Source organism: Phascolarctos cinereus, unplaced genomic scaffold (genome assembly GCF_003287225.1).
Source record: "Phascolarctos cinereus isolate Bilbo 61053 unplaced genomic scaffold, phaCin_HiC Scaffold_5;HRSCAF=322, whole genome shotgun sequence".
Lineage (NCBI taxonomy): Eukaryota > Metazoa > Chordata > Mammalia > Diprotodontia > Phascolarctidae > Phascolarctos > Phascolarctos cinereus.
The window spans coordinates 460845207-461073053 of NW_027555958.1; the positions used below are offsets into that span (position 1 = coordinate 460845207).

At 39.6% G+C, this 227847-nt stretch overlaps 3 protein-coding genes and 3 pseudogenes across 6 annotated transcripts; 2 read left to right on the plus strand and 4 right to left on the minus strand.

The window, feature by feature from the left end:
• Window positions 1-1563: 1563 nt before the first annotated feature.
• HOOK1 (hook microtubule tethering protein 1) lies at window positions 1564-56818 on the plus strand. 3 transcript variants are annotated; one of them, XM_020993107.2, is made up of 23 exons: window positions 1564-1669; window positions 1915-2081; window positions 8358-8443; window positions 13177-13249; window positions 17211-17261; window positions 19104-19236; window positions 21394-21461; window positions 23158-23217; window positions 24683-24766; window positions 25615-25781; window positions 27370-27510; window positions 28719-28920; window positions 29721-29831; window positions 32363-32450; window positions 32552-32612; window positions 33593-33733; window positions 35863-35956; window positions 37802-37836; window positions 38626-38708; window positions 40936-41036; window positions 45610-45711; window positions 47956-48024; window positions 53334-56818. In XM_020993107.2, the coding sequence occupies exons 2-23, from the start codon at window positions 2019-2021 to the stop codon at window positions 53502-53504; spliced, it is 2184 nt and encodes a 727-aa protein (XP_020848766.1). In that variant the 5' UTR covers window positions 1564-1669; window positions 1915-2018; the 3' UTR covers window positions 53505-56818. The 3 variants fall into 3 exon arrangements, with proteins under 3 accessions (XP_020848766.1, XP_078012797.1, XP_078012796.1); XM_078156671.1 differs by lacking the exon at window positions 53334-56818 and adding an exon at window positions 52191-53327; XM_078156670.1 differs by lacking the exon at window positions 53334-56818 and adding an exon at window positions 48581-52184.
• Window positions 56819-70419: 13601 nt separating this feature from the next.
• On the minus strand, window positions 70420-107006 carry LOC110212942 (cytochrome P450 2J2-like). Of its 2 annotated transcripts, XM_020993115.2 has the most exons (9): window positions 106605-107004; window positions 103620-103782; window positions 94200-94349; window positions 91999-92159; window positions 89993-90169; window positions 82517-82652; window positions 79116-79303; window positions 76057-76195; window positions 70420-71797 (listed from the first exon to the last, which is right to left on the minus strand). In XM_020993115.2, the coding sequence occupies exons 1-9, from the start codon at window positions 106815-106817 to the stop codon at window positions 71616-71618; spliced, it is 1509 nt and encodes a 502-aa protein (XP_020848774.1). In that variant the 5' UTR covers window positions 106818-107004; the 3' UTR covers window positions 70420-71615. The 2 variants fall into 2 exon arrangements, with proteins under 2 accessions (XP_020848774.1, XP_020848775.1); XM_020993116.2 differs by lacking the exon at window positions 76057-76195 and having other exon boundaries at window positions 106605-107006.
• A 3326-nt stretch (window positions 107007-110332) lies between these two features.
• On the minus strand, window positions 110333-146626 carry LOC110212936 (cytochrome P450 2J2-like; annotated as a pseudogene).
• Window positions 146627-152975: 6349 nt separating this feature from the next.
• Window positions 152976-154366, plus strand: LOC110212935 (snurportin-1 pseudogene; annotated as a pseudogene).
• A 1506-nt stretch (window positions 154367-155872) lies between these two features.
• LOC110212976 (cytochrome P450 2J2-like) lies at window positions 155873-215342 on the minus strand. Its single transcript, XM_078156673.1, is given in 11 exon segments — window positions 155873-157267; window positions 164091-164229; window positions 175637-175824; window positions 181986-182121; window positions 186454-186630; window positions 188593-188753; window positions 194956-195105; window positions 198523-198527; window positions 208954-209117; window positions 214970-215052; window positions 215055-215342. Coding segments are annotated over 11 exon segments (1512 nt in total). The 5' UTR covers window positions 215182-215342; the 3' UTR covers window positions 155873-157085.
• On the minus strand, window positions 171199-174031 carry LOC110212975 (elongation factor 1-alpha 1 pseudogene; annotated as a pseudogene).
• Window positions 215343-227847: the final 12505 nt, after the last annotated feature.

Genomic DNA, 227847 nt, shown 5'->3' on the forward strand with positions numbered 1-227847 from the left:
TGTGTGTGTTATAGGAGGAAGGCTACTGTAGGAACACAGCATCATAGATTCAGAGCTAGAAGGAATCTTAGAGATAAGCCAATACTACCCTTTCATTTTACAAATGAGGAAATGGGGAGGGCCTAGAGATATTAAGCAATCCCCTCCCCATATCTCCGACTTCAGATCCCGGGCTTTTTCCACCAGCACAGATCCAACACCCTCACCTACCGAAATAAACACCTGAGAAGCTTCTCAAACAGACCTCAGAATGCTGCTCCACTTTTATTTCCAGTGTCTGGCAACAGCTACTTGTAGAGATGGTAGAATTTCAGGGTTGGAAAAGGACCTCTGGTCCAACCTCTATCAGAAAAAAACACACCCCCTGCACAATATTTAGGACAGATAGCCACCTAGTTTTGGTTTGATGATCTTCAGGAGCGACTCAGTACCACTGAGACAACCCATTACACTTTTGGACTGCTGTCACTGTTAGAAGGGTGTGGGTGGGTTGTTCTTTTGTTTTGTTTTTGGTGAAATGAAGCCCAAATTTGTTTCTTTGCTCCAAGTTCCATGATATATATTTTATGGCAGTGCCATACCTGGCAACAACAATCCATCATTCTTCCTCTCATGTGAGTCATACAAAGAACAAAAAGATGTGGAACAGGTTCTGAACAAAAGGACAAGTTATACATTCAGCCTCCCAGTGACTATCACCGTCCAAAACAAATAGAACTGCCGGCTTTGGGAAGACGAAGTAGATCTTCAGCCCCATGTCACTGGCAGGAACACTTGCCCTCGGCTTCACCCTGGGCCTCCTCTCCCCCATGGAAATGCTATGGTAGAGGGAAATTGTCTTCTTCCTTCTGTCAAGAGAAAAGTCTGGGATAGTTACAGACTAATACTGGCTCCAAAGTGGGAAGGGACCTCAGGGGCCTGCCTGCCTGCCTTTCCAATTCCCTCCCTTTACAGATGAGGAAACTGAGGCCCAAGTAACTACATTTTTTAATAACTTCCCCAGGTGGAGGTAATTTAGCAGAGAGAAAATCTGAACCCTATTCCTTCAATTCCAAAGCTAGTGTTTGAAATTAGCACAGTGCCTGGCACATAGTAGGCACTTAATGTTTATTAGACTTATTAGGTTGAAATTTCTATCATGCCATCCTGCCTTCATGAGAGCCAGAAGGGACTTTGGTTACTCAGGACCTGACACCCACCTGTTTTAAGAGGGGTTTTGTATTATTTACTGTACCTTAAGGCTGTGTGTCTGGCACTGCGCTAAGCACTGGGGACACAAAGGCAGAAGCAGCCCCTACTGTGTGCCAGGCACTGTGCTGAGCGCTGGGATCACAAAGGCAGAAGCAACCCCTGCCCTCGAGGAGCTCACAGTCAAAGGGAGGAGACGATCTGCCAACTACCTGTTACAAACAAGACGTGGGCAGGATCCACTGGAGACGAGGAAGAAGGAAGGCTGGAGCTTGAGGTAGCTGGGGCAGGTGTCTGCAGGCCCCGCCCCCGTCAGGTCACAAACATGCCACACCCCCAGCCGCCTGTCATTGGCCAGGGCTGTGGATGGGCGTGTCCAATACAGGGCTCCGCCTCCTCTCCACGCGCCCCTCTTCCCTTTTTCCCTCCCCTCCCCCCTGCTGGTGGCTGGAGCGGGCACGCGACACCTTCTTTGTGACTGGTGAGGGAGGGCGGCTCGGCTGCCTCGCGGGGAGGGGGGTTCGGGTGGGTGGTTCCGAGTGCAGAGGGGGCTGGGCGGGCGGGCCATGTGGGGGTAGGGAGGCGTGGGGCCGGGCAGGCGGGCGGCCGCGGGGGCGGGGGAGGGCCCGGGCGCGCGCGGGCGGGGGCGCGCCGGGCTGACGCCGCCCACGTAGCGCGCGCTCGCCTCGCGCCCGAGCCGGCGGCTGCAGCTCCTCGCTCCCCAAGCTCCCGAGCGCCAGCACCGGCCGTCGTGGACGCGGACTCCGGGCTCCGGGCTCTGGCGGCGGAGGAAGGCGGCGGCGGCGGAGGAGGAGGTCACGGCCACGGTCATGGAGGGGCAGCAGCTGTCCCCGCAGCCCCAGCTCCAGCTCTGCGACAGCCTCATGATCTGGGTGAGCGCGGGAGGAGGGGGGAGAGGGGAGGTAAGGCACGGGGCGGGGGGGGGAAGAGGGGAGGTAAGGCACGGGGGGGGGAGGTGGAGGGGAGGTCGGGGCCGGTGGCGAGGGGTCTGAGGGGGAGGCCCGTGACCCCTGCCCTCGCTGTCGTTGCGGCCGCCACGCGCGTCCCCTGTGCTGCCGCGGGGAAACTGAGGCCCGGGGGCTTCGCGAGGTTCCGGGCCGCCCCTGCTCAGGACACTGGTGGACCTGGGTCCGGGGAGTTTGGGGGGAGTGGGCAGGACACGCGGGAACCCGTGCGGGGCGCCCGAGCCGCACACCTGTGCTCCACACCTGGCGGGTGACCTTGGCCCGCCCGAGCTCCGGCCTTCAGGGCGGTGCATGCGGGGTCCGGACCAGGCGTGGCCCTCGGGGGGCCGGAGAGGGTGGGGGCAGCGCCCCCTGCCCCTGTCCGGGGTGGGGGTTGGGGGTCTCAGCTGGCGGCCCCGAGCTGAAGCGGGATCAGTCGGTCCGTCTGTCTGTGCGTGAACGTGCCTAGGGACAGACAGACGTACACGCGTGTACGTGTCTGTCCTGTGGCCCGCATATGGGGTAGCGGAGCCGACGTGGGTATGTACGTGTGTGGGTCACCTGTCCTCCATAAGGGCCCGGATGTCAAAGGGCAGGTGGCCTAGGTGTGGCCTTGGGCAGGAACGTGCCCTGGCGTTCTGCATCCCGGTGATGCCCAGCCCCGTTCCATCTGTCGGACGCTTGCAAAGTGTGCGTGAAATGGAACGTTTTGTGTTCAGCCCTGGCCGGCAAGGCAAGGCGGTCACTGCTGAGATTCCCTTCAGATGAGAAAGTGGACCGAGGGGTCTTAAAACATGTCCGATTTTTTGTATTAAACCTAACATATATTTAATGATTTGGTTCAAAAAAACTGAAATGCAGGCTATTTAACTATAATAATCACCTGGCAAATAAATATTTGAGTTTAGAAATTTAGTCAGTATCACTTTTAAATACCTGTTTTGTTGACTAGAAATAAAACTAAAGACCATGGTCTGTACTTACTCCTGACACAGGTGAGGAATATAAGTCTTTATGATGTCATTGGGTTATTAGTATGCTCACTTTCTCTAGCTGTACTTTAAGACTTTCAAATAGTATTAACTCTACAGCACCCAACAAATATATTGAGTGTCTACTTGTGTAAGGCACTCACCTGGGTGCTCTGAAATAAAATGTGATCTCTGCCTTCAGGAAAGCTAATACTTTTATATGTTCTGTATATGTGTCTATACATATGTACATACACACACATACAAGATACAAAACATATACATGTATATATCTGCATATGTATGAGACTGCAACACTAGGCAGTATGTAATAATTATAGGAATAGTTCTATATAGGAGATATAAAACATATGTATATGTGCATATGTGTGTGTATGTATAAAACTTCAATACTAGGCAGTATGCAATAATTATTATAAGAGTGGTCCAAAATGTTACTGGGTTTTTTAAAAAGGAAGAAATTCTTAAGTGTGAGGTCATAAGTAAAGACTTTGTTGAGGAGATAGCATTTTAACTGGGTCTCAGAGGCTAGGTTGGATTTAGGATTTTATTGATAGAAGGAACTCCTAGATGAGGAGACTTCCTCTACCAGTGTTAGTCATTCAGTCACCAAGTATTTATTAAGCCCTAATTTTGTGCCAGGCCCTGTTCCAAGCTTGGTGAATACGATGAGAGGCAAAAACAATGTTTGTTACCAAGGAGTTCATATTGTAATGAGGGAGACAGTGTTCAAATACCTGTATGCATACAAGATATAGCCATTTTAAATGGAAAAATTTCAGGGCATTAAGGCAGTAGCATTGATGGGTAGGGGATGGGAGACCAGGAAAAATCTCCTTGAAAAGGTGGGATTTGATTCTTGAAGGAAGACAGAGGCTGGAGTAGGAAGAAAATTCCAGGCACAGGGGCTGACAGCCACAGATGCTAAGAGACAAAGTGACCTGTTCCAGGAAATCCAAGCAGGCCAGTGTAACTGGATTGGAGCGGAATGGGAGGGGAATGCTAGATGTTTAGTGCTGAACAGAACTTTTTTATGTTTTGATCCTGAAGGTAAATAGGGATCTAGTGGAGTTTATTGAGTATTGAGTGAGGGTGGAGTGACATTTTAGCTTTTAAGAGGAGATGGATTGGAGTAGGCAGAGACTTGAGGCAGCCAGGAGGCCAATCAGAAAGCTTTTACAGTTAGTAGTTGAGGCACTCTGATAAAGGCCTGCACCATGCTGGCAGCTTTGTGAGTAGGAGAGATGGGTCTAGGAGAGACATGAAAGGTAGCAGCTATTAGCGGAACTTTGGCAATGGATTGACTAGGTGGGAGTGAGTGTGAATAAGGAAGGAGCTGAGGATGTTGCTTCTCCATGAGCTATGATCTTAGAGAGTTCCCTAGGGCACTGAGAGGCTAAGTACTTTTGTCGGAGGGGAATTCCTATCTTCCAAGGCTCCAAGGCCAGTTTTGTAAAGAGCACCCTGCCATGCTGCTGCTCCAGTAAGATTTAGAGAGTTGGGGAAAGCTTTCAAGCAGAAACGTATGAAAGGCATGAAAACACCTCTTTGGAATAATGGCAAGTGGTGGCTGGAATGTAAACTCTATAAGGGACTAGCAGGAGATAAGCCTGAGAAGGTCCAGCAGGGCCACTTGATGGGGAGGGCATTGGATGCTGGGCAAAAGAGTTAGGGATGTTCTTGGTAGTCACTGCAGACAAGGAAACTAGCCTGATTAAAGCCAGTGCTTCTACTCTGGTCAGGTAGCATTGATTACAGAACCCCAAGTCTTCTCATCACCAAGCCAAACCACCCCTGGTTCTTCAGTCCAACTCCATATGACGTGGACTGAAGGCTCTTCAGCATCTTGTTTGTCCTCCTCTGGATAATCTCCATTTTATCAATGGCCTTCCCAAAATGTGGTGTCTGGAACTGGACACACAGTCCTCTACATGTCGTCTGGCCAGATCTGCATCTCTTTAGGTCTGGACATCTGCCTAGAGTGGGCATGAGCCTAGGTGGATGCTGTCTCTCCATGCTGTAGACTCATTGAGCTAAACCAACATCCTTATATCATTTTCAAATGAACTGTTTTCTGGTTCCTCCTCACCCCAATCTTGTCTTTGTGAAGATGATGCTTTTTAACTGAAGTGTAAGATATATTTGTCCTAAGTTTCTTGTTAGATTGGACCAGTGTCCTGGCCTGTTGAGTTTTTTATGGTTTTTAATTGCCCTCCATGTGGCAGCAATCCCTCCCCACTTTGTGTCTTCTGTACAGCTGATGGTTGTAGAGGATTGCATGTGAGGAGGGGGCCAAGAGGAAAGCATCTACCTAGACATGATGTAGCAAAGGTGTAGGTCATGGTGGTAGTGGCATTTGAAAGGAAGCAATCCATGGGAAAGAAATGAGACCTGGGGTCCTGGCACCAAGTGGGTGACGAGGGGAAGGAAAGAACAAAAAGATGACTGCGGTTTTGACTTTGGGTGACTAGAAAAATGATATCATTACTAGAAATAAAGAAGTCTGGGGGAAGAGTAGGTTTGGCAGGGGTGGGGTGTGAGCAGGAAGAAGAGTGTAGATATTTGGTTGTAGAGTTTGAGATACTAATGGGACATCATGGTGTGTACCAGGCACTTTCAAGTACGTTGGAGCCCTGGAGTGAGGGAGGTCAGAGCCTGAGAGCTCAGAAGTGGGGTGTGTGTGTGTACGTGTGTGTTTTATGTATAGGTATGTATATACATACTTTCCAATGCATATATGTATATACACATGCACACATATGTATTCACACACATTTGGATGTCAAACAAAGAGGTTGGTGGAAATCATTGGAATGGCTGAGGGCTCTGAGAATCCCTGTAGAGAGAGAAGAGCTGGCAGCACCAAGGACAGCAGAATGGTTGGGTGCTCAAGAGGGCGGCTTCTAGCCAGTGATACCCACTAGTGGAAGTATTCCAGGGCCAGGTAGGGGAGCTGTCTGTCAGGTTCAGGCTAATGAGAAGGGAATAGATTAGAAGCAGCATTTCACACTCTTGACAATTTATTTTCAATGTTATCTTAGAGTAAAGCAAATAAGATCAGTTCCCAGGACTTGATTGTCCTTTGCCTGGCCACTGGGATTAATGGAGGACCTCTTTTGTGGCCTTGTTAAGCTATCTGTTATTTTTGGGTCACACACTAAAGAGGCTTTGCTCTTAAATCTCATTGTTAAGGAGTAAGAAGTCTGTTCCCTTCCTCCCTCCCTCCCAGCCTTTTCTCTCACCCTTCCCCCCTACTCCCAGTTTTTTAATTCATCTAGTGCACTTGGTTATATAATCTTTCAATTTACCCAAATGAAATTACATTTTACTCTTATCTAATTTATTTTGTAGCTAAATTAAGCTCTGCCAAGAGGCACTTCTATCTTGTATGACTGTCAGGAGGAGAAACTGACCTCAATATGGGCATTGTGGGCATTGAGGCAGATTCTTAGGTAGGGGAAAGAGAAATTAGCTCATCATATTTTACATAATATCATACCTGTCCAAAATGGTCTGATTTTTTCCAACAGATTTCAGCAAATAATACACTAATGGGGTGGTACATACGTTTGTAAGAGTAAGGCATTTAAGCTCTGTTCCATTGACTCCTGTGGAGTTCAGAGTCTGTCCTCAGGGGTTTATTGATAATAAATAAACCTTTTTCACTTTTGTCTGCACCATCATTTTCAGATTCGGCCTTAACTGTAGAGAGAGGGGCAGGCTCAGGCAGCTGGGCGGTAGAATGGATAGCTGCACGTGGAGTCTGGACTACTGAGTTCAAATTAACTTTGTGACCCTGGGCAAATCACTTAACCTCTCCCAGCCTCAGTTTCCTTGTTTGTAAAAAAGGGATAATAGCACCTACCTCACGGGTTTGTTGTGAAGACCAATTGCCATAACATTTGTAAATCACTTTGCAAACCTTAAGGCCACATATACATGCTATCTCATAATTCTAGCTTAACAGTAACAGCCTATTCTCAAAAAATAAGAAGACACTTGGGGGAGCTGAGATGGCAGTAGGATTTTTACGAGAGTTGGGAAGGTGGTAAACTAAGGAATTTGATCCTTGGCCAAAAGATCATTTGAGCTGGAGGAGATGGGAGAGTGATGCCTTGAAAGGAGATATGGTAGTTACGTTTGAGAGGGAATTGGGATCAGATGAACAAGAATGGAGGTCGGAAGAGAAATACCATCACTGAGTTGTGGAAATTTGGAGAGAAAGTCTTGCCAGACTAAAAGGGGGTCACAGTGAAATTTCCCTGGCAGTCATTAATGCTGATTTTTTTTTAAAGGGGAAGTCCTTTTCTCACTTTAATCATTTCACTGTAAGATTTAATTTCTCTGTGTGGTAGAGATCAACCTATAAAGTGCCCCCCTTCCCAGGTCACTGTGTAGAACAGTGTCTGCGTGAAGTGTCACATTGAAATGGAACAAGAATAAAGTCAGAATGATTACAAAATGGAAGTCACCACAGAGGAGGCTTGATTTCTCATGCCCTGAGGAAGGTTGCCAAAGGCCCTGTTATAGGTTAACTAGCCTCAGGCTAGCCCTGGCATTGGGCCAGTTGTGGGAGAGCAGCAGGCATCTTGTCAGACTGCTTTTCTGTCTTATTTTCAGAACTAAATGATATACTTTGCAAACAGTTTTAGACTTGAAGTTTCTAGCCTTGGGCATGTCATAAGGGGGTAATGTGTGAGTGGAATTTTAAAGTCACAAATGGAGAGGAGAGAGGGACCTACTTTTTTACAAGTTTACTACTTAAAATATGATATTTCCGTTGATTCGTTTTCAAAAGTCACCTTTGTGGGGCAGGGGGATGTTTTGAAAGATCATATGAGCATTCTCAGATTTTTTACCCTTAGGTTACTATAAAAGACCCCCACTCCCCACCAGTTCTCTAGCCAGAGTGGCATGTTGCTGTTTGGCATAGAAGAGAAACGTACCATAAAAATGTGTGTGTGTGTTTTACTGTCTCTCTGATTTTTACAAAACATATGTGGATTATTCTTTTTATTTAATGTATTTTGTAACCAGGCAAATATTTGCTGATTGAATTTTGTTGAAGTCTATTTATAATGAGGTACTTTTTTTTTTTAATTTGCCTTTCCCCCTTCTCTCCCCCTCTCTTGTTGTAAATATAAGATTGATTGTAGGTATATTGTACTGGCTGCAGAAGGAAAACATCTCATTCTGCTTTTTTGTTGTTTAGTTGCAGACATTTAATACTGCTGCCCCTTGTAAGAATGTCCGACAATTAACGAATGGGGTTGCCATGGCCCAAGTTCTTCATCAGATGTAAGTAGCCATTGGTGATTGTTGTTCGGAATATTCAGGAAGGTATTAAGATACATGCATCTTCCATACCTGGTTATCTTCCTTTTGAGCATTTTCAGTGTTCTTTCTAATAAGGATTGTTTTAAAGTCTCATTTTTTTTTCTTAAAGACCTTTAAAATTCACTTCATCTCAAGCAATATTTATTGCATTAAGTATCTCCTATGTGCCATGTACCATGCTAATGAGGGGCTGGGGATTCAGGGACAAAACCACAAACCAAATAGTCCCTGCCTTCAAGGACCTTAGGTTCTGATGGAGAAATATACGCCCAGAGAAGTAAGCACAAGAAATGTATAACATCATTTTGTAGGCCTGGGAGAACACTTATGGGGCAGAGGAAGGGTAGGAGAGGAGAAAGAGCCAAGGAAGGGCCTTGTGGGGAGGTGAAGTGGAGTTGTGTCTTAAGGGGAGCTAGAGAGAGAACATCCTAGGCACAGGGCACAGCCTAGGCAAAGGTGTAGAGGTTTGGGAGATTAGCAAGTGGGCTCGGGAGAGTACATGGTAGAGAGGGCTGGTAATATGACATTCAAGCTAGAAAAAGAAACTAAAGCCACATGGAACAGATAGTAAAAGGCTTCTTAAGTCCTAAGTAGAGAAGTTTGTATTTTGGCATTTGGACCAAAAAATTACGTTTCTTTTCAGAAAGAAGTATAAGATTTGTAATCACTATGTAATGGGGAATCATTGGACAGAATTTAAGCTCTTACTGTGTGTTAGGTATTGTGCTAGGTACTGGGCATAGAAAGCCATAAATGAAATAGTCCCTTCTCCTAATGACTTTGCATTTTATGTGGAGAGACTACACATAAATGTATAAATATATGTAAATATATACCAAATAAATACAAGCTGATTTTCAGGGGGTGGCGTAGGGAGGTACTAGCACCTAAGGCTATCAGCAAAGTCTCATGAGGGAGAACAGAGCTTTGAAAGAAGCTAAAAGACAGAGGGGAGGAGAAAGAGCATTCCAGGCATCAGACAAAGCTCCGAGTTAGCAGATGGAAGATGGATGAGAAGAACATGAAAGCTGATTTGACTTGAGCAAAGATTACATGAAAGGGAAGTGTAGTGTATGATGGGCCTGGAAGGATTGGTTGGATCCCCACTATGAAGAGCTTTAAATACCAAATAGAAGAGTAGGTCTTTAATTCTGGAGGTAAGAGGAAGCTACTGGAGTTTCCTGAAGCATGGATGTGACAGGTGAGATCGGGACTGAGTATTGCTTCAGCAGCTGTGCGAAGGAAGGACTGGAGAAGGGGAAAATCAGGGAAATCAATTAAGAGGCCGATACAAGAGTCCAGAGGACAGGTGGTGATGGCCTGAATTAGAATGGCTGCCATCTGAGTGGAGAGAAGGGGCTGATGGGAGAGATGGCATCCAGGGAGAATCAGTAAGACTTGGCAATCAGCTGAGTGTTAGGATCAAGAATGACATTGATTGGAAGGTTGGATGGTGCTTTCTAGAATCGGGAAGGTTTGAAAGAGAGGTGAGTGTGGGCAGGAAAAATAACAATCTCTGCTTTGGACATGGTGAGTTTGAAATGTATCTAAGATACCCAATTGGTGATGCCGAGCTGAAGCTCAGAGGAGAAAATGGGGCAGGGGATAGCTAGCTTGGCAGACAGACCGACAGACAGAGAGATGGGTAGCTAGGTAGATTGACAGAGATAGGCAGATCCAGTAGATGATGATTGAGCACAAGGGAGGTGATGAGATCATCATGTAAGAAGAGGGGTCAGGACAAAGCTTTGAGCTCTAACCACAGGTGAGGGGTTTTACAGGAAAATGATCATGCTGCTTTAGTTTTTATTGACACTTTACCTTTTGTCAGCGAAGGTCAGGAGCATATTGCTCTGCCAGTCTTAGAACTAACTGATGAAAGACAGAGAGGGTGGAGGTCAGCTTTGGCAATGTTACTGGCCTTTGCAGATTTTGATTTTCAGTGTTATTTAAATTGTCTTCCTATGTTCCTTTCAGTAAGCTAGAAAAGGAATGAGGCAGGGAGGGGTTAGGAACCCAAGATTTCAGTTCAAATGCATTTTTATGATTATGTTTAATAATATTTAACTTGACAAATGAAGGGGAATAGCAGAGTAAGTCTTAAGAATCCTGTTGGGTTAGGAATTGAATGAAAGAAATGTGACTTTGTTGAAATAGGGAACCATAGCGCATCTATAGGAATCTACAGTTGATTCACCTCTCACTGGCTGGCACAGGAGTTGCCCAGGTATCAGGGACCATTCCCAGCCAGCTGCACACCTTTGGATATTACGTGATTACAGTGTAAGCTTCTTGAGAGCAGGGACTGTCTTTGTTCTTGTGTTTGTATCCGCAGTGCCTGACCCAGTATCTGGCACGTTGCAGATGCTGCGTAAATATTTACTGACTCACTACTTCATGGCTTGTCACTGGCAGTTTCATCCATCAGCATAGATGGCAGCCTTCTACTGCCTCAGGCCAAAGTTTCACAAGTGACTGTGGCAACCAAGGGCTGAATAGCTCATCCTCATACGATTAGTAGCCTTCATCAGCCCTGTGTTCAAAGGTTGTCCAGCTCACTGGGACCTCTGTGTGTGTATGCTCCATGATTACAGCCTTCAGACAACCCTGGTCACTTCTAAACCTCACTCAGGCAATGGAGGAAGACTTGTGGAATCATTCCCAATGAAGATCAATTAAAATTAGGGAGGGAGGGAATGAGGGGGAGGGAGAAAGGGAGAGAGAGAGACAGAGACAGAAAGAATATGGGTTAGTTCACTCTTTTGCTCAAAGAAACATATCTAGCATGTGCATATAAGATTTTTACAAGTAAATACTCAGCTCCCTCATCTGCAAACAGATGTTTATCAGTTCATCTTTAAGGCCCTTCTGATGCTAAAATTGTGTGATTTCTTTATTCTAGAATTGTAGTTTTCAAAACATTTACATTTGTGAAGTGGAGTGCATCTATTATAGATTTTTTTTTAATGGGAACTAAATAAGAGGCGTGTAGCAGAAGGCGCCTTAAATCTGGAAATTAAATGGAGAAATTTGAGATTAGGTAAGGTGTGTGGGATGACGTCTGTAGGAAGCTATAGTTAATCATTTCTCTGTATGTCAAATTTTTATTCTGATGGAAATGTCAATCTCATAAAGTAAAATGAGTGGTGGTAAAAATATTTGGATAACTTTTATATGGCCTTTTGTTTTTTTTTTTGAATTTTTTTTTTATACTTGATAAAAAGAGAAAGGAGGGGAGCACCAGGTTAGGTATGTTTCACCTAGCATTCAAATATAAATTTGTTTTTATTATTAAAATAGTTAAATTTCCATTTTTTCTAGGACTCTTACTATTATAGAATAATCTTAGTTCTAACTCAGTTGATAAAAATAGGATTTTATTGTTCTGCTCCACCTCTAGCAATTATGATATTGATAGTTGCAGCCCCAAAGAAGAGAACTAGAGAGTTCAGAGTTTTAATTTTAAGTGTGGGGTTATCATTTGTTTTTGTTCTTTCTTGCATATTACAGACAACCTGTCATTTGTTAATATTCACTCCTCTTTTGTTCTCACTTAGTGTAGCTGGTGACCAATGGGGGAGCTTTTGTTAAGTGGAGAAGCTTCATCTATTTCTGGGTTAGATTTGGAATTGGAAGAGAAGAAACCGTCATGGGGAAGAAAGCAAAGTCCCCTGGAGGAATTAAGAGGAAGTTGAGGGTAGCGCGCTGCCTCCCCCCGCCTCCCTGTCCCCCCCTGCCCCGGCCCTCCGTGTTTAAAGCTGTTTGTACAGCTTTGTAGCTAACTCTTAAAATCATAGCCACCACCAGCTGATGCTATTTAATGTTAAACTTCTCAGTACTTAACCACAAAATCAGAGAGAGCGCGTGTCACTGAGTGTCATAAACCACACTGGATTGCAAGCAGTCAAGTTGATTTGGTTCTGCTAAACTGCTTATTAGTAGGCTGCTTTTGTCAAAAAGTTTTAACTGCCTTGTACATATCATGGCCATGATGTCTGGGTTTTGGGAAAGAGTTAAGAAAACTTGATATTATTTCTCTGGAAGTGGAGAAGACCTAGGAGAGAGCATATGTTTGCAGAATGCACAGTTGCCACTGAACAGTGTTGGCTCCCATTTTGCTCCAGGCAACTTTTCCCAACCTCAGAACCCTGATGACTTCTGGTTTGTCCCAGTCCCTTGGCAGATCACAAACACTTGTATGTGAGCCACTCTGTCCTTGAGGCAGAGATAGCATCTTATTCATTTTTATATTCCCCCTTTCACATGGTAATTGGTCAATAAATATTTGTTGAATCAATAAATGCATGGGAATTTTATTAGTTATAGAGGAGCAGAGTCCCATGGTGCCCCTCCAAACCTGGATGCATTAAAAGGCTGTGACAGAGCAGGAACTAATCTTCACCCTAGCAGTCATACAGTTACGGGCCTGTAATTTAAAATGAACTTGTCCCTTCACGTTTTATTTATGAAAGATATTAATTATATTGAGAGATTTATACAAAGAGTAGCTTTGAGGGGACCCTGGAGGGCATTCAGTATATATGGTTAAGTATTTGAAGGTACTATTTGTTTGACAAATGTTTGCCCTGAATATTAAAGTGATTGCTTTCTTGGTGAAGTGTTGGGCGTTCTTGACCCATTCTCACTGCATTCACATGTTTTAATGGTTGGCTTATGTGTGTGTTTTATTTCAGAGATGTTGCTTGGTTTAATGACTCTTGGTTAGGCCGAATCAAAGAGGATGTTGGTGACAATTGGAGAATAAAGGTATCCATGAGAACATTGACTAGCTTGCTGAAGTTCAAAGACATTTTGGTACAATGGAAGGAGTACTGTGTTTGGAGCCAGAACACCTGGATTCAGATCCTGCCTTTAAAGCATACTACTTGGTGACCTCTGGAAACTCACCTCATCTCCCTGGGCTTTTGGTTAAGCCTCATCAGTAAAATTAGGGGGTTTTTCTAGATTGATTCTCAGTTCCCTGCTAGCCCTGGGTATATGATGCTGTGCTCTCAAGAGTTTATGAAACCTGATCTAAATTAAATTTCCCCCAAAATTACAATGTGGTCTTAAAATAATTTGAATTTATCTAAAAGTAAAAATTATTATTTCATCTATTCTCACCTAATTTAATTATACAGACTCATCTCAATTGGATAGCATGATCAAGGACTGGAATTGAATGTACCAGTTTATCCCATTCTTAATCGTATCAACAATTCAAAAAACAAAGCAAAAAAAAATTTTTGCTTTTTAGAAGGAAAATACTAAGAACCCTCCAAATGGGCATTTCCTTCTTAAAAATTACAAAATAAAAGTCCATGTTTTTTTTCTCATTTTCCCCTTTCTAAAGAAGGAAGTTGGATTTTTTCCTACTCTTCATATGAAAATGAGGGAAAGATAGAATTTCACTAAGGCTTTTCTCGTAACACTCATATTATATGTTGAGTTCTTTGTATAAACATGTTCCGGCTATTTTTTGAAGTCAGAGTTTTTTGTATTTTCAACAAACAGTATTAAGCAAGCTCAGTGTTAAGCTTAGTATCTGCCATGCAAAAGGCTTTTCACATGAATTCTAAGCTTTAGAGCCTTTATGAGTTAATTGGCTTTAACACAGTGAATGAAATTTCACTCTAGTTTCTAGTGGCTGAAGGATCAGTAATGGAGGGATAGGGAGGAGAAAAGAGATGGAGGAAATGAGAGTCTGCTCTCTGACCTGATGCTCCGTGGTACCTTGAGGGCCAGTTGGGGCTTCCTGGAGGAGCTATCCTCTCTCTCGGAGGTGGCTCCTGGAACAATCACTTCCCTCTCCCTGGGCTTTCTGCCCAGCCTGCCAGAGCTGTTGGGGAACTGTGGGAAAGCACTGCACACAGAGTGGGGGGACAGGGCAGATCATTAGGGTCATTTGAGGATTCTAGTGAACCAGGTGCTTGACTCTCTCTGCCTCAGTTACCTCTTCTATAGAATGGGAATGGTGGTACTTACAATTTGACCTCCTAGGGTTTGTCTTGAGGAAAGTACTTTAGGGCATGGAGAGTGCTGTTGAAGTGAACCTTGGGCTCCTCAAGTCAGTTAAACGTGTTTGTTCTCCACCTTTTGCAGGCAATAGGTGATCACTGTCCTCAGGGAGCTCCCCTTCTGTGGGAGAACACACTGTGAACACAAATACAAAGGCCCAAGATATTTTGAGGATGGAGAGGGCATTGCGGACTTGGCTGATCTAGTAAAATAGCCCAGGATATATTCCTCGGGCTGGTCTAGGAGGGAGGGAAGAGAGCCTTGATGATGAGCTGAGAGCTGTATCAGTAGGGAGTGCAGCACGAGCTGGCCAGTGGTGGAGTCTGGTCAAGATGGGCTTCGACTGAGACGAGGACAGCATGAAGTGTCCTGTGAAATCAGATTGAAGACAGATTGTAAAGGGCTGTAGTTTGAAGTGGCAACAGGGAGTCCTGGGAGAGCTCAGAAGCAGACAGTTCAGTCTAATAGCCTGGTCTGAAGGGGAAGAAATCCTAACTTGGGAGGGGGCTCAACCAAATCAGTTGATCAACAAGCATTTGTTAAATGTCTGCTATGTGCCAGGCAGTGCTAGGCCTGGGAAATGTTAAAAAAAAAAAAATATATATATATATATATATATTTTTTTTTTTTTTTTTTTTTTTTTTTTTTTTTTGCTAGGCAGTGGGGTTAAGTGACTTCGGATTTGAACTCAGGTCCTTCTGAATCCAGGGCTGGTGCTCTATCTACTGCGCCACCTAGCTGCCCCTGGGAAATGTAAATATTTTTTAAAAAATACTCTGTCTTCTCAAAGAGCAGGCTTTCATTGTCATAGGAGAGAAAACTTGTTCTAGACATAGTAGGAACATAGTAGGTGCTGTATAAATATCAGTATTATTATTATCATTCTAGAAATTGATGATAGGAGAGTCAGGAGTGAGCAGTGTTCTGGAAGGTGGGGGTGGCCCTCAGTGTCCTAGGTCTCCACGAGGGTCTAGAGACTGAGGCTAGAGAAAAGACCACTGGCATTTGTGGTTCTTGGTGCCTTCCACCTTTTCAGAACAGTCAGTGGGGTTGGGAAGTGGGGGTTATGCCCAAAGACAGTGCTGGGAGTTTGGCAGCAAAAGTGAGTGACCGCTTTGTACAGTGGCTAGGTCAAGTGAGGGATTTTCAAACATGGTCCCATTTGGGGAAGCTTGGGGAAGTGGAGAAAGTGGAGAGATCTATTACTGATGAGCTCTTTAACGAGAACACCCGTAGCCCCAGATCTGTGGCTATCCTGTGGGAGTGCAGAGCTCTTCCTTCTGTTTCATGTGTGTCTTTATGACCACATTAAGGCATCTGGCATTGAGTCCTTCCTGACTCCACCCCTGCCATCCTGTCTGGCCCGGGGCAGTCAACCTTCCAGCCACACTGACCTTGCTATTCCTTATACATATTACCCTTGATCTCTCTTCTGAGCTTCTGCATAGTCAGTAAGCATTTATTGAGCACCAGTAGGTGCCAGGCACCGTGCTAAGCACTAGGGGTACAGTCCCTGCTCTCAAGGACCTCACAGTCTAATGAAGGAGACAGTATGAAAATAGCTATGTGCAAACCAGATGAATACAGGGTAAATTGGAGATAATAAGCAGGGGCAATAATAACAATAATAATAATAATAATGATAACTAACAGTTATATAGTGCTTACTGTGTGCTAGGCACTGGTCTAAGTGCTTTGTAAACATGATCTCCTTTGATCCTCATAATAACCCTAGGAGGCAAGTGCTGTTATTATCCCTATTATACAGATGAGGAAACAGAGGCAGACAGAGGTTCGTGGAACTTGTGCAAGGCCCCACAGCTAGCCAGTGTCTAAGGTCAAGTTTGAAATTGGGCCCTTCTGGATCGGGCCCTCTGGCACCCTTTGGCTGAATGTAGGCACTAGCATTAGGGACATTAGGAAAGGCTTCTTATAGGAGCTGGGAGTGGAGACAGACTTGGGGCCAGGAGATGGATGGATGGGTGGACAGATGGACCAGAAAGTTCTTAAAAGAACTTTGGACATTGGTGTTCTGACAGCGGCCCACAGCTCATGAGTGCGGCCCAAACCAAATTAAAATTTACTTGAGGAATATTTAAAAAAATACGAATACAAAAGGACGTAGCTGATGGTGACGTGTTTTTTAAGTGAATGTGTGACTGCATGGATCCTTATGTGGGCTTGAGTGCTGAAGAGCCACCATCCCCTGTAGCCTTGCTGGCCATGTCCTGGTGCCTTCCTGCAGAAAATTGCCTCATCCTTTGTAGTTCTGTGCACACACTTAGCTGTGAGGGGCAGCATGGCACGGCGGAACCAGGAGGCCCGAGTTCAAGTCCTGCCTCTGACACATCCTGGCTGTGTGATTCTGGAGCAAGTCCTTTCAGGCTCAGGGCTCTATAGTGCTAGAAGGTACCCACTTGTACATTCTTTGTCTGGGTGTCCCCATTCCTTTTCTTAAACATGGGCACATGTGGCCTCTCAGGATAGAGTGTAAAGTCCTCCAGGGCAGAAACTCTTGTTCCTAGCACCTTGGACAGCACCTGGCACAGGACAAGCTCTGATGGTAAATGGTGGCTCGTGGATAGGTATTTGTGGAACTGGACTATTACAGCTTTGCTTTAGGAGGAAAATTGTGACGTTGATATGAATATCAAACGGACAGTGATGTATGTCATTTGTTTATCTTTGTTGTCATCTTTTTGCATTTTAGGCTAGTAATTTGAAGAAGGTTCTTCAAGGAATTACGAGCTATTATCATGAGGTAAGAGCAGTGAATGATTTATTTTACATATGTATCATGTATCACTTTTAATTTTGCTTTTCATTCAAATCTGGTCATAACTGGAGTACTAATAGTAACATTGCTGGTTTTTAGTGGCTCACTGTGTAATGACACAATCGTCACTTGTGCTTCATTTTTTTTTCAAATGACCTGCATTTTCATAAGTCGTGGTGCACAGCACTCTGACGTTAATCTGTACGCTGCCAGGCAGCTTGGCAGTTAGGGGCCATCATAGCGCACGGAGCACCAGGCCTAGAGTCAGGATGCCCTGAGATCACATCTGGCCTCAGACATTTACTAGCTGTGTGAGCCTGGGCTAGTTACTTCACCCTGTTTGCCTCAGTTCCTCATCTGTAAAATGAACTGGGAGCAGCTAGGTGGCGCAGTAGATAATTCGGTCTCAAACCAGACACTTGACACTTACTAGCTGTGTGACCCTGGGCAAGTCACTTAACCCCATTGCCCAGCCAAAAAAAAATGAGCTGGAGAAAGAAATGGCAAACCACTCCAGTATCTCTGCCAAGATAGCCCTGAACATCACCACCACCACCACCACCACCACCACCACCACCACTACCACTACCGCTACGAGGGAGGTTGTGTAATGTGATCATGGTTGACAGCATGATGAGAGTGTCTGATGTCCCAGTGTCTAGAAGCTCAGAAATGTCAGGAGGTAATTTCCACAGAGTTCTCTGGGTCGAAGAGCCTTGTATCAAGAAACTGAATTAGACTGTAAGCTTCCTAAGGGCAGGAACTCTGGTCTTTTCTGTCCCTATCTTAATACCCAGCGTGGAGCTTGCCCACAGTGCTGGCACTTAGAGAAATGTGTAATGGATGACTTATTGCTTGCATAAATCTTAGCCTCAAGGTTTGGGACAGGAAGCAGCACATTCTCCTGTGAGCTCCAAACACGGGCTTGGCTAGCCTACTGCTTATTGGTATGAAGAATATTGCAATTTTTGCTGTCAAGATACTTTTGATGTTCTTTTTAACTTGTTACACAATTATTTGTTGTTATTGTTTAGTTGTTTCAGTTGTGACCAACTCTTCATGACCCCATTTGGGGTTTTCTTTGCAAAGGTACTGGAGTGGTTTGCCATGTCCTTCTCCAGCTCATTTTATAGTTGAGGAAACTGAGGCAAACAGGGTTAAGTGACCTGCCCAGGGTCACACAGCTAGAAAGTGTCTGAGGCTGGATTTGAATTCAGGTCTTCCTTACTCCAGGCTGGCATTCTAGTCCTAAAAAGAACTGTTTTGGAGGATTCTTTCCAAACTGTCTCTGAATTTTATCTGAACTTATTCTGTTTTCCAGAGTGCTTTTACATTCATTTGAAAAATGAAAGGTGAACTCTACTACATTTCCAGATAGGTCCCTGCAGGTTATCCTTTCCCATTATTCTACAGGTATTACTCTTACACCAAGAAATTGTGGCTCTAGGCCTCATTGACTTACACTTTTTTACATCTAAGACTCTCTGTAATACTACTTTATTTACCTTGCATTGATTATGGCATATTTTTGGCTGCCAAGAGTCACACAAGTGGATGTGATAAAGTTTTATAGGTTTTCTTGGTGGCAAGGATGTTTAAGGTACATATATATATTTTTTACTTTTCTAACTCATCCTTATTAATAATTTTTTGTTGTATGATCTCAAATTTTCTTTTACCTGTTTGTGCTTGCAGTCTGTTAATTTCTTAATGTTTTCTGTACACTGATCAACTGTGTATTTATGAAATGACATTGAAAGTGCCATTGATTCGTTCTGTTCATCACATCATGTTAGAAGCCTGACTCAGTGTCCTTTGATATCGCAGTTTTTAGGTCAACAGATTTCTGAAGAACTTATACCTGATTTAAGCCAAATCACTGAACGCTCAGACCCCACAGAGCTTGGCAGGCTACTGCAGCTTATTTTAGGCTGTGCAGTCAACTGTGAAAAGAAACAAGGTATGTGTGGGACAGTGATGTTTTTGAGTGGGTGTTTGGTTCCTGGAAATGGTCCTTGTGGTACCTCGCTGGGCTCATCCTGCAGGAGGAGCTGAAATACTCCATCATTCTAGGACTTTGTTTACTCTCCAGATGGCTTTCTCTCCCGAGAGTTAGGAGGCACACATTCTCCTCTTACCTTTGCAACTGCCTAGTAGAATGACCTCGGCAGGTTACTTCTGAAAAAAAAAAAACGGCAATGTCAAGGGACGAGAATTATTTCTAAACTTGTTCAGATACTTTGCACGTAGCTGTCATTCAGATACTTGCTGGTTGTGGAGGTATTTTTGTGTGCAGGTAGGCATGTGTGGCTTTGGCCCCTCAGTTCTTGGAGATAAGGCTCTGGGGACTCTGGTGCCCTTTGCTAGTCGTGGTTGCAGAGAATCAAAAGATCAGGGTCATTCTTCACCTCAGCTTGTGAGGAAGAGCATCCGTTCTGATTCTCCCCAGAAATGCAGACTTGAGGGGTGAGATATGTGGCATGCAAGCCTTCGTAGGTACCAGTGCAGTACTAGTCAATCCTGGTGAAAAGAAAGGACTGACCTAAGTGACTCTGAACGGCACTGAAAGCTCTGCTCCTCTCTGTTCAGTCATCTTAATAAAGTCTCCCCTTTGGGTTCAAGTGACAGACTTCCTGAATACAAGATGGGGGAAGCAGGATTAGATAGCAGTTCATCTAAAACACATCTGAGAGCTTTCGTGGACAGTCATCTCCGCTTGAATCAGCCAGGTGCTATGGCAGCCAAAGACAAGTAGGGAGATATTGCTGTCTTCTGGCCTGTCTTTTTTCACCTTGTTGAAGTCCTGACCTCCTGACTATAGATACTCCTCCTTGTCCTGTAGATGCTACCTCCCTCGTCCATTTCAGTTGCTTGTTGACTCCTCTTCTTTACCCTTTAAAAGGAATACATCCTTGCAAGGCTCTGTTTTGTCCTCGGCTTTCATTCATTTCCCTGACTTCAACTTCTGAACTCTGCATAAACAAATTCCGAATCCATATATCTCCAGCCTGCCCTCCTTTCCCGGTTCCAGACCCATTTGTCCTTATACGCATGGAACCAGAGCATCAGAACGTTCAGGTGAAGTCTCAGGCTTAGCATGGCCAAAGTAGAGCTTCTTCCTCATTTCTCCTTCTGACTTATTAACCAGTTGTGTTAATGGCATGGGTACTCTCTGATTCTCCATTGTTTAAAATCTCAATGTTATGTATAACCTATATCAAATTGCTTACCTTCACAAGGAGGGGAGGGGGAGAGGGAGAGATTTGAACTCAAAATTTATTAGCTTTGAGTCTTCCCTCTCCCTTACTACATCCCAGATAGTAGATTTGCTAGTGGCATCTTGCTGAGTCTCCCTTCTATAACGTTTCACACCTCTCGCCTCTTGTTGTTAGCTCCCACCCCTGGAATTGTTAACAGCTTCTATTCTCTTTGTCCTGCCTGATCATCCCCTTTCCTCCTTGCTGACTGGCAGTCTTTCACTATTCATACCAAGACCCTATTGCTCCTCTCCTGCAGAACTCTGCACTGGTTTCCCATTGTTTGCTGAACAAAGTTCTCAAGGCCTTGCTCAGCCCAGCTCGTCTCTCCTCCCAGCCTTCCTTTGGTTCATGTGCCTTGTGTTCCGCCACCTGTGTTGTTGGTCCTCTTGTGTGCACTTCTGTGGTCTTGTTCCTTTGCTTCTGCCGTCCCCCTTTGCCCGTTTGTGGAGATGCTGTCTCTCGAGCCCCTCATGAGTCAGGGGCACTGGCTTCTCATGGCTGTGCTGCAGTTTCCCTACGGGTTCGTCAGCCTCGAGAGACTGGACTTAGATGATCTCTTACACTTGTAATCTTAGGAAGGGTCATCTCCTTCATGAGCCCTTGCTCTTCTTCCATGCTGTCATCTTGGGCCTTGGATCTGCCTGGGATCTTGTGCATTGATTTGTATGAAGGTTCTTTGTCGTTTGATGTGTGTGGGCCAGGTCCTCTACTACACTCTGAGCTCCTTGAAGGCTGCTCCCAGGGCTGCTCTCAGTGAAGTGTCCCCTGGGATAGCTGCTTACTCTTTGGACAGTTCTTAATGTAGGCTGGGAAAAGGCAAGTGTTTCTCAAATACATTTATGTATTTTGTGCCCTAGAACACATTCAGAAAATTATGACCCTCGAAGAATCCGTTCAGCATGTTGTGATGACTGCTATTCAGGAGGTAAGCAGTGGTCTGGTTATAACAGGAAGTGGAGGGTAAGAGTCCCAGGGAACATTACATGTATTTAGGAAAAGGGAGAAGAATCAGGCTTACATTGTATCTGTTAAGGTAGAGATATGTGTTTTGTGTGGCTCTATCTTTCTTTAATTTGTAATGGAGAAGTCTTTTGTGTGTATAGATACACACATGCATATACATGTAAACACACACACACACACACACACACACACACACACACACTCTCCTCCTGGAGAGAATAGATTGTTTCACTCTTTGTATTTATATCCTCAGTGTTTAGCATAGTAGCTGGCACATAGTAGGCATGTAACAAATACATACTTGTTGGTTGCTTAATGAAGAGAGTTTGCCTGATTGGTGGGGCTCTGAGCTGTGCGTGGGCCACTTCTGTAGCTCCCTCCCTCAGGAGTGCTGGCTGTTCAGGCATCAGCTCAGGATCCCATAGGTACCTTGCAAGGAGGGAAGGGGGGTGGGTGTCGTTCGGAGGCAGGCACCTGACCAGAGGCCCCGGTCAGGCTGACGGCTCGATTTCTGACCGGGACTGCTCTAGGTGTAGAAGTTCTCAGAGAAAGCGCGAGGAGCAAAGAAATGGTCTCACTGCCCGTCCGAGGCCTCTTGGACCAGGAAAAGGGAGGTCAGCGAGGACAAACCAGGAACAAAAAGCCAGTCGTTTTCTGGACAGCAGCAGACCCGGAGTGGGTTTTGGGGTGTGCAGCAGGGCCTCCTTTTGGGGGAGATGATATTTAGGGAATCCTCAGGCAATCAACCTTTGTCTGGCACGTAGTAAGTGCTTTAAGAAATGCTTTTGCAGTCATTGTCATGTAGCTAGAGTTTTCTGTAGTTTGTCTCCAAAGCACTACATGAGGTAGTCTTTGTCATGTATGTGTGCATGATATATACATACATATATACATATGTATACCTAGGTGCACATATATATCAAAGATTATTTCATAAAATCTTTTTTTTGTCATTTTAGTGTAAACCCTATTGAAAATAGTCTTTCCGAGTAAACAGTTAATTAGTCATTTAGCACATTGTATATTGAAATGTTTAATGCTGGGGTCTAATTTTATTAGTATACTTGACAAATATATTCTCTTCTATGAATAACGTTCTAAAGCTAGGCTTGTGATTTTCAGTTAAAAATTGTAATTTTTACCAAAATAGGGAGTATTTTGCCTTTAAATAAAGGGATTTATGCTCTGCTTTTACTTGATTCCGTTGGTCAATGTACGTTATTTCCTTAGCCTGTACAGATCCCAGGTACACACATCTTAGCATAAATGCTTTTGTGACTTGCCATGGCAAACAGTATTTGTGGCCTAGACTCCACTGTTCCCGTGGCTAAGCCCCTGACCTTCCTAAGACTGGTCCTTAGTCTAGCAGTGCAGAGCCCTAGCCCGGTGCCATGACCAGTGCCGCTGGCAAACCCTCCTCTTTGGGGGCCCTGTGCCCAGCCTCCCACCTCCTGCCCTGACCGTGGGCTCCCACACTTTTCCTTGTCTCTTCTGTGTGGCTGTCGGTCCAGAGCCACCAGGAGATTGCTATAGGAGCAGCGTGTATTCTGAGAGTTGTTTGAATTCAGGCTGATCCCACCAATTCTAAATTGTTAAACATATGTTGCCACTTATCTTTTATATTGTAATTGACTCATTTTGACACTTCTCTTTCATAGTTAATGAGTAAAGAAATAGTGAACTGCGCTTCAAGTGATGCTGGGGAGCTAGAACACCAGGTAACGAACACCCTCCTACCACAGCCTGGTGCAGAGTAGGCGCTTCATAGTTACCACAGCATTAGCAAAGCACTTACTCTCTGCCCAGCACTCTTCCAAGAGCTTGATGCATGCCTGATGATTGTGTTTTCCCTTGGAAGGTGGCTGGGCCACTTCAACAGAATCAGGTCCAGGTGATGTCAGAGGTAGCTCATTCCCTGGAGACGGTTATGAAGTGGCAGGTTAAGGGTTCTGACGTCAGATGTCTAAGGAGCTACTAGCTGAGATGAAGCCTCCCATAAAAATCCTTGTACCTTCTTTTCACTGCCTGGTAACCAGCAATGTGAGAAGTAGAAAAGATTAATGCATTCCTAGGTGACATGTATTCGTGTTATACAAGGTCACGTGGGAGCAGCGTGAGGTGGGGAGCAGAGGGTGGTTTCACAAGCCTCCCTCCCTCCCGGGCTTGTTGGGGTCTTTTCCTCATGGAAAGTGGTCAATGCAGTGGGCTGTTGGCAAAACTGATCATAGGCTTATTGATCTTCTGATTGACAAGTGAGATCATTTGCCAGAATGCTTTTGGTTGGGCTGCAAGAGCCAAATATAGCATCTACTTTTCCTCTGCTCTGTTCTTAAATATGCAAGTTTCAAGCAACCAGAGGAAGTACATATTCTTCTCAGTTTGCCGAACTAAATAACAGGCCTCTGTTGTCCACTGTACTGCCTGCCTGTCAGCTGCTCTGCTATCACGGGAGAGCCCACTTATCCTTCTCTGCTTGACTGCCTTCCCTGGACTCATCATCGTACTTTCTTGTCCACCTCCCTTCTCCAGCATCTGCCCTTGCTGCCACTGGCCTGTGCAGTTTGCACTCTGGGAACTGCCTGTGTGGCCCTACCTAAGGGCTCCTCGTGGTCTGTCAGGTCATGAAGTCATCTCAAAAGCATTTGACTTTGAACTCTTCTTAATTTTTACAGTACTATTGGGTGTTGTGTGTGTATGTGTGTGTTTGTATGCTTTAGTGAGGTTGGATTGTGAAACCAGACAATAAGAAATTCATAGGAATTCCTTAAATCAGGGATCACTGTGTTGTGATGTTTTCTAAGAACTCTATAAAATTTTAGTACTCACTGTTGATTTTTAGTCAAAGTATTACATATGGTTCCTGTGGAAGTTTATTTATAAATAATGAGGCTCTTTAAGTATTGTTTTCATTAGGCACTGAATTGCCTCTGTGTGCAGATCTACTGAAAATTTAATAAGTACATAATGTATTTTAAATTATTCTGAAGCCTTGTATATGTTTGTTCACATTGTGTGTAAACCTTGCGGGTTTACGTAGAAAAGTCCATCTGTCTGTCACATTGATATGTGTGTGTGTGTGTGTGTGTGTGTGTGTGCGCGCGCGCGCTCATGCGTACCAGGCAGAATACACATTTTTCATTTTAAAAAGGTATAAACTTAATTTTATGCCTTTTCCTGTTGTAGCTTAAAAGAGCCCTAGAAGAACTTCAGGATGCATTAGCAGAGAAAGAGGAACTAAAGCAAAGATGCCAAGAACTAGACATGCAGGTAAATGTGGAAGGGGCTGGGCAGAAACTGGGTGGGAGCAGGGCAGATTTACGGGCCAGTCCTGGGGGAAGGGGGATGCCCTTTGTGTGACTCACACCTGGACACTGTCACTTGCTGCCCTTTGACCCACACATTTTAGCTGCCCATCCTCGTCCCCATTCCACAATGTGTAGAGGCTGAGATTTTTTTTTCCAACTGACTAGGTAATCTCAAACCTATCATCTCTATGATAGATAAGAATATGGGGCCTAGAGTCAGGAAGACCTCAGTTCAAATCCAGCCTCAGACACTTACTAGCTATGTGGCCCTGGGCAAGTTACTTAATCAATATCTGCCTCAGTTTCCTCATCTATAAAATGGTATTAATAATAGCATCTACCTCCTAGGGTGGTTGTGAGGATCAAATGAAATCATATTTGTAAAGCCTTTGCAACTTTTTAAGCACTATATAAATGCTAGCTGCTGTGGTTGTTGTTTTTATTATTTCAAAGCCACATTTGAAGAGTTGAAAATAGAATTTGTAATGCAACAAATGGTTAGAGATATTTTCATTTTAAACAATGAGCTAAAATTATTTTCTCTCTTCATCAGTGATCCCTCAGAATATCAGCCATAGATGGAAGAAGTTGGGGTGAGGGTAGTGAGATAGTGTTTGCTTTAAAATCAGTGTGTGCCTGTTATCTAAAGATGTACAACTTTGAATGAAGTGTTAATCATTAAAAAAGTGTGCGCTCTCTTGAGCCCTCTGGGGGTGAGGGCAGAAGACTCTTTCCTGGCTGATGACTGGCTGTGTATTTGGTGTCTTCTTGTGTTGAGTTTGTGATGACCTGGGAGTCTTTGTTCTCCAGGTGACCGCCCTTCAAGACGAGAAGAACACACTGGTGTCTGAGAACGAGATGATGAATGAGAGGCTGGAGCAGTTAGACGGCTCTTTGGAAGACCCAAACACAGTGGTGGCAAAAAAGTATTTTCATGCCCAGTTACAACTAGAGCAGCTTCAAGAAGAGAACTTTCGGTATGAACTCATTGGAGTCTTCATTAAGACTCTTGCCTGTCCTGGTCTGTGTCCTTGGTCACATAACCAGTGCCGTCACATGTGGAGGAAGGCGCCACTCAGGGAGTCAGGAGCCCGGGGCCACTCTTCCCCTGGGGACACGGGCAAGGCCTTCTCCTGTCTGGCTCGCAGGACCCTTGCCTGTAGAATTGGCCTCTTGGGTAACTCCCAGCCCAGGAGGTTTATATTTGTGTGCTGTGTGTGGGGCACCATGCTAAGACACAGGAGGGACAAAGCCCTGGTAGGCATCTTTCCTGCCCTCAGAGGGCTTGCGGGCAAGCTGGGAAATGGGGCTGCACAGGAGGATAAAAGTCCTCCCGTCAAGGTAGTATGTAGTGGTATAATGCCAACCAACTGCTAAGGAAAGCACCTTGTAGAGGCTCTCAGAAGAACAGACCATGATGGAGGCCTGGGATGTCCTGGGGAGGTAGGGCTGCTGCTGAACCTCCAAGAAAGGCCGGTGTGTGGGTGAGCCAGAGAGAGAGGCTGTCCTTTTGTGACTGCTCTTCGTCTTCCGGTGTCACTTGTCGTATGTATAACCACAGCTCATATTTATACAGCACCTGTTATGGGCCAGATAGTGTGCTAAGTGCTTTACAATTACTATCTCAGCTGATCCTCACAACAGCTCTGGGAGAGAGATGTTATTATTATCCTCATTTCACATTTGAGGAAACTGAGGTAAGAGAGCTTAAGTGACTTGTCCAGGGTCACACATCTACTGAGTGCCTGAAGCTACATATGAACTCAGGTCTTCCTGATTCCAGGCCCAGCGCTCTACCTGCTGCACCACCTAGCTGACCCATATGTTTTATTTACGTAAAATATTTAAATGTATATGTACACAGATATTTACATATGTATATGTATTTCCATTAAATTTAGCACAGTTTAAATGAAATACCTGCTAGTGTATCTATCTAGAAGTGTCTGCCACAGGATGCTCCCACTGTTTTTCTACCCTGGGTGGGAGACTCTTGTCCAGGTGTGGTTTGGGCCAGCTGGCCTCTGAGGGCCTTTCCAGCTTGGAGGGCTCCCAAGTAACTCAGTAGCTAGTCATGCCCAGGTACTGCTGGTAACTAGTTATCTGGCCAGTGTGTCTACTACATCTTCACTTGGATTTTTCTGTGAGAATTACAGAATAAGCTAAGCCTCCAACTCCTCCTAAGATGTAAAAGTAAAAATCATAATTTCCATGCTCAAGTGTCAGTGAAATACTTTGCTCATACCAGGCCCATAAGGTGGTGGAGTAGATCTTTTTTCTCTCTCTCTTTGGAGAGAAAGGAAGTGCCCTTAGCTGGTGTGCTGGGCCCCTGGTCACCCAGGCATGACTCTGAGGCCACAGATGTGCCCACAGTAGCAGCACTGGGATTGAAGGCGAGGGGCTTCAGCGCCAAGGTCCGTAAGATCTCGGCCTGGTGCTGTCTCCCTGCAGGTGGTCACAGGGCTTCCCAGGTCATCACCGCCCACAGTGTTCTTCTCTTGTTGGATGTTGGCTTTGGGCACATGCACTGTGCACCAGATAATGCTTTGTTTTTCTTTACAAAAGGCTGGAGGCAGCAAAAGATGACTACCGACTCCACTGTGAGGAGCTCGAGAAGCAGCTGATTGAGTTTCAACACCGGAACGATGAGCTGACGAGCCTGGCCGAGGAAACAAGAACCCTCAAGGATGAGATCGACATTCTCAGGTGGGCGATGGCTCTGCGATTGGTTGGTTTGGGGTCCTTCTCCCATGACCCCAGCCTAGGGCCTGCTTCTCCGCCCCTCCTGCACACTGCTCATTGTGACCCTTAAAACTGCACTGCACCCCTTCTCAACAACGTCCGCCCCAGCTGAATGTTGGTCAGGTGATCTTCAGTTCCATCTCAGCTTAGGCGTTAGAAGTCCCCCTAAGTTTTGTGTCAAGCAGGCATGTGCTTGGAAGGATTCCATTTACAAAATGATGTGAACACGAGGCCTCCTGGTTTTCCTCAAGTGAAAATCTTCCCCTTAGAATCCTAGCATGGTTTCGTCTGCCTTTGAAAAGGGGAAGATTGACTTTCCTTTTTGCACTGGGCCTGATCCACACCCAAACCCCAGTGTTTCCCGTGGACGTCTCCCAACTCCATAGCTCTGGTGGTCATCAGGAGGCAGGACTGGGGGAGGGGGCATAGGGTGGGGGCTTTGGGACTCTGCCTGAGCTGCTGTGCTCCCCCTGGGCCTGGGGGGCCGGGGCAGGGCTGTAGGGCTCTTGACAGAGCCCCTTCCATCAGGTTCATCACTGTCTGAGAAGAAGCTTCCAGTGTGTGTGTTGTGGGGGTGGCAGTGTTTGAAGGTGTATCGGTTTGTATTTGCCTTGGTAGTGAGCATGCTGTGGGCCTTGTTGGAACTTCCCTGGGTCTCTTGGCAGACCCAAAATGCAAGAAGGGAAGGGGGGGAGGCTCCTCAAATCCTTGCTCTTTATTCCTGTAAGTAGGCAGGGTCAGCCTCCTGATTTGAGGGAGCAAAACTGATCTGTCGGCTCTAGAGGGGCTTTTGACTCATTTCCTTGTCTTAGCGAATCACTTATTAGAAAGGATTCTTCTAATAACAAAGTAGAACTGAGTTTTAGGGAAAAACTACTATAAAGGTCTACAAATGAGTATTTACATGTAGACTAACAGGAGTTTTTACAGAGCGCTCATAAAACAAAGTTGTTCATTTTGAGCAGCCAGGGCTCTGGCTGACACCCAGCATCATCTGCTGCCTCTAACCACGACCCCAGTATTTCTCCCACCTCTTCCCTGTGTGAAGTTTGGGGCTCCTCTTAACCATCAGCTTTTGCTTTTTGTTGTTTGGGGCATCATTTCATGGTGAGAATAAAGTCCATTGTGCGACTGTGATTGGCCTGCTCTAATTTCTCACTTTTTTGTTGTAGAACTACTTCTGATAAAGCGAGTAAATTGGAGTCCACAGTAGAGGTTTATCGTCAAAAGCTACAAGATCTGAATGATCTAAGGAGGCAGGTGAAGTCACTGCAGGACACCAACATGATGTACATGCATAACACAGTCAGCTTAGAGGAGGAGCTCAAGAAGGCGAATGCTGCCCGCACCCAGCTGGAACTGTACAAGAGGCAGGTGAGGGACGCTTCTGGCTCCACCTCCTGTGTGGCGGGAGAGCTGGGGAACACAGATGACACTTCGGGGGGACGTGGGGTGGCCAGCTGGGGAGTTGTTCTTTGAACAGTGAGTCTTATTCGGGGACTGATGGTCATTCTTGTGCATCACCCCTTCCTTTTGCTTCATGGTTTTCCTTCCTTTCTGTAGTCATCTTTTTGACATTCAGCCATTTATTTGCACTTCTGCTGACTGGTGGTCAAACCCCTAGGGAGAGCAGACGAGATCGTAGCCCAGAAGGCCGATGCTTTTGGCTTTGGTATGGCTCGATGGTCACCTCTCACTTCCCATGATCTTTGTGGCCCTTCCACGGATCCTTTCTCGTTGCTGGGGGTAATCGCTGCTTCGATGCGGATTGTTCTACTTCTGGGCATAGTTATTCGAGCTGACTTGCAGGGATCAGTCCTCGGTTACTCTCCCTCATATGGCCTCACCTCTCAAGCCCAAGGTCACCAGAGGGGCCTCTTTGTGCCCACCACAGGCATTCATCTCTGGCCCTTCTGGTTGCTTGGAAGCCTGGGGTTTTACGTTGCATAGCTACATCACACGACTGGGAGAATGCTGGGGTTCAAAAGGCCAGAAATGGCTGCAGCTGGGAAACATTTCATGCCAAGTCCTAGCCTAATGAGTGTAATCTGATTTGATTATCTTCTGGATTTATCCTCTTCTCTTATCAATTCTTGAGTTCTTTCCTTTTGCCTCAATGTAAGTCCACGTCTTGTATCTTAAACCTTGTTTCGTTGTTGTTTTTTAAACAACAGGTTCAGGAACTTCATCTTAAACTCTCTGCTGAATCCAAAAGAGCTGACACATTAGCCTTTGAGATGAAATGCCTGGAAGAAAAGCATGAAGCTTTACTTAAGGAAAAAGATGTGAGCGTTCTTCCTTTATTCACTGTGCATGTGTATGAAGTATGGTGCTGGGCCCTGGGGGTCGTCTGAAGTCAGAGTAGGACGTCATGGCAATGTAAACCAGTGTTGAGAAAGCTGAGCTTCTTTGTCATTTTTTAGAAGACATCCATTGTGGACATGAATGTTAATAGTGTCTGCTGTCTGTCCCCCAAATTGAAGCCAAATAGGTCTAAAGGGGAGGTGCCGTGGATGACCAATAATGGTTGTCTAGAGAGAGAGAGGGTTTTGGACATTCTCTGATTTGATCATCACAAGCTAGTGATTTTTTGATGCAATTATATTAATTTTTTCCTTAAAAATAAGGGGTCCCAGGGCCAAGAATGTGTCTAGAGTATAGATAGGTCATAGCACTGCTTCTGTGTGTGTGTTGGTTTTTCCTTGTAAGCCCACAATTTTATTTTTTTAATTTTTTTTAAATTTTATTAATTTATTTTGATTTATCAACAATTGCTTCCATATGCTTTCGAGTTGAAAATTTTTCTCCCCCTTCCTCCCCCCACCCTCCTTAAAGATGGCGCACAATCTGATATAGGCTTTACATTTACATACCCATTAAACATATTTTCACATTAGTGAAGTTGTAAGTAAAAATTAAAACCGATAGGAAGAACCATCAGAAAGATGCAACAAAACTCAACAGAAGGTAAAAATAAGTGATAGCGATTCGGCTTCCATAGTTCTTTCTTTGGATGTGGACAGCATTTTCCATCCCGAGGCCTCTGGAGATGTCTTAGATCCTTGTAATGCTGAGAAGGGTTCAGTTTAACAATCTTAATCATTGCATAACGTGGCTGTTATTGTGTACAACGTTCTCCTGGTTCTTCTCACTTCACTCAGCATCAGACCATACAAGTCTTTCCAGGTTTTTCCAAAGTTAGCCTGTTCATCATTTCTTATAGCACAATAGTACTCCGTCACATTCATATACCACAACTTGCTCAGCCATTCCCCAATTGATGGGCATCCTCTCAATTTCCAATTCTTTTAAGCCCACAATTTTAAAATAACTTATGATATGAAGATGTACAAATAGCCACTGCCACCCCATGCCCAAACATTTCTCCAATGACACTATTTCTGCAGTTTTCCTCCACCTCAGAACCCTATTCCCCTCCTCTACCATTGCATTGGCAGGCCTCTCTTGTTGTAAAATTGTCCCCTTTGCTGCCTTGAATGCTAGCAAAACTTATGGTTCAGAGTCAAGGCTTAAAAGTTCTAGGCTGAGCTTAGGTGTGGGACACCATCGGTCTTATGTACAAGCTAGGTTAAGGGAAGAATATTTGTTTCAAGTTCCAAAAATCCTGGTTAGAGAGGACATGAAAAACCCCTGTCCCTCCTGCCATATGGACATTGGTTGGAGGAACTGAGGACATTTAGCCTAGAGGAGAGAAGACTTGGCCATGGTAGCTGTTTTCACGTGTTTGGGGGGTGGGGCTTCCACATTGAAGAGGACTCGCTCCTATTCTGTTCTGTCCCAAAGGGCACGGTGAGCTCTCTGGGTCAGAGGTGGCTAAAAGCAGAAGAAGCTGCCTCAGGAGGCTCAGGGGGTCAAGGTTAGAGTGGCTGGTACCTGTTTGGTGGGGTCACAGGATAGGTGGGGCAGGTTGTCCCAGCGGGCCCCTGAGCTCTGGGATTCTTGGCATTTTGAGGACACACCAAAGGCCTTAATGGGCCTGCATTCTTAGTAATACTGTTATTAATAGAAAATCTGAGGTAGGTAGTGGGAATATTGTTATCTCCATTTTACAGAAAAGGGAACAGAGTTCCCAGACAATGAAGTCACTTGCCTATGGTAAACCACACAAATGAAAAACATGTTGGGCTTGGGACTCTGCCTCTTCTCCTTAAGGCAGCTAGAGGAAGGACAATTCCTTCAGTAATTGGGGAATGAGGATTCAGCCAGAAAGTCCCCCCTCAGAGCCTCCCCATGGCATGGAAGTGAACCTGATTCTGTAATGCTCGGCAGGCAGAGCCGAGGCTCAGGCATGGCTGGCTGGCCTCCTGGGAAGGCTTTGAGTTTGGGCCCAGTGATGAGCGTCTGAGGGCCAGCCAGCCTGGCAGAGTCCAGAGGTGCTCATCCCTGGGCTGTCACCCACAGCTGCTGGTGAAGACCAGTGAGTAGGGTGGATTGGAGGATGTGCTGAACACTCAGCCCCCACTCCCACCCACCGGAAGTAACAGAAGGTTATGACTTCATGAATGCAAACACAGTCCAATCCGTTAGGGTCAGAATTGTCTGAAATTGGGGGATACGCATTTGCTGGAAAGAAAGACGAACAGCAGCATGGGCAGTGGGCCCCAGCCTGGCTCAGCTGCACTGGTTCGGGGGCTTTGGGCAAGTCAGTGGAACTTCCCAAATCTCAGCGAGTTGTTCAGTCCAGTGGGGGTTGTAGCAGCTTGTTGAAGGCTGCTGTAGAGATGCCAGTGACTCTGGGGAGCAGAGCAGGCCTCACCCTGAAAAGAATGTTAAACCCTAACCTACTTGTTTTCAGAGACTAACCATACAGCGTGATGCCCTGAAAGAGACCAATGAGGAGCTCCGGTGTTCCCAGGTGCAGCAGGATCACCTCAACCAGGCAGGTCAGTGCGCCCACATGGCGGCAGGTCTGCGATAAACAGCAGTGTTTGACCAAATAATTCCTTGGGGGAGTGTTTGCTTTTCACCAGCTCTGTCTTTGCAGGTACCTCAGTCTCAACAAGTTTCGAGAACCTTGCTGCTGAAATTATGCCAGTAGAATATAGGTAAGAAAATGGAGAGTGGAATTTTTATGTCTGTTAATTTTTGTGATCATTCAAAAAAAAATCATCTCATGATCATAGATAGAATCATGGAGCTAGGAAAGACTTCAGCACATGATCTGGTTTGCCTGAACCTTCCAAAATGTTGCTGTCATAGTTTAAAAGGTGATCAGAGGCAGTCCTTTCCTAGCTCCCACAGTCAGCATATCCCAGTTTTTAACATCAAAATAAGTTTTCTGTGAGCACTTCCTATTTCCTTCTGTTCAGTTCCGTGCAGCTTCTCACTTTGCCCTGGCCCATTCAGGAGCATTCAGACTGACCATATTAAGCATCTGACCTCCAGACTAGATTCTGGAGACCAGTGTCTGCTCCTGAATTATTGAGCTCTCCCCATTCTCGTGACATTGGATAGAACAGCAGACGCTGTCAAGTGCCAAGGTCATGGGAGCCAGGCTTAAAAGCCTTCTCAGGTTCTAGAGGAATGGCATCTGCTGCTTCCCATTCATTTACTGGCCTTTTCATGGCTCAAATTAATATTTTCAGGCATGGTTTGCTCTTCGTAGATCTCTATCAGTTGCTATTCAGAATTTTGAGTTCTTTTGAAAATGGAATATTTTATAAAGCCTTAATTGAGAGGGTAAAATATTTCAAACTCCCTTTTTCATTTATACAGAGAGCTTAGAATGCGATGTGGTTTTCTTTCTTTCTTTCTTTCTTTTTTAAATCTTGATAAAGCATGTCACATATCATAGCTCATGAGGACCTAGTGAATTTTCCAGGGGCTCTTATGAGTCAGAATTCTTTGTCAACGTTTTCAGGCAATAGTTTGCTTCTTTCAGAGGGTCTCACCACTTTTGCTAGGTTGTATAATAATTGAAGAGATGGAACTGAATTTTTAAAAACTTCTTTACATGTTAAGAACCAAAGGGAAAACTTGTAAGACCTTTAAAATTAAACTGAAGCTTCTGCTTTTCAAAAAACAGAGAAGTGTTTATTCGCCTTCAGCATGAAAATAAGATGCTTCGATTACAGCAGGAAGGGTCTGAGAATGAACGGATTGCGGAGCTTCAAGAGCAGTTGGAGCAGAAACACCGGAAAACCAGCGAGATGGAGACTGAGCAAAGGTCGCTGGGCCCTTGGGTGCTGGTTTTCCTGCCACTCTCTTTCTTTGCCTCACTCCTTCCCTCCCTTGCTCGAGGCACCAAAGGGAAAAATGGAGCATTTAATGTGCTGGAGGAAGAGTCAGGGCTGTTTATTTCTCAACAGCAGATGGACTGATGCTGAATTCAGGGTGGGAGAAGTATGGACTTGGCCACAGATGCTCATTATCTGTCCAGCATCATGTGCAGAGGGGTCTCAGGAGCCACACAGAAAACCCTGGGCTGAGGTTCTGCTGCTGACATAGACTGGCTGTGTGGCCCTGGTGGGCCCCTCTTGGGGAGTTTCCAGCAGCTCCAGGAACCCACTGCCTGCTGGCCCTGATCTGCCTTTGTCCGAGGGTGTTTCCTCTTTAGGAGCAGCTCACTTAGCAAATGAAATCTTTGTACTGGCCTTAAAAAAGCTCTCTAGGACTTAGTCACAGTGCCTGTCACAGAGGAGGTGCTTAATCAATGCATGTCAATGTCATTCCCTTTAAGAATTAGTGCTGATGACCACTTAGTTCACTGGCTTCAGCTCCAAAGACACCTGAGGGAAGTGTTCCTGGCTGGCTGTCCGGCTTGCTCACTGATGTAGGGGTCGCACAAGTGAATATCCATGTATCTGGCCAAATCTTATCCTTGGGAATGGCTTTGTTCCTGAGATCGTCAGCACCATCAGCTGGACTGAGGTTAACATGATTGGCCATATCTGGCAGGCCCACCGATACCTCGTGACTCACATCTGCCTCCCAGTGCTCACTGCTTTCCTTCCTTCCCTCCTTTCTCCCTGCTCCTCCTCCATTCTATCCCTACCCTTTCCTCCCTTTTCCTTCCCTCCCTCTCCCTTACCCTCATACCTCCCTTACTTCTCTATCCCTCCTCCCCCACAGACTGTTAGACTAGTCCTGTATGTGGTGTCCCTACCTCCAGGCCCCCATCACCCTTTTCCAGGTTCTCCCATAAGATTTCCAAAGGAAGCTTGCTCATGTCCCTCCCTCTTGTCAGCACCCTTCAGTGACTCCTGGAAGAACCTCGAGGGTGAATTACAAACCACCCAGCCTGGCCCTTTGCGGTCTGGTGCCTGTCTGCCTTTCCACATTGATTCTGTATCACTCGCTTCTTTACCCTCTACACACCAGTCACACTGTGCCCCAACTTGACAGTCTTATGAGGCCATACCTTGGTATGTTTGTGTACACTGTCTTTCATGCCTGAAACATGCTGTCTGTCAAGTTGCCTTTTGAGATCTTTGCCGCCTTCAAGGCTCAGCCCAGGTATTACTTCTTCTAGGATGTCTTCCCTGATTACTACAAATCTCTGCTTTCCCCCCAGCCCAAAGTATCCTTTGTGGACATGAACAAAGTTTTACATATAGTAGGCATTTCCTGGGTATTTAATGGGGAAATGGAGTGAATGAATGAAAAAGCATTTATTAAGTGATTACTGTGTGCTGAGCACTGTGCTAAGCTTGGGATGGTGATAGAAAAGTGAAGATAGTCTGTGCTGCCAGTGAGCTCACACTCAAATGCGGGGAAACAAGCCCACAGAGAGGGGTCCGGGTGTGGGAGGTAGAAAGGCCTGGCAGCCCCGAGGTTTCCCTGGAGTGGGGTTGGTGGTGGATGACAAGGCCCAGGGACCCTTTGAAATAAGGAGTTGGGGTGTTTCACCTCCAGCAGGCTTCATAAACCTAGTCAGTGGAGAACACACAGGGAAGGCAGTCAGCAGGCTCGAGTTTGAATGCTAGTCCAGCCGTTTGTTAGCGCCTTTGAGCACATCACTCTACCCTGAGCTTCAATTTCCTCATCTAGAAAATGGGTCAGAAGCTCCTTCACAGGGTAATTGTGATGAGAGTGCTTTTGAAGCCATTGTGTACGATAGAGACGTATGCTGTAACAGGCTCATGGAACTTTCATTTGGGGTTAAAGCTACTCTTGTGTGACACCAAGATGTGCCATTTCCTGCTCGCACCCTTGCCCCCACCTGTGGTTACAGTGGTCTTCCTTGTCTCAGACCGGAGCCAGGGTCTCCTGCCTCTCTGCTCCAGGTCGCCCCCTGTCGTGCCAGGGTGCCTTCTTTGAATACACGTGAGTGAGAGTGGTTTCTTTTTGACACAGGCTTAGCAAAGAGTATATTAGAGGTTTGCAGCAGCAGATTGAAGACCTTCAGAAGACTCTCCAAGAACAAGGTCCCAAGCCCGAAGGGGAAAGCGTAAGTAACTTTAAAAGCTGAGCACTCCAGTGTGTTCTGAGCTACGTTGGGGGCAGGGAGAGGCTCTTCTTATGCTTTCACACCCAAATTAATCTGTCTTAGAAAGGAGGCTACCATCAAATACCGTATATATCTGCATACCAGATGCAGCAGTTTTTCAGACTTGGAGCTTATCAATTGACCATATGTATGATAAGCCAATTCCTCCTTGGGCTGATACTCCAGCTGCACCTCGGGTCAGAGTAGTGCCAGAAGATGATGGTTAGAGGTGGGGCTCGCCACACCTGAGGTTTCTTCTGTTCTGGAATTCTCACAGAGCTGGAAGGTATCTGGGGCTGGTGGGCTGATGGGTAGGGAGAGGCAAGGCAACCTCAGAGTTGAGGACAGAGATGAGTGATCTTCAGTAGCAGAATGTCTCCACGAGGTTCCCTATGCTCCCAGTTCCACAGACAGCCCTTGAGTTCCCTTCCCCATCATCTTTCCATGACCTTCCATGAATGTGGCTTTCCTTTGTCAACCACTGACACAGGGATAAAGGACTTTGAATTTTACCGAGATCTTCCTCATAGCAGCCCTGTGATGGAGCTGGTGTGGGCTCTACTGTTCCCATGTTAGAGAGGAGTGTCTGAGCTGGGCTTTAAACACAGGCCTGCCCCAACTCCAAGGCTTTTTGTCCTACAGGACGCTGCCTGTCAGGCTCCCCTTGCCAACTGACCTTCTTGTTTTCCAGGGGCTTCAAGGCCCAATTTCACTGAGCCCTGAGCTCACTTAGCTTTGTCTTCAGTTTGGTCTCCTTGGCTATATGGGGAAAGGGGCAAAAGTCAGGTACGAGGAAGGGATTGACTTAACCTGTAGAAAAGAAAGAGATGTGTCTGTGTGTTGTCTGTCTGTTTGTTCTTGTATGTGAGAGACAACTGTCAGGGGCTAATTCCTAAGTTAGCATATCGGGGCTCATGGCGGAGGGGAGGAAACTTAGTGGGCAGAGTAAGGGAGTGGTAACCCTGAAAGGGAGGTGAGTTTCCTTTCTGTCTTGTGTGCACTATGTATGATTTTCTTTTTTTTCCCCTGGGGGCTTGGAAAATAGAGAACGTCTCATACGTGGCGGCATTCATATGTGCATATATACGGTATTGTAACCTCTCTAATACAAATATTTGTTGTTAAGCCGTGCCTTTTGGGGTGAAGTCTCTTTTAAAGAGTTGAATAACTCTCTGTCTTTCATTTTTAACTCCCTTGGTATTTCTGTGCTGTTTCTAGCTGTAAAGTGAAGGGCCCCAGTAGTGACAGTGCCTTCCCTTCCTGCTGAGCGGGGCAAGCTAGAGCTTACGTTGGTATTTTGCTTTTTCCAAAGCCCCATGAAATATTTCATGAGGATGTTAAATTACAGACTTTAAAAATGCTCAGGTAGGTGCTAATTATGATAAATGGAGTCATTTCAGTCTAATACTGAGATTTAAAATCAAAATTGTAAGGCAGTTGAGTAACAGCACATTTTGTAGTAGTTGACATACATGTACCTTGTTGAGCTCATAGTGAGCCTTCTCATACAGCATCAGCCTTTCATGAATGATGCTCATTTTTGTTATGGATTTTCTCTTTAGCTTTCTTTATTTTCTTGTACTTTCCTCATTTCATCTTTTCTGTGGTACACTGAAGTAAGAAATTGACAACTACCAAAAATTTCATTTTATGACTTTAGCCACGAGCATTGGGCATAACTCCAAGTCTTTATAAATGTGATTTTCATTAAATGGTGCATGTGCCACAAGTAGAGAACTCGAATTTGTAGTTGGTGTATGTGTGGCAAGGCCATAAACTAACACTGATTTGTGTTTTATCTTGTAGTCCAGCAAATTAAAGCAGCAGCTGGAAGCTCATATGTAAGTCGGACTGATCAGTATTGCATTTTCTGTATACAAAGAAGAAGGTTACATGCTTATAAAGTTTATGTCTTTTTTGATTCTGTTTGCCAAAGTTAGTACTCCAACCTTAAATTACCTCTTGCATTATAAAAATAAATGATCACTTCAATTGAAACCATCCAGATGAAAAAAGAGAGTTTTTAAAAACTATTACAAAGCCTGTTTATCCACAAAAATGCTGAGCCTCCTACTGAGGTCCCAATAGTGAAATTATAAAAATACCATGTTTTAATGACATTTTAGAAATTACAGACATTTTTCCACAAGGCAGTTTATTTCTCTTGTTGGCTTTTTAAAGTCTTCTCTTAATTATGACCAAATTTCTGACAAGAGACATTTATTTGAAGCCATTTTGCATTTGGACAGGTCTGGTCCGCCAGCCATTCTCAAATATGCTCCTTGATTATCACATGCAGAGCTGGGAACTTGACATGAAACAACAAAATAAAACCTTGTACCTGCCCTTGCAGACCTTGCGTCTCTCAGGAAAAAGAGAAAGTGCGTCGTCGCCTGGGTACTCAGAGTGCTCTTAGTCCAGGCTTCGTAAATATCCCTATTTCCCCAGAAAGCCCCGGGCTTCAGGCATGGTTGGAAGGCAAGTGGGGACTCTCCAAGTCCCAGAACTGCAGGAGGGTCGAGTGTGACTTGAGCCGAATCCATCAGCCAGGGTCCCCTTATTGAACTGAATGACGGGCAAATGTGAATGCTTAAAAACCTGTAGTGAAACGCATCCTTTGAATTCTTAAGGGAAAAGCTTACGGAGGTCCATGAAGAATTACAGAAAAAGCAAGAACTTATTGAAGACCTGCAGCCTGATGTGACTCAAAATGGTAAAGATCCAAGGGCAGAGATGCCTGGCGGGGGCGGGCTGTCGGGCTTCGCTTTTCTGACTCTCCACCCCACCCCACTCACACTGCTGCCGATGAGGAGAGTGAGCCTGGAGGGGGCAGGGCAGCACGCAGGAGGAAGTCTCCTCCGCCCCAGCACTGGCAATTTCTTCTCTACCATCTTAGTGGTACAGAGTGGGTCTTTTGGCTCATAGGGCACAGGTGCTGATTCAGCTAGAGCATTTTAGCTGCTCCAGTGGTGTCCTGTTTTTCAATTAAACAGTTTAACATTTCTGTCAGATTTTTTTTTAAGGATTGTTGATTCCTTTTGTTTTTCACTCAACTCTTATTCCCTGGTTTAACAGCTTCCTCATCCCCTGCCATCCCCTCAGTGCTCCATAGTATCCTCCCTTGTAACACAGAAAAAAAGTGAAGCAAAGCAGACTTACCGAGAGACTGTGCCTGTCCTCAGCCCCCATCTGGAGTCCCCAACCCCACCTCGGGGCTTTCTCTCTTGTCTGTGCCATGGAAATCATCTTAGCCATTACATTGAATGGTGTGTCTGAGTTCTCCTCATGGGCTGGGCTTCGTGGTCACTCTGCTCAGGGTTTTGTTTTCTTATTTGGCATCATGTCTTCGTTGTCTTAAATTCTCAAAGCACAACAATGTTGTATGACATTCGTAGACCAGAACTGGTTATTGGTTCAGGTGGTCCCCCATTCAGGGGCAGCTACTCTTCCAGGTTCTTGTTTTGTTTGGTTTTTTGCAGGGGTGCATTGCTACCAACAGAAATTCTTGCTTTGAATATTTTGGTATAACTGGGTCTTTCTGTCTTTGACCTACTTTTGTGTTATGTGCACTGTAGTACAATTGCTAGGTCAAAAAATATGAAGAATATAGTTACTTTACTGTTTTATTAACATCTTTTGTTTTTATATTGCCTTCATTTCTGAGTATATTCCTCCCTGGCCTCTCTATTCAGTAAGATGTCCCCTGTGAAATATTTTTTTTAAAAAGAAGAGAAAAAACTTAGTTCTAAAAATAGAGCAATAAATCCAATGTAATTAACTAATAGCATATGCCGTAGTCAGTAACCATGGTTGCCCCTCACCTCTGCACAGAAGTTGGAAGGCACATTTTCTCAGCTTTTCTCCAGGACTAAGCCTGGGTATCATAATACCAGTGTTTGTTGTTGTTCTTTATCTTTTTATTATAATTACAGTGTCTATTTCCTAGTTTTCCCTATTTCTGCATCAGTTCCGCTATATCTCCCCATCTGTCACTAAGTTCTTGATATTCCTTGTTTCTTAGGGGACCTCAGTAGTCCGTCGCGTCCCAGTACCGTGAGTTGTTTGGCGTTTGCTCAACCACTTGAGCATCTCCTTTGCTCCCAGTTCTTGGCTATGGTAGCGAAAACTGCTATGCACATTTTGGTGTTTGTGAGCCTGTCCATGACAGGGAGATATCTCTTTGGCTTGGGGAAGGCAGCTAAGTCCCTGGTGGAATTGGGCCAGTCTACACACACAGCCCTGTGCTCTGTCTATGGCCTGGTGACATTGTACAGGCACACAGCCCCATGCTCCGTCTGTGACCCCGACTCTCCACGGCCGACGCCAGCCCATTGATTTCATCTTGACCTGTGCCCTGGGAGGTCACATCTCCCTGTTGTTTGGTTGGCTTATTCTCAATTTGGAGAGCTTTCTTTCCTACAGTTGTTCGTTGCTGGTGGTCCTCCAGAGACCTATATATTCTCTTCTTGGATCCCTTCTCTATTAGAAAACAGCTTTTCATCTCATACACCCCTGTTACAGTCAGCATTGGTAGGGAATGCAGACCCTAGTCAGAGAGATTGGATTCCACGATTTTTCCCCTTGTTAATTTTTTCCCTTATCTAGATTGTTTCCCTTATCTGAGCTGCATTGATTTTGTTCATGCAAAAGCTTTTCAGTTCCATAAAATTTAATGTCCTTTCCTCCTCAGCTCTTATATTGAGGAGCAAATCATAACATTGTCTCTTGTAAATGACTAGTTACGCTTTAAAATAAATTGGATTAATTAAAGAAGAAAGCCAAATATTCAATTTTTAAAAATCTATAGTTTTTTTTCTTTGTCAGCTTTAGTCTTTCAGAAGATAAATAAAGTGTAAAATATTTTCTTTTTTCTGTTCAAGTAGTGGAAGACCATGAATGAAATTTGAAATGGTTATGTTTTTGTTCATTTTTATCAACAGTACAAAAGATAAATGAACTTGAAGCCGCCCTACAGAAGAAAGATGAAGATATGAAAGCAATGGAAGAGAGATATAAAATGTACTTAGAGAAAGCCAGAAATGTAAGTAGATCGACAGCTGCCCAAACATCATTGCATGTGTTGCTTTATCAGAGCCCTAGGTTTGTGGGCTGTATATTTGTTTATCTGGTTTTTTTTAATTTTTAAAAATTTAATAGCTTATTTTTTTCCTAATTACATGTAAAAACAATTTTTACCCACAGTTTGAGAAAGCAAGCAATTTGTTATAGGCTACACATGCAAAACATTTTTCATATTAGTCATGTGAAAGAAAATACGGTCACAAAGCCCAAGCAAAATAAAGAAAAAAATATGCTTTGATCTGTATTCAGACTCCCTCAGGTCTTTCTCTGGAGGTTGATAGCATTTTTTATGTCACAAGCCCTTCCGAATTATCTTGGACCATTGTATTGCTGAGAATATCTAAGTCATTCAAACTTGACAATCAGACAATATTGCTGTTTCTGTACAATGTTCTCTTGCTTCTGCTCACTTCATTTTTCATAAGTTCATGTAAATCTTTTCAGGTTTTTCTGAGGGCATCCTGCTCATCATTTCTTACAGCAAAATAGTATTCCATCGCAATCCTGTACACCAACTTGTTCAGCCATTTCCTAATTGATGGACATACCGTCACTTTCCAATTCTTTGCCATCACTAAAAGAGCTGCTATATTTTTATACATATTTTTGTTTTTATCTCTTTGGGATACAGACCTAGTAGTGGAAGTGTGTGCATGAGTTTATAGCCCTTTGGGCATAGTTCCAAATTGCTCTACAGAATGGTTGAATCAGTTCACAACTTCGCCAACAGTGCATTAGTGTCTCAATTTTCCCACGTTCCCTCTAACATTTGTCATTTTCCTTTTCTGTCATATTAGCCAATCTGATAGTTGTGGGGTGGTACCTGAGAGTTATTTTAATTTGTCTTTCTCTAATTGATAATGATTTAGAGCATTTTTTTCATGTGACGGTTATGGACAGCTTTGATTACTTCATCTGAAAATTGCCTGTTCATATCCTTTGACCATTTATCAATTGAGCACTGGATCTTATTTTTATAAATTTGACTCAGTTCTCTGTATATTTGAGAAATGAGGTCTTTATCAGAGCAACTTGCTATAAATTTTTTTCACAGTTATGATTATTATGTATTCCTCTGCATCCTGTTGCCCCCCATTTATGTGACTCTCTCTCCTTTCACCCTGTCCATCCTCAAAGTGGTTTGCTTCTGACTTTTACCTTTACCAATTCACCCTTCCTTCTGTCAGCCCTGCCCCACTCTGTGCCCCACTATGATTCTCTTCCCTTCCTATTTTCCTATAGGGTAAGATAGATTTCTACAGCCAACTGAGTATGTGTGTTACTCCCTCTTTAAGTCAATTACAATGAGAATAAAGTTCACGTGCTTCCCACCTCATCCCACATCTTCCCCTTCACTATAAAAGTTCTTTCATGCCTCTTTTATTTCAGATAATTTACCCCATTCTACCTCTCCATATCCCCTTCTCCCAGTGCCTTCCTCTTTCTTACCCCTTATTATTTTTTGAGATGTCATCCCATCCCATCATCCCACCTGGGACCTCTATCTATGTATACTCCTAGCTGACCTAATAATGAGAAAGTTTTTAGGAGTTACAAGTATCATTTTCCCATGTAGGAATGTAACAGTTTAACTTTACTGAATCCCTAATGACTTCTTTCCTGTTTACCTTTTTATGCTTCTCTTGAGTCTTGTATTAGAAAAGTCAGATTTTCTATTCAACTCTGGTCTTTTCATCAGGAATACTTGAAAGTCCTCTGTTTCATTGAATGTTCTTTGTTTTTTTTTCTCCTGAAGGATTGTACTCAGTTTTGCTGGGTAGGTGATTCTTGGTTGTAATCCTATTTCCTTTGCCCTCTGGAATATCATATTCCAAGTCCTCCAGAATTTTAATGTAGAAGCTGCTAAATCTTGTGATATCCTGACTGTGGCTCTGCAGTATTTTAATTGTTTCTTTTTGGCTGCTTGTCAATATTTTCTCCTTAATCTGGGAGCTCTGGAATTTAGCTGTGATATTCCTGGCACTTTTCATTTTGAGATCTCTTTCAGGAAGTAATCAGTAGATTCTTTAAATTTCTGTTTTACCTTCTGGTTCTAGAATATTAGGGCAGTTTTCCTTGATAATTTCTTGGACAATGATGTCTAGACACTCTTTGAAACCTACTCGGAGGGTAGTCTGAGGTTCCACTGAGGTAATCTATCGTAGGGGCCTGTTAAATCTTAAAGTGTGTCCTAAATGCTAGCTATTATTAGCTATTATTAAAAAGAAAAGGAGCAACAGTCTATTTTGTGGACCATTTGCAAGCAGTAATATATATGTTTTTAATAATATTCATTGATAGGAGAAACAAAAGGCACTGTATTTCATTACCCTTATAACGAAAACTTTTGCTTTTTACAAAAATAAGTTGTTTGCACCTGCGTGTCTCATAGCCTGTCAAAGGTTACTTCAGATTGTATAGCCTTGCTTTTCAACATTCAGCAAGCAATCACATCTTGCTCAGATACTGAGTGTGTCCTGGCAGGCTTTCACTATATCATGTCCTTTAAAAAATTTCCTACAATTTTATTGAAATGTCTGCAGGGCCTTGATTGTCTTCCTAAACAATTTTGTTATAAGGATTTGTCTCCTGTTTACATTTAAGCAACATTGTGCTTTCTGGGTCAAAACATCTAGGAAACATAATTGGGGGCTTCTCAATTATTAAACGCTGTAAAGAATTCAGGGTTGGCTTTAGAAAGAAGGCCATGTTGTCCTGTCCCCTTTGACTCTTTGTCCAGTGGTTGATAAGTGACAGATTATGGACTGGGAGATTTCAATGACCTCACCAGACACATGCAGCGGACCCACAGTGGAACATTTCCATGGTCTCCTAGCTCCTGGATGTCCTGGGCAGAGCCCCTCTGCCCTTTATCTGCCAGTGAGCCTGGCCTGGGCTGTGGGGATGCTTGCTGCTGTTTCTGCCTACCACCCATGAGATTCTGATTATAACCCCTGAAAAAATACTGAGGATGCCTAGAGCAAGGCTGTCCTGGCAGGCTTTGCATTCTAGGAGGCCCCTGTAGAAGCTTTGTAAGGAGACCAACGTAACTAGGCATGCTGACCAATTAAGTGACTATGTCACTTAACTGAAGTAGGGGTGGATGTTTGTAATGCTCATTTAGCAGGAATTTGCATATCAGTCATGATAATGATAATAATACTTTCCAGCACATGTGCACTACTTTAAAAACATAATAGCCAGCATATACATAGTGCGATAATAATAACCAGCATATGTATGTATATATGTGTGTATATATATGTATATATGTGTATATATATATATATATATATATGTATGTATATATATACACACACACACACACAGCCCCCTTCCCCTCTGCCCCAGTTGCCAACATCTCTCCTGCTTGGACGACCCAGAGCACTGATGCTTTGGTCTGTCTCTGGACCCTGTTTTCATGAAGCACGTACTCTGAACTGTGATGGCTGCAGAGACATGGCGTGTGGTCCATGCCCAAAAAGAGATGACAGCCCAAACTGGGGAAAGGGGGGACAGTAACTAGCCTAAGAGAGGCCATCCCTCTGTGAGCCCTGTGAATGGGGCCAGCCCCGTTATCGAGGGGGAGTCAAGGGCAGCCAGGGTGTAGTTGTGCTCGGAGCCTCTGCTCATTGGGAGGAGATGGGGGGAGGGGAGTGGCTGCTTGGCTGGGGAGGGCCTGGAAGGGTGGCAGGGTTACCAGCAGGCAGCAAAGAGAAAAGAGGAGGGGACTGAAGTGGTGGGATCCTCCCAAGCTGGAAGTGCCCAGGGGTGCAGGGCAAGGGCATCATGCCCTCCTGGAGTGCGCACTCTTTTTCAAAGATCTCATTGATGTTGAAAGACAGAAAGAGGTTGGGTGGAGGGAAGGATTTTGGTTCTGGGTGGGTGCTTGTTCTATCATAAGCTGTGCCTACTTGTATGTCCCTACTCCATGCGTCAACCCTCAGAAAGATGAGGACCCCAAGGCCAGGCCTGGACTCTTTCTCATAGTCAATTGTGTCAGCCTCATAGGGCTATTGCAGTGCTCTTGAGAACTCTGTGGTCACCTTCCTGGCCTGGGAGACACTGAAACTGGACTGACCACTTGGGTGTTGAATTGTGCCTGCCCCATGCTAGACGCTGTACCAAGTGCTTTACAAGTGAGAGGGAAGCGCTGTGATCGTCCCGTTTCACAGATGAGGAAGCAGACAAGTAGAACTGTAGTGATTTGCCTGAGGTCACTCACCTGGGAAGTGTTGGAGGCTGCACTTGATCTCAGTGTTCCTGACTCGGGATCCAGCATGATCCATTAAGTCACCCTGCTGCAGAGGGTGTGGTCCATTTACAAAGACCTTGGTCTTTGTCTTTTTCACTTAGCCAATTTTACAGTGGGTTAGTGTAACTCCTGAACCCCTAATTCCCCAACAGTTACCCTATTTCCGTAATCATTGATCATTTTCTCTTCAATTTGTTTATCATGTTTTTGTTCAGTTCTAGAGTGTTTTTCATCTATAGATAAATCCTGATATGCAGTATTTGTTTTCTCTGAACAGGTAATTAGAACCTTGGATCCCAAATTAAATCCAGCATCAGCTGAAATAATGCTACTAAGAAAGCACCTGGCAGAGAAAGACAGAAGGATTGAGATACTGGAGGTACATTGGCCATCCTTGTTCAGGATCTGTTTACTCTCTGCTAGCTCCCAACACAGAGTTTGGACTCTGGGAGCTGCTTTATGTGGGTGTTATAGAGCAGGGGCACTTGGCCCTCATGACCCAGTTAATAAGGGACAGGGGTAGGGCCAGCATCTGGGCCGGGATCTGAGCCCTGATCTCTAGGCCTTTTTCCTACTTTGCCCTGCACCAGTTATCCCTGGTTGATGGTTCATGATTGAATTAGGAGGAAGCGTTTCTAAAAATGTTCTAGATCTCTTAGCAGATTGTTGGAGAATCATCTAGGTTGTCTGTGGGTCAGCATCTGTGTCATGTTAACAGCCTCAGAAGTAGAATGAGCCCAGACCTGCTGGAAGACCTCCCGAGGAACAGCTTTGAGCCCAAGTTGTGGTTCCTCCAGCCAAGCTCTGGACAAATGGGGTCACCTTGCTGACTCCCGGGGATGGCCAGGGAGGACAATTAAAGAGCGCTTTCACCCTCACAGAGCCCTTTAAGAATATTCTCACAGCAGGAATTCTTGTTACTCTTCTGCATGTGATATGTCTCCCAGATCGCTCAGCAGAATTCAGTGCTCCCCTTCAGGGCTTTAGACTTGCACTCAGTGCTCTCTGCCACATGCAGTACCACTCACCACTTTGTCTGAGGGGCCCAGGACTTCCCTGGCTCCCTCTGCTCCCAACAGCAAGTCCAGTTTGGTGGTGATTCTCCAGGGACCCTTTGATTAGTACCTTTGAGTTTGGACTTTAAATATTGCCTTTTGCTATCAATATTTTGAGGGAAGCAATGTATTCTTAACTCACAGCTCACTCTTCTGATGAAATCACAGATCAGATTTAAATGAACAACACTACCTTTTGATTTATTTGATTCAGTATATTAAAAAAATAAATCACGTACTATGTGCCAGGCACTATGCCAGGCTTTGGGGATACAAAGACAGATGAAAATGATCCCTTCTCTCAAGCTCTTACATTCTGTTGGCATGTACATGTACACATGTAAACATATCAAAAGAAATCAAAACTAATTATGGGAAAAAGGCATTGACAAGAAGGGAATCAGAGAGGGACTGGGGATCAATATGATATTAGCTTTGCAAATTTTATAAGAGTTTGGAAATAGCATATGTGCTCTATTCATTTAAAATCTTGCAAATCCCTTTATTAAAAACTATATACATACATATATTTATACATGCATATATATGTGTGTGTGTCTATATGTCTGTATCTATAGCTATCTATGTATATGTATATATATATACCTCTATATACATGACTTTACAAAACCTGTCCAGTTCTGTTTATTACATTAAGAAATACCTGAGGGGCAGCTAGGTGGCCCAGTGGATAGAGCACTGGCCCTGGAGTCAGGAGGACCTGAGTTCAAAACCAGCCTCAGACACATAACACTTCCTAGCTGTGTTACTTTGGGCAAATCACTTAACTCCAGTTGCCTCATTAAAAAAAAAAAAGGAGAAAAAAAGAAAAGAAATACCTGAGAACTATAAATGATCATTGGTTTCCTTTGGTACTTGGTAGGAAGCTTTTAGAAATTGTTTATATGTTTTGTTATGACATCACTTATACTTCCCAGTGTGTTCCTCCCTCTACCCTCCCAGAAGCTCTGCCTTAAAGCAGAGAAGAAAAGCTCAGTTCAGCAATGCTAATCAGCGCATCAGCTAAGCATGACAGCTTGTGCAGTATTCTGCGCTCTGGTTCCCCATCACTACCACAGAGAAGAAGGGGCCACATTCATCTGTCTTTCTTGGTCATTGTGATTTTATACCATGGGGAAGGAAAGGGAACGAGCATTTACCCAGTACTTCCTGTGTGCCATAAGCACTTTACAGAGATGATTTCATTTGACCATCACTGCAGCCTGGGGAGAAAAGTCATTATCCCCATTTTTCAGATGAGGAAACTGAGGCAGACAGCAGTTAAATGACTTGCCCAGATGGTGACTGAGTTCCTGAGGCTAGATTGAACTCGGGTCTTCCGGAGTCCCTGTGCAGCACTCTCTCCTCTCTGCCCCTCAACTGTCTTGTGTTCTAAGGCATGTGTAAAAGGTGGTCATGTTCAAGCTCTTCAGTTTTATATACAATTACAGGCTAATCTTTTATATTATCAGGAATAAACTTTATTGAAATGTTTGGTAGAAGTAACTCATTCTGTTCATATTATCTCGGACAGTGATCTTTCTAATATTTCTTGTATCTTTTTCCAGAGTGAATGTAAGATAGCAAAATTCCGTGATTATGAAGAGAAACTCATTGTGTCTGCCTGGTATAATAAGGTGGGTTGAAATCTAGCTGATTTGATTCATTAGGGAGAAAAATGTTAACCAACTTCATTTTGTTAATATTTTTTAAAAACGCTTTGATCAGAAACAACTTCATTCTCCATAAGCATGTTCCTAAACAAATCTAAATTCTCCTTTCACCAAATTCAGTTCAACAAATGTTTATTCACTGGTTGCTTGTGTTTAAAGCACTTTGTTAAGTCCTGGGGATACAGAGGTGAAAGGCCAAATAAGCCCTGTCTTCTGTGTGCTTTAGTCTCTGGGGGTTCAGAAGTGTGATGGAATGTGGGAGGAGTGAAGGTTGGAGGCAAATGGGAGTGGGGGTGAGGCCTCCTTGGAAAACTGGAAAAGAGCCCTAGGGGCCTGAGGAGAATTGGAAGGTACAGTGGGGGGGATATATCTGGAACCCACCCCTAAGTGTAATACAAGATAAAACTTGGCGGGAGCAAGGGTTAGAAAGGGTCCTCAGAAAACCATGGGACAGAGCTCTGGGCACCTGAGGAGGGTGGGAGGGGGACATTCCCTGTGTTAACTCTTTCTTTTATGGGAGGTGTTACTTAGAGATGTACCTAGGAGCCATCAGCCTAGGCTATTTGAGGATGACACTGGTGATTCTAGACGGTGGATAAAAACCAGAGAGATGTGAAATGGTGCTTCTTCGAGTGGACTTTGACAACACACTTTCTTCATCATCGATGACAGTGGAGCCATAACATCTGGACTGTGATGTCACACTGCTGGATCTGCTACCAGAAGAAATGGAAAGCACAATGAAGAGTGCAGAGACAGGCAGAGCCCTTGTGCTCGGTCAGTGTGTTGGGAGGAGATGCATGCTGGAAAGGACACCTTTGTTAGGTCACTAATTCTGCCTCTTATCGTCAAAGAGGAAAGAATCCCTAAAACTTGGACAAAATCTCATGACATATCCAGGCATCCTTGATGAAAGTCTGTGAAGGCAATAGGTGAGCTTTCACTACTGGTCTCCTACAGCAGTCACACTGAAAGGTGTCAAGAATGTGAGGGCCCACTGAGCTTATTGTTTGATTCAGGGGAGTGAGCAAACACGCACAGAGGAGGTTCTGCTTCGCAGGTAACGCCATCACGTGTCAAAGTCATACAGGGCTCCATGAGAGAGACAACAAACCCCTCTGATGATTATCATCAGGAAACGCACAAAATGGCTCAACAAAGGGGTTTACCGTTGATATGAGAGAATCCAGACGGGACGTCCCCTGGATATTCCTGTTTGAGGAGCATCCTCAGTGTTGGTCTTGCAGCCCCAGAACACTGCAGAGCCCCATCTAGGAGGTCATGATCATTCAGAAGCAACGGCTCTGAACAAAGACTGATGCTTCATGTCCCCGGGACCACGAGGGTCACTTGATTTTACCTTGCAAAAGCCCACATTGTATATAGGAGAAGCTTTGGTTATGGGAAGTTGTGCCCCAGGATCCCAATCTTATCCCTGCAACAAAGGCTCATCTTTTTTTACTGCTTTTTTTTTTCAAGTAAGCACTGAATTTTCCTCCGTTGAAGAAATAAAAGGAGGAAAACCATGGTAAGATCTTTCCACAGGCTAATGAGAAAGTGCACTCCTCATTTCTGGTCAGAGAGGCAGTAGACTCAATAAGCAGAATGAGATGCACAGTTTTGGACATAATGTGGGAGTTTCTGCCAGAAAGGCCCATGTTCTTCTGGTGATGCTATATGGTTCTGAGTCCTGTAATGCCACATTCTTCAAAGAATTAAAGTTGAGGGTCTTCTAAAAGAAAATGGATATGTGTGTGGCAAATAAGAGGAAAAATGAGACATTGTGCAAGAGGACATAAAGGATGACATTGCCAAGATTTGTGAGTAGAAAAAAGAGTGAGAAGGGAGGATGATCAGTGGGCAGCCCACTGGTGTGTATACACACCACAACAGGAGAGCCGCCTCCTGTCACTTCAGGTCGACTTGAAGATATTATGTAAGGAGTCCTCACGCTATGGAGATTATAGATCATGGATGCATAAACAGGGTAGCTTTTAAAATATCTTTGGGATAAAAATCCATAATTGTCTTTCTAATTTAGATAGTTAAATTTGAAACTAAAAATGTTTTTTCTCTATTGAATTATAGTTTTAAAATTTAGATTAAGAAGGAGAAAAGTAAATAGAAATAAAAAGAACCTCTCCAATCTTTTAATACTTTCTTCCTAGTATCATTAGTACAATAATACTGGCATGAAGACAGTCAAGTATTATTCACATAATCCAAATGTTAGGCATTATACCTATTGGAACCAGAAATGGAAGTGTGGGCTTCAGCCTGCCTTAAGATTGGAATGATTAGAGAGTGTGAAAGATCCCTTTAAGCAGTGGAAAATGGTATTGAACCAATAATCTCCTCCAGTCTCCACCATTTTGGCACATTCATTCACTGTCCTGGTATCTTTTGTATGCAGGACCCTAAGCTAACTGCTGGAGGAAAGGCCAGATTAAATTTGACATGTGAAGCTAATAGTCTTTTGGCTTGCCTTAATGAGAATTTCTTTAAAAATAATACATTTTTATTGAATTATTTTGTTTTTTACATCATCAGAATTTCCTCCTGGTATCCCCTTCCTAAAGAGGTATCCCATATAAAAATAATATATTTTTAAAGACCTCCCCCCAAAAAAGAAAGGAAAAAAGTCAGCATAACTGTTTGATACTTTGAAAAAGTATGAAAAGTTCTGTAGCACTTAACGGACTTCTCTCTTGAAAGGAGCGGGATAGGGCTCTTCTCATAGCTCTCCCTTCAAGCCGGTCTTGATCTTGATAAGTTCTCAGCATTCGGTTTGTTTTGAGGTGTGTGGCGGTGGTGGTGTTCTTTCCATTTATATTGTTGTAATCATTGTGTATATTGTTTTCTTGGTTTTGCTGACTTTGATTTCTATCAGTCCACGTAGCTCTTTCCATGCTTTTTTGTATTTGTTACATTCAACATTATAGTCCTCGACCACATTTTGTTTAGACATTCCATATTCTTAGGACATCTACTATGTTTCCAATTTTTTGCTATAACAAAAGAGGCTTCTATAAGTATTTTGGTGTAGAGGGGGACTTGCTCCTTTTCAGTGGCTTGCTTGCAGTGTAAGCCCAGTAATGAAAGCTTTAGGTCAAAGGGTATGGCCATTTTAGTCACATTATTTGTATAATGCCAAATTGTTTTGCAAAGCAGGTTGTATTAATTCCCAGCTCCACCAGCACTGCGCCAGTGTGCCCCTCTTCCCACAATCCCCTCACATTGCCTGTTGCCGTGTTTTGTCATCTTTGCCAATTTGCAGGGTGTGAGGGGAAACCTCAGACTTGTGATTCGCATTTCTCTTCTTAGTAGTGATCTGAAGCATTTTTTCATGTGGTTATTAATAGTTTTTAGTTCTTTTGAGAATTTTGTTCACATCCTTTGCCCATTTGTCTTAATGATATTTGCATACTTCAAAGGAAGCACCGATTAGGAAAACATCTGTTCTGGGTCTGATTCTCACCAACAAGGAGAAGTGTTAGGATGCTTATGGGAGAACATCTGCTGTTTTCTAGACTTTGTGATAGTGAAGAAGCTAGTTGCTGCTGACATGCTCCTTTGATTTTGGGAGAGCATGTTTCACTGCAGTCAGAGAACCCACCGGAGGAGATCCTGAAGTGTTCCGGGCAGGGGTTAACCCAGGAGGGGCATGGAGTTTTAGGGATCACTATGTAAGAAAAAATGTTTCTGATGAGGCAGGGGGGGAGGCCTGTCCAAAGACTAATGTGGAATCACAGGGCATCACTGACTGCCCCAGATTGATGAAGGGCATGTGCAGAAGGTGGAAGGAAGGGTAGGAGAGACAGTGTGAAGAGTATAAGGAGGGGACCTGCAGCTGGTCAGTGGTGCAAGAATGTCTATCGCTCTCTGCTCATTACGAATGTTGAAGGAAAGAGGGTCATCAGGAAAGAAGGCAAAAGGCTGAACAACTTCATTCTTCTCTTGCCTGAGAATGACGTTTTGGACAGGGATGTTTGATGGGGGAGTGCCATAAAACCAGTATAAATAGGGAAAAGAGCAAGAGAGAGCTTGGTTACCCTGGATGATTCGCTAGGCCCAGATACACTTCAACCCAGGGTGAATTTGATTTCTGAACCATCACTGTTGATCCCCAGGAGAGGCCTTGCAGGACTAGAGAAGGAAGGAGAATGTCTGGCTTTCCAAGAAAGGGAAGAACAGGGGTTCGATTTCTGGCAGAATTGTAGAGTCTGTTGTTAGAAGGATCCAAGTGCCAGCCTGGCCTCGTCGAGAATGGGTTGTCCTACCCTCGCCTTCTTTGATTTTGGACAAGCTTCCCAGACTGGTACGTAAGATGAATGCTGGGGATGTTGTGTACTTGATTTAAGAAATAGAAGCCTTTGATGGAATCCCTCACACTGCACGTGAGCTGCGTGAAAGCGCTGACTCTTACGTCTAGTTCGCTAGACTTGGTGTAGGCATGAATGGTTCCATTCCCCTTGATGGGTCCTGAGTGTGGTGCCTCAGTGCTGTGTTCAACCTGGAAGACAGAAGATCCTGGCCGCTGCCTCTAGACAGTGGCAGAGCATCAGTAGGATCCTGGCCTTGGCTTCAGGAACACAGCCTGAGCTAGAATCCTGCTGCAGATCCTGCCATTGTCATGAAAACCCAATGGACAATGCACATAAAATGCCTGGCAATGTGGGCAGCCACTGCTGTGAGTCTTCCACAGTAACAGTGACAGCTGGTGGAAAGGCTTTCATGCGGAGAGATTTTCTTTGAACTCCTGAGGCGACAGGAGGATTAACATGTGGATGCTGTAGAGAGGTGTCTTTGAGCATGTATAAAGTGCCTTCTCTGTGTTGGGCACTATGCCAAGCACTGAGGATACAAACTAAGGCAAACGCGTAAAAGACATGCCCTGCGTTAAAGTCTAGAGTGCTTCAAGAGTGCATGAACTGCTCAGAAAACATGAAAAGGCAGCATCTGAGCCTTGACAGAGAGAGGCAGGGGTGAGGAGGAGAGTCATCTCTGGCCTAGGGAACAAGAACACCTATGGCAAGCAGTGGGGAAATGGCTTATGCCTCTGGATGACTAGTCAGTGTTGGTGGAATGAATGCCCGATGGACTGTGTCTTCTGGCAGGCCCCAAAGAGCCCAAAGCCTGTCTGTTGGAAGGGTTTAGAAATCACTCCATCACCCAGCAGGCAAGGAGACTTCTTCTGGGGTGGTTCTTGTGGCTTCTTCTGGCCATCCTCGCCTTGCCAGCTGCCATCTTCTATGTTGTTTTCTCTCCTCTAGAGTCTTGCTTTCCAGAAGCTGGGGATGGAATCCAGACTGACCGGAGGGAGCGGTGCCTGCAAGGATGCTGGTGCATGCCCTCCCATGCGCTCCTTCCTTGCACAGCAACGGCACATCACCAATGCCAGAAGAAATCTCTCTGTGAAAGTACCTGCTGCAACATCTGATTAAACTCCAAAAGAAACACAGACCCTTAAGTGCCCTTAACTTGTTTGTAGCTTCCACAGTCCTTGTGGATTATAAAGAGCCAGTCATGGTGCTGGACAGATGCAGATCTGCTCATCAAAAAGAAAATCAATGAAATTGATTTCTGTAAGGCAGTTGTAATAGCTACATCCATCTTTTCAGATGGTCAGAAATGAGGAATTGAAATATTAGAAATTAGAAAGCACATATCTCAAAGAATTATATTTGTCTTCAGAGCATAATGTTTAGAATTACAAATTGGCAATGCATATTTAAATTCAAGATATCCAGTTAGCCTGGTACCTTGATTAACCAAGGCATCATTGAAAATTTATAATTTGAAAAAATACCAGCTATTTTTTATCCTACAAGATGAAAATCACTGAGGTGAGCACACCAAACTGAAGAAATCTTGGGTGGGGTGGGGTGCTGCTTTTAGCTGTACCGGTACTTGTTCAATTTAATCTTTCTATTCTCATCGTTAGATGAGATAATTTTAGTATTTACTGGAAGATGATTCCACTGATGGGAAAAAAAATTAAAAGTTGCAATAGTTTTTTCTATAAATGCAAATGGTTAAATAGAAACATTTTCAGATATTTGAGAGGTCAGAATCTCTCTGTGGGCAGCTATTAATCATAAATGGGACCATTCCTAGGATTAGGCCCTGGCCAATTTTGTTGAAAATCTTAGACAGGAATTTAACTGACTTTTAAAAAGTTATTTTATCCTTGGAAAACAAGCTAAAAACTAAGATGTAGTGTGTCATATTCATAGCCATTTTTAAAAAGTCAGTTGGCAAGGCAAAATAATTTATTGCTTTTAAACATTCCAGAGTTTTCAGAGCTGACTTGAAACATGCCTCTGTGTTTAGAAAGGGGGCATTATTTTAGGAAGCTACATGAAATGAATTTAATTTGGCTTATTCCCTAGGGAGCCACTTTGTGGTATTCAATTCACCAATGCCAAAAGTTGTCAGTGTATTATTAGCCTCAAGTTTTGGACAACCCCTAAAAAATGTAATTTTTTATCTGCTGTGGAAATATGTCCTTGTCTGGGCACTTAGTCAGTAGTCCGTTCACTGTTTAGATGACAGCTTCATCCCATCTCAGGCAGAGAATTGTGGAATGATGATGTGGGCAGATTAAGATGACTCATCCCCAGCATTAAGACCCTACCCCCTGAACTTCTGTCTCCTGAAGGCTTTTCCAAGAACTCTCTGCTTGGTGTCTGTCCCTTGGACATGTTGCCTGTCCCAGGCTTAGCTTTTTATTGCTAGTGTTTCTTTACAAAATGTTGAGTGTTGTGTCTACGGTATTGTGTGTTTAGACATCTGTTTTAGGGACTGTCTCAGTAAGCTTCTCCAGTTTATTGAAAGGACAGAAGAGTATACCGCTTAATGTGGTGCAAGCAGGGATCCTCATGAGCAAGCGTCAGTGTGTTTTGTATGGCCAGATTTCCTTCTGCACTACCCACTTCTGTTGACTACCTCTGGGGTTCTGATGGTTTTGACTGGTACAGTGATGTGGTTGGCTCTTATTTTGTAACTTTGTAAGCTCTGCTTGTCTATGATTTTATTGAAACGGAGAAAAATCCTTTATGAGTATTTGAGCATGCTGTGTAAAGTTTTCTAACTGTGACATTTCAGTCCACCCTAGTGAGTAGAAAGGATTGTCGCCTCGGTGTTGAAGAATGTTTATAAATGAGACTTAAGAAAAGCATAATTTAACTTTTCTAATGGTATTCACTTTAAAGCAGCAGTTGCCCCTCCAGTGAGCCCTGCTTTTCTCATAGAATCTTCCTCGGGTGCTAAATAGAATTTTGGTGCCCTCGTTCCATTGCTAGTGAAATGGAAGACCTGCAGTCATGGCCCTGCCATGTCTGCAAAAGGGGCATGGTCAGGTTGCATTTGGTTCTGTTAATATGGGAAAAACAGCTCAACTACAACCAGGAGGATAAATGTCTTTGCATAGAAAGGGTAGAAGCCGGGCTTCTCCATGATGACGGCTTCTGATAATAATGGGAAAGTCCAAGGACTGTCTGGATGTGCGTACCTGGCCTGATTGGTGGAAAGAGAAGACTGACATCCTGTGGGTGATAAAGCATCAGAAATAATTGCTCATGAGCCAGGATTGGGGTATTTCTTCTTTAAAGAATTTATATTCTCTGGGGGCCAGGGTGGGTTTACCTTGGAGTAGAAATGCACCACATTTATCCATGTGAAAAAAAAAGGGACTGTTCTAGTGGTGATTATAAAACCAATTCAAGATCGGTCCTTAATTTGGAGTCTTTATTCTGAGATTTTTATTTATTTCTCTTTTTCAAAGTGTGGTGGTATACATACATTCTTATGTATGCATATGTATACATATATGTATGTGTATATATACTGTGACAATGATGTTTAGTTTATCTGAGATTTATTGAGAATATTGAGAAATATTTGAATTTGGCTCTATTTTTCCAGTGAATAATTAAGGTTATTGAACATATAATTTAGTACAGATTTAAATTATTCATTTATCTCTTAAACTTTTGTCTGGAAACCTAAATGGAGTCTCCCTCTAATTTTTTTGTCATTTCATGTTTAATGTAAAGTGATAAGTTGAATGCTATAACGGTTAAAGTTCTTCTTAATCCTAAGGCTACTTGTGTCTACTTACAAATACATCTGAACCAGTGAAAAATCATTCCAGCAAGTGAATATTGTGCACGTTTCATCTCTCCCTTAGTTTATCCTACTATGTTTAGTCAGAAGCTTTTCAGTTTATGGAAATGGGTATGCATGTAAATATGTCTGCCTACATTTTTGTGAATTTTCTTTTTAACCTTACAGTGAAATAAGTTATGGAATCACTAAGGCATCAGTTTTGTTTTTTAAAAAGGAAGACCAACAATTTCCTGAATTCGATGTAGTTTTGTGTAATGTTTTACCCGTCAAAGGTATGTGAAGGCCCTTCCTCTTTTTTGTGGGAAAGTTTTACTTGGACACAGTTTTGAACACACCAGAAGCAATACCTGATTTATTTTCCTAAGTAGCCAGGACGTCCTTTTGCATTGTGGTTGTCAGTTAGCAGACGGCCCAGCAGTGAAGTATGTGGTCAGCTTCCCTAATGCCTTTACCACTTTTGTCTCCAGTGGGCCTGTCAGCTTCCAGTGGACACATGGGACATGTGGCCTGCTTTAATTTTCCAACATATGCTCACCTCAATCGATTTAGAAACAATGTTGCACTACTTTTTATTCTTCCCTCTTTGAAAATGTTCTTTTTATATTTACATAAAGACCAATGAAAATGACTTTGGATTTGTCTCTTTTTTTGTTGATAACCATTCTCAGTGCAGGAACTCCTCTGAGAAGGTGGTGTGTGTTGTTTGCACCCTCTTTGCAAATGCCTTTGGCCTTTTTATACCTTAAACCTATCGAATCTGTTTATAACATGGTGGGGGTGGGGGTTAGGCAGGAAGAGAGTAAAATTTTAATGAAAACTAAAACACTCTCCATGAGAACTTTCACCTAAGGCTGTCATATAGTCTTGGGTAATAACAGATTGGCCCAATAATACACGGTCCAGTTCTTTTAAATGGTGAAGGATGCTTCTCAAATGGAAGGTTCTGATGGAATTCTGGATCCCTAGAGCAGGACTATTCATTGGTCAGAGAGCTAGGAGATCATAAGGTGTCCATAGTCTTTGTTGTAGACTTTTACTTAAAAATTATAATATAGGACTCCCAAAATCTTAGGTAATATCATATATTGTGAAGTTTATGTTGATTTGTAAAAAAACAAAAAACAGCTAATAAAGTGACTGGTGGAGAGGGCCAGGCTTAGTCCTAACTGTGCCACCATGTGGCTATTGAACCCTGGACAGGTCACCACCTCTCTGGGCTTTCTTAGCTCTAAAATTTTATCAGTCGAAGACAGCATGAAGATCAGAAATGGAGAAATAACCCCGCATGCATTCACAGATTTTGAGGTATGAGAGGTAAGCCTTAAGGGTCCAGTGTTGTCAGATGTTTTGACCAAAGGCAAGTGACCTTTAATGGGAATTTGGATTGAGCAAGTAGTTTTAAAAGTGTTGAATGACTAAGGCTGATAAAGTGAAGAGAAAACTTATTTTGGGACTTCATAGTGGACCAGTGAGGGAGAACTGGCCACCCTTGTGAGGTGCTGGGATCAGATGTAAGGGGTGGGTGCCGGTTAGTGGTGGAGAATCAGCTTAGCTATCCACGTGGCCTAGCCACATGTGAGGGACAGACCCAAGAAAGTAGAGCAGGTGCTCTGGCATGCGGGCAGGATCTTCACTTGAACTGGAAGGGATATTAGAGGTCATCTAGTCCAATTGTTTCATTTCACAGATGAGTTAACTGAGGGTGAAGTGAGTTGCTCAAAGGTCACACAGGTTGCAAATTCTTTGCTGTGAGGCAGCTGCCCTTGGACCTGTTCAGGCTCACCTCTCTTAGATGAGTTATTCCTGAGTGATGAAAACTCACAGATGTAAAAGACTGAGCAGCTAGTTTTGGTGACCTTTGAGGAGCTACCAGTAATGGTGGAGAGTTGAGACAGCCAAGGTTGTAGAATGACCCCTGCTTCCAATCTCTCCTCTCTCTGATCCATTCCCTACATAGTTGGAAAAGTGATAGTCCTGAAGCATAGGGCTGATTGTCACTCCACTGTTCAAGAAACTGCAGTGACTCCCTGTTGCCTCTAGGATCACGTACAAACTCCTGGCTACCTTTCCTGACTTTGGTAGAAATCACTGCTCTTAACACAGTCTACATACCACCACACTGGTCTCCTTGCTACAACTTGTGCATGACAGCCCATTGCCCACCATTCTGTTTGGAATGCCTTCACTCTTCCCCTGTACATCTGGGAATTCCTGGCTTCCTTCAGAGCTTGTTTTAGGGCCCCTTCCCACCCCATTTGCTCTATCCTTCCCCTTCCAAATGACCTCATCTTTTGTTTTATATCCAGTTATATGTGTAGTTACAGGGTCATGAAGCACAATCTAGAAGGGGCCCCAGATGCCATTTTGTCTTAACTCCTCATTTTCCAGATGAGAAAACCAAGTCTCTTAGAAGTTAAGTGACTTGCCCACAGTCACACAGGTTATAAGTATCAGAGGTAGAATTTGAACTTAGGTCCTAAGACTCCAGTGTCAGTGCTGTTTTCTCTGAACCACATAAATTGCAACCCTTTGAGAGTAGGCACTCTCTCCTTGTGAATTTCTATCCCTATGCCCTAGTACAATGTTGGGTACATAGTAGGTGTTTAATAAATGCATTGAATTGTACTGAATGGAGAAATGTTCCAAAACTCGTTTTTTTTTTCTTTTTATAGCTGATGTTGAAATCTCCCGCCTCTCCTTCTCTCACTGTCTCCTCCCTTTCTCTGTCTTTGTCTTCTCTGTCTCTATCCCCTTCTCTCTGTGTGTATATGTACATATATACTGCATATTATGTAATGATATGGGTGCGTGCACATTATGTGACTATATATGTGTGTATACATATATAACATTACATAATTATGTATGTGTGGTATATAGCTTGTATGTACACAGATACTTCCATGTTGTCTCCTTCATTAGGACAGGAGCTCCTTGGGAGCAGGGACTGGCTTTTGCTTTTCTTTGTATCCCCAGCACCTAGCATAGTGCCGGCACATAGTAGGTATTCAATAAATGTTGATTGGTATATAAATGTATGTATACATATATGTGTATCTGTATACATGTATACAAATTCTATGCATCTTGCGTACTGTCATCAGTGAAATTCAGCAAAGGTAGATGTTTTCTCTGAGCAAGATAATAGTTTATTAACAGGGGAGCTGCCTGTTAATAAATCAGGTCAATGGCTCTACTTCAGTTAGCCAAAGACCCTGAGATGAGTCCTGAGCTCCTTTTTATGAGATTAGAACAAAGAGTGGAACAGGGCAGGTGGGGAAATAATACAACTGGTTATGGGGTTGGTGACATCCTGGGGTGGAAGACAACACGACTGGTTACGTGGCGGAGGTGTAGGGAACAATGTGGAGTTGGGAATGGGGAGCTAGAAACAACCCCCTTCTTAGCCATGACTAAGGAATGTTCATTGTTTGAGTCCACATGGTTGGAAATAGTTCCCAGATGGACTAAATGGCCACGCACCTTCTGCATTTCTCTAACTGCTGCCCGTTGTTCCTAGTCCTGACAGCTGGGTCTGCACAGAAAACATCTGATTCTTTACTTTGTGATAGCAAATTGGAATAGCGAACCAGAGGCCCTCGGAGGATTGCTTGGTGGTGGACAGATGCTAGACCAGACTCCCTGGTGTCTACCCACATCCCCCAAGGATCACGTCTCCTTGAGGCAAGAACAGAGCAGTGATTGGCAGGAGAGCTTAACTCGTTATGAGCCAGCTGAATTTCTGCACTGAGTTCAAAGGACTGTGACTTGGGCAGTTACGGGACAAAACCAATTAATTGTAAATAGGATCAACACAAAATGGTACAGAAGCAATTTTAATCTCAATACGCAGTCATATGTGTAATCTCAATACGCAATCATATGTGGATGTATCTGTGTGTATATATATGTCTGTGTATCTATATGCATGTAGATACATGTGCATATTTATATAAAAGGGGGCAAGTTCCCTCTGGTCTTCACACACAAGCTGATGGATTGGTTGTAAAAGGGATCTTATTTCATCCCGGGTGAAGATTCCTTCTAACTCTCAGATCTCCCATCTTTAAGCCTTTGCACTGGCTGTGCCTCATGCCTGGGATGCTCTCCCTCTTTCCTTCTAACTTTTCAATTCCCTGGCTTTTTTCAGTTGGTCAATAAGCACTGAAGTGCCAAGCTATAAAAAGCAAAAAGCAGTCCCTGCCTTCAAGGATGGTACATTCTGATGGGGGAGACAGTGCGTTTATACCTGAGTCCAGGAAATATGCAGAGAATGTGAAGTTGATCTGAAAGGAGGAAACAGTAGTGGCTGGAGGGATCAGGAAGGGCCTCTTGAAGAAGACAGAGTTGAGCTGAATCCTGAATGGAAGATGGAGTTGGGGGGCCAGAGCAAGAGTCAGGAAATGGCCCAAGTCCTACCTTCTAGAGCAGGTGTTTCCTAGCCTTCCTGGGGCCTTCTCTCTTGGATTACCACCAATTCACCCTGCCTGTACCTTGCACATTCATTGGATTGTGAGCTCCTCGAATGTGGGGACTGCCTTTTGTCTTTCTTTGGCAGTTCAGAGCCTTATCATCCTCTATCCAGGGGTTTACCTTATCTGAAGCCCATCAGTCAACCCGTTCCAACTGCTTTGGAAATCTGATATAGGCAATGAATCCCTTCTCAGAATTAGTATTTTTTTTTATTAATACAAAAGAAGGCAATTTTATTGAAATTCAGCCACCAAGATAAAAAAAAAATAAAATTCACAGATGTTAGGTCTTTAAGAACTCCTACACTAGTGATAGGGGCGCCATCAACAAGAACTTGTGTTCAGATCAATGGATGTGACCTGTCCTACTGCCCTTTGCCCACATAGAGCGTATCTCGAGTATCGGGTTCAGTTCTGGGTGCCACATTTTAGGAAGGATGTTGATAAAGGTGCCCATGAGAATGAGAATACTATGCTCTGCCATACAAGGATCCATTGATGGAGCTGAAAGCTCATCAGAGTTTTGGATAACCAAATGAATATTTTAAGGGTTGTCCCAAGTCGAAGGATTAGATGTTTTCTGGGCAGCCTCAGCTGTTAAGACTAAGAACAACAGGCAGAAGTTAAAGAAATGCAGAAGGTGAGTGGCCATGTAGTTCATCCTATTTAGAGAAGAGGTTGCTGGCTATAAGATTGGACAAAAGGGACCACCAGCCTAGGCTTGAAGGTCTCCAAGAAGGGGAGCCATTGCATATGAGGAAAGCCCTCATGGCTAGGACTTTTTTTAGCCCAGACATTCAGCCTTAATTGCCTTCCTTACTTTTTTCTATTATTTGTTCCTGGTTCTGGCTTCTGGGGGCAAAGAGAATATGTCTGACTGCTTCTTTGTATGGCACCTCTATCGTGTGCCCACCAAGTCTTCTCTTCTCCAGCCTAAACATCTCTAGTTTCTTTATCTAGTCCTCATACGATGTGGACTCAAGGCCCTTCATCATCCTCGTTGCTCTCTAAATTGTAGTAGAGGCAATACTACAAGAAATCGGAAAGGGCTACTTTAGGAAGTGGTGGGTTCTCCATCGTTGAAGGCATAGAAGAGACCAGAAGGGTGAGGCATGGCAACTGGCACAGAAATAATCTTGGACCAGCAATTAAATACAATAAACATTTATTAAGTGCCTACTATGGAGCAGGCACTATGCTAAGCACTCCTTCAAAGTATTTTTAAATTCCCGTCTGCCATCAGAAGCTGGATGACCACTTCTCAGGCATGTTGGGGAGTCAGTCAGTCAGCAAATATTTATTAAAGGCTAATTGTGGAGACTGCTTTTCTGTTTCGGGTTGGACTAGATGACCTTAATTCAATTCAACAAGCATTTATTAAGTCCCATGGGGAGGCCTGTGCTAAGTCCTGGGACCTCTGGGGCTCTGTGTCTATGATTCTATCTTCGGACAATGCAGTGAGTCTTCTGCCAAGAGTGACTGCTTGAATAGGCTGCGTATGAAGCCATTAGTGAGACAAGCCAAGCCCTGGGGACTGGCCACTACGTCTTAAAGCTTTTCTCCTTGCCTACTTCAAATTTTCCTCTATTTCCAAAAAAAAAGAGAGGTGAGTGGAAGAGAGATGATCAAAGACTTTGAGCTTTTCAGAGCAGAACAAATAGGACATCTGGAACCAAACCAAACCCAGCCTGAGCCAGGAAGGGTAAAACCTTCCCTGGCTGCCTGAGGCCATCTCCATTCCTCTTAGGAACTGAGTGAGGTGAGATGGGATGAGGGCTTAATAGCCAATCGTGGGGCTTCTCAGCACTACAGGCAGCTGGGCTTTGAGACCCACCTTTGGAGGAGAGGAATCCTGTCCTTATCCTCCTAACCCTTGGTTACTGAAGGCTTAATGTTGGGATGCAGCAATAATACACCCACCTCCAGCTGCTGTGCCTTTCTGGGTCCCAGGGGTTCGGCTTAAAGTACAATCCTGGAGCTCTGTAGTGGTAGCCTGGCATGGTGGAAGGAATGTTTGTATCTGGTTCAGTGGCCTGAATACAAATCTAAGCTTGGCCGTATGCTATTTGTATGTCTTTGGTCAAGTCACTTAATGCTCTTGACCCTCAGTTTTGTCATCGGGGAGACGAGGCTGATACTATTCATACTACTTAGCTCCAAAGGACTTTTGCAATGGAGACATTTTGTCAACCTCAACCATATGACATTAATGCAAATTATTTTGGGGATAGAATTAAATAAGTCTCAGAGTTGAAAGAAATTTCGAGAGCCTGGTGCAGCCCCTTGCTTTCTTCATAGCTAACATTTATGTGGTGCCTACTGTGTGGCAGCTACTGCACTTTATAGTTATCACCTCACTGGATCCTCGCAACAACCTGGGAGGTAAGTGTTATTATCATCTCTCTTTTAGAGTGGAGGAAATTGAGGTGAATAGGGGTCAAGTGACTTGCCCATGGTTAGACAACTAGTAAGTGTCTCAGACTGGCTTTGAAAAAAAAAAGTGCTTTATAGAGATGAATATAGGGTTACTATGCCCCCAAAATTCAATGTACTTGAAAAAAAATGGTATCCTAGTACTACAACATCTCCCTCTGCTTTACTAGACCCTTTCCCTGCGGCAGGCTCCCATCCTGCCTCTCACCTTCCTACCCCCTTAAAGCTCTTTCAAGAAGCTGGCTGGGATAATTTGCATAACCGAGTCCAGCTGCCCACAGGAGAAGATCGGAGGTAGAAAGATGGTCCTGAACCCCGAGTCTCTATTGGCAGGCGATGATGTGAGACAAAAGCATCTTGCCCAAGTGCTGGGGAAAGTGGGGTTATGTAGCCAGCAACTGGCTGTGACCTGACCTAGAGTAGAAAACAATAACCGGTTTGAGAGTGGTGAGGAAAAACAAACAGTCCCTGCAGCCCTCTGAAGAGGCCCCGTGGACAGAGACCCTGCTGGCTGCTGAGCATATCTTGGTGTGAAACACCAGAAAGCTGAAGTAGGCCAGAGATGTTCAGTGCCCTCAAGATGGGAAAGAACATGAGGATGTCATGCCTGGCACATACAGGCACTTAATAAATGCTTATTGACTGACCTAACTTCCAAACAGTACTTTGTGCCTGGACCAGAGGTAATTAGCTAATCTGTCAGAAGAGGGACAGACAACTGGGAATAGCAGAGCTAAGAGCAGTGATGATGAGAACCAATATTGCATCCATGATATCCTCTAAGTAGAAGTGAGTAGCACTGGGACCCGTCCTTCTGTGGAGCCTGCATTTATTAAGTCCCCATTGCGGGCCAGGCCCAGGCTGAGCTGGGACACAAAGAAAGGCTTGTGAGAAGTTTACAGTCTCCTGAGGCTGTAAGCAAGCAAACCGCTATGCAAGGTATCGGGTTTTTTTGATTGATATATAGAGAAGATTTCTCCAGGATAAATTGGGAGGTGATCTCCCAGAGAAGGCACTATGACGGGGAAAGGAACCCTGGAGGTAGAGATGAGATAGGAGAGACTCCCAGGCTTAGGGGACAGCCAGCAAAAATGCCTGGAGTCAGGAGACGGAGGGTCTTGTCTGGAGAACATCAAGGATCCCAGAGTTACCGGATCGTAATACGTGGAGGGGAGGGAGGCGTAAGAAAATGGGCCTCTCTCGTGGGGAGGGGGAGCCAGAATCCTTTCCCAGTCATTTTTAATCTTAGTGCCTTCACTCTGAGACTGTCCTAACGTCCTATTAGATAGAAGAGGATCTCTGACCAGGTCTCTGAAGGTCTCTTGTTTCTTTATAGATTCAGATGCAACGTCTCCCCATCTTCTTTATTATAAAAATAACATTATTTTTTAAAGCCTTTGAGGATGTGTGCTTATAATGGGAGCAGGTGGCTACTCCTGGAGAGCACCAGATAATGACTTCTAGGTTCCACCTGGGTGGGCCAATCAGCCAGATGAGTGAGAAGTTTCCCGTGTGGGTTGGACCTCTGGGCTATACTTGCAAACACACTGATTGCCCTGAAATGTGAGGGAAGACAGAGACTTCATTTTATGCCCGTAAAATCATATGTTCCTTATTTCTAGATTCTCCAGCTCAGTGTTAGAGACAATAGGTATTGTACCCAAGGTAACAGACACAGGTAAGAGCATTTCTGCATTGTGGAAGATTATATGAAAGAAGGTTAGATGGATGGAAGGTCACATTATATTAAAATATGAGAGAAATATTGATTTGTTGGCAGTATCACACAGAACTGGTCCTGGGTATATGAATGCATTCCTTTAAAACATTTAAGGCAAACTTAACTCACAATGAAAAAAAGAATTATAGGAATGGCCAATTAACTGGAATTGTGGGTAGAGATAGTCATTGAACTTTGGGGGACAAATGATCAAGCTCATGTTCATGAAACTGCTAAAAAACAATCCCACACCCTCCCAGGACACAGCTTGGACTTGGTTAATAGCTGCAGCTTAATCTCAATAGAAAAAGCCCTACAGCAAGGGCGAGAGAGCATATTACAATCATTGAGTTCCCAATTGGAAGGTTCTTAGAGACTGGACCAACCAAAGAGAGGCAGAGTAACATGGTCATAAGAATAAGTGTTTTAAATAAGCATTTATGACAAGACAGCACTTTAAGGTTTATACAGCACTTCATCTATTTTGTCTCCTTTGATCCTTACAACATCCCTGGGAGGCAGGTGCAATCATTATCTCCATGTCACAAATGAGGAAATTGAGACAAATAGAGGTTAAGTGACTTTCCTAGGGTCATACACATAGCAAGAATCTGATTCAAGGGGCAGCTAGGTGGCGCAGGGAATAGAGCTCTGGCCTTGGAATCAGGAGGACCTGATTTCAAATTCAGCCTCAGACACTTAACATTTACTAGCTGTGTGACCCTGGGCAAGTCACTTAATCCTGATTGCCTCACCCAAAATAAATAAATAAATAAATAAATAAATAAACAAATAAATAAATAAATAAAATCTGATTCAGAATTTGTATTCAGGTCTCCTTGATTCCAAGACTGGAGCTCTATCCACTGTGCCATCTTGTTGGATTTGGCCACTGGATTTTCCATTCTGCTTGCAAGTTTTTTGAAGAGAGTCCTCAGATGTTCCTGCTAGAATCTCTTACAAAACAGATCTCAATGCAGATTTGCACAAACTTTCAAAATTTGCTTCTTTAATAACTAGTTTGTGTTGTTGTGAGAAACAGCTCAAATCTTATAGTTCTGATCTTATTAACAATAGAGCTATAAGTGGACATCTAATTTGGAGCCCTCAGTTCACCTGAAACTTCAAAGGATTTAGGTTGCAAATACCCCATGCTGTTTCTCCCTTTATCCCTTGCCTGACATAAACATGGTTAACAACAACCCAAAGGCCTACTGTTACATTAATATATGTAAGATATCGAGATATAAACTAAATATTTTAAATACTTCAGAAGGCAAGAACTCTTACATTTTTTCAAATTATATATATTTATACGGTCTTGTTGTTTCCTCAGAATTTTTACCATTTTTATTACTTAACACATCAAGAGAGCCGCCTTGAATTAATTGAATAAATTATTCAATTCCACCCTTCTCCCTCCACCCCCATGAGGAGCAGTGACAGATAAGGATTTTAATCCTCAAATAAAAACATAGGTTATAGAACACTTTTTTATAAGAAGATGACCTATGATTTTTTATTTTATTTTATATCTTATTTTTAAATTTTATTTTAAAGTAAATTCTTACATTAAACATAGCAAGTTAACTTTAATTATAGCAAAGATGCCACTGAAGTAATCAATTTTAAAACAGTACATATCAAATAAGTTATTTATAACAGGCTTGTACCACAGGGCATGCATTATGGTCAGATCTTGTTTCCACATTAAATAATATACTCAAAAATGGACTTTTCCATTGGTATAACATAAATATTCCACACACACACACACACACACATATATAATATATTATATATATATACATACACATATATACACACACACACACATATATATATAATATATTTTTATATATATATATATACATATATATATACATACACATATATATACACACACATATATATATAATATATTTTTTATATATATATACATACACATATATATACACACATACACACACACACACACATATACACACATACACAGAGAGAGAGAGCACAACAGGCAGATGACTAGGCCAAATACTCATTTATTAAGTTATTTAGGATATAGAAAGGATTATAATTCTGTGCTGAATAGCTCAGATCTCACACATATGCATTTTGCACATCATCCTTAGTCTAGTGGATAATGATTTAATATTGTGTTTTAATCTTTTTTTTTTCACAAACTTCTTTTACTTGGTCCAATTATTCAGAAAGAATGAGCTATTTCAGGCATTTAATCTTACACATGACTATGTAAGCATTAGGCAAATGACAAACCCGAGTACTAATTTACTAACTTGTTTAGGATATGAAATGACTACACATTTAGACTGAAAACAGTAAGATCTTACATACTTGCATTGTACTCATATCTTCTTGTGACCACTTGCTCTAATGATAGAAATTTGCTATAAAAGGTAAAAGCAAGGAATTGATTATAACATCAAACTGGTCCTTGAAGACTCAAACACATAAAACATCCTTAGCTCTGTTTGATTTTAGGTAAGTGTCACAGCTTGCCAGCAGCTGGTGTGGGTGTGGGGCGAGGCGGTGGGAAGAAAGGAGGAGAAAGGAAAGCCAGGCTAGGCGAGTCTTAGAGGTTGATGCTCAAGCCTAGTTTATTTCAGGAGTTTTCTCATTATATGCTCATAGGAAAACAACTTCATATCGTGAGAAATGATTTACAAGTTCTGCGAAGTGCTATTAATAACATACACAAACTAAGCAGCTAGAGATCATCTTTTTCTCATGGGAAAGTAATTTTAATGCCCAGGTTTTTATCTATTGTTTTCCTGCTCAGTTCTTAGTATTGTCTACCACGAGTCAGCCACCTGGCTTCAAGACTGATCACAAGTAAGGACTTGGGACCAATGATTGGGAACAAACAGGAATTGGGGCAAAAGTCAAGGGAGCGTTTGTCCCAGGGCAAGCCTCTGTATGTACTGACCCCTTAAGTCACTAAGATTTTCCATAGGGACCCAGCTCCCAACAACAACAGAAAACAAATCATGCAGTCACAATTCTACCTCATTGCCAGACTCAGGAATAGCCAGGTGGGAAACATCCCTATTCAAAATATATATGTGTGTGTATATATATATATATATATATATATATATATATATATATATATATATGTGTGTGTGTGTGTGTGGTGTTGTGTGTGTGTGTGTGTATACACACACACATATACATACAAATAAATATACACATACATATATACATATACAAACATATCTACACATACATATATACATACACGCACATACACATACAAATATATACATATATATATACACACACACACACACACACACACACACACACACACACACAATGGGAAAACTAAGCCAGAAGGATTCTATCTTAGGATATACTAAGGTTGGCTTCTTGGCTTTTTCCCAGATACAGATCTCCACTAGTAACAGTTCGGGTTCACATTCCCTCTGAGTATTCTGTGGCATTTCTCTTGAATGGTGGATCAAAAAGTTATATTATGGCAGCCACACCAGCACACACATAAATACACAAAACCTTTATTATCTACCCTCGAAAGTCTTTAGGTCTTTCCCCTTAAATAATAAGGGGCAATAGGTGTTTGAAAGCCGTTTCAGGAGTGCTAAAAGTCCTTTGCTAGCCTAGGTTTAAAATTTTGTATATTTGACCTTCCTGCCAATTCAGGGCCATATAGCTACAGCATTTGGGGGGACAAAGCTATCTTTGGATACTTTAGTACCCATGGGAACACTCACTCAGAAAGAAACAATAGTAAAAAAAAAAAGTAAAATTTTATATTCCACATATAAAATTTTATCAATCAGATATCTATAAGAACCAGAGCACTTAATTTTATCAAGCTTCCTTCCACTACACTTCTGCTGGCCACCCCCACACACAGGGTCCCAAAACCTAGCCTTCTTCGGCTACCCCTCGGGCCGGACAACCCCAGAAAAAGAGCTCCTCCCACAGCTCTCTTTGGCAGAGTCTTTTAGCTGGTGACAACCAAGCCTAGTGTTGTCCTAGCTAGGATAACCATTATCATTATCCAGCCCAATTATCCAGAACAGACCTTCAAATCTGCTTCACCTGTATACCCTTAAAAAATAAGACAAACCAAAACAAACGAACCTTACCTGTCTCCCTGCAGCTGCAGACAACCTGATTTCTTGTAATAAGAAACTCAACCGAAACAGAGAAATCTGAGATATGAGTGGAAAAGTGAGACTCCCCAAACCAGAGATCTGACACAGGGGAGGCACCATTAAACAAACAAACATCAACAACAAAACCGTGCTGGTGCCTGGCAGGAAATCTGAAGCCTCTGGTGAGTCTGCGTCACTTTCATCATAGCCCACTGCTGCCACCATTTACTAAAAACAATATCGTAAGTCCATGAAACATTGCACTGCAGCTAGATTTATTACAAGAGAAATGACCATGCATGTAAAACCCAAAGAATTTATAATGTATACAGAAGTTTGCACATTTATGATAGTATAACAAAGAGAAGAGAAGAAAACAAAAATCTCCACCTGAAGAGGCATGGCACAGGGGAGGGAAAGGTGCAGTAAAGGTGTGAAAACGACAAGGCCCCTCCCAAAGGGGAGGGACAAGGCAATGGCAAAAGCAACATTCTTTCCCTTGGGAATCGCTAGACCATGAAGATGTGATGGTCTGCTTATCTGCAAGGGTTCCAGCTACACAAGCACTTTTCTCAGCCTATGCAGACTGACTGCCACCTGTCTTGACTCCAAAGGACTCACAGGGAGTCCACCTTTAGATACAAACAACAAATTACGTCAGCTCAGGGGGCTTCATCCTTCACACATTCAGGGCCTCCTGCATACTCTGGGTCCAGTGTTACTAGAAAATATGGCAACTCAAAAAGACAAGTTCTGGGAATCCTTAATGGCAGTTAGCACAGTAGTAACTGCTAATACACATAGTCCTGCTTCATAAATGCTTGATTTGATGAGGAAATGAATAATACTGAAAGCAGATGAGCTGTGATAGCTTAACTCTCTTGGTATTGTGATTCCAGCTCATCTCTGAGCATCTCTAAGCTCATTTCTAAATACCAAGGGAGGAGGTTACCTCTCAGACTCAATTCATATATTAAATATTGGAAAACTTAATTTGTTTTGAAAATTTAAGTAAAAAACATGGATGGAAGTCCCAATATCTTCTTTCCATGTCCTAAATGATCATGTGGAGAAGCCCTCGGGAGACACAGACCTCACTTTGTAGACTACTGTCGAGGGAGTGACACAGACAACCAACAACATGGACTGTTTTCTGTTTCTGATTTTGATGCTTTATCTGCAGCGGCTATCACATAGTAGGTGCTTAATCAGTGCTTATAGAGTTGAACTCAATTCATTGAACTAAAGTTAACTGAAAAGGTATTCAGAAAAATATGAACTCACTTTGGACTGCCATTGTGGGTTCTACCTCTAAAGACTGGCAGAAATTTTTTTTTTCATTTTCGGACTTTGATTTAGTAAATTCCTTTTCATTTCCCCATCAATAAACTGAGCCTACTCCAGCTCTCCTTAGAGGGTTGCTGTTGTCAGATTAAAATTTGCAAATAATAGAAACTGAAGCAAATGAGTTCCAAACATGATTGGTTTATTAGCAATGGGTAGCAATTTGCCAATAAAATGGGTCTGAGACCACCTCATTTGGTACAAGGACCTCATTGTGGACTCACAGAGCATTTTTATAGGTCTAATGGAGGAACATTAGAAAGAGGAATCTAAATAGTAAATAAGGAACCTTAATCATATTGATTCACAGGGGCATTTGCATTTTCTGATTGGCTGGGTTATTCCAAGAGTTTCCATTATCAGCTTGGAAAGCTACCTTGTGTAAGGATCTCTGAAAAGAATAGGGAACCTTTACAGGAATTTTAACAGATTAGCACTACTCAATGTGTGGGCATTCCTAGCTCTATGTGAGTGTAATTAGTAGAGGAGTAATTATGATTTATCACCTGTAACAAGATTTTTAATAGGAATAAGGAACCCAACTCATCAGCTGCTGGATTAATGTTTCACACTGTGGAAGTCAAAGGAAATGATGAATATGAAAGTGAGTGGTTTAGAGACAAAACAATCCTCAATATCTATTGGGTTCTTTCTCCATGCCGGGAGCTGGGCTGGATGCTGTAGATCCAGAGACATAAAGAAAACAGCATCTGCCCACAAGGAGCTTACAGTCTGTAAGGATCTCCAAGGATCATCCTCTGTAACCTGTTAATGCCTCCTGTGACTCATGTAAACTCTCTGAACCCTCCTCAAATCACACCCATTGCATGATTTATAAGAGCAGGAGAGAAACAGGTAATTAACCAAACCAGAAAATAAAAAATTTGGCCCCACTGATTGAGGCAGCAGAAAGAAAGCATTGGTTCTCTGTTCAAAGCATCCCAAGGTTTTAGATTTAGAACTGGAGAGGACCTTAGAGATCTCCCTCCTCCTCATTTTAGATGTGGAATCAAGTGACTTGCTCAAGGTCACCCAGCTAGTAATTGGCAGGGCTGGGGTTTGAACCCAGGTCCTTGGACTCCAAGTCCAGCAAGGAATCCTTGTGCTTTCCTTTGGATGGAGTTAATGCCTCTCCTTTCTCAAGGCAGGAAGCTTCAAACTGGGCTACAGGTACCCTCCTTTTGTCTTTCTTTTCCTTGATTTCTCTCCCTTTCTACTCAAACAGCAAAGGGCAGGGTGGGTGACCTTGGAGGATGAGGATGGTTCCAGGTCCTTCCCTCTGTCCTGTGGAAGACCACCCTATAGGCCTAGCTTGGCCTACATCACTCGAGGAAGGGCACAGATTTGGTAGGAGGCAGGAGAGGTGGTTAAGCCGTATCGGGTGTCCAGGCTCAGCTGGGTGTTTGGAGGAGCCTGGAATGTGAATTTCTGGAGCAGGCAAGTGAAGAAAAGGAAGAGCTCAGTCCTAGCCAGCTGTTCTCCCAAGCACACCCTCTTTCCTGAAAGGGAAGGAGATGAGAAAGGAGAAAATCCACTAATACTTGGTCCTGGCAGTGGGTTGGGGTTGGGGTCTCCAGGGCCTGGTCTGAATCCCTGCATTGGGATGAGCATTAAACCTTTTCAGTGACTTATCCACAGCCACAATGCTAATAACAGTCAGGGATGGCATTTGAGCCCATCTTCCTTGCTCTATTTCAGACATCACATCTACCATGCCATGCTGCTGCCAACCTCAGAGACTTCCTACAGTTCAAATACTGCATCTGTAGGCAGAGGACCTGAGTTCAGGTCCCACCTTGAATGCCTCTCAGCAGGGTGGCTTTTGGACAAGTCACTTAACCTGGGCCCAAGTTTCCTCATCTGTAAAATGATAGAGTTGAATGATGTGGCCTCCCAGGGCCCTTCTAGGTCTGGATCTAAGATCCTGCTTCTGTGTAGCTTCAGGAAAAGCAGGGCCATTCTCTGAATTTAAACCAGGCAGGTGCATTGCATAAACTGTAGGACTGGGGTCAGGAAGAACTCAGTCTAAATCCTACTCCTGACACTTAGAAGCTGTGTGACCCTGGGCAAGTCACTTAACTGCTCTAGGCCTCAATTTCCTCATGTATGAAATATGCATAATAGAAGCAACTACCTTGCAATATAAAGATGTAGAGGGCTTTACAAACCTTAAACGACTATATAAATACCAGTTTTGGTTACTACTAGTAGTAGTACTAGTATTACTACTATGACCACAACTATGATTAATATTGTTATCAATTAATATTGTTGTTATATTATTATAATTAATAACAATTAATATGGTTATTATCTGTCACATGCAAACGATATCAGTATGTGCCTCACTGGGATGATGTGAAGGCTGAATGGGATAATGTATGTCAGGCCTTTTTCAGCCTTGTGGTATTGATCTGCTGTCACCAGCATCATGGAAAAAACCTCTGATCTTGGATTCAGAAAGCCTAGCTTGGATCATGCCTCTGACACTCACTAGCTGTGTGATGTCTGGCAAGTCACAGCCTCTTAGGGCTTGAAGCCACTCTCTAAGACTTGAGGAAGAAGAGAAAGTTCTGACCTGTCTCTGGCAGGTCCTACTAAGGAGGAAAGATTATTATGGGCAGTGGGTCATTGTCCAGCTTGACTGGAAGCTATCCACTCTCTTGAAGGAGGAGGCTTAGGAAGAAGGAGACAGAACTGAACAGAGCCCATTAGCTCTGTACCAGCCTTGATTATGTCTGGATGCTAAGTGAATACCTGGTCACCTTTCCCAAAGGAGCTGTCCTCACTCCTTTCTCCAGGGAGCCAGTCCCATGAAGCTCACATCATTTCTGATGGGAGAGGGTGGCAGTCTGGCCATCAGGAGACTGAGTCTGTGTGCCAACCCCTCAGTGCTGTGACAAGAGCTCGTCAAACCAGCTGTCTGGTGTCATGGAAACAACCGAAGGGGTAACTGAATGATCCTATGACTTTTCAACACCCTTGAGGTTCCAGCCTGTTACTGTTTCTCTGAGAAATTTCAGGCAAGCAGCATCCCTCTTTCCACCTTCCTTTTGGCATATGGAAGAAAAGACATGATGTAGACTCATCTCTAAATGCACAGAGGGCAGGCCTTGGAGCCAAGAGGATCAGAGATTAGGGACTCAAAGGGACCTCAGAAAGCCTGCTCATCCAGCTCTCTCAATTTACAGATTTAGAAAGTGAGTCTCAGGGAAGTTAAGTGATACCATCATGTCCTTCCCTCCCTCTTTAAATAATAGATAAAAAATCTTCCAGAATAACAAGAGATGACTTATCTCTAGTGATTTTAGGTTTATAAAGTACTTTAGCAGAAGCATTATCACATCCAGGTGAGGCATGAGCTAATTAATGCATTGAACAAACCTTTAATAATAATAATAATAGCTAACACTTATGAAGTGCTTTAAAGTGGGCAAAGCCCTTTAAAAATATCTTCTGATTTAACCCACAAAATGACTCTGGGAGGTAGGGGCTATCATTATCCCCATTCCAGAGAAGAGGAAATTGAAGCAAACAGTGGTTAAATGACTTGCCCAGCTAATAAGTGTCTGAGGCTAAATCATGTCTCCCTGATTCCAAGGCCAGTACTCTACCATTGTACCACCTAGCTGCCTAGATCACTATTAAGCACTTACTATATGCTAGGCACTAAGTGAAGTGTTGGAGATAAAAGGAAGAAGCAGAAATGATTCTGGCCCTCAAGGAGCTTACATTCTAAGGAGAAAGAGGATACCAAACTCATAAATAGGTATACACACAGAGAAGAGGGAGCAGGAAGGGCCTCCTGGAGAAGGTGGCATTGGACTTGGACCTTGAAGGAAGCCAGAGATCCCGATGGGTGGAAGTGAGGAGGGAGGGCATTCCAGGCCTGGGGCCAGAGCCAAGGCATGGAGTCAAGAGGTATGGGTGGTGTGGACACAATAGCACCCAGGCCAGCAGTAGGTGGTGGACAGGAAAGGCAGCATGATGCCAGGTATGAAGAACAGTCAATCTCAGGGCAGTTTATATTCAATCCTATAGGCAATAGGGAGGCCTAGGAGCTCACTGAGCAGGGTGAGGTCAGGGTGTAATATAGGCAGACCTGCACTTTAGGAAACTCATTGTGGCAGCTGGATGGAGGATGGATTGGTTTGGGGCGTGACTTAAAACAAGGAGATGAAGTGGGAGCCTTTTTCAGGGGTTCAGGTGGGAGATGATGTGAAGTAGGCCCCATAGGGATGATAACACTTTGGAAACTGTAAAGCACTATATAAATTACATATCTATTAATTTTAATAAAAATTTAATATATTTTAATAATTTAAAATGAGATCTATTTAAAATTTTGAAATTTATTAAAATAAATGGAATTTGTTCATTTTAGTTTATTAATTTTTAAATAAGTTTGATATTTTGATAATTTTTAAAATAAATTTTTATGAATGTAAGTTTGTAAGTGAAGGAAATAAACATGATTTGATGCCTCAGGAGTCATCCAATATAATCCCTGAAGGAAGGACACCCTCAAATGATATGCCTGACAAGTGAGCATGCCACCTCCAAGAAGGACAAATGAGGCTGCCCAGCCTGGTAGGACCTTGTTGTTCCCACCTCCATTCCTTTGCACAGCACAGGCTGCTGCCCCAGATCAATGGGCACCTTCTCCTCCTCCTGCCCATTAGAGCCCCCAACTTCATTCAAGACTCAGCTCAGAGGCTGTCTCCAATTGTAAGGGCTTTTTCCTTACTGAAATTCTTTGTATTTACTTAGGATCAGATTATTACAGATTTGGGAGTATAGGGGACCTTCTGGGCCACCTACCCCAATCCCCTCACTTCTTAGAGATGAAAGAAACAGGCCCAAAGAGGGTGTGAGTCACTGCAAGTCACACAACTAAGGAGAGGCATAATTAAAACTCAGATCCTCTGGCTTGGAATTCCTGGGATTTTTGGGTCATGGCTTCAGAGCTGGAAGGAACCTCATTGGTCATCAAGTCCAATCCCTTCATTTGATAGATAAGGAAACTGAGGCCCAGGAAGTTTAAGTAAGGTCCCTCAAGGATACCCAAGAGGAGAGTACCAGAGCTTGTGGGTGGTGGGTACTTCTAGGGGAATTCTGGGGTCTAGAAAAGAGCCTGTAAAACCATCAGGCAAAACTGGACCTGAGGATGAAACTTTCCTCACTTCAACCAACTTCCTGTTCTCTAAAAATGCAAACCAGCCCTCACTGTCTGGTTAGGTGGTCAGAGTCAGACATCTGCCAGGCCCTTTGCACAGTAGCTGTAGGTATTGCTTTCACATGGTTGCAGGGGCTCTTGTGGTGAATAAAATGCAAAGGCACTCAAGAGATTTGCTGAGCCCATCCCACCTTGGCATCCAGGAGGCATCATGGACAGAGTGCAGGGACCTGGGGGTGATTTCATCTGGGATAAGTCAAAACTGTGTGACTGTGGGCAGATCACTTAACCTCCCTGAGTTTTAGCTTCTTCATCTGTAAAAAAGACAGTGATACTACCTACCTCATTGGGTGATGTGAAACTCCAAAGGGATGTTATCTGTTTTGTAGTATTTAAAAAGCTATGTAAAGGTCTAGTATTTTAAATTTTGTTGTGATGTATTTTTCCAATCAATGAATATTACTAGTATATGCACCATTGTATAATTGTCGGTTTCAGGAATTAGATTCTACTAAATTTCTTCATGTTAAAAAGATTGGTGCCCCCTAGCCTAAGGCCCCTTTCCTACTGAGTGTGGCTCACCTATGGAGAAAGGCAGGAAGGACTCTCTCTTCTTAAACTGACCATTCTCAAGAAAATGTTCTGGGTTGAAGGTTTCTGGGGTAGCCCACTCATTGGGATCTCTGTGCAACGCAGTTAAGTTTGTCAGCATCAGGGCACCCTGGAAACAAGAGAAAATAACGGAGTCCAAGGAACTTTGAGGCAGAAAATACCTGGCCCACACTCTCCCTTTACAAAAGAGGGAATTGAGGGCCAGGAGGGGCAAAGAATGAGCCAAGGTCACACAGCTCTTTATTAGCCAAGCCCTTTGGCTCAAGACATCTTAGAGCAGGGGTTCCCAACCTGTTTAGGGTCATAGACTGCTTTGAAAGGCTGGCAGAGCCTTTGGACCCGTTCTCAGAGTCATGTTTTAAAATTAATCCAATAAAACACATAGGATTACAAAGGAAACAGAGTATTTGCAAATGCTACCATCATGATCTAAAGAAAGCTAAATAAAATATTGAGTTCATGGATGTGAAGTTAAGAACCCTGGCCCTAGAGAGTCATAAATTTGGGATTGGAAGGGATTGCAGATGTCATATGGTCCTTCTCTCTCATTTTACAGATGAGTAAACTAAGACATGGAAAGGTAGACTGGCTCAAGTTCCCCCAGGTAGCCTCAGGAAGGGGAGATGGACCCAAACTGCCCTATTCTAAACTGCCACTTTGGGGCAAGGTTGGTGCCCAACAGCCCTGGGTGATTTGTCTTCCACTTGGCCTCTGCTCCATCAGGGACCACATCCTACCCAATGCCTACTTCTTAATTAGGTGGTAAATGAGTAAGCTTCCCAGATAGCAATGTGCCTTATATTCCTTCAGAAGTCTTGTAAGGAATGATGATTAGAAATGGTAGATACCATGAAAAAATAATGGAACCAGAGATGAGAGCCCATTCAGACTCTTTGATACAGTTATGCGAAAATAAATGATTATAGATTTAGGGCTGGAAGCCTTCTCATTTTTACTTGTGAGGAAACTGAGGTGAAGTGAGTTGTCCAGGGTTACACAGGAAGCATCTGAGGCTGGATTTGAACCCAGGTCTTCCTGCCTCCAGTTCTAGCTCTCAATCCACTGGGTTTAGTTGGTTTGTAACCTCCAGCTTCCTCCTGTCTAACTATAAAGATACAGCTGGGTGTGTTTAGATAACCTAGTTCAGAAGGAGCTGTCCTCTTAGGAGGAGCTGAGATGGTTAGGCAAAGCTGGGAGCAGAGAAGAGGGCAGTGAAGTAGGTGTTCCCAGGCCTTCTTGTATTCTGTTTGTATGAGTGAGCAGGGGTGGCCTTATCTCTAGGCCTGGAGATCCTAGAACAAACATGACCTTCAGACTACATCTTGGGAGTAATCTCTGCTTTCTTGAATGGATGAAATCATTGTGTTTCACCATGGAGGGACCTACAGACCATCCCCATCATTTACCTCCACAAAGGGGTTAAGTGACTTTCCCAGGGTCACAGGCTTCAGTATTTGAACACTGGACTTCCAAACTCCAAGTTCAATACTCTCCCCACTATTCCAATTTGTCTCTCTGCCTCCATACTTAAATGACATCTTCTTCCTTAGCACTTAAGCCCAACTCAATCCACTTCACTAAAGTGTTCCCTTTCTTCTTCTCTCTTTGGACTCTCTAAGTCCTTTCCATCCATCATTCACAGCCCAGCTTGCTTACCTCCTCTTCTGTGAAGCTATCCTTGATCACTTCATCCTATCATGAGCTCTCCCTTTTCCTGACTCTTCCATCACCTATACCACCTATATCCCTCACTAACAAGCTGTGTGACCCTGGGCTAGTCACTGCCCCTCTGCCTGTCTCAGTTTTCTCATCTGTAAAATGGGAGTGATAACAGCATCTCCCTTCCAAGGTTGTTGTGAGGATTAAGTGAGATATTTCTAAAGTTCTTTGTAAACCTGAAAGTGAAAAAGAAATTGTACCTATTTCTCTGCTCATTTTGTGCTCTGTATTCCTCACAGGGTCTTACACACAGTTATCAACTCAGTAGAAAAAAAAAGAAATGAAATTTAGGCCAGAAAACCTAAGTTTAAAGTTCAGCAGCAATGAGTACAATGAATGGCCCATAGTAGGTGCTTAAGAAAGGTTTGTTGATATGAAGGGAAATTCTTTGGAGTGATGGAACTCTATGAAATTGGGAGTTGTTAAAATGATTGTTAATCATGATTTCCGTTTAGGCTCCAGGGCCTAAAGTGACTTCTTTGTAAGGTGGAGCCTGGATTAGAGCCTGAGCCCCAGGAAAGGGTGTTGATTGAGCTGTCCTGGCCAGGTCCCAGGAGTGCAGTCCAGGGGATGGGGGATGCAAATAACTCCTTCAGAATTCTGTGCTTGGTGTCTGAGTCTCTTTACCCACTGTGGCTGAGAAACCATTGCTGTCTGAGCAAATGTGATTTCTTTAGGACTGAAGAAATTGGGGATGGTCCACACTACACCCATTATGCTCATATGACTGTAGAGTCCGGAAAAGTTGGAAGGACATTTAATGATCATCTAGGCAAACCCTCTTATATTTCAAATGAATAAGCTGAGGCCCAGAGATCTGTCATTCATAGGGATGTCACACAAAGGGAAACTAAGTGGACATAAGTAACTTAAACAAACGATTAAAACTAGATTTGAAGCCCAGTCCGTCTGCCTCCAAATACAGTGCTTTTTTTCCTCATCCAACTGTAAGAATAAATTATTTTAAGATTCTAGTGCAATGCTACTTCATTTTCTTTTGTTTGTATTTTTTTTTTTTGTGAGGCAACTGGGATTAAGTGACATGCGCAGGGTCACACAGCTAGGAAGTGTTATGTGTTTGAGGCTGCATTTGAATTCAGATCCTCCTGACTCCAGGACTTGTGCGCTATCTACTGCACCACCTAGCTGTCTCCAAACTACATATATTTTAAAGCCCAAGGTCATGGACCCTTGACCAAGAACGTTTGTTCTACAATCTATGCTTTTTGTTTCACCTTCTTCTACCCTGTCCCCCAGGGCATATGGAAGCTGGGGAGCCCCTTCACGTTCATGGGAGAAAAACCATTTACCTTTGGCACATAATATCCTGCCACTGTGGTATCAACTGTGGCCACCCTGGGCACATTGAAAGGAACAATATTACCCATTCTCTGAACTTCATGAATGGCTGCATTAGTGTAGGGCATATTCTCCTTATCAGCCATGGTGGGCTGCCTCGCCTGGCCAACCACCTGGTCAATCTCAGCTTGTATTTTGCCTGGAAAGAAAAGATAGAGTGTTTTGGGTTTTTTTTGGTAGTTTTTTTTTTGGAGGGGGGGTTAGGCCACAGGGTTATGTGACTTGCCTAGGGTCATACAACTATTAAGCGATATGTGCCTCAGGCAAGATTTGAACTCAAGTCCTCCTAAATCCAGGGCCAGTGCTCCATCCACTGCACCAACCAGCTGCCCCATAATAGAGTTTTTTGAGACCCAAATAAGAGCTCACATATATAGAGTGCTTTAAAGTTTGTGAAACATTTTACAAATATTATCTCATTTGATCCTCATAACAGTGCCAGGAGGACAGTGAGATTATTATCCTAATTTTATAGAGTAAAATGAGGCAGACGCAATTTAAGTGACTTACTCAGAGACACACATCTAGGTAGATTTGAACTCAGGGCTTTCTTTCCCCTCCCATCCAGTTTTTTCTGACCTTGTGGGAAAACTACAGCCACACTTGTGGTTGGATGAAATTTGGGCTTGACCTCCACCAAAGGTGCTAATCCCCATGGCTTAGAAATGTGGAGACTTGACTGATTAATGGCCAATAATGAACTGATTGAGGAGTCAAGAGATTGGCAGTCAAGGACAGCAGAGGGAGAGGTGGAATATCTATAGATTGAGATCAGATAAGGGAATTTCAAAATTCATGAATTCAGTAAGTGGTATACTTGTGGTTAATGGCCAGATCACCCATTTAGAATAGGTTATAACTGTAATATGTCTGAATATATAAAATGTAAGTAATACATGATATAATAATTATAACATATAATGTATAATAATATGTAATATCAATATGTTAGAGTAGCTTATAACTAAGTTAATGCTTATTGACAATGTGATTCTTCGCATCAGTGTGATTCTTATTCCATTTCCCATCATTCTGTCATGTTTGTTGTAGAAGCAGGAGCTGACTGCAGAGGGCTGAGGGTCATTTTGTATCATTCTTTGTATCAAGAGATGCTATGGCCTTGGAATTCAGCTCCCAGTGTTCAGCCTCCTGGGATGACCTGCTTGGTACTTAGCTAATCTGGGCTTCAGGATATATGTCCCAAATGTTGGGACTATGCTCTATGCCTTTCAGTTCCCTTCAGCAAATACTTATTAAGTGCATACTATGTGTTAGGCACTGTGCTAAGCCCTAGTGATAAAAGGGAGTGCCCTCAAGGAACTTTTGTTTCCACCATAGTGGACTCTGCTAAAGCTGTCCATTCCACTGACATAGACTTTGAGATCCAGGGTCACTTTGACAACACAGGAAGGCATCAGAGGAGGACTTTGTAGAGGCTTTTCTTACCTCAAGTCCAAATTTGGCATCCTGCAACTTCTACCCATTGCAAAGACTTCTACCCACAAGGGCCAAATGGAATAAGCTGAATCCCTCTTTTATGTAAAAGCCCTTCAAATACGTGAAGGCCGCCATCATATCTCACTTAAGTCTATGCTATTTTTGAATGAAAGTGAAGAACCAGAGAACTATTTTCTGCTGATTTTCTCCTACTTATTCTCTCTGTATCTCTTTTGTCCATAGCTGTTCACATGTCATCATAGTCTAATGGTGGACGATGAGAACAGGCCCTATTTCGTTGTTGTTGTTGTTGTGTTGCCTTTTTTTGTATTCCTAATACTTAGGGGGTAGGGTGGAGGTGAGGGGCATCTCTAGTCGTCCTGATTTGTATCTTGCCACTGGACCCAGATGGTTGGGGAGGAAAAAGTTAGACTGGCTACTTTTCACAGCCCGGCCTCACTAAAATCCAATTCACTTGCGAGTCATGGCATCATCTTCTTGATGCCATGTTCTTCTTCAAGAAGGAAGGCCTAACAACAACAATAATACTTGGTACTGTGTGTAGCACATGGTAGGTGCTTAATAAACATTCATTAACAGACTGAAATGCGTTCCTCAAAGTCTAATGACTACTTAGATGGGAAGCCTGGACTAGAGAACAAACTTCTGACTCTTAATTAAATTTTCTGTCACCCCCAGATCCTTGCAAAGAGGGAAGCATTGCTTCATTCTTTGTACTTTGTACTTGTATTTCCAGTACCTGACACACAGTAGGCACATAAGTGCTTGATTTTATTTCCATGATGCTAATTAGGTGCTAAGAATGCTGCTTTGGAGTATTGCCTCAAATAGGTAAAAGGGATATTCCATTCTGGGTAGTACTTTAAGTGGAACCTCAATATGTCTAGTCCAGGTGTTTCCAAATGCAGATCTGTGGTTTTCTCCAGGCAGTTATTGCTAGGGATCTGCAAATCCATATTTGGTCCATGAATCCTCATTCTGATCTTTAACATAAGGAACATATGAGACGTATCACAGTATACTAGACACAGAAAGAGAACTTTTGATCCTACTTTTCAGAACATGAATCTCTTGAGGGAGAAGCAAATGGGAGTCCCTGGAGATGAACCTTGGGCTTGGAATCAGGATAATCAGCATTTAATCTCACCTCAGAATCTTTCTACCTGTGAGGCCCCGAGGAAATCATGTAATTTCTCTTAGCCTCAGGTTCCACATCTGTAAAATGAAGGGGTTTGGACTTTATCTCCTCTAAGATACCTTTCAATTCTAAATCTAAAGACCTTAAGACCTTCTGTAGACTGCATTAATAATGTACCTTTCACTTAAGTATTTCTATTTTCAAATCTGGAGATTTTTCATATGTAATAAGATACAAATACATTTTGAAATATTACTTTTTGTCATCACATATCTTTTCTAAAAAAAAGTTATAGTACACTAAAATAATAATTAATAATATTAAAACAATATCTGGTATTTATATGACACTTTAAGGCTTCCAAAGCACTTTATGTTTGTCAACTTGTTTGATCCTCATCAAGACCCTATGAGGTAAGGGATATTATTCTCCCCATTTTACCGATGAAGACTCAGAGGCTGATAGAAGTTATGTGGTTAGCTTAGAATCACATGGTTAGTAAGTACCTGAGGCAGGATTTGAACTTGCATCTTCCTGAATCCAAATTCTATATTCTACTGCCCTAGCCCACAACTACCATCCTCATATAGGGAGCTGAAAGAAATGATGTTAGAAAGGGTTCCACATGACTATGAAAACAATTATTGTACTATTCCAAAGAGAATTTTAAAAAAAGTGATGTATGTAAAGTGCTTGGTAAAGTATCAAACTCTCCATAAATGGGATGGGGTGCATAGTCTGGGACCATTACTGTACCTTGGATCTCTGGATAAAGGGCCATATATAGCAGTGCCCATCTTAGAGTGGTCGAAGTTGTCTCTGTTCCAGCAAAGAAGAGGTCCAGGGTACAGAAGACTAAATTTTCTTCATTAAAACTAGAATGGATGTTATCCTTAAATGAAAAAGTCAAGGATTAGTTGGTTAATCTAAAAAAAAAATTATGCTGTCTCCAAGCATGAGGAGCTGCACCCTCAATGAAGCCTTGGGAAGGTCAAGGTAGCAGATCCTGGGCTTCCCTTTAACACCCAAGAATACAGTAACTGCTCCTAAGATTGAGAGCTCCTATTTCTATTTTTTTCCCTGTGAAATATTATTTTTTCCAATTATATGTAAAGACCATTTTAATATTCTCTTTTTAATATAAAATTTTGAGCTCCAAATTTTCTCCCTTTTTGCTTTCCTTCTCCCTCACTAAGATGGTAAGCAATTTGATATAGGTTATATATGTACATTCATGTACAACACATTTCTGTATTAATCATATTGTGAAAGAAGAAACAAGAAAAGGAAGAAAACCATGACATAGAGATAAAGAAATTGAAAATAGTATGCTTTCATATGCATTCATATTTCATCAGTTCTTTCTCTGGATGTGAAACATTTTCCATCATGAGTCTTTTGGACTTGTCTTGTATCATTGAATTGCTGTGAAAAGCTAAGTCAATCAGCATTGCTGATACTATGTATGATGTTCTCCTGGTTTTGCTCACTTCACTTTGCATCAATGCATGTAAGTCTTTCCAGGCTTTTCTGAAATCCACCTGCTTGTCATTTCTTATAGCACAATAGATATCCATTACCTTCATATACCATAATTTGTTTAGCCATTTCCCAGCTGAGGAGCATCCCTTCAATTTCCAATTCTTTGCTACCATAAAAAGAGCTGCTACAAATATTTTTGTACATGTCCATCCTTTCCCCTTCCACTTTTTTTATGATCTCTTTGTGATATAGACCTACTAGTGGTATTGCTGGATCAAAGGGTATGCACAAATTGATAGCCTTTGGGCATAGTTCCAAATTGCTCTTGAGAATGGCTAGATCAGTTCACAACTCCACCAACAATCCATCAGTGTCTCAGTTTCCCCCCAACCTCTAAGGCATTTATTGTTTGCTTTTTCTTTCATATTAGCTAATATGATAGGTGTGATGTAATATCTTAGAGTTGTTTTAATTTGCATTTCTCTAACCAATACTGATTTAGTGTACTTTTTCATATGACTATAGATAGCTTTGATTTCTTCATCTGAAGCCTGCTTATTCATATCTTTGACCATTCATCAATTAGAAAATGACTTGTATTCTTATCAATTTTTCTCAGTTCTCTAAATGTTTGAGCAATGAGGCCTGTATCAGAGACACTGACTGTAATGATTGTTTCCCAGCTTTCTGTTTTCCTTCTAATCTTGGTTGCATCAGTCTTCTTTCTGCAAAACCTTTTAAATTTAATATAATCAAAGTAATCAATTTTATATGTCATAATGCTCTCTATCTCTTGTTTTGTCATAAAGTCTTCCCTTCTCTATAGATCTGACAGGTAAGCTATTCCTTGGTCTTCTCATTTGCTTATGGTATCATCTTTTTGTCTAAACCATGTACTCATTTTGACCATATCTGGGTATACAGTGTAAGATGTTGGCTATACCTAGTTTTTGTTTTCAAGTTTTTCCAGAAATTTTTGTCAAATAGTGAGTTCTTATCCCAGAAGCTAATTTGATGATTGGTGCTTTATAATATAGTTTGAAATATGGTATGTCTAGGCCACCTTCCTTTGCGTTTTTTTTTTCATTAATTCCCTTGATATTCTTTGACCTTTTATTTTTCCAGATGAATTTAGTTGTCATTTTTTCTAGTTCTATAATTTTTTTCAGCAGTTTGGTATGGTACTGAATAAGTTAATTACTTTAGGCAGAATTGTCATTTTTTACTATACTGACTTGGCTTATACATGGGCAGTTAATAACTTCCCAAATGTTTAGATCTGATTTTATTTGTATGAAAAGTCTTTTATAATATGTGTTCATAGAATTCCTTGGTTTGTTTTTTCAAGTAGACTTCCAAGTAATTTATTATTGTCTACAGTTATTTTAAATGAGATTTCTCTTTCTACCTATTACTGTTGTTTGTTGTTGGTAATATGTAGAAATGTTGATGGTCTATGTGGGTTTATTGTATATCCTGCAAATTTGACATTTTGTTAATTATTCCAAGAGGTTTTTTCAGGTGATTCTCTAGAGTTCTTTCCGTATATCTGCATCATATCTGCAGAGTGAGTTTTGTTTCTTCATTGCCTATTTTAATTGGTTAATCTTTTTTTTTCCCCTCTTATTGCTAAAGCTAACATTTCTAATACAATATTTAATAAGAGTGGTAATAATGGGCATCTTGTTTCACCCCTGATCATATTGGGAAAGGTTTTAGATCATTCTCACTATAGATAATGCTTGTTGATGATTTTGGATAAATACTACTTATCATTTTAAAGAAAGCTCCATTTATTTGTATGCTTTTTATGTTTTTACAGGTGTGAGTATTGGATTATTTCAAAAGCTTTTTCTACTTCTACTGAAATAATTTTATGATTTCTGTTCTTTTTTAATTGACATGGTCAATTATGCTGATAGTTATCCTGACATTGAATCAGTCTACCTGGTAATAGTGTATGATCTCTGTGCTAAATTGGTATAATCTCCTGGCTAGGATTTTACCTAAAATTTTTGCATTAATATTCATTGGCCTATAGTTTTCTTTCTCTGTTTTGGCTCTTCCTGGTATCAGCACCATATTTGTGTCATGAAAGGAAGTTGATAGGACTTCACGTATTTTCCTGAATAGTTTATATGGTATTGCAATTAATTGTCCTTCACTTTTTCTTTGGTACAATTTACTTGGAAATTCATCTGGACCTCATTTCTTTTTGTTTTTAGGGAATTCATTGATTGTTCAATTTCTTTTTCAAAGTGAGGTTATTTAAGAATTATATTTCATCTTCTTTTAATCTAGAAAATTTTATTTTTGTAAATATTTGTGTATTTCATTGAGATTGTCAGATTTATTGACATACAATTAGGTGAAATAGCTCACAATTATTGCTTTAATTTGCTTATCATTGGTGATAAATTTACACTTTTCATTTTTGATACTGGTAATTTGGTTTTCTTCTTTCTTTCTTTTTTTTAAATCAAATCAACCAATGGTTCATTTATCTTCTTTTTCATAATTCCAGCTCTTAGTTTTATTTATTAGTTTTGTTACTTTCAATTTTATTAATCTCTTCTTTGATTTTCTGGATTTTCAGTTTGGTGTTATGTGGGGATTTCAAATTTACTCTTTGTCTAGCTTTTTTAGTTGTATGCCTAGTTCATAGATCTTTAAGCAATTAGAGATATAAATTCTCTCCTAAGTACTTCCTTGGTTGTATTCCATAAATTTTGGTGTGTTGTCTCATTGTCATCATTTCTTTTTTGAAATTGATGATTGTTTCTATGATTTGTTCTTCGACCCACCTATTCTTTAAAATTAGATTATTTAGTTTCCAATTAATTTTTAATCTATCTTTCCATGACCCTTTAAAATATGTTATTTTTTATGGCATCACATTCTGAAAAGGATGCATTTAATATTTCTACTTTTCTGCATTTGATTATGAGACTTTTTGCCCAGACATATGGTCAATTTTTGTGTAGATGCTGTGTACAGCTGAGAAAAAAAAACATGCATTATTTTCTATCCCCATTCAGTTTTCTTCAGAAATCTATTAAGTTTAACTTTTCTAAAGTTCTATTCACCTAATTAACTTCTTTCTTGGTTAGATATTTCTAGTACTGACAGGGAAAAGTTGAGGTCCTCCATTACTATAGTTTTATCATCTGTTTAATTTTACAACTTAATTTCTCATTTAAAATATTAGATGTGATACCATTTGGTACACACTTTTTAGCACTGATATTACTTCATTTTCTATGGTACCTTTTTTTTTTAGCAAGATGTTGTTTGCTTCCTTGTCTCTTTAATTTGATCTATTTTTTGCTTTTGCTTTGTCTCAGATCATGATTGCTACTCCTATTTTTTTTAAAATTCTGCTGAAGAATATATTCTTCAGCCTTTTATATTTACTGTGTGTGTGTGTGTGTGTGTGTGTGTGTGTGTGTGTGTGTGTGTATGCTTCAGATGTATTTCTTATAAATAACATTGTAGGATTTTGGTTTTTAATCCATTTTGTTCTTCTACTTCTGTTGTATGGGAAAGTTCATCCTATTTCCTTTCACAGTTATGATTACTAACTGTATATTTTCTTCCATCCTATTTTCCTCAAGCTTATACTTTTCTTTCCCTCTCCTTTCACCCTTTCCTTCATCAATATGTTTTTCTTCTGCCCACCATTTTCCTCAATTGGACCCCCTTCTATCAGTACTGCCTTTTATTTTTCCACTCCCCTCCTATACGGTAAGATAGATTTTTATTCCCATCCGAGTGTATATATCATCCCCTCTTTGAGCAAAATCAGATAAGAGTAAGGTTCAAACAATGTCCCCCCCGTTCCTATATTCCCTCTACTGTAATCAATCTTTTGCACCTTTTCATGTGATGTTATTTGCCCCATTCTGCCTCTCTTCCTTCTTCTCCTAGTGCAATCCTCTTTTTTACCCCTTAAGTTTTTTTTTTAATACCACCTTATCAAAGTCAACTTACCCCCACACACTCTGTCTATATATCCTCCTTCTGACTGCTTTATAGTGATACAGTTCTTAAGAGTTACAAGTATCATCTTCCCTTGTAGGGATGTAAACCATTTAACTTTATTGAATAACTTTTCTTTTCTTTCTTATCTTTTCATGCTTTTCTTGAATCCTGTATTTGAAAATCAAACTCTCTGTTTTGCTCTGGTCTTTTCATCAGGAATGTTTGAAAGTCCCCTCTTTCACTGAATGTCCTTTTTTTTTCTTTTGAAAGATTAGGCTCAGTTTTGCTGGGAAGTTGATTCTTTGTTGTAATACAAGTTCCTTTACATTCCAGAATATCATATCCCAAGCCCTCTGATCTTTTACTGTAGAAGCTGCTAAATGCTGTGTAATGCTGACTGTGACTCTTTGATAATTGAATTGTTTATTCACATCAGTGTTTTGACATTGTTGTCCTCTTCTGAGTTTGATTTTTGATCTTCCCTGTCATCATTGTAGCTTTCTATGGTCAGATTATTTGTTTTGCTTCTTTCCAGCCTATTTTGTACTATTTAAAGTTGAGCTCTACTCCTGGATCACAGGAGGTACTGTCCCAACCTTCTCATGCTGGAGGATGGGGGCCTGGTTGTTGGCTGGCTGTGGGGGCTTGTGTGTTGAACAGGGGTTCCAGGGCTGTCATCTTTCCTGCTGTGCTGGAATCACCCACCCTATTAATATCTGTTGCACCTGACTTCAGCTCACTTGTGGCATCCTGACTACAGGGCTCACAGCTTGTCTGCTGTGCTACTAAACTGCTGAGCTGGGTTGCTGAACTGTGCTGGGTCTAGGCTTGCCCTTACACTACCTGCACTGTACTGTTCTCCCATTTTACCCAAGTGAGGCAGGGCTGTCCTGTAGTCTTTCTAAGTTATTTTGGCCTGGAAAGTTGTTTAAATCTTTCCTTTTGTGGATTCTGTCAATCAAGAATTAATTTTGTTGCTTGATATAAATGTACTTCCAGGGAAACTTGGGAAAGCTTAGGTAACTTCCTTCTTTTTCTCCACCATCTTGATTCCAGTTGTGAGAGCTCCTATTTCTGATGGGTCGGGAGGCTTACTGTGAGTACTTTTCCCACCAAACCCATGCAGGTAGATGGGATCTTTGTTTTACATGTGAGAAAACTGAAGCTCAGAAACGATGGGCTAATTGCCTAGAGTCACAGGGCTAATAAATGACAGAACTGGCCATGAATCCTGTCCCCTGACCAAAATCTATTAATCTTTGCTACATCATGCCACTGCTCAGCCCTGTGTGGAATTACCTCCCACCCACTTTCCAACACACCCTCCAGGGCCACACATAAAAAAGAATGGGCATGGAGGTCAGCTTTTTAGAAAATGAGTGTGAAGTTAAGGAATTTTTTTTTCATCATCTAACCACGATTTGTGCTGGGTAGAGGTGCCTAGTGTGCTAGAATTATAGAAGTTTGTATTGAATTTGCATCTATATTTGTTTGTATTGAATTCTTTCTCATTTTCCTCCTCTTTCTCTGTTTTCTTCTCCTTTACTCTCTTCTCCTCCTTCGCTTTCTTTTTTTCATTCTCTTTCTCATCCTTTCTCCTTCCCCTCCTCTTCCACCTCTTTTCCTTTCTCTTTCTCTTCCTTCTCCTTATTATCATTCTTATTACTTTTATTTTCCCTCTACTAAAGAACTATCTATATGCCTGTTAGTAGCTGCTGATATTTCTTCTTCTGGCAAGAATAAAGCTGGCTGTAAAATGGAGAATAACAATAGCTGGTATTTTAATATGGCGCCTGCCATGTGCCAAACACTGTGAGAAGGGTTTTACAAATAGGTTTCATTTATGCCCAGGTAAACTGGGATGATCATTTCGTGATGTGGAAGTCAAATTGAGGGCCAGCGCTCTTGAACTGTACAGGACATAATCACGAAATCATGAAGTTGGAAAGGAACTTCAATAGTGTCAAGCTCAAAATGAAATGGGGCCACTGAACCATGTGTCAGGATCTCTGAGGACTACATATTGACTTACATTATCTATGTTCTAATGCATATTTATTCATTTTATTAATGTGTCCAAATTACATTTTGATGTGATTCTACAGTAATCAGGAGTCACATCCCCAATGCTGTCCACATGTTTGACTGCTACACAAATTCCCAACGGTGGTTATATTTTGGTTGTGTATATAAGATTGATAATTTAATTTGTTTGTATAGTATTGTAAAGTTTACAAAGGATATACACACAATAGATCTGGATAGGATAAGGTGTAGATGGAATGTCTTAATGTCACAGATGATAAAAATGAGGTACAGAGAAATGAATTCACAGGGATGAAATATCAGGGTCAAGACTTAATCTCAATCAAAGTAGATTCTAATGAAAAACACATTGAAATTGGAGACAGAAAGAGCTGGGTTCAAATCCAGCCTCAGACTCCTAATAGCTGTGTGACTGGGGAAAATCAGTTAGCCTGTCTAAGCCTCAGTTTCCCTCTTATAAAATCAGAGAGTGGAACTCAATGAGCCCTATGGCACTTTCCAGTTATAAATAAAAATGATTAGCTTTCCACTAGCAAGCTCCATTACATGTAGTTTTTACCACCCAGGGTTGTCATTGAGGAAAGATATTTGCATTGTGAAGCAGATATAAAGTTTGGAATATTTTAACACACTTATTCCGCCAACTCTGCACTTTTTCTTTTCTTTTTTGTTTTTTTTTGGTTTTAAACATACAATGAAAATTTTCTGTATTTTTTTAATTACCTTGGACAACTCCTTCAGGTAAGCATCAATGAAGTCCAGGGTCTCCTCTGGGTTCAGGTCTTCCTTGTGTTGTTTGATCACATATTTTACAAAAGACTCTAGCTTTTTCCATTCTCTAAAGAACTTCTGGTGAACTCCTGGCAGGAATTTCATTATCCAAGGAAACATATTGTAGAGCTAAATATTATGAAAGGGGGTAGAGGGAGGAGAGATGAGTGCCAGCTCCTGTTAGGCTACCCTGTGTCTCTCTCTTCCTCACTCTGAGTCAGGCCAGGGTTCGTGACCATTTCTTTGTGCGTCATGGAATTTACCATAATTCCATATCTAACCACTACTGAAGTCTATCCGACCTGTAACCATTGTTTATCTTCCTATACTGTTGCTCTCCTAACACCCAGGCTGGCATCCAACCATCTTTGTCTCATACTCCAGCCCCTTGGCCATGTGCTTATGCACCTAATAACTCTTTCAAGATGTCACCGATCTAGGCAACCTCACAACCTTCAAAGAAGAAAGGGAGTAATTCTTCCTGGGGTAATTGATCGACTTGGGTCTGTATTTCCCTGTTAGTCACACAGAATTCTTTTCTCTTGAATTTCCATTTTGTTCCCTTGAGGAAATGAGACCCGATATGATTCATGCTCTCTCTTCATTTTCTTCCTGAGGAGTTAAGTGAAATCATGAGCCAGTGGTTCATGATGCCAGATGGAGTGCTACAGCAAGTCTCAGGAAGACCTGAGTTAGAATTCTGCCTCAGACATTTATTAGCTGTAGGAGAAGTCATTAATTTCTCTCAGCCTCACTTTTCTTATTTGTAAAATGGGGATAATAATATCAACTCTCTTAAAGGGTCATTGTGAGTATCTAAGTAAATCAGTCAATCAGCAAGCATTTAATATATACTTAGTTTGTGCCAGGCACTGTGGTAAGTATTGGGCATACAGAGAAAAGGGTGAAATGCCAATCTCTGTCTCTGAGTAGCTCACATTACAATGGGAGAGACACCAGTACATGCAATATATGTGCAGAGTAGTGGAAAGGTGCTGTCAGAGGGGAGGGCACTAGCAGCTGGAGGGAGTGGGAAAGACATCCTGCAGTAGAAGGTGCCATTTGATCTGGTACTTGAAGGAATCCAAGAGGTGGAGGTGAGGAGGGAGAGTATTCCAGGAATGAGGGACAGCCAGTGCAAAGGCACTGAGGCAGGAGATAATATATGTTTATAAATCATAAATTTAAGCCCTTAAAGTATCTGTGTCACTGTGATTGTGTCTATTTTATCTTTATCTTGCATTCTGTTTCTCTAGCTGTCTGTTTCTTTTCTCTATCTCTGAATATCCCTCCCTTCCCCATTTCCTGCTTGCTCTCTCTCTCTCTCTCTCTCTCTCTCTCTCTCTCTCTCTCTCTCTCTCTCTCTCTCTCTCTCTCTGCCTGTCTCCTAGCTCCCCTGCAGATGTGAGGATTAATTTCCTGGTTTATCTCAAACTCAGTCCTCCTGGCTTCCAATGCAGCCAATACCAAAACTTTATCCATTGTATTTATTTATTTACATATACCCTCACTTGAGGGCATGTTGTCTCCTCCAAAAGAATACAAACCACCTAATGTCAGGGACTCTCATTTTTCTCATTGTATATTCATCCCCAAGCACAGTACTTGGCACACAGTAGGTGCTTAATAAATGCTTGTTAATTGATAACCTTGGTAAAGATCTTCGAAAAACTTAAAAACTGTATATACATGTATTTCCTGTTATTTGAAGATCACGGTGTTCTGGCAAAGCTTTGGTCTTCCAGGCATGTTCTTTCATGTCATTGTCTATAAAAATCTTTTTTTGTTCCTTTCCTCTCTTTAGTGACTTTTACTGCCTAGAGGAACTCATGCACAAGCTGAATCAGCTCCTGCCCATGCTTACAGCCATGCTTCTTTTCATGTTTCTTTTCCTGTGGAGGAAGTACAGGCCAAACTGAGGCTGAGCCCACCCTGTCCAGCAAGGGATGGTCTGTTACCTGACACTCCCATCTGGCTTCAAGCACTGTGACTTCATCCAAACTTTTTAGCAACTCCCGAAACCAAGAATCATGGTACTCAAAACGATGCCCAAAAGTTATGGAGCAAATGATATTGGAAACAGCATTGTTGATCTGAAAGTGGGGGTCAAAGGGCTGTGCTGTTGAGTAGAAGAGAAAGGGGACAGATCACTTTTCATTTAACTAGTGTTCTTTAAAGGAACCCAGCAGAGCTTTCTACCTTTTTATGTTAAATCGTTTTTTCCTCACCTCCCCCCTCTTCCCCTTCCTGCTTTGTCATTATTGTCCATAACCAGTGACTGCTTAAATAGATGTGAGGAAGAAAGAAAAGAATTGCCCACTTTTTTTTTTTAACATTTAACCAAGACTTGGGATTTAATTGGCAGATTTTATTGCAACATTGGTTACCTGTGGCTTTGGGCAAATTACTTTATCTTTCTTTGCCTCCATTATATTTATCAATAAAATGAAGGGGTTGGATTAGATGACCTCTGAAGGCCTTTCAAGCCTCTATCTATGATTTTCTATCTTATGTATCATATGCATAGGTTGATAAAGGTGTGCCCATCTGTGTAATGCTCATGGGCATATGTGTGCATAGGTATCCAAAGATTTATGTTTGCATATACTAATACCCATAACTATATATATCTGTGGGCTCCTTGAATGCAAATGAGTAGTAGAGCTGGAATTACAAATGAATGTCCTGAAATGAAAGGAAAAGATATGAAAAAGTGAATAATGAAGGTAGGAAGTATAAGGTACTGTGTAAAGTACTGGACCTGGCGCCAGGAAGATACTGACTACCTCAGATATTTACTAGCTTGGTGACCTTAGTTCTAGTGTCTTCGTACTGTTGACTATTTCCAGTTTCTCTTGTTTTTTAGAGTGTTTGTACATAGTTGTTTGCATTTTGTCTACCTGTTTAGACTAAGAACTCTTTAAGGACAGAGACTCTCTTTTTTCCTTTCTTTATATACCTAGGATTTAGCACAGTGCTTGGAATATGGTAGGTATTTGCTAAATATTCATTGACTGCGAGAATGACTTTGGACAAGTCATTGGACTGCCCCACTCCTCAGTTTTCTCATCTGCAGAATGGGAGGGAGATTTGGATTGATGGGCTCCAAGGTTCATTCTTATCCTAATCCTATGATAATAAGAGGAAGCAGCAGAATAAGAAGAGAAAGAAAGTGGAGAAGGATGGGAGAAGGAAAAAGAAGCAGCATAGAAGTAGGAAGAAGAGTAGAAGAATGAATGTCTACAATAACCAAATTGTGAATAGAAAGATAATTTGGATAAGATTAAGACCTTGGATCAATGCAATACCAATCACAATTCCAGAGTATCAGCAATTGCACCTGCTACCCACCTCCTGACAGAGAGATTATGGACTTTGGTTACACAATGACACATATGTTTCTGGGCATGGGCAATGTTAGCATTAATTTTTTTTTGCTTGACTATGTGTATTTGTTACTAGGGTTTTGTTTTTCCAAGTAAGAGGAAGAAAAAGAAGGAAAGAAAATAAATGATTAATTAAAAAAATCCAAATTCTAAAAAATGAAGATGACAATATGTATACATATGTGTGTATATGTGAGTGTGTGTGTGTGTGTGTGTGTGTGTGTGTGTGTTCTAATGAGTAGAAATAGGAGAGCAATGTGGAAGAGACAAGAAGAAAGATAAGAATGAGAGGGAAGATGCTGAAAAGAAATAGATGATTCAATGAGTAGAAAATAAGAAGGATGATTAGGAAGAAGAAAGAATTAGAGAAGAGCAGCATGAGAAAACAGAGGCAGGGGTGTGTGTACATGCATGTGTGTAGGGAGTTCCTAGACTAGCCAGCCAAGGCAGGACTCTGTGTGTGGGATTTGAAGAATTATGGCATGTAGGTCCTATGTGTTGATGGCAGAAAATAATTATAATGGCATTCAAGAGAAGGGACCATCAAGGGATTCCCTTCTTTGCTTATTGCCTCATTTATTCCTAGAGGACAATGTTAGGTCTTTGAAGACCTTCTGAGGGACTGGAGGGTAGGGCATTTTGTCTGTTTCTAATCTAGGGATGACCTCCTTCTCCTGCTCCTTCCATCCACAGTTACAGATTTTTAATGATCATTTGAATTAAAAAGGACAACCAGAAGCAATTGAAAATACCTCTGCCTGACCATTGCTCACCTTTTTCTTCCCTGATAGCTTCAATGAGATACCTGGCCTCCTCTTGAATGCGATCTTCCAAGGTCTTCTTTCCCAAACCAAAGTTCCTCAGAGTCATTAAGGCAAATCGTCTTTGCTGTCTCCATTCTTGGCCAATAGACATTATTAAGCCTGGGTGATAATAACAATTATATCAATATTTCAAAAGATCTATACTTTCGCTGATGTGGGTATTCTCTCTACCAGCAATTGAATTCAATTGAACAAGCATTTAAAAAACAAAAAAACAAAACCAAAAACAAACAAACCAAAAAAAAAAACCCTATTATGTGCCAAACACTGTGATGGGTATGCAGATAGTAAGGGTTAGACATTTCCTGCTCCAAGGCATTTAGACACAGATTGGGGAAATAACACTTAAAGTTTGATTGTAGGGTATATGGAAATACCTGGAAGTCCTAAAGACAAAGCAGAGAGAGATGTCAAAGCTCAGAGGTCTGCAGGGTCTATAAGTAGGTCTTGTTCCTTAGGGTACATAAGTATGAGCTTCTGATTTCCTCAGTCAGAGATGCCTGCTGGATGAGTTTCTGCTTTGGAGAAGACAGCTATGGATGAGGGAAGAGCCCAAGTCCTAATCCTGATGGCCAGATTCACTTTGAGCAGCCTAAGTCATCTGATGAGTCCCTTATTAATTTCTTCCATGTCACAGTCCAGAAAGGGCAGTGATGCCTTGACCCATGGGTACTGGATATCCCACAAGCAGATTTATTGTCCCCCCTCCTCCTACACTCGATGTCATCTGGAACTGATAAAGCCCCTCCACCTTGTTGACAGTGCAGTATTAAACAGTCAACTCCATTTCTCTGTACCCAAGAATAGGTGTGGGTAGAAGAATGAGCTTGGGATATTCCTTTTCCAATAAGTATGTTGCTATGAAGAACTTGGGAACTGAGCTCTAGAGAGAGAAAAGAAATTACCCATCATCACATAGGTGGAGCATGACAGAGCTGATATCAAAAATGAGACCCTGAGCCTCACCAGTCTGTGACCTTTCCATTACTTCTTGCTGTCTCATAAGAGTTTCCTTTGTAAAATAAGACTGGCCTCTTACGCACATCCCATGAAGGCCCTACTTTCAGACCTGGAAGGCCTTTTGGAGTACAGTAGCCACCACACTTTTTTAGCATCCCAGACCTGGGCGTCTGGACTGAGACATCTTCACCTTCTTGCCTCAAAGGCAGAATGTCTCCTTGTTGACCTGATTTGTGAATGGTTTATCTTACCATGTCACCAGAGCTCTATTTCATCAGTGTATTAAAAAAAAATCAAATAACAGAGAGGGTTTATAAGAGTGAAAAGGTTATAACCAATAAAAAAAAATATGGTGGTATTCTTGACACAACACAAAAAAGGAAAGAAGCAGAGAGATGTGTTTTGGCCAAGAGAATCATGGAAACTCTCACTGGTTGCAAATTTAATATTATACAATTTGATAGGTTCATCCCAATAACAAGCAGTAAGTCATAAATTATTGTTAAGATAAGAAGAGTGAAGAGGAGAGAGTAGAAAGTTAACAGTATTGTGTTGATGGTGTCATGTGGAAGAAAGATTTGCTTTTCTCTGCTTGGCCCCCCAGGGCAAAACTAGGAGCAATCAGTGAAAGATGTAAGTAGGAGAACTGAATTTGGAGGGAAGGACAAACTTCTGACCAGTTAGAATTGCCCTAGAGTGCCATGGGCTTCTTTGAAAGGTGGTGGGCTCCCCATCCTTGGAGGTCTTCAAGTAGAGTCTGGATGACCATTTCTTAGGAATGTTGAGATGGGATTCCAATTCAGGTCCAGCCAATCTTGGGCTGGTGCAAAGATCCTTTATGCCTGTGAGATTCCGTAATTCTTGCAAATGTCAAAATATGCATCCTGAGCTCTTTCACTCATTCATTCAACAAGCATTTATTTGTGACTGAAGATGCACAAAGCCCTGCATTAAGTGATGATAGAGATACAGGCAGTGTTAGACTGGCTGACCTCTAATTGAAATTACATTTCCATCTTGTTGGGAAGGCAAGCCAGAAACTCCTCCATAAATGCATAAATATCAGTCCACAAACCTTTATTATTATGTCTTAGGGACCGTACTAAGAAATGGCATGGATCAGTATCATAAATTAATACATAAGTTCAAGGCTGGCACAAAATTCCTTGATATCAGACACAGGAGAATGTATTATTGACAAGGGAAAACTTCATGAAGGTGTAACTATGTGAACTGGTTCTTACAGATGTCAAGAGTCTAACAGGTGGGGAAGGAGAATATTACAAATGAAGGGCTAGCATGGAGTAAAGATGTAGTTCATAAGCTAGAGCATTGTCTTAGAGTTAAGAAGCCCTGGATTTCAATTTTGACTCTGATATTTTAGAGCTCTAACCTTCAATAACCTCATTTGTAAAATGAATGTTGGGGTTGGTCTGGGTAGCCTCCAAGTTGCCTTCCAGCTCTAAATCAGTGATTCTGTGACTGAGCTGGGGGTGGTATTCAGAGGGAGGCATTTGGGAAACAGTGCCTTTATTAGTTTGGCTAAAGGGGGAATAGATACAAACATGATATGTCACACATAAAGATGGAAAGATTGACTGACTGGCCATCAATGTTGTGGTAAAGAATCATGGACCCCTCAGAGTGTCCAAACTAGAAGGATTCAATCTGATAGGACCTAACTCCAATTAGTCCCTTACTATGCTGGCCAATCCTCTGCCCTTAATGACTCCCTATCAAAATCTTTAGAGTGAATTTTCCAAACCTTGGTATTCTCTCCTTCACTACCAAGCCAAACTTAGGGCACATGTCTAAACCTCCTACTTCTAGAAGAAGATGTTCTCCCATGGGTTTCAGTTCCATGCCTTCATTCCATTAACTCAATGGCAAAATCAATTTCCCCCCCTCCCCTCAGAAATAAAAGAATAGCTATCACTAATACATGCTAACTTCTTCATCTTTATTCCCATCTACTCCTACCACTTCTCCCCAGTCACCTCCTATAACTTGTCCCTCTAAGACTTTAACCTATATAAAAAAAATAGAGAAATAAAATAAAATTGTGAAAATAAATTTGACCAAGCAGGGAAAAAAGAGATCCAAAATCTAAAGGAAGAAACTAACTCCTTAAAAACAGAATCTAAAGACATTAAAAGACAGGAAGAAAAAATAAATCTAGAAAAAATAGAAGAGAATCTGAAACATTTCATCAGAAAAACACTTAACCTGCAGAACAGATTGAGGAGAGACAATGTAAGAATTGTCCATCTACCTGAAAGCTACGATAGAAAAAAAAATCAGGATATAATATCACAAGAAATTGTTAAGGAAAATTGCTTTGAAGTTCTAGAAAAAGAAGGTAAAGTAGAAATTGAAAGAATCCACTGATCACCACATGAAAGAGAAGCCAAGAAGAAATCTTATGGGAATGCCATAGCCAAGTTTCATAATTCCCAGGTAAAGAGGAAATATTTCAAGCATCAAGAAAGGAAAAATACTACAGAATTGCAATCAGTATTTTACAAGACCTAGCAATCGCTACACTAAAAAATAAAATAGATAAAAATTGGTTAATATGATTTAAAAGAAAGATGAATATACTACTCACGAAGTTGGAATTAAAGCAATTATAAGGAGATGCTTTGCTGAATTATATGCTGTTGACTTTAATAATTTAAGTGAAATGGAAGAATATTTACAAAAATATAAATTGCCTAGGTTAGCAGAAGAGGAAATAGAATATCTAAATAGAACTATTTTAGAAAAAGTAACTGAAAAGGCCATACATGAGCTTCCAAAAAGAAAAGCACCAGGACCACTTGCATTTACAAGTGAATTGTATCAAATATTTAAAGATCAACAAATTCCAATAATAAATAAATTATTTGGAATGATGGATAAAGAAAGTATTCTACCAAACTCCTTTTCTGAAACAAATATGATACTGGTACCTAAACCAGAAAGAATAAAAAGAGAAAAAGCAAATGATAGACCCATTTCATTAATATATATGGATGCAAAAATTCTAAATAAAATTCTGATTAAAAGGTTACATTAACATATTACAAAAATTATACATTATGATCAAGTGGGATTGATGCCAGGAATGCAGGGATGTTTTAACACAAGGAAAACTATTAACACAATTGTTTAAATCAATAATAAAAGTAAAAAAAAATCATATGATTATATCAACAGATGCAGTGAAAGCTCTCGAGAAATAATTCTTGCTGAACAACTTGATAGAACATTCATTGCTATTAAAAACATTTGAATGTGCTACTATAAATTGATTTTTAATTGATTTAAAAATTATATGAAACCACCACCAAACATTATTCATAATGGAAATAAACTAAAGGCCTTCCCAGTAAGATCATGTGTGAAAGTAGAATGTCTAGTGTCACCATTATTATTCAGTGTTGTATGGGAAATCCTCACGATAGCAATGAGAAGAAAAAGAAATGGGAGGAATCAGAATGGAGAATGAGGTAATAAAACCACTTCTTTTTGCAGATGATATGAGGACATACCTGGAAAATCCCAAAGAGTCAATTAAAAAGTTAGATGAAATAATTAATGATTTTAGCAAAGTAGTGAGATTTAAAGTAAATCCACATTAATTCTCAACCTTCCTATATATCACAAACAAGACTCTGTGAGAGAGATAGTAAAAAATAACCTATTTTAAATAACTCTAGCCCAGGCCACACCTCTACTTGGTCATTGTTTAGGCCCTGATTGGCTCAGAGTGAATATAAATAGCAATTGTTTCTGTTTTGGATAGAAACCCTGAGGGTCTTCCCCTCCCATATTGTTCTGTAAAGAGGTCATTCTTAGCCTCATTTCTTACCTCTCCTTAATCACTGAATCAACTGAGACCTGTTAATGACTTTAGCTTAAAAAGGCCAATGTCTCCCACAGCATCCATGGCCACCTTAAGTTTTCCTGATCTATGTCTCACCACTGGACCCAGATGGCTTTGGAAGAGAAAAACTCTGGTTTAGGCTGGTGACTTTGAATTGCACTCCCTCATTTAAATCCAATTCACTTGCATGTCAAGGCATCACCTCCCTGATGTCATGACCCTCTTCAAGAATGAAGGAGAAACAACAATAGACAGTATAAAATATATGGGAGTCCACCTGCCAAAAAACCCTGGAAATATATAAACAAAATTATTTTTAAAAAAACCCCTTTTTTATTTTAAAAAAAATCTTTAAAATTTTATTAATTTCTTTTGATTTATCAGCAATCACATCTATACGCTTTTGAGTTTAAAGTTTTTCTCCCCCTTCCTCCCCACCACTCTCCCCAAGATGGCACACAATCTAATAAAGGCTATACATTTACATTCCTATTAAACATATTTTCACATTGTGATATTGCAAGTAAAAGCTAAAATCAATGGGAGGAACCATCAGAAAGAGGAAACAAAACTCAACAGAGGAGGATAAAAAATAGCAATTCAACTTCCATAGTTCTTTCTTTGGATGTGGATAGCATTTTCAATCAAGAGGCTTCTGGAGGTGTCTTAGATCCTTGCATTGCTGAGAAGGGTTAAATTTATCAATATTAGTCATCCCACAACATGGCTGTTATTGTATACAGCATTCTCTTGGTTCTGCTCACTTCACTCAGCATCAGACCATACAAATCTTTCCAGGTTTTTCTGAAGTCAGCCTGTTCATCATTTCTTATAGTACAATAGTATTCCATTACATTCATATACCACAACTTGCTCAGCCATTCTCCAATTGATGGGCATCCTCTCAATTTCCAATTCTTTGCCACCACAAAAAAAGCTGCTGTGAATATTTTTCTACATATGAGTCCTTTTCCCATTTGTATGATCTCTTTGGGATATAGCCCTAGAAGTGCTATTGCTGAGTCAAAGGGTATGCACATTTTTATGTCCCTTTGGGCATAGTTCCAAATTGTTCTCCAAAATGGTTGGATCATTTCACAACTCCACCAATAATGCATTAGTGTTCCAATTTTCCCACATCTTCTCCTACTTTTATCATTTTCCTGTTTTGTCATGTTGGCCAATCTGATAGGTGTGATGTGATACCTCAGACTTGTTTTGATTTGCATTTATCTAATCAATAATGATTTAGAGCATTTTTTTCTTATGACTATAGATGGCTTTAATTTCTTCATCTGAGAACTTTCTGTTCATATCCATTGACTATTTATCAATTGGGGAATGGCTTGTATTCTTATAAATTTGATTTAATTCTCTATATATTTTAGAAAAGAGGCCCTTATCAGAGACACTGGTTGTAAAAATTCTTTCCCAATTTTCTACCTTCCTTCTAATCTTAGTTGCATTGGCTTTGTTTGTGCAAAAACTTTTCAATTTAATGTATTCAAAATTATCCATTTTGTTTTTCATAATGTTCTCTATCTCCTGTTTGGTCATGATTCTTCTGTTCTCCACAGATCTGATAGGTGAGCTATTCCTTACTCTCCTAGTTTGCTTATAGGATCTGCATTTATATCTAAATCATGAACCCATTTTGACTTTATTTTGGTACATGGTGTGAGATTTTTGTCTATGCCTAGTTTCTGCCATACTCTTTTCCAGTTGTCCTAGCATTTTTTTTTCAAGGAGTGGGTTCTTATCCCATAAGCTAGGGTCTTTGGGTTTATCAAATAATAGATTACTATAGCCATTGACTATTTGTGCCTTGCATATTTAACCTATTCTACCGATCCACCACTCTATTTCTTAGCCAGTACCAAGCAGTTTTGATGATTTCTGCTTTATAATACAATTTAAGATCTGGAATTGCTAGGCCACCTTCCCCTGCATTTCTTAAAAAAAAATTAAAAAAGTACTTTTTATACAAATGAAGTAAGGTTTAAATAATCAGAGAGATATTAATTTCCATCATCAGGTTGTGCCAATATGATAAAAATGAAAATTTTACCCAAAATATTTTATATACTCAATAGGATCCCAATTATATTACCAAAACAATTGTTTTAATAAATTAGAAGTAAATAATAACAAAATTCATTTGGAAAAACAAAAGGTTACCAATATCAAAGGCAAAATTGAATAAAAAGTGCAAAGCACAGAGGTTTCGCAGTACCAGATCTTAACATGTGTTATAAGGCAGTAATTATTAAACTATCTGGTATTGGCTAAGCAAGAAAAAGGAGATGAATGGAATAGAATAGACATACAATTTACAGCAGCAAATAAACACAGAACTTTGTATTTGGCAAATATAAAGACAAGATTTTGGGTTAAGAATTCATTATTTGGTAAAAAAAATCATTGGAAAACTGGAAAGCAGTATGAGAGAAACTGGTCATGGAACAATATCTAACACCATTTACCAAGATAAGTTCAAAATGGATGCATGGCCTACATAGAAAGAGATTTTACCAAAACAAAATAGAACATGGAAGATATCACTTATTAGACTTACAGGTTGGTGAACAATTTGTGAATAAATAAAAGAGAATAAAGTGAGAAAATGGATAATTTTGATTACATTAAATTAAAAAAATTAGTGTAAGTAAAATAAATGTGCCCAAGATCAAAAGGAAAACAGAAAATTGGGGAGGAGGGTTACAGTCATTTTATCAGATAAAGGTCCCATATACAAAATAGAGAAAGAAATTTGTTAAATGTTAAAAAAAAAATGAGTCATTCCCCAACTGATAAAAGGTCAAAAGATGTGAACAGGCCATTTTCCAATGAAGAAATCAAAACAATTTATATTCATAGGAAAAATGCACTAAGTCATTATTGATAAGAGAAATATAGATTAAAACAATTTTGAGATATCATTTTACACGTACCAGTTTGGCCAAAATGATTGAAGGGGACAGAAACAGATATTGGAGGGCATGTGAAAAAAACTGGGGCACTAATTCATCATTAGTGAAATTGAGAACTCATTGTGATTAGTGATTGTGAACTGCTTTTGGAGAGCAATACAGAATTATACAGAAAGAGTTACTAAACTACCTTTAACCTTTGACCCAGAAATACCACTACTAGGTCTATTTCTAAAGGTGATTAGGCAAAAAGGGAAAGAATCTGTATGTTCTAAAATGTTTATAGCAGATCTCTTTGTGGTGGTAAAGAACTGGAATTTACAGGGAAGCCTATCAATTAGCCGAACAAATTGTGGTAAATGATTGTGATGGAATATTATTTTTCTATAAAAAATGATGAGCTCAATGATCTTAGAAAAACATGTAAAGACTTGCATGAAATGATGAAGAGTGAAATGAGAAGAACTAAGAGAACATTGTATACATTAAGAACAATACTGTTTTAAGAATGCATTTGAGTGAACAAGTTATTTTGCCTATTATAATTACCTAAATTAACTATAAAAGACATATGAAGAAAGATGCTGTCTGAATCTAGAGAAAGAAATGATAAATAGAAGTATATGTAGAATAATTTTACATGTCTACATACATACCTACACATACACACACACACACACACACACACACACACATCACACTAGGGAGGAGAGGGAATGAAAAAAGGGAAAAAAATACATGATAATTTTGTCATATATATGAAAAGAATATTAAGTTGTGCGTAGTAGATTTGTAGTCCCATGTGCAATCATGTTTTTATTGTACTGTGTTATAGAAATCCTTGTTTAATTCCACAAATTCAAAATAGAATAAATTTTAAAAAATTAAAACAAAACAAAGAGACTTTGACCTGGGCCGTTGATTTTACTGAATTCTTCCAGATCCAGGTGGCTTTTCTAGCACCTGCACCATCGTGTGGGTCAAAGGGCTAAAAGGCACAGTCATAAACCCATAGAGTTTGAGAGTTGGAAGGGATCTCAAAGGTCATCCAATCTAACTTGTGTCCAACAAATAACACCAACAAAATATATGAAACAGCTTTTGCTTGAAGACCTCCAATGAAAAGGAATCTACCACCCCAATGGTTAGGAAATTTTTCCTAGCATCAAACCAAATTGCACCCCTCTGCAAGTCTTACTCTTTGCTGCTGAATATGGGGCAAAGAAGAACAAATAACTTTCCTATCAAAAGGCCTTCAAAGACTTGAAGATAGTCATCATGCCTCTCTTCACCCTCCCCCCACTCAACTGAATCTTCTTGTCCTTAAGTTAAATATTCCAAGCTCCTTTAGCTGATCCTCCTATGGGATAGATTTGAACCCCTTCATCATCCTCATTGCCCTCCCTCTCAATCCTATCACTCTTCCCCCACTCTCAGACATGAAGGAAGGAAACTGCAAAGGCTTTTTTTTTTCTGTTATATTTCTTCTAGCCACAAGACCTCTATAATGGATTGGAATCCTTGAGGAATAATGAAGGATAGCAGTCAAAGATATCTTTCACAGAATCCTAGAGATGAAAAAAAATATTTATCATAATTCAAAGCACTCACCAAATGTTTTAAAGACATGGACGTGGGTAGGAAATTGAGGGCGATCAATAAACACCTGGCCTTGGTTGACCAGGACCTCCTTGATGAGTGGCAATCCAGTTACAATCATAAAGGGAGTATTTCCAATATATAGGCAGAAAACATTTCCATATTTCTTGACAAACTGAAAAAGAATTAGTTTCAGTTGCAAACTTCCATTGTCTTTCAGGCTATTTTTTGTCTGCACTGTTTGCAAATGACATTCTAGCAATGTGAAGCATCAATTACAGTGGAGTCCACTTAATTCAGTCTCATCTAATCCCACTGAATTTAGTTCACTTCACCCCAACAAATACTGAATGATCCAACTATATCCTAAGTGCAGTGCTAGAAGATCAGCTGACAGTCACAAACACCACACAGTTCCTTCCCTTGAGGAACTGACATTGGAAGGAAATGATGTGTGCCTATACAACTAAATACAGAATACATACAAAGGAAATTCTATGTGATTTCAGGGGAGACCAGCACCTGGGAGGGGTCAGGAAGGTTTCCTGAAGGAGATGGTCCCCTGAAGCTGAGCTTTGATGGAAACTTGGAATTCCAAAACATTCAGTGGAAGAGTGAGTATATTCCAGGCTCTGAAGTGGCGGCTACATTCGAGGCACCATACTAGGAATATATGACAAAGAACAACTGAGAGTTTGATATGTGGGAAAGACTTAGAGGTCAGCACTTAAACCATTAGTAGGTTCATCAGAATGGGTAGCATGTAAGCTCCTAGAGGACAGGGACAGTTTTATTTTTGTTTTCTTACTCTCCAGCACATAGCATAGTACCTGACACGTAGCACATAATTATGAAATGATTGTTAATGGATTCATTGATTGGGCCTTTCCCTCACCGCCACTTATCAAAGCCTTTCAAAACTCCGTAGACTCTTTGAGAGAGATTAGAGGAAAAATCAATCAATACTGCTGCCGTCATGGTTATGGGCTTCTCTGAACTTGGCAAAGCTTGTCCCCAGGTCAGAGACACCCTGAGAGTCTGACACCACACTCTTGTGTGAAGCCTTTACAGCTTGCTAGGACCCAAGAATGTTGGTCTTCTGCTTCAAGGACCTCAGAAAGTGAAGAACCTTAAATGGATAGCATATAATGTCTATTTTCAGGAGACAGTGATATTTAGATTTCAAAAAGAAAAATAAAGTAAGATGATGGATGGAATATGATAAGGGCTTATGCCGGGAAGTCTAGGAATATCTGGGTTCAGATCCTACCTTTGACCCCTGCCTGGAACCAATCACTGAATGTTTTCCAAGATTTAGTTTCTATATATGTAGCAGCTATCTCAAAGGGGTGTGTTGAGGGTCAAATGGGATAATGAATGCAAAGTTCTCTATAAATGTACAAGACTATATTAATCTCACCTGAGAGGCAGCATAGGCTAGTGCATAGAGACCCAGGGTTCATGTTCCGCCCCTGACCCACGCCAGCTGCATGGCTCTTGCCTAACACTTAACCTGTGAACCCAAGTAGGAGTTCTCCAGTGGGTTACTACTGTTTCTGTGTTTGGCCCTGGACTAATATTTAATCAGTGACTCAAATAAGGGCACAGATGGGGTGCTCTCATCTCATTTTCAGACAACACTAAGTCTGGAAGGGTGACTGGGTGATGCAGTCAGCCAAAAGCATTTCTATAGGCTGTGGTTGGGCTGAATACAATAAGGGGAAATTCAAAAGGGATAAATGTAAAGTCTCACACTAAGATGCAAAAAACAATTTCAGAAGTACATTTGCTCTGAAACAGATCTAGTTCTGGCAACTTGCTTTTCTTTAAATTTCAATAAATTCATTTCATTACAGTCAATTTCCTTCATAATCCTATTTTATGCATTTAAAACCACAATTCTGAAGGAATGTTCGTTAGTTTCCTTCAGAATGACTACCAGAAGGGTCCAGTACACAAAAAATGGTGAAACATTTCCTATATAAAGGTTGATTAAACTGGCCCTAATATGAGTTAGAAGTGTGATATGGCAGGCAAAAAAAAATAGTCATCATTAGTGTTTGGTGAGCTTAATTTAAAGGAACATTATTGGGATGTTGGCTGTATAATAGTAACATCAAGAATTGACAGATAAGGCAAGTGAATGTCAGAGACCTGACGTGGCTTGTCCAAAGTCTTAAGATCAGAGTCATGGAGCAAGGGTACTTAAGCTTTAGTGATTGTGCATGTGTGTGTGTGTGTGTGTGTGTGTGTGTGTGTGTGTGTGATGGGGGGTGTTGCCTTTTTGGGTTGCTTCTCAGAAGAAAGTTTTTAAATGCATAAATAAAATACATAGGATTATAAAGCAAACGAAGTATATTAAAATGCAGTGATCAAAAAATGTTTTTAACTAAAATTCAATGGACCCAGTGAAGTACATCTGATTCTAGAGTTTGTAGGCCTCAGAGGCTGCCTATGTGATTTCTGCCAGTCAGTGTATTCATGAACATTTATTAAGTGTTTACTCTGTGCCAGGTACTGTGCTGAGCACTAGGGACACAAAAAAGCAAAAGACAGTTTCTCAAGGAGCTCACCTAACATTTTATGGATAACAGTAACAAAAATAATAACTAACAGTTATATTCTGCTTAATGTGTACCAATCACTCTGTGAAGCACTTTACTATTATTATCACATTGGATCAGAATCACAGAAACTGAGTCAGAAGGTCATCAGTGGCCATCTAATCCTGACCACATACAAAAGTTAACTCCACAATGACACACCCTACAAGTGAGGAGCTTATGGCTTTCTCCAGGTCCCACAAGTCAGAGGGGGGATGTGAACCCAGGCCCTCTAAGCCCCAAACCAAATGTTCTTTCCATTGCAAGGGGCTGCTTCCCAGGTAGGCCCAGAGCAGGGATGGCCACCAAGGCTTGTGGCTATCTAAACCAGCACATTTCAATTCCCATGTCCCTCACAGCCGGCGCATTCTCACCCTCCCATCTCACTCCTTACCTTTTGGGTGATGATTTGGGGAGTTTTAAACATCTGGAAGAAATTTCCCAATATTGGCAGCCCAGGAGGGTTAGGGGGGTAGTTGCGATGCATCCTCCTCCTCCTCTGCAGATAGTGGGCCAGGATGAGGAGCATGGCAAAGAAGAGAAAGAGGGTTTGCAGGGGGGCTCTTTCCCAAAGGGAAGAGAGGACAGTTCCCAGAGAGAGCTGCATTTTTCCCCAGATCGGACACCAAGGACAGACAAGACAAGCTCCTCCACCTTCTTCCTCTTCCTGCAGCAACAGCAGCAACTCTGGGGCCACCAGGAGCAGTGTGTATATGAGAGACAGAGCTCAAGCTCTATTTGTCTTCTTAGAGCTGCTGCCTGGGCTGGCTTTATAGGCCAGGCACTGAGTTCTCCAGGAAGTGCCGGCTTCCTCTCTGTGCCCCAGCCCTCTCTCCTCTGCCAGGGCCTGCCTCTTGGAAGTAAACATGCTCCGCCCCTACAACCTTCTCCCCTGAAAAGAAGACAGGGCTTGTCTGCTGGGAAGCAGAGAGACAACTTGGCCAGAGCAGCCTGAGAAGGCTCCACACACAGGCAGATGCACCCAGTGGGTCCAAAATCACAGAGCCAGACCTTTGAGGCAAAAAGGCACCCAGAAGGTCAACCCCTTTTTATTTATTTATTTGTTTGTTTTGTTATTTGGGAAAACAGCACAGTGGCAAGCAGATCGGACAGCGAATTGACAAGGTCCTACAGCTCTTTGTAAGTTTCAGAGCCTTCATTGCAACCTGACTCAACTGTCTTCAAGTCAGTGCTCTTTTCCCTATTACTTATTGCCTCCAGATGGACTTGAGAACTAAGGTAGAGGCGCTCTAAAACTGAGATCCCGGAATCCCTGAGGGGTATGTGGAGAGATTTTCAGTGGGTCTGTGAACTTGACTGGGAGAAAATAATTTAAACTTTATTGAAATTATTAGCATAAAATTCCAGTAGATTTATAATAAATTCAGATAATTAGAATAAAATTCTGATAGAAATAGAATGAATGACAATAACATTCCCATAGATTTAGAATAAATGGAATAAAATGTCAATATAATAGAAATAAATGGACTAAAATTCCAATATAAGTGGAATCAATTGGAATAATTTTAATAAAACCCCAGTATAATTAAAACAACAGGAAATAAAGGTCCAATATAAGTGGAATAAATTGGGACAATTAGAATAAAATTCCAGCATAATTGGTTTAAATTGAAATGAAATTCCAGTATAATTGAAAGTGCCAATGTGATTAGGGGAAAAAAATGGGATAACTGAAACAAAATTTTAAAATAATTGGAATAAATAGGAATAATTAGAATGACTGAATAAAATTCCAATATATTTCAATATAATTGGAACTTCATTTGTAATCCTATATATGCTATTTTATGCATTTACAATTTCATTCTGAGAAAGGATCCTTAAGCTTCAGCAGACTGCCAAAGGTATTCAGGACATAAAGAAGATGGAAACCATCACCTCTGATTGGTAGGCAATTCTAAGTGCTTAGAACTACTTTTCAAACCTTCCTCAGTCTATGTGGTTTGGAACAGGAGCTGGGGTGAATGGAAATTCTTATATTTTCCCTTCCAATGGTCTTCATGGAACAGTGGGTAGAAAGCTGTATGACCCTGGGCAAGTCACTTAACCCCAATTGCATCACCAAAAAGTTAGTATGCTTATTTGCAAAGTTCCCAGCTACACAAGCACTTTCTTGGCCTAGTGCAGAGTGATTGCCACCCGTTTTGATTCCCAAGGACCCACAGGGAGTCCACCTTTAGATACAAACAACAAATTATGTCAGCTCAGGGGGCTTCATCCTTCACACATTCAGGGCCTCCTGCATACTCTGGGTCCAGTGTTACTAGAAAATATGGCAACTCAAAAAGACAAGTTCTGGGGGAATCCTTAATGGCAGTTAGCACAGTAGTAACTGCTAATACACATAGTCCTGCTTCATAAATGCTTGATTTGATGAGGAAATGAATAATACTGAAAGCAGATGAGCCTGTGATAGCTTAACTCTCTTGGTATTGTGATTCCAGCTCATCTCTGAGCATCTCTAAGCTCATTTCTAAATACCAAGGGAGGAGGTTACCTCTCAGACTCAATTCATATATTAAATATTGGAAAACTCAATTTGTTTTGAAAATTTAAGTAAAAATAAAGATGGATGGAAGTCTCAATATCTTCTTTCCATGTCCCAAATGATCATGTGGGAAAGCCCTTGGGAGACACAGACCTCAATTTGTAGACTACTGTCGAGGGAGTGATACAGACATCCAACACCCTGGACTGTTTTCCGTTTCTGATTTTGATGCTTAATCTCCAGCAGCTCTCACACAGTAGGTGCTTAATGAGTGCCTGTCAAATTGAGCTCAGTTCACTGAGCTGAAGTTAACTGAGAAGGTATTCAGAGAAATATGAAGTCACTTTGGACTGCCATTGTGGGTTCTACCTCTAAAGACTGGCAGAAATTTTTTTTTTTCATTTTCGGACTTTGATTTAGTAAATTCCTTTTCATTTCCCCATCAATAAACTGAGCCTACTCCAGCTCTCCTTAGAGGGTTGCTGTTGTCAGATTAAAATTTGCAAATAATAGAAACTGAAGCAAATGAGTTCCAAACATGATTGGTTTATAAGCAATTTGCCAATAAAATGGGTCTGAGACCACCTCATTTGGTACAAGGACCTCATTGTGGACTCACAGAGCATTTTTATAGGTCTAATGGAGGAACATTAGAAAGAGGAATCTAAATAGTAAATAAGGAACCTTAATCATATTGATTCACAGGGGCATTTGCATTTTCTGATTGGCTGGGTTATTCCAAGAGTTTCCATTATCAGCTTGGAAAGCTACCTTGTGGGAAGGATCTCTGAAAAGAATAGGGAACCTTTACAGGAATTTTAACAGATTAGCACTACTCAATGTGTGGGCATTCCTAGTTATGTGAGTGTAATTAGTAGAGTAATTATGATTTATCATCTATAACAAGATTTTTAATAGGAATAAGAAACCCAACCCATTAGCTGATGGATTAATGTTTCACACTGTGAATGTCAAAGGAAATGATGAATATGAAAGTGAGTGGTTTAGAGACAAAACAATCCTCAATATTTATTGGGTTCTTTCTCCATGCCGGGAGCTGGGCTGGATGCTGTAGATCCAGAGACATAAAGAAAACAGTGTCTGCCCACAAGGAGCTTACAGTCTGTAAGGATCTCTAAGGAACATCCTCTGTAACCTGTTAATGCCTCCTGTAACTCATGTAAACTCTCTGAACCCTCCTCTAAAATCACACCCATTGCATGATTTATAAGAGCAGGAGAGAAACAGGTAATTAACCAAACCAAAAAAAAAAAATTTGGCCCCACTGATTGAGGCAGCAGAAAGAAAGCATTGGTTCTCTGTTCAAAGCATCCCAAGGTTTTAGATTTAGAACTGGAGGGAACCTTAAAGATCTCCCTCCTCCTCATTTTAGATGTGGAACCAAGTGACTTGCTCAAGGTCACCCAGCTAGTAATTTGCAGGGCTGGGATTTGAATGCAGGTTCTTAGACTCCAAGTCCAGCAAGGAATCCTTGTGCTTTCCTTTGGATGGAGTTAATGTTTCTCCTTTTTCAAAGCAGGAAGCTTCAAATTATTCCACAGATGCCCTCTTTTTGTTTTTCTTTTCCTTGATTTCTCTCCCTTTCCACTCAAGCAGCAAAGGGCAGGGTGGGTGACCTTGGAGGATGAGGATGGTTCCAGGTCCTTCCCTCTGTCCTGTGGAAGACCACCCTATAGGCCTAGCTTGGCCTACATCACTCGAGGAAGGGCACAGATTTGGTAGGAGGCAGGAGAGGTGGTTAAGCCGTATCGGGTGTCCAGGCTCAGCTGGGTGTTTGGAGGAGCCTGGAATGTGAATTTCTGGAGCAGGCAAGTGAAGAAAAGGAAGAGCTCAGTCCTAGCCAGCTGTTCTCCCAAGCACACCCTCTTTCCTGAAAGGGAAGGAGATGAGAAAGGAGAAAATCCACTAATGCTTGGTCCTGGCAGTGGGTTGGGGTTGGGGTCTCCAGGGCCTGGTCTGAATCCCTGCATTGGGATGAGCATTAAAGCTTTTCAGTGACTTATCCACAGCCACAATGCTAATAACAGTCAGGGATGGCATTTGAGCCCATCTTCCTTGCTCTATTTCAGACATCACATCTACCATGCCATGCTGCTGCCAACCTCAGAGACTTCCTACAGTTCAAATACTGCATCTGTAGGCAGAGGACCTGAGTTCAGGTCCCACCTTGAATGCCTCTCAGCAGGGTGGCTTTTGGACAAGTCACTTAACCTGGGCCCAAGTTTCCTCATCTGTAAAATGATAGAGTTGAATGATGTGGCCTCCCAGGGCCCTTCTAGGTCTGGATCTAAGATCCTGCTTCTGTGTAGCTTCAGGAAAAACAGGGCCATTCTCTGAATTTAAACCAGGCAGGTGCATTGGGTAAACTGTAGGACTGGGGTCAGGAAGAGCTCAGTGTCAATCCTACTCCTGACACTTAGAAGCTGTGTGACCCTGGGCAAGTCACTTAACTGCTCTAGGCCTCAGTTTCCTCATGTGTAAAATGGGGATAATAATACCTCCTAGCTTTCAATATAAAGATGTAGAGGGCTTTACAAACCTTAAAGGACTATATAAATACCAGTTTTGGTTACTACTAGTAGTAGTACTAGTATTACTACTATGACCACAACTATGATTAATATTGTTATCAATTAATATTGTTGTTATATTATTATAATTAATAACAATTAATATTGTTATTATCTATCACATGCAAACGATATCAGTATGTGCCTCACTGGGATGTTGTGAAGGCTGAATGGCATGATGTATGTCAGGCCTTTTTCAGCCTTGCGGTATTGACCTGCTCTCACCAGCATCATGGAAAAAACCTCTGATCTTGGATTCAGAAAGCCTAGCTTGGATCATGCCTCTGACACTCACTAGCTGTGTGATGTCTGGCAAGTCACAGCCTCTTAGGGCTTGAAGCCACTCTCTAAGACTTGAGGAAGAAGAGAAAGTTCTGACCTGTCTCTGGCAGGTCCTACTAAGGAGGAAAGATTATTATGGGCAGTGGGTCATTGTCCAGCTTGACTGGAAGCTATCCACTCTCTTGAAGGAGGAGGCTTAGAAGAAGGAGACAGAACTGAACAGAGCCCATTAGCTCTGTACCAGCCTTGATTATGTCTGGATGCTAAGTGAATACCTGGTCACCTTTCCCAAAGGAGCTGTCCTCACTCCTTTCTCCAGGGAGCCAGTCCCATGAAGCTCACATCATTTCTGATGGGAGAGGGTGGCAGTCTGGCCATCAGGAGACTGAGTCTGTGTGCCAACCCCCTCAGTGCTGTGACAAGAGTTCGTCAAGCCAGCTGTCTGATGTCATGGAAACAACTGAAGGGTTAACTGAATGATCCTACGACTTTTCAACACCCTTGAGGTTCCAGCCTGTTAATATTTCTGTGAGAAATTTCAGGCAAGCAGCATCCCTCTTTCCACCTTCCTCTTGGCATATGGAAGAAAAGACATAATGTAGACTCATCTCCAAATGCACAGAGGGCAGGCCTTGGAGCCAAGAGGATCAGAGATAGGGAGCTCAAAGGGACCTCAGAGAGCCTGCTGGTCCAGGTCTCTAAATTTACAGATTTGGAAACTGAGTCTCAGGGAAATTTAATGATATCATCAGGTCCTTCCCTCCCTCTTCAAATAATAGATACAAAATCTTCCAGAATAACAAGCGATGACTTATCTCTAGTGATTTTAGGTTTATAAAGTACTTTAGCAGAAGCATTATCACATCCAGGTGAGGCATGAGCTAATTAATGCATTGAACAAACCTTTAATAATAATAATAATAGCTAACACTTATGAAGTGCTTTAAAGTGGGCAAAGCCCTTTAAAAATATCTTCTGATTTAACCCACAAAATGACTCTGGGAGGTAGGGACTATCATTATCCCCATTCCAGAGAAGAGGAAATTGAAGCAAACAGTGGTTAAATGACTTGCCCAGCTAATAAGTGTCTGAGGCTAAATCATGTCTCCCTGATTCCAAGGCCAGTACTCTACCATTGTACCACCTAGCTGCCTAGATCACTATTAAGCACTTACTATATGCTAGGCACTAAGTGAAGTGTTGGAGATAAAAGGAAGAAGCAGAAATGATTCTGGCCCTCAAGGAGCTTACATTCTAAGGAGAAAGAGGATACCAAACTCATAAATAGGTATACACACAGAGAAGAGGGAGCAGGAAGGGCCTCCTGGAGAAGGTGGCATTGGACATGGACCTTGACAGAAGCCAGAGATCCTGATGGGTGGAAGTGAGGAGGGAGGGCATTCCAGGCCTGGGGCCAGAGCCAAGGCATGGAGTCAAGAGGTACGGGTGGTGTGGACACAATAGCACCCAGGCCAGCAGTAGGTGGTGGACAGGAAAGGCAGCATGATGCCAGGTATGAAGAGCAGTCAATCTCAGGGCAGTTTATATTTGATCTATAGGTAGCAGGGAGGCCTAGGAGCTCACTGAGCAAGGTGAGGTTAGGGTGTAATATGGGCAGACCTGCACTTTAGGAATCTAATTGTGGCAGTTGGTGGAGGATGGATTGGTTTGGGGAGTGACATGAAACAAGGAGATGAAGTGGGAGCCTTTTTCAGGGGTCCAGATGGGAGATGATGTGAAGTAGGCCCCATAGGGATGATAACACTTTGGAAACTGTAAAGCACTATATAAATTACATATCTATTAATTTTAATAAAAATTTAATATATTTTAATAATTTAAAATGAGATCTATTTTAAAATTTGAAATTCATTAAAATATATGGAATTTGTTCATTTTAGTTTATTAATTTTTAAATAAGTTTGATATTTTGATAATTTTTAAAATAAATTTTTATGAATGTAAGTTTGTAAGTGAAGGAAATAAACATGATTTGATGCCTCAGGAGTCATCCAATATAATCCCTGAAGGAAGGACACCCTCAAATGATATGCCTGACAAGTGAGCATGCCACCTCCAAGAAGGACAAATGAGGCTGCCCAGCCTGGTAGGACCTTGTTGTTCCCACCTCCATCCTTTTGCACAGCACAGGCTGCTGTCCCAGATCAATGGGCATCTTCTCCTCCTCCTGCCCATTAGAGCCCCCAACTTCATTCAAGACTTAGCTCAGAGGCCTCCTCCAGTTGTAAGGGCTTTCTCCTTACTGAAATTCTTTGTATTTACTTAGGATCAGATTATTACAGATTTGAGAGTGTAGGGGACCTTCCTGGCCACCTACCTCAATCCCCTCACTTCTTAGAGATGAAAGAAACAGGCCCAAAGAGGGTGTGAGTCACTGCAAGTCACACAACTAAGGAGAGGCATAATTAAAACTCAGATCCTCTGGCTTGGAATTCCTGGGATTTTTGGGTCATGGCTTCAGAGCTGGAAGGAACCTCATTGGTCATCAAGTCCAATCCCTTCATTTGCTAGATGAGGAAACTGAGGCCCAGGAAGGTTAAGTGAGGTCCCTCAAGGGTACCCAAGGGGAGAGTACCAGCACTTGTGGGTGGTGGGTACTTCTAGGGGAATTCTGGGATCCTGGAAAACAGCCTGTAAAACCACTGTATGATTGTGGGTTTTAGGAAGTAGAGTCTGCAAAGTTTCTTAATGTTATTATGGTTGGTGCCCCTTGGCTTTGGGCCCCCTTCCTACTGAGTGTGGCTCACCTATGGAGAAAGGCAGGAAGGACTCTCTTCTTAAATTGACCATTCTGAAGAAAATGTTCTGGGTTGAAGGTTTCTGGGGTAGCCCACTCATTGGGATCTCTGTGCAAGGCACTCAAGTTGGTCAGCATCACGGCACACTGGAAACAAGAGGGAAAAAAAACTGAGTCCAAGGAACTTTGAGGCAGTAGAGACCTGGCAACCCTCTCCCTTTGCAGAAGAGGAAATCGAGAGCCAGAAGGGGCAAAGCAGCCAATGTCACACAGCTCTTTACCAGTCAAGCCTTTTGTAGAACCTGTTTGGGGTCATAGATCCCTTTGGAAGCCTGGCAGAGCCTTTAGACCCCTTTTCAGAATCAATTTTTTAAAATTACTCAAATAAAACACATAGGATTACAAAGGAAACAGAGTACTTGCAAATGCTACCATCATGACCTAAACAAAGCTGAATAAAATATTGAGCTCATGGACCCGAAGTTAAGAACTCTCTCCTTAGAGAGTCATAAATTTAGGATTAGAAGGAATTGTAGAGATCATGTGGTATTTCTCTCTCATTTTACAGATGAGTAAACTAAGACGTGGAAAGGTAGACTGACTCAAGGGTCTCCCAGGTAGTGTCAGAAGGGGGAGATGGACCCAAGCTGCCCTATTCTAAACTGCCACTTTGGGGCAAGGTTGGTGCCCAACAGCAATGGGTGATTTGTCTTCCACTTGGCCTTTGTCCCATCAGGACCACATCCTACCCAATGCCTACTTCTTAATTAGGTGGTAAATGAGTAAGCTTCCCAGATAGCAATGTACCTTATATTCCTTCAGAAGTCTTGTAAGGAATGATGATTAGAAATGTTATATACCATGAAAAAATAATGGAACCAGAGATGAGAGCCCATTCAGACTCTTTGATACAGTTATGCGAAAATAAATGATTATAGATTTAGGGCTGGAAGCCTTCTCATTTTTACTTGTGAGGAAACTGAGGTGAAGTGAGTTGTCCAGGGTTACACAGGAAGCATCTGAGGCTGGATTTGAACCCAGGTCTTCCTGCCTCCAGTTCTAGCTCTCAATCCACTGGAATTAGTTGGGTTGTAACCTCCCAGCTTCCTCCTGTCTAACTATAACAATACACCTGGTTGTGTTTAGATAACATAGTTTAGAAGGAGCTGTCCTCTTAGGAGGAGCTTAGAGTGTTAGGCAAAGCTGGGAGCAGAGAAGAGGGCAGTGAAGTAGGTGTGCCCAGGCCTTCTTGGATCCTGTGTGTATGAGTGAGCAGGCATGGCCCTGTCTCCAGGCCTGGAGATCTTAGAACAAACATGGCCTTCAGACAAAGTGCTGGTAGTAATCTCTGCTTCCTTGAATGGATGAAACCATAGTGTTTGACCATGGAGAGATGTAGAGTCCATCCCCATCATTTACCTCTACAAAGGATTAAGTGACTTGCCCAAGGTCACAGGGTTATACATCTGAACACTGGACTTCCACAATCCAAGTTCAATACTTTTCCCACTATTCCAATTTCTCTCTCTGCCTCCACACTTAAATGACATCTTCTTCCTCAACATTTAAGCCCAACTCAATCCACTTTCCTAAAGTGTTCCCTTTCCTGTCCTCTCTCTGGACTCTCTAAATCCTATCCATCCATCCTTCACAGTCCAGCTTGCTTACCTCCTCTTCTGTCAAGCTATCCTTGATCACTTCATCCTATGATGAGCTCTCCCTTTTCTTTACCAATCCCTCACCTATACCTGATACTCTAAAACTAGCTGTGTGACCTTGGGCAAGTCATTTACCCTCTGCCTGTCTCAGTTTTCTCATCTGTAAAATGGGAGTGATAACAGCATCTCCCTCCCAGAGTTTTTGTGAGGTTCAGGAGAGATATTTCTAAAATGCTGTGTAAACCTAAAAGTGCAAAATAAATGGTACCTATTTCTCTGCTCATTTTTGTGCTCTGTATTCCTCACAGGGTCTTACACATGGTTATCAACTCAGTAGATTAAAAAGAAATGACACTTAGGTCAGAAAACCTAAATTTAAAGCTCAGCAGCACATAGTACAGTCCCTGGCACATAGTAGGTGCTTAAGAAAGGTTTATTGATAGGAAGGGAAATTCTTTGGAGTGATGGAACTGTATGAAATTGAAAGTTGTTAAAATGATTGTTAATCCTGATTTCCATTTAGGCTCCAGGGCCTAAAATGACTTCTTTGAAAGGTGGAGCCTGGATTAGAGCCTGAGCCCCAGGAAAGGGTGTTGATTGAGCTGTCCTGGCCAGGTCCCAGAAGTGCAGTCCAGGGGATGGGGAATGCAAATAACTCCTTCAGAATTCTGTGCTTGGTGTCTCTCTGAGTCTCTTTACCCACTGTAACTAAGAAACCATTGCTGTCTGAGCAAATGTGATTTCTTTAGGACTGAAGAAATTGGGGATGGTCCACACTACACCCATTATGCTCATATGACTATAGAGTCCAGAATAGTTAGAAGGACATTTAATGTTTATCTTGGCAAACCCTCTTACATTTCAAATGACTAAGGTGAGGCCCAGAGATCTGTCACTCTTAGGGATGTCACACATAGGGAAACTAAGTGGACATAAGCTATTTAAACACAGGATTAAAACTAGTTTTGAAACCCAGTCCCTCTGCCTCCAAATACCATGTTGTTTTTTTTTTTCATCTTCCAACTGTAAGAATAACTTACTTTAAGATTCTACTACGATGTTTCTTCACTTTTTTTTTTTTTTGATGAGGCAACTGGGTTTAAGTGACTTGCCCAGGGTCACATAGCTAGAAAGCATCATGTGTTTGAGGCTTCATTTGAGCTCCGATTCTCCTCATTCCACACCAGTGAGCTATCTACTGTGCCACCTAGCTGCCCCCAAAGTACATATATTTTAAAGCCCAAGGTCATGGACCCTTGACCAAGAACATTTGTTCTACAGTCTATGCTTTTTTCCCCCACTTTCTTCTACCCTTTCCCCCAGGGAAGATAGAAGCCACGAAGTCCCTTCAGGTTAAAGTGAGAAAAGCCATTTACCTTTGGCACATAGTATCCTGCCACTGTGGTATCAACTGTGGCCACCCTGGGCACATTGAAAGGAACAATATTACCCATTCTCTGAACTTCATGAATGGCTGCATTAGTGTAGGGCATATTCTCCTTATCAGCCATGGTGAGCTGCCTCGATTGGCCAACCACCCAGTCAATCTCAGCTTGTATTTTACCTGGAAAGAAAACATAGAGTTTTTGAGACCCAAATAACAGCTCACATATATAGAGTGCTTTAAAGTTTGCAAAACATTTTATAAACATTATCTCATTTGATACTCACAACAATGCCAGGATAGTGAGATTATTATCCCAATTTTATAGATTCAAATGATGGAAACAGAATTTAGGTGACTTGCTCAGAGACACACATCTAAGAGATTTGAACTCAGGGCTTTCTTTTCCTTCCTGTCCAGTTTTCTCTGACCATGTGGGAGAACCACAGTCACACCTCTGGTTGGATGAAAGTTTGGCTTGACACTTTACCAAAGATGCTAATTCCCATGGCCTAGAAATGTGGAGACTTGATTGATTAATGGCAAATAAGGATGTTTATGTTAATAGGAAGACATTCAGGAATGTGGTACCATGCAAAGCATGCTGGAGTTAGAGACAGAAGACCTAGATTCAAATTTCAGCTTTACCCCTCACTATTTGAGTGTGCATGGACAAGTCATTGAACCCCCTTGGGCCTCATTTTCCCTATCTCTAAAATGATCAGGTCAGACTAGACTGTCTTTTTAAATTTATTTATGCATATTATATTTATTTATATAGATTTATATTTAGTGTCCAATGATCTCTGACTTCCAAGCCAACCAGATGTAGAAGGCAGTTTTGAAGAACAGGATGGTCATTTTAGAAAAAAGATTATTTGGCTTCCTATGTAAGCTTATCCCTGACAAAACATATGTAATGAATCAAGTAGACAGAAACAAAGTATTTCAAGTCAGTCAAGAAGCATTCGTTAAGCACCTACTGTGTGTCAGGAACTGTACTAAATATGCAAACAAGGCACATGAAGAATAAGGCTGAAATAATCACAGAGGGAAGGCACAAAGATTAAGGTGGGTTGGGAAATCCTTTTAGCTGAAGGTGAGTTTTCATCTGGGACTTGGACACCAGGAAAGCCAGGAGGCAAAGGTAAGGAGGAAAACATTCCAAGAATAAAGGGTAGGCAGAGAAAATGTCTTGTTGGGAGGAGAGCCAAGAAATCAGTAGCATAGAATGAAAGAATAGGTTTCAGGAAGTGAGATATAACAAGACTGGGAATGTAGGAGGGAGGCAGCTTATAAAGGACTTTGAATGCCAAAAGGAGCATGTTGTATTTGATCCTGCAGGTGATAAGGTGGCATCGGAGTTTATTGAGTGAGAGAAATCAGTCAACAGTGATTGAATGAGGATGGATTGTAGGGAGAGACTTGAGGCAGGCAGACCCATCGCAGGCTGCTGCAGTTGTCCAAGTGTGAGAGTATGGGGGTCTGGGCTAGGATAGGAATGGAGTAGAGGAAAGCATATATTAAAAGGATGTTTGAAAGGGGAAATTAGCAGGCCTTGGCTACCAATTAACTGGGTGTGTGTGAGCTTATGAGGAGCTGAAGATGACTCCTAGGTTTCAAGACTCAGAAACTGGCAGGTCATGTTGCACTCTATGGTAATAAGAAAGGTAGGAGGGGAAGAGAGTTTAGGGGGGAAAGAGTGAGTTCTGCTTTGTGCATACCAAGTTTAACATGTCTCTAGGACATGCATTTTGAAGTTTTCAATAGGTAGTTGGAGATGAGAGACTGGAGGTCAGCTGAGAGCTTATGACTGGATAAATAGACTTGAAAATTATTAACATAGAGATGATAATTGAATCCATGGGAGTCAATGAAATCAACAAGTGAAATAGTATAAAAGGAAAAGAGAAGAAGGCCCAGGACAGAATCCTGTGGAATAACTATATGTTTGACCTAGATGCAGGTGTGACCTGGACTGAGATCCTGCAAAGGAGACTGAGGAGTGGTCAGATAGGTAGGAGGAGAACTTGGAAAGAGTGTCATGAAAGTCTAGAGAGAAGAGAGTATCAAGGAGAAAAAGGTGATTGGCAATATGAAAGAGAGGTCAAAGTGGATAAAACGGAGAAAAGATCATTCTATTTGACTATTCAGGGGTCATTAGGTACTTTGAAAAGAGTGGTTTCACTTGAATGATGAAATTTACTACAGAATTAAGAAGGGTGAGATGAAAGGAAGTGGACACATTTCTTATACATGGCCTTCTCAAGGAGTTTAGCCCCAAAAGGGAGAACCAATGTGGCATAATAGTTAGTGAGGATGGATCAAGTGATTTTTTTCTGGATAGCAGAGACAGGACATGTTTATAAGCCATAAGGAAAGGGGCAGCTGGTGCGGCAGAGGATAGAGCACTGGTCCTGCAGTCAGGAGGACGTGAGTTCAAATCCAGACTCAGACACATAACACTTTCTACATGTGTGACTCTGGGAAAGTCACTTAACTCCAATTGCCAAGCCAAAAGAAATATGCCATAAGGAAGCAGCCAGTTGACAGGGTATGATTAGAGATCAAGGAAAAAATGTGAAAGATAGAGATGACAATCTGCTAAAGAAAATGGAATGGCATGGGATCACTTTTGCATCTAAAGAGCTGACCTTGGCAAGGGGAAGAGTTTCCTCTTCCTGTGAGATAGGGGCGAAGGAGACAGGAGTGGCAGAAGGCATCTGAGTGATGTGAGATGAGGAGGAGGGGAGAAGAGGAAGCTCACAGTGAATGGCCTCAAGACGTGTAGTATACTGAACTGATACAAAGTGAAGTGAGCAGAACCAGAAGAATGTTGTAGACAGTAAGAGCAATAATATACAATGAATAGCCATAAGTGATGTAGCTGTTTTCAGCAATATAATGATCCAAGAAAATCCCTAAGAACTTATGATGAAGCATACTATCTGCCTCCAGGGAAAGATCTGATATTGTCTGAATACAGACTGAAGCATGATATTTTCCACTCTATATTTATTTTATTATTTTATTCAAGACTTGTACAAAATGACTAATATGGAAATGTTTTATATGAGTGCACATGCATAACTTGCCTCTACTTCATTACCATCTCAGGAAGGAAGAAGGGGAAGGAGGGAGGGAGAGAAGGATAGAATTTGAAGCTCAAACCTTTAAAAATGTTAAAAAAAATTAACATGTAATTGGAGAAAAACAAAACATCATATGTATGTATATAACAATTTATAGTAAAATATGAGGTCAGTTTCTCAAAAAATGTTGGGGGAGAGGGAGTCATGCCCCCATGAGAAGGGATGAGAAGGTTTGGAAAGCTGCTGCAGCTAATGGGAAAATTAATTATTTAGGGTAATGTAACTGGATTGCCATGCAGCAATAATTATGAGATTATGTAAGATAGTTCCATAGTGGACACAATCTGTTTTTGCAATTCTTTACTTTCATTTCACAGCACATGAGTGAGAGTGAAGGCCAGTGATGCTGAAAGCAATCCAAGCCTGAGGCTTGACAGGATAGGACAAATGATACCTTAATGGGGCAAGTGTAGATTGAACTGATTCACTAATGAATCAAAATGGGAAAAGGAGGAGAATGTGGCTAGGACAAGGGTGATGCCCTGGGAGGGAACTGACTAAGGAGTCAAGAGACTGGCAGTCAAGGAAGGCAGAGGGAGAGGTAGAATATCAATACAATGAGCTCAGATAAGGGAATTTCAGAATTCATGAATTCAGAAAGTGGCATATTCATGGGCCATGGCCAGATTACCCATTTAGAGTAGCTTATAATTAATCTTTTAGGTATAATTTACTTGAACATATACTCTATAAATAATATGTAATATAATAAATATATATATATAATATATTAATAATATGTATGACAAATTTATATTAGAGTAGTTTGTAGCTAAGGTAATGCTTATTGACAATGTGATTCTTAACACAATGTGATACTTATCCCATTTCTCATCATTCTGCCATGGTCATTGTAGAAGCAGAAGCTGACTGCAGAGGGCTGAGGGTCATTTTGTATCGTTCTTTGTGTCAAGAGATGCTATGGCCTTGGAATTCAGCTCCCAGTGTTCAGCCTCCTGGAATGAGCTGCTTGGTACTTAGCTAAGCTGCGCTTCAGGATATATATCACAGGTATTGGGAATTTGCTCTATGCCTTCTAATTCCCTTCAATAAATACTTATTAAGAGCCTGTTGTGTGGTAGGCACTGTGCTAAGCCCTGAAGATACAAAAAAGAGGCAAAAGAGAGTGCCCTTAGGGAGCTTGCCTTTCCATCATGGTAGAACCTGCTAGAGACATCTATTCCACTGACATAGACTTTGAGATCCAGGGTCACTTTGACATCACAGGGAGGCATTCGTGGAGGTCTTTCTTACCTCAAGCCCCAACTAGGTGTTCTACAACTTCAACACATTGCAATGACTTCTACCCACAAGGGTAAAATAAATTTAATCCCTCTTTTACACAAGAGCCCTTCAAATACTTGAAGGCTGCCATCATGTCTCCCTTAAGTCTATGATATTTTTAATGAAAGCTGAGAACCACAGAAGTATCTTCTGTTGATTTTCTTCTACCTATTCTGTCTGTGTCTTTTTTGTCCATAGCTGTTTCCATGTTATTTCTTCCATTAGACTATAAGAACAGGGCCTAGGTTGTTGTTGTTTTTGTTTGGCCTTTCTTTATATTTCTGATGCTTTGCAGGTAGGGTGGGGGGTTGGTATCACCAGTTGTCCTGATCTATATCTTGCCACTGCACATAGGTGGTTTGGAAGGAGAAAGTGAGGCTGGTCACTTTTCACAGCCCTCACCTTCTTGATGACATATCTTTCTTCTAGAATTAATGACAAATAACAGCAACAATACTTAGCACTGTTTGTGGCACACAGTAGGTACTTAATAAATCTTCATTTACTGATATGCTTGCTCAAAGTCTCATTATTACTTAGATGCCTGGACTAGAAAATAAACTTCTGACTCCTAATTTTCTTTCACCCCTAGATCCTTACAAGGAGGGAAGCATTGCTTCATTTTTTGTACTTGCATCTGCAATGCCTGGAACATAGTAAGCACATAATAACAACTTGGTTTAATTTCCATGATGCTAAATGGCTGCTAAGAATGCTACTTTTGGGTATTGCCTCAGATAAGTAAAAGGAATATTCTATTCTGGGTATTACAGAGAACAAAAATGTGTCTAGTCTAGGGGTTTCCAAATTAAAGCTGTGAATTTCTCCAAGAAATTATTGCTAGAGATCTGTAAATCCATATTCAGTCTGTGGATCCTTATTCTGATCTTTAGCTTAAGGATGATATGAGATATGTCACAGTATACTAGATGAGGAAATAGAACTTTTGATTATGTCTTGGCTTTCAGAACATTGATCTCTTCAGGGAGATGCAAATAGGGGTCCCTGGAGATGAAGACCTGGGTTTGGAGTCAGGATGACCTGCATCTAAATCCCACCTCAGAAACTTTCTGCCTCTGAGACCCTAAGGAAATTGCTTAATTTCTCTCAGCCTCAGTTTCTACATCTGTAAAATGAGTGGATTGCACTTTATCACCGCTAAGATACCTTCCAATTCTAAATCTGAAGACCTTAAGATCTTCTGTAGATTGAATTAATAACGTATCCTTCACTTAAGCATTTTACATTTTGAAATCTATATGGATTTATCATATTTAATAGGATACAAATATATTTTAAAATATTAATTTTTATTATCATACCTTTTCAATAAAATATAGTATATTAAAATAATAATTAATAATGTTAAAATAATTCCTCATATTTATATAACACTTCATGGCTTATAAAGCACTTAATATTTGTCAACTTGTTTGATCCTCATTACAACCCTATGAGGTAAAGAATATTATTATCCCCATTTTACAGATGAAGACTAAAAGGCTGAGAGAAGTTATATGATTTCCTCAGGGTCACATGGTTAGTAAATGCCTGAGATAGGATTTGAATTCATATCTTCCTGACTCCAACTTATATACTGTAATGTCCTAGACAGGAACTGTTATCATACGGGGTGCTGAAAAAAATTTTGATGTAAAAACGGGATCCATATGGTTATGCTCTATTCCAATGACAATTGAAAGAAGATGATGTATGTAAAGTGCTTGACAAACTTTTAATGTCTCTATAAATGGAAAGTTCTAAGCAGAATTCTATAGGGGCGCATAGCCTGGAGCCATCACTGTACCTTGGATCTCTGGATAAAGGGCCATATACAGCAGTGCCCACCTCAGCATGGTAGAAGTTGTCTCTGTTCAAGCCAAGAAGAGGTCCAGGGTGCAGAAGACTAAATTTTCTTCATTAAAACTAGAATGGATGTTATCCTTAAATGAAAAAGTCAAGGATCAGTTGGTTAATCCAAAAAATAATTACAGCTGTCTCCAAGCATGAAGAGCTGCACCCTCGATGGAGCTTTGGGAAGGTCAAGGTGGCAGATCCTGGGTTTCCATTTAACACCCAAGAATATAGTAACTGTTCCTAAGAATGAGAGTTCCTATTTCTTTTTTTTCCCTTAAAAATATTATGTTTTCCAATTACATTTAAAGGCAAATTTTAATTCTTTTTTTAACATAAAATTGAGTTCCAAATTTTCTCCTTTCCTTCTGCCCCTGTCCCCTCACTAAGATGGTAAGCAACTTGATATAGGTTATATATGTGTATTCACATAAAACATGTTTCCATATTAGTCATGTTGTGAAAGAAGAAACAGAACAAAAAGGAACACAACCATGAAATAAAAAAAAAGAAAGTAAAAATAATGTGCTTTGATCTGCATTCAGATTTCATCAGTTCTTCCTCTGAATGTCAACCATTTTCCACCATGAGTCTTTTGGACTTATCTTGGATCATTGTATTGCTATGAAGAGCTAAGTCAATCATAGTCAATCTTCACACAACATTACTGATACTGTGTACAATGTTCTCCTGATTCTGCTTACTTCACTTTCCATCAGTGCATGTAAGTCTTTCCAGGCTTTTCTGAAATCCACCAACTTGTCACTTGCACAATAGAATTCCATTACATTCATATACCATAACTTATTTAGCCATTTCATAACTGAGGGACATCCTCTCAATTTCCAATCCTTTGCTAGCACAAAAAGTGCTACTGTAAATATGTTTGTGCATGTCCATCTGTTTCTCTTTTTATGATCTCTTTGGGATATAAACTTACTCGTGGTACTGCTGGATCAAAGAATATGCACAACAGCCTTTAGATATAATTCCAAATTGATCTTCTGAATGGCTGTATCAGTTCACAAGTTTACCAACAGTGCATTAATGTCCCAATTTTACCCAATCCTCCCCAGCATTCATCGTTACCTTTTTGTTTCATATTAGTCAATCTGATAGGTGTGATGTAGTATCTCAAAATTGTTTTAATGTGCATTTTTTTAATCAATAGTGATTTATAGCATTTTTTCATAGGACTATAAATAGCTTTGATTTCTTCATCTGGAAACTGCTTGTTCATATCCTTTGACCATTCATAAATTGGAGAATGACTTATATTCTTATAAATTTTTCTCAGTTCTCCAGATATTTGAGCAATGTGACCTTTATTGGAAACACTGGCTGTAAAAATTGTTTCCAAGCTTTCTGCTTTCTTTCTAATATTGGTTGCATTGGTTTTGTTTATGCAAAACCTTTTTAGTACAATAGAATCAAAATCAAACATTTTATATCTTATAATGCTCTCTATTTCTTGTTTGATCACAAATTCTTCCATTCTCTATAGATCTGAAAGGTAAACTATTGCTTCCTCTTCTAATTTGCTTATGGTATCACTCTTTTTGTCTAAATCATGTACCCATTTTGACCATATCTTGGTATATGATACAAGATGCTAGTCTATACCTAGTTTCTGTTTTCCAGTTTTCCTGGCAGTTCTTGTCAAATAGTGAGTTCTTATCGCAGAACTTGGTGTCTTTGGGTTTATCAAACACTAAGGTACACATTTACTACTGTGTCTTGTGTACCTAGTAAATTCCACTGATTCATGACTCTGTTTCTTAGCCACTACCAGATAGTTCTGATGATTGATACTTTATAATATATTTTGATATCTGATATAAATAGTCCACCTTCTTTTGTATTTTTTTCATCAATTCTCTTAATATTATTGACTTTTTGTTTTTCCCGATGAATTTAGTACTTATTTTTTCTAGCTCTATAAAATGATATTTTTGGCAATTTGATTGGTATGGGACCGAATAAGTAAATTAATTTAGGCATAATTGTTTATTTTTTTATTTTGTTGTCTTGGCTTATTCAGTAATTTATATTTTCCCAAATGTTTAGATCTAATTTTATTTAAATGAAAAGCATTTTGTAATATATGTTCATAGAATTCCTGGGTTTGTTTGGAAGTAGTTTCTTGAGTATTTTTTTTTAAATTTTCTACATTTATTTTAAATGAGATTTATTTTCTGTCTCTTACTGTTTGTCTTTGTTGGTAATGTGTGTGTATGTATAATATATTACATATCTATATCTATATCTATATGCATATTTATTTCTGTTAACTATTAACTATTAAATAACATATATGTATATACATGTTCATGATCTATGTGGGTTTATATGTGATTTATTATTATTTTAAAGTTGTTTATTATTTCAAGTGTTTTTTAGTTGATTCTCTAGAATTCTTTAAGTATAGCATTATATCACTTGTGTGAAAGTGTTATTTCTTCATCGCCTATTTTAATTCCTTCAATTTCCTTTTCTTCTTTTATTGCTAAAAGCTAACATTTCTAGCACAATATTGAATAAAAGTAGTGATAATGGGAATCCTTGTTTCACACCTGATCATACTGGGAAGGCTTTTACCTTATCCTTATTATAGATAACTCTTGTTGATTATTTTGGATAAGTATTATTTATCATTTTAAGGAAAGCTCCATTTATTCTTATACTTTTTGGTGATTTTAATGTGAATGGATGTTGGACTTTGTCAAAAGATTTTCCCATCTACTGAGGTAATTATATGATTTCCCTTGGTTTTGTTATTGATATGATCAGTTATGCTGAGCATTTTCCTAACATTAAACCAGTTCTACCTTCCTGGTATAGATCCCACCTGGTCCTACTGCATGAACTTTGTGATATTTTGCTGTAATCGCCTTCCTAGTGTTTCATCTAATTTTTTTGCACCAATATTCATTAGGGAAATTGACCTATAGTTATCTTTATCTGTTTTGGATCTTCCTTATTTAGTTATTAGGACCCTATTTGTGTCACAAAAAGACTTTGTTAGGACTTTTTCTTTTTCTGTATTTTCTATTTTCCCAAATGGTTTATATGAAATTTGAGTTAGTTGTTCTTTGGTAGAATTCACTTCTAAATTCATCTGGACCTGGGGATTTTTTTTAGAGAGTTCATTGATTTTTCAATTTCCTTTTCTAAAATGAGATTATTTAAGAGTTTTATTTCTTTTAATCTAAGCATTTTACATTTTTGTAAATATTTATACATTTCTCTTAGATTTTCAGATTTATTGGCATAAAATTGGGCAAAGTAGTTCGTAATTATTGCTTTAATTTCCTTATCTTTGGTGGTAAATTCACCCTTTTAACTTTTGATACCAGTAATTTGGTTTTCTTCTTCCTTTTTTTAAATCAAATTAACTGTTTTGTCTGCTTCCTTTTTCATAAGACCAGATCTTACTTTTATTTATTAGTCAGTTTTTTTTTTAAATTTTCAATTTTATTCATTTCTCCTTTGATTTTCAGCATTTTCCATTTGGTGTTGTTTGAGAATTTAAAATTCATTCTTTGGCTTTTTTAGTTGCATATCTAATTCATTTGCATTCTCGTCCTCTACTTTATTGATGTAAGCAATTAGAGATGTAAAATTTCCCCTAAATATTGCTTTGGTTACTTCCCACAAATTTTGGTATGTTATCTCATTATTGTCATTTTCTTTGTTGAAATTAATTATTGCTTCTAAGATTTGTTCTTTGACACACTTATTCTTTAAGATTAGATTAATTAGTTTCCAATTAATTTTAATCTATCCTTCCATAACCCTTTAATAAATATAATTTTTATTGAATCACATTCTGAAAAGGATGCATTTAATATTTCTACCTTTCTGAATTTGATTTTGAGGTTTTTTTTGTTTGTTTTTTATGCCCTACTACATGGTCAATGTTTGTGTAGAAGCCATGCATTACTGAGAAAAAAAGGATAGTGTTTTCTATCTGCATTCAGTTTTCTCCAGAGATTTATCATGTCTAACTTTTGTAAAAATCTGTTCAATGCATTAACTTCTTTCTTGGTTAGATATTTCTAGTTCTAAGAGGAGAAGGTTGAGGTTCTCCACTACTATAGCTTTACAGTCTATTTCATCCTTTAACTCATTTAACTTCTTTTAAAAAATTGGATGCTATACCATTTGGTACATTTTTAGTATTGATAATACTTCATTTTCTATGGTACCTTTGAGCAAGATGTAGCTTCCTTCCTTGTCTCTTTTAATTCTATTCTTGCTTTTGCTTTGTCTGAGATTATGAATGCTACTCCTTTTTTTTTTTTACTTCAGCCAAAGCATAAAATTTTCTGCTTCAGCCTTTTACGGTTGTGTGTGCGCCTATGCTTTAGATGTGTTTCTTTTAAATCACATATTGTCAGATTCTGGTTTTTAATCCATTTTGCTAACTTCTTCTGCTTTATGGGAGAGTTCAGCCTATTCACAGCAACACTTTTGATTGCTAGCTGTGTCTTTCCTTCAATCTTATTTTTCCTCTTTATACTTTTCTCTGTATCCTCCTTTCATACTTTACCTCCTCAACAGTGTTTTGCTTCTGCCCAACACCTTCCTCAATCTGACCTCCTTCTATCAGTACCCCTTTTTTGTTTCCCTCCGCTCCTACTTCCCTATAGGGTAAGATAGATTTCTTTATTCAACTGAGTGTGTATGTTACTCCCTCTTTAACCCAAACCAGCTGAGTGTAGTTTTCAAACAATGCTCACCACCTCCCTTCTTTCTCTCCACTGTAATCAGTCTTTTGTACTTTTTAATGTGACATAATTAGCTCCATTCTGCCTTTCTCTTCTATCTGCTTCTAGTCCAATCATATTTGTATACACACACACATAACACGTGTATATGTATATATGTATATATACGTGTGTGTATACTTATATATGTGTATGTATATATATATGTATATATATAAAACATAAACATTATATACATATATATCATCAAAGTTAGCTTATGCCCACACTTTCTGTCTATATATACTCCTTCTAACTTCTCCAATAGACATACAGTTCTTAAGAATTACAGGTATCATCTTCTCTTGCAGGGATATAAATTATTTAACTGTATTGAATAACTTTTTCTTCTTTCTTGTTTACCTTTTTATGCTTTTCTTGAATCTTGTATATGAAAATCATTTTTTTTTCTGTCTTGTTCTGGTCTTTTCATCAAGGAATGTTTGAAAGTCCCCTTTTTCACTGAATGTCCATATTTCCTTTTGAAAGATTACGCTCAGTTTTGCTAAGTAGTTCATTGTGTTGTAATACAAGCTTCTTTGCCTTCCAGAATGTCAACTTCTAAACACTCTGATCTTTTAATGTAGAAGCTACTAAATCCTTTGTAATATGGACTGTGACTCCTCAATAATTGAATTGCTTCTTCACATATCAGAATTTTGGCATTATTGTCCTGTTTTGAGTTTGTGTTTTGATTTTCTCTGTCATCGTTGTAGTTTCCTATCATCAGACTTTTTTGGTTGTTTTTGCTCATTTCCAACATATGTTGTGACTATTTACAGTTGAGCTCTACTCCTGGGATACAAGGGGCACTGTCCCAAGCTTCTGATGTTGGAGGAAGGTCCTGTTCCCTGGGATGCTTCAGAGGCTTGCCTTTTGTGCTGGGGCTCCAGGGCTGTCAGCAGTTGTTCTGGAATTGCCTCTCCTATTAGTACCTGTTGTAGCAGACTTTAGGGGCTGGCAGCTCACCTCTTGCATCATGGCTACAGGCCTCACAGCTTGTCTGCTTTGCCACTAGCCTGCTGAGCTGGGTTACTGATGTGTGCTAAGGCTAGGGCCTCCACTGGCTTGCCCTAACACCGCCTGCTCTAGGCTGTGCTCCCATTTTACCCAAGTGAGACAAGCCTGTCTTGTGGTCTAAGTAATTTTGGCCTGGAAAGTTGTTTGAACCTTTCCTTTGGTGGATTCTACTGCTCCAGAATTCATTTTGTTGCTTGACTTAAAGTTATATCCAGGGAAACTGGGGAAAGTTGAGGCAACTTCCTGCCTTTTCTCCACCATCTTTGTTCCACCTCTGAGAGCTCTTAGTTCTCTTGGGTTGGGAAGCTCACCATGAGTACTTTTCTCTCCAAACCCGTGCAGGTAGATAGAATCTTTATTTTACAAGGGAGAAAACTGTAGCTCAGAGACCAGGAGTGAATTGACCAGAGTCACAGGACTAACAAATGACAGAACTGACCCATGAATCCTGGTCCCTGAGCAAAATCTACCACTCTTTGCTACATCATGCCGCTGCTCATCCCATGTGCACGTTGCCCTCCCCTCTTTCCAGCACCACCCTCAGTGCCTGCCACACAAAAAAGAATTGGCATGGAGGACTGCTTTTTAAAAAGGTGATTATGTGGCCAATGTATTTTTCTATCATCTGACCAGGATATGTGCTGGGTAGAGGTGCCTAGTGTGCTAAAATCATAGGAGTTTATATTGAATTTGCATCTGTATTTGTATATATTCAATTTTTTCTCCTCTTCTTCCTCCTCTCCCTCTTCCTGCTCCTCTTCCTCTTTTTTTCTCCTTTTCTCTCTCCTCCTCCTTCACATTATCTCTCTCATTCTCTCCTTCCTCTTCTACTTATTTTTCCTTGTTTTTCTCTTCCTTTTCTTTATTATCACTCTCATTATTTTCCCTCTACTAAAGACCTATCCACATGCCTATTAGTAGCTCCTGGTATTTCTTCTTCTGGAAGGAATGAAGCTGGTTGTAAAATGGAGAATAATAATAGCTAGCATTATAATATAGCACCTACTATTTGCCAAACACTGTGATAAGGGTTTTACAAATAGATTTCCATTTGATCCTCACAACTCTGTGAGACAGCAGCTATTATTACCCCCATTTTATAGTTGATGAAACAGAGGCAAACAGAAATTTAGTGACTTTCCTTGTACCACACAGCTAGTGTCTAATTATCCTAATTGAACTCAGGTCTTCTTGACTCCAAGTTGAGCGTGTATCTATGTGCAATGTAGTTACCTACATCACCTTCCTTTAGGTCTAGATTCATCCCTCACCTATGTCATACTCTTAAAATAGAGCACTAAGTCAAAAGAGCTGTGTTCATATGTCTGTGTTCCATGATTGTTGGGGCAAATCTTTTCATGCTTTTGGTTTCAGTTTCTTCATCTGTGAAATGTACATAATACCTGTGGTAGATATCTCATGTCATTGCTTGAGGGCAAAAACATTTTGTATGCCTTGAAGTATAATCTGCATCTAAGCAGAAGTTTTATTGTCATTTCTTAGCATTTTATATTATTTTTCTAGGTAAGAATAGGTATTTCACCCCATTGATTCATTCTTTTAATGAAATAAAAACCAATATTATCGAAATGCTTTACAATTTGTCAACTGCTTTTCCCATTGTCCTATGTGATAAGTAATGTCAATAATATTGAATCCATTTTTCAGTTGAAGACACTGAGGCTTAGAGAAATGATTTGTTCCCAGGTAAACTTGGCTAATGAATTCAGGATAAAAATTTCAAATAGAGGTCCAGCATTCTTAAACTATATAGGACATAATCACAAAATATTGAAGTTGGAAAGGAATTCCAATGGTGTCAAACTCAAAATGAAATGGAGCCACTAAACAATATGTAAGGATACCTGGGAGTTACATATTGACTTACATTATGTATGCTCTAATGTATTTTTATTTATTTTGTTAAATATGTCTAAATTACCTTTTAGATTACCTTTTAATTTGATTCTACAATACTCAGGAGTGATATGGGCTACAATGTTTGACTATTGCATATATTCCCAATGATGGTGATATGTTGATTGTGTATATAAAATTGGTAATTTAATTTATTTTTATAGTGTTGTGAATATACATACAATAGTTCTGGATAGGATGAGGAGCAGAGAGACTATCTTAATGTTATAGATGAGAAAAGTGAAGTGAAAAGAGATGAATTCAGAGTGATAAAATATCAGGGTTAAGACTTAATCCTAATCTGAATAGATTCTAATGGAAAAGACATTGGACTTGGTGACAGAAAGAGCTGGGTTTAAATCCAGTCTCATATTCCTAATACCTGTGTGACTGGAGCAAATCAATTAACTTATCTATGGCTCAGTTTCCCCTCATATTAAACCAGGGAATTGAACTAAGTGAGCCCAATGGTACCTTCCAGTTCTAAATCAAAATTGGGAGCTCTCCACTGGCAAGCTCCATTACTTATACTCTACCTCCCAGAGTTGTCACTGAGGGAAGATATTTACATTATGAGGCAGATGTAAAATTTGAAACATTTTAACACATTTATCCCCCCAACTATGCACTTTTTTGGGGGCAGGGTGGTTAAACATAAAAGGTCCAATTTCTGTTTTATCTACATTACCTTGGACAGTTCCTTCAGGTAAGCATCAATGAAGTCCAGAGACTCTTCATGGTTCAGGTCTTCCTTATGTTGTTTGCTCACACATTTTACAAAAGACTCTAGCTTCTTGCATTCTCAAAAGAACTTCTGGTGAGGTCCTGGCAGGAATTTCATTATCCAAGTAAACATATTGAAGAGCTAAGTAATATAAAAGGGAGCAGGGTGGGGAGAACAGATAAATATTAATTCCTATTAGGCTGACCTATCTCTTCATCTTCCTCACAGTAAGTCAGGCCAGGGTTCTTAACTTTTGTTTGTATCATGGAATTTACCTTAATTCCATGTCTAACCACTCCTGAAATCCAACTTTCCTGTAACCACTGTCTATCCTCCCATAATGTTGCTGTCCTAACGCACAGGCTCATGTCCAACCATCTTTGTCTCATACATCAGCTCCTTGGCCATATTCTGATGCACTGAAATAACTTTTTCAATATGTCACTAATCTAGGCAGCTGCATAACCCGTAAAGAAGTGCAACAGAGATTCTTTTTAGGGAAATTGATAGAAGTTAGGTCTATATTTCCCCATCAGCCCCACAGAATTCATTTCTCTTGAATTCCCATTATGTTCCTCTTAGGGAAATGAAATCTAATGTAATTCATCCTTTCTACTCATTTTCTTCCATAGCCAGACTTCTGAGGAGTTAAATGAAATCATGAACCAGTGGCTTATGAGCCAAATGGGGTGCTGGGGTAATACTCAGGAAAACCTGAGTTAGAATTCTGCCTCAAACACTTATTAGCTGTAGGATGGGTCATTAATTTCTTTTAGCCTCAATTTTCTTATCTGTAAAATGGAGATAATAATAGCAATTATCTCAAAGGGTCATTGTAAGGATCTAAAGAAATCAGTCAATAAACAAGCATTTAATAGGCACTTATTATGTGCCAGGCATAAAGAAAGGGAGAAAATGCCACTGTCTGTCCTTAAGAAGCCCACATTGTAATGGGAAAGACAGCAATACATGCAAGATACATGCAAGTTGAAAGGTAATCTCAGAGGAGAAGGCACTGGCAGATGGAAAGACTGGGAAAGACATCCTGCAGTAGAAGGTGAAATTTGAGCTGATATTTTTTGTGGTTGTTGTTAACTGAATGACTGTAGCTTTTTAATAGAATCAAACTATATTTTATCTGATCTTCTAATAGAGCAATATTATATAATAATGTTAATTAGAATTATAAAACAGTATGTTTCTCCAGATTTAAACAACAACAACAGCAGCATTTCCTGGGAAGAAAGATTCCATATAATTTCGTCTTAAAGGTCTCTTCCAGCTCTAAAATCTTGTAATTCATTTTTTTCAACACAATTTAGATTTTATCAATTTATTTTTATTTTTCAACATTCACTTCCACAAGATTGAGTTCCAAATTTTCTCCCCATCTTGTCCTTCCTCCCACCGAAGATAGTGTGCATTCTGAATATCCCTTCCCCTAATCTGTCCTCCCTTCTATCCACCCCCTTCTCCCCTTTCTCTTCAATTTTCCTATAAGGGAGGATAGATTTTTATAGCTCATTGCCTGTATATCTTATTTCCTAGTTGCATGTGAAAACAATTTTTAATATTTGTTTTCAAAACTTTATGTTCAAAATTTTCTCCCTTCCTCCCTCCTCACCCCCTTCATTGAGGAGGCAAGCAACTTGATATAGGTTATACATGTGTAGTCATGCAAAATACTTCCATACTAGTCATTTTGTGAATAAGTAAGTATGTTTCCTTTAATACTATCCTGCTCCCCATTTGTTCTCTTCTCTCCTTTGACCCTGTCCCTCCTTAGAAGAGTTTGCTTCTGATTACCTCCTTCCCCAATCTGCCCTCCCCTCTATCATCTCCCTGCTCTCTTGTCCCCTCTCCCCTCACTATCCAGTAGGGTAAGAGATTTCCATACCCAATTGAGTGTGTATGTTATTCCCTCCTTAAGCCAAATCCAATGAGAATAAGATTCACTCATTCCCTCTCCACTGTGAAAGCCTTTTTTTTGTCTGTTTCATGTGAGATAATTTACCCCATTCTACCTCTCCCTTCCTCCAGTATAATCCTCTCTCACCCCTTAATTTTATTTTCCAGATATCACCACTTCATCTTCAACTCACCCTGTGCCATCTATCTATCATCATCTATCTCTATCTATCTATCTATCTATCTATCTATCTAATCTTTTTTTTCCCTCCAACTACTGTAATACTGACAAAAGTCTCATAAGTTGCAAATATCATCTTTCCATGCAGGCATGTAAATAGTTCAACCTTAATAAGTCTCTTATGATTTGTCTTTCCTAATTACCTCTTCATGCTTCTCTTGAGTCTTGTATTTGAAAGTCTAATTTTCAGCTCTGATCTTTTCATTAAGAATGCTTGAAAGTCCTCTATTTCACTGAATATCTATTTTTTCCCCTGAAGGATTATACTCATTTTTGCTGCATAGGTGATTCTGGGTTGTAATCTTATCTCCTTCAACCTCTAGAATATTATATTCCAAGCTCTGCATTCCTTAATGTAGAAGCTGCTAAATCTTTTGTTATCCTGATTGTGTTTCCACAATACTTGAATTGTTTCTTTCTGGTTACTTGCAATATTTTCTCCTTGACCTGGGAACTCTGGAATTTGGCTACAATATTCCTAGGAGTTTTCCTTTGGGGATCTTTTCAGGAGGTGATTGGTGGATTCTTTCAATTTCTATTTTGCCCTCTGTTCTAAAATATCAGGCAGTTTTCCTTGATAATTTCTTGAAAGATGATGTCTAGGCTTTTTTTTGATCATGGCTTTCAGATAGTACAAGAATTTTTAAATTCTCTCTCCTGGATCTATTTTCCAGGTCAGTTGTTTTTCAAATGATATATTTCACATTGTCTTCTATTTTTCATTCTTTTGGTTTTGTTTACAATGTCTTCATTTCTCATAAAGTCACTAGCTTCCAATTGTTCCATTCTAATTTTTAAGGAAGTATTTTCTTTAGCGAGCTTTTGTACTTCCTTTAATTTGGCCAATTATGCTTTTTAAGGCATTCTTCTCCTCATTTGCTTTTTGGACCTCTTTTGACATTTGGGTTAGGCTATGTTTAAAGGTGTTATTTCCTTCAGTATTTTTTGGGTCTCCTTTAGCAAGCTGTTGACTTGTTTTTCATGATTTTCTTGCATCACTCTCATTTCTCTTCCCAGTTTTTCCTCCACTTCTCTTACTTGCCTCTCAAAATCCTCTTTGAGCTCTTCTATGGCCTGATACCAATTCATATTTTTCTTGGAGGCTTTGGATGTAGGAGCTTTGACTTTGTTGTCTTCTTTTGGTTGTATGTTTTGATCTTCATTGTCAGCAAAGAAAGATTCTATGGTCTGACTCTTTTTTTTTTTGCACAGTTTGCTAATGTTCCCAGTCAATTACTTGACTTATAAACTATTTGCTAAGGTGGAGGTCTGATTCCAGTATGAAAAATGTACATTCCCAAGCTTCAGACATTTTGTGCAGCTGTTTTCAGAGATACTTCTAGGTACCTGTAAATTTTCAGTTTTTCTGAGGTGGTAGGATCAAGGGTGAGGTGTTTACTCCTTTCCTGGCCTGTCGTCTGGTGTATGAGTGACCACAAGCACTCTTTTCTGCCTTGGAACTATGAAGTGAATTTTCCCTGTACCACCACATCAAGATCCACCATACCAGTATTCCTTCTTGTCCCAGGATCACAATGCAGAACTGTGACCCAGATCCAAGCACGGGCAAAGCAAGAGAATCCTGCCTCAGCACCAGCAAAGAGGTCCCTGAAGTCCCCGTCTGATCATCCATTTGATTCACCCTCTGTCTTGTGGGCCAAGAGCTCTGGAAGCAGCCACCACCCTGGGGCTGCACCAGGACTGGGTCTGGGACTAAGCTTCTCTCTCACCATGGTCACAGACTTTTCTTGCTGACCTTTTAAGTTTTCTTCGGTGTTCAGCAGTTGTAAAGTCTGGAAACCAACACAGTTGTCCATGATTCAGTCATCTGATGTCTGTTCCAGGTTCACTGAGGCCTGTTTTATGCTCACATTTAACTGTGTTCCTCTTCCATCCTGGCACAATAGACCTTTTCCATCAACCATACACATTGTCTTGGACTGGAAATTTTTTTCACTCAATCTTTTTGTGGGTTCTGTTGCTTTAGAATTTGTTTGGAGCCATTTTTACAGGTTTTTTGGAGGGATTTGGGGGAGAGCTCAAGCAAGTCACTGCTTTTGCTCTGCCATCTTGACTCCATCCCCCACCCCATGCTGATTCTTGAAGGAAGCCTGGAGATGGAGGTAAGGAAGGAGAGCATTCCAGACATGAGGGACAGCCGATGTAAAGGCACTGATGTGGGAGCTAATAATAAATGTAAATATGTTTACCCACCTTACATGTAAGCACTTAAATCCCTGTCTCTTTGATTGTTTCTCTTCTCTTTCAATTTCTTTAGCTGCCAATCTGTCTCTTGTCTCTGTCTCTGAACCTCTTTCTCTTCCTCCCATCCTGCTTCCAATTCTCTTCTTTGTCTTTGTCTCCCTCTCTCTCTGTCTATCTCTCTCTCTTCCCTACTCTCCCCTCCCCTCTCTCCTCCTCTCTCTCTCTTGCAGAGGTGAGGATAAAATTCCTGGTTTCCCTCAGACTCTGCTCAATACACAGCTTCTCCATAAATCCTTTCCTAATGCAGCCAATATCAAAACTTTCTGCCATTGTATTTATTTATTTACATATACAGTCCCTTGATGGCATATTGTCTCCTCCAATAGTATATAAAGCACCCAAGGTCAGGTGCTGTCATTTTTGTTACTATGTCCTCATCTCCTAGAAGAGTACTTGGCACACAGTAGGTGCTTAATAAATGTTTATAAATTGATAACCTTGGTAAAGATCTTAGAAAAACTTAAAAACTGCATAGAAAATTGTTTACTGTTATTTGGAGATCATAGTGTTCTGGAAAAGCATTGGGTCCCCGGTCATGTTCTTTCATGTCACTGCTCATAAAAATCTTATTTCTTTCCTCTCCCCTTTTGAGTCCCTTTTACTGCCTCGAGGAACTCATGCACAAGCTGACTCAGCTCCTGCCAACCTCTCACAACCATGCTTTTCATGTTTCTTTTACCATTGAGGATATGCAGGCCATATTGAAGCTGAGCCCGTGCCGTCCAGCAGTGGAAGGTATGTTAACTAACATTCCCATCTAACTTCAAGCACTGTGACATTATCCAAACTCTTTAGCAGCTCCTGAAACTGAGAATCATGGTATTCAAAGTGATGGCCAAAAGTTACAGAGCAGATGATATTGTAAATAGCATTGTTGATGTGAAAGTGGGGGTCAAAGATCTCTATTGTTGAATGGAAGAGAAAGGGAACACATCACTCTTCATTTCACTCATGTTGTTTAAAGGAACTCTGTAGATCTTTCTACCTTTTTCTCCTAAACATTTTTTCCTTACCTTCCCCTACCCCATACGTACCAGCACATCTGCTTTATTATTATTGTCCATAACCAGCTACTGCTTAAATAGATGTGAGAAAAAAGAAAAGAACATGCCCACTTTTTAATGTTTAGTCAAGACTTGGGATTTAATTGTCATATTTTCTTTCAGCATAGGTTACTTGTGGCTTTGGGCAAGCTACCTCATTTGTCTTTGTCTCCGTGTATTCCTCAGTGAAATGAGGAAGTTGGATTATATAACCTCTGAGGACCCTTCTAGACTGTCTATGATTCTATATCTGATATATGATTTGCATAGGTTGACAAAGGTGTGCACATCTGTATAAAGGGCATGGGCACACATGTGCATATATGTCTATAGATGTATGTTTGCATATATCAATACCCATGACTATATATACCCATGGGCTACTTGCCTACATGTGGGTTGTAGAACTGTAATTATACAACTGGAGATACTAGAATGAAAAGAAAAGATATGAGAAGGTGAATAAGGAGGATGGGAAGAGGAAAAGAAGGAAAAAGAAGAATCATAGAAAGAAGAGGAAGAGTAAATGAATGAATGTTTACAATAACAAAATTGTGAATAGAAAGATAATTTGGTAGACTTAAGAACTTGTTTCAATGCAATACCAACCACAATTCCAGAAGACCATTGATGGCACCTGCTACCTACCTTCTGACAGACCATGATGGACTTGGGTTACACAATAAGATATATGTTTCTGGGCATGGCCAGTGTAAGAATTTATTTTGCTTGATTATATATTTGTTACTAGGGTTTTGGTTTTTCCAGTGAGAGGAAGAAAAAGAAGGAAAGAAAATAAATGGTCAATTGAAAGAAATCAAAATTTAAAAAAATGATGATAGCAATATTTATATGTGTGTGTGTGTTCTAAGGAGTGGAAAGAGGAGAGCAAGGCAGAAGAGAAAAGAAGAAAGAGAAAAATGAGAGGGAAGATAACAAGAAAAGATAATAGGCGATTCAGTAAATAGAAAGGAAGAAGAGTGATTAGGAAGAGAAAAGAATTAGAGAAGGGCAGCAGAAGAGAACAGAAGTAGGGGTATGTGTGCATGCATGTCTGTAGGAAGTTCCAGGAGTGTCCAGACAAGGCAATGCTTCATGTGTAGCATTTGAAGAATTGAGGCATGTAGCCTCTATGTGATTATGGCAGAAAATAATCATAATGCCATTTAAGAGAATGAATCATCAAGAAGTCCCTTTCTTTGCTTATTACCTTGTTTCTTCCTAGAGGACAATGTTGGGTCTTTAAAGACCTTCCCAGGGGCTGGTGGACTGAGGTATTTTGTCTGTCTCTAGTCTAACAAGGATCTCTCTTCCCCTGCTCCCCCCGTCCACAGTTACAGATTAGTTTAGTGATTATTTGGACAAAAGGACAATCATAAGTAATTAAAATACCTCAGCCTGACCAGTGTTTACCTTTTTCTTCTGTGATAGCCTCAGTAAGATGCCCAGCCTCCTTACGGATCTGATCTTCCAGAAGCTTATTTCCCAAACCAAAGTTCCTAAGTGTCATTAAGGGAAATCTTCTTTGCTGTCTCCACTCTTGGCCATTAAACATTAATAAGCCTAAATAATAATGATAATACTTCATATCAATATTTCAAAAGATCTATAATTTTACAGGTGTGGTTATTCCCTCTACCAACAATGGAATTCAATTGAAAAAGCACTTAAAAATATGTATAATGTGCCAAACACTGTGCTGGGCATATGAATAGTAAGGGCTGGGCAGTTTCCGTTCCCAAGGAACTCACATAGAAATTGAGGAAATAACATTTAAAGTTTTCCTTAGGGCATATGGAAATACCTGGACGTCCTAAAAACAAAGCAGAGGGAAAGGCCAAGGCTTAGAGGTGTGCAGGGTCTATAAGTAGGCTATGTGCCTTGTGGTCAATAAATATGAGCTTCTGATGTCCTCAATCAGAGATGACTGGCTGCTGGATGAGTTTCTATTTTGCAGAAGACAGATATAGAACCCAAGTCCTGATCTGGGTGGCCAGAACCAGTTTGAGCAGCCTAAATCATTTCATGTGGCCCTCATTGACTGCATCAGTATCATGGGCCAGGCAGGGCAGTGACACCATGTCCCATAGATGTTAGATATGCCACAAACAGGCTCATTGTCCCTCCTTTGCTTGGTGTCACATGGAACTTATAAGGTCTCTCCACCTTGCTGATGGTGAAGTATTGAACAATCAATCCCATTTCTCTTTACCCATGATTGGGGGTGGGTAGAAGAGAGACCTTTGGGTATTCCTTTCCCAGGAAGTATCTTTGCTATGAAGAACTTGAGAACTGAGGCCTAGACAGGGTAAGGGACTTACTCAAGGTCACACAGGTAAAACATGAAAGAAATGGGATTCAAACTGAGACCCTGAGTCTGTGACCTTTCCATTACTTCTTGCTGTCTCATAAGTGCTTGCTTTCTACTCTAAGACTGGCTTCATGCACATCCCATGAAGTTTCTACTTTTAGATATGGAAGGCTTTTTGGAATGTAATAGTGAAAACACTTTTTTAGGCAACCCTGGCCTGGGAGCCCCTGACTGAGATGTCTTCACCTTCTTGCCTCAAAAGTAGAATATCTCCTGTTGACACAATTTGTGAATGGTTGATGTCAATTTCCCCAGCACATTAGTAAAGATTATATAACAGAGAGAGAAAGTTTATGAAAGTGAAAAAAACTGTTGAAAGAAAAACGGTGATACCATTGACAAAACAAAAAAAGAAAGAAGCAGAGAGATGTGTCTGGACCAAGAGAATCATAAGAACTCACAGTGGTCGGAGAGTTCATATTATACAATCTGCTAGGTTCACCCTAATAACATGGAATAAGTTATAAGTTATTGTTAAGAAAAATGAAAGAAGAGGAGATAGTAGATAGTCTTCAGAATTGTATTGATGGTTTCATGTGGAAGAGAGATTAGATTTTTTTCCGTTTGGCCCCTCACGGCAAAACCCAGAGCAAGCAGTGAAAGATGTAAGGAGGAGAACTGAATTTGGAGGGAAGGACAAACTTCTGACCAGTTAGAATTGCCCTAGAGTCTCATAGGCTTCTTTGAAAGATGATGTGCTCCCCATCCTAGGAGGTCTTCAAGCAGAATCTGGATGACCATTTGTTGGAAATATTAAGATGAGATTCCAGTTCAGATCCAGGCAGTCTTGAGCAGCTATTAAGGTCCTTTATGACTCAGAAATCCCATAATTCTCTCAAATTTCAAAATATCCATCCCGAGCCCTTTCACTAATTCATTAAACATTCATTTATCAATATTTTTACAGTGATTTTTCCAAGACTTTGTCTTCTCTTCTCCACTACTAAGCCAGACTTAGAGCTGAAGTCTAAGCTTCCTACTTCTAGAAGATGTTTTCCCATGAGTTTTAGTTCCATGCCTTTATTCCTTAAGTCATAGCAGCACCAATTCTCCCCTCCTCTCAATAACAGAACAATAGGTATCTCTAATCCATGCTGACTTCATCTTTTTTTCCCATCCACTTTTACCACCCCTCCCCAGTCACCTCCCACCACCTGTCCCCTCCTAGACTTTGACCCAATAAAAAAAAATAAATCCAAGAAAATTATGAAAATAAAGTTAACCAATTAGAAAAAAAAGAAATCTAAAGGAAGAAAATAACTCCTTGAAAACTAGAATTGGGCAAGTGGAATCAAATGACATTATAAGACACCAACAAATCATGAAACTAGGAAAAATAGAAAAGAATCTGAAACATCTCATTTCAAAACTGATCTAGAGAACATATTGAGGAGAGACAATATAAGAATTGCTATAGTAATTGGTGCAGATAGGTTAAATATTGATATTACTTCATTGTCTATGATATCTTTTATCAAAATATACTTACCCTATTTATCTCTTAATTGAATTTATTTTAGTCATAACTCTGTTGAGATCCTAAGTGCTTATCTCTCCTTTTTTTGCATCAGATGAAGTGTGATAAATTCTACTCCAACCCTCAATTTCAAAAGTTTGTGTATCTCTCATATGATTCTGATTTTTAATCCATTCTGCTATTTCCAATTAATGGGTGAGTTCATCTCATTCACGTTCAAAAGGTATAATTACCATCTGTGAATTTCTGTCATCTTACTTTTACTATTTTCCTTCTTAATCTTTATTTTTGCCTTATCACTGTTACCTTATCTTCTCCCTTTACTCTCTTATTCTTTATTTTATCCATCCTTTATAAGTCCCTCATTTGTCTATTCACCTGACCCTCCTAATCTTAATTTATATGCCCTTCTAAAAGTCTCTCCCATGTCTTATTCCCTTGGTTTCTCACCTCTCTAGAAATTGTTAATACTTCTAAAGAAATGTAGTACCTTTATTTTTTTAAGGTAATTGGGGTTAAGTGACTTGCCATGGGTCACACAGCTACTAAGTGTCAAGTGTTTGGTCCAAGGCCACATTTGAACTCAGGTCTTCCTCACTTCAGGGCAGGTGCTCTATCTACTGCAACACCTAGCTGCCCCACTACCTTTATGAAATCGGCCATATATTATGAGATAAAAATGTTACAGTCAAAAACAAAAAAATTAGAAAGATTATTTTCAGATCATAATTCAATAAGGGGCCAAGGAAATGTAGATTCAAAACTAACTGGAGATTAAACAACCTAATTTTAAATAATGAGTAAGTTAGAGACCATGTCATAGAAAAAATTTCATTAAAGAGAATTACAATAATGAGATGACATATCAGAGCCTATGGGATACAGCAAAAGCAGTGAAAAGAGGAAAATGTATATCTCTAAATTCTTACATCAGTAAAATACAGAAAGAACAGACTAATGAATTGGGTATGCAATTTAAAAAAAACTAAAAAAAGAACAAATAAATAATCTCCATTTAAACACTAAATTGTAAATCATAAAGCATAGGTGAGGTTAATAAAATTGAGAGTGCAAGGCATTTAATTAATAAATAAAACCAGGTGTTGGTTTTATGAAAAAATAAAGTAGATAAAAATTGTTAATGTGATTAAGAAAGAGAGAGAACAAAACCAAATCCCTAGTATTAAAAATGAAAAGGATGAATGTACCTGTAACGAAGATGGAATTAAAGCCATTATAAAGACATATTTTTCTCAATTATATGCCATTAAATTTAACAATGTAAGTGAAATAGAAGAATATTTATAAAAATATAAATTGCCTAGATTAGCAGAAGAGGAAATAGGATATCTAAATAGACCTATTTTAGAGAAAGAAATTAAAAAGGCCATGAATTAACTTCATAAAAAAAAGCACCAGGACTAGATGAATTTATAAGTGAATTCTATCAAACATTTAAAGATCAACCAATTCCAATATTAAATAAATTATTTCAAATGGTAGGTAAAGAACTGATTCTACCAAACTCTTTTTATGAGACAAATGTGATGCTGATATATTAACCAAGAAGAGTAAAAATGAAAAAGACAATTATAGACCCATTTCATCAATGAATATGGATGAAAAAATCCTAAATAAAATTCTAATTAAAAGATTACATCAATATATTACAAAGATTTCTTATTATGATCAAGTTGCATTTATACCAGGAAAGCAGGGGTGGTTTAAAAGAAGGAAAACTATTGACATAATTGATTATATCAATAATAAAACTAAAACAAATCATGCTTATATCAATAGATGTAAAAAAAGTTCTTGATAAAGTACAATGCTCATTTCTATTAAAAACATTTGAATAGATGGTATAAATGAATTTTTCCTTAAATTGATAAAAAGTATTTGTCTAAAACCATCAGCAAGCATTATTTGAGATGGAGATAAACTAGAGGCCTTCCTAATAAGATCAGATGTGTAAGAAGGATGTTCACTGTCACCAGTATTATTCAGTATTATGTTGGAAATCCTAACAATAGCAATAAGAGAAGAAAAAGAAAATGAAGGAATCAGAATAGAGAATGAGGTAATAAAACTATATCTTTTTGCAGATAATATGATGATATATATGGAAAATCCCAAAGAGTGAATTAAAAAGTTAGATGAAACAATACTTTTAGTGAAATAGCAAGATTTAAAGCAAATCCACATTAATTATCAGCCTTCCTATATACCATACACACACACACACACACACACACAGACACACACACACACACACACACACACTTTGTAAGAAGATATAGTAAAAAAAAAATACCCTATTCAAAATAACTCTAGCCCAGGCCAAGTCCCACTTGGTTGTTGTCTGGGCCTTGATTGGCTTAGAGATGATGTAAATAGAAATTGTTTCTTCTGTTTTGGCTGGAAATCCAGAGGGTCTTCCCCACCAACACTGATATTTTTTCTTTCTATTTGACTAGGTAAAGAGTCATTCTCTTCCTCATTTCTTACCCAGCCTTAATCATTGAATGGTTGTGGATTCAGACAAAGCGAGACCTGAAAAGACCTTAGCTTTAAAAGCTCAAGGACTACCACTGCATTCAGGATCATCTCCAGTCATCCTGATCTATACCTTACCACAGAACACAGATGGCTCTGGAGGAGAAAATGAGGCTGGTGACCTTGTACAGCACTCCCTCACTTAAATCCAATTCAATTGCATGTCATGGCATCACCTCCCTGAGTTCATGGCCCCCTTCAAGAATGAAGGACAAAAAACAACAGACAGTACAAAATACCTGGGAGTCCACCTGCTAAAAAACTCGAAGTACTATATAAGCAAAACTATTAAAAAAATACCTTTTTGTACGAATAAAATCAGATTTTTAATTTTTTTTAAAATCAGATTTAAATAATTGGAGAGATAATAATTATTGATCAGTAGGCTAAGCTAATACAATAAAAATGAACATTTTACCCAAAATAATTTCTATATTCAATGCCATCCCAATTAAATTACCCCAAAAATGTTTTACTGAATTAGAAATAAATCATAACAAAATTTATTTGGAAAAACAAAAGTGAAAAGTATCAAGTGAAACAATGAAAATAAGTGTAAAGGAGGGAGGTTTACCAGTACCAGATCTTAAACTGTACTGCAAGGCAGTAATTAAAACTACCTGGTACTGGCTAAGTAATACAAAGGTAGATCATTGGAATAGAGTTACATACAATTTACAGCAGCAGATACACATAGAAACTTGAATTTGACAAGTGTAAAGGCTTAAGATTTTGGGATAAGAAATCTTTATTTGTTAAAAATTGTTGGGAAAACTGGAATGCAGTATAACAGAAACTGATCATGGACCAGTATCACACCATTTATGAAGATAAGGTCAAAATGGATATATGACCTAGATATAAAGAGAGATTTTACAAGAAAATTAGAAGAACATGGAAGATATTACTTATCAGACTAATTGAAACATGAACAATTTGCTAATAAACAAGATATAAAGAGCAAAGTTAAATAAAAATGGATAATTTTGATTACACTAAATTTAAAAGTTTAGTTCAATTAATACATAGCAAAGAACTGGCAAAGAACTGGAAATTGAAGGAAGCCCATCAATTGGCTGAACAAGTTGTGGTAACTGATTGTGATGGAATAACACTATGATGTAAGAAATGATGAGCTCAAAGATCTTAGAAAAACATGGAAAGACTTACATGAAATAATGAAGAGTGAAATGAGAAGAACTAAGAGAACATTGTATACATTAAGAACAATACTCTTTTAAGAATAACTGAGTGAATATGTTGTTTTATCTGTTATAAATATCCAAATTAATTATCAAGTACATGTGAAGAAAAACCAAATCAAGATCCAGAGAAAGATATATATATATACACACACACACACACACACACACACACACACACACACACACATTATGTATGTATATGTATATAAAAATGTGTGTGTGTGTGTGTGTGTGTGTGTGTGTGTGTGTACACCTCTAGGTAGGATTGGGGAAGGAAGAAAAATTAAAAAAAAGAAATTTAGATAATAATTTTGGTGTATATTTGAAAGTACTATTAAGTTGTGCATAGTAGGTTTGCAAGTTCATGTGCAATCCTCTTTTTATTATACTGTTGTAGAAATGCTTGTCTGATTCCATAAATTAAAAATTATATATTAGATGTAATTATATTATAAATATATAATATGTATTATAACATTATATATAAATATGTAATTACTATATAAATGTTGTGTATATATTTTGTATTTTACATACACACACACACACACACACACACACACACACACACACACACATATATATATATATATATTTAAACAAAGCAAAACAAAAGACTTTGACCTGGGACTTTGATTTTCTTGAATCCCTCCAGATGCAGGAAGCTCCACTGGCACCTGCACCATCGTGTGGGTCAAAGGGCCCAAAGGCAGAATCTTAAACCTTTAGAGCTTCAGACTTGGAAGGGATCTCAGAGGTCATCCAGTCTAACTTTTACCAAGCAAACAACACCAATAAAATATTCTAAACATCTTTTGCTTGAAGGCATCCAATGAGGTGGAATCTACTAAGGAAAAACTATTTCATTTTTGGACAGCTCTAATGGTTAGGAAATTTTTCCTAGCATAGAGCCGAATTGTACCCCTCTGCAACTCTCACCCTTTGCTGCTGTTTCAGAGGCCAAAACCTGTTCTATTAATGATCCTTCAGATATATGAAGACAGTCATCATACCTCTTTTCACTCCCCTCCCCAACTAAGTCTCCTTGTCCTCACATTAAACACTCCAATGGATCTTCCAGTAGGATGAATTTGAACCCCTTCTCCATCCTCATTCCTCTCCCCCTCAATCCTATTCCTCTCCCCCAATTCTCAGACATGAAGGAAGGAAACTTCAAAGGCCTATTTTTTCTATCATATTTCTTCTAGCCACAAGACCTCTTTAATGGGTTGGAATTCATCAGGAATGATGAAGTATAGGAATCAAAGATATCTTTCAAAGAATTCTGGAGATGAAAAATATTTATCATAATTCAAAAACTCACCAAGTGTTTTAAAGACATGGAAGTGGATAGGAATTCGGGGACAATCAATAAATACCTGGTCTTGGTTGACCAGGACCTCCTTGATCAGCGTCAATCCAGTCCCCATTATAAAGGTAAGATTTCTCACATTCGTGTAGAAAACATTTCCATATTTCTTGGCAAACTGAAAAAGAATTAGTTTGATTTGCAAATTTCCATTGCGTTTCAGGCTATTTTTGTCTGCACCATCATCAGACAATGTTCCAGCAATGTGAAACATCAGTTCAAATGGAATCCACTGAATTAAGTCTGATCCAATTCCAATGAATTCAGTTCAGCGCACCCCAACAAACACTGAATCATCCAACTCTATCCCAAGCCTTGTGCTAGGAACTGAGCTGACAATCACAAATATCAAACAATTCCTTCTCTTGAGAAATTGACATTGGAAGCAAATGATCTGTATATTACAGATACAATATCGAATACATACAAAGCAAATACTGAACACATACAAAGGAAATTCTAAGTTATTTCAGGGAATACCAGCATCTGGGAGAGATCTGGAAGGCTTCCTGCAAGAGATGGCCCCCTGAAGCTGAGTTTTAATGGAAACTTGGAATTCCAAAAGATTCAAGGGAAGAAGTAGTATATTCCAGGCTCTGAAGTGGCTCCTACATTTAAGACACCTTGCTTGGCTGGGAATATATGACAAAGAACTAAGAAATGAATATATGGGAAAGACTTGGAGGTCAACACTTGAACCATTAGTAAATTCACTGGAGTTGGGTGGAACTTAAGCTCCCAGAGGTCAGGGGCAGTTCTATTTTATTTATTTTTTTCTGTTCTTAATCTCCAGCACCTAGCATAGTACCTGGCACATAGAAAGAACTTATGAAATGCTTGCTAATTGATTGACCGATTTGGTCTATCCCCCACTGAAACCCATCAAAGCCTTTTCAAAACTCAGTAGCCTGTCTTTGAGAGAGATTAAAGGAAAAATCAATCAAAAGTATTGCCAACATTGTCATAAGCTTCTCTGAACTTAGTGAGATCTTTCTTTGTGCCGCAGATACTTCGAGAGTCTGTCACCACACTCTTATATGTAGTCATTGCAGCTTAGTAGGACCCAAGAATGCTGGTATTCTGCTTCAAGGGCCTCAAGATGTAATCTCAAGATGATAGCAAAAGATGACTATTTTCAAGAGCCGGGAATATTTAAACTTCAAAAAGGAAAAAAAAAAGTGAGGGGAGGGGAAGAATATGACAAGGGCTTATGACTTGAAATCTAATAAGATCTGGGTTCAGATCCTATCTTTGACCCCTACCTGGAACTAGTCACTGAACCTTTTCCAAGGTTTAGTTTCTGCATATGTAGTAGCTCTCTCAAAGGGATATTTTGAGGATCAAATAAGATAATGCATGCAAAGTTTTCTTCAAATGCGAGAAGGCTCCATCCATATGACCTGGGAGGCAGCAGGAGATAGTGTGTTGAGAAACATCAGCAGCAGCAGCAGCATGATGACCCGGGTTCAAATCCAACCCCCATATGACTGTTGGTGGGGCGCTTAACTTTTGAACATCCCGGGTAGGAGGTCTCCAGCGGGTTCCTCCTGGATCTGTGCTCGGCCCTGGGCTGTCTAACATTTTATCCGTTACTGGCATAAAGGCACAGAAAGGGCGCTTGACAAATTTTCAGCCAACGCTGGATCAGAATGTGCAGCTGGATGATAATCAACCAAAAACAAATTTGGTGGGCTGTGATTGGATCGAGCGCAATAAAGTGAAATGCCGAAAAGGGTAGATGTGACGTCTCGCGCTAAGATACAGCCACTGATTCCACATGTACACTTGCTCTGAAGAAGATGCGGCTCTCGGCAACTTGGTTCTCTCTTCTTTCAATTTCAATAACTGCCTTTCATGCCCATCGTTTTCCTTTAAAATACAATTTTACGCGTTTGAAACCATGATTCTGAAGGCATGTCCATTGGTTTCACCAGAGAGGTCCAGGACACGAAATAGGTGAAACGGAGGTTGAGTGTACTGTGCTTAACATGAGTCAGCAGTGTGATACAGCAGGCAAAGAAATAGGCGTTGTTAGTGTTTAGTGAACTCAATTTAAAGGAACATCATGGGGATGTTGGCAGGATAACATTAACACCAAGAATTGGCCAATAAGGCACGTGAACATCAGAGACCTGACGTGACTTGTCCAAAATCTGAAGATCAGAGTCATAGAGCACAGTTACTTAACCTTCCCTGTGTGTGTGTGTGTGGGGGGGGTATGATTGTTGTTGTCCCTTGGTTAGTCTCATGAATCCTATGAGTCCCTCTTCAGAACACAAAAACGTTAGAAAACTTCTCTTTTAAGCAGGTATTTCTAGGTGGTTGGAACTATTTTTTCAAATCTCCTCTAATCTGTAAGGTTGGGACCAGGAGCCAGGGGTGAATAGAAATTCTTGTGTTTTCCCTTCCAATGATCTTCATGGAGCAGTGGGGAGAAACCTGATTTGGAGTCAGAGGGCCTGGCTTGAATTTCAGCTCTTCCAGTTTTGCTTCCCTGGGCTTCTATTCCATAAAAAATGAAGTTGGCCTATCAGAGGTGTCAAACATGAGACCCCTGCCTGAAGTATCATAGCTCATCACTCCTGAGCAGGGCTAGGGGCAAACTAAAAGGTAATTTAGAAGTGTTTAACAAACTGAATAAAACTACTGCACAACATAGACAACGCCAGTATACGGCTTTCTAAGCCTGAGGGTTGACATGCCCAGATGATGTCAGCAGTCCCTTTCCACTGAAAAGCTATGCTCTCTCACTAAGGAATGAAGGTCTATGTCCTCTGTCCTCAGGCATTGTGTAAACAAGAGGTTAGTGGTAGGGAGATAGCCTTGTGGGCAAAAGGTCAATCAATGACCCACAGTTTATTGGTGAATCATAGAATGTTTTATTTAGAAGTCTTTTTTTTTTGGAAATACAACTGATTTATTAGAGAAGGCTCATGCTCAAGAAAAACATGGATAACAGACAATCCTTTTAAGAGAAATTTGCAAGGAAACTTTGACATCACCATTAAAAGAAAAAGCCTGTTAAACTCAGAGGCAATCAGTTCTTTTTCTAATGGGTTTTAAAAATCCTTTTGACTCCAAAGGCCTCATGTTGGAAACTACTATCCATATCCAAAGAAAGAACTATGGAATTTGAAGGCAGATTGAAGCATACTATTTGCTCTTTATTTTTTTTTTCTTCCTTTGTGTTTTGTTTCCTCTTTCTGGTGGTTCCTCCTATTGGTTATAGTTCTTAAATACAACTTCACTAATGTGAAAATATGCTTAATAGGAATATATATGTATAACCTATATCATATTGTGTGCCACCTTGGGGAGAGAGATGGGAAGGGAGGGGGAGAAAAACCTAAAACTCAAAAGCTCGTGGAACTGATTGTTGATAATTCAAAATAAATTAATTTAAAAATTTTTAACAAGTACTTTTGATATCAGCAGGTCAAAGGTATTATTCTTTCCGTGATATGCGCATTTAGCAATCTTTTGGATGTTGAACACTGATTAAAAAAAATTAATGGCTATTTCAGTGATTTTAAATGGCAACAAAATGTTCTTCTGTACGGCACATTCAAATATATCATCCCTACCACACTCCATTAGGGAACAAGTTTAGGTCTAAATTAAAGTGATCCACTGAATTTGATTATCCAGAAAACACTGCCCCAAAAAATTAAACCTCCCTTGTTAATATTATTCATATTTTTAACTATTATGAATTCATTTCCTAGGAATAAAAGAACCCAAAATTTAAACATAAAAGAAATAATTATTTTTTTCATTGTATATTTGCTTTTTAAAATTTTTTTGTGTTGTGAAAAACTAAGTATATTTCCCTTAATCTTATCCTGCACCCCATTTATTCTATTCTCTCTTTTGACCCTGTCCCTCCTTAGAAACATTTGCTTCTGATTACCCTCTCCTCCAATCTGTCCTCCCCTATATCATCCTCCTGCTCTCTCCCCTCCTATTTTCCTGTAGGGTAAGAGATTTCCATACCCAATTGGGTGTGTATTTTATTACCTCCTTAAACCAAATCTGATGAGAATAAGAGTCACTCATTCCCTCTCCCCTTCCTTCATTTCCCTTCCATTGTAAAAGCCTATACCTACCTTGTTTTTGTCAGATAATTTACCCCATTCACCCTCTCCCTTTCTTCTTCTCTCTGAATAATCCTCTCTCACCCCTTAATTTTATTCCTCAGAAATTACCCCTTCATCCTCAACTCACCCTGTTGCCATCTATCTATCTATCTATAAATACATATAGATTTTTTCCCTCCAACTACTCTAATACTGGCAAAGGACTCATTAGTTACAAATATTATCTTTCCAGGCAGAACGTAAACAGTTCAACCTTAATAAGTCTTTTATGATTTCTCTTTCCTGTCTACCTCTTCATGTTTCTCTTGAGTCTTGTATCTGAAAGTCAAATTTGCTATTCAGCTCTGGTCTTTTCATCAAGAATGCTTGAAAGTCTTCTATTTCACTTACTATCCATTTTTCCCCTGAAGGATTATGCTCAGTTTTGCTGGGTAGATGATTTTGTTTGTAATCCTATCTCCTTTGCCCTCCAGAATATTATATTCCAAGTCCTGTGATCCCTTAATATAAAAGCTGCTAAATCTTGTGTTATCCTGATTGTGTTTCCAAAATACTTGAGTTGTTTCTTTCTGGCTGCTTGCAATATTTTCTCCCTGACTTGGGAACTCTGGAATTTGGCTACAATATTCCTAGGAGTTTTCCTTTGGAGATCTCTTTCAGGAGGTGATTGGTGGATTCTTTCAATTTCTATTTTGTCCTCTGGTTCTAAAATATCAGGGCAGATTTACTTGGTAATTTTTTGAAAGATGGTATCTGGGCTCCTTTTTTAATCATGACTTTCAGATAGTCCAGTAATTTTTAAATTCTCTCTCCTGGATCTATTTCCCATTTCAGTTGTTTTTCCAATGAGATCTTTCACATTATTTTCTATTTTTTCATTCTTTTGGTTTTGTTTACAATGTCTTGATTTCTCATAAAGTCACTAGCTTCCAATTGCTCTATTCTAATTTTTAAGGAAGTATTTTCTTCAATAAGCTTTTGGACTTCCATTTCCATTTGGTCAATTTTGCTTTTGGAGGCGTTCTTCTACTCATTGGCTTTTTTGACCTCTTTTGCCATTTGGGTTAGGCTATTTTTTAAGGTGTTATTTTCTTTAGTATTTTTTGGAGGCTCCTTTGGCAAGCTGTTGATTTGCTTTTCATAATTTTCTTAAATTACTCTCAATTTTTCCTGTACTTCTCTTCCTTCCTTCTCAAACTCCTTTTTGAGCTCTTCCATGGCCTGGGACCAATTCATTTTTTTTTTCTTGGAGGTGTTAGATGTAAGAGCTTTGACTTTGTTGTCTTCTTCCGGTTTTATGTTTTGATCTTCTTTATCACCAAAGGAAGATCCTATGGTCTGACTCTTTTTGTGCTGCTTGCTCATGATCTCAGCCAATTACTTGAATTATAAATGCTTTGTTAAGATAGGGTTCTGCTTCCAGTGTGGAGAATGTACTGTCCCAAGCTTAGGAGTTTTGTGCAGCTGTTTTCAGAGATAATTGTAGGGACCTGAAAACTTTCAGTTCTTCCAAGGTGGTATGATCAAGGGTAAAGTATTTACTCCTTTCCTGGTCTGTGCTCTGGTTTATGAGTGACAATAAGCACTATTTTCTGCCTTGGAACTGTGAGGAAGATTTCTTCTCTACCACCACTACAAGTTCCACTATGCTAGCACTTCTGTTCACCCCAGGACCACCACCCAAAACTGTTACCCAGATCCAAGCCCAGGGAAAGCAAGAGAATCCTGCACCAGCAAAAAGATCCCTGCAATCCCCCTGTAATCAGCCACTTGACTCCTCCTCAGTCTGTGGGCTGGAAGCTTGGGAGGCAGCGCCACCCTGGGGTTATGTTCAGGGACTGAGGCTAGGACCCTTGCTCTTCTCTCTCACCACAGACATATACTTTTCCTACTGACTTTCTAAGTTGTCTTGGGCATTCTTGGGTTGAGAAGTCTGGAAACTTCCATAGTTGCCTGTGATTCAGTCCTCTGAGGCCTGCTCCAGGTTCACTGAGGCCAAACTGTGTTCCTTTGTCAGCCCAGCACAATATACCTTTCCATTCAACCATCCAAGTTGTCTTGGGCTGGAAATTTATTTCAGTCTGTCTTTTTGTGGGTTCTGCTGCTTTAGAATTTGTTTAGAGCTCAAAAAAGAGTTTGAGAAGCAAGTAAGAGAAGTAGAGGAAAAATTGATAGTAATGCAAGAAAATCATGAAAAGCAAATCAATAGCTTGCTAAAGGAACCCCCCCCCAAGACAATATTGTCTCTGCCCTTCACAGACATCTCTTTTAAAGGTGTTGTTTCCTAAATATATAGAGAACTGCATTTAATTTTTAAAAATATGAGTCATGGGAGGGGAGGGGGTAGGCAATGGCCCTGAGAGCCCCACAGGTGTGTGGCTGCCAGGCCTGACCATGCTGGGAAGGCAGCAAGATGGGGGTGGGGCCCTGAGGGAATGTGGCTACCCCCCCCCCCCACGAGTGCTGGTCGACTGATGGAAGCAGTTGAGTGTGAACTTTATCCTGGGTGCTCTGTTCTGTGGGCTCCTGCCCCTGAGTGAGCCCCGCTGTCACCTGGCCACTGCCACCAGGAAACATAGAGGAGCTGAGTCAAGTCCTAGCAAGCAGTTTTTCAGTATCCCAAGACCTGAATAGCCCTTCGTAGCCCCACCCTTGCCTGTCATTGTACAAGTCTAAGTATACCCCCTTGGAAAAGAGTGAAAGGTGCCAGAAACTCCTGAAGCTTCAGAAATCTAAGCAACTAGACTATGTGAATCATGCCAGGTGATTGGCTGGGGATAACTGGACAGGGATGGATAATGAAGGTGACAAGGAAGAGGAAGGGATGGACATTGACACTGTCAAGGAGCTGCCAGGGTGCTATGCTAATCGGTTGATGCTGTCTGAGTGGCTGATTGATGTCCCTTCAGATCTAGGGCAGGAGTGGATTGTGGTGGTGTGCCCTGTGGGGAAAAGAGCCCTTGCTGTGGCCTCTAAGGATTCCACTGTGGCTTACACCAAGAGCAGATACTGTGTCAACAGGTTTCCTTCCCTGCTTCCTGGAGTCAATAAGTGTACCTCATCCACAGGGGAAGACTACACAATCCTGGATTGTATCTATAGTGAACTGAACCAGACCTACTATGTTCTAGACATTATGTGCTAGAGGGGACATATTGTCTATTACTCCCAGACTGATTTTAGATTCGACTGAATGCAATCAAATTTACCAGAAGAGCAAGGACTTGGAGAGAATCAGGCTTAATCTATTTGAATTTGTGGATCTAAAGAATTTCCTATGTACCCCAGAGAGCCTATGCAAGGTCTTATCCACAAACTTCCTTTTTGAGGTAGATGGGCTCCTTTTCTATCACAAGCAGACCCACTGTAGCCAAGGCAGCACTCCATTGGTTGGCTGGCTTCACCTGTATGTGATGTCTGATGTCCTTGGTATGACAGTGCCAGCTGGCCCTCTGCCCACCAAGCCTAACTATGCTGTCCATCGGCTCCAAAAGATCATTGAACACAAGAGGAGTGAAAAGAAAGCCAAGAAAACACATTTTGATGAGACTTCTGACAATGAGCTATGAACTGGAGGAACCATCTACCCCAAAGCTGGCTGACACTCCTAGTAGCCAGACTGAAGTCACAAGCCTCATGGAAAACTGATGAGCTCCTTTGTCCATGGTATCAACAAGAGCCACATGCCCCCATCCTTCTGTGAATTGCTCCCTCCATCACTTGCTGCACACCTGAAAGGATAAGCCTGAGGCCTAGAGATAAGACTTAAGTCCATCCCATTCAGTCAGACACACCTGAGCACTGAGAACCTGAGCTGAAACCCCTGTTCCCTGGCAAGGAGATAGATGTTCCCAGGATGGAGAGTGCTGGCTGGCAAAAACTCATGGCAGTTTCCTCAAGTGGACAGTGTTTAGGTTGAGTTTAGCAATTCTAACCACTAAAAGTGTATCTCAGATACACTACGTAAATGTATGGAATTTCTAAAAAAAAAAATCATTCCCCAGTTGATAAATGGCCAAAGGATATTAACAGGCAGTTTTCAGACAATGAAATCAAATCTATCTATAGTCATATGAAAAAAATGTTCTAAATCCTTATTGATTAGAGAAATGTAAATTAAAACAACTCAGGTAATACCTCACACATATTAGAGTTGTTAATATGACAAAAAATAGATGTTGGATGTTAGAAAGAATGTGGGAAAACTGGCATACTAATGCACTGTTGGTGGAGTTGTGAACTGATCCAGCTATTCTGCAGTGCAATTTGAAACTATACCCAAGGAGCTATAAAACAGTGCCTACTTTTTGATCCATCAATGCCACTTGTAGGTCTATGTCTCAAAGACATCCAAAAAAAGAGAAAATGACCTATTTGTACAAAAATATTTATAGCAGCTCCTTCTATGCTGTCAAGTAATTTGAAATAAAAGGGATGCCCATCAATTGGGGAATGGCTAAACAACCTGTGGTATGTGATTTTAATGGAATATTATTGTGCTATAAGAAATGTCAGGCAGGATGATTTCAGAAAAAACCTGGAAATTCTCACATGAACTGATGCATAGTGAAGTGAACAGAATCAGGTAAACATTGAACACAGTAAGAACAATATTGTATGTTGAAGAATTGTGAATGACTTAGCTACTCTTAGAAATACAATGATCCAAGACAATCCCAAAGGACTAACAATGAAGGATACTATCTGCCTCTAGAGAAAGAACTGATATTGATTGAATATAGACTGAAGCTTGCTATTTTTCTCTTTCTTTCTTTCTTTCTTTCTTTCTTTCTTTCTTTCTTTCTTTCTTTCTTTCTTTCTTTCTTTCTTTCTTTCTTTCTTTCTTTCTTTCTTTTTCCTTCTTATCTTCTTGTACAAAATGACTAATATGGAAATGTTTTATATAATTACATATGTATAATCTCTATCTGATTGCTAAGCATCTCATGGAGGGTGACTAGGAGGGAAAAAGGGAGGGATAGAATTTGACATTTAAAACATTAAATAAAAATGTTTAAAAAACTGAAAAAAAAACATGAAGATTGGCAGAAATTCTTATCACTATTGTTTTTCCAGGAATTATTTTTTTTTTTCAATTTTCAGGCTTTGAATTGGAAAACTCCTTTTTATTTCCCCATCTATAAACTGGGCTTCCCCTACTCACCTTAGAGGATTGCTGGGATTGTGATTAAAATCTGCAAATAGGAGAAACTGAAGCAAAAACATTCCAAGCATGATTAGTTTATTAGCAATGGGTAGCAATTTGGATAATAAAATGGGTCCATGGAAAACTTTGGTACAAGTACCTAACTGTGAAATCACAGAACATTATTATAGGTATAACTGAGGAACATTTGAAAAGAGAACATAAATAATAAATGACAAACATTGATCACAATGATTCATGTGGGTGTTTACATTTTCTGATTGGCTGGGTTATAACAAGAGTTTGCAATATCAGCATGGAAATGAACTTTCTGTAAACATCTCCAACAAGAACAGGGAAACTTAAGTAATGGGGAACCTGAAGAGACTAGAAATTCTGAAGGTGTAGGCATTCCTAGCCCCATGTCACTATAATTAATAGTGGAGTGATTATGAGTTATCATCTATAACAAGGATTTTAATCAGAATGAGGAACCCATCTCATTGGCTGATGAGTTAATAATTTTATGAAAGTCAAGGTACATAATGAACATAAAAGTGAATTACTTAGAGATAAAACAATCAGCAAGTATATATTGGGCTCCTTTTCCAAGTCAGGTGCTGGCCTGGATGCTGTAGATCCAAAGACATAAAGAAAACAGTCTCTCCCCACAAGGAGTTTACAGTCTCTAAGGATCTCTAGTGATCATCCTCATCAACTGGTGGATGCCTCCTGTAACTCACCTAAACTCTCTGAACCCTCCCCTAAAATCACACATGGTGTATGAGTTATAAGAGCAGGAGAACAAAAAGTAACCAACCAAACAAAAAGCCCCATTTGTCCCCACTGATTGAGGTAGGGGAGGAAAAGCATTAGCCTTCTGTTTATAGCATCATCAGGTTTTAGATTTAGAGTTGGAGGAGACCTTAGAAATATTCCTCCTTCTCATTTTAGATGAGGAAACTGAGGCAGAGGCTTAACTTTTCCAAGGTCACCCAGCTAGTAGCTGGCAGGGCTGGGACTTAAATCCAAGTGCTTGGAATCCAATGCCAGTAAAGACTCTTTGTGCTTTCTTTTTGGTGGCATTAATGCCTCCCTTTTTCAGTGCCAGAAGCTTAGAATTGGATGAGACACCCTTCCCTTGTCTCTTTCTCCTCTTCTCCCCCCTTGATTTTTCTCCCTTCCCCACCCAAACTCCAAAAGACAGGATGTATAACCCCTTTGAGGATGAGAATGGTTTGAAGGCCTTCCCATTCCCAACTTGGAGGACCACCCTACAGGCCTGGCTTGGCCTACATCACTCGAGGAATGGCACAGATTTGGTAGGAGGCAGGAGAGACAGTCATGCCATATCGGGATTCCAAGTTCAGCTGGGTGTTTGGGGGAGCCTTGAATGTGAATTTCTGGAGCAGGCAAGTGAAGAAAAGGAAGAGCTCAGTCCGAGCCAGCTGTTCTCCTAGGCAGACCCTCTTTCCTGAAAAGCAAGGAGAGTAAAACAATAAATCACTAATATTCTGCACAGGAAGTAGGTCAGGGTAGGGGGTGTTAAGGGCCTGGGTCTCAATCCTAGAATTGGCATGAGCCTTAGGGCTATTCAATTATGGGTCCACAACCATTATGCTAATAAGGGTCAGAGTTGGAATTTGAATCCAAGTCTTCCTTGCTCCGTATCAGGCACCATATCTACCATGTCATATTTCTGTCAACCTCAGAGATATAGTACAGTTGAAATAATGCATCTGTAAACAGAGGACCTGGGTTCAAATCCCACCTTGCATGCTTCTCACCATACTGGCATTGGATAAGTCAATCAATCTGAATAGGCCCAAGATTCCTCATCTGTGAAATGATGGAGTTGGGTGATGTGGCCCCCAAGGGCCCTTCTAGCTCTGGATCTCAGATCCTGCTTCTGTGTAGTCTTAACAAAAACAGATCCCTTCTCTGAATTTAAGCCAAGCAGTCTCAGTGGAGAGAGTGTTGGACATGGAGTCAGGAAGCCCTCAGTTCAAGTCCTACTCCTAATACTTAGAAGCTGTGTGGCCCTGGGCATGTCACCTAACTGTTCTCAGCCTCAGTTTCCTCATGTGTAAAATGGAGTTAATAATCACACCTACATCACAAGGTAAAGATGTAAATGTATTTGCCAACCTTAAAGGACTATATAAAGGCTAATTATTATTATTACTGCTCCTCCTTGTATTATTATCTGTCAAATGCAAACAATACTAGTATGTGCCTCACTGGGGTGTTGGGAAGGCTGTCCTGCCTTTGTCAGCCTTACAGTATTGATCTGCTTTTATCAACATCATGGGAAAAAACAAAAACAAAAACTGCTCATCCTGAATTCAGAAAATCCAGCTTGGGTTTTCCTCTGATAATCACTAGCTGTGCAATATTGGGCAAATCACAGGCTCTCAGAACTCAAAGCAGCTCTGTAAGACTTGGGGAGATTGACTTCGGGGGGCGGAGCCAAGATGGCAGAGTGAAAGCAATGACTTGCTTGAGCTCTCCCCCAAACCCCTCCAAATACTCATAAAAAATGGCTCTAAACAAATTCTGAAGCAGCAGAACCCACAAAAAGACAGTGTGAAACAAATTTCCAGCCCAAGACAACCTGGATGATTGATCAGAAAGGTGTATTGCGCTGGGCTGGGAGCACAGTGGCACGCAGGCTGCAGCAAACCTGGAGCAGGCCTCAGAGGACTGAATCGCTGGCAGCTGTGGTGGTTTCCAGACTCCTCAATCCATGAATGCCAAAGACAACTTAGAAGGTCAGTGGGAAAAGTCTGTTTCTGTGGTGCTCAGAGAGGAAGGCAGGGTTTCAGCTCCATTCCCCAAGACTGTGGTCCTGGGGCAGGGGGCAGCTGCTTCCGCAGCTTCTGGCCCACAGACTAAGGGGGAACCCAGGGGCTGATCAGAGAGGGATTGCAGGGATCTCTTTGCCAATGCTGAGGCAGGAATCTCTTCCTTTGCCTGTGTTTGGATCTGGGTCACAGTTCTGGGCAGTGGTGCTGGGGTGAGGAGAAGTGCTGGCATGGAGGAGCTTGTAGTGGCTGTGGAGAGAAACCCCTCCTCACAGTTACAGGAAAGAAAGGAGTACTTGTGTTAACAGGCAAGGAAAGGAGTAAACACCTCACCCCATATCATACCACCTTGGAAGAACTGAAAATTTACCGGTCCCTACAAGTATCTCTGAAAACAGCCATACAAACTTCTGAAGCTTGGGACAATACACTCGCCACATTGGAAGCAGACTCATACCTTAACAAAGAGTTTAAAACTCAAGTAATTGGCTGGGATCATGAGCAAGCAGTGCAAAAAGAGTCAGACTATATTATCTTACTTTGGTGAAAAAGAAGATCAAAATATACAACCAGAAGAAGACAACAAAGTCAAAGCTCCTACATCCAAAGTCTCCAAGAAAAATATGAATCAGTCTCAGGCCTCGGAAGAGCTCAAAAGGGATTTTGAGAAGCAAGTAAGGGAAGTAGAGGAAAAACTGGGAAGAGAAATGAGAGTGATGCAAGAAAATCATGAAAAACAAGTCAACAGCTTGCTAAAGGAGACCCAAAAAAATACTGAAGAAAATAACAACTTAAAAAATAGCCTAACCCAAATGGCAAAAGAGGTCCAAAAAGCCAATGAGGAGAAAATGCCCTAAAAAGAAAAATTGGCCAAATGGAAAAGGAAGTCCAAAAGATTACTGAAGAAAATACTTCCTTAAAAATTAGAATAGAGCAATTGGAAGCTAGTGACTTTATGAGAAATCAAGACACTGTAAAACAAATCCAAAAGAATGAAAAATTAGAAAACAATGTGAAATATCTCATTGGAAAAACAACTGACCTGGAAAATAGATCCAGGAGAGAGAATTTAAAAATTATTGGACTATCTGAAAGCCATGATCAAAAAAAGAGCCTAGACATCATCTTTCAAGAAATTATCAAGGAAAACTGCCCTGATATATTAGAACCAGAGGGCAAAATAGAAATTGAAAGAATCCACAGATCTCCTCCTGAAAGAGATCCCCAAAGGAAAACTCCTAGGAATATTGTAGCCAAATTCCAGAGTTCCCAGGTCAAGGAGAAAATATTACAAGCTGCCAGAAGGAAACAATTCAAGTACTGTGGAAACACAATCAGGATAACACAAGATTTAGCAGCTTCTACATTAAAGGACGCAGGGCATGGAATATAACATTCTGGAGGGCAAAGGAGATAGGATTACAACCAAGAATCACCTACCCAGCAAAACTGAGTATAATCCTTCAGGGGAAAAAATGGTCATTCAGTGAAATAGAGGACTTTCAAGCATTCCTGATGAAAAGACCAGAGCTGAATAGAAAATTTGACTTTCAAATACAGGACTCAAGTGGAACATGAAGAGGTAAACAGGAAAGAGAAATCATAAGAGACTTATTAAGATTGAACTGTTTACATTCCTGCATGGAAAGATGATATTTAACTCATGAGACCTTTGTCAGTATTAGGGTAGTTGAAGGAAAAAAATTATGTATGTATGTATAGATAGATAGATAGATAGATAGATAGATAGATAGATAGATAGATAGATAGATAGAGGGCACAGGGTGAGTTGAAGATTAAGGGGTCATATCTGGAGAATAAAATTAAGGGATGAGAGAGGATGATACTCAGAGAAGAAGAAAGGGAGAGGTAGAATGGGGTAAATTATCTCACAAAAAAAAAACAGAAAAGAAAAGTCTCTTACAGTGGAGGGGAAACAGGGGAAGGTGAGAGGGAATGAGTGAATCTTATTCTCATAGGATTTGGCTTAAGGAGGGAATAACATACACATTCAATTGGGTATGGAAATCTGTCTTACCCTACAGGAAAATAGGGGGAGAAGGGGACAAGAGAGCAGGGGGATGATAGAGAGGAGGAGATTGGGAAAGGGGTAATCAGAAGTAAATACTTCTGAGGAGGGACAGGGTCAAAAGAAAGAATATAAGAAATGGGAAAGCAGGATAGGATTAAGGGAAATAGAGTTAGTTTTTCACATGTCTACTATGTAAGTGTTTTGCATAATGCACATGTATGACCTATATTGATTGTTTGCTTTTTCAATGAGGGGGGGTGGGGAGGGAGGAAGAGAGAAAATTTGAAACCTAGACTTTTAAAAACATATGGTTAAAAAATGTTTTCACATGCTACTGGTAAATAAGAAATGGAGGAGATGGGGTATAGACGTCTATCCTGCCCTACAGGAAAATAGAGGGGGAAGGGGATAAGAGAAGTGGGGAGAGATAGAAGAGAGGACAGACTAGGGGAAGGAATATTCAGAATGCATGCCATCTTGGGGTGGGAGGAGGGGGGAGATGGGGTGAAAATTTGAAACTCCAAAACTTATGGAAGTGAATGTTGAAAACTAAAAATAAATTTATTTATAAAAAAAGACTTGGGGAAACAGAGAAAGTGCCCACCTGTCTCTGGCAGGTCCTATCAAGGAGGAACGATGATGATGGGCAGAGGGTACTTTAACTCAGAACCACCTTTACTTGAAGCTATAGACTCTCCTGAAGGAGAAAGCTTAGGAAGAAGGAGACAGAACTGAACAGATCCTATTAGCTCTGTAACCAGCCTTGATCATGTTTCAATGCTACATGCACGCTTGGTCACCTTTTCCAATGCATGAAGGAGCTGTCCTCACTCCTTTTTCTAGGTAGTCACTGTCAGGAAGCTCATGTTCTTCTGATGGGAAAAAAATGCCAATCAGACAATCAAGAGACTGAGTCTGTGTGCCAGCTCCCTCAGTGCCATGACAAGAGCTGGCCAAACCATTTGTCTGGTATCATGGAAACAACCAAAGGGTTGACTGAACGATCCTGACTTTTCAACATCCCTGAGGTTCCAGCCCTTAGTCTGTTGATATTTCTCTGAGAAATTTTAGGCAAGAAGCTCCCCTCCCTCCACCTTCCTTTTGGCACAAGGGAGAAAAAAGATGATGTAGACTCATGTCCAAATGGACAGAGGGCAGGCCTTGGAGCCAGGAGAATCAGAGAACCAGAGACTGAGAGATCAAAGGGACCTCAGAAAGCCTTCTAGTCCAGCTCTTCCAACTTACATATATGGAAACTGAGTCTCAAGAGAAGTTAACTTACATGATCATTTCCTCCTCTCCCAATTTTAATAATAGACACAAGATCTTCCAGAATAACAAGAGATGACATCTGTTGTGATTGCAGGCTTACAAAGTACTCAACATTTCTTTCAAGCGATACCACAGCTGAGTGAGGCATTAAATAATTAGTTCATTAAACAAACCCTCAATAATAATAATAATAATAATAATAATAATAATAATAATAATAATACTTATTAAGCTCTTTAAGGTTACCAAAGCACTTTAAAAATATCATCTGATTTAATCCTCAAAACAAATTTGGGAGCTAGGTACTGCCATTATCCTCATTTTACAGATGAGGAAATAGAAACAAATAGCAGTTAAATGTCTCACCCAGCTAAGAAGTGTCAGAGGCCAAATCTGAATTCCTGTCTCCCTGACTCCAAACTCAGGACTGTATCCATTGTACTGCGTAGTTGCCTAGAGGTCTATTAAGCACTTACTATATGCCAGGCACTGAGCTAACTGTTGGAGATAAAAAGAAGAAGAAAAATGATTCTGGCCCTCTAGGAGCTTACATTCTAATAAGAAAGAGGATACCGTGATCAAATGAGAACATAAAAGGTACACAGAGAGTAAAAGGACAAAGAAGTGTCTCCTATAGAAGACATGGATCTTGAAAGAAGCCAGAGATCCCCATGAATGGAAGTGAGAAGGGAGAACATTCCAGGCCTGGGGTCCAGCCAGTGCCTCGGCATGGAGTCAAGAGATAAGAGTGGTGTGGGCAGAATAGCACCCAGGCCAGGAGAAGTAGATGGTGGAGGGAAAAAGCAAGATGAGGCCAGGTTATGAAGAGCATTCAACCTCAGGACAGTTTATATTTGATCCTAGAAGCAGTAGGGAGCCATCAGAGCTCACTGAGTAGGGGTGAGGGCAGAGGATAGTATGGTCAGACCTTCACTTTATGAAAATCATTGTGGCAGCTGGGTGGAAGAGGGATTAGTTTGGGGAGTGACTTGAAGCAAGGAGATCACTTATGAACCTCTTACAGTGGTCCGGGTGAGAGATGATAGGAAGTTGGTCCCATATTAATGATAATACTTTAGAAACTGTAAAGCACTATATAAATTACACATACAATTTTAATAAAATTTAAATATATATAATTTTTTAAAAATGCAAATCCATTAAATCTAAAATTTTATTAATAATAAATAAAATTTATAGATAATACATTAAATTTCAAGTTATTAATTTTAAATGATTTTAACATTTTATAATTTAAAAAATAAATTATTATTAATGTAAGTTTGTAAGTGAAGGAAACTAATAGGATTTGATGCCTTGGGAATTATCTAGTACAGCCCCTGAAGGAAGGACTGCCCCAAATGACATGCTCCACAAGTAAGCATGCTGACTGCAAGAAGAATGAAAGGGGCTGCCCACCTTGATAAGATATTGTTGGTCCCCCTTCTTCCCCTTTGCACAGACTGGTTCCCTAGTTTAGTCGGCACCTTCTCCTCCTCCTGCACACTAGAACCCCCAACTTCCTTCAAGGCTCAGTTCACAGGCTTTCTCCTCGCTGAAACTCCTTTGTGATTACTTAGGATCAGAATATCACAGATTCGAGGGTGGAGAGGACTTTCCATGCCTTGTACTCCAACCCCCTCACTTTTTAGAGATAAAAGAACATGCCCAGAGAGGGTCTGAGTCCCTCCAAATCAAACAAGTAAGAAGAGGCACAATTAAAATGTAGATCCCCTGGATTCTTGGGATTCCTGGGATTCTTGGTTCATGGCTTCAGGGCTGGAAGGAAGCTTATTGCTCATCTAGTCTTGTCCTCCTACATGATGGATGAGGGAACTGAGGCCCAGGATATTTAAGTAAGGTGACCCAAGGAGGCCCAGGGAGTGAGTACTAGAGTTTGTGGGTGGTGGCTAGGCCTGGGGGGATTCTGGGGTCCTTGCAAAGGATCTGGAAAACCATCAGGCAAAACTGGACCTGAGGATGACTCTTCTTATTTTAACCCCATTGCTATCTAAAGGTCTATTTTTTTAAATTTTGTTGCATTGTATTTTCCCAATCAATGAATATTATTAACATATCCTCTATCATGTGATTATAGTTTTCAGGAAGTAGAGTTTGCAAAGTTTCTTAATGTTAAAAAGGTTGGTGCCCCCTGGCCTAGGGCCCCCTTCCTACTGAATGTGGCTCACCTATTGAGAAAGGCAGAAAATCCTCTCTCTTCTTGAATTGACCATTCTCCAGAAAATGTTCTGGGTTGAAGGTTTCTGGGGTAGCCCACTTCTTGGGGTCTTTGTGCAAAGCACTCAGGTTAGTCAGCATCATGGTGCCCTGGAAAAGATGAAAAAGAGTAAGTCCAAGGAACTTTAAGGTGGTAGGGGCCTGGCCCACCCTTTCATTTTACAGAAGTAACTGAGGGCTGGAGAGGGCAAAGAACCGCCGAAGGCTGCACAGCTCTTTAGTAGCCAAGCCTGTTGTAGAATCCAGGCCTTCTTGGAGCTGGGGGCTCCTAAACTGTTTGGAAGGCTGGTAAAGACTTTGGACTGCTACTCAGCATTATGTTTTCAAAAAAACAAATAAAACACACAGGATTCCAAAGGAATCAGATTATATGGAAATGCAACCATCATAATCTGAACAAAACAAAATAAAAAATTGAGTTCATGGACCTCCAAGTTAAGAACCATGGTCTTAGGGAGTGATTAATTTGGGATTGAAAGGGATTGTAGAGGTTATCTGGTGCATCTTTTTCATTTTACAGATGAGTAAACTAAGACATGGAATGGTAGACTCACTCAAGGTACCCTAGACAACATCAAAAAAGGTAGAAGACCCCAAACTGCCTTATTCTAAACTGCCACGTTTTAACAAGGTTGATGCCCAACAGCACTGAGAGATATGTCTTCCAATTAGCTTCTGTTCTATGTTGGGACCACAGCTTACTTAATTCATACTTATGAATTAAGTGGTAAGTGAGTAAGCTTCCCAGATAGCAATGTGCTTTAATTTGGTAAGTTTCTTCAGAAGTCTTCTAAAAAGTGATGATTACAAATGTCAGATATCATGAAAGAACTATAGGACTGCAGATAAGAGATCTCATTCAAAATCTTTGATACGGATTGGCTAAAACATAGTATAGATTTAAGGCTAGAAGTCTTCTCATTTTTACAGATGAGGAAACAGCCTGGCAAGGTGAAGTGACTTGTCCTGAGTTACACAGCAAGCTTCTGAGGGTGGATGTGAACCTATTCCTGCCTCCAGTTCTAGGTCAATATCCAATGAGACTAGTTGGGTTATAAGTTCCAGCTTCCTTGTGTCTAACTATAAAGACATACCTGCGCGTGTTTAGATAGCCTGGTTTACAAAGAGCTGTTCTCCTGAGAAGAGCTCAGAGAGTTAGGCAAAGATAAGGTCAGAGAAAAGGGCAGTGAAGTAGATGTAGCCAGACCTTTTTGTATCCTGTTTGTATGAGTGAGAAGACATGGCCCTGTCTCTGGGCCTGAAGATCTTACAACAGACATGACCTTCAGACTACATCTTGGGAGTAATCTCTGCTTCCCAGGTTGTGTGAAATCATAATGTTAGACCTGGGAGGGACCTAGAGCCCATCCCCATAATTTTACAACACAAAGGGGTTAAGTGACTTGCCCAGGGTCACAGGGTTCAGCATTTGAACACTGGACTTCCAGACTCCAAGTTCAATACTCTCCCCACTATTCCAGTTTGTTTCTCTGCCTCCATACTTAAACTGTCTTCCTTAGCACTTAAGCCCAATTCAGTCCACTTCCCTAAAGTGTTCCCTTTCTTCTTCTCTCTCTGGACTCTCTTAATCCTATGCATCCATGCTTCACAGCCCAGCTTGGTCACCTCCTCCTCTGTGAAACCATCCTTGATCACTGCCTCCTATCATGAGCTTTCCCTCCTCCTTATTCATCGATCACCTATGCCTGATACTCACTAACTAGCTGTGTGACCCTGGGAATGTTACTTCCCTCCTGCCTGCCTCAGTTTTCTCATCTGTAAAATAAGAGTGATAACAGTACCTCCCTCCCAGGGTTGTGGTGAGGATTAAGTGAGATATTTCTTTGTAAACCTGAAAGTGCAAAACACATGGTACCTATTTCTCTGCTCATTTTTATGCTCTGTATTCCTCACAGGGTCTTTCACACAGTTATAAACTCAGTAGATGAAAAACAAATGAAATTTAGGTCAGAAAACATAAGTTTAAAGCTCAGCAGCATTTAGCACAGTGCCTAGCACCAAGTAGCTGCTTAAGCAATGTTTATTGATATGAGGGGAATTCTTTGGAAGTGATGAGCTCTATGAAATTAGGAGTTTTTAAAATGATTGATAATTGTGATTTCCATTTAGGTTCCAGGGTGTAAAGTGACTTTTTAAAAAGATTCATCCTGGATTAGAGCCTGGGCCCCAGGAAAGGCCTTTGTTTGAGCTGCCCTGGCCAGGTCCCAGTAGTGCAATCTGATGCGAATAACTTCTTCAGAATTCTTTGCTTAGTGTCTGCATGAGTTCATTTAACCCACTGTGACTGGGAAGTCATTGCTGTCTGGATAAATATGATTTCTTTTGGCCAGAAGAAGTTGGGGGAGGACCAGGCTAGACCTACCATACTTGTGTGACTACAGAGTCCAGAATGGTTAGAAAGACATTTAATGATCATCTAATCAAACCCTCTTATTTTTTCAAATGAATAAACTTAACCCAGAGATGTGTGACTCACAGGGATGTCATACGAAGAGAACCTAAGTGAACGTAAGAAATTTTTTAAATTAATTAATTAATTTTTTGTTTTCAATATTCCCTTTCATAAGTGTTTGAGTTGAAAATTCCCCCTGTCTGTCCCCTTCCAAATCCCTAAGATGGCATGGAATCTGGTATAGGCACTACACATACATTCATATTAAACATATTTTCCAATAGTCATGTTGCAAAGAAGAATTAGAACCATTGGTGGGAACCATGAGAAAGAAGAAGCAAAAGAAACCAAAAAAAAAAAAAAGAAAGAAAACAAAAGGAGAGCACATAGTATGCTTCCATCTGCATTCAGACTCTATAGATCTTTCTCTGGATGTGGATAGCATTTTTCATCATGAGTCTTCTGGAGTTGTCTTAGATCCTTGCATTGCTGAGAAAGGTTAAGTCTATCAAAGTTAGTCATCATATAATATTGCTGTGATTGCGTACAATGAACTCCTGGTTCTGCTCACTTCAATCAATATCAGTTCATATAAGTCTTTCCAGGTTTTTCTGAAATCTGCCTGCTCATCATTTCTTATGGAACAATAGTATTCAATTACATTCATATACCACAACTTGTTTAGCCATTCCCCAATTGATGGGCATCTCTTCAATGTCCAATTATTGGCCACCACAAAAAGTCCTGCTATAAATATATTTGTACATGTGAGTCTTTTTCTCACTTTTATGATCTCTTTGGGATACAGACCTAGAAGTGGTATTGCTGGGTCAAATGGTATACATGGTTTTATAGCCCTTTGGGCATTATTCCAAATTGCTCTTCAGAATGTTTGGACAAGTTCACAACTCTACCAACTATGCATTACAGTTTTGATTTTCCTGCATCTTCTCCAACATTTATAATTTTCCTGTTTTGTCATATTAGCCAATCTGATAGGTATAATGTGGTACCTCAGTGTTGTTTTGATTCGCATTTCTCTAATCAATAGTGATTCAGAGCATTTTTTCATATGAGTATAGATAGCTTTAATTTCTTTCTCTGAAAACTGCCTGTTCATATTATTTGACCATTTATCAATTGGGGAATGACTTGTAGTCTTATAAATTTGACTCAGTTCTCTATATATTTTAGAAATGAGGCCTTTATCAGAGTCATTGGCTGTAAAAATTGTTTGCCAGCTTTCTGCTCTTTTTCTAATCTTGGTTGCGTTGCCTTTTTTTTGTATAAACTTTTAAATTTAATGTAATTTTGATTATACATTTTGCATTTCATAATGTTCTTTATCTCTTCTTTGGTCATAATTTTTTCCCTTCTCCATAAATCTTACAGGTAAACTATTCTTTGCTCTTCCTGTTTGCTTAGAATGTTAGCCTTTATATCTAAATAGTGTACCAAGTTTGACTTTATCTTGGTATGTGGTGTAAGATTTTTGTCTATGCTTAGTTTCTGACACATACTTTTTCAATTTTCCTAGCATTTTTTGTTAAATAGTGAGTGTTTATCCCAGAAGTTGGACTTTTTGGGTTTATATAAGAGTAGATTACTATAGTTATTGAGTATTGTGTCTTGTGTACCTTCCACCAAGCCACCACTCTATTTCTTAGCCAGTACCAAGCAGTTTTGAAAATTGCTTATTTATAATACAATTTAAGATCTAGTATGGCTAGTCTACCTTCCCTTTTTTTTCCATTAATTTCCTTGACATTCTGGACCATTTGTTCTTCCACATGTATTTTGTTATTATTTTTTCTAGATCTATAAAAATAATTTTTAGTAGTTTTATTGGTATGGCACTGAATAAGTAAATTATTTAGGTAGAATTGTCATTCTTATTATATTAGCTCAACCTATCTATGAGCAAGTGATGCTTTCCAACTACTTAGATCTGGCTTTATTTGTGTGAAAAGTTTTTGTAATTGTGTTCATATAATTCCTGGGTTTGTTTTGGGAGGTAGACTCCCAAATATGTTATAATGTATACAATAACTTTAAATAGAATTTTTCTTCTTATCTCTTGCTGTAGAGCTTTGTTAATAACATACATAAATGCCAATGATTTATGTGGGTTCATTTTATATCCTATGACTTCACTAATTTTCTTTATTATTTCAATTAGTTTTGTACTTAATTCTCTAGGATTCTCTAAATATACCATCATATCATCTGTAAAGATAGCTTTGTTTCTTCTTTGCCTATGCTAATTTTTTTTCTCTTATTGCTAAAGCTAATATTTCTAGTAAAATATTGAATAATAGTGTTGATAATTGTCATCCTTGTTTCACCCCTGATCGTATTCGAAAAACTTCTAGCTTATCCCCATTACATACAACACTTGATGATAGTTTTAGATAGATGCTACTTATCATTTTAAGGAAGACTTAATTTATTCCTAGCCTCTCTAGTATTTTTAATAGGAATATTATATTGTCAAAAGCTTTTTCTGCATCTGTTGACATTATTGTATCATTTCTGTTAGTTTTGTTGTTGATATGGTCAATTATGCTGATAGTTTCCCAAATATTAAGGCCCTGAATTCCTAGTATAAATCCTGCCTGATCATAGTGTATTATCCTCAAGATAAGTTGCTGAAATCACTTTGTTAATATTTTATTTGAAATTTTATTTTATTTGTTATTTTATTCATTGCATTAGGTTATAAATATATGCTCTATCAATTATATTTTATTTATGTACTTTATTTAAATTATGACATCTATGTTCATTAGGGAAATGGGTGTATAATTTTTATTTCTCTTTTTTGACTCTTCCTGTTTTAGGTTTCAGTGCATTTGTATTATAAAAAAAATTTGATAGGACTCCTCCTTTGCCTATTTTCCCCAATAGTTTATATAGTATTGGAATTAATTGTTCTTTAAATGTTTGATTAAATTCAATTATAAATTCATCTGGCCCTGGAGATTTTTTCTTAGGGAGTTTATTGATGGCTTATTCAATTTCTGCTTCCAAAATGGGGTTAAGTATTTTATTTCCTATTCTGTTAATCTGCACAATTTATATTTTTTGTAAATATTCATCCATTTCACTAAGATTGTCACATTTATTGGCCTATAGTTGGGCAAAAAAATTCCTAAGTATTGTTTTAATTCCCTCTTCATTGGTGGTGAATTCACTTTTTTCATTTTTGATACTGGTAATTTGGTTTTCTTCTTTCTTTCTTTTAATCAAATTAATAAAAGGCTCATCTATTATTATTATTGTTTTTTTCCCACAAAACAAGCTCTTATTTTTTATTTATTAGTTCAATAGTTTTCTTAATTTCAATTTTATTACTCTCTCCTTTGGTTTTCAGTATTTCTAATTTGGTATTTAATTGGGGATTTTTATTTGTTCTTTAATCTTGCTTTTTTAATTGCATGTCCAGTTCATTGATCTCTTCTTTCTCTATTTATTCATGTAAGCATTTAAAGATATAAAATTTTCCCAAAGAACAACTTTTGCTGCATCTCATATATTTTGGTGTGTTGTCTCATTATTGCCATTCTTTTGGATGAAGTTATTGATAGTTTCTGTACTTTGTTATTTGACCCAATCATTTTTTTTAGGATTAGATTAGTCAGTTTCCAATTAATCTTTAGTCTATCTTTCCATGGCCCTTTATTACATGTAATTTTTTTTGCATCATGATCTGAAAAGGATGCATTTCATATTTCTGTCTTTATGCATTGGATTGTGAGGTTTTTATGCCTTAATACATGGTCAATTTTTGTGTAGGTGCCATGTACTACCAAGAAAAATAGATATTCCTTTCTGTTCCCATTCAGTTTTCTCCAGAGGTCTACTATATCTAACTTCTATAATCTAATTCTATTCACCTCCTTAACTTCTTTCTTGTTTTTTTTTCCTTAAATCTATCTAGTTCAGAAAGGGGGAGGTTGAAGTCCCCTACTAGTATAGTTTTGTTGTCTATCTCTTCTCTAACTACCTTAACTTCTCCTCTAAGAATTTGGATGCCATACCACTTGGTGCATATATGTTTAGTAATGATATTACTTAATTTTCAATGGTACCCTATAACAGGATGTAGTTCCCTTCCTAATCTCTTTTAATTAGATCTATTTTTGTTTTGCTTTGTCTGAGATCAGGATTGATACCCTTGGTTTCTTTTTATCTTTTTTCTTTTTTTTTTTTAACTTTAGATGAAGAATAATATATTCTAACCCAGGCTTTTCCCTTTACTCTGTGTGTACCCCTCTGTTTCAAACTGATTCTTGTAAACAACATAATGTAGGATCATGGTTTTTTAATCCACTCTGCTATCTGCTTCCATTTTCTGGGAGAGTTCATCCTATTCACATTTACAGTTATGATTACTATCTGTGTCTTTCTTTCCATCCTATTTTCCCCTCCCCTGTTTATGCTTTTCTTTCTCCTTTTCTCCCTATCCCTTCTCACTAGAGTTTTGCTTTTGACCACTACTTCCCTCAATCTGCCTTCCCTTCTATCAGCCCTTTCCTTCCCCCCCCCTTTTCCCTTACTACTTCTTCACTCTGTTCTATCCCCACTCCCTTTTCTTCCCCCTTTCCCCTCCTACTCCTAGGGTAACTTAGATTTCTGTACTTCACTGAATATGTTATTCCCTCCTTGAGCCAAATCAGATAAAGGTAGGGTTCAAACAATGTTTATCTCCCTCCCTTCTTTCCCTCTATTGTAATGCTTTTGTGCCTCTTCATGTGATATAATTTACCATTTTTCTGCCTCCTCTTTTCCTCTTATCCCATTGCAATCCCTTTTCACCATTTAATTAGATTTTTTTTATCATCATATCCAAGTCAGTTTATACCCACACCCTCTGACTATGTATATCCCTTATAAATTTGGTAATACATATACAGTTCTCAAGAGACACAAGGAACATCTTTTCACATAAGAATATGAACAGTTTGTACTTATTAAATAACACATTTTTTTTTCTTCCTTGTATACATTTTTATGCCTCTCTTGAGTCTTGTATCTGAGGATCAAATTTTCTGTTCAGCTCTAGCCTTTTCATTAGGAAGGTTTGGAAGTCCCCTATATCATTGAATGTCTATGTCCTCTCCTCAAAGATCATGATCAATTTCTCTGTGTAGTTGATCCTTGGTTGTAATCCAAGCTCCTTTGCCTTATGGAATATCATATTCCAAGCCCTCCACTCTTTAATGTAGAAGCTGCAAGGGTCCATTTAATCCTGATTGTGGTTCCATGATATTTAAATTGTTTCTTTCTGGTTGTTTGGAGCATTTTCCCCTTTACGTGATAATTCTGGAATTTGGCTACAATATTCCTTGGCATTTTCAGTTTCAATGTAGGATCTCTTTCAGGAGATGATTGGTGGATTCTTTCAATGACTCAGGTTCTAGGACCACAGGGCAGTTTTCCTTGATGATTTCTTGAAAGTTGCCATCCGGGCTCTTTGCTTGATTGTGGCTCCGAGGTAAACTAATAATTCTTTAATTATCTCTCCTGGATCTATTTTCCAGGTAAGTTGTTTTTTCTAATGAGGCATTTTCTGTTTTCTTCTTTTTTTTCAGCTTTTTGATTTTTTGACTGATTCTTGATATCTCATAAAGTTATTAGCTTTCACTTGCCCAGTTCTAATTTTTTTTTTCACATTAAACTGTTTTAATAGTCTCAACATTCGGTGACAGATTTGTGGTCATTAAAAAAAAAAAACTAATTACTTAAAACTGCCATGAAATAAATGGTCTAGGAAACATTCTTTTCCTCCTGAAACTTTTATGATGCATTGTAATCATTAACCAGTCTTTTACTATTGAACTTAAATGGCCAATTAAGACAAACAGTTGTGAGACTGTTCTTCCACCGCTGATTAAGACTGGGGTGGCAGCTGTTGTACAGAACATTCATTCAGCCTTCTGGGCTTTCTGGGCAGACTTTGTGGCCTTGCCAGCTCCAGCAGCCTCCTTGTTAGCTGCCTTTATGGACCAACTGCAATAGTCTGCCTCACATCCTGAACAGCAAAATGACCCAGAGGAGGATGATTGGAGAAGCTCTGCACACGCATGGGCCTGCCTGGAACCATGTCAACAACGGCAGCATCACCAAATTTCAGGGATTTAGGGCCATCTTCCAGCTTCTTCTCAGAATGATGATCAATCTGCTCCTTCTGTTCAGCAATCTTGCAAGCAAGCAATGTGAACAGTGTGCCAATCCAGCACGGGTGCATAGCCAGCACTGAGTTAGCCTTGATGGTTCAGGATAATGATCGGTGCAGTGAAGCCAGCTGCTTCCATAGGTGGGTCATTCTTGTCATCACCAGTGACATTACCACAGTGGACATCTTTGACAGGCGTGTTCTTGACATTGAAACCAATGTTATCCTCTAGCAGAACCTTACTCAAAGCTTCATGGTGGATTTCAATATACTTTTCTTCAGTTGTAACATTGCCTGCTTTTAGAATACAGTCCACTTGACCGACAGGTACAGTACCAATACCACCAATCTTGTAGACATCTTGGAGGGGTAGATGAAGGGGTTTGTCAGTTGGACAAGTTGGTGGCAGGATGCAAGCCAAAGATTCAAGCAATATAGTTCCATTATCATTCCCATCCTTATTAGGCTTTCTATCCCTTGAACCAAGGCATATTAGAGCTGGGCTGCAGCATGTTGTCACCATTTCAACCTGAAATTGACACACAAGCTACTGTGTCAGGGTAGTGGCCAATTTTCTTAATATAAGTACTGACTTCCTTGACAATTTCCTCATATCTCTTCTGGTTGTAGAGGGGCTCAGTGGAATCTATTTTGTTTACATCAACAATCAGTTGTTTTGCACCTAGTATGTATGCAAGAAGAGCATGCTCACAGGTCTTCCCATTCTTTGAGATACCAGCTTCAAATTCACCAACACCAACAGCAACAATCAGGACAATACAGCCATCCTGAGATGTACCTGTAATCATTTTCTTGATGAAGTCTCAGTGTCCTGGAGCATCAATAACGGTCACATAGCACTTGCTGGTCTTAAATTTCCACAGGGAGATATCAATAGTTCATGCTTAAGTTCAGTCTTCAGCTTATCCAAGACCCAGGCATATTTGAAGGAGCTGTTTACCATCTCAACAGCCTCCTTCTTGAACTTCTCAATGGTTCTCTTATCAATTCCACCACATTTGTATATGTGGTGGCCAGTAGTGGTGGACTTGCCAGAGTCTTCGTGTCCATTGATGACAATGTTAATGTGAGTCTTTTCCTTACTCATTTTTTGTGGAGGTTTAGCAATGGTTTTCACAACATCTATTTTCTGGTAGCAAACCCACTGTGAAAAAGGGCCACAGCTGCAATTTTTAACAAATTGTTTTCTTCAGTTAGTTTTTGTACCTCCTTTTCCATTTGGCCCATTTTACATTTTAAGGAATTCTTCTCTTCAGTGAGTTTTTGTATTTCCTTTTCATTAGGCCAATTCTACTTTTTAAGGAGTTGTTTTCTTTAGTGTACTTTTTTCCATTATGCCAATTGTATTTTTAAGGATTTGCCTTCTGCAATAAATTTTTATTCTTTTTTTTCCAAGCTATTGAGCCTTTCTTATGTACCTCTCATTTTCCCCCAATTTTTATCCTACCTTTCTTACTTGACTTTTAAAATTCTTCTTGAATTCTCCCAAGAAGGCATTTTGAGCTTGAGACCAGTTCATATTCCCCTTCGAGGTTTTAGATGTGGGTATATTGACAGTGTTGTCTTCTTCTGAATTTGTGTTTTGATCTTCCCTGCCCCCACAGAAAGAATCTATGGTCATTGTCCATTTCTGCTGTTTGCTCATGATGTTTGCCAATATCCTGGCTTTTAAAGTTGAACTTTCCTGCTGAAACACAGTTGTCACTGACTCAAGCTTCTTATGCTGGAGGCCAGGGACCTAGACACTGGATTTTTGTTCTGGGGCCTCAGCTGTTGGCAGCTAGAGGATGAAGGGGTCTGACAGCTTACCTGGTGCTGAGTTGGGGTCAGCAACACTGAAGCTCTCAGGGTGGGAGTGGAGATCTGCCCCCTGGAGAATACCTGATCATCTGTGTTGCTCTGAAGCACCAGAGTATTTGGCTGCTGACAGACACCTGCACACCTGGAGTTGTGCTGAAGTACAGGGAGGTTTGGCTGCTGAAGGATGCAGCCTGCTGCTGCACATGGTGGTTTTCTGAGCTGGAGTCTCCCAGTTCCCTTGCCTGTGCTAAGACATTCAGGAGGTCTTGTTGTTGGTGCTTGCCTGATCTGCCACCCTGGTGCTCAGGATATCCCCCTGGTTTGCTGAGATGGGGCTTGCCACTGGCTTCCTCAGATGCCTCCTGTCCTGTACTGTTGCCCTTTCCATATTAATCCCCCAAGCTTCCCTGGATAAAAGACTGCTGCACCCAATCTTTTTGCTATCTCAGCTGTTCCAGGGTTTTCCCTGGGGTAATATTTTCTGGGTCTTTAGAGATCAATAAGGGAGAATAAGAGCAACTTACTGCTTAATCCACTATCTTGGATCTTGTAGGATTCTGGACATCAGTAATTTAAACACAGGATTAAAACTAGGCTTTACAGCCTTGACACTTGACACTTACTAGCTGTGTGACCCTGGGCAAGCCACTTAACCTCAATTTTCTCACCCCCCAAAAAAATACTTCAAAAAAAATCTAGATTTTAAACCCAGTCTCTGCCTCCGAATTCAGCGTTTTTCTCATCCAACTGTGAGAATCAATAATTTTGAGAATCTACTCCAATGTTTCTTCACCTTTTTTGTCATAGAGCCCTTTGGCAGTCATATGGTGAAACTTATTCTCTGTTTCTCAGAATAATTCTTTTGAAGTATAAAATAGCACATATAAGTTTACAAAAATACTTGGAATTATATGGAAATAAATTATTGAAATAAATATTTTTTGAATACCAACTTTATATACCATAGACCAAGATCTTTGTTCTACCATCTGTTTATTTTTTGTTTCACTTTCTTCTACCCCCCACCCCTGAAAAGATGGAAGCCATAGGGCCCCTTCAGGTTCATGGGAGAAAAATAAGTTTACCTTTGGCACATGATATCCTGCCACTGTGGTATCAACCGTGGCCACCTTGACCACGTTGAAAGGGAAAATATCACCCATTCTTTGAACCTCATGAACAGCTGCATTAGTGTAGGGCATAATCTCCTTATCAGCCATGGTGGGTTGCCTGGATTGACCAATCACCCTGTCAATCTCAGCTTGTATTTTGCCTGGAAAGAAAGAGAGTTTTTTGAGACTGAAATAATAGCTCACATTTATAGAGAGATTTAAAGTTTGCAAAACATTTTTATAAATATTATCTCATTTTATCCTCACAATAATGCCAGGAGGACAGTGCTATTATTATCATCATTTTGTAGATGAAACTGAGGCAGTCAGAAGTTAAATGACTTGCTCAGAGTCATATATCTAGGTAGATTTGAACAGTTTCTTTCCCCTCCCATATAATTTTCTCTGTTCATGTGTGAGAAGCCACAGCCAATTACATCCACCTGTGGTTGAATGAAAGTTTGGCTAGACACTTCACCAAAGGTGACAACACCTATGGTCTGGAAAAGTGGAAATTTGAAAAGTGAAGAGGAAGTCTGATAGAAGGGAGGGGAGATTAATGGAGGTCATGGCGAGAGGCAAAACCCTGGTGAGGAGGGACAGGGTAAAAGGAGGGAGAAAAGTATAAAACAGAGGGGAAATACAGAGTTAGTAATCCTAACTGTGAATGGCAATGGGATGAGCTCTCCCATAAAATGGAAACAGATAGCAGAGTGGATTAAAAACCAGAATCCTACAATATATTGCTTACAAGAAAAACATTTGGAACGGAGAGATACACATAGAGTAAACGTAAAAGTCTCAAGCAGAATATATTATGCTTCAGCTGAAGTTAAAAAAAAAGCAGTGATAGCAATCCTGATCTCAGACAAAGCAAAAGCAAAAGTAGAACTGATTAAAAAAGATAAGGAAGGAAACTACATCTTGCTAAAGTGTACCAAAGACGATGAAGTGATATGAATACTAAACATATATGCACTAAGTGTTGTAGCGTCTAAATTCTTAGAGGAGAGGCTAAATGAATTACAGGAAGAAATAGACAGCCAAACTATACCAATGGGGGACCTCAACCTCCTTCTCTCAGAACTATATAAATCTAACCAAAAATAAATGAGAAAGAACTTAAGAGTTGAATAGAATTTCAGAAATGTTAGATGTGATAGACTGTGGAGAAAATTAAAGAGGGATAGGAAGTAATATATCTTTTTTCAGCGATACATAGCATCTACTCAAAATTGATCGTGCAGTAGTGCATGAAAATTCACCATCAAACACTGAAGGACCAAAATATTAAATACATTCTTTTGAGATCATGATGTAATAAAAACTACATGTAAAAATGGCCATAGAAAGATACGCTAAAGTTAATGGGAAACCAAACAATCTAATCCTAAAGAATGAATGGATCAAGCAACAAATCATAGAAAACAATCAATAATTTAATCAAAGAGAATGACAATAATGAGACAACACATCAAAACACATGAGACGCAGCCAAAGCTCTTCTTAGGGGAAATTTTATATCTCCAAATGCTTTCATGAATAAAATAGAGAGGGAGGAAATTAATGAATTGGGCATGCAACTAAAAAAAGCTAGAAAAAGAACAAATTAAAAACCCCTATTTAAATATCAAATTAGGAATTCTGAAAAATCAAAGGAGAGATTAATAAAATAAAAAGTAGCAAAACTAATGAATTAATAAATACAACTAAGAGCTGGATTTATGGGAAAAAACAATGAAAATGAAAAATCTTTGGTTAATTTTATTTAAAAAAAAAGAAAGAAGAAAACTAAATCATCAGTATCACAAATGAAACAAGAGACTTCACCACTAATGAAGAGGAAATTAAAATAATACTTAGGAGCTATTTTGGTCGTGTGGGCCAATAAATCCAACAGTCTAAGTGAAATGGATCAATATTTATAAAACATATAAATTGCATAGACTAATAAGAAATAAAATATTTAAACAAACCCATGTTAGAAATAAAATTGAACAATCCATCAACAAACTCCCTAAGAAAAAATTCCAGGGCAAGATGGATTTATAAGTGAACTCTACCAAATATTTAAGAACAATTATTTCCAATACAATATAATCTACTTTGCAAAAATACGTGAAGAAGGAGTCCTGTGAAATTCCTTTTATTACACAAATATGGTGCTGATACCTAAACCAGGAAGAGCCAAAACAGAGAAAGAAAATTATAGACTAATTTCCTTAATGAATATGGATGCAATCATTTTAAACAAAACATTATCAAAGAAATTATAACTTATCTCAAGGGTAATACACTATGACCAGACAAGATTTATACCAGTAATGCAGGACTGGTTCAATATTAGGAAAACTATTAGCATAACTGACCATGTCAACAGTAAAACTAACAAGTCATATGATTATCTCAATAGATGCAGAGAAAGCTTTTGACAAAATACAGCACCCATTCCTATTAAAAATGCTAGTTAGCATAGAAGTAAATGCAGTTTTTTCTTAAAATGACAAGACTTAACTATCAAAACCAACAGTAAGCATTATATGAAATAGGTATATGCTAGAAGCCTTCCCAATACAATCAGGGGTGAAACAATGATGTCCATTATTCAATATTGTACTAGAAATGTTAGCTTTAACATTAAGAGAAGAAAAATACATTGAAGGAATTAGAACAGACAATGAGGGAAAAAAAGCAATCACTCTTTGCCGATGATATGATGGTATACTTAGAGAAACCTAGAGAATCAAGTGAAAAACTACTTGAAAGAACAATTTTAGAAAAGTTACAGGATATAAAATAAACCCACACAACTTATCAGCATTTCTATATGTTACCAACAAAGCCCAGCAGCAGGAGATAGAAAGAGAAATTCCATTTAAAATAACTGCAGACAATATAAATTATTTGGGAGACTATCTGCCAAAACAAACCCAAGAATTATATCAAAACAATTACAAAACTATTTTCACACAAATAAAATAAGATCTAAACAACAGGGAAAATATCAATTGCTCATGAGTATGTTGAGGTAATATAATAAAAATTATAATTGAGTCTAAATTAATTTATTTATTCAGGGCTATAACAATCAAACTACCAAAAAAAAATTTTATAGCTAGAAAATAATAGCAAAATTCATCCGGAAAAACAAAAGGTCCAGAATATCAAGGGAACTTATGGTAAAAAAATGCCAACGTTGGTGGCCTAGCTGTACCAGATCTAAAACTACATTATAAAGCACAATCATTAAAACTATTTGGTACTGGCGAAGAAATAGAGTAGTGGATCAGTGGAAGGTACAAACAACATCGTAGTCAACAACTATAGTCACCTACTGTTTGATAAACCCAAAGATTCCAGATTCTGGGATAAGAACTTACTATTTGACAAAAACTTCTGGGAAAACTGAAAAATAGTATGGTGCCCTATAATAAAATAAGGTTGAAATGGATTCATGATTTAGACATAAAGGGTGATTCCATAAGCAATTTAGGAAAGCAAGGAATACTTTATATGACCAAACATGAGACAGAGAGTATTGCAAGGTATAAAATGGATTATTTTGATTCCATTAAATTAAAAATATTTTGCACCAACAAAACCAATACAACGAAGATTAGAAGGAAAGCAGAAAGCTGGGAAACAATTTTTACAGCCAGTGTCTCTGACAAAGGTTTCATTTTTAAAATATATAGAGAACTGTGTTAACTTTATAAGAATACAAATCATTCCCCAATGGATAGAATGTGATCTTTTGTGCATCTTTTGCACCTTGGCAAAATTAAGGGTAACCTCTTGATGTGAGTTAGAGGTGAAGGAGACAGTAGTGGCTGAAGGCAACTAGGTGATGTGAGATACTGTTGTTTGTCATTTGTTCTTGAAGAGGACAATGACACCAGGAAAGTGATGCCATGACTTCCAAGTGAATGGGATTTAAATGAGGGAGGGCTGTGCAAAGTCACCAACCTCACTCTTTCCTCTGCAACCATCTAGATGCAGTGACAAGATATAGAGCAGAATGACTATTTGTGGCACATATTAGGTACTTAATAAATGTTCATTTATTGACTGAAATGCCTTGCTCAAAGTCTCATGACTGCTTAGATGCGAAGCCTGGACTAGAAAATAAACTTCTGACTCTTAATTCAATTGTCTGTCACCCCAGATCTTTGAAAATAAGTATTATTTTACTCTTTGTACTAATGTCCCCAGTGTTCGGCACATAGTAGTCACATAAGTACGTGATTTGATTTCCATGATGCTAAATATCTGCTTAGAATGCTACTTTGGGGTATTGCCTTGGACAGGTAGAAGGGATGTTCTATTCTGGGTAGTACTTTAAGGGGAATCTAAGTTCATCTAGTCCAAGGGTTTCCAAAGTGAGAATTGTGGCTGTCTCCAAGCAGTTATTGCTGTTTTTGGTCCATGGATCCTTATTCTGATCTTTAGTTTAAGGAAGATATGATACATGTCATAGAATAGTAGATAAGGAAATAGAAGTTTTGATCATGCCATGACTTTCAGAACATGGAGCTCTTGAGGGAGAGGTATCCCTGGAAATGGAGCCCTAGGCTGGAAGTCAGGGTGACCTGCATTTAAATCCCACCTCAGAAATTACCTATTTGTGGGGGCATGAGGAAATCATGTAATTTCTCTCAGCCTTGGTTTCTACATCTGTAAAATGAGGGAGTTGGACCTTATGGCTTCTAAGATACCTTCCAATTCTAAATCTATTAGGACCCTCTGTAGAATGAGTTAACAATGTATCCTTCACTTAAATATTCCTATTTGAAATCTATAAAGATTTGTCATATTTAATAGGATACAAATATATTTTAAAATGTTACTTTTTTTTTTTATCACATACCTTTTTCAATCAAAAATAGTTACACTCCTAGGGACCTGTAAATTTTCGGTTCTTCTAAGGTGATATGATCAGAAGCAAGGTGTTTACTCCTTTCCTGGCCTGTGCTCTGGTCTATGAGTGACCACAAGCATTCTTTTCTGCCTTGAAACTGTGAGAGGGATTCCCACTCCACCATGCCAATGCTCTTCCTGGCCCCAAGACTGCCACCCAGAACTGTGACCCAGATTTAAGCACAGGCAAAGGATTCTTGATGAAAAGACCAGAGCTGAATAGAAAAATTTACTTTAAATGCAAGACTCAAGAGAAGCATGAAAAGGTAAACAGCAAAGAGAAATCATAAGGGACTTATTAAAGTTGAACTGTTCACATTCCTAAGCAGAAAGATGATATTTGTAACTCATGAGACCTTTGTCAGTATAAAGGTAGTTGGAAGGAAAAATATATGGATAGATAGAGAGATAGAGAGAAAGAGAGAGAGAGAGAGAGAGAGAGAGAGAGAGAGAGAGAGAGAGAGAGAGAGAGAGAGAGAGAGATAGCATGGGTGAGTTGAAGGTGAAGGGGTGATATCTAAAAAATAAATTAATGAGAGAGAGAGGATTATACTGGGAAGAAAAAGGGAGAGGTAGAAAGGGGTAAATTATCTCACATAAAATAGACAAGAAAAAAGCTTTTACAGTGGAGGGGAAGTGGGGAAAGGTGAGTGGGAATGAGTGAATCTTATTCTCATTGGATTTGGCATAAGGAGGTAATAAGATACACACTCAATTGGGTAGGGAATCTATCTTAACCCACAGGAAAATACATAGAAAGGGGATGAGAGAGATGAGGGTGAGAGAAGGGAAGGCAGATTGGGGGAGAGGGTAATCAGAAGAAAACACTTTTGAGGAGGGACAGGGTCAAAAGGGAAAATAGAATTAATGAGGGGTGGGATAGGATGAAGGGAAATATAGTTAGTTTTTCACAACATGACTACTATGGAAGTGGTTTGCATAACTTCACATGTATAACCTGTATCAAGTTGCTTGCCTTCTCAATGAAGGTGGGTGGGGAGGGAGGAAGTGAGAGAATTTGGAACCCAAAGTTTTAAAAACAACTGTTAAAAATTATTTTTTACATGCAACTGGGCAGTAAGATATACAGCCAATGGAGTATGGAAATCTATCCTGCCCTAAAGGAAAATAGAAGGGAAAAGGGATAAGAGAAAGGGGAGTGATAGAAGGGAGGGCAAATTAAGGGAAGGGATTTTCAGAATGCACATTGTCTTGGGGTAAAGGAGGGGTGAGATGGGGAGGAAATTTGGAACTCAAAATCTTGTGGAAGTGAATGTCAAAAACTTAAAATAAATAAATTAAATAATTTTAAAAATGACCTTACATCATAAACAATTTAAACAAAAAAAAAATAGTTATAGTTCAGAATTCTATAGGTGTGCAAAGCCTGGTGCCATCACTGTACCTTGTATCTCTGGATAAAGGGCCATATATAGCAGTGCCCACCTCAAAGTGGTTGCAGTTGTCTCTGTTCCAGCCAAGAAGAGGTCCAGGGTACAGAAGATTATGTTTTTTTCATTAAAACTTGAATGGATGTTATCCTTAAATTAAAAAAGCAAGGATCAGTTGGCTAATCCAAAAAAAAGATCTCTGACCTCAAAAAATTGTCTCTCTGTAGGCATGAAGAGTTGCATCCTCATTGGAGTCTTGAAAAGGTTGAGGTGGCAGGTGCTTGGCTTCCCTTTGACCACCAAGAATACAGTAAATGTTCCTGAGAATGAGAACTCATATTTCTTTTTTTTATATTATTTTTTCTAATTACATGTAAACAGTTTTAAACATTCTTTTTACATAAAATTTTGAATTCCAGATTTTCTCCCTTCTTCTCACCCTTCCCCCTTACTAAGATGGTAAGCAATTTCATATAGGTTATGTATGTGCATTCATGTAAACTATTTCCATATTAGTCATGTTGTGTAAGAAGAAATAAAACAAAAGGAAGAAAACCACAAAATTAAAAAAAATAAAATGAAAATAGTATTCTTTGATCTGCATTAAGATTTCATCAGTTCTTTCTCTGGTTGTGAATAATATTTTCCATCATGAGTCTTTTGGACTTTTCTTGGATCATTGTCTTGCTGAGAAGGGCAAAGTCAATCGTAGTTGATCATTGCACAGCACTGCTGGTACTGTGCATGATGTTCTCATGGTTCTGCTCACTTTACTTTGCATCAGTTCATGCAAGTCTTTCCAGGCTTCACTGAAATCCACCTGCCCATCATTTCTTATACTACAATAGTATTCCATTAAATTTATATATAACAACTTGGTTATCCATTTTCCAACTGAGGGGCATTCCCTTAATTTCCAATTCTTAGCCACCACAAAAAGAACTGTCGTAAGTACTTTTTGCATGTGTCCATTCTTTTCCCTTTTTTATGATCTCTTTGGAATATAGACCTACTAGTGGTATTGCTGGATCAAAGAGTATACATTGATCAATTGCCTTTGGTCATAGTTTGAAATTGCTCTTCATAATGGCTGGATATGTTCACAACTCCACCAGCACTGCATTAATATTCCAACTCTCCCCCATCTTCTACAGTGTTTATCATTTGCCTTTTCTTTCACATCAGCCATTCTGAGGGGTGCTGTGTGGTACCTTAGAGTTGTTTTATTTGGCTTTTCTCTGATCAAAAGTGATTTAGACCATTTTTTTCATGTTAGTATCTCAGTTATAGGTAATGATTGTTGATGGTTTTGGACAAATACTACCAATCATTTTAAGGAAAGCTCCATTTATTACTATGCCTTTTTAAATGTTTTAAACAGGAATGGGTGTTGGATTTTGTAAAAATGTTTTTCTGCCTCTACTGAGATAATTAATTGATTTCCTTTGGTTTTGTTATTTATATTGTCAATTATGTTCATGGTTTTCTTAACATTGAGCCAGCCTTATAGTCCTGGTATAAATCCCATCTGGTCATGGTGCATTAATTTTGTGTTATATGGCTGTAATCTCCTTGCTATTATTGTATCTAAAATTTTTGCATCAATATTTATCAGGGAAATTGGTCTATAGTTTTCTTTCTCTTTTTTGGTTCCCCCTGGTTTAGCTATCTGCATGATATTGTGTCATAAAAAAATAATTTTGTAGGACTCCTTTTCATATTTTTCCCAAATAGTTTATATGGTATTGGAATTAATGATTCTTTAATTCTTCTTTCATAGAATTCACTTGCAAATTCATCTGGACATGGCCATTTTTTTTTCCTTAGGGAGTTCATTTATTGTCCAATTTCCTTTTTTCTAAAATGGGGTTATTTAAGATTTTTTTCATCTTCTTTTAATCTAGGTAATCTATATTTTGTAAATATTTATCCATTTCACTTAATTATCAGCTTTGTTTGCACATGATTGGCAAAATAACTCATAATTATTATTTTTTATTTCCTTATCATTTGGTGGCAAATTTACCCTTTTTGTTTTTGATAAGATTAATTTGTTTTTCTTCTTCATTTAATCAAATAAACCAATGTTTTATCTATTTTTTTTCTTTTTCACAAAACCATTTATGATTTTTATTTATTAGTTTCTTACTTTCAATGTTCTTAATCTCTCCTTTGATTTTCAGTATTTCCAGTTTGATGTTATCTGGGGATTTTTAATTCGTTCTTTTTCCAGCTTTTTTTGTTGCATGCCCAATTCTTTGATCTCTTCCTGTACTTTATTCATGTAAGCAATTAGAGACATACATTTCTGCCAAGTACTGCTTTTGTTGCATCCCAAAATGGTGGTATTTTGTCTCATTATCATAATTTTCTTTGTTGAAATTAATGATTGTTTCTTTGATTTGTTCTTTGACCCGCTCATTCTTTAGGATTAGATTATTTAGTTTCCAATTGATTTTAATCTATCTTTCCATTACCCCTTTTCAAGTGTATTTTTATTACACCATGATCTGAAAATGATGCATTTCATATTTCTGCATTTCTGCATTGGATTCTAAGGATTTTATCCTTTAATACATGGTCAATTTTTGTGTGAGTGCCATGTGCTGCTGAGAAAAGTGTACATTGTTTTCTATCCCCATTTATTTTTCTCCATAGATTCATCATATCTCAGTTTTCTAAAATTTTATTCATATCCATCAGTTCTTTCTTAGTCTTGCAAAGTGAAAGTAGAGGTCTTCCACTACTATAGTTTTATTGTCTACTTCATCCTGTAACTCATTTAACTTTCTCTTTTATAAAACTGGATGCAATACCATTTGGCACATAAATTTTTAGTTTTGATATTACTTCATTTTCTATGGTGCCTTTTAGCAAGACATAGTTTTCTTTCTTGTTTCTTTTAATTTGACCTATTTTTGCTTTGGCTTTTTCTTTTTTACTTTATTTATTTATTTTAGGCAATTGGGGTTAAGTGACTTGCCCAGGGTCACACAGCTAGTAAGTGTCAACTATTCTGGTCTGAGGTGGGATTTGAAGTCCTGACTTCAGGGCCGGTACTCTGTCCACTGTGCCACCTAGCTGCCCTTTTGGCTTTTTCTTAGATCATGATTGCTACCCTTTCCTTTTTTTTTTTTTAAATTCAGCAAGGAGCATAATATATTCAGCTTCAGCCCTTTACATTTACTTTGTGTGTGTGTGTGTGTGTGTGTGTGTGTGTGTGCATGTGCGTATGTGTGTGTTTGCTTCAGATATGTTTCTTTTAAATAGCATAGTGTAAGATTCTGTTTTTTAATGCATTTTGCCATATACTCCTCTGCTGTACTGGAATCATCTGACCTATTAGTGCCTGTTGCACCAGACTTCAGGGGCTGGTAGCTTACCTGCTGCATCAAGGCTGCAGGCCTCACATCTTGTCTGCTGTGCTACTTCTCTGCTGAGCTGGGGTCCTGATCTGTGCTGGGGCTAGGGCCTCCCACTGGCTTGCACTGATGGTGCCTGCACTGGGCTGTGCTCTCATTTTACTCAAGAGACAGGCCTATCCTGCAGTCCTAAGTAATTTTGGATTGTAAAGTTGTTTGAGCCTTTCCTTTTGTGGATTCTTTCACTCCAAAATCCATTTTGTTGCTGGATTTAAAATTATATCCAAGGAAACTAGAGAGAGCTTTGGCAACTTCTTGCCTTTTTAGCACCATCTTGATTCTACCTGTGAGACTCCTATTTCCATTGGGTTGGGAGGCTTATTGAGAGTAATTTTCTCACCAAATCCATGCAGGTAGGTAGGATATGTGTTTTAGAGGTGAAAAAACTAAATCTCAGAGACATAGGGGAATGGTTCAGAATTACAGGACTAATAAATGAAAGAACTGGATAGGTAGAATATTTTAATGTCACGGATGAGAAAAGTGAGATGCAGAGATGAATTCAAAGAAATGAAATATTAGAGCCAAGGCTTAATCACAACCAGAGTAGGTTTTAATGAAAAAGAGTGCAGATGCCCTCAAAGAAAAGCATATGTAAACAAACAAACAAACAAATAAATAAATAAATGAAAAATAAATAGTAAATTAATAAACAAATACAATGGGGAAAAATTTGGTACAGGCAGCTTTAGAAGCCAGGAGAGACAGACTTGGAGACAGAAAGAGCTGAGTTTAAATCCAGCCTCAGATTCCTAATAGCTGTGTGACTGGAGCAAATCAATTAACCTCTCTATGCCTCAGTCCCCCCCCATAAAATCAGGGGGTTAAACTCAATGATCCCTATGATCCCTTCCAGTTCTACATCAAAACTGTGAGCTTTTCACTAGCAAGCTCCATTACATCTACTCTGTACCTCCCAAGGTTGTCACTGAGGAAATATATTTACATTATTAGGCAGATTTAAAGTTTGGAGAATTTCAGCACACTTATCCCCCCAATTCTGCACTTTATTATTGTTTTTAACGCACACAACACCCACTTTCTGTGTTGTTTTCATTACCTTGGACAGCTCCTTCAGGTAAGCGTCAATGTAGTCCAGGGTCTCCTCTGGGTTCAGGTCTTCCTTGTGTTGTTGGATCACATGTTCTACAAAAGTCTCTAGCTTTTTCCATTCTCTAAAGAGCTGTTGGTGAGATCCTGGCAGGAATTTCATTATCGAAGGAAACATATTGAAGAGCTAAATAACATAAAAGGGGGTGTGGGAGGAGGAATGAGTGTCAACAGCTAGGCTGCCTATCTCTTCATCTTCCTCACCCCAAGTCAGGCCAGGGTTCTTGAGCTTATTTTGGGTCATGGAATTTATCTTAATCACATGTCTAACCACTTAATTCCATGTCTTACTACTTCTGAAATCCACTCTCCCTATAACCATAGTTTGTTTTTTTCTCTCGCATACTGCTTCTCTCCTAACTCCCAAGCTAACATCCAACCATCTCTTGTTTCATACATCAGCCCCTTGGCAATATCCTGATGCACCTAAATAACTCTTTCAAGATGTCACCAATCTAGGCAGCCTCATAACTTGCAAAAAAAAAAAAAAGAGGATGAGAGAGATTCTTTATAGGGAAATTGAAAGCATTTGGGTTTGTATTTCCCTGATAGCCCCACTGAATTCCCTTCTGAATTTATGTTTTGCTCCTTTTAGTGAAATAATATGTACTCTCATTCACATTTTCCCTCATTTTCTTCCATAGCCAGATTCCTGAGAAGTTAACAGAAATTTTCAGCCAGTGACTCTTTTCCTGAGGCTCACTCACTGACCAACTAAGAGGGAGAGTAAATGGAGTGCTGGAGTAAGACTCAGGAAGACCTGAGTTAGAATTTTGCCTCACATGTGTTAGCTGTGAGGAAAGTCATTAACCTCTCACAACCTCAGTTTCCTAATCCATAAAATGAGGGTAATAATGACTCAAAGGGTCATTGTGAGGGATCTAAAGAAATCAGCCAATCAACAAATATCTATTAAATACTTATGATAGTGCAGGCATTGCATTAAGTTCCAGTCACACAAAGGAAGGAAGAAAAAGGCCAGTCCCTGTCCTCAAGAAAATCACATTTTAATGGGAGAGATGCCATGGAAGTAACTAGATACATGCAAGATATATGCAGAGTGGTTGAAAGGTAATCTCACAAGAGAAGTCACTAGCAGCTAGAGGGACTGGGAAACCATCTTGCTGTAGATGGTGAAATTTGAGCTGATTCTTGAAGGAAGTCAGGAGGGGAATGTGAAGAGGTAGAACATTTCAGGAATGAGGGACAGCCAGTGCAAAGGTACCTAGGTGGGGGCTAATGTATATCAAGCTGTTCACAAACCAAACATGTAAGCACTTAAATTATTCATGTCTCTCTGATTGTGTCTCTTCTCTATATCTGTCTCTCATTCTGTTTCTGTAGCTGTCTGTTTATACCTTTTGTCTCTATCTCTGAACCTCCTTCTCTTCTTCCCTCCCTCCATTCTGCCTTCATTCCCTCCTCCCCATCTCTCTCTTTCTCTCTCCCACGTCTCCTGTAGAGGTTAGGGTTAAATTAGTGGTTTCCCTCAAATTCTGCTCAAGATATAGCTTCTCCATGAAGTCTTTCTCGGTCTTCCTGGCTTTTAAATCTGCCTCTACCCAATATTCCCCCATTGTACTTATTTATTTATTTATTTATTTACTTACTTACTTACTCACTTATTTATTTATTTATTTAGTTAGTTAGTTACATACATACTTATTTGAGGGCATGTTGTTTCCTCCCACAAAATGTAAACCACCTGAAGTCAGGGGCTGTTTCATTTTTGTCATTGTATCCACATCTCCTAGCACAATACCTAGAACACAGCAGGTGCTTAACAAATGTTTGTAAATTAATAATCTTGGCACATATCTGAGAAAAAATTAAAATGTATAGAATTTTTTTCTGATAATTTGTAGATCACAGTGTTCTGGAGAAGCATTGGATCTCCCAGGCATATTCTTTCATATCATTTTTTATAAAAATCTAATTTCTATCCTCTTTCCTTTTCAATCTCTTTTACACAAGCTGATTTGGCTCCTGTCAACTTCTCAAAGTCATGTTTGTTTCTTTTCCCCATGAAGGAAATACATGGCTGAATTGAGGTTGAGCCAGCTCTGCTGAGGAAGGGATGGTCTATTACCTGACTCTCCCACGTTCCTGAGAGGATAATAACATTATCCAAACTCTTCAGCAGCTCCTGGAACTGAGAATCATGGTACTCAAAGCGATGCCCAAAAGTTATGGAGCAGATGATATTGGAAACAGCATTTTTGATCTGAAAGTTGGGGTCAAAAGGCTGTCCTATTGACCAGAAGAGAAAGAGAACAGGCTATTCCTCATTTCACTTATGTTCTATTAGAGGAACCAACAGAGGTTTCTACTTTTTTCTCTTAAACACTTTTTTCCTCACCTTCTCCCCCTCCCGACTCACCAGCACACATCTGCTTTATTATTATTGTCTATATTCAACTATTGCTTCAATAGATGTGAGAAGGGGAAAAAAAAGAAAAGAACATGTCCAATTTTTAACGTTTTAGTCAAGACTTGGGATGTCATTGGCATATTATGTTTCAGCATAGGTTACCTATGTGGCTTTGGGCAAGTTACTTTATCTGTCTTTGCTTCCATTTGTTCATCAGTAAAATGAGAGGTTTGGACTAGATGACCTCTGGGGGCCCTTCCTGCCTTTATTTAAGATTCTATGTCTGATATAGTATGTGCAAAGATGTGCCCATCTGTGTAATGGGCATGGGCACACATGTAAATGTGTGTCCATAGATGTATGTGTTCATATACCAATACCCATGACTATATACTCCTATGGACTACTTGCATGCATGTGGGTAGTAGAGGTGAAAATACAACTGGTGATACTGGAATTAAAAGAAAAGGTGTGAGACGGTGAATAAGGAAGGGAGGCAGTGTAAGGTAGATCATAAGGTACTGGACCTGGGGCCAGAAAGACCCAGCCTACCTCACACATTTACTCAAATCCTACTTCAGGCATTTACTATCTGGGTGCATTAGTTCTAGTGCCTTCCCACTGTTGATTATTTCCACTTTCTCATGTTTATGTTGTACTTGTGCATGGATGTTTGCATGTTGTCTCCCCTCTCCTCCCTTAGACTAGGAACTCCTTGAGGACAGGGACTCTCTTTTTCCTTTCTTTGTATCCTCAGGATTTAGCACAGTGCCTGGAATATAGTATGCACCTGATAAATACATATTGACTGACTAACCTTGGGAAAGTCACTTAACTGCTCTGTTGTGCACAACTAATTCAGGTCACCACAAGAGCCAGGATCCTATACTAACTTTGAAGGGATAAGACCAGCTTAACCTTCTATCTCGAATGCACATTGATGAGGCAGGAGACAAGATGGAAGCAACTCTGTTTATTTTTAGCAAAGCACTTACTTATATAGTAAAATAACCAGGAACTCTTTCTCAAGTTACAATGACGTATAAGCCCATGCTGTGCTCAAGGACAGTGCATGCACATCCTGTGCACTTATCTGACTCCAATCCCAGAATAGACTGTTAATGACCATATAATAACTAGGGGAGTTAAAGATTGTTAAAGATCCATACAATGGAGCACTGAACCAGGTGACTTTTGGTCAGAGATCAGCACTGGAGAGGGACCTCCTCCGTCAGTGAGACCTCATGAACAGCCTGTGGCCCTCTACATCCTTACAGATCCCCAACACTGCTCCACTCCTCAGTTTAGTTATCTGCAGAATGGGGGGGGGAGGGTTGGATTGCTGGGCTCCAAGATTTATTCATACCTTAAATTTATGATGATAAGAAGAAGCAACAGAAGAAGAGAAAGGGAATGTAGAATGAGGATAATAGGAGGAAGAGAAGGGAAAAGAAGAAGCATAGAAAGCAGAGGAATGATGAAGAATGAATGTCTATAATAACAATATTGTGAAGAGAAAGATAACTTGGGTAGACTTAAGAGCTTGTTTCAATGCAGTGCCAACTATAATTCCAGAGTATCAATGATGACATCTGCTACCCACCTCTTGAGAGACAGGTGATGGTCTTAGGTTATACAATGAGATATATCTTTCTGGGAATGGCCAATGTAAGAATTTGTTTTGATTGACTGTGATATTTGTCACTAGGGTTTGGTTTTGTTTTCTTTTGTTTTCCAGTGGGAGGAGGAAGAAAGAAATAAAATAAATGATTAATTGAAAAACCATCAAAATTTAAAAAAATCAAGACAGTAATATGTATACCTATATGTGTATATATGCATATGTATGTGTGTGTGTGTGTATATATATATGTATTTTATATATATATATGTACATATACATATATATAGATATAGATATAGATATTTCTCCCTAAGAATTAGGAAGAGTAGAGCAAGGCAGAAAAGAAAAAAGGAATAAGAAGGAAGATACAGAGAAAATGAAATGGATTTAGTAAGTAGAAAAGAAGAAAAGTGATTAGGAAAAAGAAAGAGTTAGAGAAGGGTAGCAGGAGAAAAAAGAGGCAGATGTGTTGAGGGGGGTGTATAGGGAGTTCCTAGAATTGACAACCAAGACAATGCTCCATGTGTAGTGAAGAGTTGAACCATGTAGGGTCTATGTGTTATTGGCAGAACATAATTATAATGGCATACAAGAAAATGAACCATCGAGTGTTCCCTTCTTTGCTTACTGCATCATTTCTTCCTGGAGAACTATGTTGGGTCTTTGAAAACATTCCCTGGAGGGGATTCTGGGAAGATGGCAGAGTAAGTCTGAAAACTTTCAGCTCTCCAAATTTCCTCTCCAAAAAAGGTAGCACATTGCCTCAGAGCAGCAGAAATAAACACACTATAAAGCAGTTGTTCTCCTAAGACAATTTGAGAAGATCACAGGAAAGACTCAACCTCCAGGGGTAAAGGTGTGACCTGAGTAAAGTGCAAACACCTCCAAGATGACTCCGTAGAATCAAAAAAAAAAAAACTCCTGGGGGCAGCTGGATTGAGAGGCAGCCTCAGCCTTAGAAACTTTCATTTTTCAGACAGTTGTGTGTATGGGGGGGGGTATGATGGCTCTGTAGAAGATTAAAGCTCCTTCCACTTTTGAGGGATGCCAGGCACAACTGTGTTGAATAAATGCATCCTGGGCTATGGCTATAGAAAGAAGAAGCCAGAACATACCTGGTAAGTATAGTAGCAAGGGACAGGGCTCCTGGTGGCTGTGGGCACTTGCAAGAGAGTAGAGTACATAGTTTCAGTTCTGGGTCAGAAAGGACAGTTGTAGTTAGCAGCCACCAGGGAACCACAGGGAGGAAGGTAATTTGTGGGCCAGTGTGGGTGTGGGGCTCTAGCCCTGGCTTGGGAGAAGAGGGGAGAGCCCAAGGTAGGGCCCCAAAATAGACCTCAGAAAATAACACTAAGATACATTTGAGACTTTGGGCATCATTCCCCATACTTTTGGACTACAACTTGATTATATCAATAACTTCTAAAAAAAAAATAAAATAATAAACAGACAATAAATAAGTAATTGAGTGAGTGAGTGAACAAAGGAGAAGGAACCCAACCATAGGTAGTAACTGTGGGCATAGAGAAGATCTGGGATTATACACAGAAGAAGATAATGGAGCTAAAAAAAAAGACAATCCCTTTTTAATAAGAAATTTCAAATGGTCCCCAGCACAAAACCAAAAGACAGAGAGAGAGAGAGAGAGAGAGAGAGAGAGAGAGAGAGAGAGAGAGAGAGAGTTCTTGGAAGAACTCAAAAAGAAGTTTAAAAATCAAATAAGAAAGGTTGACAAAAAAGAGCAATCCAAGAAAATCAAGAAAATTATGAAAAGTCAACCAACTTAAAATAGAGAATCAAAAACTTAAGAAAGAAAATATTTCCTTGAAAACTAGAATTTGGCAAGAGTAAGCTAATGAAGTAACACACCAAGAAATTATAAAACAAAATCAAAACAATGAAAAAAATAGTAAAGAAAATGAAACATCTCATTAAAAAACTGATCTAGAGAACAGATCAAGGAAAAATAATATAAGAATAGTTAGACTACCCAGAAATATGATTAAAAAATGAGTCTTGATACAATATTACAAGAAATTATCAAGGAAAATTGCCCTGAAATTCTAGAACAAGAAGGCAACTTAGAAATAGAAAAAAAGTCCACACATCACCACCTGAAAGAAATCACAGCAGGAAAACTTACAGGAATATCATGGACAAGTGTCAAAGCTCCCAGGTTAAGGAGGAAATATTGGAGGCAACAAGAAAAAAAAAGTTTAAATATCACAGAGCTATAGTAAGGATTAAACAAGACCTAACAGCTACTACATTGAAGGACCATAGGTCTATGGAATACTATATTCCATAGAGCTTAAGACCTGAGGTTCTGACCAAGGCTAACTTACCCAGCAAAATTAAATATTATCCTGAAAGAAAAATTGTACATTTAAGAACTGAAAGACTTTCAGGTTTTTTTATGACAAAAATGCTAGTAATTAAGGGAAATTTTGACATATGATATCCAGGAGAAATATAAGGGCAGACATTAAAGACCAAATGTAAGAGATTCAATAAGGTCAACTTGCTTACTTATGTGTGAAAATATATGACTGTCATTTATATTTTGTGTGTGAAAAAAAGGCTTGGGCTGATCTAAGTATGATGGGGTGATTATAAAAAAATAAAATTGTGTTGGGAGAAATAAAAAGGAGTAATTGAGGCATAAAAGGAAAATATTAATACAGAAGAAGCTAGTAAAGTAGGAGTGTGGGGAGTGCTGGAAACTTACTCTAATTGGGAATGGGTTAAAGAGAGAAAATATGTATTATATATATATGTATATATGCATATATGTATGTATATGTGTGTATGTATAAGGCTATAAAAGTCTTTTAAATTACAAAAGAAATAGGAGGGTATGGAATAGGGAGGGGGGAGAAGATAAGAGAAAGACTTTTAGAGGACTGGGTAGATTAAGGAATAGGAGGGCAAGATGGTGGTTAGAAGTAAAGCAGAGAAGTGAGGAGATATTGGGTAAACAGGGTGAGAAGGATAGTGAGGAAAAATAAGAAGGAAGTAAATACACAAGCAATTGTAGCTTAGAATGTTAATGGAATGAATTTACCCATAAAATGGAAATAGATAGCATTGAAAAATTGAATTCAACAATATGTTGCTATCAGGAAACATTATAAAAATGAGAGACAGACAAAGAAAAGATAAAGGGCAGTTGTAGAATTTATTATTTAAAAAAGGAGGGATAGTAATCTTGTCTCAGACACAATTAAGGTATATTTAATCAAAAGTGAAAAATAAAGAAACTATATTGTGCCAGGAATATTATTCAATGTAGTTTTAGATCAATTAAAATGCCAGATAGTATAAAATACCTGATTATACCTGTCAAAACAAAACAGGAATGATATGAACATAAACATAACACACTTTTTTATACAAATAAATTTAATTTAAATAATTGAAATAATATTTATTGTTCATGAGTAGGTAAAGCCAATAAAATTTTTAAAATGACAATTTTACCAAACTATTCAACATCATCCCAATTTTAAATTGCCAAAAATTATTTTAGTGTTTAGAAAAAATATATAAAGTAAAGTTCATTTGGAAGAGCATTAGGTAAGGAACTTCAAAGAAACCAGGAGGAAAAAAGATATAAAGAAAGTAAATTCAGAAGTATCAGACAATAAACTATATTATATTACTTTAAATTTAATGTTTCTTGTATAAATGAAATCTATGTAGTCATAAATAGAAGGAATGAAGAAAATTGGGGGGAAAACTTTCATAGATAAGATCTCAGATAGGATGTGATTGAGTTGAAATTCTGCTGTGATATAAGAAGTGATGAGATGGTTGATGTAGAAAAAGATGGAAAAACTTGGACTTTTGAAGAAAGATGCTATCCACTGTGAGAGACACAGATGACAGGTGGAAAAAAGCACAAGATGGTCTTACATATATGTATATGAATGTATATATTTATATGTATCTAGGTATATGTATATATGTATATATGTGTATTCATGTATATATGTATATGTGTCTATATATCCACACTTAATTGTGACCTTCCTAAGAATGGGGTGGGGGGGAGAGGAAAAAATAAAGTAAAAAGTACACAGCAGAGAACAAAAGAAAGGAAGGGAGAAATAAATAAGCAAAGAGAAGATGAGCAACTTTAAAAACAATATCTAGTACTTATTACATAAGTTTTCTTAAAATGGAAATTTATTATTTTATATTGAATCCTCTCCTATGGTCTGCTATGCACATGGAAATTTTTTTCTCCTTTTTTCATTTTGCATATAAGTTTAAAATAAAAGTTATATTGAAAACATTCCTTGAAGGGTGTGGGGGTATTTTGCCTGTCCCCAGTCCAGGGATGACGTCTCTTCCCCTGCTCCTTCCACCCACAGTTACAAATTCTCTTTAATGATCATGTGGCCAAAAGGACAATCAGAGGCAATTGAAAATATCTCTGCCTGACCAGTGCTCACCTTTTTCTTCCCTGATAGCCTCAGTGAGATACCTGCCCTCCTCCCGCATGCGATCTTCTAGGGTCTTCTTTCCCAAGCCAAAGTTCCTTAGTGTCATTAAGGCGAATCTTCTTTGCTGTCTCCACCCTTGGCCATTAGACATGATTAAGCCTAAATAATAACAATAACAACAACAACAACAATAATAAAATAACAACAACTTATATCAATACTTCAAAATATCTGTAATTTTTCTGGTGTGGTTATTCCCTCCACCAGCAACGGAATTCAATTGAACAGGCACACTTGAAAAAAAAAAGCCGAAACATCTCCTATGTGCCAATCACTGTGCTGAGTATAGGAATAGAAAAATGCAGTTGTTGCTCCCAAGGAACTTACACAGTAATTGAGGAAATACCACTTAAAGTTCAACTGTAGGGTATATGGAAATATCTGGAAGTCCTAAAGACAAGGCAGAGAGAGATGTCAAGGCCCAGAGGTCTTCAGGATCTATAAGCAGGCCATATGTCCTGGTTCTATAACTATGAACTTCTGATTTCATCAGAGATGACTGGCTGTTGGATGAGTTTCTGCTTTGAGAAGCCAGCTATGGACAGGAGGAGGAGCCCAAGTTTTTATCTGGATGGTCAGATCCACTTTGAGCAGCCTAAGCCATCTCATGTGGTCCTTGCTGACTTCATCAGTGTCATGGTCCACACAGGGCAGTGATACCTTGGCATATGGGTGCTGGATATGCCACAAGCAGGCTGGTTCCCCCCTTTGCTTGATGTCATCTGGAACTGATAAAGCCATTCTACCTTGCTGACAGTAAGGTATTAAATAGTCATCCTTATATTTCTCTACCCAAGAATGGGGGTAGTGGTGGTAGAAGAGGGACCTGGGGATACTTCTTTCCCAGGAAGTATCTTTTCCATAAAGAACTTGGGTACCAAAGCATAGTTTTTGGAAGATGATGAAAGATGGAATTGTTTAGAGATGTGTTCCTTTTTAATGACAGGGGATAGGTCAAACTCTTTCTGTATAACTAACTAGACCAACAGGAAAAAATAGAGTGGTCCTTCCACAGAGACTTCTAACTGAGTAAAGAAAAGGGGAGAGAGGGTAATAAGCATTTATTAAGCACCAGCTATGCACTAGACACTATGCTAAGCATTTTATAAATACAATCTCATTTGATCCTCACAACAACTCTAGGAGGTAGGTACTTATTATTATCTCCATTTTACAGTTGAGCTAAGTCTAGCACAGGCCACACCAGCACCGTCACAGCCATAGGAGCGGGTCTTAGGAGCCACTGAATCAGCAGCAGCAGTGGCAGTTTCCAGAGCTCTCAGCCCACAGATAGTAAGGGGATCAAACAATTGGTCAGAAGGAGATTACAGAAGTCTTTTTGCTAGCACTGAGGCAGGACTCAATTTCTTTGCTCATGTTTGGATCTAGGTCATAGTCCTAGGTGGCAGCCCCAGGGTGAGTAGAAGGACTAGCATAGTAGAGCTTACAGCCACAGTGGAGAGGGTACCCTCCTCATGGTTCCAGGGCAGAAAAGAGAGCTTTTTGTCACTCAGATCACAGCACAGGCCAGGAGAGTAGTAAACACTTCTCCTTAGATCATACAACTTTGGAAGAATTAAAAACTTAGAGATCCCTAGATGTATCTCTGAAAACAGCTGCGCAATACCCCTGAAGCTTGGGCCAGTGTGCCCTCCACCTTGGAAATGGAGCCCTACGTTAACAAAGATTTAAAAGTCAAGTAACAGGCTGGGAAAAGGAGCAAACTACAACAAAAAAAAACCCCTTTGAGTATTGAAAATTACTATGGTGAGAAGGAAGATCAAAACACACATCCAGAAGAAGACAACAAAGTCAAAGCTCTTATGTCCAAAGTCTCCTAGAAAAATCTGAATTGGCTCAGGCCATGGAAGAACTCCAAAAACATTTTGAAAATCAAATAATAGAAGTAGAGGAAAAATTGAGAAAACAAATGAGAGTGATGCAAGAAAATCATGATAAATTAGTCAACAGCTTGGTAAAGGAGACACAAAAAAAATATTGAAGAAAATAACAACTTAAAAAACAGAGTGGGCCAAATGATAATACAGGTCCAAAAATTCAGAGGAGAAGAATGCCAAAAGGCAGAACTGGACAAGTGTAAAAGGAGGTCTAAAAGCTCAGTGAAGAAAACAATTCCTTAAAAAGTAGAAGTAAGTAAATGGAATTTAATGACTTTATGAGAAATTAAGTAATAGTAAAACAAAACCAAAAGAATGAAAACATAGAAGACAATGTGAAATATCATGGAAAAACAACTGACCTAGAAAATAGGTCCAGGAGAGGTAATTTAAAAATTATTGATCTACCTAAAAACCATGATAAAAATAAAGTGTGTAGTCATCATCTTTCAAGAAATAATTAAGGAAAACTGCCTTGATATTCTAGAACCAGAGGGTAAAATAGAAATTGAAAGAATCCACCAATTAGCAATCACCTCCTCAAAGAGATCTCAAATGAAAACTGCCAAGAATATCATAGCAAAATTCCAGACTTCTCAGGTCAAAGAGAAAATATTGCAACCAGCCAGAAACAATTCAGGTATGGTGGAGCCACAATAAGGATCACGCAAGATTTAGCAGTTTCTACATCAAAGGATCAGAGGTCTTGCAATATGATATTTCAGAGGGCAAAGGAGCTAGGATTACAACCAAGAATCACCTACCCAGGAAAATATATAATTCTTCAGGGGAAAAATGGATATTCAGTGAGATAGAGATGAAACATTCTTGATTAAAAGACCAGAGCTGAATAGAAAATTTGACTTTCAAATACAAGACTTGAGAGATGCATAAAAAGGTAAAAGGGAAAGGGAAATCATAAGGGACTTAATAAAGTTAAACTGTTTACATTCCTATATGGGAAGATGATATTTATAACTCATAAGACCTTTCTCATTATTAGGGGATTTAGAAGGAGTATATGTAGACAGAGGATAAAGGTGTGAGTTGAATATGAAGGGATGATATCTAAAAAATAAAATTAAAGAATGAGAGAAGAATATACTCAGAGAAAGATAAAGGGAGAGATAGAATGGGGTAAATTACTTCACATAAAAAAAGCAATAAGTTTTTACATTGCAAGGGATGATAGGAGAGGTGAGGGAGAGCAATTGAACCTAACTCTCATCAAAATTGGCTCAAGGAAGGAATAACATACACACACAATTGGGTATAAAAATCTATCTTACCCTACAGGAAAGTAGGAGGGAAAAGGCGTAAGAGAAGAGGGAGTGGGATGATAAAAGGGAGGGCAGATTCAGGGAGGAGGTGTTCAGAAGCAAAACATTTTTGAGGAGGAACAAGGTGAAAGGAGAGAGAGAATAGAAAAAAAAACAGTGGCAGGGAAATAAAATGGAGGGAAATACAGTAAGCAATAGTAACTGGAAAAAAATTGAAGCTAATTTCTCTGATAAAGCCCTAATTTCTCAAACATATAAAGAATTGAGTTAAATTTATAAAAATAAGGGCCATTCCCTAATTGACAAATGATCAAAAGATATGTTTTAGATGAATTAACCAAAGCTATTTATAGCTTTATGAAAATTATTATGATGAAAAATGCTATCCATCCCAAGAAAAAGAGATGATGGCATCTGAACATGGTTTCAAGCATCACTTTTTTTAAAAACTTTTTTTGAAGGTTTTTTTTTTGTGTGTGTTTCTCTGTTTTCTTCCACATCATGATTATTATGGATGTGTTTTGCATAACTACACATGTATAACCTATATGAAATTACTTAGCTTCTCAATGGAGGAACGAGGTGAGGAAAGGAAAGTATTTGGAATTCAGTTTTAAAAATGAATGTTCAAAATTGTTTTTAAATGTTACTGGAGAGAATAAAATACTAAATAAAAACAAAATTAAATAAATAAAAATAGAAAAAGAGTGAAAAGATGCTAAAAAGATGGTTGCACCCTTAACAAAATGAAAAAGGAAAGAATCAATTGAAATGTGTCTAGGCCAATAGAATCATGGGAACTCACAGTGGTTGGAGATTTCATATTATACAATTTGATAGACAGGTTCACCCCAGCAACCTGAAATAAGTCATAAGTTATTGTTATGGTAAAAGAAACGAGGAGCTAGTAGAAAGTCAGAAGAATTGCATTGAGGGTGTCATGCAGAAGAGTGTCTGGCCACAGAAGGTAACACCAGGATAAATCAGAGAAAGATTTAAGGAGAAATGAAGTTGGAGGAAAGGACAAACTTTCGACCAGTTAGAATTATTCTAAAGTGTAATGGACTTATTTGAAAGGTGGTGAGATCCCGTCCTTGGAGGTCTTCAAGCAGAGTCTGGATGACCATTTGTTGGCAATGTTGAGAGGGGATTCCAATTCAGGTCTAGGCAGTCTTGGGCAGTTGCTGAGGTCACTTATGCCTCTTAGATATCATAATTATCTCAAATGTCAAAGTATCTACCCTGAGCCATTCATTCATTCATTCAACAAGCATTTATTAGGGATCGAATATGGGAAAAGCCTTGCATTAAGTGATAATAGAGATACAATCAGTGTTAGACTGACTGAGCTCTATTGAAAATTAAATTCCCATCTTGTTGGGAAAGTAAGCTAGAAACTCCTCCATGAATGTGTAAATGTCAGTCACAAATGTTATTATTATATTTTGGGCACTGAGCTAAGCACTGGTATGGATCATTATCACAAATTAACACAAGACTAGTGTAAAATTTATTGATATAAGACACAGAAGAATTTATTGTTGACAAGGGAAAGCTTCATGGAGAAGCTAAGTGTGTGAATTGGTTCCTGAAAGGTTTTAAGAGGCTAAGAGGGGAAAAGGAAAATATTCCACATTAAGGGCATAGTATGGAGTAAAGGTATGATTCAGAAAATAGAGCTTTGGTCTTGGAGTTAAGACCTGAGTTTAAATTATGACTCTGATATTTATGAAAAAAACACAATTTGAATACTGAAGAAAAATTGTCAGGATTTCAGAAGACCTAGCAACTTCTACACTAAAAGACCATAGTCTTGGAACATTATGACTCTCAGCTTCAGTGACCTCATCTGTAAAATGGGTATGGGGAGTTGGATTGGGTGTCCTTTAAGTTTCCTTCCAGCTCTTAATCTGTGAATCTATGACTGGGCTGGGGGTGGGAGAGGTGCATTTTATAAACAATGCCTAAGCTAATTTGGCTAAAGTGTGGGGGACACAAACGTGATATGTCACAGATAAAAATGACAAGATTGGCTGAAGGATAATCAATGATGTGGTAAAGAATCTCAGACCCTCATAATGTCCAAACTGGATAGATCCAATCTGACTACATAACTCCTTTGCTCTCTTCTTATGCCTGGACAATCCATCTACTCTGCCCTTAAAGTCTCTCTATCAAAGACTTTAAAGTGACTTTTCCAAACCTTTGTCTTCTCTCCTGCACTACCAAGTGAAACTTAGGGCAGATGTCTAAGCCTCCTACTTCTACAAGAAGTTGTTCTCCCATGGGTTTCAGTTCCATGCCTTCATTCCTTAAGTCTTGGTAACATCCTACTCCTCCCCTCTGAATAATAGAAGAATAGGTATCGCTAATCCATACTTACTCCTTCATCTTTGTTCCCATCAATTCCCCCCACCCTTCCCCAGTCACCTCCCACTACCTGCCCCTGCAAGTCTTTGACCTATAAAAAATAAAAGAAACCCAAGGCAATTATGAAAAGAAAGTTAACTAATTGGGAAAAAAAGAGATACACAATTTTAAGGAAGAAAATAAATAATTGAAAACTAGATTTGGGTAAGTGGAATCTAATGACATTATAAGACACCAAGAAAAAATAGAATTGAATTTGAAACATCTCATTAGAAAAGAAAGAATAACTGATCTGGAGAACAGATTGAGGAGAGAGAATATAAGAATTGATAGTCTAATGCAAAAGTGTTACTTAAAATTTTGAAAAAATAACAAGATCAGTAATCCTGCAGGTCAGATTTACACTTTTACTTCTTCCTATATCTGAGCCCTGCAGTCTTTTCTGTCACATTAGTGTCTTCCAGACTACAGGCCATTAACCTACAGTGGGTAGCAAACAGCAGGCACCAGTCAATGTCCCCCCCCCCCCCATTATCCCCTAGATGCAGCCTGTGCTTGGTTCCAGTCAACCTCGTCTTTGGAATCTCCTCAAAACAGGGATAGCTCTACCCACTTTGCCAGCAGGAAGCAGGTTCAGAAGCCAAGACCTTTGCCCCTTACCCCAAAAGAATTTGGGTCCATTTGTTTGAGAGGGGAATGATGGGGATGGGATCTGAACTCCTAAAAGTAAAAGACTATGTCCTTGTGATCTGGACCCCAAAATACAAAAGCCCTGGACTTTCCCACATGGTCATATCTCTAGCATTTGCCTGAGGCTATAATCTTATCAGCTAGGCTTTCATTCTCACCTACACCCAGGCTCCCAATTCTGTTATCCTTAACCTAGCATAGCCCCTCCATTGTCTCAACTCCCTATGGCCCCTGCTACTTCCCACTCTTAATCTTAGCTAGGCTTCATTCTCCCTTGGCCACTTGGTCCAGGTCCCCATACTACTGAACCACTTCTAGATCCCTCCTACAGTCTTTCTGTATATAAGTTACATTTGGCCTCCATTAAGGTGCTCAGATTCTTAAGATCTGGCCTGCTTGTATTAATGATACAAATGTGTAAATTCCTTAAGACTCCGGCCAATATGACAGATGTTCTAATGAACCTTGTCTTTGGCTGAAAAAAAAAAAAGAATTGATGGTCTACCTGAAAGCTATGATTGAAAAAAAAAAGAAACTGGATACAATGTTAGAAGAAATTATTAAGGAAAATTGCTCTGAAGTTCTTGAACAAGAAGGTAAAGTAGAAATAGAAAATAATCCACTGATCACCACCTGGAAGAGATGCCAAGAAGAAAACTTATAGGAATGGCACAGCCTAGTTTCAAAATTCCCAGTTTAAGAGAAAATTTTGCTAGCAACAAGGAAAAAAAAACACAATATAAATACTGAAGAAAAATTGTCAGCATTTCAGAAAACCTAGCAACTTCTACCCTACAAGACCGTAGTCTTAGAACATTATATTTCAAAGAGCAAGGGAACTGCAATTGCATCCAAGAATCACTTATCTAACAAGGCTGAGAATAATCCTGAATGAAAAAAAAAGGATATTTGATGAACTGAAAGACTTTCAGATATTTGAAACAAAAAGACCAGAACACAAAGGAAAATTAAACATAAAAGATCCAGAAGAAATATAAGGATATCATTAAAGAATAATTATAAGGCTCTGATTAAGATCAAACACATAAAAATGTTATTAATACTAGTATTTTTTTCTTTTTATGATTAGTAATAGTATTCTTAAAAAGTATTATCATTAATAAGGTAGTTTGAAAGAAAGGTTGGGGCTGAATTGTGTATGTTGAGGTGATTCTAAAAAAAACAAAATTAGGTAGGAAAATGGTAAAAGGAGAAAATATCTCATAAAAATGGGGCATGAAAGGAAAAACTAATATAGAGCAACCAGCTGGATGGGTGGAGGGCTGGTAATATAATCTTACTCTCATCCGGTTTGTAGAAAAGGTCTAGAAGTCTTATGAAATTCTAGAGAGCTGAGAAACTTGGAGAATAGGGTAAGGGAGATACTTTTAGAAGGGTATATTAGTTAAGATTAGAGAGTTGGGTGAATAAATAAAAGAGGAACTTTTAGAGGATGCATAATATAAAGAATAGGAGGGTAAATAGAGAAGTTAAGGTAAGAGTGATAGGACATAAATATCAAGAAGGAAAATAGTAAAAATGAGTTAGAGGATAATTCACAGAAAGTAATTATAATTTTGGATGTGAATGAGAGGAGCTCACCCATTAAATGGAAATCGATAGCAGAATGGATTCAAATCAGAATCTTAGAAGATGCTGTTTACAAAAAACACAGTTAATAATTAGAGATACATCCAGAGTTCAAATGGAGGTTTGGAGCAGAACTTATTATACTTCAGCTGATGCAAAAAAGGTAGGGGTAGCAATAAGGACCTCAGACAAAGTTATGGCTATAAGCTACCATAGAAAATGAAGCAATATCAATATTGAACCTATATGCACCAAATACCATAGCAGCTAAGTTTTTAAAAGAAAAGTTGTTACAGGCAGAGATAGATAGTATTAGTATAATAGTAGGGGTCTTTAATATTCCCTTCTCAGACAAATTGAACTAAAAAATAAATAAGAAAGAAGTTAAGGGAATAAATAGAATTTTACTTTTGTTTGTTTTTTAAAGCAATTGGGGTTAAGTGACTTGTCCTGGGTCACACAGGTAGTGAGTGTTAAGTGTTTGGTCTGAGATTGGATTTGAACTCAGGTCCTCCTGACTTCAGGGCCGGTGCTCTATCCACTGCACCACCTAGCTGCCCCTTACTTTTTTGTTTGTTTGTTTGTTCATAAATAGAATTTTAGATAAACTATATATAACAGATACCTGGAGAGAAGTGAATGGATATAGAAAGGAATACACTTTTTCTTTTCCTCAGCCTGGTACTTTTACAAAGCTTGTCCATATACTACTACATAAAAATTTTATAGTCAAAAGCAGAGATACCAAAAGTATCTTTTCAGATCATAGTACAGTAAAATTGTATTTAATGAAGGAACAAGGAGGCATGGATTAAAAACACATTGGAAATTAAACAATCTTATATTAAAGGATGAGTGGGTTAAAAAACAAATCATAAGAACAATTAATAATTTTATTAAAGAGAATGACAGTGATGAGGCAACAAGTCAAAACAAATGTGATACAGCAAAAGCAGTGATTAGAGGAAAATTTATATCTCCAACTGCCTACATCAATTAAATAGAGAAAGAGCAAACTAATGAATTGGAATATGCAATTAAAAAAGCTAAAAAAGAACAAATTTAAAACCTCAATTAAGCACTAAATTGGAAATTCTAAAAATTAAAGTTTAGATTAATAAATTTGAGAGTAAAAAAATATTACATATCACACCTTATACCAAGATAAGGTTGAAATGAATAAATGACCTAGACATAAAGAGAGATTTTACAAGAAAATTAGAAGAACTTGGAACATATTATTCATCAAGGTTATGGATAGGCAAACAATTCATGAATGAAAAAACCATGGAAAGCATAGTTAGGTGAAAATGGATAACTGAAAAATTATCAGTTGCTCATGGGTAGGCCAAGCTAATGTAATAAAAATGACTATTCTACCTACATTAATTTACTTATTCAGTTCTGTACCAAACTATGAAAAATATTTTATAGAGCTAGAAAAAATAACAATAATCATTGGAAAAACAAAAGCTCAAGAATATCAATGGAATTAATGAAAAGAAATGCAAGGGAAGGTGGCCTAGTTGTGTCAGATCTAAAACTATATAATAAAGCAACAATCATCAAAACTAGTTGGTGCTAGCTAAGAAATAGAGTGGTAGATCAGTGGAATTGGTTACGTACACAAGACGCAGTAGTCAATGACCACAGTAATCTACTGTTTGAAAAAAAAGACTTCAGCTTCTGTGATAACAACTCATTATTTGATAGAAACTGCTGGGACAACTGGAAAATAGTATGGCAGAAACTAGACATAGGCCAACATCATACATTGTAGACAATTATAAGGTCAAAATTGATGCATGATTTAGACATAAGGAATGATACCATAAGCAAATTAGGAGAGCAAGGAATAGTTCACCTGTGAGGAAGGGAATAATTTATGACCAAACAAAAGATAACATTATGAAAAGCAGAATGGATAATTTAAATTACATTAAATTAAAAAGGTTTGGCAGAAACAAAACCCATGTAATCAAAATTAGAAGAAAAAACAATGTTTCTAATAAAGGCCTCATTTCTAAAATACATAGAGAACTTAGACAAATTTGTAAAAAAAAAAAGTCAAGCCCATTATCCAATTGATAAATAGTCAAAGGATGTAAGCAGGCAGTTTGCAGAGGAAGAAATTATATCTCTCTATAGTCATATGAAAAAATGCTCTAAATCACTATTGATTAGGTAAGGCATATTGAAACAACTCTGAGGTATCACTTCATACTTATCAGATTGTCTAATATGATAGAAAAGGAAAACAATAAATGCTGGAGAAGATGTGAGAAAATTGACATACTGTGGATGTGGATGTAGGATGTGGAAAACTGGAACTGTTTCACTTTTTTTTCTTTTTTTCTTCTTTGTGGTTTTTCCTTTATGTTCTGATTCTTCTTTGAGGACACGACTAACATGGAAATTTGCTTAACATGATTGTACATGTATAACTTACACCAGATTGCTTACTGTCTTCAGAAGGGGGAGAAGGAAAGGAGGAAGGGGAAAAAAAATTGAAATCCAATATCTTGCAAAAATGAATGTTAAAAACTATCTTTACACGCAATTGGAAAAATACTATTAAGCATAAAACAATGATTTTTTAAAAATACTTTCAATTAATAAATAAAACAAGGAGTTTGTTTTATGAAAAAACAAATAAAATAGATAAAAATTTATTAATATGATTGAGAGAGAAGAAAACCAAATCACTTGTATTAAATGGGTGAATATACCACTAAAGAAGATGGAATTAAAACTATTATAAGGAAAACTATTAACATAAGTGATTATATCAATAAAAAAGTTTTTTAAAATCATATGATTATATCAATAGATGCAGAAAAAGCTCTTGAAAAAGTACAACACATTTCTATTAAAATACTCAAATGTACTGATGATAAATGGATTTTCCTTAAATTGATAAAAGAAAAATGCATTTATCTAAAACCATCAGCAAGCATTATTTGTAACTGGGATAAACTAGCAGCCTTTCTGGTAAAATCAGGTATGAAACAAGGATCTCTACTGTTACCAACATTATTTGGTATCATATTGAAATCCTAGCAGTAACAAGAGAAGAAAAGGAAATTGAAGGAATCAGAAAAGGGAGTGAGGTAATAACACTATCTCTTTTTGCAAATGCCATCATGATGTGCTTGGAAAACCCCAAAGACTAGACTAAAAAGTTCAGTGAAAAAATTCATGATTTTGGCAAAGTAGCAAGATCTGAAATAACTCCACATAAATCATCAGCATTCCTATATATCACAAGCAAGTGATCTTCTACAAGAAGAAATAGTAAAAAATATCCTATTTAAAATAACTCTAGACAAAACAAAATACCTGGGAGTCCGCCTACCAAAAATAATCAGGAATTTTCTTTTAAAAATGATGAAAAAATCCTTCAATACAAATAAATTCAGATTTAAATAAGTGGTGATATGTTAGTTTAACAATATACTGGGCCAATATAATAAAAATGAAAATATTACCGGAAATATTTCATACATTAAACATCATCCCCCATCAAATTACCGCAAAATATTTTACTGAATAAGAAAGAGATGATAAAATTCATTAAAAAAACAAAAAAATTAAGAATATCCAAGGAAATGATGAAAAGTGTATAAAGTAAGGATATTCAGCAGTCCCAGACTTTAAATTGTATTATAAGACAGTAATTACTTACATTATCTTGCATTGGGTAAGCAATAGATCAGTGAAACAGAGTAGACCTACAATTTACAGCTGTAGACAAACGTAATAATCTTGTATTTGACAAGTGAAAAGACTAAAGATTTTGGGATAAGATTTCATTATTTGATAAAAAATCATTGGGAAAACTGGAAATCAATATGGCAGAAACTGGTAATGGACCAATATCTCACACCATAGGTCAAAACTGATACATGACCTAGATATGAAGAAAAATTTTACAAGGAAATTAGAAGGCCATGGAACATATTTCTTATCAAACTTATGGATGGGTGAACAATTTATGAATAAACAAAGTATAGAGAGAAAGGTAAGTGAAAATGAATAATTTCAATTACATTAAATTAAAAAACGTTTAGCACAAGTAAAACAATTGTAGCCAAGATTAGAAGGAAAGTAGAAAGTTGGGGGAGATTTTTAGATAGTTTACCAGATAAAGGTCTCATATCTAAAATATAAAAATAACTTTATGAAATCGAAAAGAATATGAGTCATTCCCCAACTGATGAACAGGCAAAGAATGTGAACAGGTGGTTGTTCAATGAGGAAATCAAAGCAAGTTATAGTCATATAAAAAATGCTCTAAAATATTATTTATTAGGGAAATGCAGATTAAAACAATTTTGAGATATCATTTTACACCAACCATTTTGACTAAAATGATTGAAGAGGAGAGTTACAGGTGCTGGAGAGGATGTGGAAAAATTGGAAAACTAATTCATTGTTGGTGGAATTGTGAACTGGTCCAACCATTTTGGAGAGCCATCTAGAATTACATTCACAGTGTTACTAAACTACCTAAAGCTTTTAACTTGGCAATACCACTAGTAGGTCTACTGCCAAAGATGATTAGAGAAAAGGAAAGAGAACTGATATGTTCAAAAATCTTTATAGCAAATCTCTTTGTAGTGGCAAAGAAATGGAGATCATGAGGATGTCCATCAATTGACTGAGCAAGTTGCGGTACTTGTTTATGAAGGAATACTATTCTTATACAAGAAATGATGACCTCAATTATCTTAGAAAAAACATGCAAAGGTGTGCATGAAATATTGAAGACTGAAATGAGCAGAAACCCAGAGAACGTTGTGTACTGTATCAGCAATATTGTTTAGACAAGTCTTTGAGTGAATAGGTTATTTTGTCCGTTATAGATACCCAAATTAACCTGCAAGGACATGTGAAGAAAAACACTATCAATATCTAGAGAAAGACATCATAAACAGAAGTATGTATGGAATAAGTATATATATATATATATATATATATATATATATATATATACACACACACATACATGTGTGTGTATTTATACATATATATACAAAAGTGTGTATACATACATGTGTGTATATGCACACATACATACACACACACACACACACATATATATATATATATATATATTATATAGATATATATGTATTTATATATACCTACACACATGCCTATTTGTGTCTAACAGTAGCCATCTCTAGGGAGGAGAGTGAAGGGAAGAGAAAAAAATGGAAAATACATTTACATGAAAATTTTGTTGTATATTTGAAAGGAATATTAAGTTGTGCATAGTAGATTTTCAGTTTTATACATAATCATTTTATTGTAATGTGTTAAAGAAATGCTTCTGTTATTCCATAAATCAAAAATAGAACAAATTTTTAAAAATTAAAGGAAAACAAAACAAAATGCAGAAACCTTGACCTGGGACTTTGATTTTACTGAATTCCTCCAGATGCAGGTGGCTCTGCTGGCACCTGCACCATCATGTGGGTCAAAGGCAGAATCATAACCCTTACAGCTTCAGAGTTGGAAGGGATCTCAAAGGTCATCCAGTCTAACTTGTACCCAGCAAACAACACCAACAAAATATACTGAACAGCTTTTCTTGAAGACCTCCAGTGAGGGGAATCTACCATCTCTGAAGGAAAAACATTTCATTTTTGGACAGCTCTGATTGTTAGCAGTTTTTCCTAGTATAGCCATGTCGTAGCCCTTTGCAACTCTTAAACTTTGCTGCTCATTCTGGGGTGAAGAAGAACAAATTAATATCTTCTCTACTGACAGGCATTCAAATACTTGAAGATAGTCATCATGCCTCTCTTTACCCCCCAACTGAGTCTTCTTGTTCTTAAGTTAAATATTCCAAGCTCCTTCAACTGATCCTCCTAAGGGATGGATTTGAATCCCTTCACCATCCTCATTGCCTTCCCCACCAATCCTATTATTCTCCTCCCACTCTCAGACATGAAGGAAGGGAACTCCAAAGGCCTATTTTTTTTTCTATCTTGTATCTTCTAGCCACAAAACTTCTATAATTGGTTGGAATCCTTCAGGAATGATGAAGGAAAGGAGTTAAAGATATTTTTCAAAGCATCTTGGAGATAAAAAATATCATTCAAAGAACTCACCAAGTGATTTAAAAAATATGGTCGATGATAGGAGAATGGGGGCGATCAATAAACACATGGTCTTGGTTGACCAGGACCTCCTTGATCAGTGGCAATCCAGTCACCATTATAAAGGTATGATTTCTCACACTCATGCGGAAAACATTTCCATATTTCCTGGTAAACTGAAAAAGATGTAGTCTGAGTTGTGAATTTTTATTGTCTTTTAGGCTATTTTTTCCTATACTCTTATCAGATAATATTCTAGCAATGTGAAACATCAATTCCTTTTTTTAAATTTTTCTATAAATTTACTTATTTTCAGTTTTCAATATTTACTTCCACAAGATTTTGATTTCCACATTTTCACCCCATCTCACCTTTCCCCCCACCCAAAGATGGCATGCATTCTCAATATCCCTTCCCCTAGTCTGCCATCTCTTCTATCTCTTCCCCCCTTCTCTTATCCTCTTCCCCTTCTATTTTCCTGTAGGGCAGGACAGACTTCTGTACCCCATTTCCTGCATTTCTTATTTCCCAGTAGCATGTGAAAACCTTTTTTTTAAACATATGTTGTTAAAACTTTAGGTTTCAAATCTTCTCCCTTCCTCCCTCCCCACCCACCCTCATTGAAAAGGCAAGCAACTCAATATAGGTTGTACATGTGCAGTTATGCAAAACACTTCCATAGTAGACATGTTGTGGAAAAACTAACTGTATTTCCCTTAATCCCATCCTGGCCCCCCCATTTATTCTATTCTTTCTTTTGACCCTGTCCTTCTTCAGAAGTATTTGCTTCTGATTACTCACTTTCTTAATCTGCCCTCCTCTTTATCATCCCCCTGCACTCTTGCCCCCTTCTCCCCCTATTTTCCCATAGGGTAAGAGATTTCCTTGCCCAATTTAATTTGTATGTTATTCCCTCCTTAAGCCAAATCCTATGAGAATAAGATTCACTCATTCCTTCTCACCTTCCCCCATTTCCCCTCCACAGTAAGAGCATTTTCTTTTCTGTTTTTTTTGTGAGATAATTTACCCCATTCTACCTCTCCCTTTCTTCTTCTCTGAGTAAAATCCTCTCTCATCCCTTAATTTTATTCTCCAGATATGACCCCCTTAATCTTCAACTCACCCTGTGCCCTCTATCTATCTATCTATCTATCTATCTATCTATCTATCTATCTACCTATACCTACATATAATATTTCCCCCAACTACCCTACTACTGACAAAGGTCTCATGAATTATAAATATCATCTTTCCATGCAGGAATGTAAATAGTTCAATCTTAATAAGTCTCTTATGGTTTCTCTTTCCTGTTTACCTCTTCATGTTCCACCTGAGTCTTGTATTTGAAAGTCAAACTTTCTATTCAGGTCTGGTCTTTTCATCAAGAATCCTTGAAAGTCCTCTATGTCACTGAATGACCATTTTTTCCCCTGAAGTATTATACTCAGTTTTGCTGGGTAGGTGATTCTTGGTTGTAATCCTATCTCCCTTGCCCCCCAGAATATTATATTCCATGCCCTGCAGTCCTTTAATGTAGAAGCTGCTAAATCTTGTGTTATCCTGAATGTGTTTCCATAGTACTTGAATTGTTTCCTTCTGGCAGCTTGTAATATTTTCTCCTTGACCTGGGAACTCTGGAATTTCGCTATAATATTCCTAGGAGTTTTCCTTTGGGGATCTCTTCCAGGAGGAGATCTGTGGATTCTTTCAATTTCTATTTTTCCTTCTGGTTCCACTATATCAGGGCAGTTTTCCTTGACAATTTCTTGAAAGATGATGTCTAGGCTCTTTTTCTGATCATGGCTTTCAGATAGTCCAATAATTTTTAACTTCTCTCTCCTGGATCTATTTTCCAGGTCAGTTGTTTTTCCAATGAGATATTTCATATTCTTTTCTATTTTTTCATTCTTTTGGATTTGTTTTACAGTGTCTTGATTTCTCATAAAGTCACTAGCCTCCAATTGCTCTATTCTAATTTTTAAGGAAGTATTTACTTCAGTAATCTTTTGGACTTCCTTTTCCATTTGGCCAATTTTTCTTGTTAGGGCATTTTTCTCCTCATTGGCTTTTTGGACCTCTTTTGCCATTTGGGTTAGGCTATTTTTTAAGTTGTTATTTTCTTCAGTATTTTTTTGGGTCTCCTTTAGCAAACTGTTGACTTGTTTTTCATGATTTTCTTGCATCACTCTCATTTCTCTTCCCAGTTTTTCCTGTACTTCCCTTACTTGCTTCTCAAGATCCCTTTTGAGCTCTTCCAAGGCCTGGGACTGATTCATATTTTTCTTGGAGGCTTTGGATGTAGGAGCTTTGACTTTGTTGTCTTCTTCTGGTTGTATATTTTGATCTTCTTTGTCACCAAATAAGATAATATAGTCTGACTCTTTTTGCGCTGCTTCCTCATGATCCCAGCCAATTACTTGAGTTGTAAACTCTTTGTTAAGGTAAGAGTCTGCTTCCAACGTGGAGAATGTACTGTCCCAAGTTTTGGGGGCTTATATAGCTGTTTTCAGAGATACTTGTAGGGACCCATAAATTTTCAGGCCTTGAAAGGTGTTATGTTAAGGGGTGAGGTGTTTACTCCTTTCCTGGCCTGTGCTGTGACCACAAGTACTCCTTTCTGCCCTGGAACTGTGAGGAAGGTTTCCTGTCCACAGCCACTACAAGCTCCTCCATGCCAGTGCTCCTTCTCGCCCCAGGACACCCGTTCAGAACTGTGACCCAGATACAAGCACTGGCAAAGCAAGAGACTCCTGCCTCAGCACCAGCAGAGAGATCCCTGCAATCCCCTTCTAACCATCCAGTCAATTTTCCTCAGTCTGTGGGCCGGAAGCTCAGGAAGCAGCTGCCCACCCTAGGGCCATGCTCTTTGGGAATGGAGCTGAGACCCTGCCTTCCTCTCTCAGCATCGTAGAAACAGACTTTTCCTACTGACCTTCTAAGTTTTCTTTGGCATTCGTGGATTAAGGAGTCTGGAAACCACCACAGCTGCCCACAGTTCAGTCCTCTGAGACCTGCTCCAGGTTTGCTGTGGTCTCCGTGCCCAAGCTGTGCTGCACTGTGCTCCCAGCCCAGCAAGATATACCTTTCTGATCAATCATCCAGGTTGTCTTGGGTTGAAAATTTGTTTCACTTGGTCTTTTTGTGGGTTAAGCTGCCTTAGAATTTGTTTAGAGCCGTTTTTATAGGTATTTGGAGGGGTTGCAGAAGGGCTCAAGCAAGTTGCTGCTTTCACTCCGCCATCTTGGCTCCCCCCTCCCTGTGAAACATCAATTCCAGTGGAGCCCACTCAATTCAGTCTAATACAATTCGCCTGAATTCAGTTCTACTCACCCCAACAGACAATGAATCATCCAACTATATCCCCAGCTCTGTGCTAGGAACTAGAGAGCGAGTCAAAAACAGCAAACAGTTCATCCTTTTGAAGAACTGACATTGGAACGAAATGACCTGTGCATATATAAGTAAATACTGAATCCACACAAAAGAAATTCTAAGTGATTTCAGGGGACACTAGCACCTGGGAGGGATCTGGAAGGCTTCCTACAGGAGATGGCCCCCTGAAGCTGAGCTTTGAAGGAAATTGAGAATTCTAAAAGATTCAGGGAAAGAGGGTTCTGAAGTGGTTGCTATATTCAAGACAGCATGTTGGGCTGGGAATATATGACAAAGAACAATTCAGAGTTTAATACATAGAAAAGAATTCAAGGTCAACACTTAAACCATTAGCAGGTTCACTGGAATGGGTAGAACATAAGCTCCCAGAGGGTAGGGGCATTTTTTTTTAATCTCCAGCACCTAGAATAGTACCTGGCACATAGCAGGTACTTATGAAATGCTTTTTAATTGCTTGCTTGATTGATTGAGTCTTTCCCCCACTGACAGCCATCAAACTCTTTCAAAACTCTATAGGTTGTCCTTGAGAGAGACTAGAGGAAAAATCAATCAATGCTGTTGCCAGCATGGTCATAAGCTTCTCTGAACTTAGTAAGGCCTGTCTTCATGTCACAGATACCTCGAGAGTCTGTCACCACACTCTTATATGTAGTCATTGTAGCTGGTAGGACCCAAGAACACTGGTCTTCTGCTTCAAGGACCTCAGAAAGTGAAGGACCTCAAGTTGATGGCATATGCTGACTATTTTCAGGAGCCAGTGATGTTTAGACTTCAAAAAGAAAAAAGGTGAGGTGATGGGTGAGATGGTATAAGGGCTAAAGACTGGGTTCAGATACTGCCTTTGACTCCTATCAGGAACAAGTCACTGAACCATTTCTGAAATTTAGTTTCCATATATGGAGCAGCTATAACAAAAGAGTGTGCTGAGGACCCACTAGGATAATGTATGCAAAGTTCTCTACAAATGTACAAGGGCTACATTAATCTCACCTGGGAGGCAGCGTGGGATATTCCATAGGGACAGTATCAGCATCAGCATCATAAAGAACTGGGTTCACGTCCCATCCCTGACCCATGCCAGCTGTGTGATTTCCTAAAGCACTGAACTTTTGAATGTTCCAGATAGAAGGTCTCCAGTGGATTACTCCATCTGTGTTTGGCCCTGGGCTCTCTAACATTTTGTCAATTTCTCAAATAAAGGTGCATATGGGGTGTTCATCTGATTTTCAGTCAACACTAACTTGGGAAGGATAGCTAGGTGATGGAGTCAACCAAAAAATATTCTATGGGCTATGGTTGGGCTGAATATGATAAGGTGAAATTCAAATGGAATAAATGTAAAGTCTCACACTAAAATACATAAAACAATTTCACAAGTACACTTTCTGTGAAAAAAGATCTGTCTCTTGGTGACTTGGTTTTGTTTTACTTAAATTTCAATAATTGAATTTCCTTATAATCAGTTTCATTTATAATACTATTTGATGCATTTAAAACCATGATTCTGAGGGAGTGTCCATTGGTATTACCAGACTGACGGCCAGAGGGGTACAGGACACAAAAAGCTGCAGCAGTCCTTGTATAGGGGTTGAGTAGACCTCACCTAATATAAGCCAACATGCTAATAGATCACATTAAAAAATCATTGTTAATGCTCTGTGAACTTCATTGAAAGGAACATTACTGAGATGTCAGCCCCATAATATTAACACCCAGGACTGACAAACAAGGCAAATGAACGTCAAAGACCTGGGAAGGCTTGTCCAAAGCCTTAAGATCAGAGTTATGGACAATGGGTTCTTAATTTCTCCTCTGTGAGTGTGTGTGTGTGCTTGTGTGTATATGTGTGTGTTTGTATGTGTTGTTGTTTGTTGTCTTTCCATTGTTAGTCTGGTGAATCCCATGGGTTTTTTCTCAAAAGAAAGTATTTAAATGCATAAATTAAAATAGGATTGTAAAGGAAATCAAGTATATTAAAAGGCAGTGAGGAAAATTGTTTTAAACCAAAATTCACTGGCCCCAATGAAGGACATCTGATTCTAGAGTCTGAAAGGACCTCAGAGGCTGTCTATGCAATTTTTGCCAGTCAGTCTACTGATGCACACTTATTAAGTGCTTACTATGTACCAGATACTATGCTAAGCCTTGGGGATATAACAAAGCAAAAGACAGTCAAGGAGCTCACCTATCACTTTACGGATAATAACAATAAGGATAATAATAATAAATATCTGACATATATATATATGCACATTTTAATGTGTGTCCATCACTGTGCAAAGCACTTTATAATTATTATATCATTGATTCAGAATCACAGAAACTGAGCCAGAAGGGATGTCAGTGGCTATCTGCTCCTGACCACACACAAAATTTAAATTTGCAATGACACACACACCCCACAAGTGATGAGCATATGACTTTCTCCAGGTCCCACAGCTCAGAAGGGGCATGTGAACTCAGTCCCCCTAAGCCCCAGACCAGGCAATCTTTTCGCTGCTGCTTTCCAGGTATGTCCAGAGCAGGGATAGACATCCACGCTTGAGGCTGCCCAATCTAGCACATTCCCCAGGGCCCCAGTTCCCATGTCCCCCTCACAGCCAGTAGATTCTCATCCTTCCATCTCACTCCTTACCTTTTGGACATGGTTCTTGGGATTTTTCAAGTCCATCTGGAAGAAGTTGCCCAGTATTGGCAGCCCAGGAGGGCCAGGGGGTAGTTGCGATACAGCCTCCTCCTCTGAAGATGCTGTACCAGGATCAAGAGGATGGCAGAGAAAAGAAAGAGCATCTGCAGAGGGGCTCTTTCCCAAAGGGAAGGGAGTAAGGTTCCCAGAGAGAGCTGCATTTTTCCCCAGTTCTGACACCAAGGACAGACAAGCCAAGTTTCTCTTCCCTCTTCCTCTTCCTGCAGCAACAACAGCAGCTCTGGGGCCACCAGGAGCAGTGTGTATATGAGAGACAGAGCTCAAGCTCTATTTGTCTTCTTAGAGCTGCTGCCTGGGCTGACTTTATAGGCCAGGCAGTGAGAGCTCCAGGAAGTGCTGGCTTCCTCTCTGTGCCCCAGCCCTCTCTCCTCTACCAGGGCCTGCCTCTTGGGAGTAAACATGCCTCACCCCTACAATCTTCTGCCCTGAAAACAAGACTGGGCTTCTTTGCTGGGAACCAGAAAGACAGCTTTGTGAAAGCATCCTGGGAAGGTTGCATACACAAGCAGACCAGCCCAGTGGGGCCCAAATCATAGAGTCAGACTTTGGGGGCAAGAAGGTACCAGAATGTCACTCATTTTTTTAAGGAGAACATGGTGACATTCAGAGAGTCCAGGAAACTCACAAGATCCCACAGCTCCTTGGAAGTTTCAGAGCCTTCACTGGAACCTGATTCAGCTGTCTTCAAGTCAGCACACTTCTCCCAAATGTCACTTTAAAAAATTTTTATTAATTTATTTTGATTTATCAACAATCACTTTCATATGCTTTTGAGTTTAAAGTTTTTCTCCCCCTTCCTCCCCCCCACCCTCCCCAAGATGGCGCACAATCTGATATAGGCTATACATTTACATTCCTATTAAACATATTTTTACATTAGTGATGTTGTAAGTAAAATTAAAACCAATAAGAGGAACCATCAGAAAGAGGAAACAAAACTCAACAAAGAGAAAAAAAAATGATAGCTATTCAACTGCCACAGTTCTTTCTTTGGATGTAGATAGCATTTTCCATCACAAGGCCTCTGGAGATGTCTTAGATCCTTGTAATGCTGACAAGGGTTAAGTTTATCAATATTAGTCATCCCACAACGTGGCTGTTATTGTGCACAAAGTTATCTTGGTTTGGCTCACTTCACTCAGCATCAGACGATACATGTCTTTCCAGGTTTTTCTGAAGTCAGCCTGTTCATCATTTCTTATAGTGCAATAGTATTCCATTACATTCATATACCACAACTTGCTCAGCCATTCCCCAATGGATGGGCATCCTCTCAACTTCAAATTCTTTGCCACCACAAAAAGAGCTGCTATGAATATTTTTGTACATGTGTGTCCTTTTCCCATTTGTTTGATCTCATTGGGATATAGCCCTAGAAGTGCTATTGCTGGGTCAAAGGGTATGCACATTTTTATAGCCCTTTGGGCATAGTTCCAAATTGTTCTCCAAAATGGTTGGATCATTTCACAACTCCACCAACAATGCATTAGTGTTCCAATTTTCCCACATCTTCTCCAACATTTATCATTTTCCTGTTTTGTCATGTTGGCCAATCTGACAGATGATGTGGTACCTCAGAGTTGTTTTGATTTGCATTTCTCTAATCAATAATGATTTAGAGCATTTTTTTCATATGACTATAGATGGCTTTAATTTCTTCATCTGAGAACTGTCTGTTCATATCCTTTGACCATTTATCAATTGGGGAATGGCTTGTATTCTTATAAATTTGTCTTAATTCTCTATATATTTTAGAAATGAGGCCTTTATCAGAGAGACTGGTTGTAAAAATTCTTTCCCAATTTTCTATCTTCCTTCTAATCTTAGTTGCATTGGCTTTGTTTGTGCAGAAACTTTTCAATATAATGTAATCAAAATTATTCATTTTGCTTTTCATAATGTTCTCTATCTCCTGTTTGGTCATGAATTCTTCTGTTCTCCATAGATCTGATAGGTAAACTATTCCTTGTTCTCCCAATTTACTTATAGTATCAGCCTTTATATCTAAGTCCTAAACACATTTTGACTTTATTTTGGTATATGGTATGAGGTTTGGGTCTATGCCTAGTTTCTGCCATACTCTTTTCCAGTTTTCCCAGCAGTTTTTTTTTTCAAAGAGTTGGTTCTTATTCCAGAAGCTGGGGTCTTTGAGTTTATCAAATAATAGATTACTACCATGTCTTGCATATTTAACCTATTCCACTGATCCACCACTCTATTTCTTAGCCAGTACCAAACAGTTTTGGTGATTGCTGCTTTATAGTACAATTTAAGATCTGGAATTGCTAGGCCACCTTCCCCTGCATTTCTTTTCATTAGTTCCTTTGATATTCTGGACCTTTTGTTTTTCCAAATGAATCTTGTTATTATTTTTTCTAACTCTATAAAATAATTTTTTGGTAGTTTGATTGGTATGGCACTGAATAAGTAAATTTGATTAGGTAGGATTGTCATTTTTATTATATTAGCTTGGCCTACCCATGAGCAACTGGTGTTTTTCCAATTATTTAGATCTGATCTTTTTGTGTGAAAAGTGTTTTATAACTGTGTTCATAGATTTCCTGGTTTTGTTTTGGGAGGTAGACTCCTAAATATTTTAAAGTGTCTACAGTAAGTTTAAATGGGATTTCTCTTTCTATCTCTTGCTGTTGGGCTTTGTTGGTAATATATAGAAATGCTGATGATTTATGTGGGTTTATTTTATAGCCTGCAACTTTGCTAAAGTTGTTTATTATTTCAAGTAGTTTTTTACTTGATTCTCTAGGATTCTCTAAGTATATCATCATGTCATCTGCAAAGAGTGATAGCTTTGTTTCTTCTTTGCCTGTTATAATACCTTCAATTTCTTTTTCTTCTCTTATTTTCTAAAGCTAACATTTCTAGTACAATAACAGTGGTGATAATGGACATCTTTGTTTCACCCCAGATCTTATTGGAAACGCTTCTAGCCTGTCCCCATTACATATAATGCTTGCTGAAGGTTTTAGATAGATGCTATTTATTATTTTAAGGAAGACTTCATTTATACCTATGTTTTCTAGTGTTTTTAATAAAAATGGGTGTTGTATTTTGTCAAAAGCTTTTTCTGCATCTATTGAAATGATCATGTGGTTTCTGTTGGTTTTGGTGTTGATATGCTCAATGATACTGATAGTTTTCCTAATATTGAACCAACCCTGAATTCCTGGTATAAATCCTACCTGGTCATAGTGTATTATTCTTGTGATAAGTTGCTGTAACCTATTTGTTAGTATGTTGTTTAAAATTTTTTCATCTATATTCATTAGAGAAATTGGTCTATAATTTTCTTTCTCTGTTTTGATTCTCCCTGGTTTAGGTATCAGCACCATATTTGTATCATAAGAAGAATTTGGTAAGACTCTTTCTTTACCTATTTTCCCAAATAGTCTGTATAGTATTGGAATTAATTGTTCTTTAAATGTTTGATAGAATTCACATGCAAATCCATATGGCCCTGGAGATTTTTTTCCTAGGGAGTTCATCAATGACTTGTTCAATGTCTTTTTCTGAGATGGGGTTATTTCCAAATGTCTCTTAATGGACTTGAGAACTACTCTAGAGAGGCTCTAGATCTAGGATCCAGGGACCCCTGAGGGATATGTGGGTAGATGGTCTGTGGACTTGAATGAGAGAAAATAATTTCAAATTTATTGTAATAATTAGTATAAAACTCCAATTGATGTAACAAAATTCTAATATAATTGCAATAAATGAAATAAAATGCTGATGTAATTGGAATAAAATTCTAATATAACTGGAATAAGTTGGAAAAATTTGAATGAAATCCCAATATATTTGGAACAAGTGAAATAAAATTCCAATTGAAATGAAATTCAAATGTTATTAGAAAAATTGGGATAACTGGAATAATCTTCCTATATGATTTGAATAAATGAGAATTATTGGAATGAATGGGAATGATTGGAATAGAATTCAATATGATTGGAATTTCCTTTGTAATCCTATGTATTTTATTTTATGCATTTAAAATGTCATTCTGATCTTTGATTCAGCAATGCCACTGCTAGATCTGTATCCCAAGAAATCATAAGAATGGGAAAAGGACCCATATGTACTAAAGTATTTATAGCAGCTCTTTTTGTGGTGGCAAGAGATTGGAAATTGAGGGGATGACAATCCATTGGGGGATGGCTGAACAATCTGTGGTATATGAATATAATGTAATACTATTGTTCCATAAGAAATTATGAGCAGGCATATTTCAGAAAAAAACTTGGAAAGACTTTCATGAATGGGTGCTGAGCTAAGTGAGCAGAACCAGGAGAACATTGAACACAGTAACAGCAACATTGTGTGATGACCATCTTTGATAGACTTAGCAACAATCTAAGACAATTCCAAAAGACTCGTGATAGAAAATACTGTCCACATCCAGAGAAAGAACTATGGAGTTTGAATGCAGATGTAAGCATACTATTTGCTCTCTCCCTTTTTTTTTCTTTCTTGTGGTCTTTCCCTTTTGTTCTAATTCTTCTTTCACAACATGACTAATGTGAAATGATGTTTAATATGATTGTACATGTATATCCTATATCAGATTTCATGCAACCTTGGGGAAGAGGTTTGGGAGAAAGGGGTAAAATTTAGAATTCAAAATCTTATAAAAGTGGATGTTGAAAATGAAAAAAAAAGTAAATAAATAAATTTTAAAGAATAGATAAAATGTCATTCTGAGAAAGGATAAATATGCATCAAAAGACTGACCAAGGGTCCAGGAAAAAAAGAAGGTGGAAAATGCCTTCTCTGATCGGTAGGCTCTTCTAAGTGCTTTGAACTACTTTTTTAACCTTCCTCAGTCTTTGAGGAACCAGAGGTGAATGGATATCTCAGTATTTTCACTTCCAGTTGCCTCCATGGATCAGTAAGTAGAGAGCTGGCTTTGGAGTCAGAGGGCCTGAGCCTGAATCTTGGCTCTTCCACTTTTGTTTCCTTGGGCCTTGATTTTCTTGTATGTAAAAATGGAGGTTGGGCTATCAGAGATGTCAAAAACAATACCCTTGTCTAAAGCATCACAGCTCATCACACCTGAGTATGACCAGGGCCAGACTAAAATGTAGTAGAGAAATGTTTAACAAAATAAAGACACAATATAACATGGACAAGGCCATTATGTGGCTTTCTAACCTGCAGGTTGACATGTCTGCATTATATGACCTCTGAGGTCCCCTTCCACTCAAATGCTGTATTCTCTAACTATGGAATGAAAGGCTGTGTCCATTCTCCTCAGGCATCCTGTAAAAGAGAAGTCAAGAGTAGAGAGATAGCCATTTGGATACAAGGCCAATTAATGATCCACATTTTGTTTGTAAATCATAGAATGTTTTTATCTGAAAGAAGTCTTAGATGATAGGATAATTGGGTTACAGATCCAGAGCTGGAGGAATCACAGAGGCCATGTAGGTCAGTACTGTTATTTAATAGGTGAGTATAAGTCATAAATCACCATTACTCTAATGTTCTATAGGGATTTAAGGTTTATTTGTAAACCTTATGTTGTCCCATTTGCTCCTTACAGCAACCACACAAAATAAATGTGATTATTATGCCCATTTTACAGACAAAGAACATGAGGCAGAGAGGTTCAAAGACTTGCTGAGGGTCACATAGCTAACAAGTATCTGAGGCAAGATCTGAACTCAGGTCCTCTGAAAGAAATGATTACTAATAACCAGTGATTTGGAGAGATCCAGGGTTACCCCCTTCTTTTAAAGACTGGATTCTAAAAACTTCAGTCTCTTTAAGGACATTGCTGATAATGAGATTGGACTAACTTTCTGGTTCAGACCTTACCCAAGGAAGGAGCCATTGTGTCCTGCTCAGGCTTGGGTGGGGCATAAATTCTTTGAAGTTTACTAAAGGCTAGGTGTGGTCAGGGTATAGAGATGGTCTCTCTGTCCAATGGTGCCAAGATGTCACTCTCAGCCCTTCATTGAATGCCTCACGACATGATAGTCTTTGGTCTAAGACAGATGGCCAAATGAACATCTTTTGATTAACAATTATGCTGGCTATGTTGACAAAATGATTGAATTATCTAGAAACTGTGTCTCTCAAACTTTTTTAATCACCGCAGAACCCAAGTCCAGCACTCAAAATGGCTAAGGTTATAGAGGTGGTAATTTGCAAGGGTGAGATTCAAGGCCAGCTCCTCTGACCTCACATTTTACCACTACATTAACCTTCCTTCCTATAAGTTATAAATATATTGGAAATAGTGAATAGGATGCTAGTCTCGAAACAGTCATCAGCCCTGCTGCATTCCTTCTGTGATTCCATCCTGCAACTCAGAATGCTCTATCTATAGATATACATACATACATACATACATACATACATACATACATACATGAGTGTAAGATGGTCAAATATGTTTGATGCATTTAATTAAAAATTAAATGTAATTCAAGTAAATGTAAAATATTGCTTTTGGGTCCAAAAACTCAATTTCAGAAACACAAGATAGACAAGGTTTGACTAGAGAGTTTGTTAGAAAAAGAGATGAGGATTAAGTCAAATGCAAGGTCAATACAAGTCAGCCTTTTGCTATGGCAGCAAAGAAGGCTGGGGCACCTCTAGGTTTTTTAAGGGAGGCACAGGGTCCGAGGCCAGGAGGTGACTGTTGTGCTATCCTCTGTCCTGCTCATACATCCTCTAGGGCATTGTCTTCAGTTCTGGGTATCACAGTTTTAGAAAGGACACTGGGTAATCCATAGAGGAGGTAAGGAAGATTCATTTGCTCATAGTTTTTGAACTAGAAGGGGTGTTAATGATTATCCAGTACAAACTCCTCATTTTTTGGATAAAGAGCTGAGGTTCAGAGAGAGGAATGACTGACCCAGGGTCACATGGGGAGAATCAAAGTAGAAATTTGAACCCATAGACTCTGAATCCAAACACAGAGATCTTTCCACTGTACCACCCTGCCTTCAAATAAAAACATCCTTTGAGGTCATGCTATAGGAAAAAGACCTGAAGAACGTGGGGATGCTTAGCCTATAGGAGAGTGTGGGTATTTAGGAAGAGAGGGCTGGACATGGAGCTGTCTTCAATTCTTTGAAGTGTTGCCAAGTGAAAGAAGGATTAGCTTTCTCCTCCTTGTTGCCAAAGGGGACTGTTAGGATCAGTATAGGTATATCAACTTGACACAGTGGGGGGAAATCTAAATTTACAATTACAGCTGTGCAAAATTGAAAGGGATTGTTTCTCCAAAACTCAGACCTCCTCAGTAATGCTTCCATGGGGTACCTCCCTCCCTCTGATTGGAGAAAGTAGAGGGTGGTCATTAAAGAACTGCTCCTAGATCCTCCACTTAAGAACAGGGCCCAGTACGGTCATCTTATCATTTCTCACCTGACTTTAGGACTTCATTTTAGTTCCTCTCCTTTACCTCTCATCCCCCATTACAACTCTTTTTAATGGGCTTTCTCTCCCTGTTAGATAGTGAATCTTTCTTTGTATCTGTATTTTTGGTACCTGACACATAGTAGACACTTAACAAAAGTTTATTCACTGAATGCTTCTAAAATTAATGGATTTCTTCTCATATGTCTTCTTTGGATAGAGACTGGATTACCATTGGACAGATATGTTGTAGTGGGGATTCTTTAATCAATTAAAAAACATTTAACATGTTCCTACTATGTGCCTCCTGTGCTAAATCTGGGGGATACAAAAAGAAGCAAAAGACTATACCAGCCCTCAGAAAGCGTACAATCCAATATGGGAGAAAACATAAGAACAAATACATATGAAACAAGCTTTAAATGCAAGAAATAGGAAATTGTTAACAGAGGGAAGGCACTAGAATTAAGAAGGGTTGGGGAAAGCTTTCTATAGAAGATGTGATTAAGACTTAGGTATGGCTAACTAGATACCCTTGAGGTCCCTTGGAGACTTTGATATCCCATGACTCCTTGGACTTCATCAATCTATCTGTTAATTCATCCACAAGCATTTATCAATGGCTAACATTTATATGGTCCTTCAAGACTGACAAAGTGCTTAACATATATTATATCATTTCATCCTCACAAAAGTCTATGAGGTAGGTGCTATTAGTATTCCAATTTTACAAATGAGGAAACTATGCACTTACCCCTGCCTCATATGATGAAGTGACCTTACACCTTACCCAGGCTGACCCCTCTACTTTTTCAAGTGACACCATTCCATCCCATCTCCTCCAGAATATTATCCCTACTATCTCACTTATTTTCAATATCACTCCTTCTCTCCCTCCCTTCTCTTTCCTTGCTTTTCCTTACTGCCCACAAGCATGCCATATATCCTCCATCCTCCAGCACCTCTTATAATCCTTCTAGCCCATTAACTACCATCCCATATCTCTTCTGCTCTATGTAGTTAAGTCCTCAAAAAAGGCTGCATACCATAGGAGCTTCACTTTGCCTCCTTTCATTCTCTTCATAACCACTTATCATCTAGCTTCCAACCTTTTTTCTCCCAAAACTGCTCTCTCCAAATTACTAATATTTTCCTGGGGGCCAAATCTTTTTTCTAATTCTTTTTTTAAAAATTATTTAGTATTTTATTTCCCCAGTTACATGTCAAAACATTTTCAGCATTTGTTTTTAAAACCTTGAGTTCCAAATTCTCTCCCTTCCTCCTTCTCCATTGAGAAGTCAAGAAATTCCATATAGATTATACATGTGTAATCATGAAAAATACATTCATGATAGTCATAGAGAAAAAAAAACTCAAGAAATATAAAGTGAAAAAAAAGCACATGTTTCAGTCTGTATTCAGACACCAACAGTTCTTTCTCTGGGTATGAATAGCATTCTTCATCATAAGTCCTTCAGAGTTATCTTGGATCATTTTATGGCTGAGACTAGTTAAATCATTCACAGATCATTATCTTCCATATTGCTGTTACTTTTACATGATACATTTTACTTTGCATGAGATCATGCAAGTCTTTCCAGGTTTTTCTGAGAGAATTCTATTCATCTTTTCTTATAGTACTACAACATTCCACCATAATCACATACCACAACTTGTTTACCCATTCCCCAACTCATGGCATCCCCTCAACTTCTAATTCTTTACACCCAGAAAAGAACTGCTATAAATATTTTTTTGTACACATAGGTCCTTTTACTTTTTTTTTTTATCTCTTTTGGGATACAGACCTAACAGTGATATTGTTAGTTCAACAGTATGCATAGTTTTATAGTGTTTTGGACATATTTCCAAATTGCTCTGCAGAATGGTTAAATCAGTTCACAATTAAACCAACAATGCATTAAAGTCTCATTTTCCCACGTTCCTTCCAACATTTGTCATTTACCTTTTCTGTCCTATTAGCCAATCTAATAGGTATGAGCTAGTTCTGCAGAATTGTTTTAATTTAAATTTTTCTAACCAATAATGAGTTAGAATATTTTTCATATTTTTCAAAACTGATCATATGTTTTGATCATTTGTGAATTGGGAAAGGAAACTTCTTCGTAGTTATATGCTAGCTCTATTTCCTTCCATTTATTCTATTCTCTCTCTCTTTCACCTTGTCCTCCTCAAAAGTGTTTTGCCCCCTCCCCCAATCTGCCAACCCTTCATCTCTTATCCCCTTCCCCTCCTAGCTTCCTGTAGGTCAAGTAAGATAGATTTTTATACCTAATTGAGTGTGTATGTTATTCCCTCTTTGAGCCAATTCTGATGAGAGTAGGATTCACTTACTCCCCCTTAATTCCTTCCTTTTCCTCTCCATTGCAAAAGGTTGGTGTTTCTGTCTCTTCTGTAATTATCTTCACAGAAGGTCTCTAGGGCACATCAGACTATGAAAACAGACAATGATGAACCATGAATGTTCTCTTTCAGAATCATTCCTTGTTTTCCATAAAGGAGTTAGAAAGAATGCTGACATAGAATGCAGACTCTTTTGAAATATGTTTATTTTTTTTCCTGGAATATGTTGCTTTCTTATTTTTCTGAAAAACTCTGTTTCCCTCTGATGCTTAATTACCATATTCTTGCAAAGGCAAAATTTTAACTGTTAAAGAAGTTATTTATAAAGCTGCTTAGGCAATCATAGGCTTAGAGCTAGAAGGGGTTGTAAAGGCCATTAAGCCCAATTGCCTCTTTCCGCAAATGAGGAAATTGAGGCACAGAAAAATTGCATAGCAAATTGTGAAGCAATATTTAAATCCAAATTTTCTTTCAAATTTTGCCTCTAACATTTAATACCACTGTAACCTAGGTGGTACAGTGGATAAAGCACCAAGCCTGGAGTCAGGAAGACTCATCTTCTTGAGGTCAAATCTGGGCTCAGATACTTAGTAGCTCTGTGAGTCTGGGGATGTCACTTAACCCCATTTACCCCAATTTCCTCATCTGAAAAATGAAGAAGTTGATGTAGATAGCTTCTGAGTTGCCTTTACCTCTAAATTTATACTTCTTTAATTTATTATTGTTGACAAGGATGCTTCAGTAAGCCTCACCTATGATTTGGGGTATGTAACTTGCCCATTGATACATGCCAAGTAAATTAACCCCTTTTTTGCCTCCGTATCTTCATCTTTAAAGTGAGGGAGTTGAAAGAAATATCTACAAGGCATCTTCCAGGCCAGCAATCAATGATTCTATGAATCTAGGATTTGCAATTGCTAAAGGTAGAAAATGAACATGCAAAATACATAAAGCAATAAACAATGTACAACAAAGGCTTGGCTACCTACTGTCTGGCCTTTCAGAAACCTATGGCTTCCAGAACCTGGAAGTAACTCACCAAAAGTCTTTGGCAGTGAAATAGCCCAAAAACCCAGGAATAATGGATGTAGCTGAGGACTTGACAACCAAAAGCTTGTACTCAGCAAGATGTACTTGGTTATAGTATGTATGGTATTTCAGGCCTATGCCCACTCATCCTGATTTTCATCATTTCAGGTTCTTTTGAGAGCCCACCAAATAGATATTCCCATTTAAATGCAGACTCAGAATTGTACCATTCAGATAGGCCCCATATGTCAGGGCACTTTCCTCACTATACCCAAATTTTGGAGTCACTGGAGAAAACCCAATAAGCACAATCTCAAAGGGACCTCCATGTCTGCCCCACCCCAATTCCGAACCCTCTCCATTTATCCTAAATCGAAGTTCACTCTATGGGTAAATCAGCCAATTCCCCAGGGATCAAGGTCCACATTCACCTATCACCCTGCCCACAGACCACTCCCACTGTCCACACCCAGCATCCACTCAATAACACTCACTGTTATTCTCCTGTTCTCATCCGGTATTCAATCTATGTTTTCTCCAGCCATTGAATAATACATGCATACAATGCCAGGGAATATTCTGAATGCTTCTTAATGGATTTGGGAATGGGGTGTGGTGGGGATACAGAATTAACAGCTCTATTTCTAAACATAAAAGCCTGTCACATGGTTGTACATTTTTTGGACTAGAACTGTGATTTCATTGCTATAGGAAACTCTCTGATGTAAAAATAGATTTAGACCTCATGTGCAGATTATAATCATAGAGAACAAATAGAGACCTGGAATGTTTAAGTAAGTTGTACAGGGATAGGCGTCCACTCATGTCCTGAGTCCTCTTTTCTTTTCTTCCTCGACTATTTCACTTGATCTCCTCAGCTCCCATGGATTCAATGATCACCTCTAAGCTGATGGTTCTCAAATCTAATTGTCCAGCCCTGATCTCCCTCTTGACTTCCAGTCTCTTACCTCCAAATGTCTGATGGAGATGTCATACTGAATGACCCCTAGACATCTTAGATTCAACCTATCCAAAATGGCACCCATTATCCTCCCCTGCTCCAAAAGAAAATCTTTCCTGTCTTCTTAATTTCCCTGTTACTGCTGAGGGTGCCACCATCCAAGTCACCTAGGTTCTCTACCTTAACATCTTCCTTAACTCCATCATTCTTACTCCCATATCCAATCTGTTGACAAGGTCTGTCATTGTTTTTCTATGCTGCTTCTTGCTCATGTCGTTTGCCTTTTTTATACTTTTATAGTTGATCTCTGTGTCTAGGGTACAGGGGGCACTGTCCCAGGTTTTTTGTCCTGGAGACTAAGGTCTGGTTTACTAAGGTGGGGCTTGCCACTGGCTTGTTGGGACACCACCCTTCCTGTACTGGTCCCCTTCAGCCATGGCAACAGAGACCTTTCCCCTTAATCCCCCTAGCCTCACAAACTAAAAGACGGCTGTATATAGTCTTTCTGCTGACTCTATTATTTCAGGATTTTTCCTGGAGTAATATTATCTGGTTTTTTTGAGGTCAATAAGGGAGGGTGAGAGGAACTTACTGCTTACTCCACCATCTTGGCTCCCAGAAGTCGAAATAGGTGATTTTCAAACATTCAGTCTATGGGCTAATAGCTCCAGGAGCAGCACTGCCTCTGCTGCCACCACCTGCTTCCACAACTGCTGCTGATTCAGCCACTCTCAAAGCCTGTTCCTGGTCTGCTAGTGCAGGGGCTGTATTGCATGCCCTGCTGCCCTGCGCTAGACCATGCTTCTCTCTTATCCAGTTCTGACAGACCCCACCCACTGACCTTCTAAGTTGTCTCTAATGTCTGTGGGCTGAGAAGACTGGAACCCACCACTGCTGCTGGTGATTCTGTTCCAGAAGCCTGCTCAGGCTTTATTTAGGCCAGGTCTGCTGTTGCACCCTTGTGCTGGACTCTCCTCTCTCAGGCTGGTACAACTGACCTTTCCTGTCGACCTTCCAGCTTGTCTTAGGTTGGAAATCTGACTTCCTCTGTCTCCTTGTGGATTCTGCC

Bases quoted from the DNA above. Each gene is read 5' to 3' on its own strand.
- LOC110212942 (XM_020993115.2), bottom strand. From the start codon at position 106,817: ATGCAGCTCTCTCTGGGAACTGTCCTCTCTTCCCTTTGGGAAAGAGCC. The intron at 103,783-106,604 runs GTAAGGAGTGAG...ATTCTTTTTCAG, and splicing joins CCCAAATCATCACCCAAAAG to TTTGTCAAGAAATATGGAAA. The intron at 71,798-76,056 runs GTGAGCCACACT...CTTCCCTTTCAG, and splicing joins CTTCCTGCCTTTCTCCATAG to GAAAGAGGGTGTGCTTGGGA.
- HOOK1 (XM_020993107.2), top strand. From the start codon at position 2,019: ATGGAGGGGCAGCAGCTGTCCCCGCAGCCCCAGCTCCAGCTCTGCGAC. The intron at 41,037-45,609 runs GTAAGTAGATCG...TTCTCTGAACAG, and splicing joins ACTTAGAGAAAGCCAGAAAT to GTAATTAGAACCTTGGATCC. The intron at 48,025-53,333 runs GTGGGTTGAAAT...TCTCTCCTCTAG, and splicing joins TGTCTGCCTGGTATAATAAG to AGTCTTGCTTTCCAGAAGCT.